The sequence below is a fragment of the Symphalangus syndactylus genome, chromosome 19 (assembly GCF_028878055.3).
Source record: "Symphalangus syndactylus isolate Jambi chromosome 19, NHGRI_mSymSyn1-v2.1_pri, whole genome shotgun sequence".
In the NCBI taxonomy this organism is placed as follows: domain Eukaryota; kingdom Metazoa; phylum Chordata; class Mammalia; order Primates; family Hylobatidae; genus Symphalangus; species Symphalangus syndactylus.
This window is the reverse complement of record NC_072434.2, coordinates 71,051,070-71,337,898: the sequence shown is the minus strand read 5'-3', so window position 1 is coordinate 71,337,898 and position 286,829 is coordinate 71,051,070. Positions and strand designations below refer to the sequence as shown.

Sequence of the window (286,829 nt, the reverse complement as noted above, 5' to 3'; positions counted from 1 at the left end):
ATTCAGTATTGACGAGCGGCAGAGCAGCCATCACATCACACTGTGCTCCGGTGTCTCCAACCCCGTCACACTCCTCTGCTTCCTGTTTCTGTTCACCCACGCAGGATGCCAAGGGAAGCGGGGCTTCTCCTGCCTCTACCTGCCTTCAGCCCCTGTTCTGATATGACCTGAGTGCCACCCATCAAAAGACCCGTCCACCCCAAAACATCCCCAACCCACATCCCACTGCTAGTCCCTGATGAATTAGACAGTGAGGGCCTTATCTCCCCGAGACCCCAGTGAGCCCACCATTGGCATGATGGTCAGATGAGTCCTGGGACAGTGGAAGGGCAGGGGCCAGGCTCAGGAAACGGAGGAGCAGCAGGAGAGGTGCTCCCATGTTGCACAGTTCAGAGCGGGGAGCCTGGGGTACCAGTGAGAAACAAGGCAAGGTCTCCACTTTAACCTCTCACCTAGGACTCCCAGTGTGCAGCTGATCAGGTTTTTGGGCTCTGAACTGGAACATACCATTTTTAGACAGTGAGATAAAGATTCAAAATCAGGACTGCCCTGGAAAATCCAAGACCTATTGTGGTGTTCAGGTTGGGTGTTGTGTGGTTGGGTCAAACTTCATTTGAGAGCTTCAGTCAACCACAGGTGGCTGGGGGCCCAGGAAGGAGGCAGCTCTTGCAAACAGATAAGGGCCACACTGGTGAGAGGCGCTCTCCCCAGAGCAGTAGGCCCCAACTGCTCTCAGTTCCTGTGGTAAACTCGGTTCACTTGTGAAGATCAGGAGAGACAGGACCCATTACCTCCTCCTTGTGAAGATCAGGAGAGACAAGACCCATTACCTCCTCCTTCTCTCCACCACGCGTCTTCCTCCTGTGTCCCCTCAGCCACTGAAGGTTTCAATGTGCCCTGATTTGTCCCCTCTTCCCAGCTCTCTGTATACAAAGTGCCCAGCTATTCCTCCCACTTTGCAGATGGAGAAATGGAGGCCTTAAGGCAGTGAGAAAGTTTTCCATGATGATGGTTAGACAGTGAGATTCCAAGATTCAAAATCAGGACTGCCCTGGAAACTCCAAGACCTCTTGTGGTATTCCGATTGGGTGAATACTTTCCAAGAGCACATGTGAAGGCTGAACAGGATTCCACTGAAGCTGCTGTCATTTAAGAATCAGTCAGCCTGGGAACAGTGGCTCATGCATGTAATCCCAGCACTTTGGGAAGGTGAGGCGCATGGATCACCTGACGTCAGGAGTTCAAGATCAGCCTGGCCAACATGGCGAAACCTTGTCTTTATTAAAAATACAAAAATTGGCTGGGCACGGTGGCTCACACCTGTAATCCCAGCACTTTGGGAGGCTGAGGTGGGTGGATCACAAGGTCAGGAGATCAAGACCATCCTGGCTAACACGGTGAAACCCCGTCTCTACTAAAAATACAAAAAATTAGCCCAGCCTGGTGGCGGGTGCCTGTAATCCCAGCTACCAGCAAGGCTGAAGCAGGAGAATTGCTTGGACACAGGGTACAGAGGTTGCAGTGAGCCGAGATCGCACCACTGTACTCTAGCCTGGGCGACAGAGTGAGACTCCATCTCAAAAAAAAAAAAAAAAAAAAGAATCAGTCAGTTGGTCATATCTATCCCCAAGAAGATACTGTGCCTTGTGTCCAGGGCTTAGTTGACAGCTGTGAGAATCAAAATACAAAAAAGATGAAAATTTCTGCTCAGGAGGGTTGTGGTCTACTTGCAGAGGTAAAACAGGAAAGCAGAGAATTAGAGACTGAAATTCAACCTAAGCTCGGGTCCCCAAGCTGTGTGCCCTGGTCAAAGGCTGGAAGAGCCACCTTTTTATTTATTTATTTATTTTTTTTTTGAGACAGTCTCCTTATGTTGCCAGGCTGGAGTGCAGTGGAGCTATCTTGGCTCACAGTAACCTCCACCTCCCGGGTTCAAGCAATTCTCCTGCCTCAGCCTCCTGAGTAGCTGGGATTATAGGCACCCGCCACCATGCCCAGACAATTTTTGTATTTTTAGTAGAGACGGGGTTTCACCGTGTTGGCCAGGATGGTCTTGATCTCCTGACCTTGTGATCCACCTGCTTCAGCCTCCCAAAGTGCTGGGATTACAGGTGTGAGCCACCACGCCCGGCAAGAGCCGCCTTTTAAAAATCTGCACCAAAGGTGCCATATGGGCTAGTGGAGACCCTGGGAGAGGTGAGATCCCCCAGGAGGGCCAAGCTAGACAGAGTTCTTTAACCTTAAGACAATCGGCAATAGGAGCTGGGCATGATGGCTCATGCCTATAATCCTAGCACTTTAGGAGGCTGAGGCAGGAGGACTGCTTGAGCCCAGGAGCTTGAGACCAGCCTGGGCAACATAGCAAGACCCTGTCTCTACAAAAATTAAAAACAAAAACCAAAACGCAACTGGTGGTGTATCTGTTGTCCTAGCTACTCAGGTGGCAGAGATGGGAGGATGTGGGCTTAAGCCCAAGAGTTCGAGGATGCAGTGTGCTATGATCTTGCCACTGCACTCCAGACTAGGTGACACAGCCAGACCCTATCTCAAAAAAAGAAAGAAGACCAGATGCGGTGGCTCACGCCTGTAATCCCAGCACTTTGGGAGGCCGAGGCGGGCGGATCATGAGGTTAGGAGATCGAGACCATCCTGGCTAACACGGTGAAACCTCGTCTCTGCTAAAAATACAAAAAATTAGCCGGGCCTGGGGGCGGACGCCCGTAGTCCCAGCTCCTTGGGAGTCTGAGGCAGGAGAATGGCGTGAACCTGGGAGGCGGAGCTTGCAGTGAACCGAGATCGCGCCACTGCACTCCAGCCTGGGCAACAGAGCGAGACTCCATCTCAAAAAAAAAAAAGAAAGAAAAAGACAATAGCCAATACTGAGCAATCGTGTGTTACGGAGCTACTGAGTACAGAAAGCAGGGCTGTGGGAAGGTGGGCAGTAAAAGGAGGTGCAAAATGGACTGGAGAGGGAGAGGCAGGAAGGAGGCCCTGCTACAGTCCGCAGCCAATGCAGTGATGGTGGAGACAGCACAGAGCTGGGAATGACGATGAGGTTACCTCTTCCCTCCAGCCCAGGCCATCACATACATTTATGGTACAATGCTTAGCCTGATTATAATTGAACATCCTTATGTGTGGTATCTGATAAATGCCTGTCCTCTGCTCATTCCACCCTCACCACCACCGCCCCGCCCCGCCCCCCGCCACCTGCAGACTGAATACTTCATGAGGGCAGGGGTTGTATCTAATTTGTTCTCTTGTATCCCCAGTGCATAGTAGCCTCTCTATAAATGATTATTAAGCAAATGACGGGAAGAAAGACAGAATGAATGCATGAGTGAATAAATGACCAGTCACCGTACAGAGTATTTTGATGAAGGGGTTTTATATTCCCTTCCAGTTTCCAGTTCCCACTTTCTTGCTGGCTGAAATGATACACTTTGCTTTTCTCTTTCTCTTGGATTTCAAAGGTAGAGTAATAGTAGATACCACTTTAGGAAAAAAGAGTGGTATTCCTCTGGGATATGTTTTCTTTTTTTCTTTCAGTTTCTGATCATGAGAATAAAACATGGTCATTATAGAAAATTTAAAATGTGGAAAAAAAAAACACAATGAAGCTGGAAAAAACCACGCAGGAAGAGGCTCCCCCGACCAGCTTGTTGGCATAGGACTCTCCAGGACTCTGACACACTCAGGGGTAAATAAGACTTCAAGGATGTCCATGTGAGGACTCCTCAGGCCTCTGTCCCAGCTGCCTTATTTCTCAAGGATATCAAGGAGCCAGTCCCGTACCCTTCTCCTCTTTCTCTGGCCTAGGGCTTTCCCAAGGCCTTGGAGAGCTTTGGAAAGGCTCATTCTTCCACTTCATAATGAAATGATGAAATGCCTTTGGACTTGAGTTTTTCACCTGTAGCTTGGCAGCCACGTTTTCCTACTAAATGGGTATCAGGTGCATGGGTGCTTGGGATTATATTAATCCCTTTTCCAACGTTTTGGAGTCCCCTGGTTTTCTCGAAACTTTCAAACAGTTGAATCAGCCATCAGCCCATCACTAAAATGAGCTATGAGGTTTCTTCAAAACCTAAGCTGTCATAGGTTTTTATAATTTTGGCATTTTCAGGATTATGTTAGTTCCTTCTGAGTCTCTCCTGGGAATAACAATGGTACTTTGGAAACTAGAGTTACAGGCAGGGATGGAAAGAGGTTTCATCTGCATGCCCAATCTGCAATTGGCAATATTACAGCAGCTCCAGGAGCTCTGTTAAGAAGGATTCTGAGACCATGTCCAAGCTCAGTGGGAAAAAGTGATGTGGTTGATTAGTGATGTCTGCTGTGGGAATAGCATGGGAATGGGGGAATGGAAGCTCTTATTGCCATCCCTGAATATAAGAAATCTAAGCCTTCAAGGAGCTTCGTGATTTCTATGGGAAAGACAAGTTAAATTCAAAGTCAAATGACATATGCTAAGTGGTACATGTGAGTGGTACTGTAAGAAATCAAAATGGGCTGGAAGATTTTCAGAAAAAAGGGATATGAGCTGGTCCTGAGTGGAATCTAGACAATGGCTGGGCAGGGAGGAAATGAGAGCACACTCCAGACTAAGGAAAGAATTTAAGGAAAGAACAATCATGTCATGTTTCAGGGCACTGGGAAGAGAGCAGCCTCTTTAAAGTAGACATGACACTTTAGAATATGTGTAGCTTGAATTTATTTGGTAAGTTAAATCATATCAAGAACAGAGTAAAAATTCATTTAAACTTTTAAAAGTGATGATGACCATTTTCAAACTGGTGAAATGTTTAAAGATAGGAAAAACACAAAGAATGACATAACAAACACCTATTCTTCACAGTTTACATTTTTTCATATTTGCCTCCGGCCTCTTTCTGTTTTTAAAGAAATAAAATATTACAGATAAAACTTCAGTCCTTTTAACCACTACCCGTTCATCTCCCCAGAAACACCCACTGCCAGAAATGTGAAGGTTTTCCTTCTATCTAATTTAATCCTGACCAACATGGTGAAATCCCGTCTCTACTAAAAATACAAAAATTGACTGGCATGGTGGCGCATGCCTGTAGTCCCAGCTACTCGGGAGGCTGAGGCAGGAGAATGGCGTGAACCCAGGAGGTGCAGCTTGCAGTGAGCCGAGATTGTGCCACTGCACTCCAGCCTGGGAGACAGAGTGAGACTCTATCTCAAGGAAAAAAAAAAAAAAAAGAAAAAAAGAAGAAGAAGAAGGGAGGAGTATATCCTTCTTTCTCTCTTCGTTCTCTCTGCCTTCTGGACTGCAGACATAATGGCTAGAGCTCCAGTAGCTATCTTGAGCCTTGGAAATGGAAGCCATAGAAAACAGTGCAACAGGATAGAAGACCTGGTTCCCTGACACCATGGAGGGCTGCACCAGCCCTGAGCTGGCTACCTCCAGATTTCTTAAATCTGAGAAGGAAATAAACTCCTATTTCACTTTAGCTACTGTTACTCTGGGCTTCATTGTTACTTACCATCAGCCTGAAAATCAAACGAATGCAACAAGCCTTTCTGAAGATACATTGAAAAGGGTCTTGTTTATCTAAAGAGTTTTCAGAAATCATCCCTCATTCTAGAGAAAGAATCATTTCCAACCTAGACGATGATTCTTTTCATGCCTTACCTTGTATTAAGCATTGAAACAAAACTGAATTGTGTGGGAACATATTTTATTCAAAGTTTCCATTTTTGATACAACTAATGAACTTAATAGCTTTATGAAACTCTCATTTTTTCAGCGACTTCTTCAGTCTACTTTCATCTCCCCTAAAGATAGAGAACGTTATGAGTAGCCTGGCTTTGTGCTCACCAGCTCTTAATTTATGACAGTGATTCTTTTAAAAATGCATCTTAAGAATTTTACAAACCAAATAGTAAAGATTATTCTGGCGTGCCCATTACATTATTATTATTGTTATTATTAATATTATTATTTTTATTATTATTTTCAGACACGGTCTTGCTCTGTCACCCGGGCTGGATTGCAGTGGCACAACCTCAGCTCACTGCAACCTCTGCCTCCTGGGCTCAAGCGATCCTCACACCTCAGCCTCCCTCCTCAGCCACCATGCCCAGCTAATTTTTTTTATTTTTTGTAGAGACGACGTCTTGCTAGGTTGTCCAGGCTGGTCTCGAACTCCTAGGCTCAAGTGATCCTCCAGCCTCAGCCTCCCAAAGTGCTGGGATGACAGGTGTGAGACACTGTGCCTAGTCCTATTATATTACCGATGGATTCAGAACATATGTATGATGTAATAACCATCAATTGTTAGGTAACGGGTACCTTAATGGCGCCGGTTCCGGGTTCTTCTCCCCTCCTTGACCGGGCACTGTCTGAACCTGCCAAAGGAGGGCCAAGCAGAAAGAAGCATCTCCCGCCTTCCCTTGGGCCCGCCCCACGTAGGCCCAAGGGATATAAAACCCAGCACAGCAGCAGCTCTCTCTCTTCTCCTCTCTTCTCTTCCTTCTCCTCTCCCTCTTCTCTTCCTTCTCCGCTCGATACCTCCAATAAAGATCTCTTGACCGCGACCGGTGTAGTCTGATCCTTGCCCGGCCTCTTTCATCAATAACGCACTTTTTTTAAAGGATGCTGTGGTTCCTGAAATGTATAAAATAGCAGCTTCTGTCCTAAAAAGTATTATTATTTGTTGGGGCAATATGTACATGAAAAGATAAGTAGCATACAACGTATTTATTAAGCATGATACAATCAGCAAGTGATAGGTAATTCAGAAGTGGAGGAAGGACAGGGTATGATAAAAGCAAAGGAGGAAAGAAAACCATGAAGACTGGAGAAATGAAGGGAATGGGTGGATCAGTTGGCTGAGACGGAAGTTTGTTAAATTCTTCCTGCCTTCTCTGGGTAGAATTACTGCATCTTCCCCACTGTGTTTCCACATTGCTTTCTGAATGCCTCTAATATCACACATAGTACAGGAGGGTGATGATACCATGAACTCTCTTATAGAGAGCCATTCTCATTTTTATAAGCCTCATACCTACCAGGGCTCCAGAAACATTTGTTACGTGGACTCCTAAAGGTCTAATGAGGCCAGGCGCAGTGGCTCACACCTGTAATCCCAGCACTTTGGGAGGCCAAGGTAGGTGGATCACTTGAGGTCAGGAGTTCAAGACCAGCCTGGCCATATGGTGAAACCCCATCTCTACTAAAATACAAGAATTAGCTGGGCATGGTGGTACTCAGGAGGCTGAGGCAGGAGAATCACTTGAACCTGGGAGGCGGAGATTGCAGTGAGCCAAGATCACGCCACTGCACTCCAGCCTGGGCGACAGAGCAAGACTTCCTCTCAAAAAATAAAAATAAATAAATAAATAAATAAATAAAAGTCTGATGAATGAATATCATTTCTGATGAGTGCGTATACTACATCTTTAAACAAATCATCCCCATCTATATTTTCCTTAAAATTCCATAAACAAATCCTGTTTATTGTAGAATGGTTCTAAAATACGTAGATAAACATAAAAACGGGAGTTAAAGCCCACATCTTAATATTTTCAGCATCCACAGATAAGACACAATCACCATAAACATTTTGCTGCATACCCTCCCCATCACACAGATAGTTTTCACTTTTTAAAGTCTGTCCTGGAAACCTGGATCTGCCTAATTTCTCTGAAATGGCTGTTCCAATATTTGTAGGATGTAGTGAATATATATATATAAATTTCAGAGTGTCCCGACTCAAGCTGGCCGAGCATGAACCCAGAAGCTAAGGCAGGCAGCCAGTTGGTGAAGTTAATCAAGTCCTGATTCAGCTCTTGTTGCATCAAAGACATGGTAACTCCAAGAGCAGTTAGTGCTTTACAGGTACGGTAAGTCCCCACTGAATGTCAGATGGGTTCTCAGAAACTACAACTTTCAGTGAAATGATGCATAATGAAAGCAATTTTGCCATAGGCTAATAAGAGTAAAGTTCCTCTGTTATATTTCTGGTCATAAAAACATCACCAAACTTGTAAATAGAGACCCAAAACACTTCTACTATTAACCACGTGAAATAAAAAGAGGTATATATGTGTGTATATATGAAAAATTAATCAAAACGAGTAAGATTTTTACCCAACTTTGGAAAATAAGTAATCAACGAATGACAGTGGTTGTGGTTGGTGGTGGGTTACACCAATGAATAAATGTTTGCAAAGGGAAAATTTTCGGGATCATCTCTGACCACCATGAAGTTCAAAAAAAAAACTAACCACTATGGTGGCTTGTTGAGCATTTTTATACTACGTTTTTTATTGTCTTGCATTTTTATGATTATTGTCTACTTTACAGATTTTTACTGGACAATAATTTGTATTCATTCATTCATTCATTTTCCAGCGTGCTTATTCCACTTCAAGGTCAGAGGGGACCAGAGTCCATCCCAGGAGCTCAGAGTACAAGGTAGGAATCAACCCTGGACAGGGCACCATTCCTGCACTGGCACAATCACACTCACACCCACACTCACACTGGGACCATGGAGACACAACAGTGAACCTCATGTGCACAGCTTTGGGATGTGCAAGGAATCCAGAGTGCCTGGAGAAAACCCACGCAGACATGGGGAGACAGTAAACTCACACAGATGGTTACCCCAGCTGGGAATCTATTTTTTCTCTTATCACTGTTGTAATGCAACAACATTGAATGAAACGAACATTATTTGAGGATCTGCCAGAAGGGTTCTGAGTGGAGAGAATGGAGGAGAATCTCTTCAGAGAGCTTAAAGAATAACTCATCACAGGGTTCACAGGCAACCACTCCTGAGGTTCCATTGTGAAACACTATCATTTCATTGGCTCCTTTTATTTAAAATAATTATTGAGGTCAAATTCAGATAACATAAAATTAAGCATTTTAAAGTGAACAATTCAGTAGCAGTTAGTAATTCGCAATGCTATGCCACCTCCTCCTCTATCTAGTTCCAAATAAAATTTGGAACTAGATAAATTAGTTCCTCCGAAATAAAATTCCATATCCATCAGCAGTTTCTCCTCATTTTCCCCTTTCCGCATCCTCTGGCAACCCCAACCTGTGTTCGGTCTCTATGGATTTAGCTATTCTAAATATTTCGGGTACATGGGACCAAACAATACGTGACCTTTTGTGTCTGGCTTCTTTCATGGAGCAGAATGCCTTCAAGGTTCACCCACATCATAGTGTGTGTTAGTACTTCCATTTTATGGCTGAAATATATTCCATCGTATGTTTATAACACAATTGGTTTATTCTTTCATCCATTGATGGACATCTGGACGATCCCTTTACTTTCACTAAGGCCTCTGTAAAAGGAAATATTTGCAGATCTGGAAATTTATAGACTGGGCCTCATAAATAGGGGGCAGTGGTTCATTTGGGGGTCACCATGTCAGATTGTATCATCCTCAATTTGGGGGCGTCTAGTGCACTTAAGTGCTCTTACGGCTACAAATGATGGGACTCAGAAAAACTCATAAACTCCATATTTGCATCTCAACTTTAAAACAACTATGTGAGACAATCAGGACAGAAGAAATTGTTCCATTTTATAGATGTGAAACCTGAATTCCAGAGACTAGAAGTTAAATACCCTGGCTGGGAAGTGTTAAGAGTCAGGGGACACCCCCAAGCCTTCTGACCAAACATAGCCCCTGCCTCCTTTAAACAGTTATTGACAATAACTGCATTGAAAGACACAGACTCGGGTAGGAGGGAGATTTGTGTGTCAGGAATAAATTTAGTGGTGAATAAATGGAAGTGAACAATTGCAAGTCTATGAGAGCAGGAATGAGACTGGTGCCCAAAGACAGAGAAGGCTTTTCTTGACCTAAACACTCCATCCTCATTGTCCTCCATCTACTGCCCACACAGCAAGGCATTTGACCAGCAATTCACACTTCATCTCTATGGATCCTGTTTCCTGAAAACCTGGGAAGGTGGCTTCCTTGGATATGGTGGGCATAGGGTGGGCAGAGAATGTTTGGTATGGGAGGCAGGCAACATACTGCCTCCCTACATGTAGAGGTACTTGGGCAACCCCTGTGGAATGAATGAATGAAGATGGTTCAAAGCACTTTTGAAACCTCTGCATTGAAAACAAAAGCAAAAATCTCTATCAAACAGTGGCCATCAATAGTTCAATGTCTGTGCCTTTCCCCCTCCTCCAGGGAGGAAGGGGAGCAGAACTTTCTTATGTAAACTAGTTGGGGTGAGGCTATCCTGCTGTACCAAAGAGGCCCCAACATGTCAGTGACTTAGAACAGACAGTTTCAATCTCTCTCATGTGTAGTTCCAGGTGAGCGTTCCATGCTGGTGTGAAGCTCTGCCCTGCCTGGTCATTCTGAGACCCCGCTTCTTTCCAAGTCACTGCTCTGTGACACCGTTGTCACTTGCATGTCAAAGCTTGGTTGCAGCCAGGCACGGTGGCTCATGCCTGTAATCCAAACACTTTGGGAGGCCGAGGCAGGTGGATCACCTGAGGTCAGGAGTTCGAGACCAGCCTGGCCAACATGGCGAAACCCCATCTCTACTAAAAATACAAAAATTCGCCAGGCGTGGTGGCATGTGCATGTAATCCCAGCTACTTGGGAGGCTGAGACAGGAGAATCGCGTGAACCCAGGAGGCAGAGGTTGCAGTGGGCTGAGATAGCACCACTGCACTCTAGCCTAGGCAACAGAGCAAGACTCCATCTCAAAAAAAAAAAAAAAAAAAAAAAAAAAGCTTGGTTGCTGCAGGTTCCAACTGTCCAGCTGGAGGAAAGAGAACAAAAGCATGAAGGAGGAAGGCTCATTCTTTTAATGCCTAGTAAGAGTTATGCATATAATTTCTGCTCATATTCTATTGGCAAGAACTTTGTCACATAACCATACTACTATACTGCAATGAAGGCAGGACAATGTAGTTTACCTGTGTGCCCTGGAAGAAAGGGAGAATTGCATTTCCCTCACCACCTGTATGCTTGCAGTTTATTTTTAGAAAGTAGCATAGAAGGCTCACGTCCATGCCCAGATAGACGGGACTCTATTTAGCTGGCATTTTTTTCCCTGGCCTGTCCACCCCCACATGGAAGGGAGTCAACTTTGAAGGGTAAAGATGAGCACAGACTTTTGCTTGGGAAGAAGGACCCCTCAGTCTGGAAAGGTGAAAGACAGAGGGAAAACCATTGAGACTGATGAAATCAAACACAGATGGCCTGTGTACAATGAATGCTCAATCCCTATAGGGTTGTCTCCTCTGACATTTGAAAAAAAAATGTATTAATAAATTTAAGACAAGATGCTCAGCTTCACATAGTGGGCAATAAATGTGTGGAGTTTTTAGAAAAGTTTCTAACAACACAGGGATTGACCTTTCAACTTGACTTCAGGGAGTATACCAGTAGCACCTAACACACACACACAGACAGAAACACACACAGACAGACACACACACACACACAGACACACAGACACAGACACACACAGACACAGACACACACACGCACAGACACACGCACAGACACACACACAGACACACACACACACACACAGACACATACCACCACCACTACGCATCCACTATATCCCTTTGCGGGGGGTCCCTAGTAACAAATGGGTTTGGGGAGGAGGCTGGCCCAACTTTTGCCTAGGTACCCATCAAGAACCTTGAACCAAGCCCAAGCCCTGACTGCACAGGAGCAAGCCGGCCTTAAATGGCATTCATCAATGTCACAGCCACTTGCAACAAGAGCTCTTTCCTGGTTACTTAAAATGACACCAGGAAGCTTTTCGGGAAGAAAAAACTGTCAAGTGGCAAATGAAACCTGTCGATGGCTATCTTCATAATTTGGAGCCTCTCAAAATGGAAAACCATTTTTTTTTTTTTTTTTTGAGACGGAGTCTCGCTCTGTCGCCCAGGCTGGAGTACAATGGCGCCATCTCGGCTCACTGCAAGCTCCGCCTCCTGGGTTCACACCATTCTCCTGCCTCAGCCTCCCAAGTAGCTGGGACTACAGGTGCCCGCCACCACGCCGGGCTAATTTTTGTATTTTTAGTAGAGACGGGGTTTCACCTTGTTAGCCAGGATGGTCTCCATCTCCTGACCTCGTGATCTGCCCACCTCGGCCTCCCAAAGTGCTGGGATTACAGGTGTGAGCCATCGCGCCCGGCGGAAAACCATTTTTTTAATCTCTCTCTCCCTGGCAGGGCCGTGGCTCACGGAGGCTTCCTTCCCCAAGGCCAGCAGCAAGACAGCTTCACCTCTCTATTGTGATTAGGGCTCCCGCGATGCTAAGGACTCGCCCCGGATATCAGAGCCCCTCTCAGACCTTGTGGGCCCGCAAGGCAAGGTCCAGATTACTTCCTTTGATTTTCCAGAAGCTTAGCTGCTGAGACACAGTGGAAATTTTGATTGCATTTTCCACACCTTCCGGTTCATCTCATCCCTAAGAAGGTGCTATGGATTATTTCAACAGTGTCAGATGGGAAATAAATTCTCATGCAAGCAAAAGGCCACAAACACCAGGGCTTGGGGGTGGGGTGGAGGGAAAGCAGAGGAGAGGGAGATGGGAAATTTGATGCTGACATATTGCAGGCTAAAGAAACATCTTTTGCTCTTTTCCTGCCCTAAGAATAAAAACTCCCTGATAGGGCTTCACTCCTCTTCCCTATTAAGGAGATGTGGTTTGGGCTAGAGGAACAACTGTTCCCAATAAACAGGTGGGCAGCCCGGCTTTCCCTTTCTTTTCCTTTGGAAGTCATATTTGCTCTTGTTTGTGGCCCTAGAAATCCTCCCTACCATGGATTACACTTTGTTTGAATTAATAAAGCCTTGTGGGGTTTATTGCTGTTTTTAGGGCCCAGCCCCTTATTTGGCTTTGGCAAAGGACACTTCCCTGCTGATTCATAGCGCTCCTATTGTACTGGGCACATGGAGGAGAGAAGGACATGAGGAGGCTGTGGACCAGGGGACAAAAGACTCAAACAATAACACAAAGGCATAGGATGAATATGTGTGTGATGATCTCTGTTCTTGTGTGATTAAGCACAGCTGCTTGTGTGAATATAGTTAGCTATTGTTTTGATGAGAAGGGGCTTTTGGAGCCTGTTTATCCCATTAGATGTCACTAATATAAAAAAAGACAGGGTGGTAATGATGGGAAAATTTGTGGTTAGATAAACTTGAGTTCAACTGTTGGTTCCCCCACCTATTGGCTGTGTGCCCCATCATTTAACCTCTTTGAACCTCAGTTTCTTCACTTGCAAAATCAGACTAAGAACATGATAGGAGACCGGACATGGTGGCTCACGCCTATAATCCCAGTGCTTTGGAAGGCCAAGTCAGGAGGATCACTTGAGGCCAGGAGTTTGAGACCAGCCTGAGCAACACAGAAAGACAAAAATAAAAATAAAAATAAATTAGCTGGGTGTGCTGGCACACACTTGTAGTCCTAGCTACTTGGGAGGTGGAGGTGGGAGGATTGCTTGAGCCTGGGAGTTTGAGGTTGCAGTGAGCTGTGATCACCCCACTGTTCTCCATCCTCAGTGGCAGAGCAAGATCCTGTCTCAAAAAGCGAGAACAACAACAAAAACCTCACTATGGGAGGTAGACGGCTAATGGAACATGGCAGTGTGGAGAGGGGTCACTAGGGAGAGGCTGGCTTGGTAGCCAGCAGGAAGCCTCTCAGGGCCACAGTTAACTTGGCAAATTGGTCACAGGTTGGGTTTAGTCATGCAGGCTCAGGAATCTGATGTCACACACCATGAGGGTGGCTATTTTTTTCAGGGTCCAATTAACATTAACCTGGCTTATAGAGACTGATGTACAAACCAAAGTGCCCAGTCACTGATTCAAAGCAAGAAACCAAGTCACTCAGAGGACCAGAGGCTCCCTTCCCCAGTCAGGGCATTCCAAGTCAATGGGTGAGTATATGGGAAGCTTGGCTAAGGAACAAGGGAAACTGATTAAATTGATTAAATAAATGGTCTATTATCTGCTTACTCCTTTAGCCCATCTCCCGGGATTCTCCTGTTCCTCACACCACAGTTGCACCAGAGAGCTTGCTTTTCTGAAAATGTGCCACATTCTCCATTATGCACGTTTGTTGGGTCCCCACCCAGCATTCTTTCCTCTCCTAACAAACAATGCTCAACTTTTTCTCCTGGCATCATACACACACACACACACACACACACACACACCATGAGCTTCAGGGACACTGATTTCACTCCCAGCTCCTGCTCCAAGGTGGCAAAAAAAAAAAAGAAAAGAAAGAGTCCATTACAAACTCCATGCATCAGGTAAACCACCAATCAGGGCAGATATGTGACTTCATTTGACACAGTCAGGGTGGCTCTCAGGGATCTTACTGGAACTATGGGGAGAGTGCTCTGTCTTCCTTTGACCTGTGCAGCATGTGGATTTTCTTCTGAAACAGCAGCAGCCGATTTGCCTCAGTGAGGAAAGCTGAGGATGACATTGACACACAGAGGAAGGCCAAGCCCAGAAAATCATAAAATAGGTCTGAAGTCCTGATCAAGCCATGCCTGAAGCCTGCCTGATTCTTCTGGAAACATGGTTCTCAATTTGGGAGTGGGGGTAGGTGGACAGTGCTGCCCCTTGGGGCATTTTGGAAATGTAAGGGGTTCTTTTGTTTGTCATGGTGACTGGGAATGTTACTGCCATTTAGTCTACAGTCAGGAATGTTAGACGTTCTACAATGTGTGGATTATACCCCATGGCAGAGAACTGTCCACAGTCCTGCCAGACTTGTGTATGTCTTACCCAACATCAATGTTGGTGTGCACACTGCAGCAGGAACTGGAATCAAAGTCTGGTGGGCAGAATCATGGCTCCCAGAGACATCCACGTTCTCACCCAGAATCTGTGAATGGTACCTTTCCATGGCAATGGGGACTTTGCACAGATGTGACTAAGGATCTTGAGATGCAGACATTGTCCTGGATTATCCACTTGGGCCTGATGTAATCACAGCACTCCTCAAAGAAGGGACACAGGAGAAGTCAGAGTCAGAGGAGAAAGTGATACGGTGACAGCAACAGAGATTAGAGTGATGTACTTTGAAGATGGAGGAAGGGGCCACAAGCCAAGAAACGCAGGCGGCCACTAGAAGTTGAATAAGGTAAGAAATGGGCCTCTCTCCTCAGAGCCTCTGTGAGGGACCAGCTGTGGCAACACCTTGACTTTAGCACAGAAACTGGATTTGGACTTCTGACCTCTAGAACTGTCTGGGAATAAATCTGTGTGGTTTTAAGCCACTAAACTTGTTGTAATTTGTTATAGCAACCACAGGAAACTAATGCAAAGTTATGCCTGAAGGACTCAAGGCAGCCGGTTTTGTTTTGTTTTAATGGGAGATGTGTTTATGGGGATGTTTTCCCACTCATCTTGAGGCAGAGTGCATCCAGTGCTGCTTCCTCCTGAAGGGTTGGGCTTCTGGAAGTCTTGCTTCTCCTCCTGTGGGCTGGCAGAGGACAGTGGAGAAGCCAACACACAAAACTACTGTTTGTGCATGGCTAACAAATGTGATTTTATAGCATTCTGGGCATTTCACATCATGAAGTGGGAACTGGGGCTCCGCACCAGGCACTTCTTCTGTTTCCTCTTCTCCTCTTCTGGAAAGGGATGCAGGAGATCTTTTGCAAGGGGCATGTTTTTGTGGGTGGGTCATCACCTCCAGAAAGGCAGCTGATCCATTTGATTGCTATAATTAACTGAGGCTAGCCCCTGGCTGTTTTACGTATACACCCAGAGTGCTTTTTTCACAAATATAGACAATGTTTTCCAGGGAAGATGGGCTTTACTTTATTCCAAACTTTACCAAGAGTCATTCCCATTCCATCAGAAAATCACACGAACTATGGCCAAGGCTACTTGGGATCCACCTGCCTATACTGGCCTGCACTTGTCACAGTCGTGCTTATGGGGATTCTGAGTATGGATGTGAATATCTCACCCCTTATGTTGTCTTCTGGAGTAGCTGTACCCAAACATTTACATATTAAAATGCACATCATTTTGTTACAAATATGTTCCTTTCCTTCTTCCTGTGACCTCTATGAGCTAGTTAGGCCCTCATAGTGCTTCTTTTTTCTTTTTCTTTGTGGAAAATACGGATGCATGTAGGTTATATTATGCACTAATTCCATTTCAGGAGATACAAACTATTTTTTAGAGAGAAGGGACTTTAGGTCAGATAGGACTGATAATTACAGCTCTCAGATGTGGTTGTTGCTATGAGCACCTGCTATCTGAGTAATTATGTCTCCTCTGGTGACCCTCCTTGCCTCTAGGGCTGGCATGATGAGCCCATGCAGTATGTCCTGCCAGTCCCCACTCCCTTGTCTATAACAGATGCCATTAGTTCAGTACAGCACCATTTTCCATTGCGATGGGATTTAGTCTAAAATTTCTTCTCATCAGAATGTTAGAAGCAGCTACCGCCCATAGACAGGAGTTAGTACAGGAGATCACTTCCCTGTGAATCCAGAACAGGCAGATCCTTTTGCCTCAACATCCTTCTCTCTTGCCCCAGGGCCATTGCAGGCTCGGCTTGGACCCCTGCTCCTCACCCCCATCCATGAGGCGGGTGACAGGAGCCCCTTCTCCCTGCGCTTGCCTCTGTCATTGCATGCATCTCACAGTTTGAAAAGTGGCTGTTTTAGTTTTTAGTTTTATTTCTTGGGACAGAGTCTTGCTCTGTCACCCAGGCTGGAGTGCAGTAGCATGATCATAGGTCACCGCAGCCTTGACCTCCTTGGTTCAAGTGATCCTCCCAACTCAGGCTCCTGAGTAACTGGGACTGTAAGTGTGCTACCACCACACCCAACTAATTTTTATTTTTATTTTTATTTTTGTAAAAATGGGCACTATGTTGGCTTGGCTGGTCTTGAATTCCTGGTCTCAAGTGGTTCTCCCACCTAGGCCTCCCAAAGTGCTGAGATTATAGGTGTGAGCCACTGTGCCTGGCCGAAAGTGAATGTTTATTTCTCTCCCCCTCCAAATGCAAGCTTTTTGAGTGCAGAAGCTGTGATACATTCCTTGAGATGAACTCAGCGCCTGGTAGGGAGTAGGAGCTCCGTAAATCTTTGATAAAATGGAGCAGGCAGATGGACTCAGCCAACATGTGCCATCCAGGTCTCTAGCCCCTGTCCCCTACCAAGATTTACTGATTCCCTTCGACCTTCTGACGGCGATTTTTCATTGAGCTGTGCTCATCTAATCGAGTAGGTCCATTTGAACTGCTCTTAAGGGCCTGAGAGTGAACACATGTCATTCTTGGTTACCCAGCTGCCAAGAACCCCTCCTAGACAGGACAGGTGGGAGGGAAGACACTCCTCCCCTTCTGCGGGTAGAGGAAGTGTGTCACTCAGGACTTCGAATCTGGAGGGAGGGACACTAGGACGCAGAGCCAGTTAGAGACAATTAGCAGCAGCTGCAGTGGGACCCGCAGTCTAGTGGTGCGGTGGATGTGTCCAGGGCCGCAGCATCCAGTAGGACAGAGGTGAGCACATCCAGGGACAGGGGAGCAGGAATGAATGTGCAGTTGTGATGATTGCAGCAGTGGCCCATGCAGGTGGCTTCTGAGAGGGGCTCTTGTCTAGCCCATGTCTAATTGGGATCTGTTGGAGCCTGGTTCCCCAGCTCCTTGTCAATTACATGAGTTCCCAAATACCTTTCCAATCAATCCCTGCCCTCACTCCTGTCCCCGATTCCTGCTCCTTTCCCTACAGCCCCCTTCATCCCGTTTCACCCACTAAATCTTCATCCTCACTGCCCCATCCCTGAATGGAATCTACCTGGCTCCCCACCCTGCCCCCAACACATATCAGATCAGTGCCCAGATCTGAGCAGTCACTGGGTCTCCAGTACCCCATCTTTGTAGCTGCACCATGAGGCTTCCCTCAGTTCCAGCAAGGGAGCAAGGGAAGCTGCCCAGCTTCGGGGAGAGCACCATTGGGATTTCCCTGTTGGTGTTCCCATCCATGAAATCTAGAGAAGCTTTGGGAGTAAGATGCATGTTCATTTTTTGTAGGTACATATGTTTCATTTTTATTGTCCGAAACCGTGTTTAAAGAGGAATTATTTTCCAAGTTTAAAAAGGAGCCCAATCAGCTCTCCTAGCCAGTGAGCCCACATGGCCGGTGAGAAGCAGCTTTGGTTTCTTCTTGCTCTGCCCAAGGGCCTATCTAGATCATAAAAGAGCAACATTAATCTTAAATGACTCCTTGCTTTGTTACCCTGGGAAGGGCTCCAAACTCAATGAAATCCTCCTGCCACAATAACAACAACAATGACCAGGAACGTGCAGTGAGCACTTGCCCAGCACTCAGCTCAGCCGCCCATACGTTGCAGAGATGATTTCATTTGCTATCACAACAATTCCATGTGCTCGGCGCAGTCATGCCCTGTCTGTCAACAGGGAAATGGAGGCACTGAGGGACTTTCCCAAGGTCACATAGCTGGCAATGGCAGTCTTGGACACTAACCCCTAAAGGAAGAAAAAAACAAGGGAAAAGAAGTTGGAAGAACAAGGGAAATGTTATAGACTGGCATAGTAACAACTCCTGGAAAAAAAATTTGGGATTGCCTAACAATCCTGATTTAAAATCTGGAGCAAAGAGGCCATGCAAAAGATTGCATGCCAAACAAAGTACATTTTATATAATAATTTTTGAAATACTGTGGGTTTTTTAATATAATGATTGGGTGAACAAATAGAACTATCTGTCGTCCTTCCTCCAAAACAATAAGCAAACTTTCTCTTATGAAAAGGGGACTGCAATAACTTTTTTTTTCTCCTTTTTGAGACAGGGTCTCACTCTGTCACCCAGGCTGAAGTGCAGTGGTGCAATCTCAGCTCACCGCAACCTCCGCCTCCTGGGTTCAAGTGATTCTCCTGCCTCAGCCTCCTGAGTAGGTGGGATTACAGGTATATGCCACCACGCCCGGCTAATTTTGTATTTTTAGTAGAGATGGGGTTTCTCCATGTTGGTCCGTGACCTCAGATGATTCGCCAGCCTCGGCCTCCCAAAGTGCTGGGATTAGAGTCATGAGCCACCACTCCCGGCTATATTTGCCTTTTTAAAAAATCTCTAATCTCATGACAGATTATGCTTTCATTATTTAATTGTTTATGTCATTGCTTTAAAGGAAAAGAAAATTAAGTGAATACTTTATTACAATAATATAATTAATAATGTTGCTAAAATCAAGGCAAGAAAATTAGTTTTATGGAACAAAGGCTGCGATAACATATGAATTATGTATGTCTTTATTTTGTTACTCAGCTAGATCTTGCCAGCCCATCAGCAGACCAGACATGTCCTATAATCATAAAATCGAAGCCGGGCATGAGGCTCACGCCTATAATCCCAGCACTTTGGGAGGCCAAGCTCAGTGGATTGCTTGAGCCCAGGGGTTCGAAACCAGCCTGGCCAACATAGTGAAACCCCTAAAAATACAAAAATTATCTGGGCATGGGAGACTGAGGGAGGAGATTCGCTTGAGCCTGGGAGGCGGAGGTTGCAGTGAGTTGAGATCATGCCATTGCACTCCAGCCTGGGTGACACAGCGAGACTCTGTCTCAAAAAAAAAATAATAAAAATAAATAAAATAATGAAATTCAGATGTCTTTAATAGTTTGTTGACATGCAGTCATATAAAAGTCAGAGCTTTATACATATTTAAAATTTTTGTTGTTACAAAGATAACTGTATCAAGGTAGAGGATAAAACATGTTTTATTTAACTTTTTGTTGTCATTGTTGTTGTTGTTTTAAGATGGAGTCTCGCGCTGTTGCCCAGGTTGGAGTGCAGTGGTGTGATCTCAGCTCATTGCAACCTTCTCCTCTTGAGTTCAAGTGATTCTCCAGCCTCAGCCTTCCAAGTAGCTGGGATTAAAGGCGCCTGCCACCACGCCCAGCTAATTTTTTGTATTTTTAGTAGAGATGGGGTTTCATCATGTTGGCCGGGCTGGTCTCGAACTCCTGACCTCAAGTCATCCTCCCGCCTTGGCCTCCTGAAGTGCTGGGATTATAGGTGTGAGCCACTGCACCTGGCTACTTAACAGTTCATTGGCTTGATGTATTACCTCTTCACATTTAGACACATGGTATGTGGAGTTCCATTCATGCCCTTGCACTGGGACCCATCCACATCTTGGTGGACCTGCCTCTGTGACCACATCTTGGTGGACCTGCCTCTGTGAAGGTTGAGGGTATAGGCAGTATTCTGGGGTCTATATCCCAGAAAATCAGCAGCCCAGCTTAGCAGATATTCTGATATTCTGATTAGGTCTAGCCCCAAATTGCAGAAAAACAGATGGCAACAGCATCAAATCAGTTAGAAATTCTCCAATAATAGTGCTAAACATTGTCATAGGGTTGGAAAAGGCCACCCTAGCAGACTGGTGGCTGGAAGTGGAGAGATTCAGAAAATGCACAGTGGCTGTGACAACCACTACAGGGAGAGAATCCTCGAGAAGCTGATGGGCTCAGAAGGCCACTTGTTCTGATGAACAGAACATGAAATCAACTCATTTTGCTGTCCTACTCTGGAGGAAATGCAGCAGACCTCTGCAATGGGTCTGCATCCAGGTCCCGGGCACCAGGGCCCATCCTGAGCATAGAGGGTTCCAGGCAACAGAAGCTGGGTCTGTCCTGAGGCTTCCACCTCTGATTACCCCCAAACCAAAGCTTCTCTAGAGCATATTTATAGGAAGCTAAAGATAAAACGTGGAGCCCACCTGCTCAGGTTAATGACATCACCTCTAAGTATTGAAGTTGGGTCCTTCAATCAGATTTAAGATTTATTTATGGCCAGGTGCAGTGGCTCGTGGCTGTAATCCCAGCACTGTGGGAGGCCGAAGCTGGCAGATCACTTGAGGCCAGGAGTTCGAGGGCAGCCTGGCCAACATGGTGAAACCCCATCTCTACTAAAAATACAAAAATTAGCTGGGCATGGTGGCACATGCCTGTAATCCCAGCTACTCGGGAAACTGAGGCAGGAGAATCGCTTGAGCCTGGGAGGTGGAGGTTGCAGTGAGCCAAGATAGGTTGCAGAGTGCCGCTGCAGGAGACTCCGTCTCAAAAAAACAAACAAACAAACAAAGACTTATTTATAATCATTTATAATCATTCAGCATATGCAAAGTCTCAGGGGACTCAGAAAGCGATCTGGGTTCTACTTCCAGTTTCTAGTTTCTGTACTAACCACGGGACCTTGGACAATTCCTTTCACCTTTACAGGCCTCTGTTTCCTCATCTTGAAAACAAAAGCACAGTCTTAGATCATTTGTAAGGTCCCTCTTGCTGTGCAACTCTACGGTTTATCTGCCAGAGGGATTCCTTCTGTGTGCCTTGGACTACGTCCAGTATCAGGATTACTCACTCCAAAAGGCAGTTGTTCCTTTGTTTGCTGGCCTCCGGGGAAACCCAGACATTTTATGATGTCCCTGCTATGGGGGTGGCAGGGAGTGCCTGGTGGCTGGTGCCCTCTGCCTCCGGCCTGTGTCATTAGCATTGGCCCAGCCTCTTTGGTGGAGGTCATCCCACCCTTGTTATGTGGTCAGACATGCACCTTCAGGGAAGTAGTCACAAGACAATAGTTCCCTTTGACAGAGAGAAGTCCTTTCAACTATGGTAGACAGCCCTTGAATTCTATCATGGGGTTCACTGGGTAGCTTCTTTAAATCATGGCTTACTTTCATTAACTTAGTCAATAAATACTTAATGAAGGACAATAATATCTACCTCATCGTATTACTGTGAAGAGTAGACTAGTTCATATACAACTTTGAATAGTGCCTGACACGTAATAAATCCCAATAAATATTCGCTATGGAGTACCTACTGCATGCCAGGCACATGCTAGGTGCTGGAGTGCCACAGGAGCAAGACCAGTTCCTGGAGGAACTCACAGAGGCGAGATGGATGTGCCTACAAGAGTGTGCTATGAGAAGAAATGCAACACAGGAAGAATCCAAAGCCACGGGCATGCAGGTGAGGGAGGTACTGATTCTTCGGGGAAGGAGAAAACAATGGAGGATGAGGAGGACATCTGTCACTTCCCAGTACCGGGCATCACAGCCCTGCCTTCTTCACATAGAATCCATCTTTCTTATGGGGGATCCATTCCATGGAGTCAGGTAGGACTGATCCCAGAGGAGGGCAGGTGGCCCAAGGTTGGCCATGAGGGTATTCTGTCTTCCTGCTGACAGTCACGGGCTCAGGGATGAGCATGGGGCACATGCTGGGGCAATCCGAAAGCTCCTGGGGACTTTCACCAAACCTATTAGAGAAGCGTTCACTCTCTCTTTGTCTGGGATCATGAGACTTGAGGAAAACACACATCTGGAGCTCCCAGTGTGACTAACTTTAACTTTAGGTGGAGGGAAACTAAATCTAAGTCAGAGGAGAAACTGGAGAGAGAGAGTGAGGCCATGACACTCTGAACTTCTGGGTCCTCTTGTGCCTGAAGCTACAACCACTCCCAGTTACATGAATCAATAAAGTACCCCTTTGCCCACTGTATTAGATTTTTGGCATTTGCAACCATCAGCCTTGGCTAATACAGAAAGTTTTTTAAAGAAGATAGGACATGTGAGCCACAGTTTGAAGAACATGCTCACCAGTCAAAAAAGTTCTATATTAATCTTTGGGATTCAGGAACCAATCATAATTCCCAGGATTTCTTGAGATGTCTCAAAACTTATAAATTGTTCTGTATTTTTATAATACTATTATGCTGGGTGCAGTGGCTCATGCCTGTAATCCCAGCACTTTGGGAGGCTGAGGTGAGGGGAGTTCAAGATCAGCCTGGGCAACATAGTGAGACCGTGTCTCCACTAAAAGTCAAAAAATTAGCCAAGCGTAGTGATGTGAACCTGTAGTCCCAGCTACTCAGGAGGCTGAGGTGGGAGGAGGATCACTTGAGCCCAGGAGATCCAGGCTGCAGTGAGTTGTGATTTCATCACTGTGATTTCTTCAGCCTGGGCGACAGTGCAAGATCCCGTCTCAAAACAAAACAAAACAAAACAAAAAACCCCCAATGATTTACATGTTTTTAAATGATAACAGAGTGACCATAATAAGAAATAATGAGGCTGGGCTTGGTGGCTCACACCTATAATCCTAGCACTTTGGGAGGCCAAGGCGGACACATCACCTGAGGTTAGGAATTTGAGACCAGCCTAGCCAACATGGTGAAACCCTGTCTCTTGTAAAAATACAAAAAAATTAGCTGGGTGTGGTGGCGCACATCTGTAATCCCAGCTACTTGGGAGACTGAGGCAGGAAGAATCACTTGAACCTGGGAGGTGGAGGCTGCAGTGAGCAGAGATCCCGCAACTGCACTCCAGCCTGGGCGATGAGAGTAAAACTCCATCTCAAAAAAAAAGAAACAATGAATCATGTTCCTGTGTCAGGGTTATCATAAATGTTTCAAAAGTTTTCTGTTTAAAAAAAGGTATAATAAATGTATAATTATTGTTACGAGAAAATGTATGGTACTTATAGATTATTTCAATAACATAAAAATAATCTCTGTGATAAAGACATTTGATAACAGAAAACTAAAAGAGAAGATTAACACCAAATAAACACCAAATAAAAGTCATCAAAAGTTGAAAGATACTTTCACAAATACTAAAACATTATTCTCAAAAGGAGATGTTTATACACAGCATTAATTGCCCTCCACGATAATCTTGATCTTTGTTTCATGAGGAATACTGTAGTGGGAGAAAAATGCCTTTCATTTTGTGTTGACACAGGTTGAATTAAGAGTGCACGTCTGAAAGCATCTTCCAGCTGGGCATTAGGATACAAGTTGCTTCCTCTAAGCTGGTTTTTTATTTAATGATGAAACTGTTGTCTCCTTGCCCTGATTTTGGTTTTGTCCTGGAATCGATATAGGTTTTGCTAGTTCCGACTTTAGACTGTTCCTGATTTCATGTCTGAGTGTCCCATGCCCACCTTATCTTCTCTTTAGGTTTCCTCCTTGCTGGGGTTTGAGCTGGACACCCCGGGGGTTCAGCAAGGCCCGTCCACTCCACCTCATGGTAAGGCCAGCATCTCTCAGCCCCACCAGGCTCCTGGGGTCTCCAGGCAGCTGTCAGCTGCACAGCGCTGCTCACTGCTGGGCCTTCTGAGTCTTGCCCTGTCCAGGCCTCCCCCAGAAGACACCCCCTACAGTCCTGGGCTCCTCTTCTGGGCAGCTTCTCCTCTCCAGTTCCCTGACCCCACAAATTCCAGTGACTTCAGCAACCTCCATCTTCTCTGAGCTCTTCCTTCTCAGCTCAGCGAGACCACATCTCTTCATCTCCTTACTGGGGTCCAGAGAGTGCCCCCAGGGGTGGTTGTGGGGTCACCTGTGGGTTTCCCAGCTCTCAAGGATCAGCCCTGTGTCCCTTGGGGTCTAATTCCTGGAAACAGTTGTCTTTTCTATTTTGCCCATTTTTACAGTTCTTTAAAGCAGGCGAGTACCCATTTAATATCAGTCGCAGCCACATGGCCAGATATGAAAACTCATCTCTTATTTTTCGTTAAACATATGTTGTGGGCCAGGTGCAGTGGCTCACGCCTGTAATCCCAGCACTTTGGGAGGCCAAGGTGGGTGGATCACCAGAGGTCAGGAGTTAGAGACCAGCCTGGCCAACATTGTGAAATCCAGTCTCTACTAAAAAAAATACAAAAATGAGCCGGGTGTGATGGCGGGCACCTGTAATCCCAGTTACTCGGGAGGCTAAGGCCAGAGAATCGCTTGAACCTGAGAGGGAAGGTTTGCAATGAGCTGAGATTGCGCCACTGAACTCCAGCCTGGGTGACAGAGGGAGACTCTGTCTCAAAAAAAAAGAAAGAAAGAAAATGTTGTGATGATGAGGATATTGTTCAAGTTTATAACATGTATATTTTATTTTGAAGTCACAATTCCACCGTTTTCTCTCTTTAATGCCATAATTCTACATTTAAATGGATTCAGTGTTCTAAGTCTTTCTACAGTGCTCTCTCCATTCTTGAGTTTTTCACGTGATTCATTTTCCTTACAGGTTAGATTTGAAAACAAGCAGGCTTTTTTCTCCCAAGAAGCACTCACGGGTGTTACATTCCTTGTCGTGTTTTCGTGTTTGGGATTGTGCCTTGGCCTTTATACTGAAATGGCATCTTGTCTAGGTCTCATTTTCTCAGTCACATTTTTTTTTTCATAGACAATGTGCTTTTGTCTTCCTTAATTATTCCCTAGTGATAAAAATATTTTTAAAAATGTTTAGGGTGAATGTGGTGGCTCATGCCTATAATCCGAGCTCTTTGGGAGGTTGAGATGAGAGGATCACTTGAGTCCAAGAGTTTGAGACCAGCCTAGGAAACGTGGTGGTGGGACCCCATCTCTATATTTAAAAAAAAAAAAAAAGCTGGGTGTGTTTGTGCACACCTCTGGTCCCAGCTACTCAGGAGGCTGAGGTAGGAGGATTCCTTGAGCCTGGGAGGTGGAGGCTGTAGTGAGCGATGATTGAGCCAGTGCACTCCAGCCTGGGCAACAGAGTGAGACTGTGTCTCAAAAAAAAAAAAAAAGTTTAGAATTTTGTTTCCTTTTTTCTTATGAAATACTGATACCTACAAAAAACATGTAGAACCGATATATTATAAATAATCAAAATAAAATAAACGCAAGTTCATTGCCCCCTTTAGAACTAGAACGTTGCCACTGCAGCTCCCTATGCTCCTGCCCAAGCCCTCTCCCACTCCAACCCTCAGAGAGAATCATTATCCCGGCTTCTTTGTAGAATTACCATTAATTTTTTCTTTTATCTTTTTTTCTTGAGACAGAGTCTCTCTCTGTCGCCCAGGCTGGAGTGCAGTGGCACAATCTCGGCTCACTGCAACCTCCACTTCCCAGGTTCAAGTGATTCTCCTGCCTCAGCCTCCAGAGTAGCTGGGATTCCAGGTGCCCGCCATCATGCCAGTCTACTTTTTTTGTATGTTTAGTACAGATGGGGTTTTGCTATGTTGGCCAGGCTGGTCTTGAACTCCTGACCTCAGGTGATCCACCTACCCTGGCTTCCCAGAGTGCTGGGATTACAGGTGTGAGTCACTGCGCCCAGCCAATTTTTTCGTAAATAATATATGATTTAATTGTTAAATGTTTAATTATTTTTTATTGTTTTTAAACATGATAAATGCAGTATGTTCCTAAGATTCAGTCACCTTGATGTATATAGCTGTAGTTCATTTATTTTCAGAGTAGTTGAGAATTTTAATTTTATGAATATACTACAATGCATTTATCCATTCTCCTGTCAATTACAGCTCTTTCCAGTTTTTTCCTATCATGAGCAATGCGTCGTCAACATACCTCTGCTTGTCTCCTAGTATATGCGGCAATAAGTTTTATATGATATATATACACAGGTTAAATTGCTGGAGCTGTAGGATATGTGCATGGTCAGCTTTACAAGCTAATGCCAAGTATTTTTCTAGAGTTGTTAAACAAATGTAACTCCCATCAGTGGGGCATGAGTTTACCTGGCTGCGCTTTGTCTTCACTGTATCCTGGTCTTGAATGTTGCTGTGAAGAAGGCTGAATCCTCCCTGGGTTTTGCACCCCTGGCAAGATTCGCTTTTTCTATTAAGATACTTGAAAAATTTTTTATCACCGAAGTTCACTAATTTAATTAAAGTACACTTTTTCTTGTTTTTTTTGTTTTGTTTTTTTTGTTTGAGACAGGGTCTCACTCTGTTGCCCAGGCTGGAGTGCAGTGGCATGATCACTGCTCACTTCAGCCTCAATTTTCTGGGCTCAAGCAATCCTCCCACATCAGCCTCTGGAATAGCTGGGTCCACAAGTTTGCACCACCATGCGTGGCTAGTTTTTGTATTTTTTGTAGAGATGGGATTTCACCATGTTGCCCAGGCTGGTCTCAAATTCCTGGGCTCAAGCGATCTGCCCACCTTGGCCTTCAAAAGCACCAGAATTACAGGCATGAGCCATCGTGCCCAGCCTAGAGTACACTTCAGTATTTAACATTCTGTATTAGATTTTTCTCAGAATACAGTCTATTCCATTTATTTGTATATTCAGTCCTTCATTTCATGGAAATTCACTTGATTATACATTTGAATACATCTTTTGTTCCATGTGTTGGATTCTCTACTTAAGGGACACCAATTATCCTTATATTCAGTCACATTTTCCTGTCTTTCATATCCATTTCTTTATCATTTATATTCACTGTGATTGTCTTAAGCCTTTCCTCTACATCATAATTCAATTTTCAACAGTATTTTGTTTCTTATTTCTAGTTTATATTTTAACTCTATAATAATTCTGCCCTCTATTTGTTTCCCTATATCTGAAATCTCTCTTTTAATCTCATTTCGATTTTACCATCTCTTCTTTGAGTTCCTGTTTCACCTAATTCACTTTCTAATTAAGCAGTAGAGCCTGCAGAATTGGGAGGAATTGCCTTCATTGCTTGAGTCAGGTTTCCTCTCATTTGGGTTTCTGGTCATTTTCTTCATCCGTTGCCTTTTCCACCCTGCAGGATGGTGTTACAGTTGCCATGCTTTTTCTTTTCATTTGCTCATGTTTGGGGAATTTCAGACATTCATTTTATTTGTTCTGATAGCGTGTGGGTGACTTCTTGACGCTCTTCCCCTTCTATTTGTTTTCTTCTCTCAATTTCACTGGGAGAGTTGAGGGCACCAGGTGGGGAGGGCAGCGAAGGCTTGGAGGGCAGAGTGTCAGGGGCTAGCATGTCTGGGCTCCGCTCTGCCCACTGGAAGATTTAGAAGCCGTATCGGGATCTACTTCTCCAGACCAGGCAGTACACACCAGTCTCATGGAGGGTAGAACCTTAGGCTTTGCATCAGTGCTGAAATTCAGTTTGTAGCCCTGGAGCCTTCACCATGGTCAGAATCAGCTCAGTTGTTCACTTCCTCCAGTTTACCTATTTCTCCCTAATAGGCATTTCTGCTGCTTTATTTACAGTCAGAGAAGGAAATGGATAAATAAACCTTTGTGCTTGGCTTCTCTCGGCTTTGTGCGTATTCGTGAGAATTGTCAGGACTTTGTTGGGTCTCCACTGCAGATTCGGGGGCGTGGGGAGCAGGTGAGGAGCCAAGTCCTGTCAGGCTTCTCCACTCTACTCCAGAATCTTGCTTATTTTCATGGTTAACAATTTTCAAAGTTCATTGCTTCTTTCCTTATTTGATTGCTGTTGGTGAATTTCTCTTGTTTTTACCTCTTTTTTTTTTTTTTTTTTTTTTTTTTTGTAGATGGAGTCTTGTTCTGTCGCCCACGCTGGAGTGCAGTGGTGCGATCTTGGCTCACTGCAACCTCTGTCTCCCAGGTTTAAGCAATTCTCTTGCCTCAGCCTCCTGGGTAGCTGGGATTACAGGCTCATGCCACCATGCCTAGCTAATTTTTGTATTTTCAATAGAGACAGGATTTCACCATGTTGGCCAGGCTGGTCACTAACTCCTGACCTCCAGTGATTCACCAGCCTCGGCCTCCCAAAGTGCTGGGATTACAGGCATGAGCCACTGCACCCGGCCTTGTTTATTTTTACTTCTTTGGGCTATTTTTGAGGTATCAGCAGACCAAAACTCTGTCTTGCTCCATTCTCACACTGCTATAAAGAACTACCTGAGACTGGGTAATTTATAAAGAAAAGAGGTTGAATTGACTCACAGTTCCACAGGCTGTACAGGACGGATGGTTGGGGAAGTTTCAGGAAACATATAATCACGGCAGAAGGTGAAGGAGAAGCAAGTATGTCTTCACATGGCTGCAGGAGAGAGAGGGAGAGCAAAGCGGGAGGTGCTACACACTTTCAAACAACCAGATTTCATGAGAACTGTATCACGGGACAGGACATGGGGGATGGTGCTAAACCATTAGAAACCACCCTCATGATCCAATCACCTCCACCACCAGGCCCCACCTCTGACATTGGAAATTATAATTTAACACGAGATCTGGGTGGGGACACAGCCAAACCATATCAAACTCTATGAGAAAATTTCAGACTGCCATCTTAGTCAGGAAGTTCTTTATTTATTGTATGTTATCTGGCTACCTCACTAGAATGTAAATTTCATGAGGGCAGGGGTCTTGTTGGTTTGTTTTATTCCTGTGTCTCTGGATGCTAAAACAGTACTTGGCATATTGCAGGTGCTCAATAAGTATGTGAAGGACAGATGAGTGGATGGATGAAGAAGCAAAGAAATTGATGAGGAGGCTTTCACCATAGTTCAAGCAGGGACAGTGTGGGCCTAAGCAGTGGGGCAGCAGTGGAGAGGAAGGGGTGGCTTCGAGGCACATTGGAAGTTGGAGTAGAATGGAGAGAGCTTCCTAACTCAGGTGGAGTGAGGAGCAGAGAGTAAGAAGGAAAGCAAGACTCTTAAGCTAAACTGAAGATTCTGGGGTTTGTAGCTTGATGAACAGGTGTTGTGGTTAGGTCCTTCACTGAGAATCGAAACACCAAAGGGGCCAATCATACTGGGTTTAATTTGGACTTGCTGGCTTTGGTAACATTGGGCTGTCTTAAACACAAGGCTGATGTTCAGGACAGAAGAGAGCTGGGCAGTTTGGGGAGGCATCAGCAAAGGCAGTGGTTGAAGCAGTGGAATTAGAAGAGTAGAGAAGACAAGAGAATGGGGCAGAGAAGTGAGGCACTGATCCAGATTTAAAGTAGAGGAGGGGTCACAGGCAAAGAAATCTGGTTCCATGAGGCTCCAGGTCCCAGAAAATGTTTTTAGAAATAAATCAAAAAAAGATATGCAGATGCATGTTGCATTTGTGCCCAATGTAACTTCTGTTTCACCTTCTTCCCCATCCTGCCCTTACCCTCATTACTCCCCCATCAAATGTTTCTTCGCAAAGTTGCAAAAATAAAATGCAGATTTATATAATCTCAGTAAGCATAAAGACAACTGCCTTTAGCAGCGGGAATGTTTTACTTTTCTTTGCAGTCATTGAAGTGCATGGGATGAGTCATGTGAAGTCCTGAAAATTCAGCAAAACCTACATAGGCATTTGAACAGCTCAACGAGTAGAGCCGAGGGGGATGGGGGTAGACAAGCACCAGCAGGAAATGCTGAGTGTCAGACAGTAGCCCGAAGGAAGAGCCTGGGAAGGTTACCCTCTGTGATGACGCAGGGTCTGGAAACAATGACATCAACATAAATCATGAGATTTGAGATTGTGTCTGCTTTCTTCTTGGTTAGGAGGGAAGATTGCAGGCTGGGGAAACATTCCATGATCTCCCTTGGTACCCCTGTTCCCCACCTGCACCCCCTCTATCCAACATCCTTGGACTTATTGGGGGCTGGGGTGATGATTTCATTCTAAATCTCCAAGTTCATTCTCTAAGGGCGCACTGACCACCACAATCCCTAGGCATTGTCACAGGAATTAATTAAGGGCTTGCTTCAGTGGGTCATGCCTGCAATTCAGTGCTGTGGGAGGCCAAGATGGGAGGATCGCTTGAGGCCAGGAGTTTGATTCTAGCCTGGGCAACAGAATGAGACCCTGTCTCTACAATTTATTTATTTATTTATTTTTGAGATGGAGTCTTGCTCTCTTGCCAGGCTGGAGGGCAGTAGAGGCTGAGGCAGGAGAATCACTCGAACCCAGGAGGCAGAGGTTGCAGTGAGCCGAGATCACGCCACTGCACTCCAGCCAGGTGACAGAGCGAGACTCCATCTCAAAAAAAAAAAAAAAAATTAGCTGGGTGTGGTGATACATGCCTATAGTCTGAGCCATTCAGGAGGCTGAGGCAGGAAGATCACTTGAGCCTAGGAGTTCAAGTTGCAGTGAGCCATGATTGCACCACTGTACTCCAGCCTACATGACAGAGTGAAATCCTGTCTCAAAAAAAGAAAAAAAGAAAGAACATTGGAGAATTTACGTTGAAGTGGAGTTGCCTTGGATTCCAAGGGGCTTTAGTGACTGAATTGCCGCATGCAGGTCTGAGCCAGAAAGGACTGCCCCTCTCAGGCAGACAGGAATTTGTGTTTTACAAATTTTCATCTTTCTCCAGTCAACTAGCTGAGACTTCAGAATAAGGTTTATTGCCAATTGTCACAAAAATAAAATTATAATGGCTAATAGCATGAATGGATAATTACTGCTAAATTCATACTAATTTTTACTGTAGCTGATAATAATTTTTTAATTATGTGCTTAGAATGTGCTGGGCACAAAAGTAAACAAGTTATACACATTATTTCATTTCCTGTTCATAATGATCCCCTGAAACACATATTACCACTTCTATTACTGAGTGAACATGTATCTTCATTGATTCATTCAGTCAGTGGCTGGGGATGCAATGTGAAAGCAATAGATTTTGTTGATGTCCCACCCATATCCCTTCCCACAGCGTGGACTCATCTCCAGTGGCCGTGACCATTGGCTGCTACTGTTCACAGCTGCCCCTCTTCTCCAGAGAATTGCCCTTGGCCAAATGGGAGCTGCTTCACGTGGGAGAGTACTCTTCCTGCCCCTCCTAGGGATATTCTGAAAAATAATGGAAAATGTCTGCAGCCCATAGCCAATGACTCACTGACACATAGAGGTACCGACTTGGCTCCCTTCTTGCCTCGAGGTGGGACAAACCCTGTGGTGTCATTCATGTTCTGGGACTCGACTGAAGGGACTCAGCCCCATGGGACTCGGCTGAAGAAACCAGTCTCCAGCTAAGATGACAGCCTTTCCCTCACATCCTTCCCTTGTCCTATCTTCCCTCCCACACCCCTTTCTCTCCAGCATGCCTTGTTCATAAATGACGTGCTGCAGACCCTGTCTTACGTTCTGTTTCTTGTGAACTCAACCTACCACATTGGAACGAGTATAGACTTTAGTTCCAGACAGACCTGAGTTCGAATATGTTTCTGTGGCTGTGTGATCTTGAGTAAGTCAATTAACCTCTCTGAATTCTATTGTTCAGATCAATTTCTAAAAATGAAAATAATATAACTGAGTTTCATTCATTCCTTCCTTCTTTCAATAAACTTTAACATTAGCCTCTGTGCTGAGGATATAGAGACAAAAAAGGTGCAGTTTCTGCCTCCAGAGGTACAAGATTTTCTAAAGATTGTAACTTCTTATTAGAGGGTGGTGAAAACAACTTTAGTGGATCTGACCAGCATTATGAAAAAAAAAATCTAAAGGAATGAAAAGAAAGTATCAGAGTGCCTCACACTTAATAAGAGTAAGTCCCATGAAGAATTGATTTGAATTTATGATCCTGTCTATGCATAGATGGAATCTATAGAGTATCTATGTCATCTCTATCACTATAGATACTTCATGGTAGACCTGAGGATATACTGAAAAATAATCTAAAATGGATCTCTTTCTGGCCATCAATTTAAAAAGGTTTGAAAGCTTCTTGTCTACAGAGTAAGAGCCAGTGAGAAAAGGGGAGATTTTATTCCAAAATTTGTTTTTAATAATGAGGAGCTTACACACATGCATTTTGTGTTTGTACACATCTAAGTAACCTCATAATAAAAAGTAATTTGTCAGTACTGGGAGGCACTTTCTCAAGAATACTTTTCCTTTAAAGGTGGAACAGTGAATTGCTTAACCTTGTGTTCTAGTTGTAAATCCACTCTCTTAATCATTTTTAAATGCTGTGGTATTCATTTCAGAATATTACTCAGCAAAATGAATCAGTGTAGAAGATGGTGTGTATAGTTCAATTTTTTGCTAAGTGTGTAGATTTATGCAGAGAAAAGAAGACTGGAAGTCTCTATGACAATATTAAGTGTTACCTCTGTGTAGCAGGATTATTGGTTTTCTTCTTGCCTTACTTTGTTTTTAAGCTTTAAGCAACATATTAAAGCTTTCTGCAACATATTAAAGCAGAATATATTAGATATATTCAAAGAGAATTAAAATGTAATGCGTGCTCTCTAGATGCTAAAGCTGTTACATATTACATCATTTAATCATCACAACAATCCTACCCCATAAGTACTACCATTCTCTCCATGTTTACAGATGAGGAACTGAGACTTTAAGAGATTAAGTATGCTGGGCACGGTGGCTCACGCCTGTAATTCCAGCACTTTGGGAGGCCGAGGCGGGTGGATCACCTGAAATTGGGAGTTCGAGGCCAGCCTGACCAACATGGAGAAACCCCATCTCTACTAAAAATACAAAATTAGCTAGCTGGGCATGGTGGCACATGCCTGTAATCCCAGCTACTCAGGAAGCTGAGGCAGGAGAATTGCTTGAACCCAGGAGGTGGAGGTTGCAGTGAGCCGAGATCACGCCATTGCACTCCGGCCTGAGCAACAAGAGTGAAACTCCATCTCAAAAAAAATAAATAAATAAATAAAAAAGATTGAGTACATTGCCCAATGTCATAGAGCTATGAAGTAGAACAACTATGAATCAAATGTTGTGGAGACTTGCACTGACCACACTATTACAAATTATAAACTTTTTCCTAACCTGCCGCTAATCTCCCTGTACGGAGAATTACCATTGCTTTTCTTTTTCTTCCCAACATCTCTTATCACTTTCTAACATAGTATATAATTTACTTATTTATTATACTTATTCTTTTCTTGTATCCCTGAAATCACTGAGTTTCAAATTATGTTTATTATTTACTGCACTCTTCCCCATCTAGAATGTAAACTTCAAGCGGACAGATTTTGAGCTGGGCACAGTGGTATACACCTATAATCTCAGCCACTCGAGAGGCTGATGGGTGAGGATCCCTTGAGCCCAGGTGTTTGAGACCAGCCTGGGCAATATAGTGTCTTTTTAAAAAAACACAGAATTTAAATCTATTTTGTTCATGGATATATTCCTAGATGCCGAGATACAGGCCTGGCACATGCCTGACATTCATTTAAATAAATATTTGTTGAATGAATGCTTGATACCAAAGTCAATGATCTGAACTACTACAATGACCTGCATCCTAGTATATAATAAATATGAACGTTTTTCAAAGGTGGCCCCAGGATAAATGAGCATGGATCAGGGCTGTGGTGACAGATGCCTGTGGGTCCATGAAGATGACGTGGGTTGTGAGAAAGAGCAGGTTCTGGACTCTTCCATCCCTTCCTCCAGCTCCCAGCCCACCCACCCTAGTTCTTCTACTTGGCCCCTTTTGCTGCAGGGAGCTGCCCAACGTGTCCCTGACTATACCCCTGATGATGATAGTGATGAGCAGATGGGGGCTGTGCGGGAGCGGTGCAGCCACAGCAGGATGCTGGGCGTTGGGGTTCAAAGAGTTCAAAGGAGTGAAGAGCTGTCCCAGAGAGGTGACCCTGAGAGACATCATTTATTGAGAGTTTACTCCAAGCCAAGCATAGGGCTACATGGGCTTCATATGTGTTGTTTCCAGTCCTTACAACAACACATAAAAGTGGGTATTATTGTCTCCACTGTGCAGATGAGCAATCTAAGGATCAGAGAAGTTAAGTGCTTTGCTCAAAGTTACACAGAAGCCAAAACTACAGCTGAGCCGGGATTTGAAACCAGGCATCCCTGACTTCAAAGTCCTTATGCTTTTATACCATCCAACATTGAGAATATTGCTGTCTTGTAACATCTTAACTTGCCACAATTTATCACATATTAGGAGCTCAATAAATATGTCTTTAAAGAATGAACAGATGGATGGATGGATGGGTGGGTAGATGAGTGGTTTATGTAGCTTTCCCTTGAACTATAGCACTCTTTGTTGACTTTTCATCTGTTTTGAGGAATATTTGGCTCTGTATATGTGAAAGAGTACAATTTTTCTTTTTCTTTCTTTTTTTTTTTTTTTTGAGACGGAGTTTCGCTCTTATCGCCCAGGCTGGAGTGCAATGGTGCGATCTCAGCTCACTGCAACCTCTGCCTCCTGGGTTCAAGTGATTCTCCTGCCTCAGCCTCCCAAGTAGCTGGGATTATAGGCGCCCACCACCACGCCCAGCTAATTTTTTGTATTTTTAGTAGAGACGGGGTTTCACTATGTTGGCCAGGTTGATCTCGAACTCCAGACCTCAGGTGATCCACCCTCCTCAGCCTCCCAAAGTGCTGGGATTACAGGCATGAGCCACCACGCCTGGCCAGAGTACAATTTTTCTAAACAAAGGAACACTTCATCAAACTAAATATTATCAATAACAATTATTTAAGCAACAACATAAGTACCTCATGAAATCAAGCTATTCTTTCAAGTAATCTTTAATTGCTCATTATAGGCATTTAGAAAACATGAATTGATTGTATTTATTGTTTATAATCAAAGGAGAAAAGGGGGACTATTGTCTCTGCTAGCAATGAAGGAGTCACAGATAGTCATGGCAAAAGGACTTTCATAATCACCTTTCTAATGCCCTCATTTTATAGGTGAGTCATTTGACCCCAGTGAGAAATGTATATGTTTAGGTGCTTGTTTAACAATTTTTTTTTTTTTTGAGCCGGAGTCTTGCTCTGTCGCCCAGGCTGGAGTGCAGTAGTGCAACCTCTGCTCACTGCAACCTCCGCCTCCCGGGTTCAAGCAATTCTCCTGCCTCAGCCTCTGGAGTAGCTGGGACTAACAGGCATGTGACACCACACCCAGCTAATTTTTGTATTTTTGGTAGAGACAAGGTTTCACCATGTTGGCCAGGTTGGTCTTGAGCTCCAGACCTCAAGTGATCTACCTGCCTTGGCCTCCCAAAGTGCTGATATTATAGGTGTGAGCCACCGCAACCCGGACTATTCCATTTTTTTTTTTTTGAGGCAGGGTTTTGCTGTGTTGGCTAGGCTGGTCTCAAACTTCTGAGCTCAAGCAATCCTCCTACCTCAGCCTCCTGAGTAGCTGAGACTACAGGTGCATGCCACCATGCCTGGCTTATTTCATCTTTTACTATAGGCAAAACTTTATTTCTCTATAAATGGTTCTTATTTAACTTACTTAAACTTTCCATACCTCAGTTTCATTGCATTTAACGTGAGAACAGTAATATTACCTACCTCATGGCTTAGCTATGATAATTAAATGATCAATACATGTAAATGACATTTGTAAAGTGTTTAGAACAGTACTCATAAGCACTTATCTATCATTATAATTACTATTACTTAATAGCAAGAAATTGGGGGATTGTGTAAATCAACTTACGGCTTAATAATGAAATTGATCTCACTCCTCTTTCTAATCTATGTTTATTTTACTATGTAATAATAACTTTGAAACAGCATTCTGGTTAGAATTACAGTTTTCTTGTTTTGCCTAAACACACACACGGTGTGTATGTACAGGCATATATCTTGGAGATATCATGGGTTTGTTTCCAGACCACTGCAATAAAATGAGTCACAGGAATATTTTGGCTTCCCAGTGCACGTAAAAGTTATGTTTACATGGCCGAGTGCAGTGGCTCATGCCTGTAATCCCAGCACTTTGGGAGGCCGAGGCAGGCAGATCACCTGGTCAGGAGTTAAAAACCAGCTTGGCCAACATAGTGAAACCCTGTCTATACTAAAAATACAAAAATTAGCCAGGCGTGGTGGTGCGCGCCTGTAATCCCAGCTACTCAGAAGGCTGAGACAGGAGAATCGCTTGAACCCAGGAGCCGGAGGTTGCAGTGAGCTGAGATTGTGCCACTGCACTCCAGCCTGGGTGACAATGAGACTCTATCTCCAAAAAGGAAAAAAAAAAAAAAAAAGTTACGTTTAACACTGTCCTGTAGTCTACAGTCTATTAAGTGTGAAATAGCATTATGTCTAAAACATGGACATACCTTAACTTAAAAACACTTTATTGCTAAAAAGCGCTAACAATCATCTGAGCCTTCAGCAAGTTATAATCTTTTAGCTGGTGGAGGGTTTGCTTCAATGTCGATAGCTGCTGACTGATCAGGATGATTGTTGCTGAAGGTTAGGGTGGCTGTGACAATTTCTCGAAATAAGACAATACTGAAGTTTGCTGCATTTATTGACTGTTCCTTTCACAAAAGCTATATCTACAGCATGCGATGCTGTTTGATAGCATTTTACCCACAGTACAAGTTTTTTTTCAAAAATCAAGTCAATCCTCTCAAACCCTGCTGCAGCTTTATCAACTAAGTTTAGGTAATATTCTAAAGCGTTTATTGTCATTTCAACAATGTTCACAGCATCTTCACCAGGAGTAGATTCCATCTCAAGAAACCACTTTCTTTGCTCATCCATAAGAAGCAACTCCTCATCCATTCAAGTTTTTTGATCTTGAGATGGCAGCAATCCAGGCCCATCTTCAGGCTCCATTTCTAACTGCACTTCTCTTGCTATTTCTACTACATCTTCAGGCACTTCCTCCATTGAAGTCTTGAACCCCTCAGTTATCCATGAGGGTTCGAATCAATTTCTTCCAAACTCCTCTTTACATTGACATTTTGACTCCTTCCATAAATCATGAATGTCCTTAATGACATTTAGAATAATGAATCCTTTCCAGAATATTTTCAATCTATTTTGCCAAGATCCATCAGAAAAATCACTACCCATGGCAGCTATTACCTTACAAAATGTATGTCTTAAATAATAAGACTTAGAAGTCAAAATTACTCCTTGGTCCACGGGCTGCAGAATGAATATTGTGTTAGCAGGCATGAAAACAATGTTAATCTCCTTGTTCATCTCCATTAGAGTTCTTGGGTGACCAGGTACCTTGTCAATTAGCAGTAATATTTTGAAAGGAATCTTTTTTCTGAGCAATAGGTCCCAACAGTGGACTTAAAATATTCAGTAAACTGGCTTGGCATGGTGGCTCACGCCTGTAATCCCAGCACTTTGGGAGGCCGAGGCAGGGGGATCACGAGGTCGGGAGATCGAGACCATCCTGGCTAACACGGTGAAACCCGGCCTCTACTAAAAATACAAAAACAAAATTAGCCAGGCGTGGTGGTGGGAGCTTGTAGTCCCTGCTACTCGGGAGGCTGAGGCGGAGAATGGCGTGAACCCGGGAAGAGGAGCTTGCAGTGAGCTGAGATCTCGCCACTGCACTCCAGCCTGGGCGACAGAGCGAGACTCTGTCTCAAAAAAAAAAAAAAAAAAATTCAGTAAACCATGTTGTAGACAAATGTGCTGACATCCAGACTTGGTTGTTTCATTTGCAGAGCACAGGCAGTAGATTTAGCATAGCTCTGAAGGGCCCTGGGACTTTTGGAATGGTAAATGAGCACTGGCTTCAACTTAAAGTCACCAGCTGCATTAGCTCCTGCCAAGAGAGTCAGCCTCTCCTTTGAAGCCTTGAAGCCAGGCATTGACTTCACACCTCTAGCTATGAAAGTCTAGTTATTAATTTCTTTCAACAGAGGCTGTTTCATCTACATTGAAAACCTGTTGTTTAGTGTATCCACCTTCATCACTTATCTCAGCTGGATCTTCTGGATAACTTGCTGCTGCTTTTTCATCAGCACTTGCTGCTTCTCATTGTACTTTTATGTTAGGAAGGTGGCTTCTTTCCTTAAACCTCATGAACCAACCTCTTTTAGTGTCTGACTTTTCTTCTGCAGCTTCCTCATCTCTCTCAGCGTTCACAGAATTAAAGAGAGTTAGGGCCTTGCCCTGGATTAGGCTTTGGCTTACAAGGATGTTGTGGCTGGTTTGATCTTCTATCCCAACCACTATACTTTTTCTGTGTCATCGGTAAGACTATTCTGCTTTCTTGTTATTTGTGTGTTCACTCAAGTAGCATTTTAAATTTCTATCAAGAACTTTTCCTGCATAATCACAATTTGGCTAACCGTTTGGCACAAAAGGCCTAGCTTTTGGCCCGTCTCATCTTTTTACCTGCCTTCCTCACTAAGCTTAATCATTTCTAGCTTTTGAGTTAAAGTGCGGGATGTGTGACTCTTCCTTTCACTTGAACACTTAGAGGCCATTGTAGGGTTGTTAATTGGCCTGATTTCAATATTGTTGTTTCTCAGGGACTAGAGAGGCCCAAGGAGAGGGAGAGAGATGGGGTATACTGGTTGGTGGAACAGTCAGGGCACACGGCACTTATGGATTAAATTTGCTGACTTATATGGGTGCCGTTCGTGGCACCCCCAAAACAATTACAATAGGAACATCCAAGATCGCTGATCACAGATCACCATCACAGATATAATATTAATGAAAAATTTGAAATATTGCAAGAATTATCAAAATGGGACACAGAGACACAAAGTGAGCACGTGCTGTTGGAAAAATTGCAAAGATAGACTTGCTCGGCTGGGCATAGTGGCTCCTGCCCTAACTCTTTTTAATTCTGTGAATGCTGAGAGAGATAAGGAAGCTGCAGAAGAAAAGTTAGACACTAAAAGAGGTTGGTTCATGAGGTTTAAGGAAAGAAGCCACCTTGCTAACATAAAAGTGCAAGGAGAAGCAGCAAGTGCTGATGAAAAAGCAGCAGGAAGTTATCCAGAAGATCCCGCTAAGATAAATGATGAAGGTGGATACGCTAAACAACAGGTAGCTCACACCTGTAATCCCAGCATTATGGGAGCCCGAGGTGGGCAGATCACCTGAGATTAGGAGTTCAAGACCAGCCTGGCTAACATGGTGAAACCCCATCTCTACTAAAAATACAAAAATAAGCTGGGCATGGTGGTATGTGCCTGTAATCCCACTTACTCAAGAGGCTGAGGCAGGAGAATCGCTTGAACCTGGGAGGCGGAGGTTGCAATGAGCCGAGATCACGCCATTGCACTCCAGCCTGGGCAACAGAGTGAGACTCCATCTCAAAAAAAAAAAAAAAAAGACTTGCTTGAAGCAGGGTTGTCACAAACCTTCAATTTGTCAAAACAATATCTGTGAAGTAGAATAAAAGTAGGTATTCCTGTATATGCATGCACGCATATGCATGTGTGTGGATGAGAGAGAGAGAGAACGAGACAGAGGGAGAGAGAGAGAGCGCAAGAGTATAAAACATCCGATGCATCAAACCTGGTGACTACCTTCAAATGCATCCAGAGCCTGCCTCCTTCTCAGCACCTCTGCTCTCCCGCCTGGCTTCACCCCTGCTCCTCCAGTCTGGCCTCCCACAGGAGCCCCCTGAATGCTCTTCCTGCCTGCTCTCTTGCCCCTCCACCCTCTGTTCTCCACCAGCAGTCAGAGGGCTCCTTCTAAAATGTGAGTTAAGTCATCTTACTTCCTTGTTCAAAACCTTCCAAAAGTGTCTCTTCTTGCCCTGGGAAAAGCCTTGACTATCTCCCTGACCTTATTCTCTCCAATGCTCCCTTCACTCACTCTGCCCCAGCCACAATGGCTGTTTGCTTCCTTGACCCCGCAGGTGTGCTCCTGCCTCAGGGCCTCTACTCTGGCTGTCCCCTCTGTGGGTAACACTCTTCCCTGGTGGCTGAATGACGTCCTCCCTCCTTACATCCTTCAGATCTCTGCTCAGACATCATCTTAGGCAGAAAGTCTCCCCTGACCCCCTCTACAAAGTAACTTAGCACTCCCAAGGCCCTCTTACCCCGCCTGTATTGTTCTCCATGTTCTCCATGGTTCTTATAAACATCACACACACCAGACACACACACACACACCAGACACACACACACACACCAGACACACACACACACACATACAGGCTTGTTACTCCCCATCTTCCATTACTGCGAAGCCTCTCTGAGGTCAGGACTTGTGTGTGACTGCCTGCTCTATCCTCACAGTCTAGAATACTGCCTGACATATAAGTGCTCAGTAACATTTTTTGAATGAATTTGTCTTCTTCTCTTTTTACCTTTAATCGCTATTTTTTTTTTTTTTTTTTTTTTTTTGAGACAGAGTCTCACTCTGTCGCCCTGGCTGGAGTGCACTGTCACAGTCTCAGCTCACTGCAACCTCCACCTCCTGGGTTCAAGTGATTCTCCTGCCTCAGCCTCCCAAGTAGCTGGGACTACAGGTGGCCGCCACCATGCCAGGCTAATTTTTGTATTTTTAGTAGAGACGGGGTTTCGCAATGTTGGCCAGGCTGCTCTCGAACTCCTGATCTCAGGTGATCTGCCCACCTCAGCTTCCCGAAGTGCATGAGCCACCATGTCCGGTTTTTAATCACTTTTTAATTATTTAAAGAAAAAGATGGCTGGGCACGGTGGCTAACACCTGTAATTCCAGCATTTTGGTAGGCTGAGGCGGACAAATCACTTGAGGTCAGGAGTTTGAGGCCAGCTCAGTCAACATGGCAAAACCCTGTCTCTACTAAAAATACAAAAATTAGCCAGGCATGGTGGCGCATACTTGTAATCCCAGCTACTCGGTAGGCTGACGTAGGAGAATCGCTTGAACCTGGGAGGCAGAGGTTGCAGTGAGCCAAGATCGTGACACTGTACTCCAGCCTGGGCAACAGAACGAGACTCCATCTCAAAAAAAAAAAAAAAAAAAAAAAAAAGAAAAAGATGCTGTGAGAACTCACTTGCTCACTTGCGTGGAAGTCAGCCCTGGGGCTCCAGTGGACCCTCTGGGCTCTTTAGCTGAGCAGCCTCCAAGCCTGAGATGCCCGCTTCCCCAGCCTCCGGGGTTGGGTATGGATACACACCTCAGTTCAGCCCATCGGACACACCCACTGGACATTGACACAGAGAAGCAGGGCCATGGAGAAGCCATCTTTGTGGTAATGGTGCCAGCAGCAAGGCCACGTCCAAGCTCCAGGAGTATCAGTGCTGCAGCAGGAGCTGTGTTGACAACACCTTATGTGGCACTGGACAAACTCTCAGGAGTGATTTGACCTGGGGAGCCTCCCCCATTCCTGCCCCATCTCCCAAGCTTGATTTTCTGGCATTCTTGATGATTTTATGAGCTCCTCATATCTTTATTATAACTTTATCTTGTGCTTATAGAAGCAATACACAGTTTCTGTTGCTTGCCATTGAGCACCCTGACCACTGTCGGGCCGTGCTCTGTGATGCTTTATGGCAATAAGCAGAGCAGAGTGGGGGCATGCAGGAACCACTGGAAAAGTGGTGGCCTCAGAGATGCCTTCCTAACCTCCTACAACCTATTATACCTTACCTTAATGTGAGGAAGTTGGCATTCTTTGCATCTCATAATTTGAAGTCATTCATCTTTGTGCTTTTCACCATGTCTGCTCTCTTTGGAGAAGATGTCTATTTTTGAAGCTGCTGGGCATTTGAGAATCCTGCAGACAATATGAGTTGGTTGGGTTGGTATTGTCACCAATGACGATGTGAGTTGGGTTGGCATTGTCAGCACTTGGAGACACAGTTTAGATGGGAAGCTTTCAACCTCAGCATTCATGCCTCAGGGTTCCTTTGGGAGCTACTCTTCTAGCTGCATTTCCAGGAATTTTAGTAGAAATTATGTAACAACAAGCATGGAGGCTGTACTCAGGAGACCAAATGAAGGAAGAGCATCCCAGCCTATTCCCAGCTTCTCAGCTCCGCCTTAGCAGGGAGCACATGGCCTCTAAGACAGAAAAACAAAGCCTCAGCCCAAGATGAGCTCCTCCCCTCACCCCTGCTTCTGTTTGCCCCAGCCTTCCATCCCAATCAGGTGTTTTAGTTTAGCACAGAGATGGGCACATAATAAATACCTTTAAAAGCAGTCTAGGCTGGGCACAGTGGCTCATGCTTGTGATACCAGCATTTTGGGAGGCTGAAGTGAGAGGATCACTTGAGTCCAGGAGTTTGAGACCAGCCTGGACAACATAGGGAGACCCCATCTCTACAAAAAAGTGAAAAAATTATCTGGACATGGTGGTGCGTGCCTATAGTCCCAGCTACTCAGGAGGCTGAGGTGGCAGAATCACTGGAGCCCGGGAGTTCAAGTCTATAGTGAGGCATGATCACACTACTGTATTCCAGACTAGGCCACAGAGCAAGATCCTTTTTTTTTTTTTTTTTAAAAGTAATCGAGTGCTAAACCATTGGATGGATGATGGGGGAGACCTCGGAAGGGGAGGAAACACTCCATTTCAGGGCCCTAGAGAGCTGCTAGAGATGGGTGATGTAGCCCTGGAGCCCCAGTCCTGGAGGGTCAGCAAGTGTTTATCAGGTGGTCACCAAATAAAAGGAGGGTCCACAACATGGAGATGCAAGGTCCTCTTGCTTTTACCATGGAGTGGGCCTTGATGTGGGGTGTGTCTGTGATAGTCTTGGCTGCCCTCTAAGGAGAAGCCTGAGGACCAGGCTCTTCCACGGCCGGTTTTGCCTGTAACTTTGATCCAGGCCTTAAGGCCCTTCTGTACTCGTGAGCCTTGCTTAGGATGTGGCCTAAGTTACTGGCTAAGTTCCAATGTGGCAGGGCCCATGCTAGGGTCTTTCATATACACCATGTCATTTAATCTTTCAAGATCCCTATAGAGTAAGCAGCAATATCCCCATCTTGTGGATTAGGAAATTGATGTGAAGAGGCTACCTAACTTCCAAGTTCACACAGCTCTAAGTGGCCGAACTGGGATTTAAACTCATGTCCAGGCCAGGTGCAGTGGCTCACACCTGTAATCCCAGCACTCTGCGAGACCGAGGCAGGTGGATCACCTGAGGTCAGGAGTTCAAGATCGGCCTGGCCAACATGGTGAAACCCCGTCTCTACTAAAAATACAAAAATTAGCCGGGCGTGGTGGTGGGTGCCTGTAGTCCCAGCTACTTGGGAGCCTGAGGCAGGAGAATCACTTGAACCCGGGAAGCGGAAGTTGCAGTGAGCTGAGATTGCGCCACTGCACTCCAGCCTGGGCATTGCAGCGAGACTCTGTCTCAAAAACAAAAACAAACAAAAGACTAAACAAATAAACCTTTGTCCATCATGGACTTTTTAACCAAAGGACCCAATGGATAATAAGAATTAACTGATGAGGCTGGGCGCGGTGGCTCACGCCTGTAATCCCAACACTTTGGGAGGCTGAGGAGGGCAGATGATGCGGTCAGGAGATTGAGACCATCCTGGCCAACAGGGTGAAACCCCATCTCTACTGAAAATACAAAGAATTAGCCACGTGTGGTGGCGCACACTTGTAGTCCTAGCTACAAGGGACCCTGAGGCAGGGGAATCGCTTGAACCCGGGAGGCGGAGGTTGCAGTGAGCCGATATCGCGCCATTGCACTTCAGCCTGGCGACAGAGTAAGACTCCATCTCAAAAAAAAAAAAAAAAAAAAAAAGAATTAACTGATGAACAGGGAAATTTCAGGTCTTCAACATCTTATTCCAGGACCACAGTAATGGCATTCTAATTGAGCCCCTTGAGGAAGTATTCCCTTAATCACCAGATCAGTCCAGGTAACCTCTCTTTGATTGTATAGCCCCTGGAGAATACAGCTACCTTATTTTTGCCTTATTATTCTGAGATAGTTCAAGATCAGTCTGTATCCTTAGAGACAGACTCTAAGATGGGTTGAAGTATTTCTGCCTGCAGGCGTTCACGGCGCTGTGTGTGAGTGGGCTCGGAGATTTGCTTCTAAGCAGTAGAGGTGATAGGATTATAATCTTCTAAGCAATGGAGGTGATTATGTTACATAAGATTGCAACTTCCGTCTTGTTAGCAGACACTCTTTGTTGCCTTCTAAGCTTTCGTGCTTTGATGAAGCAAGTAGCCATGTTGAGGAGGTTCACATGGCAAAGAAGTGAGAGAAGCTTCTGGCCAAAGCCAGCAAGTTGCTGAATCTCACCAACAACACTGTGAGCTTGGAAGCAGATTAGTCCTCAGTTGAGGATCAGACAAAGCCCAGTCCTAGCCAACACCTTAAGTGTAGTCTGAAGCTGTGGACTGAGCTAAACCACACTGCATATTACAGAAACTGTGAGATAATAAATACATGTTGTTTCAAGCTGCTAAGTTTCTGGTAATTTGGGATAGCAACAGGTAATTAATATGCTCCCTCATGCAGTTGCGAGCTCCTGAAAGGTAAGGTTGTGTTGCAGTGTTTTACTCATCTCTGAGGGCCTGGTGCCCTGGAGCTCTGTAACAGAGACCACTGAACCTGGTCTCTATTTCCCCTCCAATATATCCTCTGTATTGCCTCAGAGATATCTTTTTAAAATGCTAATTTAATTGTGTCACTCTCTGCCTAAAACTCCTCAGTGGCTGCCTATTATTTTTAATGAAAATCCAAGCTAATTAGCATAGTAATTAAGAAACTTCACCACATGTCCCCAAACTGTTATTCCAGGCTCTTCTTCCCCCTACCCCGATTGCCCCCCACCCACCACCACCATATTCTCTGGCCACATGGACTCAACACTCCTCAAACCTGCTCTTCCATGGGTCAAGGGACTTGTGATTGCTGTGCCTCTGCCTAGAACACTCTCTTCTTTTCCTGGTGAACTCCTACTCATCCTTTACAGTCCACCAAAAGATCACCCTTTCCTGAAGCCTTCCCATCTCCTCCCCTAGCCCAAGGTCACCCCTACCACTGTTCTCTCTTGGTAATTTGAGTGCTATTATACCATATGTCACATAAAAATAAAAATAATTATAACCATTTTAACACTTGGTTCCCCTTCTAGTCTGTGAGTACTTTAAAGATGAGTACAACTCCTCTTCATATCCTTCTCTTCCCTCTCGCCTTGCCTAGAAAACCCAGTCAGGCTGCGTTAGTGGGTACCAGCAGAAGCACTGTAGACACCTGAAGCATGGACCGAGTGTGGTTTGCAACCAGTATAGATATAATCTCTTGTTGCTGGTGCTGTCCCTTTGTTGTAAGGGAAAGAAGAAATGGGAGGCATGAGAAACTTCCCTTTTTTACCAAAGACAGCCGTCTATTTTGTGTTAGAACATTATATGGTGACCTTTTCTGAGACTCTGTTCTTACACACCAAGCATGTAAACTTAACACTTTCTTTTCATTCCTAAAATCTTAAATGATGGATCAAGGTTGACTCAAAGTCCTTCTCTGGCTCTCCTAAACTTCCTAATGGAGGCTATTCAAACACAAGGCCCGCTGTATCAAAACCTCAGAGAAAACATTTTGTGAATGTCCTGTAACTTGCGCGTTTCCAATACTCTTTCTTACCAATTATTTTTGTCCTAAGGGTTCACAGATGTCATACAAATCCAGTTATCCAGAGAAAGGTGCTAAGGCCGCTCCTCACCTTTCACTCTTTATTTTTATTTATTTATTTTTTTGAGAGAGTCTTGCTCTGTTGCCCAGGCTGGAGTGCAATGGCGTAATCTCAGCTCACTGCAACCTCCGCCTCCCAGGTTCAAGCGATTCTCCTGCCTCAGCCTCCCGAGTAGCTGGGATTACAGGCACCCACCACTACACCTGGCTAATTTTTGTAGTGTTAGTAGAGATGGGGTTTCACCATGTTAGTCAGGCTGGTCTCGAACTCCTGACCTCAGGTGATCCGCCCACCTCGGCCTCCCAAAGTGCTGAGATTACAGGTGCAAGCCACTGCGCCCGGCCCACCCTTCACTCTTTAGGATTTAAAGCAAAGGCAGCCTTTTCAGTGTGTAGGAGGGGATCCCTGGAGAAGAGGTTTAATGCAAAGCCATATAGAGTCAGCATCTTAAACTGACAGCAAATGACTTGGTTTCAATTAAAACAAAGTCTTGATACCACGTTCCTTTTCTTTTCTCTTTTCTTTTGTTTCTTTTCTTTTGAGATAGGGTCCCACTCTATCACTCAGGCTGGAGTGCAGTGGCGCAATCATGGCTCTTTGCAGCCTCAACTCCTGGGCTCGAGTGATCCTCCTGCCTCAGCCTCCCAAGTAGTTGAGACTACACGTGCACGCCATTATGCCTGGCTAATTTTTAAATTTTTGTAGAGACAGGGTCTCACTATGTTGCCTAGGCTGGTCTTGAACTCCTGGTCTCAAGCAAACCTCCTACTTTGGCCTCCCAAAGTGCTAATCCACTGCACCTGGGCTTGACACAACAGTTCAACATGAGTGTTTAAGTTAGCTAAGTCACATTTAGGTAGGAAAAGCAGGATCGCATTTTTTCAGTCCATCTCTTATCAGTTCATGGTTGTTTACAGACAATGAAAAAATGTATATATACATTTTTGATGCTGAGTGAATACATACATTTATACCACTGGCTCAGATCATGGCTATTCTATGGATTTTGAGTCTCTGTGCATAACTTCTTAATAGATTTGCAGCAGAGCCAACCCAATCTGTTGTTTAGATGGCTGGAAAAGTCAGTTTGAAACTAGATAATTGTTTCAGTGTCCACATGTAAATGGAATATACCTATAAGTATCTTTCACTTTGCTGCAGAAATCATCCTAATTAGCTTGGTATTCTCTTTCCAGCACCACCACAAAGCAGCCTCTGGATTTAGGAGAGGCAGAAAATGCTTCTGTTGCTCTTGCCTGACTGGGGACAATGACCATTCAATAAATATGATCAAATACCTTCCCTACACCAGACATAGCAGATGCAAATGGGACTAAGTCCTCAAAGAGGAGGAGACAAAAGGTAGCATATTATAACAGAGCGCGGAGTGAGGGAAGGGTTTAGTAAGCGTTTGATGAATGAATGAATACATGAAGAATAAGCTGTTATAATAGTGAAGTATACCCAGGAAGCCATGAAACTAGGGCTAAAGCTCAGGTGTCTAGGGAACGTAAAAATGGACTTTCTCTTTTCCATATCAGCCTAGAATCGTAACATTTGCTGTCTTCATTTTGCTCTTCCAGACCATGTGCCTCATGAGTAGTGGCAGAGGGCAGCAAGACTGTGTTTGTGTATGTATATGTTTACATAAATAGGCCTGTCTTTTAAAAAATAGTATTTTTAATGACTAAGGAATTAATCATGACTAAATATATGTAAGACAAGGTATTAATGGCTAGGGGAGGTGGGGGTTGTTCATAGAAAAGCCATAGCTGCTCTCTGCCTTCAAGGACCTTATGGGAGAGAGTGTGAAAAGCTTACTAACAGTGGGAGGCAGAAGGAGGGATGCTGAGTGAAGGGTGCTGATGCAGAGTCTCCATGTGTGAGGAGGAGGAGGTCATTGCGGGCTGGGCCATCAGAGGAGGATTCCTAAGAGGATGACATTGCAGGATAGATGGGACAGCTGGAACGGTTGTGATAATTTAACAAAGTTATATTTGAAAAAAGGGGACACAGAGTTATTCCATGAAACACGTGAATGAACAAATGAACAATTTACCCAGAACGTTTCACCCAGAAGACAGATTATATGTCAAGCACTGTGCTTGACACTAGGAATGGGGCCTCATCAAAGGCTATATCCATCCATAGCTATGTTTTTAAAAATATCTTTATTGGCTGAGCACAGTAGCTCATACCTGTAATCCCAGAACTTTGGGAGGCCGAGGCGGGCGGATCATCTGAGGTCAGGAGTTCAAGACCAGCCTGGCCAACATGGTGAAACCCCGTCTCTACTAAAAATACAAAAATTAGCTAGTCTTGATGGTGGTTGTCTGTAATCCCAGCTACTCGGGAGGCTGAGGCAGGAGAATCACCTGAACCCGGGAGGCAGAGGTGGCAGTGAGCTGAGATCGCACCATTGCACTCCAGCCTGGGCGACAAGAGCAAGACCCTGTCTCAAAAACAAAACAACAAAAAAAAAACTGGCCTGTAATCCCAGCACTTTGGGAGGCCGAGGTGGGCGGATCACGAGGTCAGAAAATCGAGACCATCCTGGCTAACACAGTGAAACCCCATCTCTACTAAAAATAGAAAAAATTAGCCGGGCATGGTGGCGGGCGCCTGTAATCCCAGCTACTCTGGAGGCTGAGGCAGGAGAATGGAGTGAACCCGGGAGGCGGAGCTTGCAGTGAGCTGAGATGGCGCCATTGTACTCCAGCCTGGGTGACAGAGCGAGACTCCGTCTCAAAAAAAAAAAAAAAAAAATTATTACGTTATAAGTGATATACAACAAACTGCACATATTTAATATTTTACAGTGTTATATGTTTTCACTTATGTATATACTCATAAAATCATCCTTGCAATTAAGACAGTGGACGTATCCATTACTTTCACAACGTCCCACATGTCCCTTCATCCTTCCTACTTCCTGCCCCTCTCCACAGCCTCCATGTTCAGGCAGCCACCCAGTCTGCTTTCTGTTACTATAGATGAGTTTGTGTTTTCTAGAATTTTCCACATTTGGAATCATACAGTAGATATTCTCTTTTGTTTGATTTTTCTCACGCAGCATAATTCTTTTGAGATTCATCCATGTTGTATGTACATCAATGTCCATTTCTTTTTTATTAATGAATAATATTCCATTGTACACCACAATTTGTTTATCCATTCACCTCTTGATGGACTTTTGAGTTGTTTCTAATTTTTGGCTAATTCTAATAAAGCTGCTATGAACAGTATGCTTTGCATATATTTTCTCCCAGTCTATGCATTGTCTTTTCATTCTTTTCAGTATCTTTTGAAGAGAAGTGGGGTGTTTTGTTTTGTTTTTGTTTTTTTTTTTTTGTGGACACAAGGTCTCACTCTGTCACCTAGGCTGGCGTGCAGTGGCATGATCATGGCTCACTGCAGCCTTGGCCTTCCAGGCTCAATTGATCCTCCCACCTCACCCTCCTGAGTAGCTGGGAATACAGGCACGTGCCACCATGCCCAGCTAATTTTTGTATTTTTTTTAAGACAGAGTCTTACTCTGTCACCCAGGCTGGAGTGCAGTGGTGCAATCTAGGCTCACAGCAACCTCTACCTCCCAGGTTCAAGTGATTCTCCTGCCTCAGCCTCCTGAGTAGCTGGGACTATAGGCGTTCACCACCACGCCCGGCTAGTTTTTGTATTTTTAGTAGAAATAGGGTTTCACCATGTTGGCCAGGCTAGTCTCAAACTCCTGACCTCCAGTGATCTGCCTGCCTTGGCCTTCCAAAGTGCTGGGATTACAGGCGTGAGCCACATTGCCTCCTAAAGTGCTGGGATTACTGGCATTAGCCACCACACCTGGCCTAATTTTTGTTTTTATTTTTTGTAGAGACGGGGTTTTGCCATGTTGCCTAAGCTGGTCTCAGACTCCTGAGCTCAAGTGATCTGCCCGCCTCAGCCTCCCCAAAATGCTGGGATTACAGGTGTGCACTACTGTGCCTGGCCTTGAAGAGAAGTTTTAAATTTTGATATAGTCCAAATAATTTTGGTATCATATCTAAGAAACAGGAACCCAAGTTCCCAGAAATTTTCTATTATGTTTCTTATAAAAGTTTCTTGGTCTTAGGCTTTACATTAGGATCTGTGAGCCATTTTGAGTAATTTTTGTACAATATTATATAAGATATTCATTGAATTTCCTCTTTTTAGATATGGATGTTGAATTGTTATGGCACTATTTGTTAAAAGACTTCTCCACTTTTTCTGCACTTGTGTCAAAAATCAATTGTCCATATACACGTGGGTCTATTTCTGGACTATTTTGCCCTATTGATCTATTTTTTGAACTTTATGCCAATGCCACACTATCTTCATTACTGTAGCTTTATAATAAGTCTTGACATGAGATAGTGTTAGTCCTCCCACTGCATTCTTTTTCAAAGTTGTTTTGGTCATTCTAGATCTTTTGCATTTCCCTATGAAGTTTAGAAAATAAAAACAAAATAAAATAAACAAAAACAAAAACCTGCTGAAATACTGACTGTGATTGCGTTGAATCTATAGATAAATTTGAGGAAGAATTAACATTGTAACAATATTGAGTCCTCCAATTCATGAACATGGTATATCTCTTCATTTACTTAGGTCTTTTTTTTTCCAGTAGTGATTTATAATTTTCTCGTTACGGATCTTCAAATGTTTTGTCATGTTTATGTCTAAACGTTTCATAGTTTTTGATGTTATTGTAAAGATATTATTATTTGATTTTTTTTTTTTTTTTGAGACGGAGTCTCGCTCTGTCGCTCAGGCTGGAGTGCAGTGGCGCAATCTCGCTCACTGCAAGCTCCACCTCCCGGGTTCACGCCATTCTCCTGCCTCAGCCTCTCCGAGTAGCTGGGACTACAGGCGCCCGCCACCACGCCCGGCTAATTTTTTTTTTTTTTTTGTATTTTTAGTAGAGACGGGGTTTCACCATGGTCTCGATCTCCTGACCTCGTGATCCGCCCACCTCGGCCTCCCAAAGTGCTGGGATTACAAGCGTGAGCCACCGCACCAGGCCTATTATTTGATTTTTAAAAATTTCTGATTATTTATTGGTAGTATGTAGAAATACAATTGATTTTGGTATATTAATCATGTATTCTGCAACCTTGCTATTATGGGCTGAATTGTGTTTCCCCCCATATTTATATGTTGAAGTCCTAACCCACGATGTCACAGAATATGACTATTTGGAGGTAGAGTCTTTAAAAAGGTAATGAAGGTTAAATGAGGTCATTAGGATGGGCCATAATCCGATATGACTGGTGTCCTTATAGGAAGAGGAAATCAGGACATAAACCTATATAGAGAGAAGACCATATAAAGATACATAGAGATTTATCGGCCGGACGTGGTGGCTCATGCCTGTAATCCCAGCACTTTGGGAGACCAAGGAAGGCAGATCACAAGGTCAGGAGTTTGAGACCAGCCTGGCCAATATGGTGAAACCCTGTCTCTACTAAAAATACAAAAATTAGCCAGGCGTGGTGGCAGGTGCCTGTAGTCCCAGCTACTTGGGAGGCTGAGGCAGGAGAATTGCTTGAACCTGGGAGGCAGAGGTTGCAGTGAGCTGATATCACACCACAGCACTCCAGCCTGGGTGACAGAATGAGACTCCGTCTCAAAAAAAAGACTCTGTCTCAAAAAAAAAAAAAAAAAGAGAGAGAGAAGATTTATCTACAAGCCAAGGAGAGAGGCCTCAGAAGAAACTGGCCCTGCAACAGCTTGATCTACAGACTACTACTATTCTTAGTCACCAGAATTGTGAGAAGATAAATTTCTGTTGTAAACAGAATTTCTGTTGTAAGCCAACCAGTGTGAGGTACTTTATTATGGCAGCCTGGCAAACTAATATATTTACTAAACTCACTTATTAGTTATAGCTCTTTCATAGACCCAGGATTTTCCACATAGACAATTACATAATCTAAATAAATAGTTTTACTTCTTCCTTTCCAATTTGATGCCTTTTTATTCCTTTTCCTTGTCTTATTGCACTGTCTAGGACTTCAAGTACAGTGTTAAATAAAAATAGTGAGAGCAGGCATGCTAACCTTATTCCTAATTTTGTTTCATTTTATTATTGTTTTTTGAGATGAAGTCTCACTCTGTTGCCCAGGCTGGAGTGCAGTGGTGCTATCTTGGCTCACTGCAACCTCCGCCTCCTGGGTTCAAGTGATTCTCCTGCCTCAGCCTCCTGAGTAGCTGGGACTACAGGTGCGTGCCACCATGGCTGGCTAATTGTTGTATTTTCAGTAGAGACAGGGTTTCACCATGTTGGCCAGACTGGTCCTGAACTCCTGACCTCAAGTGATCCACCCACCTCAGCCTCCCAAAGTGCTAGGATTACAAGCATAAGCCACCGCGCCTGGCCATTGTTCCTAATTTTAGTGGTAAGTGTTTAGTACTTCATCATTAAGTATGATATTAACTTTAGGTTTTTTGCAGATGCTGTTTATCAAGTTGAGGAAGTTTCCTTTTATTCTTAGTTTCATAGCTTTGATTTTTTAACTTCAATTTCAAAAGCGGGCAAATGGGTACTCTGAATAGTTAGGCAAAACTTCCCTACAGTTATAGAGAAAACTGAAAAGTTAGGCACATCTTCCCTATGGTTATAGATAATAACTATACAATATGGAGAAGTAGTGACAAGCATGGATTCTAGACCCAGATTACATAGTTTCAAATCCTGGTTTTGCCACTTACCAGCAATGGAATTTGGGGACAAACTACTCACTCATTTGCACTTTCATTTTTTCATCTGTAGAATAAGGATAATAATGATGCCTGCCTCATAGGGTTTTTAATGAGGATAAAAATGTATAAATATTTATAATGTGTCTAGAACAGTGTTTTGCAAATAAGTGCTATGTAAAATATTCTCATATTCATTTACAAACATGGAAGACAACTAGATTCTGTCTCAGGATGCAAGCCCACTATGCTAGCTTCCAGACATGGGTTTTATTCCATCTTTTCCCCAACCCCTGCTGCTCTTGGTGGCACAGTTAGAATTTTGGACTGGTAGAATCATCAGCTAGCCCCACCTCAAGCCCAAGGCAGAAACCCGTTCTGCATGTCACACCTGAGAGCTGCTGGCTGCCTTCTGACCAATAATTCTTCAGGTTGACTGCACATTCAAGAAGTCTAAGTTTCTCAGCTACGGAAGCCTGATGATGTCAGGCTGTGAGGTGACAGCAAGTTTTCCCAGGGATTGGGAAGCTAAGTGTCTGTGCTTAATGTATGCATTGCTAGGTCCTTCAGTTGCTTCCACCATGACACTTGACATAGGTATTGGCCTCTACTAGAACAAAGGCCCCTCAGACATAAACTCCAATGATTGGGTCTCCTGAAAACTGGCAACTCCTGCTTTTTGCCCCTAGGGAACCAAATTAGGGTCAAGGAGAGGGCTGGCTTCTCTTTCTTAGGAACTGCTCAGATCCTGAATAACTGCTCAGAGCCCTGAATAACTCTGGGCTCTTTTTTTTTTTTTTTTTTTTTTTTTTAGATGGAGTCTCACTCTGTCGCTCAGGCTGGAGTGCAGTGGTGCGATCTTGGCTCACTGCAACCTCCACCTCCTGGGTTCAAGCGATTCTCCTGCCTCAGCAGCCGCCCAAGTAGTTGGGATTGCAGGAGTGCACCACCACGACCGACTAATTTTTGTATTTTTAGTAAAGACGGGGTTTCACCATGTTGGTTAGGCTGGTCTCGAACTCCTGACCTTGTGATCCGCCTGCCTTGGCCTCCCAAAATTCTGGGATTGAGCTTTTTTTTTAAAAGCCCCATTGAGGGTAGGAGGGTAATTAGGTTCAATTCTTCCATTTATAATTTTTAAAAATTAGTTTTCAACAGTGTGTGATTCTCAGGAATTCTTGGCTAGAAGATCTCTTGATTTCAGATTTAGCATGAGCCTTTTCCTGATTGAGCAGCAGGTTGCTTTGCTCACTTAACAGTATTGTTACATAAACAAGCAAGAGATCTGTGTGCTACAAGCAAAGTCAAAATTTCCATCTGAATTTCGGCTAATCATGATATAAGGACCAATTCAGGCTTTGGATGTTTCAATCTCCTGAGCCATGCAGCTGTGTTTTCCCTCCTTCTCTAAATGCTGTAGTTTAAGATTTAGAGAATTATGTAAAACACACTGGCAGTGCCAGGGCTTAAAAGGGGTAGGATCCCCTGCCCAGTAATATTGGCTGATGTTCTTTCTCCCTTTTTTGCTGATAGCAGGGGAGAAAGCTTCTTGAAAATGATCCAGTCTACAGGAGACAGTCTACAAGGGTCTACAGGAGCAAGAGGGGTTTCAGACATTACCCAAGCCTTCTTAGTTCCAGGACTATGCTTTTTCTTAAAATAATTCTGAGAATTAAGTGCAAAAATATGCGAATGTCACATGTGCCGTATGCATTTATAAATAAATGTGACATGTAAAGGTGTATTTATATATCTACCAATTGCACTGCAAAACCATCCCCAGCTCATAGACCAACCAGTCTTCCAAAATACTACTGTGATGCACTTAAAATCTGCAACTCTGCAGGAAGGTGACCTCAATGTACCTTCTTTCAATTTGCAGAATTGTGTACAAGAACACAAACCGTTTATATAGGATTGTAGCCTTTTTTAAATGCTAAAAAGGTCCCCATGATTTGCTTTAAGACATACACTCAAAACTTTATTAAAAACATTTTTCAAAAATAGTTTCATAAAGCTAGACACATCAGCAAGCCTCGATTGAGGGGTGGAAAATGAATTGTATATCTTTAAACCGCAGAAGTTAAGCCTTTTTTTTGTTGTTAGCTAACAATGGAAACTTTTTTTTTAAGTGTTTCCCTCCCTCGTCTTGCCAAGCAATAGAAAAAAAAAAAAGAAGAAAAGAAAAACTTGTTCCGCTGAGTTCAACCCCAGACAGGCTCACAACTTCCTTCCTGCTTTCCTCCCCCAAGCCTCCGCCTTTCTCCCTCCTCCCTCCTCCACCCCCCCAACTTTTCTTTCTTTTTTTTTTTTAATCGTACACTGAACAAACACTGAAGTAGCCCGGAGCAGACACTGACAGGGGCAGTATCTCCACGGCCGAAAAGGGCGTGCAGGGCCGGCTTTGCGTCGCCACTGCCGGGAACGCCGGGCCCCTGAACCGAAGAGCTTTCCCTCTCTCTTTCGCACTCCTCTTTTTTGTCTTCCATAGCTTGTGAGAAAATAATTTCTGAGCATTTTTACCTTTAAAGCCATCTCGTCCCTACGAGGTCTGCGCCTCTGGGCACGTAGTCTACACAGGACCTGAGAATCTGATAACTGCAGGTAAGTTTGGCGGCCTTTTAATGGCTCTCGCCTCTGAACAACCCTCTTTTCCCTCACTTTCTGCTCTGGAGCGAATCTCGGCGTTCCTGGCTCCAAAACAGGGCAAAGGGGTGGGCTGGGGAGGGGGGAAGGGGGCTTGACTTTGGAGGGTGACGTGGAGTGGCGGTGGGGAGAAAATAGGGAGAGACGAGGTCCCCGAATTTCTCCTACCCGCCTTCCGGGCCGCTCACTCCGCGCCGCCTCCCCCAGCGCGCTCCAGGAGTCCCCAGGCTGGGGTCTCGGGGCGGCGCTGCTGGCGCCGGGCGAGGCTGCCCGGGATGCGGAGAAGCCCTGCGCTCCGCGGCGCTGCCCTGGGGTGTTAGAGCGCTGGCTCCAGGGAGGTTTGCAGAGCCAGAGGCTCTGTGCACCTAGGGCTGCTGCCCGGCTGCAGCCATGCACGCCCCAAGTTCCTCCGAGTGGGCGCGGGTCCGGGAGCCCGCAGGGGCAGCCGCGTCCTCGGCAACAGGGCGCTCCGAGAGCGGACTCGCTCCGCGCGCGTGCGCGCGTATACACACACGCGTGCACACACACACGCTCACAGACACCCCTCCATAGGGAACGACGGCAGGGGGGTAGCAAGTACTGGTTCCGGTAAAGAGAATGTGTAGAACCTCGGTGCGCCCACACTCACAAAACACTTGTCTAGGGATAGACGACAAGGCCAGCGCTGAAAAATGCTTCGGCTGCGGCCCCGCCGCCCGCCCAGGCCTTCGTAGGCCGAGAGACAGCCCCAAGGCTAGGGTCAGGAAGGTAAACGGCGGGCACGCGGGCGCCCTCCCAGATCCGGGCGCTGGCAACGGCTGGGGGAAGGCAGGTCCCGCTCAGGTTCCCTCCGAGCCGGTCGGTCTCTGATGCCCCGAGAGGGTGGAGCAGGGAGACCCTGAAGCCCAGGGCGAGGGCTGCCGGGTTTCCCTGGATAGCCAATGTTTGCTCAGGCTGGGGAGACCCGGAGACGGTGGCTGGGGTGTCAGCTCGGGAGAGCTGAGTCAGCCGCGCCCCGCACACAGCACTTAGGAGCCAAGGACTTGGACTTCGCTTCTCGCCAGTCCGCGAGACGAGTGTTAGGATTGGGATTTGAAGGGACCTCACAAAGCGCATCGCAGCCTGGGGCGGGGTGGGGGGCGGGGAAGCACACCCGTAACCGCGCTGGCGACCGAGGCAGCCGGGGCATGCCCTCGCCGAGCCTCGTCGTCCCCATAGGTGAGATGTCCGGTGGCGCTGGGTCCCGGATAGATTGTGTTCCCGGGGCTCCCTCTGGGTTTTGCAGGCGACCCCCAACCACCCCGCGCCCTCCAGGGTCCTGACTTTTCTCCTTGTATCTCCACAGCCGCACGGTTGTTTATGGAGCTTTGGGCGGGGGCTGAGCCCGCGGTCGTGCCCCCAGCCCGCCGCCCAGGCCATGCTGCCCCATCTGCGCGCGGACCCGCGGCTGCCGGGCCTCCGGGGCTGAGCCGGGAGCGCCGGGAGGAGGAGGCGCCGGCGGCAGAGCAGGAGCGGGAGCCGCGGCGGCGGGCAGCGCGGGACCCAGTACTATGGCTATGTACTGCTATGCGCTCAACAGCCTGGTGATCATGAATAGCGCCAACGAGATGAAGAGCGGCGGCGGCCCGGGGCCCAGTGGCAGCGAGACGCCCTCGCCCCCGGGGAGGGCCGTGCTGAGCCCCGGCAGCGTTTTCAGCCCCGGGAGAGGCGCCTCTTTCCTCTTCCCCCTAGCCGAGTCGCTGTCGCCCGAGGAGCCCCGGAGCCCCGGGGGCTGGCGGAGCGGCCGGCGCAGGCTGAATAGTAGCAGCGGCAGTGGCAGTGGCAGCGGCAGCAGCGGCAGCAGCGTGAGCAGCCCAAGTTGGGCTGGTCGCCTGCGAGGGGACGGGCAGCAGGTGGTGGCAGCCGGTACCCTCTCCCCGCCGGGGCCGGAGGAGGCCAAGAGGAAGCTGCGGATCCTGCAGCGCGAGTTGCAGAACGTGCAGGTGAACCAGAAAGTGGGCATGTTTGAGGCGCACATCCAGGCACAGAGCTCCGCCATTCAAGCGCCCCGCAGCCCGCGTTTGGGCAGGGCTCGCTCTCCCTCCCCGTGCCCCTTCCGCAGCAGCAGTCAGCCCCCTGGAAGGGTCCTGGTTCAGGGCGCCCGGAGCGAGGAACGGAGGACAAAGTCCTGGGGGGAGCAATGTCCAGAGACTTCAGGAACCGACTCCGGGAGGAAAGGAGGGTCCAGCCTATGCCCCTCGCAGGTGAAGGAAGGAATGCCACCTCTTCCCGGCCGGGCTGCCCCTACAGGCTCAGAGGCCCAGGGTCCATCCGCTTTTGTAAGGATGGAGAAGGGTATCCCTGCCAGTCCCCGCTGTGGCTCACCCACAGCTATGGAAATTGACAAAAGGGGCTTTCCTACCCCGGGAACTCGGAGCCGCCTAGCTCCCTCATCGGGGCTGGTCGGAGCTAACTTAACGATGGCCACAGAAGTGGCAGCGAGAGCTACATCCACTGGGCCACACCGTCCACAGGATCTTGCCCTCACTGAGCTGTCTGGGAGAGCCCGTGAGCTTGAGGACCCGCAGTCCCCAGAGGCCCTGGTGGAGAGGCAGGGGCAGTTTCTGGGCAGTGAGACAAGCCCAGCCCCAGAAAGGGGCGGCCCCCGCGATGGAGAACCCCCTGGGAAGATGGGGAAAGGAAATCTGCCCTGTGGCATGCCGGGCTCTGGGGCGCCTGAAGTGGGCAAAAGTCCAGAGGAGACGACTGTGAGCGTGCAAAGCGACGAGTCCTCTGATGCCCTGAGCTGGTCCAGGCTGCCCAGAGCCCTGGCCTCCGTAGGCCCTGAGGAGGCCCGAAGTGGGGCCCCCGTGGGCGGGGGGCTTTGGCAGCTCTCCGACAGACTGGAGGGAGGGTCCCCAACGCTGGGCTTGCTTGGGGGCAGCCCCTCAGCACAGCCGGGGACCGGGAATGTGGAGGCGGGAATTCCTTCTGGCAGAATGCTGGAGCCTTTGCCCTGTTGGGACGCTGCGAAAGATCTGAAAGAACCTCAGTGCCCTCCTGGGGACAGGGTGGGTGTGCAGCCTGGGAGCTCCAGGATTTGGCAGGGCACCATGGAGGAAGCCGGTTTGGCTTGGACGCGTGGCACAGGGGTGCAGTCAGAGGGGACTTGGGAAAGCCAGCGGCAGGACAGTGATGCCCACCCAAGTCCTGAGCTGCTACCCCAAGATCAGGACAAGCCTTTCCTGAGGGAGGTCTGCAGCCCCAGCAACATACCTGCCGTCATCATTACAGACATGGGCACCCAGGAGGATGGGGCCTTGGAGGAGACGCAGGGAAGCCCTCGGGGCAACCTGCCCCTGAGGAAACTGTCCTCTTCCTCGGCCTCCTCCACGGGCTTCTCCTCATCCTACGAAGACTCAGAGGAGGACATCTCCAGTGACCCTGAGCGCACCCTGGACCCCAACTCAGCCTTCCTGCATACCCTGGACCAGCAGAAACCTAGAGTGGTAAGTCTTGCTCTGAGATTTGCCCAGAACTCATGCTGATTTCAGCAGACTTTTGATGCCCTATGCATCCCTTTTTCTTACTTTCTAGAGTCATGAAAACTCAGACCAGGGCCCTGGGACAGTCACAGTGAATAATTCTGTCCAGGTGTGTTTGCTGATGTGGAAGCAGAGGCACTGACCATGCACTTTAGCTTGGACAGTGAATCTGAGTCTTTCTACTATTTCCATGCACATCTTAAAAAAGTTTTAAAAGTATTTCATGTAGGTCACCACGCTTCTTGGGAAAATAATATTCATAAACGTCACCAAAAACTTCTGGACTAATCCCCAAAGATAGTGAACTGAGCTGCTGAGTGTAGTTTTTGTCTGATCAGGTGAAACACTTAACTCTGTGTTTCATTCGAGCCAAAGAAAATTGACAAGGATATCATCAAATTAAGTTAGCCTCTACTAATAAGCCAGGAAAATGAGTGATGTGAGTCTATGACAGGACCCTGAAACCTGTAGATGTGGTTGTGGCCAGTCAACTGGGTGAGGAATCACTGAGCCTCAGTAAGTTAAGCCAGGCCATTGCAATGTTTGTGTGGTCAGTGTAACCAAGGTGCAGTTTGATGCATGAATTAAATGAAAACCATAGTTTGAGCTAAGCAGATGGTTTCTTCAGTATCATAGGCACCTGGGTGTTATCTCCGGAGTAGGTACCTCCTGATGGATGTACATGTCAGTTGGTACAGGTTGACATTTCAGGTATGTTTTCACATGCCTCTGGTTTGGGTCATCACACTGACATCTTGTTCTAGTTATGGCAGTAGACAGGAGTTTATTTCTATTACATGGTTAAGCGAACTTGTAGGCTGCTTTTACTCTTAGGAGGATCAGAGTATCTTACAGAAGACATAGGAGTTGAAGCTAGCACTTCTGAAAAGGTCTGGGCTTTCTCTTAGCTTTTCCAGAGAGCATGTGGAATTTCCTAGTTCAGCGTGCCAGGGGTGGTTATGCTATATTGGGGGAAAGTCTGCATTTTATTATAGTAGGTAGCCTTCTGATTTCATCTTGAATATCAAATACTCTTCACTGTACCTCAGTAACTTTCTCCACCACGACTGCAGCTTTATGTTTCTACTCTGCATTCCTCACTTAAGGTATTTTGGACCACAAAACATACTCCTCTCTCATTCCCTATTCACAAATCACAGTCTGGATTTTTGAAGACCAGGCATTCCTTTTCATGAAACTCTGCTTTTTTCTGATGATCTGGAGGCAAATGTATATGCAAAATCGCCCCAATCAGCCTGGCATTTTGTGGCTAGGACAGGGCCCCTGGGCATTATGCACCTGCTGTCAGGCATAGGCACACCACCTTTAGAGGGGGAAACGGTCCACCTGGAAGGGGATGGTGGTCAAGGGCAGGTGGGAAGTACTGCTTTCTGAAGGCATGGCCCAGATTTCTCTATCTTTCTGCCCAGCAGTTAGAGGCCTACTGAATAAGAGATGGTCCCCCGTCCCATCCCTCCCAGTTGCTTTTGAACTCCTGAAGCATAGCTGGAACAGCCAAAATCACTTTAACTTGTTCCCTGACTGTCCATTCACCCTTTCTAGTGGTAGATTAGCAACTTCTATTGGCTGGTTGTCAAAACAGTTTGTGTCCCGATGTTTGAAAAGGGCTCTTGTCTAGAAGAGAATTAATGGGGGGATCAATAACGACAGGTGACTTTTTTTTCATTTGCCAGAAGGATGCCATTTGAGAAACCAGAGGGTTAAGTGGTGTTTTTAAGTTAGTGGACATATCCAGAGGTAGAAATGAGGCCAGCCTGTTGTCCAGTCTACCTCCCACCTTTAAACAGGTTTTCAGACACCTGCAGAGCAGAGCCAGGGAAAAATCCCCTGCCGGCTTTGCTCTCTGAATCACATGAGACTGGTGGGAAGTGGGGTGTGTGTGTGTGTGTGTGTGTGTGTAGGGGGGTAAGGGTGGGTAACCCACTGGAAATTATGGGATCCTAGGGACTTTTGAGCTTTGGTTGAGTGCTTGCATGATAAGCAAAGTTTTCTTCTTGTACAGATTTTTACTCTGGAGCCTTATCTGTGACACCCAAACATCAGCTCATTGGGTCAAAAATCACTTGATTACCTGTGATAGATATTTTGTCTACAGAAGGCCAGACATCTTGATGGAGTGAGTCTTTTGGCTGGGCCTTTCTGTGTTTAATAGATAAAAGCCACACCAGTTCTGTCTGAGGTTCTACCAAACTGATGTAGCATTCTCTTTTCTGGACTTTGCTGTGTCTGTCCAGCTACTGCGCAACGCTATAGCTGCACACTCTCATGCTTGCTCACGCTTGCTTACACTCACCCTCACACATGCTCCACTCACCCTCCTATGCTCACACAGGTCTGAAATGGCATGTTCAGCGTTCCAGTCACATAACCAACCCCTGGCCCTCAGACCCACACTAGACACTGAGATTTTTTCTGTGCTGCCCTACCTTCCCACAGAGTTAAGCCTTTTGGGCCTCCTGTGTCACGTTCTTCATCCTTGCTGAGGAATGAGTGTGTATGATTTGGTGTGCAGGCAGGGGGTGACAGTATATCTGCTTAGTAGGGATCAGACACTTGAAATTTGCTCAGAAATAGTTGCATTACACACCCAGCGTGCAATGGCTGAAATTCAGGCACATTCATGCTTACTGTTCTCCGACATCTGAACAAAATCAAATTGCACTGAGCAAGGATGGTGCTCAATCTTTTGTTCTTTCTGACAACTAAAAATTAACCAGCGGTTGTTTACTTCCCTATATAATTCTGTTTAAGAGAATCTGGACCATTGAGACACCAGGCTTAAAATGTTGCATTAAGATATAAAAGTACCTTACTTTAAAAATAGATTTTTATTGATTTATTTTAAAATTGTTCTGTCAATTATATGTACAAACAAACAAACAAAAAAGAAGGCTGGGCACGGTGGCTCATGCCTGTAATCCCAGCACTTTGGGAGGCCAAAGTGGGTGGATCACTTGAGGTCAGGAGTTCGAGACCAGCCTGGCCAACATGGTGAAACCCTGTCTCTACTAAAAATACAAAAATTAGCTGGTGTGTGGCGTGGTCGTGGGCGCCTGTAATCCCAGCTACTTGGAAGGCTGAGGCAGGAGAATCGCTTGAACCCTGGAGGTAGAGGTTGCAATGAGGCGAGATTGTACCACTGCACTGCAGCCTGGGCGACAGAGTGAGACTCCGTTTCAAAAGAAAACAAAAAACAAAAATCAAAAACAAAAAACACTGGCCTAATTACCTGGGGAATGTATAAAGAAGTGTAATACAAAACCCTTGGCTTCATGGTGCTTACTGTTTTTTAAAGGCCATTGGAATTTTGTTTCCTTAGCCTTTTTTTTTTTGACGTTGACTAGTTTTTTTTTTTTTTTTTTTTTCTGAGTGAAAAACGAACTCATACACATAGTAAAAAGTCCAAACAGTTTAACATGGTTTTATGTGGTTTTGAAAAGTGTGTAAAAATTTTAGTTCGGGGTAAACCAAACTAAAATTTAAAAGCCTTGAGGGGCACTTTAAAAAATGCATCTGTTGGTGAATACTTTTTAAGTGGAAAATTCTTTTCTAGATGAGAATGTTGAAAGCTCAGATTTATGGGGTTATGAGCTCAGGTTGCATATGCTGTTTTCTGAAGATGGGGTACCCTTCTTCTCTCAGGTACATGGAGAGGATCTTTCTGGCAAGGGCTCAGCAGCTTTGAGATCTGGGAGGACCCCGAGTCATTTATGTTGGGTTCCGGGTATGACTCTGATCTGTTTGGGGATAAGGAAATAAACACTCAGAAAGTCAAAGGGAACCAAGGACACACTCATGGGCTCTGCTTCTCTAGCTTAGTTTTCTCCTCTGAAAATGTGGGTATTGTATGGGAATGATCTCATGGGGTCATCTAGCTCTGTCTGTGACTGTGTAATTGAAGACATCTGATTTAAAACCTAGTGTTTGTATTAGGGTATCAGAAAATGCGACAAGACTTCTTAGGTGTGGGTTTCTGGCACTGAGGCCAAAACTGGGCACTTTTACTTTTGTGATTTTGCTTGAGACCAATTGATTGATCTGCCTATCTTCTATCTCTTTGCCATAAGAAAGGCTGTTTGTAATTTCACACTGAAAAAGTATCATCAAAATAAATCATCAGTACAATACCTAAGATTACCATTAATAATTAGTCTGGTGGTAGAGACAGCTAGTAGGATGCCAGAACATTAACCTGAACAGTAAAAGATTCATTCTGTTTAAAAACAAAAAGCAGGGCATTGTCCCCCCTCAGATACTGAAGTCTAGAAACTGAGGCCTTGCCCACCCAGAGCCAAAACATCACTTCAAAGACCTTGTCTTATCAAAGATAAAAGTATTCAGCCAGCTTAAAACCTTTTCAAGTAAAGGTGAGGTATACAGACAAAGAGAGATTGATTCTAAGCATTGCTACTTATCATGCAAATGCTTAGACTTTGCAAAACATACAGCTCAAGACTTACCCGCCTTTAGGTACTACAAGAAAACATTAAACCAGTCAGTTGGTGTTTTTAGAGAAATATATTTCAGGTGTTACATAAGTCATTTTCAGAATTTTTGTTTTTAAGTGCTGAATTGCTACAGAGTCACTTTTCTGATTTTGTTGGCACATACCTATTAAATGCAGTTCCAGATTAGATTAGTACTGGCTAGTTTATATTCCTAGGAGTATTGATAACATTGTTTAGGCTTATTTTATTTTGTCAGGTTTCAGTTTAGTTATCTAAAGGTAGAATTTTAAGGTATTTAATGGAAAGAATTTTATATCTTGGTGGAAACTACAGACTTTGGATAATCAGGAGGTGATTCAGAATTAACTTGGGAACTCTTCTAAAGTGTGTTGTGATCGCAGCATCAGTGTAGAGGGTTCTGTGGATTTTGGTGGGAGAGGAGACCTTGGGATCATAGGTTTATGCACGTGGTACTCTCAACTCCATGACAAGAAGGCCTTGCCGTGATTTTTTTTTTCCTCACTGGCTAGAATTGGCATTGTGAAAGATGTATTTTTCAGCCCTCAGGAGAGCTCATTGTTAACAAAAGTCACACCAAACCCAACTATGAACTCTTTGGTAATTTGAAAAGTGGAGTGGCAGCTGCCTGCTTGGGATTTTGTATTACCAGTTCTAAGATGGTTGCCCTTCCTGTGTTAACTTACCAAACCAAGTGACGAATGTGCTACAGGCAGTCCCAAACAACATGGAGCAGAAACAATCAGCATCTCCTTCAGACCCATGGGTCCGGTCCGTCTGACTGTGGAGGGCTACCTTGGTGATCTGGAAGAATCTTCTGACCTGGTCCCTTGACCTTGTAGTCAAATTTGACTTGCTAAAATTCTGCCAGACAGCTCTTCATTTTCTCACTGGGCCCCCTTCATTCACCCCAACTTCCTGGTGAAGACAGCAGCCCTGATCCATTTTTCCAGGAGTAAACTATTATCTTAAATACAGTTCAAGTCTCCTTGTTTGAAAGACACCGTAAATATATATGATCTCATTAGGAAGTTAGGCCTCTGTGCTTGCTATTAAAAAATAACAAAAACTAGGCTGGGTGTGGTGTCTCACGCCTGTAATCCCAGCACTTTGGGAGGCTGAGGTGGATGGATCACCTGAGGTCAGGAGTTCAAAACCAGCCTAGCCAACATGGTGAAACCTCGTCTACTAAAAATACTAAATCTACTAAAAATACAAAAATTAGCCAGGCGTGGTGGCACGCACCTGTAATCCCAGCTACTCAGGAGGCTGAGACAGGAGAACCACTTGAACCCAAGAGTTAGAGGTTGCAGTGAGCTGAGATTGCGCCATTGCACCCCAGCCTGGGTGACAGAGCAAGACTCTGTCTCAAAAAAACAAAAACAAAAACAAAACAAAAACTTTTTGATAGCTTCCATAATTAACAGTATCGAAATCTGGGTCTGGGACAGGCTTTAGAGCTCATTTCCTTTTTTTTTTTTTGAGATCTAGTCTCGCTGTGTCGCCAGGCTGGAGTGCAGTGGCGTGATGTTGGCTCACTGCAACCTCTGCCTCCCGGATTCAAGCAATTCTCCTGCCTCAGCCTCCCAAGTAGCTGGGACTACAGGCGCATGCCACCATGCCCGGCTAATTTTTGTATTTTTAGTAGAACTGGGTTTTCACCATGTTGGCCAGGATGGTCTCGATCTCTTGACCTTGTGATACTCCCACCTCGGCCTCCCAAAGTCCTGGGATTACAGGTGTGAGCCACCGCGCCCGGCCTCATTTCCTTTAATATCCACATTTTACAGAGGAGGAAAGCAAGGGTGGAAAATAATCAATACCATTACAGGACCCATGGTTACACCCTTCTTTTCAACTAACAAACTTCCTCAGTGGATAAGCTCCTTACTCGCCTTTGCAGATCCACCTCAGCTTTGAACACAGTACATGCTTTTAAAGCATTTGTTAAAGGAATGGGTGAATGAATGAAGGAGAGAAAAAAAATCCCTGCTGCATTATCTACCCATAAAAGAAATATAGAACCATCTGGAGGGTGAAGAACAAAGAAAGGGAATCAAGCCCTGGGAATGCAAGTTTGTTGCTTATTCCTGTGACTGCTGCCACAGGGATAAGGGTGCTAGGCTTGGGTTTAGGAGACTTGGGTGAAATTCCAGTCTACACATGGTCAGCAAGCTCTCTGAAAAATGGGGAGAGTAAGTGTGACCTCATGGAGTGGTGAACGTTCAATTATGTCATGTTTATAAAAGTGCCTAGCACTGTACCTGGTACATAGTAGGGGTGTAGTAGTAGTGGTTTCCTTTTGTTCAGTTGCAGGGTTGGGGATTACTTTAAAGCATAGACTCAAAGCGATAGGAATGAATTGCTTGGTCAGCAGAAGTGCACACTGTACACTGGCCTCAAGGGACGAGGTCAACCACGACACATGTTTGCAAAGTGTTTGTGCAGGGAAGACCACTGTGATGTTTCTTACTTAAAGGCAGGGTCTTCCAGCTTTGTCTGATAAGGAATGACTTGTTACAATCATTTCACAGGCAAGCCAGCACTCAGGCTTTTGACTAACTTGTCTGGCGTGTTTCTCAACAATTCCATTAAGAATTCACTGTTAGAAATCTGATCTTTTCTCCTCTGTTGAGCTTTACTTGGGCATTTTATTGATTTGATATCACTTAATAGAAACCCATTCAACAAAAGGTATCTCTTCAGGCCACTAGTCCACTAGTCAATACAGCATTTTTTATTTCCTGAGATTTTTTTACTTCTATTTTGCCCCACATCAGCTGGTAAGTTTTATAAGTAAGCAAAAAGTAGGAGCTATAGACAATAAGGAAGCAGAATGAACCTCTGCAATTCATATTTATGTATGATTTCACTTGGAGTGGGAGGAGATGTTTTTTTTCCCCATCTTTGAATAAGTAGAAAAACATCTCACATAACCTGGAGTGATGGTGATGAATTTTCAGCTAAAGGGAATCCTTCCTCGTGAAGCTCACTGCTATCCTGTTAATCTAGCATTTTACTTTTGTGGTAAGATTCTGGGTGGAAAGGGAAAATGAAATGATACAGCATCTCAAACATAGGCATCAAGATTATTTCCGTTGACCTGGTGACCAAGATTAGGGTTTGCCTAACTCAGAGATGATAATATGTATTAATGATGCAGGGTAAGGACCGGCCCTTGGCCAAGGAGAACTCTTCTGAAGGGGTGGGCCATTTGCTCACATTTATAAAGTTGGTCTCAGGGCGTTGAGGGGTGGGGGTGCAAATGAGGTGCTTTTACCTCTGGCTTTTGGGGCAATGACAGCAGTTTTCTTTCTTGGCCCTTCTAAAGGGTTCTCTGCATTCTGTCCCCCTCCCTGCCCCCATCCCTTAAAGGAGAACGAATAAACTGATTTTACTGTTTTCCAAGAAGAAGCCATAACACATTTTATATTACCAGTGCTTAATATTTTCATGAACTACAGGGAGCGTTCAGCCTGCCGCGAGACGGATTTGGTTCCCTGGTGACTGGCCATCTACCCAGCTCAATCTGCAATCTCTCTTGGTATGCTGCCAAGTTGGTGGGACCTGGGCAATTACAAGGGAGGTCACTGCACCCCCAGGCAGTTCCCAGCAAGTGTTTTTTCCAATTTCACTGACATTCTTTCCGGGCTCAACTCAATTTGTTTTCATCTTCTCTATGGCAATTGATGACTGACTGTGTAATTCAGCAGGATCTCCTGTGAAGTGCTTCTTCCCCAGTTGAATAGGAGCTGGTGTTTGTCTAAGCCTCTGCTTATGCATGAGGTATAATGCTTTTTATATGTTATATAATGCTCTTACACGTTAGCTATCTGAATGATAGATTTAATAAAATACACCTCATAATCTTATGGGGAAAGGATGCCAGCTGGTATAGAGAGGAACTTGGGAATATCACTTCTGTAATCCTTATCTAACCTGAATCTGTTAGCAGGAAACTGAAAAGGCCTGTGTATGACAATGAGATAAACAATTTTAATCTCTTAACAATGTCAAGTGGAAAATCTAACTACCTGCCAGTAGCTTAAGAAATGGCTAAGAGATTTTGTTGGGCACAAATAATCCTGAGATCCAGATTGCTGAGCCAAGGGTAGTTGGTTGCTGTGTGTTACAATTGGGAAGTGAGAAGGTCACTGTTCGAGAAACTACTAAAAAAACCTTACAGATTAAACACTCTCCAGTGTAGGGGACATTTTGAATGTGTTATAATTGATATTTTAGTCTATATGCGGCTGCTGAACCCATTTTCTTTTACAAAAAAAAAAAAACTTTATTGAATTTGAGACAGAGTCTCACTCTGTCGCCCAGGCTGGAGTGCAGTTGTGTGATCACGGCTCACTGCAGCCTCGATCTCTCCAGCTCAAGAGATCCTCATACCTCAACCTCCCGAGTAGCTGGGACTACAGGCTCGTACCATCATGCCTGGCTGATTTTTTATTTTTTAGTAGAGACATCTCTTGCTATGTTGCCCAGGCTGGTCTCGAATTCCTGAGCTCAAGCGATCCTTCCACCTTGGCCTCCCAATCCGCCTTGGCCTCCCAAAGTGTTGGGATTACAGCTGGGAGCCACTGAGCCTGGCCTTCTCTTTTTCTTAACCTTTCTCCTTCATCATCATCATAGTCATCACAGCATTAAACACTCATTAATATTGACCATCTGGCTAATTGCAAGTAGTTGAGGAGACTCGAGGCCTCCTCTGAGAATGTTTTTTGTGCTTTACAAGTGAACGTGCTTGAAAGACTTGTGACTCTCAGATCCAGCACTTGACCTCATTGGGCCTCTTTGGACTTGGGTATCCTCAATCTGTAAAATGGGTATATTGATAGTCTTCCTACCTCATGCGGTCTTTGTGAGTCCAAATGAGACGTGTATACAGTCATTTGAGGAGAGTGGAGTATTTCCTGCCTAAATGAGTTTTTAATTATGAGTATGATGACTTTGCTTTTAAGTTTTTACAAAAAGAGGATGGACAAAGGCAAGCACTCACTCATGAAGAGTATTCTGACCTTGTTGCTTGAAGAGAAATTGCTAAGGACTATGTTAAAAACAATCTTTGCGTCCACAGCAGAGCCAGTTCTGAGGTGGACGGAGCAGTGAGGTCGGGTTGGGATGAGGAGACATTCTGGATAACGCCCCGGTTTCACTTCAGCCGCAGCATTGTCTCCTCTTGCCTGTGTGACCATCCTGGCCATTGTAGACTGTGGACGCAGCCTCCTCCGGCTGTGGTTTGCCCACTCGTCAGTGGGCATGCAGATGTAACAGACACCAGGAAAGGCTGCAGCGAGCAAGGAGGAGGCCCCAAAGCAGGGGTCTCCAAAGCAGGGGTCTCATGCTCCCTGAACAGGGCTGCCAGCTGCTGAATCATGACAGGGAGACTGCACTGCCTCTAGAGTTTGAGGTTACTTAATGGGTGCATGGACTTTTCCAGTACCATGTAGTGGTTTTCTCTTTTGTGTCATGGAAAGTGAAAGAGGGGAATTCAGCAAAGTCTTGAGCTTTTAATGCAGATATTACATTCAGCAGATATATACTGGGTGCCTCTTCTGTATGGCCAGGCCCTGGGCTAGGTCTGGCAACCACTGCCACCTTTCTCACGGAGCTGGATCTCCCTTCGGGTGGCTGCCCACTTTTAGAAGTGCACTTTGCACCCAGTGGCAGGCCAAATAGCAGGCATTTATTTAATACCTTTGTCTGCAGACAACTGTGCTGAAAAGAACGGCTTAACGGATGCTGCCCCTGTCCTTGGGGATCTGCCTTCTAAGACAAAGTTAATGCCAACAGACATATTGGAGATTTGTGAAACTGAAGAACAAGTTGTATGGCCATTGAGTAAGCATGTTCATTAAATATGAGTTAATAAATAATGGATTGGTACTGGCATGCACAGTGCAGAAAGCTTCAGTACATGTTGTGGAACAGGGAGTAAAGGAATTGGATTTGGGCAGCAGCCTTTAGGGAAGGAGTCTGGGGTAAAGGTCTTGAGGAGTTTGCTCCCTCTGTTAGAAGTGGTCGATCAAAGAGACTGTTCTGGATCCAGAGGCTCATGGAGGCTGGAATGAAAGAGGGCAACTCTGCCCCAGGACTTGATTCGGAGCGTTGGATTCTGCACAAGTTGATGCTTGGCAGATGCACGGTGCAGAGCCCAGTCAGCTGCACTGTTGCTGTGCTCTCGGGAGGACCCCGATTGACCAGAAGGACATGGTCAGGAGAGCTTGGCAGGGGTTTTTCTGCTTAGTACGCATTATGGAGCCTTAACTATGGAAGAGCCCCAGGGGGAGGGGAAGAACCCTGAGGTGGTAGTCCTGGGTTGAGTCTAAACTCTGTTACTTCCGATCTGCGTGACCCTACAGAAACCTTTCTGCCCCTCAGTTGCATCATCTGTGAAATGTGACTGATAATACCCACTTTAAGGCTGTGAGCCTTAAACAAGGTAATGTGGGAAATGCCTAGTACAGCGTCTGGACATACTAAATGCTCGATAGAATAGCATGGACCTCAGAGGCAGCTGTGGTGTCATTTGTTAGTATTTTATGCTGAACCTGCAACCTCCACCATTCTCTTTGATTGGGTGAGAGTGAATAAGGGTGTCTGAGGCAATATTGCCGACTTCTTCCCTTGGAAGAGGAGAAGTCATGGGGTCTGGGAGCTCTTTGACATTGAGGTTTGTAGGAAGTGTGTGCTGGAGGAGGCTTGCTCTGCTGAGCACAGAAGCAAGATGGTCTGCTGGGGAGTGTGGAGCCCGAGCCAGCCAGACCTGAACCCACACCCTCACTCAGTCCTAGACCTTGGTGTGGGCCGAACATCTCTGAGCCTCAGTTTCCTTATCTCTAACATGAGGATAATGAGCCTCTCTCAGGGGCTGCTGTGAAGATGAAAGGAGATAATGCGGCTCAAGTACCGGATGCAGAACAGGGGTGGAATAGAGGACACCCCTCCACCAGTTGTGAAGAGCGTTTTTAAGTGGATGCCCTAATCGCCTTCACCAATTGGCTCGAGTCACGTCGTCCCAAGTACAGCTAATTGTGAAAGATGACAAAACAGGCAGCAGGGTTTATTTTTCCAAGGAGGTTCTTCAGTTGCAGGAGAGGCCTCACTTTGTTACTAGGGGTTGGAACTTGAAGTTTAAAAAAACAATCCCCTGTATTCGGCTGCTGGCAAGAGGTGTCAGGTTACACACCCTGGGGACCAGCCTCTTTTTATTCTGTTTTGTAGGTGGAAACTGGCTGAGGTAATCCAGATACAAAACGCCCAGCATTTGGGGTGTGAAAGCCTCTGTCCCTTCCCTCCCTTCCCCTTGTTCCTCTGCTTTCTTGGTGCATCTTTTAGAGTCACTGTAGCTCATAAGAGAGCCAATGAAATACACACACACACACACACACGTGTGTGTATAACAACACTACTTTGTATCGCTGTGGCTTTTCTTACCAAGGAGGTCTCTGGACGTGTGTGATTTAATTAGTCTTCATCTCTTCTCTGTGCCGCATCTGATGCCAGTCCAGGCACGTGCTTATTAACACAGGCTCTTTCTGAGATTAAGGAGATATTTTATTTTACTGCACACCCAATGAGGCCTGTCACGCGTCCATTCACAGGGACTCAGGTCCAGGTGGCTCTGGGGTCTCTGAAGCACACTGTGCATGACCCTGGCCTCCTCTTGAAGTGAGCCACAGAGAACCTACCCAGCACTTCCCAAGTCACAAGGCCATACTGTGCCCTTGTCATCTGGGCTGGGATGGTGGAGTGGAAGGAAAAGCCAGTCAGGTGACTGGACACAGCTGATGAACCCCGAGCACACCAGCTCACTTCCAAGTCCCAGGAGGGCCTACTGGAACCCATGCAGGATCCGGGCTGGTTGGCAACAGGTTCCATCTGAGCAGCACGGACTGGTGTCACCACAGCCCTGGGCATCCCGCCTGCCAAACCCTGGTCTCTACTCTGCTACACACTGGATGTGTGAAATGGAACTCTCTCCTTCCTTTCAGCTGTAATGGGCTGGGGGCAAGGTGGGCACGCGGCCTGCAGGGTTGACCCATGGGGGTTTGCATCTTTTCTGTCCAGGGTGATCTATTCAAGCCTTTTCTAGCCCCAGGACCCATTAGGTACCTGTACAGAGCTTCCAGGCTCTGAATGTGCAGTTTTGAGACGGTGTCCCTTTCTAGACATATGTGTCTCAGGCTCAGCCTGCCCTAACACCTCCCCAAGCCCCAGTTTCTTTCTGCCCTTTGCAGGATGAAGGGACTGATGTCTGGGAGGATTGAAACCACGAAAGGAGCTTGTTAGCATGTGGCAGTGTTGACCTCAGAGGTGGTCTGATGGCGAATGTGCTGGACAGTAACTCCCTTATTGCCCCAACCTGGAAATATACACAGAATGGTAATTAGTTTCGATCTCAGGGTAAAGCCATATGGAGCAGCGTCTGGGATGCTGTTTACCTTGCGGTATTACACTGTACATTAAAAATCAGCTGCTCTCTCCTGACAGCCGAGCCGTCTCCCGCCTCTGCAGACTGCTGGTGAACCCCGAGAAGCTGAATGGAGCCGTGCAGGTCCTGGGTCCTTCCTGGCATCCTGTCTTTGGCATTTTGAACTGGCCTAGATTTTCTGGTCTGTCACTATTGGCCTCAAATACCACATTCCCAGGGGAAGGCAGGAGAGTCTCCTAGGAGTTGGAGTGGCAAGGAGCCCCAAGGATCCATGTTGTGCTTGAAGGGCGAGTGCCCTGAATGTACCAGGTGGCAGGTTGCTAGGGACTGTGAGCCTGGCCTCTGACTGTAGTTTGGGAACACTGACTTTGCAAAGAAGATTTGAGCAACTTCAGAAAATAGTTTATGGCTGGGTACGGTGGCTCATGACTATAATCCCACTTTTGAGAGGCTGAGGTGGGTGGATTACTTGAGGTCAGGAGTTCGATTCCAGCCTGGCCAACATGGTGAGATCCCATATCTACTAAAAATACAAAATCAGTTGGGTGTGGTGGTGGGCGCCTGTAATCCCAGCTAATCCTGAGGCTGAGGCAGGAGAATCACTTGAACCCGGGAGGTGGAAGTTGCAATGAGCCCAGATCGTGCCACTGCACTCCTGCCTGGGCCACAAGAACAAAACTCCATCTCAAAAAAAAAAAAAAAAAAGAAAAGAAAAGAAAAGAAAAAAAGGCCAGGTGCGGTGGCTCACGCCTGTAATCCCAGCACTTTGGGAGGCCGAGGCAGGTGGATCACCTGAGGTCAGGAGTTCCAGACCAGCCTGACCAACATGGTGAAACCCCGTCTCTACTAAATACAAATATTAGCCAGGCGTGGTGGCGTATGCTTTTAATCTCAGCTACTTGGGAGGCCGAGGCAGGAGAATTGCTTGAACCTGGGAGGCGGAGGTTGCAGTGAGCTGAGATTGCACCACTGCACTCCAGCCTGGGCAACAAGAGCTAAACTCCGTCTCAAAAAAAAAAAAAAGAAAAGAAAATAGTTCAGTATGACCCCATGACCAGATATCATAAAAGGCAACATAAGTTCCCCATAAAGGTATTTAAAAGTCAGCTGCCCAAAGGATAGGATGGAGGAGTCCTGGCTCATCAATATTTCTTTTTTTTTTTTTAATTTCTTTTTTTTTTTTTTTTGAGACGGAGTTTTGCTGTTGTTGCCCAGGCTGGAGTGCAATGGCGAGATCTTGACTCACTGCAACCTCCGCCTCCTGGGTTCAAGCGATTCTCCTGCCTCAGCCTCCCGAGTAGCTGGGATTACAGGCATGTGCCACCATGCCTGGCTAATATTGTATTTTTTTTTTTTTTTTTTTTAGTAGAGATGGGGTTTCTCCATGTTGGTCAGGTTGGGCTCGAACTCCCGACCTCAGGTGATCCACCCACCTCGGCCTCCCAAAGTGCTGGGATTATAGGCGTGAACCACTGCACCCGGCAAATATTTTATTTTATTTTTTGAGATGGAGTCTTGCTCTGTCGCCCAGGCTGGAGTGCAGTGGCATGATCTCAGCTCATTGCAACCTCTGCTGCCCGGGTTCAAGCGATTGTCCTGCCTCAGCCTCCTGAGTAGCTGGGATCACAGGCGTGTGCCACCACGCCTGGCTAATTTTTGTGTTTTTAGTAGAGATGGGGTTTCAGTATCTTGGCCAGGCTGATCTTGAACCACATGATCTGCCCGTCTCGGCCTCCCAAAGCGCTGGGATTATAGACATGAGCCACCACGCCCGGCCGCACCCGGCCAATATTTCTTTTGAAATTCACTGGGAGTTATAATTTTACTACCAGTTCAATATGAATTAACAGGTAGTGCGGCTGTAAAAAATACTAAACAGTTTTAGGATGCACAATAATAATAAAAATAATAGCAGCAATGATTTCAGAAGTGCCTATTATGTGCCAGGCATGTTCCATCAAATACTTTATGTAATTTTTGCAGGGCATTCATGATTTTCCTCCTTTTAGAGATGAGGATGAAACATATAAATTGTTAGTCCCAAGCCCACAGCTGATCAATGGCAGGACTGGGATTTTAACTCATCTGAATCTCCCAAGTTCCTACCCTGTCCTCTCTGCCACCCATCAGCTGTCGCCTGGAGAACAGAGGAAGGTGGCTTTGAATTTAGTTCTGGGCCTCGTGCTTTAGGGGGATTGGGGACTAACTGAACTGAATGCTGAGGCGGATGGGTGGAGTGATGGGGCCTCGGAACCACAGCCCTGGGAGATGGCTGAGGGAATTAGGATTGGTTGTTGCCGTGGAAATACTGGACCCAGGGGAAAGAGAGTGTGTTCACATAGGTCCCCTGGAGTACCGTTTTAGTCTGGTTAAAAATTTTCTACTTGAGGAGGTGGAACTAAGAGTGGATTCTTTTCCTTATAAATGAATGGGCCTTTGTTTAAAAAAGGGATGTAATAGACGCAACTGCAGCAAAAGTGAGCTCCTGGAGCTGCCTCCTTAGGCTGATGAACTGGAAGAGAACTCTTAACCTTAAAGGGCAGGAAAAGGTTAAAGCTCCTCATTGCTACAGACATAGCAGGGCAATAAGCCCCTGATAGCAGAAAAGGGGAGCACCCCAAGGCACTCACTCTGCAATCCGGGTCCCCAGGGACTCAGCCTGCCTCCCACAGGGAGAAGAAGGGCAGATCTGCCCACAGGACAGAGGGTTTCAGCAGATACAGAGCATGGATCTGCACGTATCCAGATGCCTCAGGCCACCCAGAGAGAGCATCGTGGGCCTCTTTGCTGCATGGGGCTTGCTAGGTACTGCTATACTGTGAAGCACCCAGGCAGTCTGGAGCTGCACGGCCTGCGCATGAGTCCAACAGGTACAAGCTGTTGTGGGCTTATAACGTCAGCACCTAAGTAGGAATTGAATGCAATCAAGTTGAGTTACCTGCCTGCAGGTAAATTAAATTAAATCCTCATTTAAATTAGGAGACATGGGTGAGGGCCTAAAGGGGCCAGGACACAGAATGCCCAGGCTTTCAATAGGTGATAGTCTCAATAGGTGATAGAGGTGGCACTGAAGGGTGTGGCACCTCCCTGGAAAGGAGCACAGCTGTGGTCACCAGGTGAGGCTGTGGCCTCCATCGTAAAGGCCATGTGGGGCGGCAAGTGACCTACCACAGGGCACAGTAAGTCAGCAGGGAGTGACCACCAGGATTCCTTACTGAAGTTGGATTCCTCAGCCTCTGCTATGCTATCCTCAGATTCAGATTCAACTTTTTGTTTTGTTTTGTCCCGCTCTGTTGCCCAGGCTGGAGGGCAGTGGCGTGATCTTGGCTCACTGCAACCTCTGCCTCCTGGGTTCAAGTGATTCTAGTGCCTCAGCCTCCCGAGTAGCTGGGATTACAGGCATACGCCACCACAACTGGCGACTTTTTTTGTGTTTTTTAGTAGAGATGGGGTTTCGCCATGTTGCCCAGGCTGATCTCAAACTCCTGGCCTCTAAGTGATCCACCTGCCTCGGCCTCCCAAAGTGCTGAGATTACAGGCACGAGTCATCGCGCCGGCCCCCGATTCACTTTTTAGGAGGGGACATCTGTGTCGTTTCCAGGTCTGGCTATTTTGAATAAAGCAGCTGTGAATATTCGTGTACACATTTTTGTGTGATGTAAGCTTTCATTTATTTGTGATAACTGCTCAGGAGTGCAGTTGCTGGGTCGTACAGTAGTTGCATATTTATTTCATTTTTTACGAAACTGCCACACTGCTCTCCAGAGTGGCTTCACCGTTTTACATCCCACAGCAGTGTATGAGTGCTGCAGCTTCTCCATATCCTTGCTAGCGTTTTATTTAGTAGCTAAGTAGCTACTTTTATTTTAGCCACTCTGGTAGGTATGCAGGTATACAAGGCCATCTCATCGTAGGTTTTTTTGTGTCTTTGTTTTGTTTTTTTTGAGACCGGGTCTTGTTCTGTAGCTTGCCCGGGTTGGGGTGCAGTGGGCAATCATAGCGCACTGCAGCCCTGACTTCCTAGGTTCAAGGGATCCTCCCGCCTTAGCTTCCCAAGTAGCGATTTATAGGACAACAGGTGTGCAGCACCATGCCCAGCTAATTTTTAAATTATTTTGTAGAAATGGGGTTTCACTATGTTGCCAAGGCTGGTCTCAAGTCTCCTGGCCTCCCAAAGTGCTGAGATTATGGGAGTGAGCCACGACGCCAGCCTTCATTGTAGTTTTAACTTGCTTTTCTCTTTTTTTTTTTTTTTTGAGAAGAAGTCTTGCTCTGTCGCTCAGGCTGGAGTGCAGTGGTGCGATCTCGGCTCACTGCAAGCTCCACCTCCTGGTTTCAAGTGATTCTGCTGCCTCAGCCTCCCGAGTAGCTGGGACTACAGGTGCCCGCCACCACGCCTGGCTAATTTTTGTATTTTTAGTAGAGACGAGGTTTCACTATGTTGGCCAGGCTGGTCTCGAATTTCTGACCTTGTGATCCGCCCGCCTCGGCCTCCCAAAGTGTTGGGGATTACAGGCATGAGCCACCGCGCCTGACCAACTTGCTTTTCTCTAATGGCTGGCGATGTTAATTTTTCATTGGCTTATTTACCGTCTCCTTCTGTGGAATGATCTGGCTTAGAAAAAGAAAAATTCCACAGAGGTGCTATAAAAACGGGCAGGGTGTCAAAAGCCTTGGCCTCCTGTTTGGGCTTTGCCTCTCAGGGCTTCAGGTGAAGGTGCTTGGTCATCTCTGAGGTCCCTTCCTGCTCCCAGTGTCCTCTGACTCCAAAATAGAGTCATGCCCCTTGGCGAGCAGCCCGGCGGGAGCTATGGTGCGTAGGAGGCCCGGACGGCGGCCCCTGCCCACATGCCATCACCTTCCAGCCCCGTCTCCACAGGAGCTTGCCCAGGCTGACTCACAGGTGCTGTATTATTTAAGGAAAGTTGTTTATTGATTGTTGGCCCTGGAAATAAAAAGAAAAACAAAGAAGCAGATGCAGAGTGTCTCCTTGCCACCTCCCTCTGGGCGCCTCTGAGATGGTGGCTGAGGACCAGGCCCCACTCTGGGCGAGGCTTCCTTTCTGCCACTGGTGCTTCCCTTTGTCTCTCTGCAGCCTGGGCCTGTGCTTTGGGTTTAGTTTTGCAACACAGTCATGCTGAAGGTCCCAGAGATGCTTCCCCTTTTTATTGTAATTAAACCAAAAAAGAAACATGGGGTATGTAATTTAGAACTACTCATAACTGCATCGATGGAAGGAATTTTCTCTTTAAAGCTAGCACTGGATTTCACCTTGCACCCTAGGCCACTTGCCCATGTCCTTGTCATCTTTTAACTCCTGTCTCAGGAGTGGGCAGCAGAAAGTGGTCTTGAGAGTTAATGGGATTGCTACTAGTTTGAGTACCTGCTGGAGGGTTTGGTCTCCATCGAGAAACAGGGGAAGATGTCATCTGCTTAAGAAGGTGTTTATGTTTGTTTTTCTGCCCAGTGACGTACATGAACCTGGTAGTGTGTGAAATAAAGCATCTTAGTCCTCATTTCAGTGAATCAGAAGAAACTAAAAGGCATGGTTGTTTCTCCCTTGGTATGATGAAGTCTATATAATATTTGCAAAATCTCCTTTGGTGAATTTGTATAAACAATCTATCACAAAGAAAGTATTGTTTTCTATATGGGCTTAAAGGATTTTTGGAAAATGGGCAGAGGATTTTCCCATGTATTCACTGAGCCTGGGGAATGGAAATCATCTCATGGAGACAGATGACCACAGGCTTTCCACCCAGTCCCCGTGGCCCACTAGAATTGTCCAGCATGTTTCAGTGGTTATTTGATTGGGCTCAAGACCAAAGTTGGAACTGAATCAAATGATGGTTTGGTTCAGAATATTTTTCCGTTTTGGTACATTTTGAAAACCTAGGTTTGATGCTGGTTGCAGTTGTTCAACAGATTTTTGAAAAAAAAACTTTTGGTACCACACACACTGAGGCCTTTTGGGGGTGGGGGTAGGGAAAGCATCAGGATAAATAGCTAATGCATGTGGGGCTTAATACCTAGGTGATGGGTTATAGGTGCAGCAAACCACCATGACACTTGTTTACCTATGTAACAAACCTGCACATCCTGCATATTTATCCTAGAACTTCAAATAAAATAAAAAAAGTTTAAAAAGAAAATAAAAGAGAAGATTTTTAGAAAAAAAAAAAAAAGAAAAGAAAAAGATTTTAGAGCCACCGAATCTCTTTTTAGAGTATAGGAAGAATAGAAATACATTGGGTAGAGCAGTTTTTGACAGACGATGATTTGGGTTTATATGAGATATACAAAACTATTCTTACGCATTTTTACTGCATGCGACAACTTGGGATTTCTTAGTATTTTCCACATCAACCACACTACTTTAAGTCATCTGATTAGAAGTGTATGAACATGTTATAAGCTCAGAAAATGGCATGTAAAAGCAATAGAGGGCCGGGTGCGGTGGCTCACGCCTGTAGTGCCAGCACTTTGGGAGGCCGAGGCGGGCAGATTGCCTGAGGTCAGGAGTTCAAGACCAGCCTGGCCAACTTGGCAAAACCTCATCTCTACTAAAAATACAAAAATTAGCCGGCCACTATGACGGGCACCTGCTGTAGTCCTAGCTACTTGGGAGGCTGAGGCAAGAGAATCACTTGAACCTGGGAGGCGGAGGTTTCGGTGAGCCGAGATCTTGCTACTGCACTCCAGCCTGGGCGACAGAGCAAGACTCCATCTCAAAAATAAATACATAAAAATAAAAGCAATAGAGTATTACAGTGTGAATCAGGAAATCTTGCACATTTTGAAGGTTTAAAATGACTTGGTTTAATAAAGAAAGAAAACTTCTAATACCTAGAAAATTGATGTTGAATGGGAAAAATAAAACAAAATATTGCTATACAAAAACCTCTTGTTACGTTCCTGAGTCAAAACCTGATATTTGTGTTTGGCTTGTTTGAATACATAAAATATATTATGGCCATTGGTGAGTAGTTAGTTCATGTTGATTCAAGTTACTTCTCCAGATAGCATCATTGTTATAAAATTTAATTTCCATGAACTTACCTTCTTCCAGGATGGTTGTGTGTGTTGATCTTCTGGTTTCTTAAATATTCTGGGTCAGAGTTACTATACTTGCATTTGTGCTTCGCAATGAACTAGAATAAATACTTTCTATTAAAACCAGCACAGGTTTTGCTAAAGAGAATGCACGCACAGGCCTTGTCTTTTTGCTGCAAGGTAGAGGGTTTTATCTACTACCTGTGACTAACTAGCTTTCAGGAAAGAGTGAACTAATGCTTTACTCATGGAGTTCACAAATGTTCATGGTGTACCGGCAGTAGGGATACATATATAAGCATAGCTTAGTTCCTACCTTCTAGGGATTCGAAGTTTACTAGAGGAGGCAGGTTGTAATCCCTAATACCTATTATGCCTTTATTATGTGGTAGGCATTGAAGGAGAAGTTAAGTGACATGTCTAAAATCACAGTAGTAGAAGAGTCAGGCTATGAACCAAGATATTCTTAAGAATTTCTCATCGTTGGCATTTAGGGACAGATAGTTTTTGGTTGTGTGGGGCTGCTCTGTGTACTGTAGGATGTTTAGCAGTATCTCTGGTCAGTAGCACCTCCCCCTATTTATGACAACCAGATGTCTCCAGACATTGCCAAATGTCCCCCATGGGGAGAATCGCCCCTGATTGAAAAGCACTGCTCTAGAGCCTGCTCTTGTGCCCACCACCCTCTACTGTCTTCCCAGATGAGTGAGTGCAATGGGAGAGAATAAGCAAGTGTGAAGTCCCAATTCCTGCTGGCAGCAGAGGACAGATGCCAACACTACCTAGGGTGGTGGAGAAGAGAAATATTCTCAGATATGGTGCCATTGGAGTTAAATTTTGAAGCGATTCACGTAGTCAGAGAAAAAGGAAGACTATCTGGAGTAAAGGGATGTGTGCGCACAAAAGCACGGCAGCAGGAGGAAGCAGGGCAACCTTGAGGATGACAGGTAGTTTTCTATAGACCCTTTTTGATTTCCTCTTCAGTGCTGTTCTCTTGTTTTCTCTGTTCAGTCAGCAAGCCAGGGTCACAGCAGCTCTACATGTCATTCTTACTTCAAATCAAAGGTGTTGTGTTAGTCAGGATGAGCTAGGTTATGTTGCAGTAACAAAGAGCCCCAGAATTGGCAGCAGAAAACAAGAAAAGTTTATTTCCTGCTCCTGCCGCATAGCTGATCTGGGTCAGCTGTGGTCTCATGGTGCTGGTTACTGTACAGAGGGAATGAGAACATGGCGAATTACATACTGACTTGTAAAGCTACATTCCAGACAAGGAACATTTATCACTTCTGCTCACATTTAATTGGCCAGGCAAGTCTGCTGTCCTCACCTAATTTTAAGGGGGCAAGGGAGTAGAGTCCTACCATGTGCCCAGGAGAACTAGAAATATTTGGGGACAGCACTCAGGTGTACCATAGATGTCAGAGGCTCATACCTGAAATGTTCAGGCACACACAACTCATCATCTGCTCTCTGACAGCCTCCTAACTTGGCTTTCAAGAAGGGCCCTTTGCCATAGACGGTCAAGATTTTAAAAAATATCAATTATCTGAGTAAGTCAAGGAAAGTCCTGTGGAACCAGGTCACAAGCCCTCAGTTTTTAGAGTCAGGATGTTGGGGTGGGAGTGATGATAGAACTGATTGAAGTCAATATAGCCTGGATGTGGTAGATTGTTTTACGAGGAGGGGTAGTTGTTCAGGACACTGATTGTTATCTCAACACCCAGGATGCTTTCTTTGGCTGTCACTGTAGTAAAAAGAACAGTTTTAAAGCCTGAGCCAAGTGTCAAGCAGCAGGAGGGTGTCCTTCGTGAACTCTGAATTTATGGGGCTGTGTCTGAGAGCGAAGAGATGCCAACAGTAGCGACTGAGAACATTCTGGATGATTTTAGTAAACCCCGAACAAATTCCTTATACACCAAGGAGCATTCTCCTTGTTAGAAATTCCTCTAGACCACGACTCTGGCCCTGGCCCTGGGGTGAGGAGATAGAGAGGGTGCCTGGCTGTAGTGGATCTAAAACGGGATGACACCGGAAACCTGTGGGGAGGACGCCGTCCTTGTCGCCCCTTGACAGAGGGGGCACAGAGGCCTTAGAGAAACAAAAATAAAAATAGCAATTGTTTGCCACTTCCCTCCCCAATACAGTGTTCTCTCCAAACCTGGTTTCCACTCTATTTCTGAACTGTTTCGCCCCATGGTGTGTAGGGAGCCAGGGTAAATGTGGGAGTGGGAGGAAGGGGACACAGGCAGCAACTCAAAGGAAGGCAGAATTAGTAGCCGTCTGGGAACCGGGGGCGGGGGCATTCTAGAAATGCGAAGAGGTCGAATAGCCAGCTGGGTCCAGAGTCTCCTCACCTCTGGTGTCTTAGCAGAGCATGAGTGTGTGTGTATGTGTGTTTATATGTGTGTATATGTATTTGCACATGTGCACGTGTGTATGTGTGTGTGCATGCATGTGTGTATATGGGTAAGTGTGCAGTGTATGTGTGTTTATGTGCATGCATGCATGTATGGGTGCAGATATGTGGGTGTGTAGATAAGTGTGGGTGTGCACATGCGTACACCCACGGGAGGGGTGCGATGGAAGTTGTGTGCAGCTGCGTGAGCGTTACTGACCATCCTGTGGTTTGCTGATAGCTGCTTAATCTGGGTTGTGTGTTTCCTCCCTCCCCCAGCAGACACTCAGGGCACTCCGTGATGCACGGGGACGCTAATATTTTCACACCTGCAATCTGTATTGTTCTTTTCTCCTTCGGAGGGCAATATTGCCCTTCTGGGTGCTTAAGCAGGAAACACAGGACCAGATAATTTAAGAGGAGCCTTAATGCTCAGGGCCAGAACAGACAGACTGGCCTGAACAAGGTCACAGGCCGTCCAGGGAGTGTAGGGCTAGGGCAATGCCAGCCCACTTCCTCCCAGGCAAGCGCTCCCTTCACGGTGGCCACCTTCCCTTCAACGCCTTTGTTTCCTGGCTGTAAAATGGGGATGTTGCATACAGCTGTGTAGGAAGTGTTTGCAAGTGCCCAGGCTCTGGGAATTTGAGTAAAGAAGGCCCTTTGTCAGTGGTGCACATAGCCTTGGCTTTCTTCACCTTATCAGTTGTCCATTCAGTTGGAGTAGCTATGAACACCCACTTACCCTTCACGTATCCTAGGATCAGGACTGTGCCTGCAGTGACCACGAAGCCTGGGGAGCCAGATGGCTATGGACCTCACAAGGGCCTGCCAGTTCCCAGGAAGGGGGTCTGGGCTGTCAGGACGGGGGGCAGCAGCAGGACTCAGAGAGAGGGGTTGCCTTGCAGTGAGCCCTGCCCATCTCTAGTGCGGTGGGAAGGTGGTTTAAACCCTGCCCTTACCCCATGCTCTGAGGTCTCCGGAAGACACAGGTGCTATATATAAAACTAAGACTATTATCTCACTCTTGCTAAGTTTCCACCCTCGCGGCTTACTGTACACCACCGGGGAGAACATTTCCTGAAGCCCTTCTCCCGGAGCTCTGGGGCCAGGGTGAGGGACGCCTTCTGAGAGAAAAACCTTCCCCACAGGGAGGCCTTTTGCAGAATGGGGAGGAGAATAAAAATGTCCAGGCAAATGCCCAGCCTCATCCTAGCGAGGTTCCCACTAGCTGAGGTGGGGACCAACATGGTACCAGCCTACAGGGAAGCCCCTCATCTTCCCCCTTTTGCCTTTTATTTATTTTTTTGAGACAGAGTCTCGCTCTGTCGCCCAGGCTGGAGTGCGGTGGCGCGATCTCGGCTCACTGCAAGCTCCGCCTCCCGGGTTCACGCCATTCTCCTGCCTCAGCCTCCGGAGTAGCTGGGACTACAGGCGCCCGCCAACGCGCCCGGCTAATTTTTTTTTTGTATTTGTAGTAGAGACGGGGTTTCACCGTGGTCTCGATCTCCTGACCTCGTGATCCACCCGCCTTGGCCTCCCAAAGTGCTGGGATTACAGGCGTGAGCCACCGCGCCTGGCCTTTGCCTTTTAACATGGAGTCTCTGGGTCAGGGATGGATGTGGTGGTGAGGGATGCTAAGTATGAGCAGACACCCTAGTGGGTTCAGCTCAAACTCCAGAGGGGATGGGGATGGGCAACACTCCTGAGGAACTTCTGTTCAGCACTCGTCATGGCCATGACAAATGATGGGAGGTCCAGGTTGGGAGGTTTCCATTTAAGCGTTGGTTCCTTGCGATTTCCCTGGGCAGTTTTTTCAAACAACCCATGATCGTCATTTTCAGTAGAACGATCCCCATTGTTTGGGACTGTCCGGCACACTGAAGGTCACTGAGCATCTGGGCATCTGGGCCCTGGAGCACTATTTGCCATCGTGCAACATACACAACACACACACACACTCTCTCTCTCTCTCTCTCTCTCTAAACACCCTCTAGGGCTGGAGGCAGGTACTGCATCTGGTTAGGAACCACTGTAAGGAATTATTTACCTTGGCAACATCTCAAGAGGATATCGAATTGGAGTCAAAGGATTTTGGGGAGGTGGAGTAGGAAGGAGGTAGAGGATGTTAGGCTGAGAAATGTCCTGTCAGCTTGGACAGGGTATTGGCCTAATTTTTTTAAGTGAAGAAGTTTCATTTTTTTTGTCCTATTTATGAGCACCCAATTGACTGAGCACTGTGAGTTAACTGGAGAATCTTGTGCATTTTGTTTGGTTTTGTCTTCATTCTTTCTTAATAAGAATGTTTTACTAAGATGTCTCTTAATAAGCACTATTACCTGTGGGGCCAGCTTCATGAATGCAGTTGCACAGGCCGCATGCTCAGAGGGTCCCCGCTTTTGGGGTTGAATGCCTGGCCGTTGCTGCCTTGAAATTCATAATAATTCTTTGAGTTGGTGTTTTGTAAGTGAAGTCCAGTGGGACAATGAAGCATGAATTCCCTGGGCTCCAGCCCCACCTGGCTTCCTTCTCTCCACCCCTGGCAACTACTGACTCTTCTGATCCCATCAGGGGCCTGGGTTAAGGTTCAGGGAGGGATAGGGTTGGCATCACTGGTGTCCCAAGGTAGGGTGTGGTGGCCATCCCCACCCCAGGCTGGCAGGGCCAAAAAGTGGGCAACTCCATGAGAATCCAGCTCACTCTGGATCCAAATACCAAGCGTGTCCCAGCACGAGTGTGCAATCGCTTTGGGTCTGCCCAGGCAGGTGTGTGGGAAGAGGAGACCCTCTCTGCTCCTGGCCCAGCACCCTGTAGAGGAAGGCAGTAGACACTTAAGAGTGGCCAGAGTCAAGGGGTGGGATCCCAGAGTCTTGTGAGACTCTGCACTCATTAAATAGCAAATAAGAAACACTGTATCAAGTTGAGAGAAACCCTGCAGAAGAAAGGAAGGAAACAGTTTATTTTAGTACCTTTTATGGCACTTTTTTCCTGCCTTTTGAAAAAGGGCGCTGCATTTTTACTTTGCACTGGGCCCTGAAACTTACGTAGCTGGCCCTACTTGCTTACTTCATTGCTATCTGCGGTTTCTGTTTATTTTCTGTCTCCTGTTTCTAAAAAGAAATAACTAGTTAAAAGGGCTCACCATGAACACAGGTGCTTCCATTTGTTTCCCCCTTTCTGTTCTTCTGAGGGACACGATCACCAGCCAGTCACCAGCTGCCCCACCCCAGACTTCTTTTCCAATGCTACTTATTAGCACCGCACTTTCTGAAGGAGGCCATGAGTCAGGGGAGAGGAGACGGGGGCAGGGAAGACAGATTTATCTGTCACTGGGATGTGGGTGAATTTTGTAGTGGGTGGGTTGTGAATCTTCCCATTGGGGAGTGATTTCTTCCCAGGTAGTTATGAGCTAGTGCTGGCCCCAGGCAGGATGCTGTCAGGATACTAGACAGGGAACCATAAAGCAAAGTTCCAAGAAATGAAGCTCTGCTCTCATCAGCAAGCTTTATTAAGGGACTCTTTTCAAGCGGAGAGATAGTGCTGCACCAAACAAGTTAAGCACTGTCCTTGGGCAGGAGTATCATGCCGTAAGACATGGCCCAAGGGAGAATGACAGTGAGGAAATGTAACTGCAGGTCAGGTGGGCCTGTAGACAGGGTCAGGTGAGGGCTAGGCCCTGCCCACTGCCGCTTCTCACCGTTGGGCCCTAGTCATGGAAGTTTCATGTTTAGACAAAGGAGGGTCAGGGAAATCTTCTGCTTTATCTAGGAAGTTCTTGTTGGGGGGAAGTTGGATGCCAGGAGCCACTGCACCTGCCTCTACCCTAGTCCCCTCCACAGCCTGCTGCATAGTTTCCAAGTGTCCCAGTACCACAGTGACACCCACCCCACCCATACATTTTAAGTGTTAGCCACTTCTTGTCTGTTACTATAAAATGCACATCAGACATTCCTAGACCCATTGGAGACCTGGAGAGGCCAGACACTGGACATCCTCCTACCACTGGGCCAGACACACCCATGGCAGCCCAGACAGGCAGCCCAGGGCAGGGGAGGCCATCGCTGTTTCTGGATGTTCCTAGCCTGGTGCCTCACCAGGGAGGGGGTGCAGCCAGAATAAAGGCATGGGACATACTCATGCTAAAAAGTCACTCACTGTTTATATAAAATCCAAACGTAACTGGGCATCCTGTACTTTTTCTGGCAGCTCTAACCCAGAAGGCAATATTGTCACAGCCTTTGTGAAATGGGTGAATCCAGAAAGGAGATAGCTGGTGGCCCAGAGGCCTCTGGAGGTCCCCTATTGAGGGGCCAGACGTCTGGGGCTCTGCTGCCCACTGCTGCCACCTGCTTGCTGTGCCATCTGGAGTTGTTCTGAGACCTGGTGTAGCTCGTGTTCACCAGTATCTTCTTCCATCTCTTAGGCTCTCCCCCAGAATGGAATACAGTGAGGGGCCTGGCAGAATCCTGGCCTAGGGCAGCATGGCCTGCCAGGCCTCCATCAGAAAGCTGCTCAGGTTCCCTGCCTCATGAGTTAAGATGCCGTCAGCTGCAAGTATCAGAAAACTGCAACCCAGTAGAGTTGAACAATAAAGAAAACACATTCTTTCACCTTAATCAGTAAGTCCCAGCACAGGCAGTTCTAGCACTGGCTAATTCATCAGCACAGCAGAGTTACTGAAAGACCTGTGTCCTCTGCATCTCTCTGCCCTGTCCCACAACGTGTTGACTCATCTTTCCTCGTGGTTGCCGGATGGGTGCTGCAGGGCCTCGTGTCCTGTGTGGACATGATAATATCCCTTGGAGGAAAAAGAGGGGATGGCTCTTCATGGTGTCTAAGGCCGAGACATCTTTTTCAGAAGGCTCCCAGCAGACATCCCCTGTGTCTCATTGACCAGAATGTCTCACCTACTTGTTTGTGCCTAAGTCAGCCTCTGGCATGGGAGTGGCTTATAACAATTAGTATTGACTCTGGGAGTAGCTCCAAGGAGCATACATTTGGGTGGGTCTCAATTAGGTCCCTTGAACTGTTCCCTACCTCATTCTACCAACGGTTTGAGGCAGGTTTGATTTATTTTTTCTTTGTTCTTTTTGGTTTTTAACAAAAACTTAAACATTACAGAGAAAGAAGCTAATGATAACCACGACTAAATAATGATAACCACGACTAAATAAATGATTTAACTCATTCTAGGTATTTACAATCCTTGTAAATCCAATTTGGTCTTTGACCAGTTGCCTAATTTTGTTTTACAACTGATTGTACTAGTTTTATCTTTTATTGTTTTAACGTCATTGCATATAGTAATGAACTGTGTGGTCTGATTCCTGAGTGTGAACTTTCAGCTACTACATCATTTATATCATCTTACTCCTACCTTTGGGTGGGTAGTTTCCATATTTTGTTGCAGTTATTGCCATATGCAGCCATGAGCATTTTTGTTAAAATGACCTCTTTTCTTCTCCCTTTAGTGACTTCCTTGGGAAGTGTTCCCCTCAGTGGTACTGCTGGGGCAACGTCCAATACCAAGAATGATGTATAGCATATTTCATCTTCCCACACTACTCTCTGGAAAGCCTGAGCCAATTACGGGGTCATCTGCAAAGTCTAAGTGCTGCAGTTTCCCTATGACCATTGGATTTTGTTTGTAATTTGATATTGTCTTACTGTCCCTTAAAGTTGTAATTTGTAATTATTTAGTTTTCAAGAGGGACTCTACATGTTTCCTTGTGATGATGACCTTTAGTTACTCATGTGTACACTACCTATTTATCCCCATTAAGCCACCATTGCCTGAACATGTTGATGGCATTTTTTATATAGTAAGCTGTCAGTTACTTAATGTACAAATATTTTTCCATTCTATGTTTTTCTCTTAAATTTTTACTTTATTGGCCAGGCGCAGTGGCTCACTTCTGTAATCCCAGCACTTTAGGAGGCCAAGGCGGGCAGATCACCTGAGGTCAAGAGATCGAGACCAGCCTGGCCAACACGGTGAAACCTGGTCTCTACTAAAAATACAAAAATTAGACAGGTGTGGTGGCGGGCACCTGTAATCCCAGCTATTTGGGAGGCTGAGGCAGGAGAATTGCTTGAACCCAAGAGGCGGAGGTTGTGGTGAGCCAAGATGGCACCACTGCACTCTAGCCTGGGCAAAAGAGCGAAACTCCATCTCAAAAAAAAAAAAAAAAAAATTGCACTTTATATGGCAATAATGTTTTTATTCTGAATTATTCTATTAAGTCCCTTTTTTCCCTTGTGAAATTGTTCTTAATTGCGCTGGCCTGGAAATAGAGCCCATATGGTACTGGAGGGTGATGATTTTTCATAATTTTTCTTGTGCAGTCCCTAGAGGATTGAACTATGCCTCATTCTGTGGACTGGACTTTTTGGAAACCCCTTTTTGAGCCCCCAGGAAGCAATCTGGCTGAGAGCTGATGCCTGGATGCTAGCCAGCTGGCTGCTGGCCATATCCAGCCACCCCAGTCCCCTGGCCATCTGTACACCTCAGCAACAGAGTGGCAACTGACACACCCAGGCCCAGAAAGCCAGACAGACTGGCGGCTGGAAACTTCATGGAATCCTTGTAATTAGAAATGGAAAAGACCTGTTAGCTCGAGTGGTATCCTCCTCCTCCTCCCACAGGCCCCAACCAGCTTTAGAAGGTGACATATAATTTGCCCTGTCACCTGGAGCACTCAATTGAGTTGTCTGGGCCTTATCTGTGAAATCCAAGAGCTGGACCAAATCAGTGGTTTTTAACCCCTTTTGGGTCTTATGCCATTTTGGAAAGTGGTAGAAAGCCACACACCCTCCTTCCAGAGAGAGGCACATTTCACAGGCCATTTTGCCCTTTCAGGACATTGATAACAAGAAGCCTGTCTAGATCCTAGCCCACAGTCTTCAGGTTTGGAACCCAAAGACTTGTTGATCTCTGAAGTCCCTCTCAGCTCAGAAAACCCACATTCTAGAAAGTTTTCTGTCAAGGACCCTAGGTACAGAAATGGGTAAAAGGGAGTCTCCTGTACTTAACTTGGACGAAACCATTGTCCAGCCCAATGGGTTTCACTATCAAGTATTTTTATTTATTGTTTTACCATTTATTATTTTCCAGGATTGAGTTCGACTTTGTGGTACCACGTTCTTTCCCATCATCTGAATCTTTCTAAATTTCGTACTGCCTTTGATTGAAACAATTGAACTCTTACAGGTTTGTGGAGTGGAAGTGGGATTTACGTGGTTTTGACCTTCACCTCACAGGAAGGGAGATCATCTTTCGGTAATTCCCAGCAGATATTAGCCTCTGCCTGCTGACCCTCAGCCTCCTCTTCCAGCCCTTTAGCAGCTTGGAATAAGAGGCAACAAACTGCATGGGTTGATGTTTATGTGAACATATGGGTGCTTGGGAGTTGGAAGATGTGGGGGGAATCCGTTCTGATGGCTCTACAAGTGCTTTCCCAGCACTCTGGGCTTGCGTGGTTCCCAGGGCCTTCAGAGTTTCTAATTCCTCAAATGACCTGCCTGACAGGGAGTCCTAAGAAATGATTCGGGCCTCAAAGATCTGTCCTCAGGGGTCAGGAGAAAATGTGCAGTATAAGTTGATATAGCTGGAGAGGGGATGCCTGCAACCTCCAGCTGTGGAGGCCAGCCTAGCCTCCTGGAATGGGGTGGAGGCAGTCACAGATACAAGTCTCCTTGGTGGGAAATTGAAGGTATTCAGGCCCGTATGTGCCCATAGGCACATCTGCATATTTGGATTTGACCCAGGAAGCTTGGGGAAGGAGGGAGAAAATCAGAAGCTTTGACATCTTTTTTTTTTTTTCTTTCTTTGAGACGGCATTTTGCTCTTGTTGCCCAGGCCGGAATGCAATGGCATGATCTCGGCTCACCGCAACCTCTGCCTCCCGGGTTCAAGTGATTCTCCTGCCTCAGCCTCCTGAGTAGCTGGGTTTACAGGCACACGCCACCACGCCTGGCTCATTTTGTATTTTTAGCAGAGATGAGGTTTCTCCATGTTGGTCAGGCTGGTCTCGAACTCCCGACCTCAGGTGACCTGCCCGCCTTGGCCTCCCAAAGTGCTGGGATTGCAGGTGTGAGCCACCGCGCCTGACTGACATCAGTGTTGTTTCTGGACTCTCCTCTCTTCCTCTGGCCATCAGAATGTTTATGGAAAAATGTGAGATGAGGGATAAAGGAATTAGCACCTAAATACTTTACATAATGTTAGGATGATTTTGCTGTGTGGGAGAGTGGCCTGAATGTGGGGAGCCTTTGAGTAACTGACCTATAACTTTTCTTAGGCCCTTCTGGTTTTATCCCAGTTACTGATGCTGTTCTTATCTCCTACCTATTCTGGAATTCATCTCTGAACATTTAATACATTTGGCCAAGCAAGAGCAATGCTGTTGATTTTTTTAAAAAGTACAAGCTTTTGCCAGTACTTCTTTCAAGTTCTAAATTTTATGAGGAGTTTGTTCCACTGTGCAAAGGAGCCTCTGACTTTAAGTCATTCCAGCTCAAGATTTCAAATGAAGTCGAGGCTGTGTGTAGTCACAGGTTTTCTCATGTCATCGGTAGAGATAAAAGCCTCTTAGTTTTAGACTGGGCACAGCATTGTTGAACGTCCATTACTTACTGTTTAAGTAGCCAATGATCTCTGAAAAAAGCTTGGCTGTAAAGTTGGCAAAATGATGCACTGCTTTGTTTCAAGCCACTGTAAACTGTCTTTCCCAGTGTCACTTTTATCTCCAGTGCTTTTGTCACATCTTTTTGCTCATTTCCCCAGAGGGGAAAAATACTGCATTCCCAGAATGACAATTTTCATTGCTGCCCGCTCAATTCAGTTTTTCATAAATGCCCAGAAAATAAACTAGCTGAGTTCTTCTCCATTCTCACACATCTTCATTAGCACACACGAGAAGCTTTTTTACAGGGAATTCTCACGTTGACCAGGTATGATAACCTGTTGCAATGTGGGTAGCCTTGGTTATATTAATGTTTTGAAAGATAAGTCGTGTTATTACTTTCTTGGTCATGTATAATTACATCGGAGATCTAATTATTGAGAGTTAACAACGCTTTGTAATTGGTATTTTATGGCATGCTAAACATTTTTCTGAAGTGCTTGTACTATTAATGTTTATACTCTTAGTTTCGCAGTCACCCTTTTTTCATACAGTAAAGGTAAATGGAATTCGGCTAAGATTGAATTATCAAAAATGTTCAGGGGTCTAAACAAATAGTATTTAGAGTCCGGCCCTCCCACTGTTTGAGATCCAGGAAAATAAAAGCCTTGGGCGGATAGGTTTCGGGCAGAACCGCTAGGCTCTGCAAGCTGACCGTGCAGTTGGGCAGTGTCATCCAAAGAAATGAAGATTTTTTTTTTTTAATTAGCTCTTGAACAAAATTAAAAGTTGTTACCCTTGGGGGTGAGGGGGACAAGGAAAGACAGGATTTGGGAGCCTGCTGACCTACAGTTCAACCCTACAAAAAGTAAACCCATTTTACAAATCAGGAAACCCAGACTGAAACACATCCTTCCTCCCAAGCCGGGAGCTGGCGGCCAGCAGCGCTGAGATTCTTCTCGTAAGCAGCAACAGCAGTCCCCTTGCCTTTCCCGCCTCGGGGGGCGCAAGCCAGGCGTGCAGCACAGCATTTCAAGCCCCGCTGCGGCCTCTGCTGCGGGCCCGCTGGCGCTGGCGAAGCCGCTAGCGAAGGCTACAGGGGCGGCCACCTCCCCGTCACGTGACCGGCACCGCAGCCGAGCATGCCGGGAGACGGCGCCCCCTCCCCGGCCGCGGGCTTCCGCGCGTGGGCGGCGGGCAGGGCGCGCGCTGGAGGAGAGAGGAGGTGGGGGCCGGGGAGCGACAGGGGAAGAAACCGCGGCGAGGAAAAGCCCCCTGTAGAGCAGGCCCTACTCCACGGCCCTGCCCGAAATCCCCGCGGGGCGTCCCCGCCTCGGCCAGCGAGCGTCGGGCGGTGGGAACCGGGCCTGAGCTGAGGGCGGAGGGACTCCGGCGCCGTCCGTTCATTGTAAACAAGTCGAGCGAGAAATGGAGCAGGCCTGGTTGCCCGGGTCCCTTGGTGCTGGCTTTCACACCCAGGGTGCTGGCACTTGGTCTTTCTCCTGCACAGGGGATAGGACTGTGTGTGCAATCAGGTTTTTTTAGTAATATCTTGCACTTTTTTTTCCTTCACCCACTCAGACATTCCTCATTTTTCCTTATAATCACTTTCTCTCGCTTCAGCATACACACTTAGCCCTTGGCAGGCAAAGTGGAATCTCGGGTTCTTGTCAGACCTCAGTGTTTAAGCTGCTGAAACACAGGGCATATTTGGTTTAGATATTTTACTGTTATGAAAATAAACCACCTCCTGCAGTTACACCAGCTCAGATTTTCCCTCGATAGGGTCAGTGTGGATTATCTACTGGAGGAAAAAATATTTAATTAGAAAGGAATGAAATTCTCTTAGTTCCTTGAGGTTGGAGGGAGCTTAGGCAAGGAACAGTTAAAGGTAAGCACAAAAAATGCCAGGGGACCAAGAAGCCACTATTGGAATGCAGTATCTGTTGGCTACTGGTTTAGCACACTGCCCCAGGCTTCCCGGTTGGGACTCCACTCAGGTCCTAGACTGACAGAATGGGAAGGCACCCTCCCAGTGGGTCTTCATTACCATCTGCCGAATAAAGAGAATACCAGTAGTTGTATTTCGTGCATTTCTTGGAGCCGAATGATTGGATTAAATCTAGTCCTTTACTGTGCGAGCGTAGTCAACTTTGGTCATCTCTCTCTAGGCCTAGTGCCAGTTGTTGCCTGCCTTTGTAACCAGATAGTCACAATGAGGTCATCAGAAGAGGACAGGCAGCCCTGCAGAAGGGAATCCTTTTTCTGTACCTCACCATGATGAAATAGGGATAGCCGTCAAGTTGAACTTTCCCTTTTTTTTTTTTCGAGAGGGAGTCTCACTGTGTCGCCCAGGCTGGAGTGTAGTGGCCTAATGTCGGCTCACTGCAACTTCCGCCTCCCGGGTTCAAGCAATTCTTCCTGCCTCAGTCTCCCGAGTAGCTGGGATTATAGGCGCCCACCACCACACCTGGCTAATTTTTGTATTTTTTAGTAGAGACGGGGTTTCGCCATGTTGGTCAGGCTGGTCTTGAACTCTAGACCTCAAGTGATCCACTCACCTGGGCCTCCCAAAGTGGTGGGATTACAGGCGTGAGCCACCGTGCCGGGCCAAGTTGAACTTTTCTCTTGGGGGAATCATTTCCCTGCTCAACATAGACCTGGTGGAATTTTCTTGTCTCTCTCTTCCCTGGCATTTTCTCTGGTCTTAGGCAAGCATTTCCTGCCTTTTCTGATTCCCTCTCTGTGTGTGCATGGGACTTACGGGAGGAAGGAGGAGGGAGTTTTCTGTTAAGGGAGCCGTGAGTGAGCAGGAAATGGCTATTTTGTACCAGTTATTCTGCAGAATTAAGGAGTGCTGATGCTGACAAGGAGTCAGAAGGATTCAGTCATCATGACATCTGCAGTCACAACTGGGTGGGTTAATGAGCGTCCCTGAAGTGTGTGTACTCATTTCAGGCGCAGTCAGTAGCAGAATTCAGGAAGACTGTCCCACCCCTCCTACTCCCTGTGTGCTGACAGTTTGCTATGTGCGTCTCCATGGCTCTGTGGAGCTTAAGAGATTAAGTCCTTGGAGAAAATGGGTAAAGAGAAGTTTTTTTGTTTTGTTTTGTTTTGAGACGGAGTCTCACTCTTTTCGCCCAGGCCGGACTGCAGTGGCGCCATCTCGGCTCACTGCAAGCTCCGCCTCCCAGGTTCACGCCATTCTCTTGCCTCAGCCTCCCGAGTAGCTGGGATTATAGGCGCCCACCACCACGCCCGGCTAATTTTTTGTATTTTTAGTAGAGACGGGGTTTCACCGTGTTAGCCAGGATGGTCTCGATCTCCTGACCTCGTGATCCACCCGCCTCGGCCTCCCAAAGTGCTGGGATTACAGGCATGAGCCACCGCGCCCGACCAAAGTGAAGTTATTAAGTAGGACTGTTGTTAGGAAGATGTTAGCACAGTTAGAATTTGTAGGAATTCTCCTGTTGGGGTGTCACTTTCTGTTCTGTTGAAATGATACTTCTTCCAAAAGCAGGAGTTCTGAGCTTATATAGCAGAGAGCCTTGCTGCAGCTCACACAGACCCTGCGTGGCTAGCTTCTGGTCAGAGTGCCAAAAGCATTTGAAGTTCCTGGAGGTGTGTTAGCATGAAGAATCAGTGTCCTTGGGTAGCTGGGACATTGTGAGAAGTCTTGTCCATGTCTGTAGAAACAGTTTCAGACTGACTGGTTGCTGGTTTCTCATTGAAGGCACCGTGTGCTCCATGTAGTGCTCTATGTAATCTAACATCCAGAGTCAAAGCAAAAGCTGCAAATGATGACAAACCCAGATCCAGAAAAAGACACAGGCCTTGACAAGGTGGTGAATTTCTTCTGAACTTCCCAGCATCTCTTTTTGTGTTCTCTTCCTCTCTTGCTTGAATTTTGTTTGGGCCCCCACTCCCTTCTCTTTCTGATAAGGGTAGAGGGGCTCAGAAGGTGGTGTTCTGCAGGCAGGCAGTGTAGCCTTTGGGAGGAAGAAGCAGGCTCTGGAGTCAGAGCCTGAGTTTCAATCCTAGCCTGGCCAATCACTAATATTATTCTAGGCAAGGTATTTTCTGTGAAAACACTTTTGGCATTGGGTTTATGTGGGAACTGAGCAATGTGCATAAAGCGCCTTGCATATATATTAAATCGTATTAATAGCTGTGATGATGGTTAATACTGAGTGTCAACTTGATTGGATTTAAGCTTGCAAAGTTCTGTGTTTTTTTTTTTTTTTTTTGACGGAGTCTCGCTCTGTTGCCAGGCTGGAGTGCCGTGGCGTGATCTGGGCTCACTGTAATCTCCGCCTCCCGGATTCAAGTGATTCCCCTGTTTCAGCCTCCTGAGTAGGTGGGACTACAGGTGTATCCCACCATGCCTGGCTAATTTTTTGTATTTTAGTAGAGATGGGGTTTCACCATGTTGGCCAGGATGGTCTCGATCTCCCGACCTCATGATCCGCCTGCCTTGGCCTCCCAAAGTGCTGGGATTACAGGCATAAGCCACCGCGTCCGGCCAGTTGCAAAGTATTGATGCTGGGTGTGTCTGTGAGGGTGTTACCAAAGGAGATTAACATTTGAGTCAGTGGACTGGGAAAGGCAGACCCACCCTTTAATCTGGGTGGGCACCATCTAATTAGCTGCCAGTGCAGATAGGAAATAAAGCAGGCAGAAAAACGTGAAAAGACTAGACTGGCCAAGTCTCCCGGCCTACATCTTTCTCCCGTGCTGGATCCTTCCTGCCCCTGAACATCAGACTCTAAAGTTCTTCAGTTTTGGGACTTGGACCAGTTCTCCTTGCACCTCAGCTTGCAGACAGCCTATTGTGGGACCTGATCATGTGAGTTAATACTTAATAAACTCCCCTTTATATATTTTCTATCCTATTAGTTCTGTCCTTCCAGAGAACCCTAATACAATAGCTTAGTGTTTGTTTTGCTTTCTTTCTTTCTTTTTTTAAATTAATGAAGCTCTGCTGTACTGGGTGCTATGAAGAATATCCCAGAAAGGACTATTCTCAAACAGCTGACAGTAAAGATGATACTGACTAACATTCATTGAATGCTTAATATGCTCCAGGCATTGTTCTAAGTGGTTTGAATATTTTGGCTTATTTAATCCTCCTACTGACCCTGTGAGGTAAGTGCTATTAATATATCTATTTTGCAGATGAGGAAACTGAGACCCCAGAGGTGTTAAATGACTTCTCAGTTGTCCGAGAAAATTCTAGTATGTGAACACAGTTCTTCAGAGCCCAGACCTGCCTGGCTGCACTGTCGGGCTCTTAACTGCTGTGGTCTACACTGCTGTAGTATAGGCTCACGCACTGGGGAATCTGACAGTGTTATCAGCAGCCCAGAGGGTGCTTGGCGGTGCAGAGATCCTCAGAGATCATCCTCCAGGTACGCAGCCAGAGCAGTCTGTGTCCTGCTCTCGCACCTTTCCTTTCTCTATAGCATTGCTGCTGTGACCAGGAGGCATTGCCTTCAGCCTTCCTACAGAACAGATAGCGCACTGAGTACTTTCCTTCTAGATGAGACTTTTCTCAGTTGGCCTGATAGGACCTTATTATCAGCATACTAGAAAGCCAGGGCTGCTTCCTTATGAGAGGTAGTGGGGGTTAGAGGAGGCCAGAGGGCCGTGGAGAGTTCAAGGAACCTGGGGAAAACTTAAGGCATTGTTCCTGCCTGCCAGCTCTTCCCTGTGTCCTTCCCAGCAGTTGGTAGAGTTTCCAGGTGAGTTCTTTCTTGCACTGCCCAGCTCAGCCCTCTTAATTTTAAGCAAATAGGTGCAACAGGTTGGAGAGGGTACCAGCGTGAGATATGACCAGGGTAGCAGAGCTAGTCCTGTCTGGAAACTATCAGCAGATCTGTGACTATGCAGTCAGCAGGACAGAATGAGAGGTCAGGTCCAGAGCTGAGCTCTAGCCCCGTGGCCTGGAGTAGGGAGGGCTGCCCCATCTGGGATGCTGCTTTCCATAACCTCCTGCAGATCATGCCTGTCCTCTTCCTAGTCTGACCTCTGCCAATAGTTACCTAACTTTGAGGTTGGCAACCTGGGGAAAAGAGTGTTCCATTTTTCTCCAGCCTCTGATGACTTAGTAACGCCTCATTCATATATAAATGAACAACACCTGTGACCTTGGTCTCTGTCTTTTCCAGAGATGGTTTAGTTGGTTTAGTCTGGGGAGAGGCAAAATGAAATGTGAAGGCACACACTTTCCAGTCTTACGATTCTGAAAGGTTGGTCCTCCGCTAATTGGCCCAGCACCTCCATACTCTGATTTAAGAGAGGTTTCTCATCCCCCTAGCAGTCAGCATCCCTAGCCCTGCCCTTCTGGCCTCTAAGGTCAGCTCTGCTGAGTCCAGAAATGAGCTGTCGTAGCTGCTTTAGGGATCTTAAGGAGTCTGTGACCTTTCTCATCTTTCACATGAACAGAAGTTTCCTGAATATCCACTCTATGCCAGGCAGTAGGCTAGGTGCTGTGGAAACAAAAGATAAATAAAACAGAGCTTCTGCCCTGAAGGTGCTGTCCAATTTGGGTGATTCCCCTTGGCCCCTTGACAGTTACACTGGTGACATTTAGGGGACAGAAAACAAGATTTGAACCGGTTGGGCAGACAAATTCAAAGCTGTCCTTCAGCCTACAGTGCTGTTCTGCCCCGGGGGGAGTGTCCTTCCATCTGTCTGGAGAGTGCAGTGCATAGGACCCTGCCTCTGAGTTGAGTGGCTCCCAGCCTGTGGGCAGCCAGTTGTGGCTGTGACCAGGGCTGCCCCCAGAGGTTTTGGCTCCTCTTGGAGACCTCTTATCACCCAGATGTGAGGGCACGTCTGCCAGGGCAGGCCACAGAACTGTGGTGTTCCTAGGGCAGCTCTTATGTGGAGAGTTCTGGGTTGGTGCAGAGGACCCTGGAGAATTTTCTATTTCACTAATGCCACCTGGGGCAGGTCCCCAGTGTCTTCACCACTAATCGCCTTCCTTCTCTAGCTCCCATAGTCATGGTGAGGAAAAGTGGCTTCAGTGCTCAGCAGAGTGCTTGGGACTGCATAAAGCCCAGTTCGCCTATCAGGTATGTTTGATTTCAGCTTATTCCTCAGAAGAAATGGCCAGCCATTGTTTGCAGAGTTGGAGAATCACGTACAAAGAGATTCCCTCACCTGACCTCTGGACACCCATCTCTCCAGGGATGATGAGAAGGGGAACTAGGGCCTTCCTTGCTGATGGCCGGGGCTGTGTCTGCATCACAGTGCTCTCTTGTCTAAAGGGGGAACTTCTGTTTCTCATTTTGCAGCACTGTGTATTCATGATCTTTTCAGATTTGTTTATTGGTGCAGAAAGGGGAAAGAGCCTAAAGTTTCTTGAATCTTTGCCAAACACTGTACTGTGCCTCTAAATGCATCATGCCTTAATCACGCCTCACAACGACTATTGCTACTTTCATCTTTCAGACAAGGAAACAGATTCAGAAAGGTTAACCAAGTTGTGACAGGCACCTAGCCTGAATCAGTGGATTTCTTCCTGGACCTACCAACATTTAGTTGATGCTTGCCCAGGTTTCTACTTTGGTGAACTATATTCTATTGCTCTCAGATAAGAACACCTCCAAATTAACATGAATCTGTTTGGTGGTTGTTGATATGATTTGTTCCCAAGAGGCCTGGATGAATGAACTTCGTGGTTGTGACCTCTTTTTAATTAGTGATGCTGTACCTATCCTTCCTGTAGGAAGCTGACATCATTGAGTGTGATCTGTGTGCTGGGTTTTTTCCTGGGAGTGGGGACAGGTTGTGCTAACCCCCCTGCCCCTAGTCAGGTGCTGCAGAGGACGCTCAGGCCTCGGGACGGCCTGGGTTACATCACCTCTGCAGTGTCTCAGCTCTGAGATTCTCAAGCCTCAGTAAGTGTTATGAGACACTTAGGAAATATCCAGAGCCCTAACCAGATGTAAAGACTGTGTGTATGTGTACGTGTGTGCGTGTGTATTTCCTCATTGCTAGTGCCAGCTGTGAGTTCTGTGGAGAAAGCCAGCCATCTTAGCGGTTGCTTGGTCTTCAAGGGGACCCTGAGAAATAGCAGCAGCTAGTAATGCTCCAAGCTAGTAATTAATACTCCAACTAGAAGTGATGTTCTCAGGAAACAGTAGAAAATACAGGGGCTGGGCATGTGCCATTTCATCTCTAAGTTTTGGCCTTGTCGGAAGTGGAAGCCGGTGTCCAAGATAGTAAAATAAGTCACTATCTACGTGCCAGGGATGTACATTATAACTAAAACTAGCTACCAGGGAGCACCTTTTATGGGCCAAGCATCTGTGTTGAGAGAGAGATACATACACACACACACACACACACACACACCCCTATATCTATGTATGTGTATATATGTGTGTGTATATATTTAAAATTAAGTCTCAATCCCATACCAAAACTGTGAGATAGATATTATTATCCCCATTTCACAGATGTGCAAACTAAGGCTTAGTGAGATTAATTGGTCTAAATTCACCCAGCTAGTGACTGGTAGAGCCAGGGTTTTAATCCAGCATAGTGAATTCCAGAGATTCCCAGGTAGGGGCATTAATGGGTGGGTAATGGGCCAAGCCAGGTGCCCCGGGCAAGCAGCAGGAAGGAACTGAATGGAAGAAGAAGAAGCATGTAAGTGAATATTGGAGGGCTGGGAGTAGTCAGTCTTTTCCCTCTGCTCTGCCTTTTGCTTATCTTCTTCCCTTTGCTGGCCTTGCATCCGTTTCCTCCCCCTCCTCCCCCCTTCCCTCTCTTTTCCCTCATCTCACTGTCTTGCCCCCTGGGTTTGGGGGGCTCACAGTGACATTGTGGGCCCTACCATAATTTCTCCACTTCCCTTCTTGTCTTCTCCCCCGTGTCCTCTCCCTCCTGTCCTTCCTCTCTTCCCTCTTGCCATCTGTCTTCCAATTCTGCTGCACACCGACTCTTGCTGCGGCTGCCAGAGGACAGAGTGAGGACGGGGCAAAGCCACGTTCTTTAGGGGAGGGGGAGGCCCCACAGGTAGTGTCAGGTCTGCTGCAGGTGTGAGAAGAGAGAGAGGATGGAGGGGTCAATGCTTGGGCAGCTGGCCTGGGTGGGAGTGTGAGAGATGCCTGGACTGCTTGACCTGTCAGTGCAGCCAAGATTATGTTGGCATCTGTGGAGTCATGCAGGACTGCCACTCTCTGGGCTGAAGGTTAACCGACCCCCTTCCCCAACCTTCCATACATTAACTGCCATAAAATGCCGTGAGTGCCAGTCTCACTTTGCACAATTGATTTATTTAAAACCAAAATGTGGACCTTCAGTCTTTTATTATTGGTTTTGGCCTAGAATGTCAATCAAGATAATTTTGACTCTTGATTTTTGTAGTTTATCCTGTTCACTATCCCTCCCAGCTTTTATTTATTTATTTATTTACTTACTTACTGAGACAGTCTCCCTCTGTCGCCCAGGCTGGAGTGCAGTGGCACAATCTCAGCTCACTACAACCTTCGCCTCCCGGGTTCAAGCAATTCTCCTGCCTCAGCCTCCCGAGTAGCTGAGACTACAGGCGTGCATCACCACACCTGGCTAATTTTTGTATTTTTGGTGGAGATGGGCTGGTCTCAAACTCCTGACCCCAGGTGATCCGCCCACCTTGGCTTCCCAGAGTGCTGGGATTACAGGCGTGAGCCACGGTTCCCAATACCGTCCAGCTTTTTGAAAGAGTTGGAAGAATGAGGAGACCTAAATTCAAATACTGCCCTGGTTAACTTTTTAACTGTGGACCTTGATCGAGCCAGATCAAAGTTTGATTTACCCAGTGGTTTTCAACCAGGAATGATTTTGGCCATTAGGGGATGTTTGGCAATGTCTGGAGACATTTTGGTTGTCACAGTTGTCAGGGTGGTGCTGCTCCTGGCACATAGTGGGTAGAGGCCAGGGATGCTGCCGACATCCTCCAGTGCACAGGACAGCAGAGAATTACCCAGTTCAAAATGTTCATATTGCTGAGGTTGAGAAACACTGATGGCTGAGCCTGAGTTTCTTTACTATAAAATGAATATAATACCACCTAGCTCCCTGACTTGGAGACTCAAATGAGATAAGATGTGTAAAAGTACCTAATAAAACTGCAAAGTGCTCTGTGGGTGCCCAGTTCATCAGTTGATCAGTTGTTATTGAGGACACGCCATACCAATTGGTAATGTTGCTATCACTAATTAAAGAAGTCATAGATAGTAAGGTTGACTAGGATCAGACTCAGAAAAGAACCTTCTAGGGTCCTAATAAAAGCAATTTCCAATGTTCTTAAGGGTCTGTTATCAGTAGCCTCTAGGGGTATAGTTGTTCTAACAGCTTCAAAACTGTTCAACCATACTTTGACACAAATTTTTCTTTTTCTACCTTTTCATGCACCTTGGTGAACTCTGAACACATTCTTTATGGCATTCTTCCTGATTTTGTATCCTGCATCAAAAGAAGAAATGAGATTGGTTTGTTGAGACTTTTTCTTAATGAACTCATGTATATTTTTAGTGATTTCTGTCTTTCCCTGTAAATGCTCACAAATCACTTGTTCGGTAATCCAGCCCTATGTTTGCCAGTCTGAAGCTTCCAGAATCCAATTTGGCAAAATGTTAGGCAAATAGTTACCCATCTTTAGTCCTCTGACACCTCTTAAAGGTTATTAGCAATGGTTCTGTGAACGCAGAGTTGAGTTCTTTCAGAGCTATCCTTGAAGATAAGGTGTGCTGTGAGAACCCATTGTGGGTGGGGCCGCATGGATCATTTGAATTCTCTTTTAAAAGCGTTGATGTGGAGCTTTTTGAGTAAGCTGGAGTTATCCAGGAAAGGGGAATAAGGTACAAATCACCTTCCCTCTGACCCATGGTGTCAGCACAGGCCTTTAATTCAAAAACGTGGGACTGGCTCCTATGACCACAGCAGTTTTAAAACTACAGATTGTGATCTTCAAATGGGGATCAATTTAGATGGTTACAACCAATAGATTTTAATAAAACAGAATATGATAGAGTAGAATATAAAATAGCAGCATTCATTGCACAAAGCAATGGTAAGTACTGTTGTGTGAAACTTTTGTTTTCAGTTGTATGTGTCTGGGTATATGAAGAATATACTGAGCACACCATAAATTAGATTGCTTACAATAAAACATGTCAGTAGGGGGACAGGCAGTGATCTCTACGGACCCAATAGGAAGTGGTCCTAAAGTCTAGAAATTAAATTCTAAAGCAGTGACTCTTAGGCAGGGGTTTTCCTAATATCTGTGTGCAAAGAGCTGCCCATCATCGCTCAACAGTAGTTTAGACCAGCTAGGGAAAGGAAGGGCATGGTGGAGGGTCTGACTGCTTCCAGAAGCCCGAAGAGATCTCATCTCAGTGTCTTGTGTGTTCTGCTTCTGAGCTTTTGGCTGTCAATATTCCCAACAGAAACTGGAGTCCTGCTCCTGAGAAAGCAGAGCTGGGTGCTGTCTGCTCACTGAAGTTGACCAGAAGTGGCTCTTGTAATGTGCTACCTTCAAGGGCTTCTGGACCACCCTGGAGGACAGCAGCACCCAAGCCACGGCCCACATGCCTGCCTTGCTCCCTGAGCAGCCGAACTTTATTACCATCACACTTGAAGGAGCTCATCAGGGATTTGTTTGAGGCAAGAGTTCCCAGGCCCAGGAAAAAGCTGAAAGCTGTGGACTTAGGAGCCAGATGTTGAGATTTTGTTGTCTGCTGATTGTTGGCTCTTGTCAGGAAAGGAGGAGAAGGAGAAATGAGAGTATATTCACAGTTGCATGGGGAGTTTTTTACCCTTTTCTTTTTTTAAAGAAGTTGGTATGTTCTTCAAACCTGAGTATTTATATTTTGAGCACTAACGATTCTACATTTGAAGAATAAATCCCCTGAGTGACATGCTACCTTCAGCTCTCATTCTTGGGACTAAACTGAGTGGTGATTTGGGGGTGGCTTTCCCTTATAGTGGCTGGCTCAGAAATAGCCAGCACACTTATTACACAGACTGCCAGGCTCTCTGGAGGAAGACAGAGGCTTTGGAGCCCAAGTTTAGTGTCAGCTGTTCTGTGGCAGTGTAGGGTGAGAATTGGACCTGGTGGTTTATGTTAAGAAGTCCAGGGCTGCAGAATGGGAATGCTTTCTTTAGAAGCTTACCCCCTTAAAAATAATTTCCACTTTCCTATCTATTTAAAGGGGCTTTTGAACTTGTGCTTATGAAATGTCATCTCGCCATTTCATGTGACTTGGGACATAGCAGCTGGGATGATGTTCCTTTTACCCAAATGGAAACTTGGGTTGGGCGAGGGCCTGTGGAAAAGCTGCAGAAGTTTAGAAGCCGGGCAAGCAGGATTATAAAAAACAAGAACCAGGAAAAAAAAAAACCTACATGATTTTGAGAGGCAGCCTAGTGTAATGGAAAGAGTGTAAGCTTTGGAGTCAGATGACTTAGAGTTGAATCCTAGCTCTGCTCCTTGGACATATTGCTGAATTTCTTCCATGTCCTCATGTATAAAACTTGAAAGTTACAGGGTTTCGAAGGCTCCAGGAAAAATAAATACATGGCACCTTGCATGTAGTAGGCCCTTGATAAATACTGACTCCCTCCCAGGCGTTTTATCTTTGTTTTTCTGGGGCTCTTAACTTTTCTTCACTGGACCTTTGTAGGCACCCATTTGGAGTTCAGCAGGTACCTGGGAGCCCAGAGGAAAGAGTGCTACAGACTCCAGGTGGGCCCTGGGTGACCACTGAATCCACCTTCATGATTAGGGCCCACGCAACACAGAGCTGCTTCCAGAGCTCTGGGGGATTTGCTGTTAGCTTGGGGTAGTTTAAAATTGAACCCATCACAATGACACGATGGGGAGACATAAACAGAACATTTGGGAGCAGAGCACAGCTGCTAAGGTGGCATGATAGACTGCTTGGCATTACAGCATTGTTATTTATTAGGGAAAGTTGAAATGGGTCAGAGAATGAAGTTTTCTTAAAGACCTCAGTCTTAGGACTAGCAGTCTATTTTCATTGTTCCTCCATAAAAATTTTTTGCTCTGCTCTATATTGGGCCAAATGCACTAGCCAAAATACTGTTTTGCAAATTTCAGGGGAGGGGATGCGGCTGCTCATTCTAGGCCCTCCCCTTCCTGCTGTTGACTCAGGCTGGTCTAAGGCGTTCTGTGCTGCATTCAGGGGATTTTCTGGGGCCGATTTTAGAATGCCTGCTTACTGTGCGTGCAGAGCCCCCCCAAGCCAGGCCCCACCCCAGCACGGCTCCTGCCTCTGTCATCCGAAGCCTCATGAGCTGAGGCTGGGAAGAGAATAGAAGACACTGGTCATATGCATGTGCCCAGAGTTTGTTTGAGGAAGAGATTATACATCCATATTTCCAAAGAGAAAAAAAACGAGGTTTTTTTTTTAAATGTGGCAAAGTGTACATAACATAAAATTCAGCATTTTAACCGTTTCAAGTGCACAGTTCAGTGGCATTACATCCATTCACTCTGTCACCAGCCATCACCATCATCCATCTCTAGAACTTTTTCATTTTCTCAAACTGAAACTCTACCCATTAAATAATCCCTCTCCCCTGTCTCCTAGGCCCCTACAACCATTAATCTACTTTTCTGTCTTTGTGAATTTGCCTATTTTCGGTACTTGGGATAAGTGGAGTCATACAACATTTGTCCTTTTGTGTCTGGCTTATTTCATGGAGCATAATGTGTTCATCATCCCTGTTGTAGCATGTGTCAGAATTTCCTTCCCTTTTAAGGCTGAATGATAATCCATTTTGTGTCTATATCACATTTTGTTTATCCAGTCATCTGCCGATGGCACTTGGCTTGCTTCCACCTTTTGGCTATTGCAGGAAACTAGTTTTGACGTGTTGAGATGCAGGCCTGATTTCCCTGCCTGCTTGTGAGGTAGGTGGACACATTGAATCGACGGTCCTCTGTGTGAGTGAAGTGTGTGCGACTGTGTCTGAGTGTCTGTCCTTCTTAGTTGACGTAAATACTAGGGTTATGAAAAGTCCTGTTTTATATCTGAAGAAACTCTCCCTGCCCACTGGCTTGTCAGAGCTTCTTGATGAAAGGGTAAACAGGAGGTGAGTGCTTGACGTAGGAGGAGTGAGTTATCCTGCCTCAGCCTCCTGCCCTGGAGAGTGTGTTTACTGCAGAGTGCTGTGGGGGTGAGAGGACCAGTTTGGGAGCCTGACAGCCCCAGATCAGGACCAGTCTCATAATTTCTTTGTTGTGTGACTTTGGCTAGGTCACTTTAACTTTTCTGAGCCTGGTTTAGTCTACATCTAAGAGGATTTTGGGGTCCATATTAAATGTAACGTCAAAAACTGTTGCCCGGTGCCTGGCTTATGGTATGTGTTCAAAACACCCTCTCTTCCTTAAAGAAACGTTTATACACTGTTGGTGGGAGTGCAAATTATTTCAACCACTGTGGAAGACTTTGGCGATTCCTCAAAGACCTAAAGACAGAAATACCATTCAATCCAGCAGTCTCACTACTGGGTATATACTCAAAAGAATATAAATCATTCTATTATGAAGACACATGCATATGTATGTTCATTGCAGCACTATTCCATAATGGCAAAGACATGGAATCAACCCAAATGCCCATCAGTGGTAGACTGGATAAAGAAAATGTGGTACATATACACCATTGAACACTACGCAGCCATAGAAAGGAATGAGATCATGTCCTTTGCAGGAACATGGTTGGAGCTGGAGGCCATTCTCCTCAGCAAACCAGCACAGGAACCGAAAACCAAATACTGCATGTTATTATAAGTGGGAGCTAAATAATGAGAACACATGGACACATAGAGGGGAACAACAGATACTGGGGCCTTTTGGAGGGTGGAGGGTAGGAGGAGAGAGGATCAGGAGAAATAACTAATGGGTACTAGGCTTAATACCTGGGTGATGAAATAATCTGTAAAACAAACCCTCACGACACAAGTTTACCTATGTGACCTGTACATGTACCTCTGAACTTTTTACACAAACACATATGCATGCACACACACACACACACACACACACAAATAAAACCTTCCAACAAAGGAAAAAAACCCACAAAAACCTTCTCCTCCTTTCTCCACCCAGATAGTGAGCATCTTGCTAGGGAGAGACCTTGTTGTATTTACCTATAGGATTCCCCTTCCCTGGGCCTACCACAGTACCTGGCCCGCAGTAGCGGCTGCTGGTTGGATGCTTATTAACTTTATCCTGGACACTCTCTGGGAAACAAAGGCTGTTCCACAACAGGACTTTCCAAAAATGTTCTGAGAAAACACAGCCCCAGTGGAATCAGCACGGAGCCTTCTAAGGGGGTAGCCTTTGAAGAGAGTATTATTTATTTGGATGGGTAAATTCTGGCTTGTTTGAAAAACAAAAACGTAATACTGGCCTCATTACTTTTTTTGTCATTGCCCCTTTGTCTGTGGGTAGAGTGCTTTTGAGAGATTATTGGTTGGAACTTTAAAAATAGGCCAGTTGTCAGATGTCTTGGCACGAAAACATATCCCAGTGGCTTTCTTTAGGAATTTTCATAAAGCTAAACGTCTCTCCTTGGAGAGGGCTGTGTTGATCACCATCTGCTGAATACCCTAAAGAGGTCGGAGGGCAAACTTGCTCCCAAGCTAGTGGAACTAGCCAGTGGAATCCAGATGTCAGTAAAGTGGGGAAGCACTTGTTTGTTGGGGGGGGGGAATGGAGTGGTTGGTAATGGGAGCAAAAAGAGTCGAAATCATTTTTTCTGGAGTCTTCTCCCAATTCCCATCCCTATCCCTACCCATCTGTCTTTGACTTTATCAATGAGAGTCCTACCAGTGTCCTTGGGTGGTTTTGTGGGTCAGGCAGAGAGAAGGGTACAAAGATTGTTGGTGGGATTCCAAATGCCAGGTGAAGGGGAAGGAGAAAGTTCTAGCACAAAAGCTCTGCCTGGGACCCATCAGGCTATTCTGGCACAGCTGACTGTGGCAGCAGCTCTGTGGTCTGGGCAGCCCCTGAGTAGCCTGCTAATTGTGACTGGCTTCATTAGCATTTTGGGCAGTGGCCCCGAGCAGCTGGGCTGCTGCTGTCAAGGGTTGCTTTGCAGATGGAGGACCTCCTTTTCTGTCCTCTCCTCTTGGCCCTCATTATTATCTAATGCCAAAGATACAGAGTGGGGGTGACTCTTGGCTTGGGTTCTGTGGGACCCTGAACACACGAGACAATCCTGATGGGGGGCAGTTAGGAGTCGGGGTGGTTACATTCTGAGTTTCCCGGAACAGCTCTGCAAAACAGCTCCCCGGGGGATGTTGTCTAATTCGTCTTTGAATTTCCAGGGCCAGCATGGTACCTGCCATATACAGGGGGCTGCAGTTTAAAAAGGCTATGCTCTTTTCTGGAACCCTCCAGGGCTGCAGGGATCTCTTGTATGATAATGTCACTATTTGCCATTTCATAGGGGCTTAATCATCGCTGAACCCTATCAGAAGTGTGAACCGTATCAGAAGGCCTAAGCCCATTTGTTTTTTCTTGCCAGAAGGCCTGAGACTTGGTATGGCTTCTACTTTGGGTGTATTTATCCTAAGGAAAACTTAGGGCAATTGGGAGCTTTTTCCTGTTTCTTTTTAAAAATAGTTGTTACAGAGACTCCCTTGGCTGGTCCTGGCAAAGACTCTTGAGGTTGTAGGAGCTGCTCTTTCCTTCTCCCCAGATGCCTGGGGGAGTTGGTGAGCTCCTTGAGGAAACTGGGAAGCAGTATCTTTTTAATCTTTTTACCTCCATCCCTGTGGTCTTGAGTAGAGAGCCACACACAAAAGGCCTCTTGACAATGAGGAGCAATGGCGATGCTGCCCAGCTAGAGATCCACAGCTGGTATCTGTGTGGCCCCCTCTGTGCCAAGCAAGGCCACAGGAGGGCAGGAGGGCACTGTGTCTCTAGGTAAGTGTTCCCTACAGTGCTGGAACTGCTGGGGCTGCAGTTTCATGGAACCCCTCAGTTTTGCCAGCCTCAAGTTGACAAGTGCAAAAGCAGATGTGGTTTCTGAGCTCATTCATGTTCCTTTACAGCGGGCAGCACCCTTGGTCTCAGTGGAAAAAGCTGTTCCAGGGACAGAGGGTAGAGGCTGTTCCTATGTTGGCCTCTGAGCTGGAGGCTGGAAACAAGGGATCAGGGTGTGATGTGGCAGGGCAGATGGCATAGAAGACTCCAAATCCTAGTGTTCCCCTTTGAGGCCCACTTTCGGTTGTTTCATTGTAGACAGTGGGTGAGATTTTTGTTTTCATCCGAGGATGGAAGGCATAGACTCATGACTTTGAAGAGCTCTCTTATGAATAATTTGCAGTTCTATATCTCATGGTGGAAATATTTGGCAGCATTCTGCACTATTTCTGCCTTCCCTTCTTGACCAGAGTTTATTTTGTTCCACTCTGATCTTATTTTGGCCCAAGTGTAAATGACGCTATAGAAAGATTCCTTTTTTAAATATTCCTTTTTGCTCACTGACTACAAATATACAGTACTAGAGACCCAAGGCAGCAAATGACTTGTGCCACATTAGAGGCAGGGCATTGGTCCCTGCCAGCACATGGTGATGTCACTCCCTGGAGGTTCCAGATTATAGCATCCCAGCCAGAGGCTTGAAGACCCAGGGGACTTCTGTTGTCACAGCGCAGTCAAATCCTCTTGGCAATAACTCACTCTCCTTGCATGTTTTTCTCTACCTCCAGTTCTGCTCTATCCCCTCCCATTGCCAGATAAGTCAGCCATATGTGGCCCCCAGGGCACGGTGGCACGTGCGCACTTGGCACCCCAGGACAAGCCTTAGGAAATTTGGACACACACCCGAACCCTTTGGGATGTCCTTCTTCGACATTGTGCACAGCTACACGTGATCTTTCACAAAAGAATCCTAGATGGGAGACGTGGCAGGAGATCTCCTTTTAGTGCCAGATAGGTACAGAGTCCTCTGGTCTTTAATGAGTTTTATGTTGTGTTATGTCTGTGCTGGGATGGAGGGCACGTTACACCGCAGGCTGACGCAGGTTCAGGGCCCCAGAGGACGCACAGAGGCAGTGCAGGAGCTTTGGGTTTTTCCCACTGAGCTAAAGGGAGTTTGGGGGGTTTGATCCTTTTGAATTTCCCCCATTTCCCCAAAGGCCAAACTCTGGACTTGGCACTTAACAAGAAATGCTCCTGGGGACCCCAATCTAATAATGGTATCTCAGTGAACCCCAGGAAATTTTTCCACTTCCTTTTGAAACTGACTATGGCTTCCCTTTCAATCTATACTAGACATGTCCAGGAATGAAATTAGGCCCACTGGGTGACTAGGGAGTTGGAGACATTTTTCAGCCAGCCAGAGCCTCACTGTTGATTCAAGAGCAGATGCTTCTGTGACTTGACCCCTGCCCACCCACCCCCGTGGCCTCATTAGATCAGACAGAACTGGTTTGGAAGCCTGCTGGCCCACATGACTTTCCCTTGGGTTCTGCTGAAGTGCCCTGGTAAGCCTTTTAGGGCAGGGGTCTTTATCTGCCATTCCCTTTCCTTTAGCAACTTGCCTTGTTAAACTGGGGTTGCTTTCTGCAATAATGTCTCAGGTTGGAATCTTCGTCATCCCCCTCCTCTTCTCCCTCACTCTTTCTCCTTTCCTCCCCCATCCTCAGTTCCTTGTCTTGCGTCACATTCATTGGCTCAGAACCTTCCTCGTCCTGCCCCACAGCTCGCCCCAGCACCCAGCAGCCAGCCGCTTCATTTCCCCAGCTCCAGAGCTTCATGGATGAGAAAGTGGAATTTTTTTTCCTTGTACAATGTTGTGGAGCTTTTAATTAGTTAACTCGTGTCCATTGTATAAACAATGAACTAAACACCTGTTACATGCTGAACATTCCAGCCCAGCAAGCCCTGGTGCCTGCCCTTGAGGACGTGGAGGTGTCACTGGTCACAGAGACATGCAGTCAGATCACAGAATCGTTGGGTAGAGGCTGCAGGGAGGCCTGTGAGGGCAGGGCCATGCCGTGTGGGTGCAGACAGGGAGGAACAGCTACTGCCCTGGGGCCTGCTGGGAGGCCCAGAGCTCATCTGTGGAGGCTCTGTGGGAGAGGGGACAGTCAATAACATCTTTACTGTTGAGTTGGACTTCAGTGGCTGGACAGGGAGGGAAAGATGATTCCAAGTTGAAGGTCCACGTGAGCAATGGCCAGAAAACCCGAGAGAATGTGGCGGGACTGGGAAATGGTGAGTGGGTCAATATCGCCAGGACTTAGGGGCAGGGGTGGGGCAGAGCGAGCATGTGCGGAGCCAGGGTGCTGAACACTGAGCTCAGCACGAGCTGAATTTTGAAGTGCCACATTCTAAGGAAATTAAAATATTCTGTGGATGGCAAGAGGACAGGTTGAGTTTTGAAAGGGGCGTCCGCAGATGGAGGTGTAGGGAGGTAGCTCTGAAGACAGGGACTCTTGGATGAATCTCTTACTGTGTTGTTCCCATTGAAGGGGTGTTTCCCTCTTGGGGCAGAGGCCACCTCCTTCATTCCCCACCTTGGCTTCAATGTCTACTCAGGCATTCAAAGGGAAAAGGAAAGCAATGGTTTTTCCTGACCCCATTCCACTCTCCCCGTGTAGGACCTGTGAGTCGGCTGATTGTGGGTTCAGCATCTGCCACCCTGGGAATGCTGACCTAGGGGTGTGAACGGTGGAGCGCTGGAGGCAGGCAGGGGCCCTCCATGATGGGCAGAGCAGCTCAGTGGCTTTGGCAATTCTGGACTCTGGTCCCACCTGTGTGCCTCTAGGCATGTCTTTGGGGCCCTCTGTACTTGGGTTTTGTTACGTGTAAGTTACATGTGAGTGACTGCTTACCTTCCGGAGTCTCCATGCAGAGCAAATGAAAGAACATATGAGGATATCATTTGAAAAGCACAAGGCCTGAGATCTTTGCACGCATTCATCTGCATTTCGGTAGCTGATCTTTCCCAGGGCTGGTTCACCAGCATTCTCTATTGTGGAAAGGACCCTGTGCCTGAGAAGAAGGGCTTTTAAGAGACCCCAGTTCTAGAACAAGTCTGATTTCAGGTTTGTATGTACTGCCTCTGTGGGTCCCCTTCCCTGGTTAAAGAAAAAAAAAGTGTTGCTCTGTCCTGCTCTGCTATGCTCATTGAAAGAATAGCTGCTCTGTGAATCCAAATGCAGGCCTTTCATGCAGGCTTTCGAAGGAGGATGGTGGGGTGCACAGGTTGACTGCTCTGCTCCCTGGCTGGTGCTGGTCTCCTTCTGGAATCATGCACTAGGCTGGCCAGCTGGAGAGTGAGCATCTGGTAACAGATGAGCAAGTGCTTCTCCTACTTTGAGTTTCTTGGGGGTGATTCTACACTTGCTTTCACATATCCTTCTGGTAGCACCTGGACTGGTGCCATTTCCTTCCCCTTCGTTTTGTTCCTAATGGCCCCAACATCAGTACTGCATGCGAAAGGTGAGAGAGAATTCTTGGTGGGTGAAAACTGGGTGCTGTGAAGAGGCTATTTTTCTACTTACGGAAGTTCATTTACTCTTTGGATTGGAAATTTCCCTGACACTCAGCCAGATGGTTTGTCAATATGGAGCATGCCTCAAGGAATTAGTAGGATATCCATGCCTTCTTTGACTGGAATTTAATATTTCCCACTTTGGCCCAGCAATTGAACAAAATCTCTTTGCAATGAAGGTAGCACCTTCATTTCTTTAAAGTGAAGTTTGGTAAGATGAAAGCTGTGTTCTGAGGCACAGATGTTGAAAGATGTTTGGTGGTTGATTTTGAGTCCTCCTCCAGCCACTCCTTGGGTTGCTGGCTTTGCCATTTTCTCAGATGAAGAAAGGAGAGAGGCATAGAAAAGAGGGAATGGTGTGTTGCTCAAACTCAGTTTTAGAGTGCAGCATCAAGTCGGGGGGACTCTGAGTTCAGCTAGAGCTTAGATTAGTTGCATGTCTACACTCCCCTTCCCCTGCCACCGTCTCCACTTCACAGATGGCTTATACTGCACAGCAAGCAGGAGGGCCTTTGACATGGGTAGGGGGTCATGGGGCATAGCATGGTGGAGAAGAATGGGTTCTTGGTACATATACATGGGTTCAAATCCTGTTTCTGATGAATCCTGTAACCGGGAGCAAGTCATGGCATCTGCCTGAGCCTTTGTTTTCTTGCTGGTGAATCCAGGTCGTCTTAGTCCCTGCAGTCAGCTGCCTCACAGGGCTGTTTTGAACATCATAAGAAATAATAGATGAGAAAGAGCTCCATCAACTCTACAGGTGTTAAGGGAGAAAGGAGAGAAAAGGAAAAGGAGAAAGAATCATGTAGGCAGTGGGTTCCTTTATGCTGGGCTGCTCAAAGCATGAAGGGGGAAGTGTTGCGGAGTTGGGATTCCCCAGCCCTCTCTGCCTTGGGACAGTTGTCACACATTCCCAGGGTCTGTGTCTTCCACCCAGGTTTATGCAAGCGTGGACAGCACAGGTGACAGGTTGCAGTGCTGGCTGCCCCTCTAGGGCCTGGCTTCCCTCACAGCATCATGGTGTAAAGTAGGAGGGAGAAGGCAGGTGTGAGTCTGTGGCCAGACAGACCTGTCTTGGGCAGAGCTGCTTGGGATGACACAATCCAGGGTGACACAATCCAGTCTGATTGCCACCCACTTTGGTAGGTAGAACATGGCCAAATACAGCTGGACTCTCCCTGTAAATATACACCTCCTCCTGAGGCTCAACTTGCAGAGAAAAAGGACTAGAGATGGAGAACAAAGGCTGGAGGTGCCCCAGATGCTGGAGTGGCTGCCCTGCCTGTCTCTTATACCACCTTCAGTTTCTTTTATCTTCCACAGCTCCTCCCCAAGGAAGTCTGAATCTTGTTCACTAAAGGGGTCCCCTCTGAAGGGTACTGTCAGCCCACAGCCTCTCTTCATACCAAACACCAGTCAATCCCAGGTGCAATTTGTTTATTGACAATCATAAGTGTCACTTATGGAAGACCTTGTATGTGCCAGGCAATGCCCTAGTGCAGCTAATTCCTAGCACAGCCCAGCAAGGGAAGCAGCCTCATTTTACAGGTGAGGAAACTAAGGCTCAGAATGAATGAGTGGCTTTACCCAGGTCACATGGTGGGCAAAATGCTGGAGCTAGGACTCAAATTTCTGCTTGCTTTGCTCCAAACCCTTTGCTCCCTCTTGCTACCTCGCCTTTCACTACCAGTACACAGAAGTCCCTTCGGTCATTCTCTGTTCTCAAGAACCCTGAATGGCCTGCTGAATGTTATTTATATTTTCCTAGCTCTTTTGGGCCACTTTGACCAAACACTAGTCCAGTGGTTCTTGCCAAGACTGCACTTTGGAAACATGTGGGGGCTTAACAAATAAATCGCTGTGTTAGACTACACTCCACACCAACTAAGCCAGAATCTCGGGATGGGGGGGACCCAGGCAACAATGGTTGTAAAACTCCCAGGTGATACTGATGTGCAGCCAAGGTCAAGGACCACTGCATTGCCCTCCCAGCCTTCAGCTAGTGGTGGTCCTTTGACTATTGGAGATGAGATGGTGGCAGCTGCCTGGGGATCCTTTAGGAGGCTGAGAAATTCTTCAGCCAGGCCCTTAGGTGGACTGCTGACATTGCTCCAACACTGCTTCCACATAGCTCTGAGCCTTTTTATGTAATGCCCTCATTCAGCCTATGAGCTTATAAGTAGCGTCTGAACTCGCAGCTTGGACTCCTGAGTGACAGATGCTGGAGTACAGGCATTTGTTTTGGAGGAGGTGGGGGTATCATCTGGAGAGTTGGAAATTTTGTTTTGCAGGGTTGCCAAAAACATGGCCAGCTAGTAGACCTGCATTTGCTCCCTTTTTTAGTGCCCAGGCTGAGGCATTTAAATGTTGTTGCAGGTGGGAGAGGATGAAGCACAGATCCATATCTGCAGAATGCAAAAATATGCAAATTGAGCTTTAAAAGAAAATGATTATATTTAATTTTTAAATCAAACCTTTTACCTCAATGTAGGTATTTTTCTGTATGCCCCAGGCAATTGCAGGAAAGCAGCCTGGCATAGGGAAGGCCTGGGTTGGATCTGGGCTCTAGATTTATCAAATTTTCTGCACTTAACAACTCTGTGCCCTTGCCAGGGTGGTTGTGAAGACCGACTTAGAGAATGGACACAAGCTCTCTTGCATAGTGGTAGGCTCAGAGAACACACTCAACACATATTAATTGCTTTCCCAGCCTTCTCTGCCCAATTTTACAGATGGTGGTGTCTGCAATGGTAAACTTTCTGGCTAAATCAAAGGGAAATGAAGTGTAACCCCTCAAGAGCAGAAGGGCTGGTTCTAGGTGGGAGTGTTATTCACAGGCTAGGAACAAAGGAATAATCTGGCCTCTGGGAACCAGCAACACTATCTGTGGACTGAGAAGCACCCCACGTTAGGTCTTCTCACCAGACCACTGGGGTTGACATGGTGAGAAGAGAGGCAGGTGGTTAATTTTCTGACCAAGGCGCTCAGCTGAAAGGCTATCAAGGATGGCATGAATAATTTTTGCCAGGTGAGGGGAGGGGAGTTTCAGAGAGCATGCATCTCAAAGTCTTGTCAGGGCAATGACTGGACCTCAGAGGCTGACCACTTCATAGCTGTGGACTTTTTCTTAGCAATGTGAAAGAACACATCCACTTAGGGTAGTCACAAGGTGTGTGTGTTGGGGGTGGCAGAGGTCTTCCATTAACCCAGGATGGGGCTGAACATTTTCCCGTTTGTCCCAGGGACAGGGTAGCTCTCCTGTGCCCTATGGGCTTCAAGGCAAAAGGGCTTCATGAATCCTGGTGAGAAAAAGCGTTTAAAATGTCTCTTGGCCAACAGTACCTTGGTTTAGTTCCCTCAATCTGACTTTCCTGAGTTGCATCCCAACTGGGCTGAGCCTGGTCTCTGAAAAGTCCCTATCATCAATATCTATCTCTTTCCAAACGCCCTTGCTGAAAAGCCTGGGGCCCCCTTTTCTTTCCTTCTTGTACTGTGGGATATTTGCTTTCCTTTTTCATAAGAATCGTGGATAACTTAATACAAGTAATCATATTAGAGCCGACTCTTCACATCGGTTCACCAGCTGGTCCCGGAAAAGGACCCTACCTAACACATTCAGCATTGACTCTTGGGGAAAGAGCTCACACATTTTTGTTCCTCCTGCTGGTTCTGGGATGCCCTCAGGCTTCCCTACCCTCCCCCTTCTCTGCCAAAAGGGACTTAGGATCTCTAAGCTGTCTTTCAAACCTCAAGGAATTTCAGGAACTCGCTTGCTCTTTTGGGGTCGCGCTGATTTGGGCAGCCGGGTGTGCCCCGCCCCCTCCCTGCCCTATCTCCGCCCCCTCCCCGCCCCAGCAGTCACGTCATGGAAAGGCTGGGGAGGTGGGTCCGTGCTCACGTGGTCACGGGCGCTGCGCTGCGCTGCCTGGAGGCTCAGTTCTGGGCTTTCAGGGTTGAAAACCCCGCCCCAAGCTTAGTTTGAGGCCATCTGAGGCCGCTTGAGAGTTGACTCTGCACTCACAGGTGATGTGTTAGGATCCAGGTGTAGTTGGTCTCCCTAAGCTGGTCGGAGGCGCAGACGCTGGGCCAAGGTGTCAGCAGCAGTAGGAAATCTACTGGGTATTGAGGCTTTTTGCAGTTCCCTTTTCTCCCCGCCCTCTCCCCCTGGCCTGCGCTTTAACTCTTCCCGGGTTTGCTGCAGGGTTGGGAGTGAGGGCAGTTTCACTGGTGAAAAGGACGCTTTCAGAAGCCAGACTCCTAACCTTCTCCCCAGCAAAATCAAATTTAGAGCAATAACCTTTAAGTTGAGTTTTAAACTGTGACATGTCCATTATAGATCATTGGGTAAATACAGAAAACTACAAAGAAACGAAAATCACCCGTAGTCACCCTTTTAGACTTTTTCCTAACATTAAAAATACTGCTTTTTATTTCTGCAAAATGTAATTTTAGGTATAGTCTTGAATGACTGATGAGGAAAACATTCTTTTGTCGTCTTTCTCCTTTAAACATCAGTTCAGAAGGGAGGTAGAATATCGACTTAGGTTAGTCCCCACAACTCAGCTTTTTTGAGACTATCCCAAGAACACAGAATTTCAGAGCCAGATAGTATTTTTGAGTTTATGTGGTTAATCTTTCCATTTTCTGGACTGAGACAGAAGTGACACAACTTTCTTGGGGTTTCCAAATTAGCTGCAGAGCTGGAACCAGAAGAACTCAGGAATTATGTTTCTGAAGTCGGGGTCCTCCCAAAACTCCAGGAGCATGGAGTATCAGAGTTCACTTTTAGGGCAGAGATTTTAAATAAGATCTGAAAGCAGAAGAGGGGAGACAGGGAGCCACATTTGAAAAGGGGCAATTTTCTTTGGAATTTTGATACATTTTAATTCCTTTTTACAAATGGAAACAAAGTGACATTTTTAAAAATTCTGAATTGAGGCTGTCAGCCATTGGAACAAAACACCTGCAGGAAGAGATATTGGGAGGCAGGGAGCTCTATCTTAGAGAGGCACCCAGTTATTTGGGATATGAGCGCCAATCTCTGCAGAAGTTGACCCCAGGACTCCCCTAGCCTGAGTGCTGGCGTCAGTGCTTCCCCGCAGGCCTGCCCTCTAAGCAACCATGTGGTCTTGTCCTCATCAGTAGCCCTCTGCAGAGGCGTGCTCCCTGAGATGCCCCTCTTTCTGACATCCACTCTGGGCCTGTGATTCTCTTGCTGGGAGTATTGATGCCTCTATTGTCACTTCCTGGGAGGCCTTCTCTTCACACAGGAAACCTTCTTGAGAGCAGAGAGCAGCCTAGAATAAACCTCTCATGAACACCGTTGTCAAGACCACGTAAAAAGCTCACCAAAGCCTTATTCCAGTCCTGGCTCCTTTTGGAATAGATAATTCTCCCTTTTTCTCTCTGGCCAGGACTGATAACGATAATAATAGTGAACACTTAGGTAGTGTTTAGTGCTAGTCACTTTACATTTTAATTCACACAGTGTCCCAAATTCATTTCACAGGTGAGGAAACCAATGGGCCACAGATAAGCTTGCCTGAAGTCACAGCTATGAAGTACAGAGCCAGAATTCACACTTAGCCTGGCTCCAGAGACCATGTTCCTAACCACTAGACTAGACTAATCAGCCTGCTCCAGGGGCTCGGCCTCTGCCCTCGGTGGCAGCACTCTATTTGAGGTCTGCAGCCATCTGCAGGGGATTTGATTTTCCTCCCCCTTTAGGGAAAGTGAGTCTGGGGTCACTGTGGCTCCTCTGCCCTCTCCTAAGTTTGCATGGCAGCCAGTTTTCATTTTGTGTCATTTTATTTTCCATAGGCCACATTTACCATATTTAATAACCAAATGTTATTTGGTTATTGGTTATTTTGTAAAATTCTTCGTATGAATAACATTAGAAAAATAGTCTTTGTTAGCATCCATGTCCTGGTTTGGTATTTGGACAAATTGTGGAGGTGTGGCCAGAGAGTATATTCTGGAGTTGGACAAATCTGTCCAAATCTAGACTCTGCTATTGGTTGGCAACATGTCTTTTTTTTTAATTCCTTCATTTTATGGTTTTCAATGTATTCAAATAATGTCTGTACAAGCTTGATATAGCACGTTAAATAATGCATGTGAAATACCTGTACAAGTGAAATAATACAAGATGCATGAAGGTGAAGCTACTCATCTCCTCCTTTAGTTCTGTCCCTCTCAATCAGCATTAGCCACTTCTTCTCCAGGGCAGCCTGCTGAGCCTCCACACGGTTGTTTTCCTGTCTATAACACGAGGCGAATGCCCTGTGATGTGTGTAATGGGTGCTCTTTCAGTGGTAGTCATTGTTATGAGGAGGGAACACGTGCATTAGGGCTGCAGTAAGTTGCATTTTTGCCATGGGAAGAGAGATTCTTCACCTTTCCCATCGGTTTCTCTATGCCTCTCCATCTTGCAGCCTCTGGCACAGCCCAGAGTCCAGTGGTATCCGGCAGAGGCAGTGCTGTGCAGCTCTGAGCTGGGCCCCTAAGGGGAAGGGGGAGCACCTCCAGCAATATTCAGGGTGGGTCTGGGTTCCAGGGCTTCTGATCCTGGGGCTGGGCTTGTCTGAGATTCACAGGAGGTTAGAGAACTAAGGAGGAAGGGGAGAAGGCTTTAACCCACCCCTCTGCTCGCTCTCTCTGGAGGAAACCTCAGGCAGCTCTGCGTACTTCCCCCTCTGCACACACACCTCTTCCTGCCTTCTCTACCCTGACACCAAGGTCTCTCCCCAGCCCTGGTGGCATTGTGCCTGGGTTGCTAATAATAGAGAAGGGTGAATCTGCCAGGCAGTGAATCAGCAGGCTGTCCCAGCTCTGTTCTTCTGCCCTGATCCTGGCAAATTCTTGCGGGGCTGATTTGGTAAATATCCTTGTGAGCAGAATAAGCCTTTGTGTGTTCTGGAAACTCCTGCTGTCCCGGGGGGTAACACCCTCTTGGAAGGATGATGGGGATGCCTTTGGCCTCAAGATCTTAGGACAGCGTTTCAAATCGCTCCAGGCTTCCAAGCTAGCCTGGGCTCTGGGAAGAGGGTTTGCAGGTTTGGAGAAGGAGCTGCTTCCCAGGTGCTCAGGGGATGGAAGTGAGAATAGGGAGGGTGTGGAGGGTGCAAAGAGACTGTTTAGTTCTTGTGTAAAAGACAACACAATATAGTCCTTCCATTTCTTTTCAGAGCTCAAAAGGTGAAATAAGAATAAAGAACAGTGATCTGCAGTTTTCCTATTATCCAAAAGCCTACCACCTAATTCAGTGGATTGTTTTGGCAACTTGCTGGGATAAACTTATTTAGAAATTATTTCAGAATTCCTCCAGGCAGTTACCCTACGTCCTTTTTAAGTCAAGGTGTGGTATAAGTCCATTAACGAATTAAAATACTTCCAGATTTCTGTGTTATTCTCAAGGCAATTTTGCTAGATAACAATACCTCACACTTGGACGGTGTTTTGTGGTTTGCAAAGCACTTTCACATCTGTTTTCTCACTTGGTTGCCATAATAACCCTGGGAGCTGGGAAGGACATGTCTTGTTATTATCCCTATTTTGCAGATGAGGAAGCCAAGGTTTTTAGAAGGTTGGGTGGCCTGGTCAAGGTCACACCGGTAGGGGGATTGGGGGGATGGAGGAAACTAGAGCTGTTTTTTTTTAACCATCTTGCCTCCCAGTGAGATGAAACAGCAGGATGGTTCCTGGGACCCAAGATCCCTTTGAACGCTTGGATTAAAATAATTTATGAGTTCTTTGTGAGTGTGTGTGGACCTGCTGGTAGTGGGTTTTCTTCGTTAGAATTTGCATGTAAGATTGAAACTAAGATGGCTGACTTTCACCATCCCAAACCAACCCTGTTTTTGCACCGTGCTGTAGTGGTATGAATTACCTTGCAGGTAATTGTGGCTTAGCTGATGGTACACAAAAGGCATCATGCAGCAGCCAGATGTTCATTTTACTAAATGGAAAATATGACTCAGAACACGGGCCAATCTGAGCCTCCAGGCAGGCAAATTAGCCATTGAGGATGAAGTCTTCACCTCTGGAGAGGAGAGAATGTGGGAGCACGGCGCCCAGAGTCAAGTGATTTGGTTGAGTTCTCCCCACTTCGGTTATTTAGACTTGCTTATACCCCTCTGACCAGACTATGGGATCTTTTACAGAAATTGTACAGAAGTGTGGGCAGAATTACAAGTAAGGTGGGTTGAGGAAGTGCACAGGTGGAAGTGTAGCCCAGAGGATGCATTTGAGGAGCAAGAGCTGGGACTCAAGAAAGCTTTATGCAGACTCGAATCTTACAGTGATAACAAGCATTTGCATAGCACATATGAGTTTCATCCTATGAAGGATTCCATAGGATTCTCACAGCAGCCCGAGAATGTGAGCAGAGCAGTAAACAAAATTGAGAAGCAGGAAGGTTGGGTAATTTGCCCAAAGTTCCACCACTAGTAAATCGCAGAACTGGGACTAAAGCCCAGGTCTTCTGACCCTCACTGGGCCCAGCGTTCTTTCCAATATGTCATCCTGCCTTTTCCCCCTTCCTTCCTCCTCCCCACAGCTCCTTGCAAGTTCAGCCTGCTGGAGGTAAGGGAAGTGATCATGAGAGTTTTTCCAGTGCTGAGACGTTCTGGAAAAAACATGGACGTGTATCTGTGTCCTGATCTGTGCTTCGTGATTGGACTGTCTTGACACTTGTCTCAGGGACTCTGGGGAGTGCTTGTGCAAGCGTTTCCCAGTGTGGCCGGCTTCTTGAACGCTGCTAATGGAAAGTTGTAAGAGTTCCATTTTCCTGTTTCAAGCGAGCGTTTCCCCCTTGGGGTTATAGCAACCACTTCCTCCTCAGCACCCGGTGGGTCGTGGTAAACACCAGTTACAGCAGAGTATCCCCTTCTGACAACCTCATTGGTTCCTTTTTTTTTTTTTTTTTGGCCTTTAAACACATGCACACAGAGTTCTGAAGGCTAGGTCTCCTTTCCCTCTGGTTTAGAGTTTTCAGAGTACCCTGCTGTGGCCTTGGAAACAGAAAACCCACACAGAGGTCAAATACAGTTCTCGTGGAGTCACCTTGTCATCCTGCTTTGTTTTGGAAGGAACTGGGTTGGAGGCGGCGCAGTAGGACTACAGCATCTTTAACCCTTGGTAGGATGGCTGCATCTGCTGAACGCTTGTGGGTAAACAGGAAGCTCACAGCCTCTGTGGATCATTAAGGGTGATACAGAATAGACACAAATCTTAAGTGGGATGGGAGCAGAGCAGGACTTGGTGGGTAGGTAGTGAGGAAAAGGAGGCAAATAGGGATGGTGAAGAAATCGAAAGGGAATGGGGGATACAAGGAAGGGGTCAGGAAAGGGTGAGTAAAAGGTTTAAAGAGAGGTGCTAATTTTAGATACTTAAAAATATATGAAAACTTGTGGCTGGGTGTGGTGGCTCACACCTTTAATCCCAGCACTTTGGGAGGCCAAGGCGGGCAGATCACCTGAGGTCAGGAGTTCGAGACCAGCCTGGCCAACATAGTGAAACCCCATCTCTAACTAAAAATACAAAAATTAGTCTGGGTGCAGTGGCTCACGCCTGTAATCCCAGCACTTTGGGAGGCTGAGGCGGGCAGATCACGAGGTCAGGAGTTCAAGACCAGCCTGGCCAAGATGGTGAAACCCCATCTCTACTAAAACTACAAAAATTAGCCAAGTGCAGTGGCAGGTGCCTGTAATCCCGGCTACTCAGAGGCTGAGGCAGGAGATTGGTTTGAACCCGGGAGTTGGAGGTTGCAGTGAGCCGAGATGGCGCCATTGCACTCCAGACTGGGCAACAGTGAGACTCTGTCTCAAAAAAAAAATTTTTATATATCTATAAATACTTTAAAAATATTTGTAATTGCTGGTTTGGGGTTACTAGAATCTCTTCTGAATCTGCCTCAGTTTCTTACAGCTTTTAAAATCCATGGAACTCTATCACCAGGAAATGATTGTGGTATGGAGCTAATCACCCCGGAGTTAGTGGGGTGGCAACTGAGATCAAGGGGGAAATGGAGCAGTTTGAGGATATATGGGCCGTGAAAACCTCCCAGCTTTGCCCCCAGCCATGCCATGAAAGTCATGGAGAAGAAAGGCCCCCATTTGTGTGTTTGTGTTATTAAATAGAACAGTAACAGAGCAGGTCTCTGAGCCTGTCTGGCAGAAATCTTTCCATAGCAAGAGTGTCCTGCAACTCTCTGGTGGATTTGCAAAACAGTACAGATAGAAAAACTTAAATGGGAAACAAACTTGTCTTGTGTCCTACTTTGTGGAGATAGACAATAAAGCCGAAAGGCCAAGAAATGTAAATATATAGCATATATCTAATGTATATGGTATATGTACATATCAATCTATAGCTATACAATATCTACACTATTTATCTATATCTATACGATGACTCTAGGCTTCAGAAGACCTGTCAAAGATTTTCATACATCCAGAGAATTTAGAAGGATCCCTTTATAGGTGAGAGTTGAGACTTTTTGGCTGCAGGTTGGGATTTGGTGGACTAGTTCCTGGTACCACCACCTAGTTGCCGTGATTATCTTTAGACTAACCAAGGCCCTTGTGTTAGCCTTTCTTAAATCATCCCCGCCCCTAAGCAAGACAGCACCTATACCTTCACAGTTTCTCCAGTTCATCCCTGTTTATTGTTTTTTGAGACAGGGTCATGCTGTCACCCAGGCTGGAGTGCAGTGGCACGAACATGGCAGCCTCTACCCCTGTGTTCAAGCAATCCTCCTGCCTCAGCCTCCCGAGTAGCTGGGACCACAGGTGCGTGCCACCACACCTGGCTAATTTTTGTGTTTTATATAGAGAACAGGGGTCTCACCATGTTGCCCAGGCTGGTCTTGAACTCCTGGCCTCAAGCAGTCCTCCTGCCTCAGCCTCCCAAAGTGTTGGGATTACAGGCATGAGCTACTGCATTGACCCATCCCTGTTTAAATGGGAATATCCAGAACATTGTCCTTGTCATACACTCGGTGCAGTTTAGAGTATCTTCACCACTTGTCAGAAACAGGATTCTGGTTGGGAAGGGCCATCATTCTGAGTGTGGCAGGTTTTTGCTTTGTTAATTACTGGAATTGGGGTACAGAAGCCAAATGCAGGCTCTCCACCTGGGACCTTCTTCCTGTTTGTCTGCCCAGTTCACACTTGTCTTAGCAGCTGCAGCCTGAAATAGTGAGATGGCTACACTGCCTGATCAAATCTGGGATTTATGTAGTGATAACACCTCCCAGGAGATAGATTTCTTCACCCTACACCAGTGCTTCCCACACATGCCCATGGACCAGCTCTTTATCTCTGGCATGAAGATTCCTCCCACTTCCCTGTTGCTGAGATCCTTAGGCCTTTAGAGGGCAATTCTTTCAGCAGGGATTGCAGCTCCAGGTTAGAGTGGGAGTGAGAATAAGCCATGTGCCTCACACCAAAAGACACCCATGGTCTTGTCGACCTAATATCTGAGCCAAGGTTGAGGACAGCTGCCCGAGACACACTTCCAAGTTGCCTTGGGGAGTGCTCTGTTTGGCCTTTGTTACAAGCAGGTTTTCAAAGGCAAAAGGAACAAGGAAGTGGGCTGATACAAAGTTGTTTGACAGGAATCCTCCCTGGTTTACAGAGATAACATTGGATGGTGATTGCTCTACCTTGTTGAACTGTGGAGTACGAGTGATGGTGTCCAGCATATGTCATTTTATGGCTACTTAGCATCAGTTAGTCTTGAGCCCACATAGCAAGTGGCTTCAAGAGGTGATCATTTAGCTGAGGCGGGGAGTGAGACGTGATCGCTGTCACACGCTGTCACATTTCGGTGCCTCTCTGGGTTTGATAATTAAAGGGGGCTTGGATTCTCAGATAAAAAATTTTCTTTCTCAGTCTAAAATGGAGAGTTTTTAAAAAATCCATCTTCCTCTTTCACTTGGACAATTACAGCAGCCTCAAAATGGATCTTTCTTGTTTTCACCCTTTCTCGCCTGCTTTCTGTTCCCCAGGTGTACACACACAAGCAGAGTGAGCCTTTTAGAACATAAGCCAGACTATGACACTCCTCACCCAAAACCCTCCAGCAGCTTCTTATCTCACTGACATAAAATCCAAAGTCCTAAGAACGGCCTAAAAAACTCTGCAAGAACTGACCTCATATGTGATATATTCTCCTCTTTGTTTACTCTGTTCCAGCCACTTTGCTGTTCCTGCTGGCCTTTGAAGCTGTCCACACACCTGTCTCAAAGCCTGTGCACTTGGCCACTCCCTCTGTCTGTAGTGCCCTACCCTCCGCCTGTGTATGGCTCAGCCCCTCACTTCCTGCAGAAAGGCCATGGCCAGCTAAGCCAGCACACCCCTCTCCCCACCTCCCTTTTCCCCTACCTGGCTTTATTTATCTTCAGGATGCTCATAGCTGCCTGATGCAATATGTCTTTATTTGTTTATCATCTGCCTGTCCCCACTTAGAATGTAAGCTGCTTTAAGGGTGGGGACTTCGTTGTGTTCACTGCTAAATCACCTGCGGCTAGAACAGTGGCACATCTGTAAATATTTGTCCAACAGTGAATGCATGTGTGCATGCATGCGTGAATCCATTAGCAACAGCATTTATTGGGTTCTTTTACTAGGCATCATGTTTGTAGCAAGGAGTACAAAGATGGATACCACGGTCCCTGCCCTCAGGGGCTCACTCCTTTGATCTGTTCTTTGTGGAAGGGTTTCCCACATCAGTCTCTTTTCTGATCCTCTTCTTACCCGTTTTTTGAATATTGGGAAGGCCCCTCCACCCTAGGAGTCTAGCTGCTGTCTGTCATCAGAATGGTCCTACACTAATGTTCCTGGGCTTCTAGAGTTCCTTGGGGTCTTCACGGAGCAGTCAGCCCATTCAGGGAACAGTTTTCTGTCCTGAGCTCACAGAACCTGCAGGAAGAAAGCCATATTTCTCTCTTAGCTGAAGGGACATTTTGGAGAGTGCTGTGTTCTCAGATCAAATACAGGAAGGAGCACTGAAGGTGTAAGATATGGCAGCAGTTTCTTTATGTTACTCGTTTATTTGGTGTTCTGTATATTTTTTTACGTTGTAAAAGCAAACTAACCAGGCTACAGAAATTTCAAAAATAAAGAAAAAGAATGGGTATCATCATAACCCTACCATCATAATAAAACAGCTTGATTCAATGAATTATTAATTAGTTGGTTAATTTATATTCTATCTTATTCAAAAGATTTGTGGATACTTACAAATATGCATGTAGTGCAATAGAATATAATAACCGAGAAATGAGAGCAAAGGGTTAAATTGTTTATCAAAGCCAGTATAAAGTTAATGTGCAGAAATGCGTATTAGTACAACTACTCTTTTATAAATTGGTATATTTCTTCTTAGCCTAAGTCTGTGTATTTTTCGTAGCTTATTCTGCTCCCCGCCCCTTAATCTTACAGCAAAATTTTCCACGTTTCTTTCTTAACCCTTATAGTTAAGGACTGAATGATCAATCCCAAGGATGTGCCCCTAATTTGTTTAATCATTCCTCTATTGTTGGAAGTTGGGCTATTTTCACGACTATTGTTATTAGAAACAATGGCATAATTAACATCTTTGTGCATGTAACTTTTTCCATATTTTGGAGTATTTCCTTAAGTAGATTTCCAGAGGTAAAATAACTAACTGAAAGGTTGAAACATTTTTGTGTCCCTTGCAGCATATTCCTGGGCTGCTTTCCCAAAAGGTCATGTGCCTTGGGGATGCGTCCCAGCAGTGGGTTGGCATGTGTCACACCTTACTCTCCTCACCAACACTAGGATTCACTATTTAAATTTTTTTTTTTTTTTGTGGCCGAGCTTGGTGGCTCACGCCTGTAATCCCAACATTTTGGGAGAGCGAAGCAGGCGGATCACTTGAGGTCGGGGGTTTGAGACCAGCTGAGGCAAATAATGAAACCCCATCTGTACTAAAAATACAAAAATTAGCCAGGCGTGGTGGCGTGCATCTTCTAGTCCCAGCTACTCAGGAGGTTGAGGCAGGAGAATTGCTTGACCTCTGGAGGCGGAGGTTGTAGTGAGCCGGGATCATGCCTCTGCACTCCAGCCTGGGTGACAGAGCAAGACAACGTCTCAAAAAAACAAAAACAAAAAAACACTTTTTTTTGTTGCTAATAGGCAAACATATATTGTTATTTCATTATATGTATGTTGAATTATATGTATGTTGCCAGGTTATCTACTGGCACCTGAGATTGTTTTACCCCATTTGTTTGAGTTCTTTGTATATAAAACTTAACCCTTCAATCATACTTTATTTTGTAAAATATTTTCCCCAGTTTATTTGACTTCTGCTTTGGTTTGCAGGTGTCTTTGCTTTTGATGCTTTGACTTTTCACGTTTTGGATAGTCAGTTCTTGGTAATTTTCTCTGTTATTTACCTAGAGACAGTAGTCCAAGTTCATTAGCCTGGCAGTTGAGGCCTATGGCGATGTTGGCTTTGTTATTCCAGAAGCCTCACCTTCTGTTCTCTTAGGACCTTCTTGTTGGGAAGCTGAATCAGTGGTGCATCTAGCATATTTTACACCAGGAGTACATTTTTTTTTTTTTTTTTGAGACAGAGTTTCACTCTTGTTGCCCAGGCTGGAGTTCAATGGCGCGATCTCCACTCACTGCAACCTCCGCCTCCTGGGTTCAAGCTATTCTTCAGCCTCAGCCCAGGTGCCCGCCACCACGCCCGGCTAATTTTTGTATTTTTAGTAGAGACGGGGTTTCACCATGTTGGCCAGGCTGGTCTCGAACTCCTGACCTCAGGTGATCCACCGCCTCGACCTCCCAAAGTGCTGGAATTACAGGCGTGAGCCACCATGCCCAGCTCAGGAGTAGATTTTTTAAAATACTCCCCTCTTCTATAGTAACAAAATTATTTCAATAATTAAGAAATAAATAATGATGATGATGATGATGAAAATAATTTCAGACAGTTAAAACATTTCTATTATTGAATTTTGTGTATATGATGCAAGCAATAAAAAAGGGGGGCGGGGAGTAATGCATTTAATGATGCTAATGCTTATTTTGAAAAAAGGGAAAGGTTACACTTTCATAGTGGTCTGCAGCAGTAATAAATAAAAACTCTACAGTTTCTGGTTCAGAGTCTTCTGTAAATTGATGAGACTTCGTAAATACTGATCTTTGCCTATTCATCATGATCAATAGACAAAGCCGCATTTGTTGGTCTATCTTCCCTCAAAGCTGGTTGCAGAGCACTTTTTATTCCTGTAAATTTTGAGAAGTTTCTTTTGGTTGAAACAGCAGATATACAAATAGGATAAATCTTAAACATAAAATCTGGCAGAAATTCACAACAATCCCATTTCACAGTAAATTCCAGACATTGCAACAAAGTCCTGTTCTTCAGTTCTTCAGGATTGATTAATATCTCATTGTTGAAAAGTTAGAAACATAAATAAAAACTCCCAAGTGGTCTGGTAGAATGAGAAGATGGAATAGCCCAGGTTCTATTTCTTTGTCTTTAGAATTACTGTGCTTCCAGCCTTTATTTTTGGTCTGGTCTTCAAGCTTAGGAACACATCGTACCACAGGACTTGGGGGACGAGCCACCCCAAAGTGAGTGCCAGTGAAACCGAATCCTGTGAACTTGCTCTTGAAACATGGGTAGCTGAGTCCACGGGTGTCAGGGGCTGGCTTTGCAACTATTAATGAGTTATTTGAATTAACTTCCATAGAGAATGTAATGTTTATTAAAAGGTAATTAGTCCGTGTGAATTTGAAGCTTACATATATTATTAAAAGTCAAGAATAATGCAGCAATTGTTTAGAATTAGACAAAAGGTTGTGGGGGGAGGGGTGTTGGATTATGTTTAAATCAGAATTGCCAGCTTATGCTCGTGATAAAAAGCCCATCAGTTTCAGTATTGTTTTAAATTCCCTACAGACAATTTTCCCTCTTTTTGCCTCCCTCTGGGGCAAACTGCTCTGTGCCAGGCCCTTGGTGCTGAGCTGAGCCGAGCTGAGCCAAGCTGTTGGCTGTGCTGTTGGTGCTTTTTTGCTTCTAGGCTTTTGCTTATGCTTTTCTCAATCCTGAAATACCAACCTCCACTTCACACACACACACACACACACACACACACACACACACACACACAATTTTCCTCATCTTTTAAGACTTAGCTTAAATGTCACCTTTTTCATGAAGCTTCCTTAATTTTTTCCCTTTTTCTCCCAAAGTAATAGCTTCCTCTTCTGAATTCCTGTAGCCCTATCCCAGATCTGCAGGAGAAAGCGCTCCCAGCTGTGTCCAGTGCATCCAGGGACAGCACTGATGTCAGAAAATGTGGGTGGCCTGATTGGATGAAGGAGCCCAGGAGCCAGCCCAGGTTACCTGCCTGGGTCCTGGTTCCGGAGCTCTTGTTTGCCTCTCTCCCTGATGGGCTGGCCCTGGTTGTGGGACTTCGTTGAGTCTAGAGGCTGCTGCCTCTGGTTCTTGGCCTCTGGGTGTGAGGCAACCCTTACTTAACTTACCTTTCTGCTTCAGAAACCCCACCCTTAAGCCAGACCTCACAGTAAGGGCTAGGCATTCTGAGCACTCTTCCGCTTTCTCAACCAGACTCTTGGGTCTTGGCGGGGTTCCCACATGTTTATGTTAGCCTGTATTTATCGATTCCCAACCCTGGGAAAGCAGTGTGCCAGGTAGGGCCTAGGGGTTCAGCAATGAACTGGCCATTTCCAGCCCTCAGGGAATGCCCACTCTAGTGGGGGTAACACTCATGTCATCACCAGATCTCGTGAATGTGCTCTCAGCAGAGAAGCAGATGCATGTGTGAGGTATAGGGGAGAAGTGATTAGCCTTTTTGAGTGCATTGGGCAAAAAGTGCAAAGAGGAGGTGATAATTGCGCATGGTAAAGAATGAAGAAGAGTTCCCTCGGTAGGTTAGGGGAAGGGTCTTCCAGCCAGAGGGGCCAGCACAAAAGGTTCAGCAGCATGAAGCAGTGTGGTGTGTGTTGGCAAACACAACCAGATCAGTTTTGCAACAGCCCAGGGAGTGAAGGGACGCATTGGTGGGGAGAGGCGAGAGCCCTTGAGAGTCCATGTGTAGTCTGTGGTCTTTGTCCTGCAGGCTTTAGGGAAGCCACGGAAGGTTTAAAGCAGGGGAGGGACATGATGGAATTGGCATGATCAGATTGATGTTTTAGAAAGGTCTGCAAGGCTGATGAGTGGAGAGTGGGTTGCAGGGAGGCACACCCAAGGCAGGACAGGCTGTTGTGATCCTGGAGAGATAGGAAGAGCAAGGAGTACTGGCCATAGGGAGAGTTGTCAGGGTGGTAAATTAGGAACTTTAATGATTGACTGGATGTTTTGGCAGCCCTGTTCCAGAATCTCCTTAGCTGTCCCTGAGGGTAGATCTTAGGGTTTCCTATGGAATTTGTGATCCTCATATGTTCAGCATGGTCCCATTAGATCTGCGGGGTCTGTGTGCCGGGGCATGACGCTGCACATGCTCTATCGTATGCTGCTTTGGTAAGGAGCTGGTAAGAAGCAAGATGACCTCTTGCTCCTGAGAGCAGCAAGCACTTACAGCTTCTCCCTTTGAGCGCCTCTGGCTTGATGGGAGCTGGCAGACCTTGCTGACTCATGCCCTGATTGGGTGGCCTGAGTCATTGCTGCCATGACAGGCACCAGATCCCACCGTGCCATGTGCTCCCTTCTGGTATCACAGCTGCTCACTCTCCACATGTGGCCTTAGGGAGGGCTTTGGGGCAGATATAGGACTGATGCCTTTATCATTTAAACCTCTCCTTATCTTCTGAGAAGCCCATTGGTAGCTAGCCCTCTGTCATTTCTTTCATTTTTAGGCAGGCTGGTGGGGAAGACCGCAGATGGCCAGGAGCTTTTGGGTCACCCTTCAAAATGCAGTTGGCCGCTACACTGTGAAATCCTCAGAGGCCACCATGCCCTGTGATTTGCTCCTAGCATTTTGAGTGTTGAGTTTCATTGCCAAGATGCTAGGCTTCCTCCTGGCCCCACCACAGATGCTTCCGTGAGAGTCTCCTCGCCTCACCTGGGCTGGGCCATGGCTGGAAGTCCCAAATGCCAGCCATCCCTGGTCCTAAATTGTGTTCTAACTAATTAGAGGCAGAGGTTGGTCAGAGTCAGGTACTGCTCAGCCACGACCACAGTGATGTTCCGCTTCTCCGGGTGGGGAGGTGGTACCGAAGGCGGGGCCGGGTTGGTGGGACTGGGTGGTTTAGAAATCCTGGCTTCCATCTCAGCCCCCGCCGGTGACCACCGAGGTAGCTTTTGTGTGTCCTGTCGTTTCCTCCGCTACTCATCTCATCAGAGAGGCCCATTTTGTCTTGGTGTTCTATTTCGTCTTTTAGACCCGAAGGGCCACATCTTTCTTGCATGGTGTGTGTTCAGGTTTTCAAGCATGTCCCTTGTTTTCCTACGTAGTCCTCCCTATCGTTTTGGGGATGAGGCCTTGCTGTGCATTTTCATTTCTGTTTGCAGAGGGAGAAACAGCAGCTCAGCAAAGTAGGTGACTTGCCCGCGTTGACATGGCCAGTGAGTAGACTACAGTTGAGGTTTTTGGCTTTCCTCAGCACTTACCCTATGTCTCTAAATCCAGCGGCTCAAACTCAAATGCCACCAGGGGCCAGGCAGGTGAGCTGTGTCAGCGGGACCCAGTGACGGGAAGAGAAGGCCCCATCTTAAGTGGCTGCTGCTCAGCCCCAGGCAGGGGCCACTGTCCGGGATTGCAGGCCCAGGATTTCAAAGAGAAGTTGGGAATTAGGATTTTTGTGTGGAATCTGATTTTTAAATGTTGGCAGCTAATTTAGAAAAAAAAAATGTAGCCAAACAAAGTGAGTCTGCTGACCTCTGCCCTACATCACCTGGCTGCTGGTCACTCACGCACGGCCTTTCCTCCTGACTCAGGTTTATGGGGAGGCTCTGCTGGCTGGCTTTCCTGTTAAGGGAAAGGGGGAAAGGAAAGGGAAGAGGAAACAGTTCTAGGAGCTTCTGGTCCATTTGCGTCGTGCTGGCCACACACTGTGTAAATAGCTCAGCTGCCCACATTCCCAAGGCAAATACTTTCCATGCGCCTCTTTGGCCACCTTGAATCCCGGGGCTCTTTGGCAGTTTATCCGCTCGCTTCCTTTTCCGAAGATTCAAATGACGACTGCCTGAAAATATTTTCTTCAGCTGGGTTTTTCCTTGGTGACTTCACTCCGAGACAGATGTGCCCTAATAATAGCATTGAAAGTTAAGGGGAATAAGTCAGCCAGCTGGTTCTGTTCCCTAGAAATGATGTTACAGTTCCTAAATGTGAGCACTCCCTGGAGACCTTGGAGGGGCTGAGCCTGCAAGAGGGCCGTGGTCATTGTGAGAGTCTGGAGTCCTTCTTCCTGGGACAGAGTCCCCAAGGCTCTTCCCTCATCCCACTAGGATACATGTACTGCCCGGCACACAGCAGATGGACATTGCAAAGGAGGTTTGCTCTCTTCGGAGATGGTCACGGGCTCTCGTTCAGCTCCTGCCTCCTGAGCCTGGAGGCCCCAAGCTTGGTGAGACCTAAATCCTGACTGCACAAAGCAGACCATTCCTCCAAGGGCCTCTCTCATGCCTGTGTTCAGGCTCACTGACTGGAAGGACTCCCAGAGGTCATTTAAGCCCGTTCTTCAGCCACTACCATTCCAGAATAAATTTTTCAGATAACCCGCTTGCATTCCCTCAATAATGTTTCATTTCCTCTAACTCGGTAGGAAGGAGATGAAACAAGTCTAAGAGAACCAGGAGCCTTCTGTAAGCTGTGCAGGCAAGAGAGTGACTTTCGTGGAGTCCAAGCTTTAAGATCGCTTAGATAGAAAACTGGACCAGCCTCTACGGATGTTGATGCTCTGTTTCTTGGTTTTGCTTCTCTGTAAATCAGAGGGAGTAGACAGGGAGGACCTGGGGTGCAGCTCTTCTTTGCCCCTGTCTCATAGGCGATCCTCACCTCACTTTTGTGAAAACCCATGCTGTCTGTAATGATCCCAAAAGCTGCTGCAAAAGACCTCAATATAAAAGAAATATTAACCTGGACGTGGTGGCTCACGCCTGTAATCCCAGCACTTTGAGAGGCCGAGGTGGGTGGATCACTTCTTTGGTCACCTTAAGTCCAGGACTTCAAGACCAGCCTGGGCAACATGGCAAAACCCCATCTCTACCAAAAAATACAAAAACTATCAGGCATGGTGGTATATGCGTATAGTCCCAGCTACTAGGGAGGCTGAGGCAGGAGGATTACCGGGTTGCTTGAGCCAGGAAGTTAAGGCCATAGTGAGCCGTGATTGTGCCACTGACTCCACTCCAGCCTGGGTGACAGAACAAGACCCTGTCTCATAAAAAAAAAAGAAAACAAAGAAATATTGAATCATTGTAGCCTAAAGCAAGAAGTGAAGGAAACAGTTTCAGGGTGTCCCTGCTCCCGGTGGGCGGGAGAACCTGGCTGCAGTAGGGCGTGCAGGCTTCCAGGGTAGGAGTTTGGGCAAGACCCCCAGGTCTGCCCCGATTGGGACACAAACCTAGGGGCACAGCTTTGCCCCCGTTTGCTACTCTGGGCATAGGAGGCGAGACTGGTGCCTGCCTTTCTGGGGCCCTGGGAGGCTCCTGTCACGTGGGGAAAGTGCTAAGTAAGCGCCCACTGCCACTAGCAGAGCCTGGTTGACAGAGATGCATGGGGAAGGGCGATGAGTCAATCTGTTTATGAAAATCACACATATCGTCACACATACCGTCAAGATGACCCAGGGGACAGACAGCTGAGCCCTGAGAGCTGATGAGTCTTGCTCATACTTGGGGGTTCTCTGGTGTCCCTTTTTGGCAACCCGTTTCCTGTGCTTCCAGAGGTCTGCACGTGAACAGATGCATGACTGCTGAACTGAGACACGGGGTCTCTACCCTGAACAGCTCTGGTCAGGAGAGGGAAGCTGGGTGACTCATAGCAGAATTCAGAGCTGCACATTGGCCACCGCTGGGGCATGGCTGCAGACGCTTCTTTGGAAAGCAGCTTGGGGTTTCTGGTTCTCTGCAAGTCTGCATTCTCACTCACTGAGTGCCATTTAGCCACAGGCAAATCAGCATTATCTGTCAGAAATGAATTGCACCAGTGTAGCTTGATAACTGCTTATAAGCCGTCATGTGGTATTCAAGTCCTTCCTCAAAAGTTTCCTTGTTGGAAATTCCTTAAGTGGGAGTTCCCAAAACTCTGGCTTTGGAGTTAGACCAGGATGACCCCCTTAACCAAATCTCTTACAAGGTCTTTTTTGCATTCCCAGAAACTACTTAAAATGCAGTATTTTTTCCATTAATGTTCTTGGCCCAGAGAGGTAAACTTTTTAGCAATTGGAGGTTGAGGAAATCTTGTCCCTTCTACTATATCCAGTAGTATCCTAAGGTTTTAAAATGTATAACCTGAAGTTTCTTCAATCTCAGGAATCTCTGAAAAAGTACCAGGGGTTAACAAAGAGCTGCTCACACAGTAAGTGTGTTTCCTTTAGCAGGGCTGTGCCTGGGAGAGCTTTGGGGAGAGAAGATGGCATTTTAGATTCTTGAACTTTCTGCAGAAAACTTCCTTTTAGATTCCTGGCTTTGTAAATGTCATCCTCCAGCATGGGATGAAGAAGTCTGTTTCCACTTGTGGCCACCTGGCAGAGCTGCCTGTGTCCCTGTTGCTCAGCTCAGTCGCCCAGGGAACAGGCAAAAGTTACTTATTTCAGATCCCAGGTCCCTGGGGGAGGTTTGGGTGGGGGGATTTTCAGGAAACACGAGAGCCTCTGGTGGCTCCCCTGCCAGGCTGCCTCATCATCCGTGCACTCCCTCTCACACCTGGCTAGAAAGTAGCTCCTGGGCATTTTGGAGTTCCAGAAAGACTCTGTTTCTGTCAAGGAATAGGACTTTTCACTGGGAATCCACTTCCTCCTAGCTATGGCCTTCACCTTCTGCCCTTTCCTTGTGGAAAGGTGGGATTCAAGGCTGGGATTAGGGATAGAAGAGGAGGTGGTCAGACCCTACTGCTAACATCTGCTGGGCTCATACACAGCTGTCTCCCATACAGTTCATCCGATCCATAGGCTCTTGACCTTGAGGGGGTCAGACCAGACAGTATACGGAAGAGGTATGCAATATGTATCTGCCTCGTTGAGTGCTCTTGTGTATGTACCAGGCACTGCACACAGAGAATTTAATTTAACCCTGAAAACAATACTTTAGGATACATGGTATTTCCATTTTATAGATGAGGAAACTGAAGCTCAGAGAGGTTTGGTAACTTGCCTAGTGCCACCAGCCAGGAGTGGCAGGATCTAAATCTGAGTTTATCTGGCTATAATGTTACCTGTTCCACATGACAGGGAATGAGGCAGCCCAGCAGAGTGATGAAGAGCTTGGATCTGCAGCCAGCCTGCCTGACTACACATGTACAGAACCTTGGGCAAGTTGTCTCATGACTCTGTGCCTCAGTGTTCCCATCTGTGAAGTGGGACAGTGACAGCACCTCTGTGATAGGTTGAGAGACTCTTATCACACACACATAGCAAATACTCAGCCCTGTGTCTGGCTCTGGTAAGCACAAGAGCTATTTCTTGAACTGGCACTAGAACAGCTCGCATGCTATGGGCTGCGCTCTTGCCCTGCCTTACCTCTCTGTGGGCTATAAAGGAAGGATTAAGCAACTCTAGCTCCCCAGACCAGGGAGCTGTTCCCAAGAAGGTGTGTTGGGGGTGGGGATGGGGCAGAGTCCCCTGGCTGGCGCCTCTGTGAGAGCGGCCCAAGATGGACTCTGCGGGTGCTCGGAGGTTCCAGAACTTCAGTGCCAATTGTCTGCCGATCAGTGAAGGCCTTCGGTAAATTTCCACCCTCTGTAACTTGGCCTTGTTGTTTTGCATTTACCAAAGTAAAAATAAAATCTCTGGGGAGGAGTGGATGAGCGCAGGGCGGGAGAGGGTCTGCTGCGTGTTTCAGGGGTGGCCGTTAACCAGCTGGGCAGAGCCCAGGCGCCCTTTCCCAGAGGAAAGGCTGAGTCCTGTCCTCTGAGCTTTATCCATTAGGAAGTCAGCCTCGAAAGGCTGCCCACCCGCCTCGTGCTCTTCCCCAGCCCCGTTGGCCACTCCCTGTTTCCTCCTATTGTTGGTCCCCTGCTAGCCTCCGGGCCCAGCAGCCTTTGAGGCCTGGAGAGGCCCCTGGTGTGAGCTCTGCGAGGCCCCTGGTGTGAGCTCTGCGAGGCCTCTGTTCAGCACAGCATTTCCTGTGCCTTCTTCCTCTCTCGCCTCTCTCCTCTAGCCCTTCATTATTTTTAGTTCTTAAGAGGACAGAATCCAGGAGAAAGGAGGAGGGAAGAGCCAAGTTAATGACCTTCTCACCAGAGATGGAGCATTTATTTGCTGGGCCCTGCCCAATAAGGAGGGTTAGGAACATTTCCATTTTGGGTGAAGGACACCTCGATTCTTGAGTAACCAAAAAAAGACTCTGGTTTAGCAAGATTGCAGGCCCCTTTGATGCCAGCTCCTATACAGTGTGGATGAGGGAAGGAGTGCGGACCTGAAAGAGTCGCTAAGGAAGAGCATTCTTTGCTGGTGTCTCCAGTGTCCCTGACTCCTGCAGGACACTGGGGATACCCACGAAGAGATGTCCCCTGCCTGCCAGCAAGGGCATCACAGATTGAGGCATGGGAGAGTGAGCAAACAGTGACTAACCTGAGTGAAAGGTTGCCCTCCAAACCCTTAAGTGAAAAAGACCCCTGGGTCCCAGGGCCAGCCAGGCTGCCAGCCGTGGGGTCCTGGAGAGAAACCCAGGCAGACCAAACAGGAAATTCTCACAAATATGCCCCCTCTTGCTACTTGGAGAAGTCTCTAGAAAAATCCAGGCGTGAGCAAGTGAACATAAAGCGGTGTGAGCCTTGGTGTAGGTGTGCTTTATCTTCCAGGCCTGGGCCCTTAGCATGTGCTGGGCCCGCAGGGTCCTCCTATCAGCCAGATGGCGGGAGTATTGGATTCCTGCCGGCTCTCCAGCCTGGGGGACATACAGAAGGTCAGGACAGATCCCCAGTTCCCCAGGAGCCTTCCTGCCACTGGGAGACATGGTATGGCACACAAGAATCACGAAGCACTCCAGCTTCCTTTCCGTTCCCTGCCCCACCTGCAGGTCTGCTGTGCAGGTGCCCTGCCGGGAAGCTCTCCCTCCTCCCTTCTGCGTATCCACATCCTGCAACTCCCTCCAGCTTCAGGGAGGATTCCAGGAGTGGCGTGGGGCTAGAGTGGCCTGACAGACTTCAGGGACAAGGCAGGGCCAGCTTGTAGATTCCAGGGGATCTGCTGGAAGGAGAGGTAGGTGTGGATACACAGAAGGATGGAGGGAGAGCTTTCTGGGCAGAGCACCTGCACAGCAGACCTGCAGGTGGGGCAGGTATGGGATAGCTTGCCCTGACGGATTGGAGTGGGCACGCCAGAGAGTGAGTGTAGGGCAGTATCTGGGGGTGGCTCTGTATCCCGCAGGGACCCTGCTCCCTCTTATGGGTGGTCAGGGAGCCTTGGTGAGGCCCTGGGCTGCTCCTGGAGCCCTGTCCTTGCCGGCTGGGCCTTGGGCAACCTCCTTTGGCAGGGTTTAGGGCTTATGGTGGAAGAGGAAGAGTGGCCATGATGGAGGCCCCGTGGGTGCCAGTCTGGGTGCCGCCCTTGGCCTAGAAACTAGGCCTCTAGTTGCAACAGGAAGAAGGCAGCTAATCAGGAGACAGCTGGGCAGTGACTCAGGGTTTTCCTGGCTTTGGCCAGAATGTGCTGCTAGGGGTCGATTGACCATGGTGGCGTCCCTCAAAAAGGGTCAACCAGGTGGGGAGCTCCAGCCTTCAGCCTGACCAGGTCTACGCACTGCAAACCAGGGGCCTGGCAGCCCTCGCAGCCTGATTGGGTGTGGAGGGGACAGAGCGCTCACCTGGAGCTAGTTTAGCTAGCTAGTTCACTGAGCTAGTTTGTGTAGCCCCTGCAGGGGGTCCTGGTCTGCAGGGGCTGGTAAGGACCCACCATCCTCGTTCTCCTGCCCTAGGCCCAGCAATTGCTGCTGAAGGAGGGACTTCACCAACCCGACAGCATTCAGTAATCCCTACACTACGCTCATGGGTTCCGTACAGGGCGGGGGAGAAGAACCTCGTGCCTGGTGAGCAGCGCTGTGGAGGATGTTCTGTGCCATCCAGCCTGCGGGAACATCACACAGGGGGTGGAGACGGGAGATGAAATAAAGCCTTACTCGGGTCTTTTCTGAAAGTGCTTTCGCATTTGGCATTTAGGGGGATTTTCTTGTTTGTTAAAGGGGGAAAGGCAGTTAGTCTTAAATCCAGACTTTTATTTTTAGCTGGAGCTACCTGTCCTGCCAAGTCCTTGGGCTTAATTTTTCCGATCCTTGGTGTCTTGGTTTTGAAAGCCCTTCCCCTCCTTCCCTCCCAGCTCCTTTTTGGCAGGGGCAGGTTTCGCTTTTGGCCCCAGCCAGGTTTCTAACCAGGGCTACAGGAGGGAGCTATTGAGCCAGGGGCCCCTACCTGCCTGGACTTGTACCCAGCTGCCTCCAACCCAGCTGGGCCCTGCCAGGGGGAATACAATGAACAAAGTTGGCTACCGCTTGCACTCTGCAGCCTAGGAGAAGCACCAGGCTTTTCCCCAGTGAAGGAAATAATGATCACTAGGGAAACACTAACTGCTTTTTTAGAAAGACCAAATGAAGAAGGAAGGAAAAAAGGATTTTTTCCAAACATGGAAAACTCAATGACTCTCACTCAGACTTTTGCAAGAGCAGAACAAAGGCTTTGACACAGAACAAATTCTCCCCTGGCAGGGGCGTTCTTCATCCACTTTCGACATTTTGTTAAATGTGCCTTCCCTGAGCGTGTGTCAGTAAGGACGTTCTGGGAACAGACTTGGAGGGAGGGGAGAGTAGGCCTTTGTTCAGGCCTCCCCCATCTGAAAGGTCACTCTTCTGACAAAGCCCTTGCTGTTTATGTGAGGCTATTTTATAGCTAGGGGAGAAGCAGAGAGCCCCAGGTCCGAGAGAGATGATGGGAGCCCAGTAAGCCTGTTGGCTGAAACAAAATCCTTGGAATTAAGTGGCACAAACCTGGAAGCTGTGTGACCTTTTGCAAGTTACTAAACCCCTCTCAACATGTTTCATCATTTGCAAAATGGAGACAACTATATCAGTGTTGTGAGAGTTACCTGAGCTATTAGCATAGTATCTAACACTGTGTTAGACATGTAACGTGATCTCTTTGCACACACACAGCAGAGTTAGGCTGGCAATACTGTTTTCGGAGTGTTAGAGGGTCCAGAGATCATTTCCTGTTTCTGATATTTTAGAGATGTCCCCTCATCTCTTTTACTCAACAACAACAACAACAACAAACGGAGACTCTTTCTTTATGATTATCTAAAGATAAAAGCCAAGTGATCAAACTATTTAAATAAAAAGAGAAGTGCTGGAGGAAAAAGTAGCAAATTGGGGGAACAAGTCAGGTGAGAGAGGCTAAGAAGAGAATGTAAACCCCCTTTAGAAAATGAAATTTGCCAAGCAATCTTATTATTCACCTTGAAAATATCTTCCTTTGGCAGTGCCTAGCAGAGTTCCACATGTGTGAAATAAGATGCTTTGGGAAATCATTCTTCTTTTTGCAACGTCAGTGACTTGAACCAGAAACTGATATTGACTCACCTGGACTCTGACTCTTTCCAAGTTACACATCTGGGGGCCTAAGGAACTGCCCCATGAGTTCCCGGAACTGCCGTGGGCATGGGACGGGAAGCTTTGTAAGCAATTAATCACACAGTTAGTTCATCTGATCGCCACTGGCCACGATCAGGCCCTCTGAAAGTGCCTAGTTGGATGCTTGCCAATCTGCTATGCCTTGGAGGAAAAAATCATTTCAATTTAAGAAAATAGACACAGAAGCAAAAAACCAAAGTGAGCCTGGAAGGTTTGCCTGTCCGTGACAGTCTACAGAGCAGCTGTTTGTGCCTGTCACCTGCTCAGGCTCTCACGGTGACTGCATGGGGAGGGCAGGGTATGTGCATTGATACCTGCCGTGCGCAGTGTACACCAAGGTTTGCCCATGCTGCAGCTGGAAGGCAGCAGAACAAAGGTTCGTTCCAATCTCTACACCTGAATTGCATTCTGCGTCATCATCCTGCCTTCTAGAACAACATCCAACTCCATGGGCTGCCTTTTAAGATCTTGATGGAGGGGGAGAGGAGTATGTATGTCGCTTCAGCCCTTAATTTGCAAGGTGGTGAAACCACTGTGGGCCTGGCAAAATCAGCAAGAAGGGGCTGGAGGAAGGGCAGCTGTCTTGGGGTACGCTGGGACTGGAAGGAGCTGCCTTCCTGAAGTCCTCTTTGCTTCTCTGAAGTTGTCCCAGCACAGCTGTGGCTTCCGGGAGAGGAATGTCAGGGCCCTGATAAGGAAATGGAGTGGAGCCCGCACCTGCCCAGAATGAAATTTCTTCAGCAGCCTCTGACCGGGCTCCCGATGGGCAAGTGCAGCCCCTCCTACACCTGCTGAGTTTGATCTCCCTCCTCCTGGATGCTGTGAGGCTTGGCACCTGCCCAGCCAGGCACTCAGGAAACCTGCTGGGTGTCTCTGAGGGCCCACCAGGGTAAACCAAGGTCCCTTTCTTGTGTTAAAGAGAAGAACTGGGATGGAGGCATGCCCAGGGCTCTTTGGAAGCACCCAGGAGGGGCAACGGGAAGGCTTCCTGGGAAGAGGGTATCTGGGTTGCATTTTAAAATCCACACAGGAATGAGCTAAGCCCTGAGCATCCCCAGTCATTCTTCTGCAAAGTCCCTAATAGCAGAAGCTGACACCCTTGCGGGCCTAAGGTGGTGTGGGGACAGGTGTGTGGAGCAAGAAGTTGCCTGCAGAACTCCACAGGCCTGAGAGAATATGAGCCCAGGTGCGCTGCAGATGGTGCCATGTGTGGATGGGGGTGGGGGTCACCAGGGCTGCCAGTGACCTGCAGTCCTCACGACATACAAGTGTCTGCCCCCAGCGTCACAACCCTTTCTTCTCCCACCCACCCCAAATTGCACTGAGAAATATAACATTGGTTTGGAGGGGCGGGAAGTGGCTGGAAAGAAGACAGGAAGCAGACCCCAGGGGGCATGTGGGCTGAGCTGAGGATCAGACAGTGCTGGCCCTGGGTGGCTTGGCCTCCTGTGGGGAAGGCTGGGCTGGGCAGGTGGCCGCTGACTGGCTCAGACAGCACTGCAGGGACAGGAAGCAAGGCCAGACTCTGAAGAACATGCAGAAGGCTGAGGTCTGGTTGCATCCTCACCTCTCCTGCCAGGCCTTTCCAGGGGCCTTCTCTGAGTCCCAAAAAGAGAGCCACGGGTGACTGCAGCCTTGAGCCCTCCCCTGCCCTAGGATTGAGGAGCCTCTGGTCATTGGCCTTGAGCAGGCCACAGAGGCTTGCAGGCCTGGGGTCACCTGCTGTCTCCTAATGGGGGCCATTTCCTCCCCAAGAGGCAGGGCCCATTTCCTGGCTGAGCAGTCACAGGGCCTGAGAAGGGCCCTGAGCTTGGTGAAGCTCTGCTTTCCCCATCATGACATTCTTACTGAATTTTGGACAAGGGGCCCCTCATTTTCATTTTGCACGTTATGTAGATGATCCTGATGATAGCTAAAGCATTTTGTAAGTAGGGTGGCCAGAGGCCCACACATCCCCACAGCCTAGAGTAGGGTAGACCTGGGTCCCTCCTTCCCCTCCTTCCTCCCTCTTCTTCCTCCTCTTCCTCCTCCCCTCTGCTTCCTCCCCTCCTCCTCCTCTTCTCTCCTTCTCCCCACCTCCTCCTCTTCCTCCCTCCTCTTCCTCCCTCCTCCTCTTTCTCCCTCTTCCTCCTCCCCTCTTCCTCCTCTTCCTATGCTCCTCCCCACCTCCTCTTCCTCCCTCCTCCTCCTCTTCCTCCCTCCTCCTCCCCTCCTCTTCCTCCTACCCTCCTCCCCACCTCCTCCTCTTCCTTCTCTCCTCTTCCCTCTCCTCTTCCTCCTCCTCTTTCCTCTTCCTACCCTCCTCCTGCTCTCCCTTCTCTCTCCTCTTCTTCCTCCCTCCTCCCTCCTCTTCCTCCTCCCCCTCTTCACTCTTCTTCTCTTCTTCGTCTTCCTCCTTCCTCCTCCTCCCCTGCACCCAGCAGTCCTTTTTTGCCTGTCTTACGAACGACAAAGGCTAGACCTGGAGGTTATGCCCGTTTGCCCTCTGATTTGTTGAAGGCAGTGTTTCCGTACAGCATGACTGAGGATGACTGATGGGAAGGACCCGGGGAGGATGGCGTTGCCCAGGAACTGTTAGCATCATGGGAGGGTTGGAACTTGATCCAGAAAAACACACAGAATCAGACCCTCCCCAGGCAGCCCCACTGGCTCGGAGCAGCTCCAAGCATGGGCTGGAGGTGGGGAGGAGGAACTGCTTGCCCAGGAAGGCTCCACATCCCCCTGCCACAGAACCCTGGGTCTGTTTTATGGCTCTGTGTGTTGAGCAGGAGGAGATCGTTCTGTGTAGGCCTTGGCCCCCAGGGAGTAGATTCCCATCTGCTCTTCAGACCAGGAACTTCTGGGAAAAGGGGAAAAGGGAGACAAAATGTGGCGTGCCCTGAGCTTCCCCAAGGCGAGGGCTTCCTACTCCCAGGTGACATGGGGAGCAGAATCAGGAGCTGGGGCAGGCTTCTCTCTGTTGCAGGGGAATGCGGCTGCTGTCTGCCGGCTCCTCAAGCTCCCTTTGCCTCTGACTTCCTGTCTCCTCCAGCACAAAGACGGTTGGGGTTTTGTTGTCAGATTTTTTCCCTCCCACTACAAATCTCTCTCCACATTCTCTGAATATTTTAGCTCCTTCAAGTCAGGTGCCAGGGGACAAAACCACACCAGAGGTCTCCAGGCCTCTCTGAGTTTTAAAGAATCACTCCCTTCACCACCACCCCTCCCTCACCCTGGTCTGGCTGTTTTCTGATCCTTTCTTTCCACATTTCTCTGAGTGAATTGAAGCTCCATCTTTCCCTGTGCTTCTGGAGTTCAGCACGAGACTCTTACAGAGCAGGGTCCAGGTTGCAACAGGCAGGGGTGACAAATGTTAGCAGCAGGCACTGCCCACCCTGCCTGCAGAGGAGCAGCTAAGCAAAGCTCAGACCAGTGCTCGTGTAACCAGGAGTGCAGCCACCTTGGGAGTTCCCCAGCTGGTTTGCATCCAAGCCTGTGAGGCCAGGGGTTATCTGAAAGACATCATGCCTGGTCTTCAGTTGGTTTAACCATCCCGCCCAGAATCAAAGTAAAAGCCGTGTGTCTCCAGCCCACTCCACTGCCCTTTACCTGCCCAGGGGCACCCCTGCGTCGTGGTGCTTTCCTTTCCACCAAAGTGTCCCCAAGAACATCACAAGTGCAGAACTCCATCCACAGAGTCTAGAAGTGTCTGGCTGCTCTGATCTGACACGTGGGAGAGCTTAAACCTTGTGTCATCTGACAGCTGCACCGGAAGTGGCACCTGAGCAGCCCCAGAGAGGGATGTATCTGGGGTTTCAGTGGCCAGCTTTAGGGGCACCAGAGGCCCTGGGCTCCTCTGCTAACGGAGCAGCCAGAAAACTTCCGTGGGCTGGCACCCTGGCTGTCCAGGGGAACCGCCCTGGAGGAATCTTGATCTTGTCCTTCCTGTTCAGTCTTCTGCCTCTTGTCCCCTCATCCTGCTGTCTCGAGACTGGAAGGGGCACTTGGAGGTGGGCCCTCACTCGTTGATGGGCATGGAAGTGGGTGAACTGGCTGGAGGCTCCCCATGTGCATGGTACCTACTGGCAGGGCATAGAATGGGATGACTTGGGGGAATTAACTTGCTAAGTCTCAGACTCTTTCAGCTGTAAAATGGAGAAAATACTCCTAACTAGAACATAGGAACAAGGCCATAATTGTCTAACCAGGGCCTGTCACATAGCGAGAGCCCCACAAATGGTAACAGATATGAGTGCGCACACCGTGCCATGGTACTGGTGCACGTCTGCAGAAATGGGCCCTCCTATCTCCCCGAGAGATAACAAAAGCAATGCTGGCCAGCAGCAAGTCCCCCTGCACAGTACTACTCAGCCGGCTTAGGAAGAAACACAGCACATCCACTGGCTGGGCCGGCCCCACATCTGCATGTGAGGAAGTAAGGGTCACAGCAGAGCTGGCCACAGTCAGCTGGCCACCTGCCCTGGGTCTGCCAAAGAGCGGCTCACAGCCCCAGGAGGCCAGCAGGGACCTGCCACACATAGGGAGCTTTGGGAGCACTGTGGGAGGGGTCCACAAGGGATGTCTCGATTCCCCTGATGACTGGGAGGTGATGCAGGAGCAGGTGGCCAGCTCTGCCCTGGGCAGGGGACCAGGTACCCTTTGCCACACCACGTTCAAGGCATCTGAAGACCACTTTTGTATTTCCTAGAGCTTGGCTTGAGAGGCTGGAGACCTGGGACTGGATCTGATTTCAGATAAGAGACAGAGGCTGCTGTGGAAAGCTCACTCTTGAATATCTCCCACAGGGGAGGGCCAGAGGGGCGCGGGATAAACCCCTCTGGGTGGGAGTCTTCTGGGTTGTCCTCCTTTCTTGCCTTGTTACCTGTCTTATCTGGGGGATGAGGCCTGGAGTCCATTTCTGAGGACTGGGGCTTCCTCCAGCCAGTGCTTGGAGGGAGGGCTGTTAGCCTGTCCGCTCCCGGAAAGTGGAGTGTGCCTGGAGTGGATTTGGTTCCTGAGGCGGATGCTGTGGTCTCCCTGACCATTACAAGGACGTTGATTCTCTGGAATCTCCTCCCATCCTTTGGTTTATCTCTGCTCCTAGGGGCTGGGCTGGGGTGGTTGGGGTCACCCTGCAGCCCTCCTTCCCCCAGCCTGGACCTGGAAATGGCTTTTTCTGTTTACTGCTTGGCAGTGACATTAGGCACTGCCTGGGTGCTGCTATTTAAAAACCATGGGGAAACCCTGTGTGCTGCTACTGGCAGAGAGAAAAGAGGTCTCCAGTGCAAGTGCATGGCATTCTCACAAGTGGAATATTCCACAGCCCTCATCCAGGCAGAGCAGTCTTGGGATCGGGGGACTCTCAGGGCCTTGGCCACATGGGACCTATTTTCATGGTGAAGAAATGGAGGAGGTGTGGGCAGAGGGGAGCCAAGCGGTAAAGGTGCCTGGTTTCGTCAGAGCTCAGCGATGTGAGAGGCTTGTGGATCCCTTGAACTGTCAGAAGACCCCCACCCTGGAGCACCTCCTCCTTTCTGGACCCCTGGTCTTTAGCCTCTGGGAGAGGTCCAAGAACAGGAAGTTTCTTAGCTTCAAATGGCCTTGCAGAGGCTAAGCCACACTGTCTCGCCCAGCATCTGTTCACCTTCCTGGGTCACAGGCCCCCTGCTCACTGTGTCTTGTGGGTCTCTGGAGAGCTGCACCCCAACAGGGTGGGCATGACCCTGCCCCAGGCTCCGAGGTCTTTATTGTTCAGAACCTAGGCCGGCAACTCCACCTAGCACAGGACTGACCATTCTTGAAGTAACTTCAGAGACACCTGGGTCTCCTCCTTGAACACAGAGGGCTAAAGACCCTCCCACAGACACCCCAGTACCCGCATCTCCTGACAGCTTTATCTCCTGGGAGAATGGGAATCTATGTGTCACTCTTTTTACAAACGAGGACTAAGAACTTGTTCAAGGTCAGTCATTGAGGAGGAAAAGGGGAGCCGGGACTCGGGCCCAGGTTGGCCTGCCTCAACGCCCCACGGTCTCCCGAGGCCTCGTCTGCTCACCTGTCTCCTTCTGCTTGCAGCCCCCATGCCCATAGCAGGTCTGGTTCCCAACCACTCCCAGTCCCAGTCCCCGGGCCTTTGTCTCCACACTCCTGCTGCCAGCTGTAGTCTCCTCTTTCTCTCCATTGAGTCTGGCCCCCAGCTGTCTCTGGTGCGTGCAGCCTCCGTAAGCTCCCTCCTTCTCCACAGTGAGCTGCCCTCTAGGGTCCTGGGACCCTTCCTCCAGGCGTGCTCATTTGTCTCCGCCTGTATACATAAAATATAAACTGGCACGCTGCAGCTGAGAGAGTAGCCCTCTCTAGTCTTCCTCGGAGGGGCCATTGCTGTTGGGATAAGGGAAGGTCACTTTCCAGGGCCCTAGAGTGTCCATCCATCCAAGGAGCCTGGTATGCCAGCTGTCTGTCCCTCACCGGACACAGGCAACTGAGGCCCCAAGAGGGACTGTGAAACAGTGCGATGTGGGTTCTCCCCTGATGGGGACATGGCATGGGTTAGGGCGAGCCCTGGATTGAGACCACTCTGGGCTCCCCCCCCCACACCACCCCCGAAGCCTGTCAGCCCCTGTCCTCTCTGAGCTCTGCTGTGGGGATGTGCCCACAGGTGGTGACCAGCTGTGCACTTTCCCCCTGGACCCACCGTAATGGCTTCCCCCTGAGCAGGGCCATCCCCACGAGCCACTGCTGGGCTCATCTTGTGTAATGAGGTTTTTCCATTGTTGCCCTCATGCATTGTGTGCCCTGATTGTTTATGCAGCCTTCTGTGTGCTTAGATAAGAAATGCCTCTGCTGGCTTTAGCCTTCTTTGGTGATCGCCATCAGAAGGATCTAGGAAAAACACCCTTGTCAGTAAAGCCTCGGCCCTTTTGTCACATGGCCTCATGGGGTGCTGCCCTCTCTTAAGAATAGAATTGGTCTTGGCGGTGGGGTGAGAGTTTCTGGGATGGGGATAAAAATTACCAGGTTTAGTAAGGAAGAATTCCTCTCCTTAAATAGATTTTAACTTGAAAACCTGATGACAGAAGCGGCTGAGTCTCAGCAAAGAGAAAAAACAAAGGAGGCTGATTTCACCTTGACTTCACCTTGGGGACCCAGCAGCCGCCACTGACCCCTGGGGGCTGCAGCTGGGCGCTTCGGGGCAAGGAGTGGGGACCACATCTTCAGCGTGTCCCCCTGTCAGGGGGGACCACCCTCATCTCCTCTGCAAGCCTCATGGCTTCTGCTCTCCTTGGTTTAGCTGGTTCGGGATCCACTTTCTCAGGAACTCACAATGCTTCTCATTCAGGTTCTCATCGCCCCGCTGAGGACGGGTGTATTTTGGGGACACTTGATCTTCGTCTCCGCAGCCTGTTCTTATTAAAGTTCACTTAAGGATATTTTTTCTAAAAATATGGGTTTTTTTTGTTTGTTTTTTTGTTTTTTGCTGGGGAAGAAAAGAATTTTATTTATTTTCAAGTAGTTGTATAGATGAATGTTTAAATCCCAGCTTCGTCATTTACCTCTCTGAGGCTCAGGCTCCACCAGATGGAAATAGAAAGAATTGACTTGCATGCTCATTAAGAAAATAAAATAAGAAGATGCTCAATATATCTTAGTTCTCCTTTCTGCCCAAAGGGCCTGCTCTCCCCAAACACACATGCACGCACACACACATGCACACTCCCAGCCCTGGCTGTTTTCACCAGAGAAACATCCTGAGAGGGCGGAGTGCGGTGCAGAGGAGAGAGCTGTGGGCTTGCTCCCTCCTGTGTGACCTGAAGCCATCGGTGCAGGTTCTGTTCTGAGGAATTCCTTTGAAGTCTCTCTTCAAACCACTTGCAGGCAAGAGGTGCCTCTGTTGCCTCCGCATCTACGAATTGAATATGAACTAACATGGTGCGGCTGGGTGGTCATGTCCTCTCCAGCCTTCCTTGGAGGGGTCGTTGTTCTTGGGACGAGGGGAGTTCCCCTGAGCATTTTGCTCAGGCTGTTTGTTCAATGGGGTAAAGCCACCTCCCACCATGTGCCGCATCGGTGATGGTGGTGGCAAGGTCCTCAGAGCCCGCCAAGGGCCCTTCCCATCTTGTGGCCACAGGCAATGAGGGCCTTTGCTTCGAATTTGTCCTAACCAGAAATTAGTGGTTGTCTTTCTAATGTAGAGCTTTTTGTTTGTTTGTTTCTAGAGCAAATCATGGAGGAAAATAAAAAACATGGTGCACTGGTCTCCCTTTGTCATGTCCTTCAAGAAGAAGTACCCCTGGATCCAGCTGGCGGGACATGCAGGTAGACACAGTTCTCCCGGACTTTCCCGGCACCTCTGGGGAGGTGCCCTGGACGCTGTATTCTGGGGATCAAAGCTCCAGAGCAAGTTCCCTCCAAGACTTTCCAGTCTGAAATCGCAGCCACACTTGCAGGCTGCGGCCTTACCAATGCCTTGTAAATGCCATAGACAACTGACCTCTCTGGAGTCTGTGTCACCCCCTTCCTCCAAAACACGCATCCTCCCCTCCCTCGGTCTCTGGCTCTTATCTCTGTGTCTTCCAGTCTCTTTCTTTCTGTCTCTCTTCCCATTGTATTCAATAAGACAGATGAAGCCATCAGTCTTTATAGCTTACCTGCCATTTGTCACCCTGGACAAAGAGGCAAAGCTAACCCCTTCATTGAGCACCTACCGTGTGCCCAAATTGCCATGGTCCTGGGGGTTGCGGCATTAATGGAGATGTAGTTTCTGCCCCGAGGGAGCCTGCAGCTGGTGGAAGATGCAGCCAAGCCACCCCATAACCGCAGGGCGGTGTGCAGTGTTGGGTGGAAGGTGGACAGGAGCTGAGTCCAGGCAGTGCTAGGGAGGAGGGACATCTGGAGCCAAGGCCCCAGAGTCATCTAGCCCACACATAAGACCCTCTGGAAGCACTGTCATCTGGAGACATGTCAGGGGCTGCCTGTGGACTTGGCCTTCATGACTTCACCAGCCTGTGGGTCCTTATCAGGCCAGCACAGGGTCCAGCATTTTGCTTACCTCCTAGGCCACACTGGCCCAACCCAAGGCACATGGATGGACAGCCTATGTGCATACTTACTGGGTCTGGCTCAGAAGAAGTGCCGCCCAGGTGGGCTGAGCCTTAGACCCCCCACTTCTCAGCCTGCTGTACCTCCCCACCTTGGCTCTGAATCCTGTCCAATCAGGGTTTCTCTGCTGAGGCCAGGAGACACCTTCGTTGCCGAGAAGCAGGGCTGATGATGGAGGTGAGGATGCAAATAGCAACACTAAGGAGTGACTGGGTCATGGCACCTCAGTCTCTCACCCAGCTCTGTACCCTTCCAGCAGGGAACACTGGTGAGGAGGAGTCTGGAGTCAAGAAAGCTGGGGAACCAGCCCAGGATTACAGTTAGTGAGTGGCGGACTGGGTCTTGAACCCACTGCCCTTAAGGTGCTCAGTCCACAGCAGGGAGATAGGCACACCTTCAGCCCCAGGCTTAGCCATCCCCAGGGAGGCCCAGGCCCTGTGGCGGGGATGGTGCCTCTGCCAACTACCTGCAGCCGGGGACCGAGAACCTTCTACACTTGCTCTGCAGGGAGTTTCAAGGCAGCTGCCAATGGCAGGATCCTGAAGAAGCACTGTGAGTCAGAGCAGCGCTGCCTGGACCGGCTGATGGTGGATGTGCTGAGGCCCTTCGTACCTGCCTACCACGGGGATGTGGTGAAGGACGGGGAGCGCTACAACCAGATGGACGACCTGCTGGCCGACTTCGACTCGCCCTGTGTGATGGACTGCAAGATGGGAATCAGGTGAGCCAGGCTTCTCGCAGCCCACATGCCTGCCTCAGTGCAAACCACATGGCAGGTGCACAGCGTGGCACTCAGGGCTTCCAGGAGGCCTCACAGGTGGAAGGGCAGGCTGAGGAGGCTGTTGGACCAATTAGAGCCTCCCCTTCCCCAGGCATCTCCCATTATGTGCAGAGGGTTCCAGGACCTGGGCTTTGCCCATGATGGCCCCTTTCCTTCTCCAGTGAGCAGAAGCCAGGGGCTGGCAGAACCAGAAAATGGGCAGTGGCTGGGTTCTGAGTCACCCTAGAGAGAAGGAAGAGAGAGCTGCCCTTGGTTCAGGTGGGATTGCTGGGGGTGCGGGGAACACCAGGTAGGGAGGTCGCAGGATGGTGACTTCCTGCTGTGTGAGCTGCAGGGGAGATGGGAATCTAGGTCTTTCCATTTCCCCAGCCCTGGTGAGTGGGAAGAGACAGTGGCTAGTAGAACATGCTGGTTTACCAAAAAAGACCTGTATCTGCCTAAGAGGAGGAGGAAGCCCCTGATGGAACTCAAGAAACCCACATGGCAGGGCACCGCAGGGCCCGAGGTGAGCCCGGAGCAGTCATTGGGCCTGTGTGCAGAACTGGCTCCCACCCCCAGGTTCCTGACAGGGGCTCAGGCTCACCCTGACACCTGCCCAGGGGATAAGCCTGGAGAGGACTCCAGGGAAGAGGAGAAAGGAAGAGGGGGCTTGAGGAGGCAGGGCAGAGAGCAGACAGGGATGCCTGAGGCCCGCTGCCGTGATCTTGGGGCTCAGTTTTAGGCAGCCGGGTTTTCTCACTACCTCTCAAACTGCGGCCCTTCCACCCTGAGACATCCATAGTACGGCTTCTTCTCCCCTGTGCAGGTTTGGTGAACCTCCCTAAGGCTGTCGGCCCCCATGGTGTCCAGCTTGCGGTGCTCATGCTGTGGGCCTGGCCCTGGCTGCAGCACCCGGGCTGGACGGCCAGATGCCAGGCCCCTCCATGCTGCCTTGCAGGGCTGTCTGGGAGGCCAGGCACAGAGACTCAGAGCTCAGAGCAGAAGGCTGTGTCCACTGTGACTGTTTTAACCGGATTATTTCTCATAAGAGCAGATTGAGAAAGGGGTATGTGTGTGAGAGAGAGAGAGAGAGACAGAGACACAGGCCAGGAGAGAAGTGGGCTAAGCCAGCCAGCGTTTCTCTCCTTCCTTCTCTCTCCTCCTGGGAGTTCTGTCCTAAAATCAGACCCTGCCACCGACTGTTGTGTTCTCTCGCCATCACTCACAGGGAAAGAATGGGGGATAGAGAAGCACAGGCCCCACTCTTTGCTCTTGTGCCATCCCTGGCCACCTCCCTTCCACCATCCAAGTTCCTTACTATCTTTAGCCCACAGGGATCTGGGATAGGGCAGGGAGGAGACAGAACATGCCCCCAGCCAGCCCGAGGCCATTGCTTTCCCAAGTCTGATTTCTGACCCCGGATGGCATCCCCTGGTGCACCAGAATGTGCCCTCTCAGGGGAGGCCCAGCCCTTCCTTCCAACCCAGACAGCAGCAGGACTTCGCAGAACCGCATGGAGGATAATCCAACTGGTGTCCACTCAGACCTGGCCAAAAAAGTATGGCCTGTGTGAAGAACACTGGCTGGGCATTTCTGGAAGTCGGCTGTCCCAAGGACACAGCCAGCCAAGCACAGAGTCAGGCTGCCCCAGAACCTGCCTGCTCCTGCTGGGGACAGGAGCCCCGCTTCCTGCCCCAGGGCTGCCCCCACCCAGCCGCTTGACTTCCGCAGCTTCTGATTGCACCCTAGCGTGCTCAGGAGAGATCTAGAGTGACCGTGGCTGGTACCCATGTAACCTATCTTGGCAGGCAGAGGGAACAGGATGAGAGAGGAGTATGTGTGGAGGGGAAGAGGAAGGTCTCCCCAGAAGCAGGGTGCACCCAGCCCGATCTTTCCTGCACACAAATCCTAAGGACCCTTCTTGTTCCAAGGGCTGCGCTAGATGCTTCCATTATTTATCCCATTGCGTTCTCACCGCCATTCTGGGAAATGGGTCATGTTCCAGTGTAAGCAGGAAGGTTCTGTCACCAGGAGGTTCAGTGACTCATTAGGCCACCCAGCCAGGCAGCAACTTGGTGCAGTTCTGCACCAGGCTTGCTTGACTGCAAATCAAGCCCCCACCTGCAGCCCAGCCCTTCCCAAGGGGGCTGTGTGGGACCCAGCTTCCATGGCATTTCCCTGGGATGCCGGACTAGTTCCATCTGGGCCGTGGACTGTGCCTTCCCCCAAATGCGTTCATCCAGAACCCTTGGCTGCAGAGCCTCTCCCAAGACTGGCTGCTCATGGTCACCTCTGGAATGTGGCCTTTCCATGACAGGGTGAGGAGGCTGGAGCCCAGGGTTACCTCACATGCTGAGTTCCAGGGCAAGAGGGTTTGAGACATGTCACAGAGAAAGGGAAGGGCTGGTCACCAAACAATGCTGGGCATGGTGGGGGCAGAGGGGTGGCACTAAGGAGAATGTGATGCAGTTGCTGGTGGTGTCTGCACCTCGGGGCTTCTTGGGACTCTGGCTCCCACCGACGTGCTCAGTGGCTCTGGGGCATGCTCTGAGGTTTGTGACTTGTCCTGGAGAGTCAACACTGTCTTCCTGACATCGGGACCAGCGGCCTGGGGAGTGCAGGTGAGAGCCCGTCCCTAGCACCTAGGAGCTCTAGGTGGCTTTTGTCTGCCACCTGTTGGCTCCCTGGGCTGGCCTGTCTCAAAGGAGCACTTCGTCCACCTGGTCTCGAGTCCCCTCCTCCCTCAGCGTCCCGTGAGTGGGCGAGCAGGTCTCTGCTTCCCGGCATGGCTTGGAGCTTCGACTTTGTCTCGGGCAGGCAGGGGAGTGTGGGGAGGGGGCTGAGTCTCACCTTCCTGTGGGTCTCCCGCCCCACCATCCAGCTGGCACCCCCTGTGGGCATCTCCCCCCAGCCCCTTTCCTCTCCTGGGCAGTGAGTGACTGCCTGCTTTGAGCTACGGGGGCCCTTTTTGGAGAAAGGCCATGTGAAAAGGGATTTCACATTGAGGTCTGCTTCCTGTTTAAGGAGGTGCTGAGAGCTCTTTGCAGAAGTGCAGCCACCCACCATGTGGGCCCCTACAGCACCCTCAGGAGTCGTCCTTCCCCCAGCCTGGCTGCCCCTTTTCTACACGGTACACACACAGATGCACAGGCAGCCCCTGCTTCAGCGCCCCCGTCACCACTGACCTGGCTCTGCATGTGAGGGGTATGCTCTGTGTGTGTCCTGCATGAGTGCACCTGTGTGTGTGCAGTGGTGCACAGGAGTCCACGTGTATGTGCATGTGTGTGCATGAGCACGTGTGTGTGTATGTGCGCACATGGGTGTGTGTGCATGCAAGGGCCCAACCCAAAGCTACTGATTTCCCCCTCCAGCCCTCATCACCTCCTGGAAGGTCCTAACCAGCCAGGCCTAAGTTCACATCCAAAGGATTTGTTTTTTTCTTCCCTTTTCTTTCCGTGCAAATTTCAATTAATACAGTGGTTTCTAAAGCCTGTCATTTTTAAGATGCTGTAGTTTTTGTTTAGTCTGTTCTGGGTCCCAAACCAGCAACTTGGAGAAGTTGGTGGGCAGCTTTGGAACAAGGCCTGGGAGACAGATGCGGGAAGAGTGGAGGGCCAGGTGGAGGGCAGGTGGGCGGGGCCTGTGTGGGCAGCTCCCACCCACATAGGGCAAAGGGGAGAAAACTTCCCCATCCTGCAACTGACACTGCTGATTTCTGCCTCCTCAAGGGCTGTGGGCAGCCTCTGAGCCTGTTGTGTAGGGAGACTGGGGCTCTAAAAGGAGAGCAGGGGAGCGGGGGTGGGATGACTCACCCAACCTCTGCTCTGGAGAAGGCAGAAGCGCAGAGGTGTGTGCTGAGGGAGGTGGTGTGTCCCGGCAGCTCAAGGCCAGCGATTCAGCCCCCGGCTGCTCAAGTGCTCTGCTGTCCCTGCCCCTGTTACCTTCCCCAGCGTCTAGGTGGTCCCCGCCAGTTCAGCTGGAGCTGCTCATGTGGAGGCCAGGGCCATGAGGCAGTTGAGTTGGAAGCATTTTCTCAGGCTTTTTGGGCTGGGGGCTCACCTATGAGGAGGCCTGGTGTCGATGGGGTGGGTGCGCCAGGCATGTCTCTGGGATGAGCAGAGGCTGAGGGAGTCCCCTGCCTTTCCCCCACAATACGGACTTCTCCATCCACACTGGGACCCCTTCCGAGGCCACCTTCTGACCTGAACTTGTGCTCCAGAAGATTTCCCCTCTTTGGAAAGAGCCAGAGACACTTATGGGCAGGCTCAGCCTTCAGGCTGCCTGAGAGCAGCAGAGATGGGACTTGAGGACAGACGACTTCTCCCACCAGGACAGGTTCTGGCTTTGGAAGCCCTCGCTTTATGGAAGGGCCGAGGCAGCCAAGGGGATACAGTGGGGCCCTGAGTAGACCCTGCCCCCAGTCCCCTCTCTCAGCTCCACCGTAGCAGCAGGATCAGGACAAGCCACCCCTGACCCCCGCTGCTGCTCTGCCTCCGTCTTCCTTCTTCTGCTGGTTCCTGTGGGGGTCTCCCGGAGGAGCTCCTTGGGCTTTGTGAGGCCAGCCGATGGGCTTGGAGTGAAAGTGAAGGCTGTCCGATTCAGTGAAGCTGCCGCTTTTCTCCTGGATCAAGAGCCAACCCCAGGCTGGGTGGTGGTGCACACCTGTAATCCCAGCACTTTGGGAGGCCAAGGTGGGAGGATCACTTGAGGCTAGAAGTTTGAGACCAGCCGGGGCAACATAGCGAGACTCCCTTATCTACCAAAAAAATTGTCTAAAAAAAAGAACAAAAAAAATTAGAGCCAGTCCCAGCTGGAACAGAGTCCGCTGCCCCCTCAGAAAGACGTGTCTTGACTCAGGGCGCTGAGCTGACTGCGGCTGTCAGGCAACACACGCCCCAAACCTTCATCCACCAGGCGGGAAAGGAGCTGCTGGTGAGCCCTGCCCCAGGCCACGGCCCTCATGTCGCCTTCCCTCCCACGTAGGACCTACCTGGAGGAGGAGCTCACGAAGGCCCGGAAGAAGCCCAGCCTGCGGAAGGACATGTACCAGAAGATGATCGAGGTGGACCCCGAGGCCCCCACCGAGGAGGAGAAAGCACAGCGGGCTGTGACCAAGCCGCGGTACATGCAGTGGCGGGAGACCATCAGCTCCACGGCCACCCTGGGGTTCAGGATCGAGGGAATCAAGGTGAGGGCAGCCTTGGGCCCCACCCGTGCCCACCTCGGGGGGCTTGGCTTCTCTTAGGGCCCTTTGGAAGCTGTAAGCTTCTCCAGGCACAGGCTCAGAGTGTGGGTGGCCCACCCCAAGGCCAGACATTTGGAGACATCAGCATATTCCTCAGGCGGGATGGCTGTGTAGGGGCTCAGGCCTCAGAGCAGAGTGGCTTCTAGCCCTGCCCAGCTGTCAGCCCTCTGCCGAGGACTCTCCATTTAGTCCAGACGGTGCCTGGCACCGAGAACCAGGCGAGAGCCGCCTGCGGGATGCCTGTGGGGGAGCTGGTTCATTCTGCCGTGGCCTCAAACCGGGACTGGCACACAATTCGGGGAAGGGAGGAGCATGCTGACCGCCTTTGATGTTGGAGCCAGGGTCCCTCAGAAACTGCATTCTCTCCTCTTTGCTCTTCGATCTTCTTCTTTTTTTTTTTTTTTGAAATTTCAAAATATTTATTGGAACAGAAATAGAAACATAAGCCCCCAAGAAACAACATGACAAACTTTATAAGTGAATGTAATTTTCCCCTAATTAATATATTTACTTTGTGTTTGTGGTTACAAAATGATGGCTCTTTCCCTTCTATCCCTTTGCACCTATGTGCATCTGGCAGAAAAGTTCTTAGCTCTGGCTATGGGCACACAGAAGCTTCCTATACATGATTATGTTCAAATGTTGATTTACTGTCCCCAGAATAAATTGGGGAACTGGCACTGTCTGGATTGATGACTGTCTGGATTGATCACTGGCGCTGTCTGGATTGATCTCCCTGTCCCTGGGCCCCTGTGTCCACCCTTGCTGTTAAATTCGCAAGAGCCAGGCTTTGGGGTGCCAGCCCCTCAGGGTCCCAGAAGCTGTCCCTCTCGAGCAGATGGCGGTCTCTGTGGGGTTGTCGGGGCTCCCATTCTCTGACCAGTCATGGTCTGCATCATCTCCAGTGTCCAGCCTGGAGTCCGGGTTGGGCAGCCGATCGTCCTGCTGGGAGGTTCCCCTCAGCCTCCTTTCAGATGGTATTTAGACGTAGCTTCCGCAGCTGTCAGTGGCTCGCTGCCCACGGTGGCATGTGGGGGAAGTTTTTACCTTCCCTTGGGACAGCTGCTTTGCGAGCTCTGGGCTGAGAAAGGCATTTGCCCCCTTCTTTGTCTTTTGAAACCAGCCCTTCCCTCTTTTTTGCAACCAGCTCTGAGACTGGATGCAAATTCTGTACCCCTCCACCTTCTCCTTAACACTCACTTTCCTTTCTTTATTTGTTCGAAACAATCCACTTTCCCCTCACGTCTCCCTCTCAAGCAGGATGTGCTCCTGGTCTGTCTATTGTCCAGCCGTCAGAACAGCCGACAGCCTGTCTTCCCACTCAGAGAGAAGCCAGCTGTCTTCACCATCACCTGCCTGCCCCGCCCTTAGCCAAGAGGCTCTGCCTGGGGTGCGCTGCCCACTGCCCCCGGCTTTCGGCCCCTCTTGCACCCAGGGCTGCTCCCTCGGCCCCAGGTCCTGCCAGTCCTGTCAAAGGCAGCCACAGTGAGGACACAGCTGAAGTAATCTCCAGCCTGAGGGCAGACACAGCCCACTGTTGGGACTCCTGGCGGAGCATTCCCTTTGATTTAGAGGAAATCTAAAGAACAGATTTCCTCATAGGTCAGCAAAGCCCCACATGAGGGCCCAGGACAGCCTGAACAGAGATAGTGCTGGGGCCAAGAAGATGCGAGTGGGGTGGGCGAGGGAGCAGCGATGGGCAGGGCTGTATTGGATCCTGGCTTTCAGAAAACCTGAAAGAAGAAATGGTAGATTATAAAGGAAGTCAAGCTGAGCTCAGGGTGGGAGAAAGTCTCTCCTGCCTGTGCTGAGGGGAGGTGCCTCTGGCGGGCAGGAAACCTCTGGGCACCGGGCCCAGGCCCCTGAGTGGGAAGTCGAGGCCGACCCTCTCTCTTGGCCCTGCTGTTGCACCCAGGACGGGCCAGCCCCGGGCCATGCTCCTCTATCCTCGGCCCAGATGCCCTTCACACCTCCAGGCCTTTCCTACCACTGTTCACTCGTCTGGGGATGTCAGCGCCACCCTCTGCATTCTCCTGTGTCTGGGCGCTTGTCTCCCCTCTGCTGTGCACACCACCTCCATGCGCCATACGTGGACACCTGGGTGCCTCCACTGGCCCTGCCCCAGGTCCAGATGGGGCTCACCTGCTCTGTAGTGTTGGGTGGGTGAGAACAGTCTCTGCCCGAGGGTCCCTGCTGACCCCCTCCTGGGTGGGGTGTTCTCTTTCTCAGAAAGAAGACGGCACCGTGAACCGGGACTTCAAGAAGACCAAAACGAGGGAGCAGGTCACTGAGGCCTTCAGAGAGTTCACTAAAGGAAACCGTAACATCCTGGTGAGTCTGGCACCTCCAGAGAGGGTCTCTCCAGCCAGCCAGGAAGGGACAACTGTGTCTACTCTGGAGGTGCCTATGGGGAGGACAAGGCATTCCCAGGGACAGCACACCCCACCCCGAGTTTGTAGGGCTCTGTAGAGAGGCCACTGGCAGAGACTTTTGTGGCTCTCTCACTCTGCCCTTTCAAAAGTCAAAGGCACGCCGGGCACAGTGGCTCACGCCTGTAATCCCAGTACTTTGGGAGGCCAGGGCAGGCAGATCACCTGAGGTCAGAAGTTCGAGACCAGCCTGGCCAACATGGTGAAACTCCGTCTATACTAAAAACACAAAAATTAGCCGGACATGGTGGCGCATGCCTGTAATTCCAGCTACTTGGGATGCTGAGGCAGGAGAATCGCTTGAACCCGGGAGGCAGAGGTTGCAGTGAGCTGAGATTTTGCCATTGCACTTCAGCCTGGGCAACAAGAGTGAAACTCTGTGGCAAAAAAAAAAAAAAAAAAAAAGTCAAGGGCACTGAAGTTAGTACCCAGGAAGGTTTGGATCCATCCTGGCCCCAGGCTTCTGCTTGGAAAGTGAAGAGGAAGGTGATGTGCTTGTCTCTGGCATGCGGCAGGTAGGCGGGGAAGCTTGGCTTACACTCACTGACTCTCCCTTAGCCATTGGCCCCATAGCTCCGGAGAGCATTTCCCATGCCCTGAGAGAGAGAGAACAGTGCCCACCGCCTGCCAGGTGTCATGCCAAGCGTGCAGCAAATCTTCACAGCAGACCTGCTGTGGGTAGACCTGCTTGTCCCCATCTTGTGTGCCCGAGGTCACACTGCCCCCTGCCAGCAAGAGCTGGTGAGCTGTCTCCGAGTCCGGGAGCGTGGGTTGTACAAGTTCATGACAAAGTTCTGTCTTATGTGTTGCTGCTGCAGCGGCTCCGCAGACTGGATAGATGCTCTGCCCACTGGGACCAGAGCACTGACCCTTCCAACTGAGTCAGGGAATAATTGTGCCACTGTGCTCCAAGTGCACGGCTCCCTGGGACAGTCAGAGATCCAGGCACATCTGGGACACAGGCCCTGGAGCCCCTGTGAATGGCACCTTCTGAACAGTCCACAGCAGCTGCAGAGCAAGTAGGGGCGGACCAGGCAGCCCTTTCTCCAAGGAGACTCAGTACCAGCTGGAACTGGGAAATCTTCCTTTTCCAGCTGGGGAGGCTTCCCTTGGCTCCCGGCAAGCTCTGAGGCTGCAGGCAGGGGGAATGCGCCTGACTGTTTCGTAGCCCAAGTCCTCCAATTCCTGAGTCCCCTGCAGGGGAGGATCTCAGCCCCTAAGCAGTGGCCACCATGGAACATGCCTCCTATGCCTGGGGTTTGTTCCTGGTGCTGAACACTCCAGGGGGCTGCTTGGCTGGCCCTGCCAGCTGTCACTGCTTTCTAGCAGGCATTGAGGAACTCTGTGTACCTGTGTATGACGGGCTTCCCAAGGCAGCCTGGGGGTGAGACCAACAGAACTGGCTTCTGGGGAAGATGGGGCACCCCCAAGGCCAGCAAAGCTTGACACGAGTTTATAGGGCTCCATGGAGAGGGCACTGGGAGAGTTATTTGTGGTTCTCTCTCTTACCCTGTGCTTTCAAAAGTCAAAGGTCCTGACATTTATGCTGAGAAAGACGCCATAGCAGCCCTGCTCGCAGGAAGCTGCCTCTAGATGTCCGGCATTCAGGGTGTAAAGCACACTCACGGGAGGAACCACTAGAGGCCGCATGGGTGTTCTGATACTGCCCTTCCTGGCACCGCCTGCTCCTGGAGAAAGGGTGGTGGGAGAAAGGGCGGGAGCGGAGCCCAGCTGCAACCCCTCCTCTAGGCTGCAGTTTCTTCATTTGTAGATAAGGAGATTGGAATAAGTGATCAGGGTGTAAGGTCACTGCCATTTCTACAGTCTGTGACTCTAATGAGCTAAATGGGCTAAAATCCACCCCTTCCCCATGCAGTGTTTAAAAATCTGGTCCTCTTTCTATTCCCAGATCGCCTATCGGGACCGGCTGAAGGCCATTCGAACCACTCTAGAAGTTTCTCCCTTCTTCAAGTGCCACGAGGTAGATACTGGGCTTTTGCCCTCTTGAGCAGAATGCTGTGCGTGCCGACAGGCCTTCTCCTTCTCCTTCCAGAAGCCTGGGGCATCGGGCATTTTCAGGGTGGTGCAGCCAGAGGCAGGCCATCAGGGACCAGCCCCTCGCTGCACAGGGGAGCTGCGTCTTAATGCTCCCTGGGGGTGACCACACGGGCTGTCCTGCCTGAGACCTCTGGCTATTGCCCCCGTTCTCCTCCCTTGTCCTTCCAGCTCCAGAGTCTTGTCCATTCTGGGCAGCGGTGGCAGGACTTCTATCCCACACACCCCGTGGTCTCAGGGCAGAAGCTCTCTGAGCTGCTAGAGTAGCCGGGCACCCCCCGACCACCACCTACATCTTCAGATGAGACCCTGAGGAGGGCAGGCAGGTCTTCAGTTGCCACTCTCGGGCAGGGCTGGAACCTCCCAACTTTGCATACATTGGTTGGCAGGGGCAGCAGGCAGCAGGTGGGGAACTGAGACACCTGAGAGAGGCTCTGGGAGGTGTTGGCAGGTTCCCTGGAGGGGTATGAAGCCCTGACATGGGGAGTCCAGGTCCCCAGCCACATGACACATTCACACACACATTCACACATCCCACACTCATCAATCCTATACCACACACATTCACAGATCACACTTGTAAACCCTACATGCACACACATTCACAGATCACACTCAAATCCTACATGCACACACATTCACAAATCATACATTCACACACATGCAAATCACGATCACATGCATGCACACACATTCATACAACACATTAACACAAGTCATACATATACAAACATACACATGTATTCATATATCCACACACATTTTTGTGTGCACACCCACTCATACACAACATGCATGCCTTTACCAGTCACACACACACACACACACACACAGCTGCAGTCCTGGGGCTGGCTAATCCCATGGGTGGGTGGGTGTGAAGTGGGATCCTGTGGCTCTCTGCAGCTGCGTAGATGGTTCAGGAAAGCAGCCCCTCTCGTAGGGACTCTCTTGTGGAGGCCCTCTTGTGTGGGGTCTTATATGGAGGTGGCCTCAGCCTCAGCCTATGCCCACGGAGAAGGCTGCGGAGCCAGCAGGAGAAACTCATAGGGTCAACCCTGGGGCACCAGCAGGGCGGTGCATCTTTCTGCAAACTACACCACCAGGCCTCCTCAGGCAGATGGTCTACCTTGCTCCTGGATGTCATTCCCTGCGAGGCACCTGGAGAGGATGGCTGTGAGGAGGGGGTGGCACACCCAGAGAGGAGACTCAGGCTTTGCTGTGCCCCTAGCAGGGAGTTCGGTCCTTCTCAGAATGTTCTTTGCTCTCCTCATCCCCCAGACCCTCAGCTCCCCCTGTGGCCTCTCCTTTCCACTTGATGAAGCATCCTCGTGCCACCTGCCAGAGCCCCCTTTGCCCCAGCTGCGTCTCTGGAGGATGGGGGTGCTGCCTGGCTGCCTGACCCCAGGGGCCGAGCCTGGGAGGACTTCAGGCCACAGAGCTCTGTCTCAAAGTCGTTCCCACCCCTCTTCAACACTTCTGCTTTTGTTGCTTGGAAAAGCATTTTGTTCTACATTTTTTGGAGTCTCGCTTAAGGTCTAGAAAGAGGCCAAATCAGCTCGGGTCTGTTGTTTTCCACCTGGGAAGAGGAAGCCCCTTTTTTGGGCTCAGCCTCGCCAGGGGCCCCACCTGCCCTGCACTGCTGGAAGCTGGAATGTCACCTCAGCCCTTTCTGTGCCCCCGGCCTTCCTCTGGCCCCACTGAGGTGATGCAGGGGTATGTGTGGCCATATTTGGGAAAGCACCTCGCTCCCATGCAGAGGCTCTGAGCTCACCTGGGGCGGGGGCAGGCTCTTTGGTGCCCACTGTCCCTGGGCCAGGCTGGGAAGGCCCTATAGGGTCTGTCCACCCTGAATCTGCAGGGGATTGTGCTGCTGGGGTGGGGGTGCTGTGTGCATTTGAAATGGGTTCTTTTCCACCCCTGCCCTGGGAGAGTTTGGACTCTCCTGGGCACCTTCCCTTTCACTCCGATTCCCTCCAGAGTGTTCGGGAGGAGTCAGGTTCTAGGAGGCGGAAGGGCGAGGCCCCAGGTTTGGCTGTGGTCTAGAAAGAGTGGAAAGTTTGCCCAGGTGCAGTGATTCATGCCTGTAATCTCAGCACTTTCCAAGGCTGAGGCAGGAGAATGGCTTGAGCTTAGGAGTTTGGGACCAGCCTGGGTAACATAGTGAAACCCTGTCTCTACAAAAATAAAAAAACAAAAAGTTAGCCGGGCATGGTGGTGCATGCCTGTAGTCCCAACTACTCGGGAGGCTGTGGTGGGAGGATCGCTCGAGCCCAGGAGATCAAGGCTACAGTAAGCTGAGGTTGCACCACTGCACCCCAGCTGGGGGGACAGAGTAAGACCCTGTCAGGAAGGAAGGAAGGGAGGGAGGGAGGGAGGGAGGGAGGGGGGAAGGGCAGGAAGGAAGGAAGGAAGGAAGGAAAAGAAGGAAGGCAGGAAGGAAGGAAGGAAAGAAAGGGAGGGAAGGAGTGGAAAGTGTGCAGGGGGTGAAGGGGTGCCTGCTGCTGCCCACACAGAAGGGTGGTCGTGACCCTGGAACCCAATGCTCTCTACCCAGGCATGGCCATTCTTGGCCGGCTCTGCTGCCTGGCTGAAAATGGGGATTGGAATTGCAGGTGCCGGACTGCCCGGCTTGAGCGAGCCTCCCCGCCCGGTCACCCAGGCCCCAGTCCGCAGTGGGGAGGGCGAGGCCGGGGCTTCAGCTCACCCCTCACCCCCCTGTTCCCCTCAGGTCATTGGCAGCTCCCTCCTCTTCATCCACGACAAGAAGGAACAGGCCAAAGTGTGGATGATCGACTTTGGGAAAACCACACCCCTGCCTGAGGGCCAGACCCTGCAGCATGACGTCCCCTGGCAGGAGGGGAACCGGGAGGATGGCTACCTCTCGGGGCTAAATAACCTCATCGACATCCTGACTGAAATGTCCCAGGACGCCCCACTCGCCTGAGCTGCCCACGCCCTCCCTGGCCCCTGCCTGGGCCTCCTTTCCTCCTCCTGTGCTTCCTTTCTCGTTCCTAACTTTTCCTTCACTTACACCTGACTGACCCTCCCGAACTGCACTACAAGACACTTTGTAGAAGAGGAGATGAGAGTTTCTAGTCATTTTCCTAACTTCAGGGCTTGGAGGTGGTGTTGCACTGCTCTTTGTAGAGAGGGTCACCTACTAGAAGAGAAATGCCCAGTCCGAGAGGTGGGTCAGGTGTAGAGCTGGAGGGGGTCCCTGGCTGCTGAGGGGACCCTACCAGATGAGCCCTGCCTCTGGGAGCCCCCTAGGAAGCGCCAGCCTGGACCGACCACCTGCGGAGGCCTGCTGCCCCCTGGCGGCCAGTGCTGTTAGAGTGCTGCCAAGCACAGCCTTGTTACTGCCAGGGCCTCCTCACCGGAGAGCCCAGGGGGCCGGCCGGGTTCCTAGTGCCTGGCTAGGAGCAGGGCTTTCTGGTAGTTGGGGCACAAAACCATCGGGGAACCACATGTTGACTGTGAGCAAAGTGTCTTCCGATTAGCAGCCTCAGGGATGCCCTGGTGGCCTCTCCAGGGCTGCTCAGGCAAGGCCCCCCACCCATCTGGTATGGAAACCTGCTGGCTCCAGGCCAGACCCAGGAGCCAGGAGAAGGCCGAAGCCAGCTTGGCTGTGTTCTCTGATCTAGGCCTTCCCAGAAGAAGCGAGCAGAAGCTGTGCCATTTGGAATTGCAACCCATGAGTTCAGAAGGCACACTCTGCCATGCTGTGCTCCAAGGGTGCTACCAGGGGAAGATGGGACCTATAGAGGCTCTGGGCCCTGGCCCCAGGGAGGAACACGTTTTTCTTGACCCTCACCTACCTGGTGCTAGTTGGTCAACCCTGCCTGCATACATGGGCTCCTGCCATGGGGCCCAGAGTCCCTTGCAGGTATAGAAATAGGGGAGGAGCTCAGGTCTGCGCCAGGCAGAAAGAAGGCAGGCTTCTGGCTTCCAGAGAGCAGTGGTGGCCTCCTGGCCTCATTTGTTATTGCCTCTGAAATAAGCCTTACTGCCTGGAGGGCTTAGATTCCTGCTTCTCCAGTGTAGTGTGGGTATCTTGCAGGGTATGTGGTGGATGCCAGGCCATGCTCCAGGCACCTCTTCCTGAAGTCTCTGCGTTTGAAGATTCGTGGAGAACCTATTTAAGCCCAATTTTAACTGAAAGCCAGTGAGTCTGTTACGGAAGGGAATGTAAAATTTGCGTGACTTCTTAAGAACAAAACCCCCAGCTCTGTGCCCCAGGCTCCTTGGGGCTTGCCACCCACTCCTTTGCCATTAGAGGTAGAGGAGCTGGGAGAGTCCAGGAGCTAGGGACACAGAGGGAGACTGTGGACCAAGGCGTGTGTGCCTGGAGGAACCACTGCCCACCCCACCACCCCAGGGTCTCTGGGGAACTGTCAATCTGCCCACGGGACATGTACATTTCCCCTTTTGTGCTGGAAGTGTGACAGACACTTGCTGGGGGTGGAGGGTGGGACACATGAGGATGTATAAGTACAGATTTTAAAAAAGGAAATCACTTAAACTTCCTGGCTCCTGTTTAAAACAGTGGTGGGCTCCTGTGTGGGCCGACTTGCTAAAGGTCACACATGCGCCCGGTGGAGCACGAGAGACCTCGTGGCAGCATGTGATCTGGAAGGCAGGCAGGACGGGGGCGTTGGGAGGCAAAGTCAACTCTGGGCCTCTGGAGCTACAGTGACTTTTGGGCTAGAAGGGACCCTGGTCTGTGCTTCAGCCGTTTGCAGGGCAGGGGGCATCATTAATTCAGACTTAAAGATTCTATGACTGGACTGGCCAAAAATTATCCTCATTCCATCTGTGAAAGAAGTTTGCTAAAGCAAATCATGATATGAACGAAAATTACAGGGGACCTGTTTAAGAGAACAAAATGTTCCAAGCACTTTAGGCAGACACCAGCTGTTTGCAAACAATGTGCTAATATGCAAATAATGTGCTTATTAAAGGAGGCCCATGGGGCTTCTTATTGGCAATACTTGGCTGTGGGTTACATTAAATATGTGAAAGTAGTATGAAATAGCATCATTTTAGGGTTATTCTGTTACTTAGGGTTTTTGTTTTCTGTTTTGTTTTTCTTTTTTTGTATTTACCATGCTAGTTCTCTTCCACACCTACTCTGTCTCTCAAGCCATTCTGCCGCCCACTTCCCTGCCATCTGGCCCTTCCCTTTGTCTCAGTGGGATAGATGGATTCTGAAATGGAATCTCCCAGAACCCGTGCCCTGGCAGCCTGGAAGACCGTGCCTGCCCAGCCCTCATTGCCACAGGGACTCCTTGGGTCCTGGCAATGCAGGTGCCAGCAGGCAGGACAAACTCTGTGTACCTGTGCCCAGGTGAACGGGTGCTGGGTCCTCTTGCCCTGTCCTCCGGGGGGCGCCCGGGAGTTCTTGGCATTCAGCACTGCTTAGCATTCTCGGAAGGTTTCCTCAACTGCTTGCTTTTCCCAGGCTTGCCTTTAGTGTCATGTAAGACATTTTTAAGTTATATTTATTTTGTTGGGTTTTAAAATTGCACAGAACACTAAGACCGAAAGGCTGGACTCTTGTTTCTCCTTGAAAACTTTGTCTTTGTTTTGAACTTCCTTTCCCACTTGGTAGAAAGAGCCCAGAAGCAGCCCTGGCCCCATAAGATGGACTCTTTCATCCTTCAGTTGTATTTAGCTTTGAGTTTCTCTGCACCCGTCCAACCCATGTGTATATAACCCAGCCTCTGGCTCTGGGGTGTTCACCTCGTCAGTGCCTTTTGTTCTGGAAGAGAGGACCCCCGCCCCTGCAGAGAGGCTCTCTTCCTGTTCTGCACCCCTCTCCCCATGGGACCTTGGAGAAAACTGAACTGTTACAAACCCCCTGCACAGTGCCTGTCAAACAGATGCAAACCTTCCTGAATAAAGCCTTGGAGACCAGCGCTGTCTGTGATGTGATCCTTCTGGCCCCCAGCCCTGAGACCTGGCTGAGGGGCAGGCTGGGGAGTCAGGAAGCTAGAGGGCCCACATGGGGACTGTTAGGGGAGTGGGTGTCAGATTGGGTAACATTTTAATTTGTAAAGAATATAAACCACTCTCCAAAACGAGTCTTTTCAACCCTCATGAAACTTTGAAATAGTAGCTCAGAGACTAGAACATCAACCAAGAAGCACTGTCCCCAAGTAGCGGGGGTCTCCAGTGCAGCGATCGCTTCTGGGGCCTTACTCTAAGCTAGACTGGGGCTGAACGCGCCCATCGGAGTTCTCGTTTTACCCAGATCAATTCCCTGAACAAAGATTTATAGTCTCTGTTTTACAGATGAGGAAACTGAGGTTTAGATGAAGCAACTTGACCTAAGTGGGGAGCAAGGATTTGAATCTAGAATGTGCCTTGATTGAAAACCAATTTTGTCATCCTCCTAACTGGCGGGGCGGGGGGTGTGGGGAGCCGTGTCTGGAGGGCAGAGAGCTTGTCTTATCTTTGTCCCGGATCCCAGGCTCTAAGCCCCTGACTTGGCACGCGGTAGCAGCCCAGGGAGGGTCTGGAGAACTAGTTCATGGCTGCTTGGCTGGGGCGTCCAGAAAAGACCTTTGGGGGCGAAGCCCCTGCCACACATCTTGATGGTTTCACCATCTGCTACCATGCACTTTCCTTTAGGCCTCTCGCTAGCTCTGGATTGCTGGGGGCTTCATTTGCAGAACTCAGAATTCTTTATTTGGAGGTGGAGGTCCTTCCTTTTTCTCCTTTCTCCTTTCTTGTTTCCTTTCCTCCCTTCCTCCCTCCCTCCCTCCCTTCTTTCTTTTCTTTCTTTTCTTTTTTTCTTTTCTTTCCTTTTCTTTCTCCCTCTGTCTCCCTCCCTCTCTTCCTTTCTTCTTTTTCTCTCCTCCTCCTCTTCCTCCTCCTCCTCCTTCTTCTCTCTCTCTCTTTCTTTCTTTCTTTCTTTTAGCAGTCTTCCTCTGTTTCCCAGGCTGGAGTGCAGTGGCACGATCACGGCTCACTACAGCCTCCAGCCTCCACCTCCTGGGCCCATGTGATCCTCTCATCTCAGCCTCCTCAGTAGCTGGGACCACAGGCATGCACCACCATGCCCAGCTAAATTTTTTGCATTTTTTGTAGAGATGGGGTTTCACCATGTTGCCTAGGCTGGTCTTAAACTCCTGGCCTCAAGCAGTGCTCCTACCTCAGCCTCCCAAAGTGCTGGGATTACAGGTATGAGCCACCCCGCCCAGCTGCATCCTTTCTTTATCATCACTCTGAGAAGTGATAGGCTGTGAGTACAGATGAGGAAAGCCACAGGGCCTTTGCACCTGTTCTCCATAGGCTGGCATGTGGTAACTGCTTCCTTCAGATTTTTGTGCCTTCACTTACATGGTATTGTTGGTGATGCCACAGCAACCAGCTCTGCAGGTGCCAAGCAATGTCCAGCAATGGAGCCCTTTATTGCCTTCAGACGGGTGGGCCATCCAACTGCAGAATTCCGCCCTGCGGTCTATTTTGTAAGGAGACCAGCTGTCCCATATGTGACCTTGCATACCTGGATGGTCAGTCACCAGTTCCTTTCCAGGACCACTGCTGGCACCAATTGCCTTAGCCTGGGCCCCCTAGAAACAGGTCACTGTAGCCACTGCTTGGCAGCAAGTGTGACTGACTCCTTAGTCTCATAGGATGTCTTCAGAGACACTGCATGAACTGCCGTGTCTGGGGACAGTCCTCCTAGGGGAGGCAAGGATAGAAATATCTGTGGCAGCTCCCGCTGGCTCTGTCTCCCAGTGGTCAGTCTTCCCAGAGGGTGTGATTTCTGGGGTGGCACCGTCAGCCTCTCCAGTAACCACGGGGCCCCTGAACCTGTGCACAGATGCCACATCCCCATAGAGTGTCCCTGCGGTGGTGGCAGCATTGGTGATGTGGCTCCAAGACCACAGGCACCATACCGGCCATGGCTGGGTGGCTGCAGTCTGGCACGTTGTGTAAACTAAGTTTGGATGGGACCTTTTCCAGCAAACACCAGCAGGGTAGCATCCATCCAGTCCCCAGCCCCTGCCGGTCCTCTCTGCCCCTTGTATGTCCTCGACTGAGGGCTTCACCCTTTTACTCGATTGGGCAGGAGGCTGGGGTCACATGGGACGACCCCCCAGTCCTATGGGGAGGGGAGAGAAGATGAGAATAAAGGAGCTCCGCGGGGTGCCATGGTAGGTTGACTGGGGAGTGCTCAGTGGTGTTGGTGAGGGTAGGCCGTCTCCATACCAGGGCACACCAAAACAGCACTCCTCGAACCAGTCTGAGAATTGATGATGAGGGGAAGACCCTGGGAGAGGCACTGGGAGATGCCTGCTTCTAAGCAGCTGTGGGCCAGGTCAGGCCTGTGACCTTTCCTCCCCACATCTGCTAGGGCACCACAATCTCTGGGAGGTCTTCACTGACGTCCAGATGGTTGCTTGTGTTAACATGGTAGTTCTTCACCTTTTGGGTCACATATACCTTAGATAATTTAGAGGAAGCTGTAAATCTCTCCAGAACAACTCATATGCATGTACACAAATGATTCTATGCACACAAATGATTCAAATGTAAATTTAGGGACCCACGGACACCCCCCAGCCTCCAAAGTCCATTGGTAAATGCCCAGATGGTGTATGGGCCCTGGTTTGTAATAACCCTGCCCAGTAAGACATCATGGACGAGTGGCCCCTTCGCCTGCTCCCTCTAGTGTGTGACATCTCTGTGCATCAGAGACCTGCCTGGCCCCTGGCCCCCTCTTTTCCACTCCCTTAACCGCCCAGCTTCTGAACAGGTGTCACCTTAGAAATATGGCCCACCTGATTTCCTAAATAGTCTATTGGAAACAGCCATGCCATTAATTTATGTTTGGTCTGTAACTGCTTTAGTACTATAATAGCAGAGTTGAATTGTGTAGTTGTCATGGAGACCGCGCGGCTGCAAAGCCTAAAATATTTACCGTCTGGCCCTATACAGAGAAAGTTTGCCAACTCCTGCCTGAGAATAATGGCAACCAGTAGCAATTAAGGATTGCTTTGTGCCAGGCACCATACCAGGTGATTAAAGCTAAGTAGTTTAATCTTTATAAAAAACTCTATGATCAGCTTCGTCGACCCCATTTTGTAGGTAAGAAAGTAGAGGCACAGAGAGGGTGAGTAACTCATCTAAGATCACACAGCTGGTAGGCAACAGATGCAGGCTTTGAAACAGGGTTCAAAACCTTTCCATGACTCTGCACCGTATTCCTGAGCAGTCCAGGAGGTCTCCACAGCAGCAGGGTTTGCCCCGGCACCAGCACTATTCTGGGATTACTGAGACAGCTGTTGTCAAGCTAAGTCCTGGTTTGGGGACCTGGCCAGGCCCTGTGGAGTATGGACAGCTGAGTTGCAGCAACCCTTGGCTCTAGCCCCCAAGATCAACTGTCAGGACTTGCTCTCCAGCAGGACTGGGGGAGTTGGGGTGGGGTGGGGATAGGGTTTGACTCTGTGTCCCCCCGCCCCCTGTCAAATCTCTAATTGTAATCACTAGATGTCGAGGGAGGGACCTGGTGGGAGGTGATTGGATCATAGGGGTGGTTTCCCCCATGTTGTTCTCATGATAATAAGTGAGTTCCCACAAGACCTGATGTTTTAAAAGTGTTTGGCAGTTCCCCGCCTCACTCTCTCTCTCCTGCCACCATGTAAGACGTGCCTTGCTTCCTCTTTGCCTTCTGCCATGATTGTAAGTTTCCTGAGGCCTCCCCAACCATGCAGAACTGTGAGTCAATGAAACCTTTTTTTCTTCATAAATTACCCAGTCTTAGGTAGTTCTTTATAGCAGTGTGAAAATGTACTAATGCAGGTGGGGACCCTGGGTCTCTCTAAGGAGACACTGTTTGTTCTGGGCTCCCTGTAACCCTTCAGGGGAGCACAACCTAGGTACCCCTCACACCCCAGTCCTCTCTCCTCACAGCAGACTGACTGTGCAGAACCAAGTTTACTCTTTAGCTCACAGGCTGGCTCCCATGCCCTCCCACAGAAACACAGAATATTATCCTAGTTCCCACAAACACCTTGAAACAGTGGACAAGTCATTTTTCTTGCTGTTTTACTGCAGCAGCTGTGGCCTGCTCCTGGCATTTCAAGTGCCATGCATGGGCCTGAGATGACAAATTCAACAAGCAAGTGAGAAAGGGAATGGCAAACCAGGAGTGAGAAGATGGATTTCATGCTTTAGCAAGATGTGAGGGCTTGCAGGGTTTTTTTGAAACAAGAAAATAACGAGTTGATGTAATAATGACAACAATAATACAAGAGAGGGCCAAAGTGCTATCAGACACCTGTCTCAGTCTGTTTGGACTGCCATAAAAACACAGCTTAACTGAAATGTATTTTCTCATAGGTCTGGAGGGTGGGAAGTCCAAGATCAAGGCCAGGCTAGTTCAGTTTCTAAGGAGGGCTCTCTTCCTGGCTTGCAGACATCCACCTTCTCACTACGTCCTCACACTGCAGAGAGCACACTCCCCTGCTTATAAGGCAACTAGCCCTATTGGGTTAGGGCCTCACCTTTATGACCCATTCAACCCTTACCACCTCCTCACAGGCCCTATCTCCAAATACACGAGGGGTTAGGGCTTCAACATTTGAATTTGGGGTAGGGGCGAGCACAAACATTCAGTCGATAACTGCATCTGTTGCTAACTAGCATCCTGGACGGTTTCTAACTTCCAACCTTTACCTTTTCAAACTTGTGAATGAGTAAAGCAGTTTTGGGGGGAAAAAGTGCGATGCTAATTTCTGTGGCTTTCAATGTGGCAACACGTGTTTGGGTTATTTTAAAAATAGCTTCTGCAAATTATGGACAAACAGTATCTTACAGAGCCAGCTTGCTGTCGACAGCAGCCCTGTTTTTATTTCAATGGAAAAAAAAAAGCCCAATTTTAGTCATGCTTTCTGAGAACACGTGCTGGAGTGAGATCAAGACGGCCGCCTACAGAGGCGTCTGAAATAGCCTGGCGCCGCCTGCAGAGGCTGCCCCCTTCTGGACGGTCAGGTGCATTACAAAGTGCCCGGAGAAAAGAAAGACGGGTCAGGAGCTCAGCGACGTCCAATCCTGTATCTCCAGGAACGCCCTGGAGAAGAGAAAGCTCCCTTACTTTCATGGCTTCTCCCAGCCTGGCTACATCTTTGCCCTGGCAGAAAGGCAGTGACCATGGCAATGATGAAGAAATCACCAAAACCAAAGGTTAGGGAGGGCTTCCTGTGTGCTGGGCAGGGTGGTGCCCACTGTACACAGGTTACTTTATTTCATCTGTACAACAGCCAGTTGAGGGGGGTGCTATTAGTGTTATCATAAATACGTGTATAAATTAGGAAACATGCTCAGAGAGTTTGAATAATTTGACCAAGGTTGCACAGCTAGTGAATGTCAGAGCCAGGATTAGAACCCAGATATAGGGCATGGCGTGGCAGTGGTCAGGTTCGCAGGCACATGGCATGCAGTGTGAAGAAGGCCGTGGTGGGGCAAACATGGGGCTCCACGGAGTACAGAGGAGACCTGACCCAGGAGAGGGACAAGAAGGTCATTCAAGGGAGGCTTTGCAGAGGACGTGGCACCAGGAGGTTGGAGGATGGAGCAGAACATGAAAGTCACAGAGACACCTCCAGAGCGTGCTTCATCTGGAGTCACTCCAGGCAGTGGGAGCAGAGGACGCTTGTGGATCTGGGGAAGGGGTCGGGGCTGGATCACGGCCTGGGGAGCCAGGGTGAGGTGCGTGGACTTTCCTGCAGTGACAAGCAGGTGTCCTTGGAGGCTGTCAAGATGGGGCATGATGAGATCACATTTGCATGTGATGGGGTCACTCTGGCTGCCTGTGGCTTAGAAGAAAGGAAGACAATGCGAGGAGAGTCATTAGGAGGAGTTCAGGTGAAGCAGAGGAGAGATGATGGGGTCCTGAAGTGAGGTCAAGGCCATGAGCAGGAGAGATGCCAATGAGGTTGCACAGATGCCGTTCCACTGTGACTGTAACAGGGTGGGCCTGGATGCCCCGAGAATGACTGGTTGGTAGGCCAGAAGCATGGGGATGGCCCTCCCTGAGCTGGGAGCATGGGAGGAGAGGCAGGACTGGAGGGCAGGGGAGCACGGAATGAGTTTAGTTGAGCCACATCTAGTTACAGGTGGCTGTGGGACATCCACATCTGAGGCCAGCTGGACATGTGGGCGTGGAGTTCAGGAGCCAGACCTGGGCAGGAGTCATGGGGATAGCATCAGAGGATTGCTGGGGTGCAGCAGGCAGGCAGACACACACTGCCGCACTCAGTGAGAAATGCAGAATTTAGAAGTGGATGTGCCAGTGAGTCCTGAAGTTTTAGAATTAAAAGAAAAACAGATTATTAACAGAGATTGGTTTGAGTGATGGGATAATGAGTGGTTTTTCTTTTCTTTTCTTTTCTTTTTTTTTGAGACGGAGTTTTGCTCTTGTTGCCCAGGCTGGAGTACAGTGGCACGATCTTGGCTAACTGCAACCTCCGCCTCCCAGGTCCAAGGGATTCTCCTGCCTCAGCCTCCCAAGTAGCTAGGATTACAGGCACCCACCACCACATCTGGCTAATTTTTTGTATTTTTATTAGAGATGGGGTTTCATCATGTTAGTCAGGCTGGTCTTGAACTCCTGACCTCCTGTGGTCCACCCGTCTTGGCCTCCCAAAGGTTTTTCTTTTCTACCTTACAGTTTTTTGCTTACTGAAAAATTTCCCAACAAACGTAATTGGCTTTCATAATCAGAAGTATGTACATGCATAAGGATTTTGTTCTAGTCACTGCTTTGTGACTCAATCATCTGGAATCCTCCTGACAGACATGGGCTCCCCTTCCGTGTCCCCGAGCCCTTCTCTTTTGGCACTTATTCCACACTGTGAGTTGTCATCATCCTGGCATCCCCAGCTGCAGCCTGGGGCCTGGTACATAGTGGCAACTTGGAAAATGTTAGTTGAATGAGGAAAAATAGAACTTAGAGGGCCTACCACAGCCCATGTACTCCAGTGAGCAGGTGAGACCTTGGGACCAACCCCATCCCCCACCACCCAGGATCCATGACAGTGCCCTTGTCAGGATTAGAACAGCACCTGGGCTCGGGCAGGGGCAGTAACTTGCTGTTTATGGAGCTCACAAATTCTTAGTAAAATCTGTTTATAAAAAAACAAATCTAACTATTTGTAAATGCTAAAACTCATGAAATAAGGAGCGATAACGAACAATATATCAACACATACATCAATGAGCTTGTTAAAAAAGCTATGCTACTTTTGTAAGGGACAATTTGGCAATAAGTATTCCATTTTTGTTGTTGTTGCTGTTGTTTTGAGACAGAGTTTCGCTCGTGTTGCCCAGGCTGGAGTGCAGTGGCGCATTCTCGGCTCACTGCAACCTCTGCCTCTCAGGTTCAAGCGATTCTCCTTCCTCAGCCTCCTGAGTAGCTGGGACTACAGGCGCCTGCCACCATGTCCGGCTAATTTTTTTGTATTTTTAGTAGAGACGTGTTTCACCATGTTGGCCAGGCTAGTCTTAAACTCCTGACCTCAGGTGATCCGCCCACCTTGGCCTCCCAAAGTGCCAGGATTATAGGTGTGAGCCACGGCACCCGGCCAGCATTCCGGACTTTTTTGAGCACGTACTCACGGGCCCAGCAAAACATTCCAGGTTTTTATTTGCAGATACCATGGCCCACATGTCAAATGACATTGGTACAAGAATGCTCCTTTCTGGGACAGTAAAAGATTGAAGACAACCTCTGTGTCATTGTGGGGACTGGTTAAATACATACCTCCACCTTGTGCAGCTCTTAAATGAATCACGCAGCTATCGGCACTGAGAAGGGGCACACCCCAGGTTGTATTGTTAACTGGAAAAAGCTAGGTTGGTAACAGTTTGTGATGGCAAGGAATTCTCTAGTAAGGACCCTTGTTTCTGGAAAGGAGACCCATCGGTGGATTGGGGAGGAAGGAGGTGGAATTCCTCCCACCAAACTGGGTCTTTCTGTTACTTTTAGTTTGGTACCAAACCTCTAGGTAATGCCATTATGAAAAAATTAATAGAGTAAGATAAATAGTAGTGAGACAAAATTTATCACAGGCTATAGCCAAAGATGTATAGTAAACCACTGTATATCAGTGGTATGTTTTCCTCTTTCAAACAAAGTTCTGCTCAGAAGGAGTAACCTTTGGGAGGCCAAAGCAGGCCGAAGTGGGAGGATAATTTGAAGCCAGGAGCTCAAGACCAGCCTGGACAAATAGTGAGAGCTCCATCTCTAAAAAAGTTAAAAATATCTGAGCTTAGTGGTGAGCCTGTAGTCCTAGCTACTTGGGAGGCTGAGGTGAGGGGATTGCTTGAGCCTGGGAGGTCGAGGCTGCAGTGAGCCATGATTGTGCCACTGCACCCCAGACTGGGCAACAAAGTGAGACTGTCTCAAAAAAAAAGGAGTAACCTCTCTCATTCTCTAGCAGCAGCACAACTGTTTGTTGTATGTATCTTTTTTTTCTGTCCAGGCTGGAGTGTAGTGGTGCAATCATGGCTCACTGCAGCCTCAACCTCCCAGGCTCAGGCTGTTCTCCAGCCTCAGCCTCACAATAGCTGGTAATACAGGTGCGAGCCACCACGCCCGGCTATTTTTTAAAAATTATTTTATGTTGAGATGGGGGGTGTCACTATGTTACCCAGGCTGGTGTCGAAGTCCTGGCTTCAAGTGATCCTTTCCTCTTAGCCTCTCAAAATGTTGGGATTACAGGTGTCAGCCACCGTGCCCAGCCTGTTTGTTGTATCTTAACTGATTCTCTTGAAAGTTAAGATGGGCTGGGCATGGTGGCTCACGCCTATAATCCCAGCACTTTGGGAGGCCAAGGCAGGTGGATCAGTTGGGCTGTTGCCAACTGGAGTGCGGGTTACCAACTGGAGTGGGGGTTATCAGCCCCACTGATGTCCTCTGTGTGGCTGGGATAGAGCAATAGAGCAGGCAGAGTGGTGCTCGGGTCCACTTGGGGGCTGAGGAGTCTCCAGCCCTGCTCAGGTCTATGAGAAACTCCAGAAGGAAAGAACAGGAGCAAAGATGAGAGTGAGCCAAGTGTCCTGTGGTCTGGATGAGGGGTCACTCTGCGGAGGGTACTGGGTGGACCCTCTGACTTGGATAGATCAGTATGGGCCCAAGGACAGCAGAGACCAGTTCTTTCTTGCAGGAGGCAAGCATTTCCTCCTTTCGTATTTGTAGGAAGAATTTGTGATAAAATGGGGTTAATTATTCTTTAAATGAAGCTGTTAGTTAGAACTAAATATAACAAAAGAACTGCAAAACTTACTTTTGAAAACTACACAACATTATTGAAAGAAAGTAAAGAAGACCTAAATAATGAAAAGATATCCCATGCTCATGGATTGGAAGACATAATATTGTTAGAAAACGGCAATATATGTCAAATTGACTTACAAGTCTGATCTATTTTCTATCAGAATCCCAGATGGCTTCACTGCAGAAATTGACAAACTGTTTTTAAAATTCACATGGAAACAAAAAGACCCAGAATGGCCAAGACAATCTCGAAAAGAGAAGAAAGTTGGAGGACTTACATTTCCTGGTTCAAAACTTACTACAAAGCTACAATAATCAAGTGGTACTGGCATAAGGATATACATATATACCAATGTATATCCTTATGGGATAGAATTGAGGATCCAAAAATAATTCCTCACATTTATGTTCAATTGATTTTTGACAAGGGTGCCAAGACAGTTCAATGTGTTGGCCAGGATGTGGAGAACTTGCAAATTTATACACTGCTGGTGGGACTATAAAATGGTGCAATCACTTTGGAAAACAGTCTTGCAGTTCCTGAATAGGTTAAACACAGAATTACCATATGATCTTGCAATTCTACTATTAGATATATACCCAAGAGAAATGAAAATAGATGTTCAGACAAAAACTTGTATACAAATGTTCCTAGCAGCATTATTCATAATAGCCAAAAAGTGAAAACAACCCAAATATCTAATAATTAATGAATGGATAGATAAAACTGGTATATGCATACAATTGAATATTATCTGGGAATTATAAGAAATGAAATGTTGATACATCCTACAATATTGATGAACTTAGAACTCATTTTGCTAGTGAAAGAAGCCAGACACAACAGACCATATGTTGTATGATTCCATTTGTATTAAATGTCCAGAATAAGCAAATCCATAGAGGCAGAAAGCAGATTAGTGGTTGCCTAGGCCTGAGGGGTTGTGAGGAAATGAGGAGTAACTGCTAATTGTTATGGGGTTTCTTTTTAGGGTGGTGAAATATTCTAAAATGGATTATGGTGACTATCAATAAGAATAACAGTGCAACCCTAAAAAGAATGATAAAGATATATTAGTCACAACTTTATGCTCACAAATTTAACAATTCAGATAAAATGGACACAGACACAAACTACCAAAACTCACTCAAGAAGAAATCCATGAATTGAATAGTTCTGTATTTATTAAAGAAAGTGAACTTATGTCAAAAATCTTTCCACAGAAAAAACACCAGGGCCAGATGACTTCACTGATAAATTCTACTAATCATTGAAGGAAAAAAATAATATAATTCTCTATATAATTCTATACCAATTTTTCCAGAAAGTAGAAGGCAGGAAACACTTTCCAATCCATTTTATGAGGTCAGCACTATCCTAATACCAAAACCAGACAAACACATTATAAGAAAATGACAGACCAGTATCTTTCATGAACATAGAAATAAAAAATTTTAACAAAATATTAGCAAATCACATCCAGCAACATGTAATAAGGATAATAACTTATGACCACATGGAGTTTATCCTAGGAATATAAAACTGGTTCCAGATTTGAAAATTAATCAATGTAATTCATCATATCAACAGTTTAAAAAATACATATGATATTAATAAATGCAGAAAATGTGTTTTAAAAAATGCGGCCGGGCGCAGTGGCTCATGCCTGTAATCTCAGCACTTTGGGAGGCTGAGGTGGGCGGATCATGAGGTCAGGAGATCGAGACCTTCCTGGCTAAAGCGGTGAAACCCCGTCTCTACTAAAAATACAAAAAAAAATTCGCCAGGCGTGGTGGCGTGCATCTGTAGTCCCAGCTACTCCAGAGGCTGAGACAGGAGAATGGCGTGAACCTGGGAGGTGGAGCTTGCAGTGAGCCAACATCACGCCACTGCTCTCCAGCCTGGGCAATAGAGCAAGACTCCAGACTCCGTCTCGAAAAATAAAAATAAAAAAAATGCAACATTCATGGTAATAATGCCAATAAACTAGGGATAGAAGGACATTCTTTAATGTGCTAAGAGTTTCTACAAAAAACAAAAGCAAGAACACTTGCATTGCCATTATACTTAATGGTGAAAGATTAACTCTTTTCCTCCTAATCTGTACAAGGAAAACATATTTCCACTCACCACTCCTATTCTACATTGTAATGGAGGTTCTATCCACTGAAATAAGAAAAAAAAAAGAACTTTTTATGAAAAATGCATATTGCAAAGGAAAAAGTAAAATTTTCTCTATTTTTAGATGGCATAATTGTCGACTTAGAAAGTCCAAAAGAACTGTACAAAAAAAAAAGCAACTAAAACAAGCGAGCTTTGCAAGGTTGCAGGATACAAGGTAAACACACAAAAATCAATCATATTCCTATATACCAGCAATGAGCAAATGGATATTGATATTTTCAAGACAATATTATGTATAATAAATAGCACCCCAAGCCATAAAATACTTAGGTATACGTCTAACAAAATAATGTGTAGAATCTGTATGCTGAAAACTATAATATGTTTATGAAAGAAATCAAAGGGGGGCTAAATATATGGGGCGATAAATTATGGTCATGAATGAGGAGACTCAATCTTCTTCAGATGTCAGTTTTCAAAACTGTGGAGGGAGGAGCAGGTAGCTCATGCAATTAAACTCTGGGTGGAACAGGGCTAGCACTGGCCTTGGGGATGACATCATGAGACATTGTCCCTCCATCTCTCATTTCTGCTCTCCTCTGCATGCTGGCCTCTTGCTGTGTGAGTTGGGAACCTTGGTTATGGGTAGGTTCAGGAGGAAAAATCGTTTTCCCATAATACCAGTTAAAAAGATCTCATTGAAGACCCCGATCATTCCATATTAGCTCACCAAGAAGGACATGCTATTGGCCTGGCTGGGGCCACAGGCCCACATTTGCTGAGGGAGGGGTGGGCTCTGGGACCTGCAGCCTCCCCAAGAACCCCATGGGGCTCATGATGGAGGAACTGGCTCTTGGATTACGGGGTGGAGGGCAGAGACCAGCCTTGTCTCACGCCGGTGAACATGGTTCTCGGGCTGGACCTGGAAGCCAGGCAAGGTTTAGGTGGGAAAGTGCGAAGGGCTGTATCCCACTCAGGGGACATCAGGTGCAGACTGTGGGGACACCGTCATGCTGGAGGACCAGGTGCTCAAAGCAACAACACGGATTTCTTTGTAATAAATTCCATACATCGCCACCTCGGCTTTCTCAAAGGATTCTGGATGGGTTTCGAGTTTTCCCAGAGGCCAACAGCAGAGGTGGATCCTCTGTCCCCTGACTTCCGGGGCTCCCCTCCTGGTTTGGAACCTCAGAAGATGCGGTAGCTTCTGGGAATTTGAAAGTGCTTATTTCCTCTATTAATGGCATTCTTAGTTTGGAAATTTCTTTGCTTTCTAGAGTTTTTTGTTTTTTGTTTTTAGCATAGCTATTTTTGATGAAAATATAAATATCCACCCCTCTGACTGCGAGACAGCTGTAGGCTCCTGCTCTGAGCGCAGATAGGCCTCCTCCTCCTCCTCCTCCTCTGAGAACTCTTCCAGACTGAGTCCCTTTTGGGGGCCCTGAACTCCAGGTCCAGCAGGCACAGGAGGCACCCGCCCAAGGGGCTATTCACAGGCCAGTTACGTCCCAGTGAAGACAATGCCTCCCCTGGCCACTCAGGTCTGGTTATCCCAAGGATACTGGCGGGGGTGAGGGTCCCAGGAGCAGCTGCACAGCCATGCCTCCCAACAACCAGGAAGCAAGTGGGCCCTAGAAGTATCCGAGGCAACCCAGGGCACAGGAGATGCTGTTGCCCTGAGCCATGAAAGCGCCACCACATTCAGGTGACTTGCTATGCTGTGTCTTATCTTGCTTTGGGGATCCCCCTCTCCTCCTGCTGCCTGCCAAGTGAACATCTCAGCAATCCCTGCGTCACATCATTGTGTTAGTTAGCTAGGGCTGCCACAACACAGAATCACAGGCTGGGTGGCTTAAACAATAGAAGTTTATTTTGTCACAGCTCTGGAGGCCAAAAGTCCAAGATTAAGTTGTAGGCAAAGTCGGTTCCTTCTGAAGCCTCTCTCCTTGGCTTGTAGATGGCTGTTTTCTCTCTATGTCTCCACATGGTTTTTGTTTGTTTGTTTGTTTGTTTGTTTTTGTTTGTTTTTTGTTTTTTTTGACAGAGTCTTTGTCTGTCACCCAGGCTGGAGTGCAGTGGTGTGATCATGGCTTACTGCAGCCTCAAACTCCTGGGCTCAAGAGATCCACCCACCTCAGCCTCCTAAGTAGTTGAGAACTTACAGGTGTATGCCATCATGCCTGCATAATTAAAATATATATATATTTTAGAGATGGGGTCTTGCTGTGCTGCCCAGGCTGGTCTCAAACTCCTGGCCTCAAGTGATCATCCTGCCTCAGCCTCCCAAAGTGCTAGAATTATAGGCATGAGCCACTGCACCTGGCCTGGTATTTTATCTATGCGCTGTGTATGTCTGTGCCCTAATCTCTTCTCTTTCTTTTTTTTCAGAGACAGGGTCTTGCTATGTTGCCCAGGCAGGACTCAAACTCCTGGACTCAAGTGATCCTCCCACCTCAGCCTCCCAAGTATCATCTCTTCCTATATGGATGAGTCATGCTGGATTAGGGCCATCCTAATGACCTTATTTTAACTTAATTATCTCTTTAGAGAGCCTGTCTCTAAATGCAGCCACATTTGTTGAAGTCCTGAGAATTAGGACCTCAACAATTAGGAGGGGGCACAATTCAGCCCCTAGCAGCCACTATGTGAGAAGGTCTGCATGATCCAGCTGACAGCCACCCTCCACTGGGCAGTTTTTCATCCCAGCACCTCAGGGGTTGCCTGCTTACTGCGGGCGGGGGCTAGGGCCTGGGGAGGGGAGCCCATGCAGGGAACACGCCTACCCTGCTCAAGGAGCAGTCCAGCCTGCTGCTTCCTGGGCAAAGGCTCACCATTGCTTTGGTTGAGTGACATTGCGGTGGCTGAACTGACACTTTCAGCTCTGTGTTTCTCTAGCAGGCAGTGAGGAAACATGAGGGCAGGGCCTGGGGATGGCACTTCTGTCCTAGCTCCCCAGCTATGCGTACGTGGAGAGAGTCTAGCTCCTCTTGTCCCTCCTTCTGGTTCTTGATTGTGGGCATGAAGGAATATCCAGGCCCCATGGCTCAGTGAATGTGCATGGTTTCCACTGTTGCTGTCGCCCTATTACCTCAAGCAGGTCCATCCACATGCCCAGAGCAGGTACTTATGGCAGCAGGTGATGCTCCAGGTGAAAGAGCCACCTAATCCTCTCCTCAAAGGGGGCCAAGAAACCTCTACTACCATTTCTGGAAGCATCTTTGGTCAGGGATTCAAGAAGGTGTCTTTCAAGAAGGGAGAGGAGGAAGAGTCCCTGACCGAGAAGCCCCATGGGACATAAGAGACTGGATGCCAAGAGGCAGGAGTGGGTTTGGAGTCATGGCTCCACCACTACCCAGCTGTGAGTCTTTGGACAAGTTGCTTAACTTCTCTTAGCCTGTGTCTTCAAATATTAATGAGACAATAGTCTCAACCATCTTATCTATTTGGGAAGATAAAATAGCACAGATGAACATTCCTGGCATGTGGTAGACACTCAATAAATGCAGGTTCAGTTGCAATCTCTTCTTGATGGAGGAAAGTGCTTTGTAAACATATGTCATGACACAAATGGCAATGGTTATTATTATTATTGAGACGGCCAGATGGGAGGGGGTTCCTGCAGAAACTCCAACCAGCCTGCCCACTGAAGTGGGGCCTCGGGCAGTTCAGGATGTTTGCAGCAGAGGAGCCTGGCCCCACTTCTTCCTGGGTGGAACCTGAGATTCAAGCTGCGACGGAAGCGCTCTAGCAGGGATTTGGCGTAACGCGATTCCCTGTTTCCCCCTTTTCTTCCTTTTCACCCAATAAAACCCTGTCTCACTCACCATTCAAATTGTCTGTGAGCCTGAATTTTCCTGGCCATGGGACAAAGAACCCCATCTTTAACTGAACTAAGGAAAAGTCCTGCAAAAGTTTTGGCACCCCATTTGGGGGCTGGAGAAGTGGTGAGTGAAATGGGGACTCAAAACCTCTCACTGTTGCTCCTAAGCATTTTAATCCTCGAACTTCTGAAGGTGGGCAAAACATGCCCCCAAATCCGGGGGCTCCGGAGATCAGAAGAAAGGTCCTTTCCTTTCTTTTGGGGGAAGGATAGGCCAGCGGGGGCTCCTTGCTCCCTCTCCCCTCTGTGCAGAAGCTGGGATGCATGGCCCAAGGGTCGTACACAGTTGACTGGCTTGTTCCAAGCCACGCACCACCACAGCAGCCGTCCCCTTCCCCAGCCAAGGGGTTCAGCTTCATTGGGCAGTAAACTTTTCTCCCTGATGGAGGAACCACTTGTATAAGAATAAGAGGTTCTTCCCCAGGGATTTTTAAACCTTTTTCCTTTCCTCTTACCCGCCCTGTCAGCAGTTAAGTTTAAGCAGGTTTTTTTTTTTTCTTTCTTTCTAGAAGACATTTTGCTAGGCTAGGAATGATAAAAATCCCTGTTTATATTCTCTGTAAAGCTTTAATTGTGAAAAAGGATTTGTGGGGCTAGTGTTGGGCTGTGGCCAATCTGGTGTGCTTTGCAGGTCTATATGGTTTGTGCTGCAAGCCTCCATCTTGTTTTACATCCTGGGGCATGGCCAGTAACCACTTGGCAAGGCTTTGTTTAACAATCCTGCCTTAGGGGATGACCATCTCTGGTTGGATATCTTCATGTTTCCTAGTCCTGTCCCTTAAAGGGCCCCACCCAGCAACTGGGTTTTCTTGTGCCTATCTGTGTATGTACTGTGTGTGATGTCTGCAAAAAGAGCTCTAATTAATTTTGCCTAAAGAAAAGCGCTCAGGCCGGGCGCGGTGGTTCACGCCTGTAATTCCAGCACTTTGGGAGGCCGAGGCGGGCGGATCACGAGGTCATGAGCTCAAGACCATCCTGGCCAACGCGGTGAAACCCCGTCTCTACTAAAAATACAAAAATTAGCTGGGCATGGTGGCGTGTGCCTGTAGTCCCAGCTATTCGGGAGGCTGAGGCAGGAGAATCGCTTGAACCTGGGAGGCAGAGGTTGCAGTGAGCCAAGATTGCGCCACTGCACTCCAGCCTGGGCGACAGAGCGAGACTCCGTCTCAAAAAAAAAAAAAAAGAAAAAAAGAAAAGCGCTCGGATCAAAAAAATTTTTTTTTTTTGAGATGGAGTTTTGCTCTCATTGCCCAGGCTGGAGTGCAGTGGCACGATCTCGGCTCACCACAACCTCCGCCTCCCGGGTTCAAGCGATTCTCCTGCGTCAGCCTCCTGAGTAGCTGGGACCACAGGCACACGCCACCACGCCTGGCTCATTTTTTTGTATTTTTAGTAGAGATGGGGTTTTACCATGTTGGCCAGGCTGGTCTCGAACTCCTGACCTCAGGTGATCTGCCCACCTCAGCCTCCCAAAGTGCTGGGATTACAGGCGTGAGCCACCGTGCCCAGCCTGGATCAAATATTTTTTAAAGGCAATATAAAATCCGTGCTACCTTTTAGTTCATGTGACTTTAATCTTTGAGAAATAAAAACAGCCGTGAAGATTATTAATGCAGGTCAGATGCAAAGTTTGCTAAGTGTTTTCAGGTTACAAACTGCTTTTTGGGTTTTGAGAACTATTTGACTTGCCGGCTTCATAACTGGTAAGGCTTGGGGACATGTGGAACTAACTAGGCCCTTAAGTAAGAAGGCAAACATTGGCTGCAGTTAGCGCACAATTCAACTTACCAAGTTTTACCTTAAAGTTAAAAATTGCTAGGAGTTACAATTATGACATGTAATTGAAACTACCGAAAATAGATTTACATGCAAGGGGTGTAACAAGAGTAAAATGTGATTTTTATGTAAAAGGTTATAAGAAGGCATGGAAATATAAACTTTTGCCTAGGGTTAAAGGATTATTTTGAGTTAGATAGGGAAAGCTGAAGGTTCAAACAAGTGGTGGAAAAGCTGTGGAAATTAATCTTGCAGAAGAGGTTCTCTGTGTGAACATATTAACTAAATGCAAAAGGGTTATCAAAAGCTTTTGCTTCTTTAAAATTTCTGAGTCATGATTTTGAGAAAATAAATAGTTTGTGGTAATCTGGAGCTCTATTTCATAGTATCAGGTGCTTTAAACGTATTTAAAAGGCTTCTCGAAATCAAACTTAAGTTTCAAAATTGTCTTTTCTGGTACCTGGCTTTTCAGATGTTTCAGAGGACCCCTGAAACATCCCGAAAAAAGAGGCAAACAGGATTATTTGGCGTGTTTAGGTACATGGGATTGCAAAATGATCTTCAGTCTTCTTTAGGCTATACTTTTGTGAATACTAATATATGTTCCAAAATTGTATGGGAGTTCTAAGATTCTAATGTCTGAGTATATGCTATCAATCATAATTACGGTTGGTATGTTAAGTGATTGTAAACTATGAAGATAACAAAACTTCATCAATTGTGTTTCTAACTGTAACTACACTGGACATTTTGCTATTCACAGACAACTGTTGTCTCATTTTGATTCTTTTCAAAAGATAGTTTATAATAAGCTATAGAACTTTAACAGGCGCTCTCATATACAGGCTTCTGATAACTTTGGAGATTGTAACATTAGAATAAAGGAAAATGTACAGGACTCATGAAGAGCTGAAATGTTCACAAATATTAGACAAAAGAAGAGTTAACTAAATGAACTGAACTCAGAAAGCTGAAGCAACCTTTTTGACTTTTGATTGGAATATTGCTGATTCTTGTTTTGTTTTTCATAGTTAAGGAAACTTACTTGGAACTATTTACAGCCTTTAATAATTGAGTAAGGTTTACTCCTATGAACAAAAATTTGGAGCATGTTTGTTTCTCTCTGCCTGGTTCCTCTAGAATTTGGAAACTATCTGTGAGTATTCTTACAGTAATATGGCTGTTTACATCAGTGCAATAAGAATCCATTTTTCTTTTGCAACGGAACACAATTGGAGAAAGTGGTTATTTTACCAAGGCTTTGACTAGAAGGGTATGCTTCCCTTTAAGGAGTCAATCTTGACTTGCAGAGCTGATAAAAGCCCTGTGGAAGAAACTGGCCTCAAACCCTTGCCTACGCAGTCCCTGTACAGGATTCTTTCTCCTCTACAGGTAAAGAATGTCACTTTCTAACAGGTCCGGGAGCTCCAAGTTTATCTTGGGACCTTAAGGTAAACTTACAGTTGTTTGAGGATACAAACCCATGGTTGGGCTCAGCATTAAACGGTCTTATCTGAGATTCCTTGTGGAACAAACTTGCATCAAAGCCAATCCAAAAGGTCTATGTAGAAATAATTATTCTTGCTGCACTTTATGCAATTAATCAGGCCAAGTATAAGACTAAAGTCTATTTTGCAAACCATTCAGTCCTATGATGATTTTTTAACAAAAATGAGGACTGGAGAGAGAGAAATCATGTTTCAAAACTTATTATACATTTGTCATTAAATTCTAAACTCATTGGTTGTTTTTAAGTTTCACCTAATTTTAGACTAACCCTACTTGCTCTTGTGAACCAACCAGCAATCTCCAGCTGCAGCTCAGAAAGAACAAAAGGGATGGGTAATGTAGAAATCTGGATCAATATTCTAGCTCTGGGCAATTATCCTGCAAGTCCTGCTGGGTGATTGGAATAAATAGGATGCCCATCACTTGGAGGTTTCCTTTTTGGGGAAGTAAGACCAAGAAAACTAATCAAAGCCAAGGACCATGCACCCAAACCCTCTCAAGCATAACTATAGCCACCAGTTATCCGGTTGTGTCACAAGACATCTTTTTCTCTCCCTTGTTGGAGGAGGACTCAATTCCACAGTTTCACCTTAGCATTTGGCTTATGATAAGGAGTCCATGCACCCCCCCAAGACACATTTTTGTCCCAAACTCAATTCCAAGCTTTGGGTCAAAGTCCTAGGAAGGAAAACTGGATCTGAGGGATCCAGAGACAAATGACAACAGAGGTTAAAAGGCACGGTGCAGGTGAGCGTAGCTCATTCCTGCCAATTAAGCCAACCCCAAGCTTCTTGTTTCATGGATAAACCCATGGCACAAATATCCATGGCATAAATGAGATCTAGGGAACTCCAAGGCTACTGACAGTAGGAGACAGAGGCATAAGTGAGAGTGGATAATTCCTATTCTCTAGGCCCTCCCTGCTTCATGGGTGCAAGCCACTTTGGCACTCATGGCGGCACCTGCCAAGGTCACCGGGACGCAAGGATGGAAGAGGGAAAGAGGACGCTCTTTTCTCTCTCTCTCTCATGTACCCTGGGTATCTGCTAGGAAGAGAAGGGAACCAGGGACACCTGCTCCCCTCTTTCCAGATGGGTAGCAATTCATCTGCAGTCTGTACCCCTTTCAAATGCACCCTGAATCCCTGGGACTCCTTCAGAAGGTGTCTTCTTTTTTCCTTTCTTCTCCTCTGTCCTCTCTTCACTGATAGGTCATTGTGTCTCTGTACTATGGGACAATTCCCTCAGACGCATCCTCCAAACTGGAAACAGTTAATTTCCCAAACCTTAAACTGGTTGGCTTAGGATTGGGCTCAGGGGACGGGAACTCAGAAGCCCGACATGCCAGCAAAAGGGTCCAGTTTTTGCCAGTTGGGCTTTTGGCCTCCCTCTCCCTGTACAAACTGGTAAAAGGCCTCAACATTTTTGAGCTGTCCTTACCCCTCCGCTTGTCTCCCCTTGTTTCCTTTTGGGTTTTTGTTTTTGTTTTTTTTTGTTGTTGTTGTTTTGTGTTGTTTTGTTTCGAGACAGAGTTTCGCTTTTGTTGCCCAGGCTGGAGTGCAGTGGCCTGGTCTCGGCTCACTGCAACCTCTGCCTCCCTCCCGGGTTCAAGCGATTCTTCTGCCTCAGCCTCCCTAGTAGCTGGGATTACAGGTGTGCACCACCATGCCCGGCTAATTTTTGCATTTTTAGTAGAGATGGGGTTTCGCCATGTTGGTCAGGCTGGTCTCAAACTCCCGACCTCAGGTGATCCATCCGCCTCGGCCTCCCAAAGTGCTGGATTACAGGCGTGAGCCACTGTGCCCGGCCTGTTTTGTTTTGCTACATGTTTTCTAATGACCCTGTTTGTCTGTTCTTGCCTTCAGGCCATCAAACTCTGAACAGTCGTGCAACCGGAGCCTCTGATGATGGCCTCTTCTGCTGGGAACCCTTAGACAGGCATCTGAGGGAGCTCTGACTGCCGTTTCCCAAAAACAGTGCCCCCTGTCATCAGGAAGCAGTTAAGATCGGTCTTCATCCTTATCCTTAACCTAAGGGCAGTTAGATGGACTTCTTTAGAGGGGGGAATGAGACAGCCAGGTGGGAGGGGGTCCCTGCAGAAACTGCAACCGGCCTGCACAGTGAGATGGAGCTTCGGGAAGTTCATGACGTTTGCAGCAAGGAGGAGCCTCGCCCTCCCTTTCCTGTGTGGAACCTGGGACTCAAGCTGTGGGCAGGAAGCGCTCTAGCAAGGACTCTGGCCTAGCGCGACTCCGTTTCCCCCTTTTCTTCCTTTCACCCAATAAAACCCTGTCTCATTCTCCATTCAAATTGTCCTTGAGCCTGAGTTTTCATGGCTGAACTAAGGAAAAGTCCTGCAACTTTATCACCCCAAGTTGTTCCTGACGTGTTTTATATACACTGAATCTTGGGTCCCATGACCTTTCCCTAAGGCTTTACTCAGAAGCTGACTTGGTATTAGGAGCCCAGAAATGTCCGTCTTGGTCTTCTTGGGAATGAAGACCCATCCTCTGGGTTCAGTGGCCCAACATGCAGCCTGCACTGATGTGCCTCCCAGGGTCCCCCACCCGGGACTCTCACTGCACCAGGTTTGGGCTGTACTCCTGCTCTGAGGAATGCATCGGCAACCCCGTCCGCAAACCCAAGCACTGCCTTCCCACCTCCTCGAGCCCCCCGTCCCCTGCACATCCTCATGTGTCCCTTCCTGTGACTGGCCACTGGCAAGCACGAGCCTCTCCCAGGGCCTAGGGTCTGGGGTGTAGGGAGTTGTGGGGAGCAGATTTCTTCATGTTTGTCACAGCCCTTTCCTTCTGGGTTTGAGGAGAACTCTGTCAAAGTTCTGTCACCCCCAGCAGAGAGGCAGTGGCTGGCTCAACGCACGTCACCCTTCCTGAGATTAAGAGGCTTGGTGCTGGGAGAAGAGAGGGAATGTTAGTACATTCAAATGGTGTCTTCCCTTCTATTGGCAGTGCTGGAAGGGGAGCTAACTTTATCTCCCATTGTGCCTTCTGATGAGCCCCTCTGAAACTGAGTGACTGCAGAAGAATCCTCCAGCCGGGAGCATTCCAGTTTAATCTGAGCACATCGAGTATTTGGACAATGCAAATGATCACAAAATGCTCCCTAGAGTGTCTGGGGGACTCTGAGAGTGCCTTGGTCATTGTACTGCCTTGAGCTTTAGGTCCTGGTCTTAGCAGCAACTGAAGTCAACCTGAGGCACAGATGCCATTTCTGGGGCCTTGGAGGGGCCATTGCAGTAGAGCTTCAAGTCTCACCAGAGGTTGTGCTTTGAAGATGATTCACTCTTTTGGACAAAAGCAGCATCGAGGCCATTGAGACTGCAGCCTCTCTCCGGGTAAGTGGACCCTAAGGGTGCTGGGCTGGCCTGAGGAAATGGCAGGAGGCGGGGCCCTTCCCCTGGGTGTGAGTGACAGAAATGACACCTGGACACTCACTGTCAGAGCACTTGCCCCTCCACGGCACCCAGTACTGAATGCAACGCTGCAGATGCGGTTTCATTCCGGACCCCAGCCTGCAGCTCCTCGTGCATCTGAAACCAGGTGGCCTGTGTAGTCAGCCCCAGCATGCCGTGATGAACACTGAGCTGCCTGTTGGGTAACTCCCCAGGGATGAAGGAAAGCACGGAGCTTTCTTCATGTCAAGCGCAACTCTTTCATTGAACGCTATTAGATTTCATCGCGTTAGATTGCCTCTGCCTGTTGGGATATTTTGGGATTCTGATTTGTTCATCTAATATACTTATTTCTCCTTATCCACAAATTTAGTAAGTTCTGTAGGTCTTCATCCCATTATGAGCGAAGGCATTGGCTGGGTTGTGGATGCAATTCTCTCCCAGGTGCAACCTGTCCTTCATTGTAACTGAACAGGTAGTTATACATTCTCCTAACCAATCTTACCCAGACTCTCATTTATTCAGAAGTCTTTGTCAAATATGTATGTTGCCCACATTTCCCTCATCAACCAGTCTAACAATTAAGAGCAGGAAATGAGCTGCATCTGTACACTTATTCTTGGTGAACTCAATCTGGGGCCTGATGCTTGATTTAGCATGCAAATTCCTGGTTGCAAAGGGATCAGATTATCAAAGATGAGGCTGTTTGAAGAGTCACTTGCACAAGCCTTTCGGAAGAAAGGGAATTCGGGAAAAAGGTCTGAAAGAACGCAAGACCTGCCTTGGGGAAGGACAGCCCTCATAACGGAAAGCAAACCAATGGCAAAGGCTGCAGAGGTGGGGAGGAAGGCGTGTTGTCCCAGTCAGAGATCTGTTCGATTAGGAACACGGGAGGACACAGGGATTTGAGAAACTACCGGAAAGGTCACATGAATGTTTATTACAACATAGAAAAGAGGGAAAGGAAGAAAAAGGTTTCCAAAGCCATATTTCCAAGGATTTAAAAAAACACAAACTTGGAATGCCAAAGAGATGTCATGCTTTATATATTTATAATAGGAAGGTGTGTGTATGTATAAATATGTACATGGAGATATGTACACAGGTTTTGACTGTCATATATAGTATTTTTCATTGCATGTACAGTAATGCTGCTTGAGTGAAGGGTTTTAAAGCCGGCAGAAGGCTGGAGAATCTGGAACCCTGCTTGGCCCCTAGAGGGCGCTGTGGAGACCCCTGAGCAGCTCCCAGGGAAGGTCTGCTGGGGCTGGGTCCTGAGGGTGTTGGGGAAAGCTGAGCTGCAGGCGGGCTTGGGCCCCAGGCTGCAGGGTTCTGGCCAGGGCAAGTCTGGAAGTGTCCCTAGGTCCCCGACATTAGACGTTTTCTTCCAAGAAGTGTTCCAGTCATTGGAATAGGCTGGAAATACCCTCATGGCTGGACTGGGGTGGGGTGGGCTCCCAGCGGGTCAGGGTAGAAGTGAGACAAGAAAACCCCAGGAGCTCAGAGTCTTCTCTAAGAACAGTGAAAACGCACAGCAGTTAATTTCAGAGAAAGAAGAGAGACCCAAACAAAGCCAATCACGGTGTCAAAACACTGCAAATCACAACACAACACTCATTCGTATGTAAATTAGGTTGATACACACAGAACCAGTTGTTTTGTTTTTATATATGTTGGCTTTTTTAAAAAAAATGGCACCACGCACAACAGCAGGGAACTTAGCCGATGAAAAGGGCTGGCCACAGGTTCTCATGGGTGCCCAGGCCTTCTGGGGTGACGGTGCCCATGAGGAGCCTGTTACAGCCACCATCACTTTGTCCCTTGCTTGAAACATCCAATGAAGCGCTAACCCAGAAAACGGTGAATGGAACCTCCCTCTCCTTTCTTTCCTCCCTGGTTCCTGTGCTGGAGCAGGTGGGTGGGAACGCTGCCCCTCCCCTCTGGGCAGGTCCGCCTTCCCCTTCCCACAGGAGGCCAAGCTGGGGTTGTGGGGAATGGGCACAGCCAGGTTTGGTGCTGAGCCCACTCACCCTAGGAGTGCATGGGAGCAAGAGATCCACAGGCTAGGGCCCTGGAGACAGGAAGCAGCATGTGCATGTGGGCTGGGCAGGGGTGGGGGATGTGATGAGGGAAAAAAGTGCTGCCAGCCAGCGCCCATCCCGGAAGAGGGGGTGTGGGCTCCTTTGGAGATAAGTCCCAATCCTGAGGCTCCAGGCAGACCCTGGCCTGCTTCCCCCAGCAGTCAAAGGTGCTGGGAATGTGTGTGAGTGTGTGCCTCTGTCCATGTGCAGGTGAAATGCAATGGGGATGGACTGTGGCATCCACACCTGCCTGGATGGTTGGCATTTTAGCACATTCAGGCAGAGAGGGAGAGGGTTTGAGGGCCGAGGTTCCCTAGCTAAATGCAAATCCAGATGACTTGCACTGGAAACTCAGGACACACACACAGTGGACGCTACAGGGCACCTTTCTGCCCTCTGCGGTAGCATCAGGAGGGGAGAGTAGAATTGGGGGCCAGTGTTTCTGTTCTGCTAGAAAGAATCTTGCCAGCTGCAGCAAGGAGGTGAGGCCTGGGCAGGAGAGGACAGCCCTTGCCTGGATGGGGCTGGCCCTCCAAGCCCTTGGCTCTGACGGAAATGGGGAAACAATGGCTGCCTCAGCCCTTCTTTGTTCCTAACCTGTAGATGGTTAAACTGAGGTGAGAGGCAGTCGGAGAGACGCCGGCAGTCATAACAGCACTCAGGCCGGAACTCACTCTTGGGCCACAAGGGAACGTTTGGGGTCACTCTGGTTGGGATTCTTCCTATCTCTGCAGGGCGTGGGATTTAGGGCAGTGCATGACTGTCTGAGCGTGACCACCTCCGTGCCCCTATGATCCCGTGAACATCCAGCTCTAAGAATCTTGCAGGAAGAAAACTGATGAAAACACAGGCCCCTGAGCCTTGCACCCCCCTGCTCGGGCTGAACTTTTTTGTGATTGTTTTCAAGATCCAAGCCGGTCAGAAGGACCACAATCACCTCCCCCGACCAGGCTGGCACCTCATCCCCAAACCCAGCGCACAGAGCTCTTTGGAGGGAGAAGGGGCAGTGCTGTCCTTGAAGAGTGTGTCCCCACTCCTGCCTCTGCTCACCTTGCAGCTTCACCTGCGGAGGCTGGGACGGCAGGAGTGTGGGGGTGAAGGCAGGAGTGTGGGGGTGAAGGCAGGAGTGTGGGGGTGAAGGCAGGAGTGTGGGGGTGAAGGCAGGAGTGTGGGGGTGAAGGCATCATTTCCAAGCACAGGACCGCTGGGCCCACGTTAGCTCTCACTGAGCTTGCTGATGAGTTAATGCAAAGCAGGGAGGTGTCCCCCTGGTGAGGACTGCCTGAGGCCACTACCTGGAGAGGAAACCCTGTCTTTCCTCAACCTGAGGCCCGGCTTCTTTCCTGGGTGGGTTGGCAGCAAAGGCTTCACGCTGCTCCCTAAGCCTGAGGCCTCCAGCCACATACAAGGTCATGGTCTCTGGGAAGCTTAGGTGCAGCTCCGGTGCAGGGGGTGGGGTGCACTTTAAAAGTGCTCTCCCACCTCCAATCCCTCTAATAAAAGCCCTCCAACAAAGCCAGCAAGAGGGAGGAATAACAGTAAACTCTGCCTTCAGCCACTATTGGAGAACTTCCATTTAAATGACACGCCCCCAAGCATTTATGCAATGCTCTGGGCTTTCTTTGCAAAATTCACTAACACCATAAGAAACAGCCAGTGCAATTAAAGCCTAAGGTGGGCCTGGGAGCCTAGAAGGGACCCTGAGGAGGCCCGGCTCTCCACCCTCAGGCCCAAGGGATGGATCCCGGCAAAACTGAAGTGAATTCTCAGAATTGCAGGCATCTGGGCAGGGAAGGGGTTAGCTAAAGAACATGTTTCAGGGTTTTTGGCTTCGTGGGTGTTTTGTAGTTTAAAGAGCCACGCTGGTGCAGAAGGACCAGGGCCCTATCAGCTTCCCCTCCTCCTCGAGAACCTCGGGCCTTCGGAGGGCCTTTGACCCGGTCCTGGGGTTTCAGCCCCACTTTGCGCTGCCTTACACTTGGTGTTGGGATCTGTGCCTGGCTTTTCTTTTTGAGAGCCGGACCCCTTTGCCCTCCAGGGGAAAAGTTAACCATGTGGCTTTTTTTCTTTCTGCATTTCCTTTCTGTAGCATCCTCCTTACTGCTCCCTAACCCTGGGCATCCTGCATGAGGCTGAGTTCATCTCACACCTCTGAGATGCCTGTGCCAGCATGGCTGGAGCCCCTGGCTGCGAGAGCGGGAGACTTGGTCCTGCATATTAGGATGGGGAAGCTCCTAATACCAGCTGTCTCTCTGCTGCCATCCCCCGACACCCTCAGGAAGAGGCGCCCTTCTGGGCCTGCCTAAAGGAGGGAGCATGGGTGTGAGGGCTGCCCAGGCAGGTGGGAGTACGGAGCCTTGTGGGGCAGGGTGGAGGCGTCCAGGACCTTCCTAGGAGGTTTTGCCCAACTCCCCCTAAGTGATGACAGGTCTCAGGAGGGGGCCGCCCCCACATATGGGAGGGAGCTTATTTTCCCAGCTTGGGGTGGGGGCGGCTGCTGAGGGGATGGAGAAGAGATGGTAATTTATGTTGCATGTTTAGTGACACAATCCAGACGCAGGTGGAATTGTGTCACTAAACATGTGACATAATCACCCTATCACTCCTGAGGGGCGAGGACCCCTCCACAGGACCTGCTCTGGGCTGCCTGTGATTCTGCTCCTTCTTCTGGGAGTGCTGTAGTTAGTGTGTGGACGGCACAGGCTGTGGGGGTGGCCCAACCTGGCCACTTGCCTGTCCTGCCACTTAGGAGCCGAGTGTTTGGGGGCATACGCCTTCCTCTCTCTTGGAGCTTCTGCTCTGACATCTGAAACTCACAAAAGCATCTCCTCTCCCAGGAGCTAAAATGCCCTGCACCGTGCCTGGGTGAGGCTGTTCTTGGGGCTGGATGCGTGGGTCTGGGGCAGCTGAGGGTGGGAACCATGCTGCCTGCCCCTTCCTTACCATGGCAAGGCCAGTGGCGTGGCAGGCTGGGGTGGGCCCCAGCAGCAGAGCTCCCGCCCTGCAGCCCCAGTGCTAGGCAGTCGGGCTGGGGGCTGGTACCGCAGCCAGGAGCCATCAGACTCCTGCCGCTCCCATGGGGACCTGGCCTTCTCAGCCTGAGATCCTTGGTTCTAAAACTGACTCAGAGCCCAACATCCAAATCAACAGTCTCCACCGTCTGCAGGACACACCCAGGCTACCCACAGCTCACTCTGGCTCTAGTGTCCCACTCTGACCCTAGATCAGGGAATGGCCACCCTGATCCCAGTGGCACAGTTGGGTACTGGGAGCATCTCATTGCCTCTGACTTTCTCTGCAAGCCTGTGATTCCTGCACTGAACACCCACAGCCAGGGAGCGTCCTATTGAATTCCGACTGACAAAAGGCCCCAACCTGGAATGTGCCCTGCAGCCTCTGAACCAACAGCCTTGTCTGCACTATCCAGGCAAAGCCCAGCTTTGTCACCAAAGGGCTGTGTGTCAACCAAGCACTTGCCAGCATGAGAACCCTAATTTTCAGCTGGCTGGTGTTTGAGAAGTTAACTCTGGCCCTGGTCTGAGTGGCCAGCTGGAACTACTTGGAGTAAATCAGCCACTGTCCCTTATCTACTGAAGATGATCATGATGAGACCACGGTCTAATTTAGAGGGGCGGGGGTGCTATTTTGAACCGGTCCCGCCCACGTGGCAACCCTCACAGCCTCATTCAGGAGACAGGCAGGGGCCTCTTGGCTTCTCCCACACATCAGTTACCCGGAAAGGGGCCTCCTTCTGAGGCTGATGTGTTCCCAGGTTTAGAGACGCAGCCATCGGGGGAGAGGAGGATCTGGGGGCGCAATGGCCCTCCACACACACAAACACACAAACCCCTGTATTAAGCCGTCCCACACAGGACCCAGGGTGACACCTGCCACTCAAGAAAGTCCCACCTGCCTCTGGATTGTGTCACTAAACATGCGACACAAATTGCTATCTCTTCTTCACCCCCTCAGCAGCCGCCCCCAGCCCAAGCGGGGAAAATAAGATTCTCCCTCCCATGTGTGGGGGCGGCCCCCTCCTGAGACCTGTCATCACTCAGGGGGTGTCGGGCAAACTCTGGGGGCTGTGTGGGGTGAAGGGCTGTGGGCTGGTGGGCATGGGAGGGGGCGGCTTCCTGCAGCTGAAGCTATTTTATCTGAGTGGAGGGGCGGCTCCACTCTGACGCAGCTTCCTCGAGAGCAGCAAGCACCAGCCTGGAGGATGCCCGCTGCACACAGCAGAAGGTTCTAGCTTTTTAGAGAAAACCAAATCTGTTCCCACACCTTGAAGATACAGAGGCTTCCAAACAGGAGAGAAGAAGGCAAAGGCCTGGGTCGGGGTCTGTAAGAAGAGAGGACAGGATGCGACAAAGACACTGCCAGGTGTTCAAAAATGGCAGCCCAGCCCCAGGCGGCAATGGAAGATGGACAGTAGCTGAGGGATCCATGCTAAGAGGTGGGCGGCAGGGCCGGCTTCTCAGGCAGGACTGTGATTAGAAAGCCCAGTGGATGGGGTAGGTGGACTGAAACCTCCAGAATGGTGGCCACTGCTTCCCAAGCACTTTCATCCTGCAAAATCCCTTCTCCTGCCCTCATGGAGTTCTGACGGTCTCTGATAGACAAACAAGCCCTTCGAAGAGGGACATGCCCAATGGCACTGTGTCAAGTGGAGTCAGAAGCTTGACTTTGGGCCAGCCCCACCTGTTAGCATTTCCTATGTTAGAATGAAAATGAAAGGAAAGGAAACAGACATGTAAATGTCCATCCTCTTACTATAATTTCTCTTAATTTCAGATTGATACTTGATCCACAGTATCCCGGACAACTTCTGCTAGATTCTCCCCACCCCTAGCCCTCATTAGGGATCTAGCCCTGTCCCAATCACTTACAGAGGGGCTCCTTAAAGAGGCCCGTGGTCCTTTGGCAACTGAAGGAGTCCCCGTGTAATGCTGACAATTTCACCCACTAATGCATCTGTTTGTAAGTAGGATATTCAGATCCATGTCCACAACCCCATACAATTGTTCTTGCAATTCTGAAACCCTAAAAGCTCTCAAATGGTAAGTTTTTCCCTAAGTTACTTAGTGGCAAAATTAGACTGAACTGAGGTGAGGCTATTTACAGTTTGTATAGCTCCCAATTAATGGGACTAGTCACATGTTTCTCTGCAGAAATATTCACGTGCCTGATGATAGGCGAGATGTTCCACACTCTGCCGGGAAGTTAGAAAGTGTACGATAAATGGATCGCATTGTCTTTCTCAAATCTAAAACTTCTCAATTCGGAGACACATCTGGCCCCAATGACTTCAGAAAAAGGAATGTGGGCCAGAAATGCTGTTAAGTATTGGGTGAAAGGCTGCTAGTCTGCCCACTCTTGCTTCGGTTTAGTAACTTTGTGTATAAACATCTGGCAGTTCTGGCAGTTTCACCCCAGGGAAGGAGCCACTCCTCTCCTTCCCAGGAAAACACAGGTCACGACACACCCAGCCCTTAGATTTCAGCTGTGAGGAGGCGGGGGGTGCGGTCAGGGAGGCAGGCCCAGGAGACACCTGTGGGACTGGTCTTCTCCCCGAGGCCTCAGGCCGGCTGTGGGCACAGTGGGCCTTTCCACGCTAGGTTGGAGCCTGGCCATCCTCACCCCCACCCTGGTGTTGCCCCCAGGAGACCACACAGTAAACACTTGGGGCACCAGATTTTGAGGCAGGTGGGGTCCCAGAGGATGGGTCTACCACAGTCCTGTCCCCTTGGTGAGCCCCTGCTCACCCAGACAGGGCCCTGTGTGGCCCGGCCCAGCAGCTGTGGCGTGCCCTTGCAGTGGGCAGTGGGTACAGCAAGGCCGGTTGGAGCCTGCCGGAGCATCCCAGCCTCTCTGTGGGCGTTCTCATCTCCACCCCACTCTCTGATGCTCTGGTGCCTGCGCCCACAGTGCTTTCCGGAGCAGGAGGGGCTGGCAGCCCTCACAACCTGCTGAGAAAAGCAGATGCGTTTTCAAAATAAATAATATTTTTAAAAATACCCCCTTTCCACCCCCAGTCCAGAAAATGGCAGAAGAGAACATGTAAAGGTCCTTGTGCCCAAAGCTGCCTGGTGCAGCCCTCACAGGGCCCCCCTGGATCTCCCCAGTGGCTCCCGTGGGCTCACAGCTGCTGTGGGATGCCCTGCTCCTTGTAGCCTGTGAGGAAAAAGCAAAGGAGAGATGGTTAGACACCTGCTTCCTTCAGGATTTCTCCAGGAGGTGCTCCTAGCCCAGAATGCACACAGGAGGCATTGTTTATAGTAAGGTGCAAATAACTGCTACCATCAGAACACGACTTTTCCCAAGGGCTTTGACTTTCTAATGGGAAACAAAAGAATGAATCGGGAAATGTGGAGTACTGGGTCTACTGGAAATGTATGACGGGCAGGCATTTGGGGTGGGAGCTAAAAGGCTATCGACGTGCTCCTGAACCCACATCTGGAAGCTGCTCACAGACTGGTCTGGTGTGATTTCCCAATGCAGAGCCTTGGGAGCAGGTGCCTGGCAGGCTTCCCTAAGGGTTGGGCATCTGGTATAGGTGGATGGAAGGAGGAAGGAAGGAGGAAGAAAGGAGGAAGATGGCATACAGAGGGGAGCAGCCATCCCTGTGTGCGTCCAACCTGCTGGACGGTTATGGCGGGAAAGGGCGCCTGAAGGCTAAACCTTTAAAACATTGTTGATCTGAGTCCTTTGGGAAAAAGTGAGCTCTGTGGATAGTAAGGAATTGTTACTGTTTTATTTAGGTGTGAAAGGGTATTGTGCTTGTTTTCTTAAGAAGATACCCTTTGGGAGGCCGAGGCGGGCAGATCACTATGTCAGGAGATTGAGACCATCCTGGCTAACATGGTGAAATCCCGTCTTACTAAAAATACAAAAAATTAACTGGGTGTGGTGGCACGCACCTGTAGTCCCAGCTACTCGGGAGCTGAGGCAGGAGAATCGCTTGAACCCAGGAGGTGGAGGCTGCAGTGAGCTGAGATTGCGCCACTGCACTCCAGCCTGGGAGGCACAGCAAGACTCTGTCTCAAAAGAAGAAAAAAAATACCTACTGAAATATTCCCAGCTGCTATTACATGAGCAGAATTTGCTGAGTGGTTATTCCTATTAGCCAGTGAACTTAGTCTGAAGAGGAGCTTTGGTGTATTGAGCTGCTTTTTTCTCTTCATTTAGCAGAGTATTTCTCAATTTTGGGTGCCAATAAACCCATGCTGGGGTAGGGAAGATGTAGCGAATGACAGAGGAAAGGAGGCTGGCCATGAATTGATAGCGGCTGAGGCTGGTGTGGGCATTAGGGCCTCATTTTACTAGGGGCTCTACTTTTGTCTGTGTTTAAGCATTTTCCAAACCAAAAGTTAAAGCTAAACGTAAAAGCCCATTGACCCACTGGGAGAGTGGGTGGGGTGTTTGTGTGCAAGAGTGGGGGTCTCGGGGGAGGGGAGGGCCCCAAGCAGCAGCACGAGGCCCACACGTCCATCCGCAGACTCACCTTGGGAAACTGCAGCAGCACAGAGTGGGAGGCAGCAGGAGGAAGAGGAGAGAGAGAAGAAGAGAAAACATAGCCTGAAAACAGAGCCACAGGGAACGCTTGGCACAGGAAACAAAGCAGATCCATAGTGAGGCCTGGGAGATGGGACAGGGGCCATGCCAGTGGCTTCTCGGACGCCATCCCCAGGCAGGGAGTGCTCAATACTCATGGTGACAGCCACAGTGGCCAGCGGTCTGCCCACCAGGTGTGTGGGTGTGGCTAGGGGCACAGCGAGGGGCTCTCACACTGCCAGGGAGCTCGGTCCACTGCCTCCCCAGCCCTCCATATCCTGGCCATGCCCACACTGCTGCCTTCATTCTTTATTCTTGTCTTCTTTTGAGACAGAATCTCACTCTGTTGCCCAGCTAGAGTATAGTGGTGTGATCACGTCTCACTGCAGCCTCAAACTCCTGGCCTCAAGTGATCCTCCTGCCTCAGTCTTCTAACATGCTGAGATACGGGCATGAGCCACAGCACCCAGCCTTTTTTTTTTTTTCATCCTCAGCTCATGCCTTTCTCCAGATAAATTCCAGATGGACACGAGGAGTGGCAGCTCCTGGACAGCTAGAGCTTTGACTACAGCAATCTAAAGATGCCAATGTGCCCCATCCTGGCCCCACACTGGCTCTGTCTGAGCTACATGCTTAGCCGTTTCTATGGAGAGGAGCCACATATATAAAAACACTTTGGGGAAGACCCAGGCCAGAGGGTGGCAAACAGGTTTTATCTTGCAGACCTCTTGGATCAATTAGTAGTGACTGCCTGAAGCCCTGTGCTGAGAACATGTGAGACTGGTCAGCAGAAAGTGTCTTGATTGATTAGCAATATCTGCCATGGGCATGGCAGTAGAAAGAGCCCACCATAGAGCTACCAAGTATTTACTGACCCATGACCAAGACAGGGTGTTGTTGATTGTTATTTGTTGTTATTCATATAAATCAAGCAACATGCTTGCAACTTCCTGATGTTAACTCCCACTGTCATCTAGATTTCTCTGACTCCCCTCTTAGGAGTTTTTCATGATGGTGTGTTTGCTGATGACACCCCAGACAATGCCATGCGAAAAGCCAAGGTGTATTGTTACAACTGAAAAGTTTCCTCTGTTTTTATAGCAAGGGGCTGGAGTGACACCAGAAAGAAGAGTCCCCTATCCAACTGTCTTCTAGGATAGAAAAGTCCATTGTGATTATTCCCTTCAAAGGAGTCACTCTCAGACACACAAGTTCCATGGTTGCTGGGAGTGATCCCACCTATAGCACCATCTCATGAGTGGCAACTATTCACCCTTTGGGAGTGGGATTAGTTGTGGGGAAAAAATGCAAAGGCTTCCCTTGCTGAGATGGGCGAATGAGTCTGGCAGTCAGGCAGTGGGCAAGAATGAGGTGTGACTGGTTTTTGTATGCAGCCCTCAAGTCTATCCCCCGATATGGTTTGGCTGTGTCCCCACCCAAATCTCATCTTGAATTGTAACTCCCACAATTCCTATGTGTTGTGGGAGGAACCTGGTGGGAGATGATTGTATTATGGGGATGGGTGTTTCCTGCAGTGTTCTTGTGATAGTGAATGAGTCTCACGAGATCTGATGGTTTTAAAAATGGGAGTTTCCTGGCACAAACTCTCTTTGCCTGCTGCCATCCACATAAGAAGTGACTTGTTCCTCCTTGCCTTCCGCCGTGATTGTGAGGCATCCCCAGCCATGTAGAACTGTAAGTGCATTAAGCCTCTTTTTCTTCCCAGTCTTGGGTATGTCTTTATCAGCAGTGTGAAAATGAACTAATACACCCTCCAAAAGCATTCTCAAAAGTCTGATGCAAAGACAGCATCCCTGGAAACAGTGTGCAGACAATCAAAGGGTTGACACTGACCCCCAGTGAAGGCTGCGTGGCAAAGGTGGGGGCTGCGGCTTCTTGCACTTGCTTATCCTGCCAACCAGTTAGCGCCCCACACCAGCCACAGCAGAGGAGATTCTGGCCAAGTCAACAGCCTGGGGCAATGAAAAGTGAGGAAGTGACTGGATCCCCATCTGCACTTCTGGGGCCTCAATGCCTCATCTAGGCATGATGAAGGGAGCTCTTTATCTCTAAGGTTCCAACCTCTTCATTCCTGGGTATTAAGGAGATCAAAGACAAGTGTACCAGAAAGCTCTAGAGATCACATGAGGCATCAACATACATTATTGAGACCTACCCTGTGCCACAGTTATGTTGCCGCTTTAATGCAGAGGTTCCTTACTCAGGTCCCCAGTGCCTGGCCAGATGCTCAGTTTGAGAGAAAATGAGCCAGTAAGAGGGGCTCATCTTGCACAAATTGGGCAGCCTTCAACCTTCCAAGGGCAGAAGCACCTCCCAGCTTCCAGCTGGGAATGGAGTCAGGAGCCTGCAGACCACAGGCTCCTGGGGAAGCAGCAAATTTCCTCTGTGGAATTGGGACCAACTTTTAGGAGTCACCCGAGGGCTGGCAGCACTTCCTTCCTATCGGTCATGCTCTTCACCTCTCCAGTCAAATGAAAGTGGCCCCTGGACATGCCCAGAGGATGAGATTCCATGAAGGAGATGCAAGGGCCTGCCTGCTGGGCTTACCTCACAATATTCCTCTGACAGGGCAGCCCCTGCCCTGAGCACACCCCTCCCAGGGGGAAGGAGCAGCTTCCCTGCCGCTTCCCAGCTCATCCCTCCCTGGGGCAGCTCGCTGCTCAGCCTCTGGTCCAGCCTGGGGTTCCCCTGCTCTGGCTGCCCCTGGTTGCCAGCATCTGCCTGGTTTGCTCTGATTCTGGGAGACCCTGGCAGTGCAGCTGACCCGCTTCCTCCCCTGATCTCTGCTGCTGGAGGAGCCACTTCCGGGCAGCCCATCTGACCACACTCCACTGCATCTCCCTCAGGCTCTGCATCTACCTGCATCTTCTCTGGCCCGGTGGCCTAACTGGTCACTGACCCTGGTCCTGCCATTTGTGTGTGCCCTGGGTTGGATATTCACAGGATCCTGAACTCAGGCTGAGTTGACTATAGATCATTCTACATAATTCTAGGGCCCCTGAACCCTGAGTTTCCCCTTCTGCCTCTGCCACTCTTACCTGGCTCAGCTTACCTCTGACACTGACGATCCCAGCTATGAATGGTTCTGGGGGGTATAGGACACAATGAGGGGCATGGGGTATGGAGTGAAGGCAAAGTGCCTGAGAGGTGAGGTCAATTATTGAGGAACTGTGGCCTCACATGTAGATGGGCGTGGGAAAATACAGGGAACGTGGATGGTGGTATGGGAGACATGCACAGCTGCTTAAAATGGGTGGTGTCTGTTTTAAGATTTTGCTAGGTTATTTTAGAAAGGGTAACCGAGTTGTCTTTGGTAAACTTGATTTTGTAACTTTAAACCCTTTCACAAAACCATTCTGTGTCTGAATCAAGTTTGTATTAAATGATGGAACTCTCCTGCCATCCACTCATAATTCCCTGCAGGTGTTGGGCCAGGCCTGGTGGGGAGGGTCCCCAGTGCCAAGCAGCCCAGGGAGTTGTGAAGAGGGCATGGGCAAGCCCTATCCAGAGCCCGTGCTTAGCAGGCGAGCAGGACCTCGGCCAGACATGAAGGTCTCCCAAGTCCTTCCTGTCCCTGGCCACTCCCCCACCCCCAGGAGGCACAGCACCGACAGCTACTCACTGGCAAGGATGACCATGTCCATGCCCCAGAAGATGCTCATGATCCAGCCCACCATGACGATGGCAGTGAGGATTTGGATGAGGGCTGCTGCAATGTTCAGCCAGAAGACGCAGCACACATGCCTGTCCGGGAGGTCGGTGCGGGCCCCGCACAGCACAGTGAAGGCCGAGACGAATGTCCCTGTGAGAGGCCAGAGGGGACAGCCTTCTGAGGGTGCTGGGAGACAAAGGGGTCTGTGTGCTCATTGCCGGCCTGGGGCCCAACTGTCCACCCTCCAAGAACTCAGGGAAGAACCACCGATGTCTGGCACCCTGTCCTCTGAGTGGCACCCCTGCCCAGACCCTGGCCCACCTCTCATCTCCATACTGGAGAGGTCAGTGGGCCACCTGGAGGAGGTATTGCACGGGGCTGCCAGGGGCCCCATACAGTTTTGGAACCTTTGGGGGAGACAAGGAAGTCACAGGACAAGCAGTCCCTTCTGGGAAGGAGCAATGGGGAAGCCACTTGCAAGGGCAACAGGCAGTTGGAAAAGGCAACTTTATGTGGCAAAGATTCCAAGAGCCAAAGAGTTCTGAGGTGGAAGCTGGTGTGCCTGAGTTAACACAGAAGCAACCTCAGAGGTAAATTCAGGAGAGGGGAAGGGCCAGGAAATGACCACCCGGCACACATGCTGATCGCTAAGGGACAGGGAGCCAAGAGCCTACAGTGTAGTAGTAGTACACTGTGCAGTGTAGAGGGCGCAGACTAGGACGGGTGTCCCAGAGCCCCTCCCTGATGGGGTTCCCCTAGACACCCTGACCTGTAAGGGGAGGGACAGGGAGCCTAAGCTCTATTGAGCATCCACAAAGTGCCAAGCAACGTGGGGGGTGCGGTCACATTCTTCACCTTGTCTAAGACTCAGCCCCTGTGGGGTAACATCACTACCTTTATCGGGTTAGGCCCCTTTCCCACATGGGCTCTGAGCCCCCCTGACAACAACCGTGCAGAGAATTAGCATTCTGTATATCTGTCATAGTTCCCTACAGTGTCGGTAACAAGTTACCCAAACCTCATGGTTAAAAGCCACACAAATTTATTCTTTTATGGTTCTGAAGGTTAGAAAAGTCTGCAATGGGTCCTCAGGGATGAGTCCTTCTGCACGCTCCAGGGGAAAATCCACTTCCTTGTCTTTTCCAGCTTCTAGAGGCCACCTACATTCCTTGGCTTGTGGCCTCTTCCCCCATCATCACCGCCAGCAGCGTAGCACCTTCTCCCTGACCTCTGCTTCTGTCTTTATGTCTTCTCGCTGCCTCCCTGTGGTAAGGACCCTTGTGATAGCATTCAGGACCCACTTGGGTAATCCAGGATGCTCTCCCCATCCATTTAATTTAATCACATCTGCAAAGTGCATTTTACTACATCAAGTAGCATATTCACAGGTTTGGGGATATGGATGTGGACATCTTCAAGGGCCACTGTTTGGCTTACTACACTCTTACACACAGAGAGAGAGATTCAGTGTGATGGTTAATTTTAGGTGTCAACTTGATGGTGCTCCCTAGACGGCTGGTGGAGCACTGTTTCTGAGTGTGTCTGTGAGACTGTGTCCAGAGGGGGCTGACATGTGAGCCAGTGGACCGAGAGAGGAAGACTCGCTCTCAGTGTAGGTGGGCACCATCCAATGGGTCGGGGGCCTAGCAGGAACAAACAGGCAGAGGAAGGGGATTGTCCTCTCTGCTTCCTTTCCTCCTTCCAGAGTGAGACACTTTTTCTTATTCTGCCTTTAGACATCACACTGCAGGTTCTTCAGCTTTTGAACTTTGGAACTTACACCAGCGGCCCCCTGGGGGCCTCTCAGGACTAACTGGGGGCTGCACTGTCAGCTTCCCTTGTTCTGTGGTTTCAGACTTGGACTGTGCCACGCTGCCTGCTTGAGCCAGCTACTAGCTTCTCCAGCTCTGCAGCTCGCAGTCAACCTATCGTGGGACTTCTCCACCTCTGTGATCATGTCAGCCAACTTCCCCTCACAAATCCCCTTCCAGGGCTGGGTGCAGTGGCTCATGCCTATAATCCCAGCACTTTGGGAGGCTGAGGTGGGCGGATCACCTGAGGTTAGGAATTTGAGACCAGTCTGGCCAACATGGTGAAATCCTGTCTCTACTAAAAAATACAAAAATTAGCAGTATGTGGTAGCGGGCACCTGTAATCCCAGCTTCTCAGGAGGCTGAGGCAGGAAAATCGCTTGAACCCAGGAGGCAGAGGTTGCAGCGAGCCAAGATCGTGCCATTGCACTCCAGCCTGGGCAACAAGAGTGAAACTCCGCCTCAAAAGAAAAAAAAAAATCTCCTTCCATATATCCTACTTGTTCTGTCTCTCTGGAGAACCCTGACTAATAACTCTCAGGAACTAAGCATCTTGTCCAAAGTCACAATGACAGGTGGGCATTGAACCCACCAGAGTCACATGCCAACACCACGCCCCTCTGCACTGCCTCTCAGGTGTAGATGGCCTGTTAAAAGCGGGCCCAGACCAGAAAGCAGGGCATTTGGGAAATTGACCAAAAGACTGGTGACCATTGTCACATTCCTCGTTTGATTCTCTCAGTTCCTGCTCTTTGAGGCTGCCTTGTTTTTTATTTTGCCTCCCACTCTGAACTGAGTCCACGTGCTGATTTCTGAAACTGACCGTGCCTTATTTTCCTCCTCCTCATCTTAACCACTGCCACCAACGTGAGGTCCCAGGCTGCATCTCATTGGTTTCTGGCCCTTCCCTGCACAACTCGCTGGCTCCTACAGTTTCCAGGTGTGGCCTTTGCTCTCACCCACACCTTTGTGCTTCAGATCCAAGGCTGAAGCCTGAGTCCACATGCTGATTTCTGAAACTGACCCTGCCTCATTCTCCTCCTCCTCATCGTAACCACTGCCACCGATGTGAGGTCTCAGGCGGCATCTCATTCACCTTCATCCCTCCAGCCCCTTGCACAGTGCCTTGTACAGAGTAGGTGGCCTGTGGGCATTCAAAGAAGTACACCCAACATCAAGTGTCTCCTCCGACCACCTGCCTCATCGCCTGTGGCATTTGTTAAAAATGCGGGGTCTCACCTGAGATCTACGGAATTTCTAAAGGGTGACCCGGCATCTGCATTTCTCAACAAGCTTCCCCCCTGCTCTCCAAGGAATAGGAATGATAAGGCTCACCAAAGTGTGAAAACCACGGATTCAAGATCAGGCAACTCGCTAACTACCCCCACTGTGTTCGTGGCACAGAGCTCCAGAGGCCCTGGGGGAGATCCAGAGAGGCAAAGCTGTTCTACTCTCACCGGATGGACAGCCAGCTAGGGGCACAGAGGGTTGGCTGGAGCCTCCTTTCTGGGGGATGAGGTTGGGGTGCAACTCTCGAGTCTCTGTAGAGACTCATTCAGGAACCTAACTGGACCCCTGCCCTCAAGAACTCACAGTGTACTGGGCAAACTCATCACCCCACCTGACAGAGGAGAAGGAGGCTGAGGGCTCCTGTAAGGGTAAAAGTGATGGAGCTGGGACTTCAGCTCTAGCCTCTTCCTGCTGGGAGGAGAAGGGTGAGGATGGTGCAGAGGGCAGGGTGGTGACAAGGGGAAGGTGATGGGGGTGAAGAGGGAGGACTGACTCCGGCCATTTTTGGAAGGCTTTGAAAGCATGGGTAAGAGTTTGCCCCCAACCTGCAGGAAACGGAGCTCTCGCAGAGAGTTTTGAGTAGGAGAGCAATGCAATGGAAGCAGGGATTTAAGAAAATTAATTTGGGCCGGGCGCGGTGGCTCACGCCTGTAATCCCAGCATTTTGGGAGGCCGAGGCGGGCGGATCAAGAAGTCAGGAGATCGAGACCATCCTGGCTAACACGGTGAAACCCCGTCTCTACTAAAAATATAAAAAATTAGCCGGGCAAGGTGGCGGGCGCCTGTAGTCCCAGCTACGTGGGAGGCTGAGGCAGGAGAATGGCGTGAACCCCGGGGGGCGGAGCCTGCAGTGAGCCGAGATTGCGCCACTGCACTCCAGCCTGGGTGAAAGAGGGAGACTCCGTCTCAAAAAAAAAAAAAAGAAAAGAAAATTAATTTGTCGGCAGGGTGGATTTTTTTTTTTGTTTTTTGAGACGGAGTCTCACTCTGTCCACCAGGCTGGGGTGCAGTGGCGCGATCTCAGCTCACCGCAACCTCCACCTCCCAGGTTCAAGTGATTCTCCTGCTTCAGCCTTCCAAGTAGCTGGGATTACAGGCATGCACCACCATGCCCGGCTAATTTTTGTATTTTTAGTCGAGACGGGGTTTCACCATGTTGGCCAGGCTGGTCTTAAACTTCTAACCTCAAGTGATCCGCTCATCTTGGCCTCCCAAAGTGCTGGGATTACAGGCGCGAGCCACCGCACGCAGGTGGCACGGTGGATTTAAAGTGTCTGAGATGGGAAAGATGAACTGGGATGAGAAGGCTACAGCTGAGGAATGGAGGAGATGTGGGCTCAGGGCTTGGTGGTGGACATAGGAAGATGCAGGGGACTTAGGGACTATTAGGAAGTGTGTGCCACCATCCTTTGCTTCTGCCAGTACATCATGCGTGGGAGACAGAAGATGCACACAAGTGGACACTATTACAAAAGAGAACGCTGCAGAAGTGGAAAGATGGTTGAAGATGAATAAGAATATGTGTGGAAAATGTGAAGTGAAAATAACATAGGTGCCATTTACTGCAAACCTATAGCATGCTAAGCACTGTGCAACCCTCTCTCTACCTACATTACCTCTTATTCTTAAAACCACTGGAGGTAGTTATTATTATCCCCATTTTACAGATACAGAAACTGAGGCTCAGATAGGCTAAACAACCTGCCCTCACAGCAGAACCCAGACTTAAAGTCAGTCTGTCTAGTTTAGAAGGCTGAGTTCTTTTCAGTCTAGGGTGTGGCATCCTTACATTAAAAAATAAGGAAAAAGGCCGGGCGTGGTGGCTTAAGCCTGTAATTCCAGCACCCTTGGGAGGCCAAGGCAGGCAGATCACCTGAGGTCAGGAGTTCAAGACCAGCCTGGCCAGCATGATGAAACCCTGTCTCTACCAAAAATACAAAAATTAGCTGGGTGTGGTGGTGCACGCCTGTAGTCCCAGCTACTCAGGAGGCTGAGGCAGAAGAATCGCTTGAAGCCGGGAGGCGGAGGTTGCAGTAAGCCAAGAATGCTCCACTACACTCCAGCCTGGGTGACAGAGTGACACTCCATCTCAAAACAAACAAAAAATTAATAATAATAAGGAAAGAACCTTCACGCTTAATGGTTTTCAAATATCCTTGAACCCACTCCTTCCCGTCCCTGTGTCCTTTATGGAAGGCCTGAATTGGATGGTGTTGTGATCTCTGGGCTGCAGTGTCCTGACTTGGTGGGAGCTGAGACCCAGTGACCCTCTTTGTGGCTGTGGCCTAACCTCACTCTTTCAGCCTAGGAAATGGGAACAGCGCTCCGTGTTCTTTCATGTTTTTATTAGGCTGAACCATATGAAATTGGCACTTCTGCAGGTCAAGAACAGCTGAATAATAAAAGCCTAATGTGTATATGAAAGTTTTGAGCATAAGGAAATTTTGTCCTTGAACTCAGAGATTCTTAGAGTCAGAAGGTCGTCAAGCCCATCTCTTGCCAAAAGATGAAATCTCAGTGGAATTGCCAAAGTGATTAGAGGCCAGTGGGCTGAGTACCTGCCTGTTCTCAGTGGAGCGGGGAAAGCCTGGTGAGCCCAGTGCTCTGCAGATGAGCAGGGCTGTGCGCACTGAATGATCCATAGCAAAGGCTTTGGCTTATATGTTAGGAAAAGCTGGGCTGGCCCACACTTTATTTAAAGGAGGAGACAACCTTAGCATGTGTGTGGTGTCGGAGGGATTTTTGGTCTCTGCTCCTTCTTTTACTCATGTTGACACACTCATGATAACTCTAAGTCATGTAAAACTATAACCTTATACACATACTGACTTCTACCGTGTGCACGCATATTGTCCAGTTGTGTGAACTCAGATATCACTAATAAGGAAACTGTGACAACAGGTCCCTTTTGCTGTATAAGGTACCACACGCCATAAAAGGTGGCAATTAAGTGAATGGATTTATAATATAAAAACTGTTTTAATCTCTTCAGCAGTAAATTTAAAAAATGGTTTTAGCACATTTTCCTATGAAGGGGTGTTAATTGTTTTAAATGAGTCTTACCAGTTAAATAAAACGCTCTACCCAACAGCAATGTGTTGCTTCTAATTTATTCCATTGAGCGCCAGCCATATGCCAATGCTGAGTCCTGGGAATGGGAGCCCAGACAGGTGATGGGAACTTGCCACCCCCACCCGGGAGCTCCCACTCTGGCAAGGACACTGGGTCACACCAGGAACAGTGACAAATTCTGTTTGGCCATAGCAGGAAAGACTTCACAGGAGAGCAGGCGATGGAGCAGGGAGCTGGGAAGCTGATGGGGACTCATGGAGGGAAGGAGGAGGGGAAGAGCATCTGCAGACAGGCCGTCCTGGCCATCCAGAGCTAAGCGATGCACAGTCCGGAGCTCAGTGGTACATAGACTGGACTCAGAGGAGGGAAGAGCATCTGGAGACAGGCTGGCCTGGCCGTTCACACGGAGATTAAAATGCCCACCGATTGAAGAGAGCTGAGTCAGAGACAAGGACTCTAGAGGTGTCAATTTCAAGTAGTGGTTGGAAGTGAATGAGGTCACCCCAGGAGGGCATGGAATTCAAGGAAAGACCCTGGGGGACACCAAGATTTTAGTGGTGAGCAAAAAGGGAAAAGAAGACCACAAAGGGGACAGGGGAGGTCCAATCAGAGTGGCTAAGAGAGGGCATCCCAGAAACGGGAGAACTGTCTGGAGGAAGAGGTGCTGGGGCAGGTCACTTGCTTCAGCAAGGTTCAGTGAGAGGGGCCACGTGCAATCACAGACTCGCTTAGGCCAAGAGTGGCTCCACAGGGAGTCGGGAGAATGGCAGGGCTCAGAGCAGGAGGTCAGGGGGCCTGGAGAGAACGGAGGTGTGGATTACAGGGCGTGGGTGAGGACCACTTTTCCTTAAGTGGGAGAAATTTAAGCTCGTTTATCTGCTGAGGAGAAGCTGCCGGGAGGGGGCAGGGGACAGTGTGAAGACATAACCAGGTAGGGGATAAGTGGACATCAAGGTTCTCCGTAAAATGAGAAGGGGATGATCGGGGGAGGGGATCCAAAGCAAAGTTTTCCGAAGCAGTGTGTGCATCAAACGTCTCAAACAGAGGTTCATATGCAGATTCTAAGGCCCCACCTCTAGACTGCCACAGGCACAGGGATGGATCTAGGAACTGCTTGTTTAAGAAAAAAATATACATTCCTCCAGCTGATACCAGTCCTCGCTTGGATGGGTGGAGGAATTAGCCTGGCAGATACAGAACGAGAAAATCACACAACCTCATCAGAAATGAGTCCACGATTCTGGCCTTTCACTCTGTCCAGCAGCTTCCCCCACATGACTCAGGGCTGGAGCGGGGAGACAGTCCTCTGCAGCGGGGACAGGGAGGCTGAGGCTGGCCCTGGGCATGCTGTTCCTGGAGGTCCCAGCTAACACTAACTGGCACCAGGGAAAATGATGGTAATGGACTGTATTGTCAACCACCAAAATCAATGTGTTGTAAGATACCTGGGACTTAGGCACAGACATGTGATTTGCACGTCCTACCATGATCCCGGGAAGAAAGGCAGGCAGTAGAGGCCTGGGGAAGTCCTCCCACGGAGAGTTGCAGCAAAAACACAAGCAGAGCCGAGCTTTGCAAGCACAGCCCCCCTGGCTGCCATCACTGTGGTCTCTGTACTTGCTGCTTCCCCAGGGAGCTCCAGGCTCAGGCTCCGAGACAAGGCAGTGGGGAGGGAAAAGGGCCCCTCCACTTCTGTCCTGGAAGCCCCAAAGAGATTCTCTGGGCTTGTCCTCAGGGGAGAGTTCCTGGAGCTTGATTGTCAGGAGAAGCAGCCAGGAGTGGGCTGGTACAGCCTCCCATCAGGAGGGGGGTGGTTCTGCTCCCACGAGATAGAGCCTGGGAGCTGGAAGTGTCCTTTGAGTTCTCACCCGGTTCAGCTTTTCGCATGACTCACGTGGGAGCTTTGGGAGGTGCTGGGTTTGGAGAGGGGATCTTAAAGCCTCTGGGAACTCAGTGGGAGAAGGGCAGAGCTGTCTTCCGAAGCAGCTTCTGCAGAGTAAAAACTGCCCCCAGGACCTAGGCCAGCAAGTTGTTTGATCCCAGATGTCACCTCCGGCTGGCTCTGCAGTCATTATGATGTGCTGCTCCTCAGTGGCTGTGATTTACACCCGGACACTCTCCCTCACTCCTCTGGAGGAGTTGGTTGAGCAAGGCCTTTTTTCAAGGCCTTACCCTGAATGTGAGCTTTGGGGGTCAGGAAGGAAATGTACAGCTGATTTTGAAAGCCACAGACACAGGTTCTTCACACCCTAAGAAACAGGACCCATTGCCAAAGGCTGCCTAGTTCAAGGCCAGAATAAGCTAAATGGGAGATTATGTTCAGGGTCAAAATCAGAGATTGCTAAAAATACACCTTCCTGTGCCCCACCACCCTAAGATTCTGATTCAGGAGGTCTAGTCATCATCTTTGCCTCGTTGTGCAATTATTTCAACCAGAAAGAAAAGGAAAGGAAAGAGAACTGACTACAAGTTCACAAATACTTCTGGACAAGTCCCAGGGACACAGAATCAGTGTAGCCTTGAATGTGAACGGGGCCTATATGGCTGTGGCCTGAGTAAACCAGAGGAGGCTGCAGAAAGCAAGGCCGGGGTCCTGGGCCACTCAGATGCTCTTCATGGCAACTCTTTTGGGTTCTGTTTTCTCAAGAAATGGAGCAGAAGATTTGGGATATCATGTGCTCATATGTGCTGAGGGAAGGCAGTGGCATCCTTTCAGCTCGGCCACTCCAGAACAGAGCACAAGAAGGCCACACTAGGTGGAAGAGGAAGGTGTCAACCAAAGGGCATATTAGCGCAGGGCTTGAGGCTGAGCAGGTCTGCGGAGCGGCTGTGTCTTCCCCTGGAACTGCACTGAGTCATTCCCCCAGAAAGTGTTTTATAGACCCAGCACTGTGTGCAGCCTCATGTCCTGGCCAGCAAGGAATTTGCAAGGAGGACTCAGAACATAAAACCGATCTACAATAGTGCAGAGTAAAACATGAATAGTTCTAGCATCCTCATCATCCTGAACATCCACACACTTTTGCAGAATGAATCTGCCAGTGCCCTTGATGCCTCTATCCTGGAGCAGCAAAGGGTCTGTGAGTGGCTTTCAACATTAGAGAAAGCACAGATACCCTAGTGAGGTCACACTGCCCATTGGAAAGCTGAACTTGCCAGCGTTTCACTGTGATCCCATCATTTCGGTGCAGTAACTACAGGGTCTTTCCTGCTATCGGCAGTTCCCAGTGGCCAATAACCCACCTTTGATCAACTAGAGATGGGAGAGTTAATTTATTATGGCTTAAATCTTTCCATGCATGGGGTTTCATGGAAGAGAATGAGGAAGAGTGGACAGGTGGCCTTCTGTCTCCCAGCAGATAGAAGGTGTATGGCATCTTGAACCATTTCCCCCTTAGCCTCAGCTGCTCCCCCACATCCAGAGGCCCTCTGTTCTCTCCCCAGTCAGAAAGTGCCAGCTTGGGACAAACCCTCTTCATTCCTCCCAGGGTCTCGGGTAAATGCTCAGGGCTCTTGGGCAAATGTGTTGGGATTGTGAGGATTGAGGGGGTCAGGGGAACACAGTGGGGTGCGAGTCTTCAGGCAGACAAGGGGTGTGCAGGTGAGACCCTGGTAAGTCACAGTCTTCAGGTGTATTGCAGCATCAGGTGGGCTGCAGCTGTTAGTGTGTGCCTTTGATTTTCCAACTGGCATAAAGGAAAGAAGACAGGAGCCTTCTTGGATGCCACACATCCATCTGGTGTCCCTCCTTCCGAGGACAGAAGGAAAATGAGACCAGCTCCCTCCTCCATCCCCCTCAGTCTCCTGACCATGACATGAGTTTTCATCCTGCTGGGGGTGAGGGCGACTGGAGCTAATAATTAATTTTAGTGGCGCCGGGCGTGCATCAGCTTCCCTGTGCTTATTAGCAAACCTCCTCTGCCCTCTGCCTGCCCCCTCCTAGACCTCTGATGTGCTCCCAGCCTGGGCACTCTGTGGCAGGGCTGGGGAACTGTGCTACAGAACTGGACACCATAGGTCTCTTCAGGGGTCTTCCCAGGATGTTAAGCTGGAGCAGAAGTTTAACCACATGGAATTTCTCAGTTCCCTAACTGCAAGCCTGCCATGACAGAGTCTAGGCTTCAGTGCTAGAGGGTGAACTGAGGAGACGGGGATGGGACGGGGAAGGGTGGTTGTGTAATGGCCAGGGCAGGGGAGCCCAGGACAATGCAGTGGCCCTTGAGGGCTTAGCCTCGCCCTTCCTACCTTCCAGCAGGTCGGTGTTAAGGGTGGCCAGTCTGGTGGAAAGATGGGTGAGGGCAGCGGTGGCGACATTTGTTATAGGAGACAACACGGCTACCATCTCCTTGGAATTTGCAACAAGATGACATTTCCATGGATGGGTAGACACGGAGATTAAAAACAGAGAGGGGTTCTGCCCAAGGCTGCAGCAGCCGCCAGAGAGCCTGTCTGAGATCAAAGGCGGTGAGAGCCTACAACAGGATGAGACCCAAAAGGAGCTCTTGTGGGGATGCTGCAGCAACTGAGAACAGGAATCCCTGAGCTGACCCTTTGCCATAACGGTCACTAATCCACAGGCCCTAGGCTAAGACATGAGACATGCAGGCTAACGCCCGGACCTCATCTGATTGCCCAAATAACAAATAACATGGATGTTGTGCCCACCATGTGCTCAGCATGGAGCTTGTTAAAGCTGAGGCACTCTCTCCTTACCAAACGCAAGCCTGGGAACAAGACTGCCCCGGGCGTTCGGCAGCCCAGCGTGCATGAGCTCACGTGTGCCAGGCACCAGTGGGAGCTCATAGCCAGGCGTGGGTGACCCCTGGGAGTGCTGGGAAGAGCTGTCCCCAGGTCCCCTGAACTGTGGCTACACACACTGGGCATATGGGAGAACAGTGCACTCTGAACCCTTAAGTCCTTGAGCTCTCAGAAGCAAAAGCCTCAGTGGGCCTCTGACATAGCGGGTAATAGCAGAACATCTCCAGTCACTAGGCCTGAAGACTGCATTCCATTGAGCAAAGGTTTGATGAGGTCATGGAGTTGGAGTCTCCATGATGGAATTGATGCCCTTATGGAGGGATAAAGAAATCCAAGCTCTTTCTCTCTCTCCCTCCCCACCATGTGAGAAAATCAGGAAGAGGTCCCTTCCCAGAACCCAACCACACTGGTGTACTGGTCCCAGATTTCCCAGCTTCCAAAACTGTAAGAAATAAATGTCTGGTATTTAAGCTACCCTGTCTATGGTATTCTTGTTATAGCAGCCTGAACTAAGTCATGTCCCCTCCTTAAAATCATACCCAATTCATTTCATTCATTCATTTTTCCATGTATTCAGCTGGCACTTATGAAGTACCTGCTGAGTGCTTCAGTGTCCTGGACCTCAAGAATCCTACGGGGCAGTGAGAGAGGCAAATAACCCACAGAATGCAATGCTGTGTGGTCAGTCCTCTGAATGGGGACTGAGGCGGGGCAGGCAGGATAACACTGTGAATACAAAGGTGGGCTCTGGCGCCAGAATGCCAGGGTCCGAATCCCAACTGCAACACAGATAAGCTGTGCAACCTTGACAAATGACGGCACTTCTCTAGACCTCATCCCCAGATAACAGCACTTCTCGTTTCCCCATCTATGAAACGCACAATGATAGTAGACAAGGGTAAACGTGAGGATTAAATTAATGCATGTAAAGTACTTAGAACACAGCACAAAACCAATAAGGCCTAGCTGGGGCATGAGGAGGGCCCCACATCGAGTAGGAAGGAGGATGACGGGGACTGTCCTCTGAGGAGGCAGTGCTGGAGCAGAATCTTGGCAGATAGGAATTATTAATTATGACTAGGAAAACAAAATTGAAGATCTCAGTGAATCCTGCTCTCGCATTGACTTGTGGCCAATGGCACTATTCTTCACTCCACCTTTTAAAAAAATTATTATCATTGTTAAGTTCACCATGTCAGCCTCATGAAGCCTGAGGCTAGGCACTCATCCCTATGCTGCAGTGTGATGCAGCCGGTGAAAATTATAATTGCGATGACTACACAGCAAGATGGGCAAGTGCTTCGAGTGAGGTTACACAAATAGAAAGTATATTGTGTGGGGGACTATTTTAAAATATTTATTTATGTGGACAAAGACTGGAGTGTATTAAGCAAAATATTGTAAAAATGGTTTTGCCATGGCTTTTCTCTTTTTTCAAAAACAAATTCTCATTTTGGTTAAAACAAAGTTTTAGGCAACTTGTTGAGATCTAACTCTTCAAGGATGACTATCAGTTAGCTCCTCGCTAGCTGCAGAGAAGGCAATGGAGTGGTTGAGTAAACTAGGGGACAGATGCACACAGACATCTAACACAAAAAATTAAATGATGCCATGGGACTCTGCAAGGCTGTGACAGAAGCCCCTGAATTTCCAGGAACACCCCTGGAATGCAGCTCCCAATCCTATGTTGTTGTTCCCAGTTAACCAGGCAGAGTGGGGCTCTCAGCCAGATGGCAGGCTTGGGCTCACCTGCTGGAGATGAGATGAGAGGCCAGACTCTGAGGCTTATGGGTTGGAAGCCAGGAAAGGACTCCAGTCCCAAGAGACCTTCAGGAGCCACTGTAGACTCAGGCGGTCACAACACAACAACAGTGGAAAAGGAGGTGGTTTGACTGAGCTGGCACCCAGCCTCTCGGAGGACCAGGAAAGGAGGAGAGGAGGTTGAAGGAGCCCTGTGTGGGGCTTGTGCTCAGGTGCACCCTGTCAGCTGGTGATTCCCCACAGGCCTGGCAGACACACTTGCTCCTTCCTGGAACTGTGCCCTGCTGGGTGGCCCATGTATGTGCCCTAGTGCTAGGGACAACTTCCTACCTGGGGCACATGGAATCAGTTCAAGATGGCTTTCTCCATGGGGAGGTGATGTTGCTGCTCATGCCATGGGGACGTACCACACTTGCAGGAAGGAGTTATCCCTTGTGGTCTTTAATTTGGAAGTAACCAACTCAAACGGGCTTAAATCACAAAGGGATCTATTGACACCTATAATCACAGCACTTTGGGAGGCTGAGGCAGGCGGATCATCTTAAGTCAGGAGTTCAAGACCAGCCTGGCCAACATGGTAAAACCCCATCTCTACTAAAAATACAAAAATTAGCCAGGCATGGAGGTGCATGACTGTAATCCCAGCTACTTGGGAGGCTGAGGCAGGAGAATTGCTTGAACATGGGAGGTGGAGGTTGCAGTGAGCTGAGATCGTGCCACTGCACACAGGGCTAGATGACAGCAAGACTCTGTCTCAAAAAAACAAAAACAAAGGGAAATTGGTTCACAAACTGGAAAACAAAACAAAACTAGAAGGGCACTGTGGGGTCATGTTAGGAAGATGGGATCTAGGGCCAGACTGCTGAGTGTTATTCATGACTTTACCATTTACTGGTTGAGTGAAATTGGGCAAGTTATTCTACCTCTGGAGGTCTATCTCCTCATCAAACCTTTTCAGCCCAATTTCCTCATCTGTAAGTTGTGGGTTATACTAGTATCCATATCCAGGGTTTCGTATGAGGCTTCATAGAGATTATGCATTTAAAATGCCTAGAACATATTAAGTGCCTAATATCTGTTTGCTATTTTTATTGTTAACAGGAATTCAGGGTTGGTTTGATTCCTTGGCTCAATGATTCATCAGGAACCCAATGTCTTCCATCTCTCTGCTCTGTCTTCCATGGTGTGAGTTTCATCACAAGGCCAACTTCTCTCATGGTGACAAAATTATTGTAGCAGTTCCAGGTTCACATCCATATACCACATCTCCAGAGGAGACAGAACATTTCTGTCTCAGCATTCCAAGTAGGAGTCCTGAGATTTACTGAGATAAGACTGGTTAGTTCACTTGTCCACTCTTGAATCAATGATTTGGCAGGCGAAATACAGTCAGCTTCCCCTACAAAGCCCAGGTAGCATAAAGGAGACATGAACACCTGAGTGAAAATCTGGATTTTTATTGGGAAGTAGGAAGAGGGTAAAATGATGCTGGGTAAGTGATCAGTAATATTCACTAATGGGATAACTGCATTATTAAATCAAGCATAGAAATGATCAATTGAACCATCTTTTTCCAAATGGGGGTGTGGTGGCTTTAAAACAAGTCACCCAGGCTGGGCGTGGTGGCTCACGCCTGTAATCTCAGCACTTTGGGAGGCTGAGGTGGGTGGATCATGAGGTCAGGAGTTCCAGACCAGCCTGGCCAAATGGTGAAACCCTGTCTCTACTAAAAATATAAAAATTAGCCTGGTATAATGGCAGGTGCCTGTAATTCCAGCTACTTGGGAGGCTGAGGCAGCAGAATTGCTTGAACCTGGGAGGCAGAGGTTGCAGTGAGCTGAGACTGCACCATTGCACTCCAGCCTGGGTGACAGAGCAAGACTACGTCTCAAAAAACAAAAACAAAAACAAAAAAACATGGCACCCAATTCTTTGACACTCTTTCATCAAGAGATGGGCTCATATACTTTTCTCTTAAAACTGAACTCTCTAAGAACCAGCTGCATATAACAGAAGTGGCACTGTGCCAGTTTCCTGGCTCAAGCCTTAACAAACTGCTGGATTTCACTTCCTGCATCTTCAGCTGCATACTCTTGAACCTAGCCACCATGCTGTAAAAAAGTCCACGCTATTTCATGTGAGAAACTCCAGGGAGAAACCTCGTGTAGATGGTCCATGCAACAGCTCAGGTGAGGTTCCAGCTGATGGCCAGTTTCAGCTACCAGACATGTGAGTAAAGATGCCTCCAGATTATTCCAGTCCCCAACCATCGAGTCACCCTGGTTTTGAGTCTTGCTAGCTAAGGCCCCACACAACATGGAGCACAGACAAGATATCCCAAATGTGTCCTGTCTAAATTCCTACCCACAGAAGTGATGAGCATAATACTATGGTTTTTTTTTTTCACACCATTAAATTTTGAGACTGTTTTCTATACAACAATAGATAGTTAGAACAAGAGTGTCACTGGGCAACATGTCAATGGAGGGGGAAGAAGAGTAGAAGGAGTGGGCGAGGATGTTTGGTTTTTACAGCAATCATTTAGCATCTAGAATCCTAAAGGCATGTACTGTTTGGCTCTTGGGCAGAGGGGCAATTACTCCCATCCCCCCTCCCAGAGCCCTGCCCCACCAAGCCAGGACAACTGACAAGAGTCAGAGAGTCTGTTAGGATAACACTGCACTGCAGCCTTGCTATAGGAAGTATGTAAGATTATCAAAAGATAGCCAGTGACAGAGAGGAGGACTCTAGTGGACACAGAGCTGTGAGGAAAGAGAAAAAGGAAGAGGCCAGTGAGGAGGAGCTCCCTGAGGACCTTTCTAGGTGGACAGGAATGGACTAATAAGGCACTGAGGAGGAAAAACAGAATTGCTTTATGCTGTCCTGTAGGATAGACATGTGTGCTTGCTTGTCTAGCAAAAAGTACCTTCCCAGCCTTCCAACTGGCAAAGGTAAAACCATTATCATTATAATCAATCTGTAATGCACTGAGCACTCATTAGAAGCTAGAATTTTACCATATTTCCTCACTTGATTTCTACAACAATCCCAAGTCTTTATTCTCTTTTAACAGACAAGAACAGGCCTAGAATGAATGGTACATTAACCAACAGCAGCAGATTTCAGAAATGGCCCCAGTTCTCCACTTCCTGTATCCATAGCCTTTGCAATGTGACTTTGCTGCTCCTCCCATTAAGAAGCAGAATCTGTTTCCCCATCCTTTGAATCCAGGCTGGCCCTGGGACTTTCCTTGGCCAATATAATGCAGGGGAAGTGGCACTGTGCCACTCCTGAGCTGAGGCCACACTCATAGAGCTCTGCACTGTCACCACATGGACAAGCCCTGGCTAGCCTGTCGGAGGATGAGACACCACATGCAGATGGCCGCAGCCATCTAGCCATCCCAGCTAAGAATAACCAAGCCCAGCTTGACCAAAGAAATGCCCTCCTGAACCCAGCCCACAGAATTGTGAACTCCATAAGCACTATTGTTTTAAGCCACTAAGTTTTAGGGAGGTTTGTCATGCAGCAAAAGCTAACTGAGACAGCCAGTGCCTGTTTTCACAAACTTGTTGGTTACCAGGAAAGGAGAGGGAGAGGCCTGAGGTCTGTGGCCCCTCAGCTCCATCAGAGAACAAGAGGGAAAGTGGGTACTGGGGCTTCAGGAGACAGCCTACCCTGAGACTGTGGAAAACCTTTTCAGGACTTTGAGAGCCAAACAAAAGTGGCCTGGCTTCCTGTGCACTGGCTTTCAGATGAGATTGACTTTAGGGTGACCCTTCAGGATCCACATACTGATGTCTTTTTTTTCTTTTTTTTTTTTTTTTTTTGAGATGGCATGTTGCTCTTGTTGCTCAGGCTGGAGTGCAATGGTGTGACCTCGGCTCACTGCAACCTCCACCTCCCAGGTTCAAGTGATTCTCCTGCTTCAGCCTCCCCAGTAGCTGGGATTACAGGCACCTGCCACCACGCCCAGCTAATTTTTTGTACTTTTTAGTAGAGATGGGGTCTTACCATGTTGGCCAGGCTGGTCTTGAACTCCTGACCTCAGGTGATCCACCTGCCTCAGCCTCCCAAAGTGCTGGGAATACAGGCATGAGCCACTGCGCCCAGCCCATACTAGTGTCTTAAAAGAGCAAAGAGCCAAATGGATTTGAGAAACCTACTTTTTAAAAGAAAACTGATTTCAGGAAAGAATCAAGGATTAAAACCAGTCATCCCAATGGTGAAGGATGGCACTGACCTTTCCCGGGGCAGGGACTGGCACAGCAGCAGCAGCGTCTGCCTCCGTATCAGTGGAGCTGTGGTCAGGATCCCTGGGACCAGGGCTTCCAGGAGGAGGCTGGGGACAGCTCTGGTAGCAGCATGGCTGCAGGGTGACTAAGTGAGGGAGAGCTGGAAGGGGAGGGCCAGATGTGTGAATGAGGGGCAGGGCAGAAGGCTGCAGTTAGAAATGGAAGAAAGGAAGATTTTAGTCAAATCTCAGATAAACTGCAGCAGCTGCAGAGAGGACTTATCTTATAACACTCCACAGTGGATGGGTGCAGGAAGTCCCTGAAATGGGTCCCCCTGAAGGATGAGAGCATCTCAGTGACACAAGCCGGCTAGGCCAGGCCTGGCTCAGGATGAAATCCACTAAGAGGATGGCAGTCCTTCACCACTGGCTCCTCCCTGACGTGCCCATCTTCCCATCCACTGACTCTTCTCAGCTCATTTTGCTGGTTTCCAGTTCTTCTCCCCACCCACTACCTGGCTGTCCATCCTCCCCTACCATCATCTCTGTGTGTACTCCTGCCCACTGCACTGCAGCCTGGGCAACAGAGTGAGACTCCCTCTCAAAAAAAATTAATAAATAAGAGGAAGAGAGAGCTAAGCTCATACACTCTTGCCCTCTCACCATGTGATGCTCTCTGCCATGTAATGATGCAGCAAGAAGGCCCTCGCCAGATGCTGGCACTATACTCTTGGACTTTTCAGCCTCCAGAACTGTGAGCTAAATAAACTTAGTTCTGTTATAAATTACCGAGTCTGTGGTATTCTGTTATAGCAACAGAAAATGGACTAAGACACCAACAAACCAACTGTCTGTGCATCCATTCAATATTCATTGCCCAGTGAGTAGGAAGACTGCTAGCTGTCCCCCAAATCCCTTCCCTTTGACTCCTGGGCATTTAGCCACTCATCTAGAGTCTACATGTCCCAGCCTCCTCTGCAACCAAGAGAGGCCATGAGACTAAGTTTGGGACAATGAGCTATGAGCAAAAGTGATACATGTGTGAAACTTCTGGGTCATCTCCAAACTAAATCCAGCTGCTTTCCCCAGACTTTGCTCTTTTCCTTTCCTATGGGCTGGAAAGAAGACATGGCGGTAACCCAACTTCAACCATGGGAACGAGGGCCACACCTGGACCTTGGCAGAAGACTATTCACTAAGATGATTCCAATGAATGGCCTCATAGAAGAGAGCTGCCCTGCCAGCCTCGCACAGCCTGATAGCTTGACGTGAGAGAAAGGGCTTCTAATGCATTTAAGCCACTGTGTTTCTGGTCTCTTTGTTATAGCAGCTGAGCCTCTACTCTAACTACAGATCCACCAGACACTGTCCTTGGTGCTGGGGGTACAATGGTGACCCAGACATAGAACCCTTCGATTAGTGGTGGATCCAGACACACAGCTGGGTATTTGCTGGTCAATGTGATAAAGGCTGTGAGGGGGCAGCATGGGGAGCAGTGGGGCAAGAGCAGCACTTGACCCAGGCATAAGAGCACAGGAGGGCTTCTGAGAGGAAGGAGAGACCTCAGGGTGAGTGGGGAGTCTAGGAAGGGGGAAGAATGTTCCAAGTAGAAAAGATGGGATATATGCCAGGGAGAGTGGGGCACACTTAAGGTATGACTTGTCCCCCTCTGCCCTCCCCCTCGTCAACCATGAAATGTTGAAGCCCTCAGGCTCAGCCCTAGACTTCCCCTCTCCCCAGCACACAGCCTCTCCTGAGATCCTCTCCCCTCCACCCAGGGCACCTGATTGAAGACTTCATTCTCCAGCACAGACCTCGCCTCCGAGCTCCAGACCACTGACAATGGCTTACTTGACACCTCTTCTGCGATATTTCAAAACCCTCTCGAAAACAAGTACAAGAACAAATTCCTGACCTGTCCCCGCACTAAGCCTGGCTCTTTCTCATCTCAGAGATCCACACCCACTCCCATCATCTGCACCAGCCAGAACCCAGGATTCCCCATGGCTCCTCCTCCCCCACAGCCCATCTGAGACCAAATCTGCCATTTTTTTACTTCTAAATGTCTCTTACCTCCACCCACTTTGTCTCTGCTAACGCCGCCTCCTAGTTCAAGTTCCCATCAACTCTTGCCTGGACTGCCGCCTCCTAACAGGTCTCCCACAGCTGTGCTGCCTACAACAGCTACAGGGATGTTTTCAAGATGCAGATACGATTATCCTTCGGCTGCTCCCATTGCTCATAGAATAAAAACAAAGGGGCAGGGCAAGGTGGCTCATGCCTGTAATCCCAAATCCCAACACGTTGGGAGGCCGAGGCTGGAGGCTTGCTTGAGGCACAAGCAACACAGGGAGGCTCCATCACTACAAAAAAAAAAATTTTTTTTTAATTAGCTGGGGGCAGTGGCATGTGCCTGTAGTTCCAGTTACTAGAGAGGATGGGTGGGAGGATGGCTTGAACCCAGGAGTTCAAGGCTGCAGTGAACTATGATTGCACCACTGCACACCAGCCTGGGCGAAAAAGGCCCTGTCTCAAAAAAAAAAAAAAAAAAAAAAGATATAAGCCCTTCCTAAGTTGGTCTCCCTGATCTGTCCCACCCCAGCCTTGCCTTTCACTGCACTCTTTCTTGGCCAGTGAGTCTTCCTTGGGAGGCCCCCATGGCCCCTCACTCTCCTAGCTCTGAATGCCTCTCCTTCACAGACCTCCTCATCTCACACTTGTGGGTGGGATTATCTGATGTAATGTCTATCTCCTCTAAGAGACAGGAAGCACCACATGGAGAGGGACCAAGTAAATTTTGCTGATACCACTGTATTCCCAGCATGCAGCCCAGCACCTGGCACAGAACTGAATGAAGGCTGCACTCATGTGTTGGGAGTTGGTATCCCTTATCGTGATGGCCTGGCATCCCCATACCCCATCCTTCCCCCATCACTCAGCTAATGCCTCACAGTGGATTCTCTCCACCATGCTGCCAAGATAAGATAGTTTCCTTCTATCATTTGCCAAAGGGACAGTGTGAGATTAGGACACCACGCTTCTCTCAAAGAATTAGTGCACATAGCTGGCTTCACAGCTGCAGACCCTAAGAAATTGCATTGGGATGGGCCAGGCGAGAACCCACCATCCATACAGGTCAAGTGCATCATGAACCTGATCAAATTTAGGGATGCATAAAAGATTCCTCATGCGGAGGTATGGGCCCCACTGGAATAGGAAATTCCAGCCGCAGCACTCACGTCTTGCCATTAAGAAATTTTAGCTCCCCAAGATTCTCCTTCAAAATGCAAATTTATCTTCAATTAAATCCCTAATACTTCAGTGTGACTTTTTTTTATTTCATTGCTTGAGAGAGAAATCAGCAAGAGAAAACCCTGGGGTATGAGGGGCAGCTGATCAAGACTCAGGGATGGGAGGGGAGAGGCCTTCCAAGGCCCAGCTGCACTCATTGTCTCTGCCCAGGGAAGCAGCCGCTGCAGGGGTGGCTGTGGGCTTTAAACTTGGCCTTCACCGAGTCAGACTCAGCCCAGTTATGGCTGCCTTTTTAAAAAGGGATTGGGGCTGGGTGCAGTGGCTCATGCCTGTAATCCCAGCAATTTGGGAGGCCAAGGTGGGAGGAGTGCTTGAGCCCAGGAGTTCAGGACCAGCCTGGGCAACATGAGACCTTGTCTCTACAAGTAATTTAAAAATTAGCCAGGCATGGTGGTGCATGCCTGTGGTCCCAGTTACTCTGGGGGCTGAGGTGGGAGGATCACTTGAGCCCAGACAGTCGAGGCTGCAAGTGACCTGTGATTGCGTCACTGCACTCCAGCCTGTGTGACAAAGCGAGACATTTTCTCAAAAAAAAGCTGGGGGTCGGGGGCGTGGTGTGGGGGACTAAATGCAGGATGATCACTTGAGGGCCAGAGTTTGAGACCATCCTGGGCAACATAGTGAGACCTTTTCACAGTTTTTAAAAAACATTTTTAAAATTAAAAATAAAGAAAAAATTGAAAAGAGACTACATGACCATGATGATGCGCAAAGACATTTTGAGAAAGCACATAGAAGCAAGATGGTGAGATGTTGAGAAGGTGGCAAACAGCAATGTCTTTTTGACGGCATCATCCTCCCTCAAGGTCCAACAAGGTCCAGCGTCCTGGGCCCACGGGGAGGGCAGTCGGGGGCCGCCTCTCATGATACTATCTCATTACAATGAAAAACTAAGGCTGCGTGTCAGGGAAGAGGCTGAGGGGGCAGACCTCCCCCAAAGAAAAGGGTAGGCCAGGCTCTCCCACCTGCCTGGGCTAGTGGTGGAAGCAAGGCAGTGACTTTGGGTTTTTGCACTCACTCTCCCCCGCCCTACTGTCTCCTCTGTGCAGCCTCTGTCTCCTTCACCCCACAGAACAACCCATCTCTCTGGGGATAAGACTGCAGGGCGGCCCCTGAATTGGAATCTGACTAAAGCCTCCAAAAGCAGTGCATGCTGTCACAGTAAGAGCGGCTGCTGCCGGCCCCCACTCCCTTTCAGTTGCCCTTACTCCCATGAAGACGATGGCCCTGGGGCCCGAGGGGCTGTCAGCTTTCCCTCTGGCAGCGAAGTGCACCATGGATAAAGGACTTTCAACCATCATCATCAGTCCCCGGCGTGTGTGCGTGCATGAGTCTGTGTGTGCCTGAGTGTGTGTGTGTGAGAGATACTGTTTCGTGTGAAGAGCTGGCAGGGTGAGTGAGACAGCAGATAGCCTCCCACAGCCCTGGAGACTTCCTGAGGCTTCATTCCTGGTCTTCTCCATGGTCTCGAGCTGTACTAGATTTCTGGGTACAACTTCACTTTTTTTTTAACCGGGTTTGCTTTGCTTTTTGCTTTCCTATTTACTAGAATCACGTCACCCAGACACAATGAGGACAATTCCTGAAGGGAGAGCAGTCCCAAGAAGGGACACTCTCTCCCTTGCACTGGCTGTGAGCCCTTCAAGGCAGCACTACCAAGAGGCCAAGAAGACCAACACCAATGCTGAAGCCAGCCTGCTTGGGTTTGAGCCTCAGCTCTGCCACTTCCTACCTGTGTGACGTTGGACAAGTCGCCTAACCTTTCTGTGCCTTGGTTTCCTCATCTGAAAATGAGAGCAGTAATGCCTATCTCTGTGTGTGGCTGTGAGCAGTAGAGGGGGTAACAGGTGCTTAGAACAGGAGGGAGCAGCGGTGGTCACTAAGAAAGTGTGTGTAGCTATTTTTGCTGTAGAAAGTAGGGTTGCATTTACTCCCCTTTATATTCTAGGCGCCAGTGCAATGCCTGGCACATGGCAAGCCTTTCATAAGGGTTTATTAAACGAATAGATCTCCAGAGAGGCATCAGCCAAGGCCCAAAGAGCTGTGTGTCCACAGAACTAGACAAGCTGTGTTTGTGGGTTTCTGCTGCCCTGTACTCTGGTGGTTGCCAGGGCCTGGGAGGGGGGAGTGGGCAGCTCATGTTAATGGGCACAGAGTTTCCGTTTGGGAAGATGAAAATGTCCTGCAGATGGATGGTGGTGATGGTTGCAAAACATTGTGAATGTACTTACTGCCACAGGACTCTACACTTAAAAATGGCTGAAATGGTAAATATTACGTTATGCACATTTTACCACAATAAAAAAAAATGCCTTTTGGATGTCCACTAACTCACTAGTCATTGGCAACCTTGGCAAGAGGTGGGTCTTTACCTGGGACACATACACTCCACACAGCAGCCACTTGGGAGCCTCGATCATGTAATCTCTCCACGAATGAATTTCATTTCATCATGGCTTTTGGAGAATAGGGAGAATTTCTTTTTCTTTTCTGCTGTGAATCAGGGCTACTGGCTTTGCCGGAGACTTTTGGCTGGGAACCCCAGAATACCTGGCCATCCCAGGCCCATAATACCAGCTCTGTCCCCCTAGCCCCTTGCCCAGCAGCAGCCCCAGCCAGCAGCTCCGGGAGACTGTGTGTCACTCCCTCTAATGAGCCACTCCTGCAACCTGGAGTAAGGACAGACCATCACTCCACCTGCCAGGGAGCGGCCGGAAGAGGAGTCGTGCTCCATTCTGGTGGTCCCCGCCTGATTACTGAGCCAAGGAAAGAATCACAGGGTCAGACAGAGCCGCGTCTGAGGCTGATGGATTTTCAAAGCAGAACTCATTAGGTGCAGGGAGACTTAACTGAGGCTTTGCAACCTAGGGCAGTACGTCTCTTTCTAGCAGTCTAAACAAACAGGAAAATGACAAGGGTGGCAGCCCCTGAGATGGGGAGGGCAGGACTCAGCGCTTGGCCTGATGCCAACGCAGTCTCTGGGGAGAAAGTCGCCAGCAGACATTTCCTATTAGGGAAAGAAGGCTCTGCGGATGTGAAAGCCTGAATATCTATTGGAGTGCAGTTGCCTTTGATATTTTGGTGGTTCAGACTATCCACTGCAGGCTTTCACATGCCTAAAAGGAGGTGAAAAATGGGTGACCAGATATGACATGGTGTTGGTTATTTTTGTCCTCCCAGAAACAGCACTTTAGGAAATCTTGTCCTGTTCAACACCAAGAAACACCCTCATGTTTGCCCTGGCCTGGGCCTTTGCCCTGTCTTCTCCCCAACCCTGTTCAGAAAGTCCCTGTTGCCACTTAGCCACCCCCTACTCTGTTCCCCACAACCCAGAGCCCAGACAGGCCTTGCGGCCCAGTCCATGGACCTGGCCAGCCACCATCGCCGGCCTCCTGCCTCACTCACCCTGGTTGCCTGCTGGCAGGGATTGGAGGGCAGCCTGCTGGTCAGACCAGGCCAATCTGCCTTTCTGGGAACCTTCAGCCTCCAGCTGGAGCTGATTGTCAACTTTTGGTTGCGAAGTCACTTCTCTGCATTCCCACCACACTATCTATCTGTGCAATAGGGCAGCGTGACAGCATTCACCTTATTGAGGGCTTCTGCTGTCCTGGCCCATTCTGTATAGGCCTGATCTAGTCCTCACAAATCCCTGAGGTGCAGGGCAGTGGTCAGGCAATGGCTCCTGGTGCCCGACTACCTGAGCCCACCAGCTCTGCCCCTTCCTAACTTGGGCAGGTCCATCAGGCTCTCTGTGCCCAAGGCTCTCCTCCCGCTAGCACCTACTTCACAGGCCTGCTGTGAGCAGCCAGTGAGTCCACATATGTAGAGTTCTGGGATGGAGCCAGCAGCCTGGACAGCAGGGAGCCCAGGCATGTGACCCTGGCCCTGCTCGGAACTGACCGCGGTCCACACCTGTGGTTTGCTTGTTCCCCATGAGTTGGGGTGGGCCTTTCCCTGAGGGGTTGTGAGACCCAAAGCCCTGGGGCCCTGCTGACCTCGAGACACGCCCTCTGGGCTTCAGGAGTCCTGTCACTTCTCTTGCAAAGCTGACTCCACTCTGAGAGTTGGCAACGGTAACGTCCCCACCTCGGGCTCCCTGAAGTGCACTTTTTTATGTGAGGTCACCACATCTCTCACAGGCCCGCTCACCCGTCACTTTGGCCTATATCACATCAGTTCTTCTTCTGGAAACAGTGCGCATAGCTTCCTTTGGGGTCCTCCTCTCCCCCATGCTCAGGCCATGAAGTTTGGGTGGGACTGACCTTGGCCCCCAATTCCCAAGGTGGGCACATGATACAGGTCTGGTCGATCCAAGCATCTCATTGCCCTGTCACAGTGATTACACAGGGAAGGGCACATAACTCAAGCCGGGCCAACGACATTCAACTCCAGGACTTTTACAGGACAGTTAGGGAAACCAGCCCTCTTTTTGAAGGAAATGCTATCATTTGCAACAGCGTGGGTGAACCTGGAAAACATTATGCTAAGAGAAATAAGCCAGATACAGAATAAAAACTGCACTTTCCCTGGGGCAGAGCAGCCAGAGTACCTGAGTCCCAGGAATGCTGCCCAAAGGCCGACTCAGGGACTTGGGGAACTCAGGAGGCTTACCTGGCCTGCTTAATCCAACGGGAGGCCCTGCCCTCTGGGAGTTCTTAGACAAAGCGTGCTCCCCTCTGCTCCGTCTGCTCATCGTAAAACTGTGACCAGCTCCACTTTCCCCTTTCTATCTCCCCGAGGCATCTAGCCGCACAGGACTCTAACCTCCCCCACCTTGGGTTTCCTGGTTTCCACTGAAGCCCAGCTTCATGACAGTATCACTGTAGACCCAGGATTTGGCCAAGTGCCTACTTTCAACAACGCATACTTGTTGAAAGTTGTTAAATGAACACAGTAGGTATTAGAAAAACAGACTGAAGAAAGCCCTGAGAATCTCAGAGTCAATAGCTCTCAATTTCCAAGGTCAAATTACATTCCAATGACCTTGACCCAGAACACCTGTGCTGTGAATGCCCCTCTGTGGAGGAAGGTGATGGTGCCCGTTTCTTTGACGTCAAGGGTGACAGGTTCTCACAGCAGCCTATATCATTGTCATGCCCTTTAATTCTTATTTATTGACTGTGCTTGTTCAACAGTGTCTTCCTGCCTCTCTGCTCTGACCACCTGTCCTTGCCAGTGTAGCAGCTCTGACAACACAGGTTTTTAAGCAACTTTGCTCAAGAGGCCTCCAGGCACTCAGAAGTGCAAAGCAGGAGAATAAAGAGGGGAGAAGGGGCCAGGTGTGGTGGCTCATGCCTGTAATCCAAGCACTTTTGGGAGGCCGAGGTGGGTGGATCACCTGAGGTCAGGACTTCAAGACCAGACTAACCAACATGGAAAAACCCCATCTCTACTAAAAATACAAAAATTAGCTGAGGGTGGTGGTGCATGCCTGGAATCCCAGCTACTCAGGAGGCTGAGGCAGGAGAATCGCTTGAACCCTGGAGGCAGATGTTGCGGTGAGCCAAGATCATGCCACTGCACTCCACCCTGGGCAACAAGAGTGAAACTCCGTCTCAAAAAAAAAGAAGAAGAAGGGAGAAGGTTCCAAGGGGTAACCCTGGGGTCCACAAACCCCCTGGGGCATCCATGAACTATAACTGAAAAATTTGCATCTTAATTTTCACTAACCTTGAACTCAATTTTAGCATTCCCTGTTATTATGAATGCAGGCAATAACCACAGTAATATTAACACAATCTGGTCTTCATCACCAAATGGAAACCATAGATATTCCTGCTACGGTCAAGAAGTCAATTTCTCAAAATATCATTGGCACTTATCACTATTTCGAAGTTATGGTACTTCTTAGATCCTCCACTGGATCTTCTTATTTAATACACCAATACAGAAGCACAGTGTTTCTACATGCAAATTTTTTTCTATAGTTTTTGTTTTGTTTTGTTTTGTTTTGTTTTTGAGGCAGTCTCATTCACTCTGTTTCCCAGGCTGGAGTGCGGTGATGTGATCTTAGCTCACTGCAACCTCCACCTCCCGGGTTCAAGCAATTCTCCTGCCTCAGCCTCCCAAATAGATGGGATTACAGGTGCCCACCACCATGCCTGGCTAATCTTTGTATTTTTAGTAGAGACAGGGTTTCATCATTTTGACTCAAACTCCTGTCCTCAAGTGATCCTCCCGCCTCGGCCTCCAAAAGTGCTGGGATTACAGGTGTGAGTCACAGCGCCTGGCCTACCAATTTGCTTTTAAAAATATTTTAATAAGTATTTTTCAATATCATTGGGGCTTTTAAAGTCTATGTATTAAATGCATTAAAAATGCATTTTTAAAAAAACCATTATTCTGAGAAGGGGTCCAAGGCTTCATCAGACTGCTAAAGGGTCCAATGGCACAAAAACAAGGTTAAGAACCTCTGGAGTTAGGTCTCTAATATCTTCTCCCAGGTTCGGCCCTTACCCCTTCACATATGAAGGATAAATGATCATTTGTTTGGATGCTGTGGCTCCAGGTGCCAGGGAAGCGGGGAGCCCAAAGAGGGAAGAGCTCTCTGCGTGATGCTGCTTGAAGAAAAGGCTGCTCTGGCCAGAAGGAAGCCAGGTGGAGGGAGGTGGCTTGGCCCCTGTGGGGTAGAAACTTCTCTCACCCTGGTGCTGTCTAGTCTAAAACAATGGCGACTGCATCTGTTCAGCCTTCTGAGTTTCTCCACCTGTTGGAGGAACTGTGCTTAGCTTCTTCCCTCCTACTCTGTAGATTTCTATTGTATTTTACAGGGTGGTTTCGGGCATCACTGGTTGCTCTGACACTGCCAATGTGCTTTGGATGATCCCTGTTGCTAAGAAACAAACCTCGGATGTATCTTTAAACACACAGCTCCATAAAAGCACACGCCTCCTGACTCAACTCCATTATGTCTTTTCTTGGGCTGCTGGGTTACACTAACAGCTGTTTTCCAAAGGCCACGTTTTGAACCTCAAGGAAATCTCACTGACTGTTCTGCTTACCCAGAGGAGGCACCAGAGCTCCGGGTGACAGCCCTGAGCAGAAATGAGGGCATCACTCCAGCCAGGCGCCCTGCAAACATCCAGCACGGGGCTCGTGAAGGAGGGCCTCCAAGGAGGGGCGGGGCTCAGGTTGGGGACAGAGCTGAGGACAGGAGGAGCCCTAATGTGTGGCAGTCACCCCGAGGGACCAGTGAGCTGTGGGCCCGTCTTGGGGGCTCGTTTTTAGTATTTCTAAGAACCACTGACCTCACCTTACTGCAGAGCAGCTCCAGATTAAAAATGCTTCAAACCAAATCTAACCCAACTTCTCTCTCTGCAAGGCTCTAACCCTCTTCAGTATTTCTACCAGACAGTGCAGATCCCACCATCCCCTCCCAGTCCTGAAGGCAGAAGAGGGTCACACAGGCAGGCCACGGCTGGGAGTAGCCACTCCGGACTTTCCCTCTTGTCCCTCAATCCCAGGCTTTGGGGGTATGTTACATTGAGCTTCCCCAGGAGTTTCTCAAATGCGGTGCTTTTCAAACAATGCAAGTTATCTGCCCCCACCCCATTTCTGCTAATATTGAGTCAGAATCTCTCTGAGGGTAGAAGCTGGGGTTTTACATTTTTACCAATCTTCCCAGGGGATTCTGAGGTCTGAGAACTGCAGTGTGGGACCGCACATCAGCCATGTCGCTGATGAGCTATTTCGCCCCAAAATTACTGAGCACCTGCTATGAGCCAGGTATTGTACCAACCATGGAGGTGCAGAGCTGAGTGAAGACTCATCCTGTGCTCAACAGGCCCACAGCCTAGTGGCCCTGCTGGGTCACAGAGCACTGGGCCTCTCACAGCTGGAATGGGAGGGCTGGCTTCACCCCAGGACAAATTCTAAGGATAATAATAAGGACAACATGTAAGCCTCACTATATATATGTGCAAAGTGCTATTCTAAGACTTTGTATGTAATAACATTTAATCTTCAAGAGAGCCCTATGAGATGGGTATGATTATTATCCCATTTTACAGATGAAGAAACTGAGGCACAGAGAGGTTAAGTCACCTGCCTAAGGTCATACAGCCATCATGTGATAGTGTGGGATCCAGGAGGTATTCCTTCAGAAAAAAAAAAGTTATCCCCAGAAAAGAGACACCAAAACTTGGGGAAGCATGCATGTGTGGGCACACATACAGCACACCAGCATTCTGGGACCTGACTGCCCACCCTCAAATGCCCTTTTGCTGGGGACCCTACAAGGACCTCTGTCTCCCACCCCACCTCCTCTTAACAGTGTGGTCGGCGGTTCTGCTTCTGTTTATCCTTGCTTCTAGAGAATGAGAGAGGCCACCCTCATTCCTGGCACCAGGAGCAAGGTCTGTCCCTGGAGCAATGAGGTGTCCTCCAGAGAGCAACGTCGCAGGGGCGAAGCTCCTCACTACATTTCATGCCTTGGGCCTCCTTTCAAAGCCAAAGTCAAGGGACAAGGGACATGCCCACTCCTCCCCACAGCTGGGACAGTGGCCACCAGAGAGGGCAGCAGGCAGCCAGGCACCAGACCTGGCCGTTCTTTGCTCAGCAGGCTCCTTCCCTCTCCTCCTGGCCGCCCACCAGCCTCAGTCAAGCTGCCTGCTACTGATGCTTTAAAATTTTTTTAAAAATCAAATGTGTGTTGAAGGAAGAGGCTGGAGCTGTGCTGCAGGCAGCGTTCTGGTTCCAATTCCCACTCTGGATGGGGCGATGAACCACATTCCTGAAGCTGTCCCTGCCAAATTCCTCTGGGCTATTTCAGGGCAAAGAAAAAATGCCTGGGAAGCCCTTGGATCCACGCTGATAGGCCCTGAACAACCCACCCCGCCTAGGGTTGACGGCAGCCCCGAACCCGCAGTGGGACTCACAGCCCTCAGCACCCTCGGAATGAGGCCCACCGAAACCTCACTACTCTAGAAGCACAAACTCTTTCTTTTTCAATAAACACACTTGACAAATCACAAATCAGTAGCAGCTGCCGGCCATTGCCAGAGCCTGCAGAATGGACAGTCTCCTGACCTTTCCCACTGGTGTGAAGTGTGAGACTGTGCATAGTGGAGCTGGTGCTCTGAGTTTTTCTGATTTGTGCAAACTTCTGGACGTGCACTTGTCTTAGGCACATGTGGGATGCTGGTATGCAGACTCCCGGGCACGCACATGACCTCTCCCGGGCGTCTCAGGTTTGGCTTCTAAGGAATGGAGATCAGTGCTCAGCCAGACAAGTAGTCTGGTACCTCCTCCTCGGGGTGCCCTGTTCGCATTTCTGACAATACATAAATAATAATGTCAATCCAATAGCTTTCCTAGTAATTCATAATTCTTTATGATTCATAATTCTACATGATTCAAGCCCCTCAGCTGTGTTCAGGTGTTCAATTAGGCAGCGCCTGGTGCCAAATGCGTCACCTGCTCACTAGAGACCCCTCGGCAGAATCATCTCATGCTGGTACGCTTCCACTTTTAACTGCTTTTATTTGTCATTTATTCTGCAACGTGTGTTTGGCTATTAGAAAATTCTCTGTCCTACTTGTTCATCTCCTCCCTTGATGTATATAGCTCATTCTCTGGGAAATAAAATTTACTGGCAAGCCCCTGTTTGTGAGCCATAACAAATGTCTGGCATCACTGATAAAAATGATGCTGTTTAGGGCCATCGGGACCATCTACCTCTTCTCATTAAATCTGCTTTCCCTCAACCACTGGCATTCAGGATGAATATATTTCTTATTCAATGTTTCCTTACTTTGTTTAATGGCTAATATTGTTGTGTTTCTATTTTCTGTTATTTTCCACTGCAAATGTTCAGCATTTTAGCAGTGTAGTGTGGTAAATGGGATTTTTGAACCAATCCGGTTTGAGAAAAGAGCCCTCGGGGCCCTCACCACCCGTTGGATAGCTCCAGGACGGACAGTCTTCAAAGGCTTTTTGAAAGCAAGACTTGGGAAGAGATTTCAGGTCAGTCTGGCCTGGAGAGGACTGTTGATTAGCAGAGCAGGTGCCCTGGCCTCACCACCCCACTGGCTTCATCATAGGAACAGGCTGGTCTTCTTCTCTCCTAACCAGATCTACTTCCAAGAAGCCCCTTGTGTCAAGTGTGTTGTTGAGAAATCCAGGTCTCTGTCCTAACATGGATCCTTGGAATCTTATTTGCAGCATTTGCAGGAAGCAGCAGTGGGGTTGCTGCCAAATTCACCACCTACCTTCCCCCCAACACTGCATATCAACCTCAGCCTTCAATGTGCAAAAATCCCCACAAAAATCATGTTTATGGAAATTATATTGCCATGGCAACTGTAAAGGTCTCACAAGTATTTTTAAAATAGCAAATTAACAAAACCCACTTATAAAAATCTAAAATCTGTTCCTTCATAGGAATTACTGATCATACAAAGTCCAGCAAATATAAAGATGTGTTTTGTGACATGGTGGCAAAAAGTCAGTTAAAAGGGCTCTTGATCCTGGATTAATTGGGACAGAGGGTTGAATTAGTGAAAGCAAAGTTTGATTTTTTTCTATTAAGAGGTTGCACTTTGAACTTATTCTGGAAAAATGGCACCAAGACCTTCTGGTACAAAAAAAAAAATGTGGGTAAGAGACCTGAATTGCTGAAATACTAACTTATTACTTTCTATTTTCTCATCACTGATATTATTACCTTCCCCACTCTGCAAGACTATTCCATTTTTAACTCATAGGTTTTTAGCAGTTGCATAAGCTTCTGCCGCTGTGATTTAGCCTGGCTGAATCTCTATTATAAAACCTCCTTCTCAGAAGTCTGCACACAAATCACACAAGAGGGGGAAAAAAATCAGAAGAACCCTACTAGAACCTTTATGCCTTTTAAAAATGTAATTGGCATGGCTATCAAAAGGGATTCTTTCAAGTAGATGATGCACTAATTTTTGGTGTCTTTTGTAAAGACTTAAAACATAATAGGCATATTTTGATGACTTCTCATAACAAGAAATCATTGGGGGCTTTGACATTTCAAACAGTGGAGGTTCTTTCTGTGAATGGAGGAAGAGAAATCAAACCACGCAACTGAGGATTCCATTCCTAAGCAAGTGTCATTCCCCAAGGGAAGAGGAACAGAAGAATGGGTGATGGGGGACAAAAATGCAAAACAACGGGTCCTAGGGAGAGGGGAGTACACTGGACTGAGTAGTGACTTGCTTTCAATATCTTCTGTTTATCACAGAAAGAGTAAGGAGGAATCGCTGGTAAGCCCAGGCACAAGCAATGGGCTGGGCAGCTGTAGCACCTTCCAAAATGAAGGCTCCAGGTGAAAGAGGGAAATGACATTCGGGGAAGGCGGCGATGCTTCCAGCCATCTGGGTTTGTTGGGAGGAGAGCAGGCAGAACCAGGATTCTGCTGCTGGGGAATCCTCTGGGCAGGAGGTGCAGCCCAGAGATCTCTGAGCCAAGCGTGGGCGGGAGACGGGAGGATGGGGGGGTATGCAGAACTACCCAGGCAGGAGCCGGGCAGGGAGTCACGCCTAGCACCTTCTCAAGTCTCCACCCCTCCCCCAACTGAGGCATCTCCTGAGCACTAGAGCCATTTGCAAGCTGGACACCCACACTTTTCAGATGGCAGGAAGCTCTGGCTCCATGTACTGGCTGTTCCAGAGCTTCTAGGAGGAAGACTGTGTTAGAAACCAACATCTTTAGGAAAACCAGGTGGAGGTGGGTGGGGATGAGAAGGGAGGGTGGGGGAGCAGTAGTAGTGCCAAGGCTGGTGGTTCAGGACCCCACAGTCTAGTCAGGGGTGCTAAAAACAAACATCTCTGTGTGACCAGGGGGTCCCAGCAGGAAGCAAAGGCTCTCACCGCCAGGGTCTTCATGAAGGAACTATACACAGAGGTCTGGGCAGGATGGGAGGCTGAAATGCTGGTGCCCAGCAACAGTAGGAGGCCATTCTCACCCTTGGGCCTGAGGGGCAGGGAGAGGGAAGGCTGTTGTTGGGTGGAGAGGGCTGGGGTAGTGGAAGGGGGCTGTAGAATGGAATTCGTGGTCACAGACAGGAAGTTGGAAGGAATGGGAAACCAATACCCCAAATTCTCCTTCCTTTCCTCCATCCCTACCAGTGCCTCCCATTGGCTAAGACACCCAGAAGCCAGAGGGCAAGGGGGCTGGTGATGCAGGCCATAGAGGTCGGCCTCCTCGGGTCCAGAGCAGGATAGGGAAGAGCAGAAAATGCATGGGGGAGGGCAGGGGAGTGGGAGCCACTGGCCTACCTGTCAAGCCTCCTCCCCTGCCCACCTCTGCTAGGGCAAGGCTTCTTAGTCATTCAGAACCGGAATGCATGAGATGCATCAGGCTAAGTGCTGAGGCTCCCATCAACAGGATGAGCTGGAATGAGAAGCCGGGATTCCAGATCTCAGCCAGCAGAAGCCACACTCTCCTTGAGAAAGGGGCACATTTCCCAGCTCATTATCACTCAGCAAGTAGGGCTGGGATTCTACTGGGTGCCCTGCAGTGGGCCCTCCACTAGAGGAAGTCACACAAAAAAGGTATAATCAAAGAGATAAGACTAACCCACATGCTAAGTTAGAAAACTCAAAATTAGAGTGGCAGGTAGACCAGATAATCCAAGAGTAGATGCCTGGTTCTAATGCACGTTCTACCCATCACCCAACCACCAACCCCAGCCATTGCTGACTGTCTTCAGACGCATGTTAAGAATCACACTCTTTTCTCCCCATGATTGGTGGCAGTGCCACCCCCATGATGCTGGGCAGGGAACCCCATGAATAATAAAAAACAATGAGATGGAAATAGGCCTGGGAGACAAAGACACTCACCCACTCCCTTCCCTGAGTCCTCCTTCAAGAAGTGCTTTGCTTGACCTCCAAGCATTTCCTGAGGACCTACATCTTGAAACAGGGTAACCTAGCTCCTAAGTCCTCAGGGAAACTGACACAGAGAGATCTAGAACATCCTGGGGCAAGAGTTGTATTGGGCTCAGAAGGGAAACTAGAAGGAAAAATAAACCACACCGTGGGCCCACCCAAGAGTGGGCCCACCCAAGAGTGGGCCCAAGTAATTGGGTATCTCGCCAGACTCAAGACTTTCCTGAGTTTTCTTTCCCTTTAGCCCAAATCAATTCCCAAGCACTGAGGCCCTTGTTCTCAGGATGTATCAGCCTCAGAGTTCAGCCATGGGCAGTCGGACCCAAGATCACCTGAGCCTTTTGGCCAAGCCTGACCTGTGAGTGAGGGTGCATCAGAGCTCGCCACCCTTTCTGCCTTGAGCCTCAGAACCCCAGCGATCTGGGCCTAAGATGGTAATGTTTACTTTTTTCCCTTCTGAGTCAGGCCACAGGGCAATTCCTGGAAGGATTCCACTTGCACGTTCAACCCACATGACCTCTCAGAGCAGCCAAGGCAAAGGGGCAGTTCTCCCATGCCCTCTCGGCATGGCAAAGTCACTGGTTGTTGATTTGAGGTGGTTTCTTTGAGGTCCATGGACAACTTCTGGACTCCACACTAAGTCAAAAAGAGGAATAACAAAGAAAATGAAGACTTCTCCAAAATAGCTCTGCAGCATTGGGATCTGCTCTTGCTCTGGCTGAAGCATTCAGATTCCTGATCAGCCCCAAAGGAAGCCTGCAAAGGCAGCCTGTCAGATCCATGGGCCACTGAAGAGAATCGGGTGTGCACAACGACCCCTGCCTCCTGGAAAACTCACTTTAACTGAGTTAGTTCATCAAGCCTATGCTGATGGAGCAGAAAAACACCTCATACTCCCAAATAGCTGCAATAAACTTTTGTGTGCCCTTAGGGTTTTAATAGTAAGGATCTCTGGAAAAATCTCCTTTGGGGGCCTGGGCCTTGCAAATCAATGCAACCTTGTGCCCTGACTTTTTTCCTGTGGTCCCCAGTTAGCCCCTGACTTACTTATGGCTGGTAGACCTTATGGAAGTGATAAGAGAGAGGATGTGACTGGCTTAGAGTAGAGTAGTTTGGATTTAGGTGCAATCACTATATCTGAACTGTATGAGTGTGTTTGGCTTTTTGCCAAATATTTTAACTTTTTATTTTAAAATAGTTTCAAGCTGGCAGAAAAGTTGCAAAAATAATGCAAAGAACTCTGGTCTACGCTTTACCCAGATTCCCAACTTTTAACATTTCACTCCATTTGTCTTGCCATTCTCTCTCTCCACATTCTTTTTGTTTCTTTCTGAACAATTTGTGAATAAGCTGCTGACATCACGGCTCTTTATTTCTTTATATTTCAATGTGTTTCCAAAGAACAAAGATATTCTCTTATATATTCATAGCACAGTTAAACTTAGGAAGCTAAATATTGATACAATATTTCATCTAATCTGCAATCTGTATTCTAATTTTTGTCAATTGTCTCAATAATGTCCTATTGTGATTCTCTTTTCTTCCAGTACAGGATGTAATCCAAGATTATGTTTTATATATAGCTGTCATGTGTTTTAGACTCCCTTAATATTTTATGACAATGATGCTTTTGAAGAATACAGGCCAGGTACCTTGTAGAACACCCCTCAATTTGGGTTTGTCTGATGTTTCCCCATGAGCAGATCCAGTTTATGAACCCCTGGCTAGAAGACAACAAAAGTGATATTGTGTTCCTCTCAGGATATCACATCAGTAGGTACATGATGTCTGTTCCTTGTTGATGATGTTAATTTTTAACAGCTTTATTGAGATACACTTTTTTTTTTTCAGACAGAGTCTTGCTCTGTCGCCTAGGCTCGAGAGGGTGTGCAGTGGCGCAATCTTGGCTCACTGCAACCTACGCCTCCTGGGTTCAAGTGATTCTCCTGCGTCAGCCTCCCGAGTAACTGAGACTACAGGTATGCACCACCACACCTGGCTAATTTTTGTATTTTTAGTAGAGACGGGGTTTCATCACATTGGCCAGGCCAGTCTCAAACTCCTGACCTCAGGTGATCCACCCGCCTCGGCCTCCCAGTGTGCTAGGATTACAGGAGTGAGCCACCACACCAGGCCAGAGATGCAATGTTCATATCATAAAATTCACCCACTGAATAATTCAGTGGCTTTTAGTATATTCACAGCTTTGTGGAACCATCACCACAATCAATTTTAGAACATTTAGAACATTTTCATCACCCCCAAAAGAAAGCTCATACCCATTCATGGTCACTCCCCACTTCCCCCCAACCTCACCCCCCACCCCACATACTGTCTATCTCTATGGATTTGCCCACTGTGGAAATTTCCTATCAGTGGAATTACACAATGCGTGGCCTTTTGTGACTGAGTTCTTTCACCTAGCACACTTTTTCAGGGTTCAGATGATGTTAATTGTGTTCACTCAGTCAAGATGCTATCTGGTTCCTGCACTCTGTCATGTTCCCCGTGTAAGTTAGAAGCATTCCAAGGGTAGACACTTCACAATCATGCAAATAAATATCCTGCTCCTCATCCAACTTCCCCCTAGACTTAGATTTGATGGTTATTGACCAAACCAATCTTTATTAACAAGGTTTACTAAGATCGATCCCTTCCACCACTCCTCTGACACTCATCAGTGGTTAGCTACATAACTGGAAAGTTCACAAGGTAATTAGAGATGGTGGCCCCGCTCTTCTCAGTTACATCATAACTGCTTCAACAAGTCCCCCACAGACCAGGCCATCTGTCCCAGCAACATCTCTCCTCTGCTCCAGTTCCTCCCTGAGTGGTCGGGGACCAAGGACTCCTCAGAGACACACATGCTTCAGGACAACGCGTCTGCCCTAATTCTGCATGCAGCCCTGAGAACTCTGAGCTAGGAAGGCCAAGAAGTGACAGGAAAGCCTGTGTCTCCTGGGGAAGGGTCCACTAGGTTAAAAGAACAAGGACCTGATCTTGATTCCACATTTCCTACCAGTAGTTAATATGCAAACGTACCTTCACTTCAGCAAACACCTACTACAAAGGTGCTAGTTGCGATTGGAAATAGAAGATAAGTAAAGCACAGCCCCTACCCTCAAGGAGACGATTTCCCATAAAAGGATTAAGACAACCAAAGAACCAGAATCTCAAGGAGAGCAAGAGGAACGTCCTAAGTGACCTGACTATTCTGAGGAAGGAAGAGCCCACCTCACTGGCATGGTCAGGAAAGGCTTTCGGAAGAGGGCATTTGAGATGGGTCTTGAAGGCTGGGTAGGAGTTAGACAGCGATGATGGAGGAAGGTGTACCAGGCAGAGGGTATAGCAGGAGCAATGATGCTCCCAAATAAAGGCCTACATAAAGCGAGGGAAAGAATGGGTGAAGCTCACTAGACCCTCGTGGGTCCAATGTGGAATGTGAACTTGGTTCAGTGGACAATGGGGAGCTCCTGAAGAATTTCAAGGAAGGAGAATCTAATGATCAGAGCTGAGACATGAATAGAAATGTGCTTAATCTGCTAACAGAGAAAATCAAAATGGGAGCATTATACCACAGCCATTCTGAGATGTGACCCAGGGGACCCACTTCCATTTGATCTGCCGTCGGTGCTCCCTTCTGCAGCTTGGCCTAAGAGTGACACTTCTGAAACCAATGCAACATCCCCAGCCAGGGCCAGAACTTATCCATCCCAGAGAGAGTGACTCACTCCATCACAAACATGCCCCACATTTCAACTTGTGCCACTGGCTCTGTGCTATTCCATTTTCATTGAGAATGTTTTCTGCTTGGTGACATGCTTCTTTTTCAAACGAAACAGAAAATAGAAGATGACAATCACCGAAACAATGTTCCATAGCCTGGAGGCTGCTTGCATCTTGCCAACCAGCAACACTAATGTGAGCTTTGTCTTCTGAGACGTGGATTCCTGCGCTGGCAGAACTTGGAGACAGCAACAGCAAAAAGCTTCCCAAACGATCACCCTTCCCCAAGAGCACCTGGATTAAGGTGTTCCTGTCGCATCAAACTTCCAAGGTTCTGGAAGAAAAGTGGTCAAGTAGTGAGGTTGGAAGCCAGGGCTGAGGAAGGAGCAAAAGGCTATAGATTTCCTAAAAGCCATTGAATCACATACTTTGTGTGTTTTTTTGTTTTGTTTGTTTATTTTGAGACAGAGTCTCACTCTGTCACCCAGGCTGGAGTGCGGTAGCGTGATCTCAGCTCACTGCAACCTCCACCTCCCAGGTTCAAGCAATTCTCCTGCCTCAGCCTCCCAAGTAGCTGGGATTACACGTGCCTGCCATCACGCCTGGCTAATTTCTTTTTTTTTTTTTTTTGAGACGGAGTCTTGCTCTGTTGCCCAGGCTGGAGTGCAGTGGCGCAATCTCGGCTCACTGCAAGCTCCACCTCCCGGGTTCATGCCATTCTCCTGCCTCAGCCTCCCAAGTAGCTGGGACTACAGGCGCCCGCCACCGTGCCTGGCTAATTTTTTGTATTTTTAGTAGAGACGGGGTTTCACTATGTTAGCCAGGATGGTCTCGATCTCCTGACCTCGTGATCCGCCCACCTCGGCCTCCCAAAGTGCTGGAATTACAGGCGTGAGCCACTGCGCCCCGCCAATTTTTTTTAGTACAGACGGGGTTTCATCATGTTGGCCAGGCTGGTTTTGAACTCCTGACCTCAAGTGATCTACCCGCCTTGGCCTCCCAAAGTGCTAGGATTACAGGTGTGAGCCATCACGTCCGGGCTGAATCATACACTTTGAAAGAGTGACTTGTGTAGTATGTAAATATATCTCAATAACGTTGTTCTGGAGGGGCAAGGGTGGAGCAGTGAGGAGAAGGGTCCTGGTGGCAGGCATTGATGTGGTCACTGACAGGTCATGTGGCTGTGCAGTTGTCCTCCACAGTCCTCACCAGGTCTTCATTAACAGCGGTGTGTTCAGTTAACTGGACAAATATGAATTAACCCTCCAGGACAAGCCAGGCACTGTGACAGGCAGGGAGGCCCCGAAGCCAGGGTAACTGATGGTGAGATTGTGGGTCAGAGCCTCCACGTGGTAGGCTCACCCTTTCTTCTCTTGTCTGTAAATTGAAAGTATTGCAGCCGCCCTAAAGTTCTTTGGGCCTTGGAAAGTTGAACCATTTTCATTGTTGAGGTTTCAGGACAGGCTCTTCTCCACAAACAGCAAATTGCTCTTGGCCTCAGGGTCAAACTTCTCACACAACAGAGACCAGAGCTGGACTGAGTGCTCTGCTCAACAGGGGGCTCTGGCCATGGCCCCTACAAATTCCAGGTTCAAGGGCAGTCCTGGCCTTATCTCATTTTATTCTTTTCAAGAAAAGTTACTTCATCAATGTAATTTATGGTCTGTCATAAAATAAATGCGTGGTGAATCCCCATGTCCTACCTTTTGATTAGGAAAATATGGTCTCCTTCCCATTGCCTCCGCTTTCCCCTAGGAATGTCATTTCTAGTATGTGCTCAGCCTGGGCCAATGAGACCCAGCACCCAGTTCTCACTAGGAAGTTCCCATGCCGAAGACACACCTGCTACCCTACCCTGCCCCAGATTGTGGGGCTTCAAGTGTGCTATAAACCACCACCAAGTGTGTGCCTCAAAGGTATATGGACACAGAGATTTTCAAACCCAGACCTAGAAACTAAACTATGCTCTAATTTTTATTGTAAAATAACTATAGGTAAAGTCTATGGAACATTTGTGCACACAAACACACAGGTGCACATCCGCCCACCCACCCACCCACACACACACACACACATACACACACACATTCAGTCACCACTTTGATGTTCCCCACAGCCTTTTACCAAACTGTAAAGTTAGCCTCAGAGACACATCCCTCGCACAGGCCCAGGGTTTGGGGAGTACAGTGGAGAAAGCTTCCAGCTGGTGTGTTGAACTGAGCCCTGGAGAATGTGTGCCCTTCCCCTTCAAGCCAGCACGTCACGTGTGGGAGGTCTGGTTGGGTGCCCAGTGGGAATTCCTAGGTGTCAGCTCCATGTGCTGCATGGAACTGAGCTGCTGAAAAAAGGTGGAAGTGCTTGTTAGTCACCCTGTCCACCCCCAGTTGCCACTCAGAAATACCCCAGGAATGATCCTGGGAACAAAGGGGATTTTGCTAATGATTTTTGTGTGTTGATTTTGTATCGCACAACTTAATTGTATTATATTCTAACATATTCTAACAGTTTTTTGGTGGAGTCTGTAAGGTTTTCTATATATAGGATTATGTCATCAGAAGTGACAGTTTCACTTCTTCCTTTCCTATTTGGATGCCTTTTCTTTCCTTCTCTTGCCCAATTGCTCTGGCAAGGACTTCCATTATGTTGAATAGAAGTGGCAAAAGTGGGCATCCTTGTCCTGTTCCAGATCTTAGAGCAAAGGCTTTCAACTTTTCACGTTGAGTATAACGTTAGCTGTGGGCTTCTCATATATGGCCTTTATTGTGGTGAGGTATAACCTTTCTATACCTAATTTGGTGAGATTTTTTATCATAAAAGGATGTTGAATTTTGTCAAATGCTTTTGCTGAATCTAATGAGATGATCATATGGTTTTTGTCCTTTGATCTGTTAATGTGATGTATCACATTTATTGATTTGCATATGTTGAACCATTCTGGCATCCTAGGGATAAATCTTAATCATGGTGGATGATCCTTTTAACGCATTGTGGAATTTGATTCACCAGTATTTTGTTGAGGATTTTTGCATCTATGTTCATTAGGGATATGGGCCTATAATTTTCTCTTCTTGGACATGTCAGAATGGCTTTTATTAAAAAGATGAAAGATAACAAGTGCTGGTGAGGACGTGGAGAAAAGGGGAACCCTTGCACATTGTTGGTGAGAATGCAAATTATAGGACCATTATGGAAAATAGTATGGAGATGCCTCAAAAAGCTAAAAATAGAATGACCATATGACCCACAATCCTACTTCTGGATATTTACCCAAAAAATTTGAAATGTGTTTATCCAAGAAATGTCTGCACCCCATGTCTACTATAGCACTGTTCACAATAGTTAAGTTATGGAATCAACCTAAGTGTCCATCAGCAGATGAATGGATAAAGAAAAGGGGGTATATACGCACAATAGAGTATATTCAGCCTTAAAAAAGGAAAGTCTATCATTTGCAACAACATGAATGGAACTGAAAAACATTATGCTAAGTGAAATAAGCCAGGCACAGAAAGACAAATACTGCATGCTCTCACTCATACGTAGAATCTAAAAGAATCAAAGTCATAGAAGAAGAGAGTCGAATGGTAGTTGCCAGGCACTGAGGTGGGTGAAGGAAATGGAGAGATGGTGGTCAAAAGGTATAAAATCATGAGAGAAGTATGATTTTTTCCCCTTTTTTGAGTTCGATTGCACAGTGTGGTAAACATAGTTAATAATAGAGTATCGTACATTTCAAAGTTGCCAAGGGAGTAAACTTCCAATGTTCTCACCACAAGAAGTGTTCAGTATTTGAGATGATGGATACATTAACTAGCTTGATGTAATTATTCCACGTTGTATTCATAAACTATACCCCACAAATTTATATAATTAGAAATTGTCAATTTACAATTTAAAAGTGCAAGGGGGATTTTGCTAATATTAATTGGTAACAATAACCTTTTCTGACCGTGGAGTGCTTTACAGTTAACGGTGCATCATGACTTTGTCAGATGCCCAAGCAGAGATTATTATTTTCATTTTACAAGTGAGAAAACTGAGGCTCAGAGAGGCTAAGTGACCTGCTCAAGGTTCCATGCTACTGAGGAGTTAGAATTAGGTCTGAAGCCTCCTGGCTTCTAGTTTATCTCCCTTTTCATGATGCTTTGTGGCATCATGAACCTAATGTTGAACTCGAAATGGCACTTAATTTAGACCATCCAGGTCATTCTGTTTAGCCTGTTGCTCATCTCCCAGATGGCCAAGTTTACCAGGAAAGCATTGCCTAACCACTGCAGACTGGATGAAATGGGCCCCAGTGGCCCATCCTTTCCTCCATTAAAGCACACACTACTGTCTGTATTCATTAGCGTCTGCCTTCCCATTAGATTGTCAGCTCCTTGAGGGCAGGGACCACATCTTCTTTGACTTTCTGCCTCAGCTCTGAGCATAGACCTGGCACACAGTAGGAGCATGTTAAGAGTGAAATGCTGCTGAAGGCACTCAGAAGCCAGCCCTCCTCTGCTTAGCAAGCTATCTACACTTTATTGAGACACAAACTTCCCCTGTATCATCTGTTAACTGACCACTCCCGTGGCAGTTGGGTCCCTTGCCATTTCTCAGAAGGAATTCTGATGCTGTTAACACATCTATTTGAAATTACCCTTGAAATGGGACAGGTCCAAACTGAGATGTGCTATAAGTGTAAAATATACACCGGATTTGAAAAACTTAGTATGCAAAAAAGAAAATACATCTTATGAATAATGTTTATATTGATTATATGTTGATAATATTTTGAATATATTGGGTTAAATGAAATATATTATTAAGGTTAACTTCATCTATTCCTTTTTACTTTTTGTGATATAGGTATGTACTAGAAAAATTTTAAATTCCCTATATGACTCATATTATATTTCAGTTGGAAAGTTCTGGCTTAGGTCCTTACAGGTCATAATAAGGACTCGAGCTTTTACTCTGAGTGACATGGGAGCCATTAGAAAGTTTTGAGCTCAAAAGTGACACAATCTGACTCACTCGTGTTTACAAAGTAGCACTCTGGTTGCCATGTTGCGGACAGACTGTAAGGGACATGAGTACAGACAAGCAGACCACGTAGGAAGCTACTGCAGTAATACAGGGGAATGTGGAAGCTTGAACCAGAGAGTGGTAAGAAGTGGTCAGATACTGATCAGGCTTGGAAAGCAGACCAAGAGGACTTCCTAACAGATTGGGCATGGGGTTAAAATAAAAAAGAGTCAAGGTTGACTCTCAGTTTTTGGCCTGAGCCACTGGGAGGCCGCCATTTGCTGGGATGGGGAAAGAGGAGGGAGAACCAGGTCTGGGGAAGAAGACCAGGAGTTTGGTTTTGGATGCGTTATGTCTAGGATGCCTTTTGGTTTCCAAGTGGAGACACTGAGAAGCCAGTTGGATATATGACTCAGGAGTTCAGGGAAGAGGCCTGAGCTGGGGATCTAAACTGGGGAGTCATCATCATAAAAATGCAATTGAAAGCCCAGAGGCTGGGCAAGATCACTGCAGGAGTGAATACAGGCAGAAAAGAGAAGACCAGGGTCAAGAAGACCAAGCGCCCTGGGGAGCTCTAAAGTTTAGAAGTTGTGAAGAGAGGCAAAGGAAGCAGAGAAAGAGCCTTGAGGTAAAAAGAAAACTAGGAGGGAGTGGTGCTGTAGAAGCCAAGGAAAGAAAGCATTTCAGGAGGAGGGAGTGAGCCCCTATGGCCGGCGCTGCTGATAGGTCCAGAAGAGGAAGACAGAGAACCAGCCACTGGATTTAGCAACCTGGAGGAGGCTGGCGACCCTGACAAGTGCAGCGTAAGCGAGTGATGGAGGCAAAAACATGATTAAAGTGAGTTCACAAGAAAATGAGAGAGGAGGGATTGGAGACAACAAATACAGACAGCTCTTTCAGGGCATTTTGCTGTGAAAGGGAGCAAAGAAATGGGCACAGGTCAGAGGGGATATTCCATCAGGAGAGGCTATTTTTAGAAGATAGACAATTTCAGCATGGATGTATGCTGCTGGGAATGAGCCAGTAGACATGAAAACTGATGATGCCAGAAAGACTGGGAATTCTGATGCTTCCCCAGTCTCCAAAGAGTACGCTTATATTGTTTTTTCATGTTTTATCAAATTTAGACATCACCTATCCACTTTCTGCTGTAATACACACAAGCCAGCTTGCTTATATCACCCCTCATTGCACTTTTACTCTTGTTCCCACGTGATTCCAGCAGATCACTATCATCTCACTGTCCCAACACATCAACTATTTCAGTCCATCTGTTGGTCACCTTGGTGCCTTTTATTTCTTGGTCTATTAACTACAGACAGCATCTCTTGACTCCCGTTTTATATGATTGGGGTATTGATGTCTCTACCCTACCATCTGCTGTTAATCCACTTTGCATATGTCATGCTGGGACAATAACAAGACCAACAACCACAAAATCTCAGCAACTCAGGCTTATTTCTGATTCACATGCCATGCCATGGCCTGCTTCTGATGTGCTGTTTATTCTGGGAACTAGTTGAAGGGCATCCCCCATCTGAGACCTGCTATTTTCATGAGAGAGGGAAAAGAACAATGCCAGAACTTCACACCGCCTCTTAACATGTCTGTTCGGCATGGAATATGTCATTTCCACTCACATTCAATTGGCCAAAGCGAGTCACGTGGCCAAACCGGATATCAGTGGACAGGGGAGGAAGTATTCTCCTACAAGGACAGGCAAGCCATATGGCATCAGGTGGGGGTGTGAAATCCTCTTTCAGGGAGAACAGTGAATAATTGGGAACAATAATTTAATCTATCACAATTCCTCTTCTCTCTCCTTCTACTTTCCAACTTCTTTTATGTTGTCAAGCCAGAAACTCTTTACATACTCCTTTATAGCTATTCTTAAGTAGCCTTCAGTGCTTTGTTGTTGATTTTAGAAGTTGAAAGCCACTAAGCAGCATTTACATTATTATGACTAAGCAAATATTCTTTACTGCAGAGCCAAACAGTCCATATCATGCACCACTGTTCCAATGACAGACCCTATGCACTTAGAGCCTTTCTTACATTCTACCACATGCTCACATGTGGACCTTTTGGACTTCTTCATATTTAGGCTATCTCTTTCATAAGAAATTTTTTGTTTTTCCAGAAGTTTCTGAATATGTTTCTTTTTTCTTGTTGATAGAAGAAATATTTGTCTTCTACATCATATCCCTAATAACCTCTAAATTTCTTCCCACTCCATTTATTGTTTGAACTCTTTTTTTCTTTTTGAAGCCGCTGACCTTCTGACCTGATTGGGCAAGCTGCTTCATTTTTGGATCTTAATGCTTTTGCATGGCTCTTTGTCTTTACTGCAATTACTAATTGCCTTCTGTTTTGTTTGGGTGGTTTTTTTGGCTTGCTTTCTGCTTTTCATTACAATCTTAATTTTTTGCAGTGTCCTAATAATACTCTCTACTCTCTGAAATGTCCTTCTCTCATGTCACCTTCAGAGACCTCTTTCCTTCCACTCTAATGAAAAGTAACTACTCGCTTGTTCTGCTGAACAATTTCATCCTGGGGTTGCTTTTCATGGCTACTCTGTATAGGATTCACTGTTTCCTGAATCTTCATATCTCCTTTCTTGGTTTACTCCCTTACTTTGTTGAAAAACATCTTCAGGAACTTCCTTCAAAAGGTTTAGTAGGCTGTAAACTTCCTTGGTCCTTGCATCCTCAGGCCTACTTCACTTTTATATTGAATAAAGGCTTTGGACCAGATGATCCCTAATACCTATTCCAGGAGTATAATTCTAGTCTATATGTTATTTGTGGATAACATACTCTTTCAAGAAGACATTTAAAATAGTTGCTGCTCCCCAGGAATTTAAGATCTACTTAGATAGACAAAGAATAAAGTCTCAAAACAGCAACAAAAAATCTATGATACCAAAGATGCCAGGAGGTAGGACATGATTAATCATCAGTTTGAGCCTTGGGTCTAGAGGAAAGAGAGAGAGAAGAAGCAGAGCCGGCCTGTGGTGCTCTTATTGAGCAAGCAAGACTTTAGCAGCATCAAAGAGTAGGCAGTGTGTTGGGGATAGATTGTCCCTATCTGATGTCCTGAGTCCAGTGGAGTGGTTAAAGGTCAATGGAGGTCCTCCTCCCTTCGACTTTCCCTGTCACTGAGATATCAACATTTTCATTTCACCAAATCAAGATAGATATAATTTTTAAATATAAAAGTATAATGATACCCCTGACCACTAGACGAACTCTCTGGCCATGTCGGGGCATAACAATGAACTTTCATTACAGGTATGAATAATCGTGTATATACTTATTTTTTTTATTTTTATTTTTTTTGAGACGGAGTCTCGCTCTGTCGCCCAGGCTGGAGTGCAGTGGCGCAATCTCGGCTCACTGCAAGCTCCGCCTCCCGGGTTCACGCCATTCTCCTGCCTCAGCCTCTCCGAGTAGCTGAGACTACAGGCGCCTGCCACATGTAGCCTGGCTAATTTTTTGTATTTTTAGTAGAGACGGGGTTTCACCATGGTCTCGATCTCCTGACCTCGTGATCCGCTCGCCTCGGCCTCCCAAAGTGCTGGGATTACAAGCGTGAGCTACCGTGCCCGGCGAATATACTTATAAACATCCTAATTGTTGGAACATGAAGGTACCAATGGTGGTCTTTATTAGTAGAGTTTCACTGAATAGGACTAGAGGTGACTCTCTTTACTAATGTCCATTTGTAAAAATTGTTTTTCATTGTTTCAGTGAGGAGTTGGAGTGATCATAAATCACTTCTCCTTTCCAGCCACTCCCTAGGAGAGAGCACATCCCACTCATGATATGAGTGTTATCCCGAGAGCACTGTTGCTTGGGTGGAGAAGGCACTGGGGAATTTTAAGGATGGGGCTTCTCCACAGCTGGTCCTGCAGACTGGATGGACCTGAGACACCTACATCAGAGGGAAAAAATAAAAATAAAAAACGAGCCTTCATTCAGCAAAGACTGCCCTCTCATCCAATCTAAAATCCAGGAGAGGACTTGCAGGGAAGGAAGTTTCCAGAAAAAAAGAAGAGATCTTTGGGCCAGTGGTCTGAGCAATTTCCAGAATGGGAGTTTAGTGAGGATGGCAAGTGCTTAGGACACGTGATAGATTTTCTCAGCAAGTTCTAACCTAACACTACTCCCTCAGGGAGGCTTTCTCTGAGCCCCCTTCCTTCGCCCCCAGGAAGAATTAATTTCTGCTACAACACTCTGTTCCTGCTGCCATCCTAGCACTTATCAAATTCAGACAAAGTTGGCCTCAATTTTCCTCAACAGTCTATGACATCCTGACTGATTTATTCATCATCACAACCCCAGTCAATGCCTGGCATGTAGTAGGTGCCTGTGTTGGTCAAATGAATGAGTGAATTGAAAGAAGCTGCATTTCATCAAAGAGCAGAATCAGCCATGAATATTCAATTGTCCCAGGAGTTTCAGATAAGCCAGGAGGCCTTGGAGAAGTGGATCTGGGCCAAGTGGTGGATTTCCAAGAGCTGGGGCCATTTAAAACACTCCTGGGGAAGGGGGGCAATAAAACCACCTGCAAGATTGGTCTGAGCTGCTTTGTTGCCTGGGACTCCACTGCAGGTGGAGAGGGGAGCAGAGGGATCAAAAGCACTCAAGGAGGCTTTGCTTCTGAGTGGTCCAGAGGGCAGTTCTGCCCTGGCTGCAGCGACCCCCACCCAGAGATGGGACCAGTGCTCAGCTCTGCAGAAGAGCAAGATGGACCCACCATCCCCAGAGAGTTTCCTATGCACCAGACACTGGGATTTACGTAATCATGTTTCATCCTCTCAGCAACGCCAAGAGACAGGTGTGCCTGACTTACAGATGAGAACCACCACCAAGGATCAGGAATCCCTCATTCTGTGTGGAGAGGAGCAGGAGCCTGTGCACTCAGTAAACTGTACAATAGCAACCAAAGCAAAATTAAAAAAAAAAAAAGCCAGGATTTTGTCACTGAAAATTGAGAAATCTGTGCACCTACACCTCACCTGTTTTATTACTTTTGTGGTTTGCATATCTTCCCTTTATTTTCTCCTGGTTTCTTATAATGGTTTGTTTTGTTTGTTTGTTTATTTGTTTCACAAAAATCCCATAGGATTCTGATCTCACAAAGGGAAAAGCTGGATCCCCAGGGCAAAGAGCCAGGGGTCAGCGGAATGGACGATGCCCTGCAGCCGACGCTGTCAATGCAGCAGGGCTAAGGCTGGGAAAGGCACCTAGTGAGGGGAGACCAGGGAGGGTACACACAGGTGCATGGGTGGGCAGCTGCTGTCTCCTGGGGCTGGTCTCCCACCAGGTGGTTTCCTCGTGCAGCAGTGACTTGGTGCAGCCCCTCTCACCTGGCACCAATGCATTTGTTTCCTCAAAAGACCATAGGGTGGCGTTTACATCACCACTTTAAAAAAAAAAAAAAAAAGGTGAATCAAGATGCATGCTGGCTCAGGAGGATCTTCATATCCACCAGAGGGAGGGCTAGGCAGTCTCTTTTTACTCCAGCAGGTGAGAATTTCTGATAAAACTAGATTAACATCAGCTTGCCTCCTTGCAGTGTCTAAATGTGCAAAGAGAGCTGATCTGATGACACCAGCCAGGAGGACAGGCTGCTGGAGGCATCCCAGAAGAGAGAAGCCCAACTAAAGACCACCTAACTTACTGCTCAGATAGGCTGCTCTGGCTGCAGCAGCCCCTTAGGGTAGAAAGACAAGTAAGCTCGGAGGGGAAAGTGAACGGGTCCTGCGTGGGTGGCTGTGGCCTTGGCTATCACGCAGCAGAGGCCCCTCCTAAGCAGGCGAAGAGCGAGGAGACCGTGAGAAAGGCCAAAGTCAAACTGAAAACCCCTTCCAGCTGGCCTCTGCTCTTGGGAACTTGGAGCCATACGTTGGCAACAGGCTCGCCGACAGGGGCACGCTTTCTCCCGGAGAGGGCACTGGGGCGCCTGCCTCTTCGCGCGGGCACGGGAGAGGAGGGCACCTCCCAGCACGCAGGAGCAGCCAGTGCCAAGCTGGAGGAGGGGAGGAGCGTGCAGGCAGAGACCTGGGGGTGGAGTCAAGGGAGGGAGAGTCAGGAAAACTTCTCATTCCCTGCCTCCCTTCACCCTCCCGCACCATCTCTGTAAGGGGCCTCTGCTTTAAAACGTGGGACATAGATGCCACCAGAACCCCTGCCGGCTGCCAGAGTCCTGCACAGAATTACATCGGCGCACTCTCTACTTCTCAGGAACAGAAGGGATCCGAGGGAGCTATGGGTTCATCTCTGGCCACATGCATCCAAACTAATAAAATCATCCCCCATCCCCCTGGCGCCCTGCGGGGTGCTGGCGGAAGTGCAGACACCCCAGAATGAGGCGGAGGAGACTCTGGCTAGAGTTCTCGTTCCCACGCGGTCCGCACTCCGCGAACCAAAGGGGGCTGCAGGTATATCTAGCCCGGCTTGTCCCCTTTCCCCGGCTCAGCTGACTTCGACGCCCAGGAGTTTGATCCTCGCCGCCGAGGCCCTAGCGCTCCTTCTGACCCGACCCCATTCCTCTCGGAGAAATGGGCTCGCGGACGGATGCACACGACGGAGAGGAGCAGAAATCGGCGCGCCGGGAAGGGAGCCCTACTCCGAAGCCGGCAGAGCCATTCCGGCCGCCGCTTCGGGCTCCAACATTGGCCGCAAAGTTTCCGGCTCTTTGGGCCCCCACCTGCGGGTCGGAGACCCCAGCGCAGGCTCTCCCCTCTGGGGTGCCCACTCCACGCGCTTCTGCCACCTGCCAGGGGACGCCAGGAGCGGGCGGTCGCGCGTGGTCGCAGCACTTGGAGCGCGCGGCCCCGCCAGGAGGTCTCCGGCCGCGCCCTTTTCTCCCCCCACGCCCTCCCGCGGCGGGGTCCGGGTCGCAAGGGTCGAGGCAGCCGTGTCTTACCCAGTCCCGGCACGAAAGTGTTGAGGAAGAGGCAGATGACGGCCACGGGGAAGGGCATGTAGGGGATGGCGGCGCGCAGGGGGCCCTTCTTCTCGCGGACCTGCACCACCACCCCGCTGGACGAGGACGCCCCCCGGGGGTCCGCCGCCGCCACCGCTGCCGCCGCCGCCGCCGTCTCGGCGTCTTTGAGCGAGGGCTCCATGGCCGGGCGAGCTCTCAGGCAGCCGGGCAGCACAGCCGGAGCTGGCGCCCAGCGTACGGGAGCAGGAGACTGCCGGCTGCGGGCTCCGGGCTCCGCGCCGAGCTCAGGCGGCCGCCGTGCTCCGTGCGCCGCGCGGCTCGCGGAGACTCCCGCCCTCCGGCGTCCCCACACGCCCGGCGGAGGGGCGGAGAGGGCGGCGCGACACCCGGTGACAGTGCTCTGACGCCCCTCCTCGCCAGGCCCCTTCCCCGCCCCCTCCCTCCAACCAAAACCACCACTCACAAGGAATGGAAAATCAGGGCGAAGGGAAGGCAGTGGAAGAGGATCGCAAAGGGAGCTGGTTGCCCAGGTGCTGGAAGGGGTGGACACACCTCGCCCTCCCAGACAGGTGAACTAGGAACCTTGACCACGAAGTCCCGCGAACTGGGAGTGTGTGCTTGGCTGACACCGTTGGGAAAGCCTCGAGGCTGAGTCCCCTGATCTAGAGTCAGCCTTTGGCCAGGGACATGGAGACAAGGGACCGCGCGGCGCCTGACACGTAGTCGGCCTTCAGTGCATTGAGATTTAAATGATTTTGTTTGGGGCGAGCGCAGTGGCTCCCGCCTGTATTCCCAGCACTTTGGGAGGCCAAGGTGGGAGAATTGCTTGTGCCCAGGAGTTCGAAACCAGCCTGGGCAACTTAGCCAGACCCCTCCAGGTCTATTTTGTTAAAAAAAAAAAAAAATCACTAAAAAAAAAAAAAAAAAAGAGTGAATTTGTTTCAAGTGTCAGAGAAAAAGCAATCCTGGGATCGGATCGATAACAGAGGAAACAGATTTTCAAACACCAGGCCAGGTCTCCGCAAGACTAGTTAAAAGATGGGACACTTCCCTACACACACGCACCAAAAGCAGAAAGAAATGCGCCTGTTGCAGGCACGTTGGGAAGCGTTCACCATCCCCTGAACTATGCTGGAGGAAACCTGAGCCTTTTGAGCCCGACGTGGTGGTTAAAGAGCCAGTGAGGACACAGCGCCGTCTGGCGTTAATAATGGGGCAGTTGGTAGAAGCAATAGCCAGCAGCTTGAGGTCCTGTTTTGAATTCGATTTTCTGAATAAGGCTGCCTTAGCCTCCGCACCTGGAAAAAGTAAACGGATGAAAGTTACCTCCTCTAACGTTAGGGAGGGGTTCAAGTCTTCGGAATTAGACAGTCAGCAAATCGTCTGAATAATTGGAAGGGTGCAATAGCCTCCCTTCAGGAATAATAGTAATTAATATTATAAACAACCCAGGGTCTCAGAAGAGGCTAAAAGAACATGGGTTATTGTATAAGTCTCTGAATAAAATAATTTTAAAAGCAAATGGCCAGGGGTTAGTGATGATACTGGTGGACACACACATGCATGTGTACACATACACACACACACACACACACACACGAGTCATTAGCTTAGGTTTGGCAGTCAGAAGAACAGGGTTAAAATTTTTAGTCTTTGTTCAGCCACTAATTACCTGTATGGCTTAGAAGAACTCGCTTAGCCTTTTCTGGCCTGGAGTTACTGTGTTTGTTAAAATCATAGCAAGATTCCATTTAATACACACTTATTGAAGGCCTACTAAGACTTAGATTCCAGGGAGAGAGAAATGAGTAAAATCCAGCCTCTGCCTCCAAGAATCTAAGAAATGAGCTGAGAGATACTGACAACTACAAAGATAGACTTACAGAAACAGTGAGGAATGTTGCAGCTGTGATGTGCCGGAGGTGCTGCGACAACATGGACCTATCTGTGAAGCCAGCTAGCGTGGGGGAGGCCCCGGGGAGGTGTCCCAAAGAAGGCGATACTCAAAGGGACTTGAGCAATGACTACAGTTAACTATTTGCAGATTTGTTTTATTTTCAACAAACATTTATTTATCCAAGCACTCTCTGCCAGGCATCATTCTAAACCCTTTACACATTTTAACTCTTTTAATCCTTACCATAACTCTACAAACTAAGGATTATTTATTTCCCCCTTCTACAGATGGGGAAATTGAAGCACAGAGAAGTTAAACAGGCTGCACAAAGTCCCCCACTAATCAGTGGTAGAGCTGGCAGCTGAATGCAGGCAATCTGGCTCCAGAATCAATTCTATATAACCATTATTTTATTCAGAGACCTAGAAAATAACCCACATTCTGTGAATATTCTTTTGCAGAGCACTTGAACTGTCTTAGGGCCGGTCAATCATTCCTCCTGGAGAAAAAGAATTTCAGGGAAGTCAGTGGATTTGCATCCCCCAGTTTTCCAGATGATTTGCTGAATATCTTGGATGTCAGAAAGACATCCAGGCAGCACAACAAAATATACAAAGGCATGGGAGCCCAGGGGAGTAGGGATGATTCCAGGAATTGCAGTGTGGCTGGCACTAGGGCTTGTGTAGGCAGAGACAGGAGATGGATCTGGTGGGGTGGACAGGCATCTAGTACTGAATGGCAAAGGAATTTGGACTTCATCTCGGTGGTGGCGACGCAGAATCACTGGAACATTTTAAGCAGGAGTGTGGCATAAGTGTTCCAGTTACTATCACTATGTCACAAATTACCCCCAAATTTAGCAGCTTAACACAACCATTTTTTTCTGATCACAAATTCTGTGGTTAGGAGCTTGGACAGAGCACATCAAGATAAGTCTTCTTTGCTCCTTGTATCTGGAGCCTCAGCTCAGGAGACTGAAATGGCTGACAGCTGGAACAGCCGGGGCTAGAGGATCCACTTCTGAGAAGATTCTTAGGAATCTGGACTGGGGTAACTTGAAAGCTGGGTCAACTAGGATGGGTCAGCAAAGCGCCTACACATGGTCTCCCCACGTGACTTGGACTTTTCACAATATGACAGCTGGCTTCTGAGAGGGAATTTCCTGAGAGGAGGCCCCCAGAGAATGAACATTGCAGGACTGGTGGAAGCTGTGTGGACTTTTCTGCCCTAACTTTGGAAGTCACACAGTGCCACTTCTGCAGGGCTTTACTGGTCGATGCAGTCACAAGCCTGCCCAGATTTCATGGGGGACACCCCGCCTCTCTATGGAGGGGTGTCAAAGACCTGGGCCTAGGCTTTAAAACCACCACCATTAATGAGATGTATTTGTTCACAGTGTGGAAGATGGGCTGGAGGATAAAATCAGGTCACATGCTTATGTAGAGGCTGAGGGGGAGGAGGACTCTTCCTGACTGAAAAGGACTGAGAATGGGGGAGGGACAGTTCCCAAATGAAAACTAGATATTAGTAGCAGACAAGGAGGAAATGAGTTTGAAGGGTCTGAACACATCCGAGAGGTAGCGGGGACTTATTGATTAAATGGCCAGCATAGACAATTGTCTTGATAAAAGTTGGATATTGAGTCAAACTGAGAATCAAGAAAGCAATTGGGGCTGCAGATTTGGGAGCCATCAGCATACAAATGGTAGTTAGAGCGCTGTATGCAGATATGGAATTTAAAAAGTCATAGAGGCTGGGTGCAGTGGCTCATGCCTGTAATCCCAACACTGGGAGGCTGAGGCAAGAGGATCGCTTGAGCCCAGGAGTTCAAGACCAGCCTGGGCAACATGGCAAAACTCCATCTGTACGAAAAATACAAAAATTAGCTGGGTGTGGTGGTGCACACTTCTAGTCCCAGCTACTCGGGAGGCTGAGGTTGGAGGATCTCCTGAGCCTGGGGAGGTCGAGGCTGCAGTGAGCCATGTCGCACCACTGCATTTCAGCCTAGGCAACAGAGTGAGACTCTGTCTCAAAAAAAAAAGTTACAGAATTTCTGTAATTAAGCAGAAAGAAAAAAGGAGAGAAACGAGGTTTACATGGAGAAACACTAACAGTGTTTCATGGAAGCCAAAATAGGAAGATTTTAAGGAGGATGCAGTCAGCAGTGTCAAATTCACTGAAGGGTAAGGTAAACCCCAAAGTGCCCTTAGATTTGGCAGTTGGGAGATTTAACTCTCTGGGATCCTAGCTAAAATGTCTCACGTGCTATGTATCCCTTTTCTAGGAACGTGTCCATTTCGTGGAAGTTATGGAATTTGTTGGCATAAAACTTTTTCTACTTTCCTCTTATCTTTTTAATGTCTGTCAAAGCTGTAATGATGTCTCCTCTTTCATTTCTAATATTGTTCATCTGTACATTCCTTTTTTCCTTACCACTCTTGCAAGAGGTTTATACAGCATCTACTTGACATTGTGATTGCAGCTGATGTTTGTAGGAGAATTTAAGATCTAAGGTATTTCAGGGAGGAAGAGGCTTCCGAATAAAGGTTAAAATCTTAAATGATCATCTCAAAAAATCAGACACAAACGCAACAGGGGAAACAGACCAAACAGTTCATTACATCAGCCAAATAATACATCTGGGCCAAGCATTGGGTCATGAAGATAAAAATATATTTCTTGGCCTTGTTCTGTCATCAGATGAATAAAGTACATCAAGTTTTGGACATTTTTTAGCTAAAATAAAAATTTGCTGAAGTCAGCTTCCAAACTGCATGAGGAATTCATATTCCAACCAGGTGGCTCCTTTTTGGCAAAGATTGGTATCATAGCATCAGCAGTGGAAAGACAAACTTTGTTTGAAGCTCTGAGCCTTTGAAAAAGTTTTTTAACCTCTCTGAGCTTCAGTCTTCAAAACTGTAAATAATACCTAGCTCATTTGTGTATAAGAGGATTAAGTGAGATAATACGTATAAGGCACTCAATAAGTAAATGGCAACTGAATCAGAGGCTTTTTCATGCCAAGTGATGGAACACAACTCAGATTTAGTTTATGGGGAAAAAAGTATGGATGTAATGGCTTTTTGATGTATCAACTTGGCTAGGCTCAACTCTAGCCCACAGAATTCCCTTTCTAGTTAGTTTCCATTTATGTTGGGCCAATGGGAATATTCTTGCTCAAGAGTTGGAAGACAGAAGGGAGGCAGCAGCCATTTTGTAGTATTCACACACCTTCCCTGAGGTATCTAATCAAATACAAATCTGGGTGTTTCAGTGAAGGAATTCTGCAGATGTGATTTAAAGTTCCCAATCAGGGTGGGCGTGGTGGCTCACACCTGTAATCCTAGCACTTTGGGAGGCTGAGGCGGGTGGATTGCTTGAGCTCATAAGTTCAAGACCAGCCTGGGCAACATGGCAAAATCCTGTCTCTTCAAAAAATACAAAAAATTAGCTGGATGTGGTGACACGTGCCTGTAGTCCCAGCTACTTGGGAGGTTGAGGTGAGAGGGTGGTTTGAGCCCAGGAGGCAGAGGTTGCAGTGAGCTGAGATCACTGCACTCCAGCCTGGGTGATAGAGACAGACCTTGTCTCAAAAAAATGAATAAATAAAACAAAGTTCCCAATCAGTTGACTTTAAGTTTATCAGTGGAACCTGGGCAACGTGGTGAGACCTCATCTCTACCAAAAAAAAAAAAAAAAATTTTTTTTAATTAGCTGGGTGTGGTAGCACATGCCTGAAGTCTCAGCTACTCAGGAGGCTGAGGCAAGAGGATCACTTGAGTTCAGGAATGGAAGCTGCATTGAGCCATGATTGTGGCTCTGCACTCCAGCCTGGGAACAGAGCATGACCGTGTCTCAAATAGAAAAAAAATAAAAAAGTTAATTAATGGGAGATTATCATGCGTGGGCCTGACTTAAGCTCCTTAAAAATGGGCCTTCTCTGAGGGAGATCCTCCAAGTAGCTGCTGGGTCAACAATTGCTCTCCTTTCCCCTTAGAACTTTCTTCCTGACTGAAGCTGAAGGACATCATCAAGCTTCAGCTCTTGCCATGGGTTTCCAGCCTACTTGTGACCTTCCCTTGTGGCTGCATTCTGTAGAGGAAAAGTTAAATATTAAATTTGAACTCAACTGAACATAGACACAAACAATGGTCACCAAGTTCCGGAACAGATTGCATGAGCCCCTTGAGGCATTCACCCAGCAGTGTTTCGGAGAAATCTGCTCCTGTACGTTAGTTATTGAAAAACAACGGACAGCTGCAAAAACAAGTTGAGCTTTTTGTGTTCCTTGAGCCCAGTCACGATGGGCCCTCATGACTGGGCCTCATGCCAAACAACTCGTTACAAAAGAGCTAGGGTCCCAGACCGTGCTGAAGCTCCATGAGACCTCTCCTCGTCTATGCACAGACTGGCGGCTGACTCTGGAGCCCAGACTGTTGCTTCCTGGTCTAGTGATCCTTCCTCCATAGTCTGGTGAGTGTAAATATACATATACATATCTTTTCCCTTCTCCCCTTTCCGCTGCAATTTGCATTTTATATCATTTGCTTGTTATATCTGTATTGCTATATACGTGGGATAAAGGTTGCTTACTCTTAAAAGGTATTGTATGTCTTTTCTTTTCCCCTCGTGCGTTTCCTGCACAAAACATTTTTTGGCATCACGAACAGGATTCGAAAACAAAAGTATGCTGCTTTTCGGCTGCAAGGACAGGAATGGAAGCTCAGGGACTTCCCATATCCCAGGATGGGAACTCCCCCAGTTTTCCCTTTTGGCAATTAAATGGTCCAGGGGAACTGGCCTTGTGAGAACTGGGAATCTAAATCAGTGCAATTTGAACCTTTGGCTGTGTGTGAAGTGCTGCAGGGGATTCCAGTCGGCAAAGGAGATGCCAAGGAGATCTGGCGTGGATGGTGCTTGTTTACTGCTTATAAGTTAATGTGTCAAGATAGGGATTGGTTGCTATAAGAAAAAAGTAAGCTGGAAAAGGAAAATGCTGACTTAACTTCTAGGCTGGCTTTGGCCCAATGCCAGGCCTATGTCCTGACTGATCAAGCCCAAAGCTACCAGGCTATTGCTGACAAAACAGCTGTCTGGGTGACCTGGTACAAGTATAAGAACAGGCAAGGCAAGGTGGATAGGCAGAAGGTACAGGTAGCTCTTGCTCGAGCAGGCCCTGAGTGGGACCCAGACACATGGGATGGAGATATATGGGATGATGATGAAGAAGGGACCACTTACTCCTCTGATAAATAAAGGGAACCTGCTGAGGCCAGACCCTGGAGGTGGCCACGGGCCGTAGAGCGGGGGCGGGACGGACAGATGGTCTGGAGAGGCACTGTAGAAGACTTTACCCAGCAGGAAATAGCAGACATTTTACAAACCTTTGGACAAAAGGGAGGGGAAAGTGTAATTACTTGGTTGGTTCGAATTAATGAACAGGGTGCCAATGGCATTAGAGTGGACTCAGGGAATGTTCTAAAGTTTGTTACCCTCTCGTGGGTACCCAAAATTCAGCTGGCTCTTTGAAACTGGGCCACTGGACCCCACCCTACTAATGATGAGGGAAATGTTTTAGATGAAATATCTTTGTGGCAATTGGCCTTCAATGTGGCCGGACAGAAATATTCCACAAAGGGTGCACGGCCAGATGAGGGAAAGCCCTGGCATACACTTAAGGAGTATGCTATGCGGTTAAAGGAGGAGGCCATGAAAACAGCTGTGGTACTGGGAATGGCTGATAACATAGAGTCAACACCCTTAAGTCCTACAATCTGCAATAAGATTTTAAAGATTGTTCCACCTGCTTATAGAATGGTGTTAACATCTTTATTATTTTCCCGTACCGATACTCCCACACGGGAGGTACTGGAACAACTAGGTCAGCTATAGGACTTGGGGGATCAGATGCCCTGTGGGGAGGAGAGGATTAAGGAGCGGGGCAGACAAATCCAGGACCAATCTCGGGTTAGTCGGAAGGATATGTTTGCAGATTTATTAAAGGCAGGGGTTCCCAGAGAACAAATTGATGGCAAGGAAGCTAAAGAGTTGTGGAAACTGGACCAACAAAAAGTGAGGAATGTGTGCCAAATAACAACAGGTGGGCCCTCTAGTTTTGGGCCGGGAGTCATCCCCAGCGTGCCTCCATTGAGTACCCCTATAACCCAGCCATTGGGAGGCTCTTACCAAGAATTATTGGATTCTTTAGCTAGACTATGACGGGAAGGCCAGGCCTCTTTGCAAATATAGTGCATAGATATGCAACCATATGTGAAGCTTAACATCTACTGGAAAAACAATACTATTACTACTCTAAAGCCCTAATTGATACAGGGGCTGACGCCACTCTAATGTATGGAAACCCTAGTACATTTCATGCACCTAAAGTGGTCATTTCTGGTCTCACAGGAAAAGAGATTCCTGCCTACTATTCTGCTATACAAATGAAAATAGGAAATAGGCATGGAAAAGAACATAAAGTTATGATTGTACCCATCCCCAAATATATTACTGGCATTGACATCCTAAAAGGGAGCACTCTCTACTTGCCAGATGACCGACACTCCTTCGAAGTAAGGTCCTTAAAGTTAGTCTGCCCAGTTACCATAGGCAATTTGCATTACGAGGTAGATATTCCTGCTGCCACTCAAATAATAAATTTGAAGCAATATTGTATTCTGGGAGGACACAAGTAAATTACTGAAACCATTCAGAATTATGTAGCGGTGGGTGTCTTAGTGCCAACTACCACTCAATAGAATAATCCTATTTGGCCCGTTAGGAAATCTGATGGGAGTTGGCATATGACCATGGATTATCAGGCCTTAAATAAAGTCACTCTGCCTCTAACTGCTGCTGTCCCAATGTAATAACCATTGTTGAACTGGTCCAACAGCATCCTGGAACATGGTATGCTGTAATTGATCTAGCCAATGCCTTCTTTGCCATCCCTTTAAAGCCTCAGATATGGGACCAATTTGCTTTCACATGGGACAGGAGACAATATACTTTACTTGCTTGCCTCAAGGGTACAAACATAGCCCCACCATTTGCCATCGGCAAGTTGCTGAGCATTTAGATGCTACAAGGCCAGACCTAAATTATTTGGGACTTCAAATCAGTCATTATATTGATGATATTTTAATTCAGGGGGAAACTGAAGAACTAGTTAGCCGGGGTTTGGAGCAGGTAAAAACCCAGCTCCTATCTCAAGGATGGGAAATTAACTCTAGTAAGATTCAAGGACCTGCACAAACTGTAAAGTTCTTTGGTGTCCTATGGAATGCAGAGAAATAGTCCATTTTACCAAAGGTTAAGGCTAAAATACTAGAATTTGCAACCCCTACCACTAAAAAAGAGGCCCAGAAATCTATTGGCTTGTTTGGATTCTGGAGACATCATATTCCCCACTTGGGTAACATTTTACAACCTTTGCATGCAGTCACTAGAAAACGCTATGACTTTTACATGCTAAACAAGCAGTGCAACTGGCCCTGGATCTATCTTCTGGCCCATACGGGATGGGCCAGAAGAACTGCAAGTAACTGTCCTAGATCAACATGCTAATTGAAGTCTTTGGCAGAAACAAGATGGGAAGAGGGTACCTTCGGGGTTTTGGACCAGGAAACTGCCAGAGGCTGGGAAAACTTATACCCCTTTCAAGAAGCAATTGTTAGCTTGTTGCTGGGCTTTGCCAGAAACAGAGTGCCCCTGCTACAACCATGATGTCATTATGAGGCACAAAATTCCTATTATGACTTGGGTCATGAGCTCCCCAGAAATCACCGAATAGGGCACACCCAAAAAAGTTGCATCATCAAATGGAAATGGTACATACGAGGTGGGGCTAAGCCGGGGCCAAAGGGGCTATCGTTTTTACATGAGGATGTACAAAATTTGCCAACCCAGGACACCACCCCGCAAGTCCTGCAGATAGGGAAAGAGCACCCCCCCAGCCCCCGCCACCTACAACGGGGCAAATCCTTTAAAGAGCTAAACCCAGAGAATCAGAAACACATTTGGTTTACTGAAGGATCCACCAAATACATTGGTGGGACCCAATGCTGGAAGGCTGTGGCTCATAATCCTGTTAAAAACATAAGCATTTCTGTTGAAGGAAGGGGTGGGAACAGCCAGCTGGCTGAACTGGTGGCTGTCCTCCGAGCTATTCAGGAGGAGGCTGGAGCTATTCAGGATTTGTCACTTGTATACTGACTCTTGGTCAGTAGAAAATGGTCTCACTACTTGGATGCCCCAGTGGCAACAAAACAAATGGTTAATTGGGAATAAAGAGGTTTGGGGAAAACAATACTGGGAAGATATCTGGATCCTGGCACACACCACCATTATCACCATTTTCCATGTTGATGCTCATGCGTCTCTGCTTTCTCTTGACAGACTAATCAGCAGGCAGAATAACAAGCTAAAATTTTCACTATTACTGCAGACTCAGGCCCGGAAGAACCGGATTTGGCTGCGCTCACGCAATGGGTGCATTTCCAGTGAGGACATCTAGGCATCCAGGGAACCGTGGCTTGGGGAGAGCAAAGAGGGATATCATTACCACAGGATGTGGTTCACACAACTTTGAACTCTCTTCAAACCCTCTTTGAACCCTCTGAAGCCAGTTCCTCAGAGGGTTTTGGGGCACATTCATAGGGGGAAAATGCCAGGATGAATTTGGCAAATGGACTATGCTTGTCCTTTGCCACTTCTAAAGGGTGCCAATATATATGTACTTCTGTAGACACCTACTCAGGGTTCCTAGTAGCCTGCGCTTATGCTAATGCTAACCAAACTAACACTATTAAAACCTTAAACATCCTAATTCTATATTATGGTGTGCCCATACAAATTCAAATGGACAGTGGCTCCCATTTCAAAGGTAAGGCTGTACAAACCTTTGCAGCCCAACATGGCATAGAATGGATTTTCCACATCCCGTGCCACCCACAGGCAGCTGGCCTAATCAAAAGAATGAATGGGTTATTGCAAAAACAGCTAAAGGTGTTAGGGCAAGGTAAGTTAGAAAAATGGCAGGATCACCTGTTTGAGATACTACAAATTTTAAATAATCAGCCATTAACAACATCTGAAACCCCACTGAGCCGAATGCTTACCCTACACTTACAAATTGCTAAGTGTGTGGGTGTAGTCCAACCGCTCTTGCTAAAATGCTGGAAAATCCACCCACTCCCATGGAGGAGTACGAGAGGAGCCGCCAGTTTGGAATTATATAGTTTAAAGCCTGGGATAATTCCCGCCCAAAGTATATACACGGTAGCCACTGGCTTAGGAGTTATTATAGGTATTATGCCTTGCAAGCATTATGGGTGGATTACATTCCAATCAGGTCTTGCAATGCGGGGTATTACAGTACACAGGGGTATAACTGACAGTGATTACCGGGGAGAGTTAAAGGTCATTTTATACAATACCACTCCAGATTCTTTTGCTATAAAACTGCAGATACCAGTTGCTCAATTGTTAGTGGTACCTTGTCAGCAATTAACCCTGTAGGAAATCTCTGCCCCAACAGAGGCTACATACAGAACCAGGTTATTCAGATCCACTGGTACTAGTGGCTTAAATCCTGGAGCCAAAATATGGGTACAGCGTCCATCAGATCCCACCCCTAAGGCTGGTGACCTTGTAGCCATGGGAGCAGAAAATGAAGGCATAGTACAACTTCCTAAATATGAAAAAACAATATCATGTTCCCCTCCACTTTTGTTATTACAGGGAATGACCTATCTACTGATGTTCACCACTTGTGTCTTTGTGTCTGAGGCCTAGAATGAATTTATTAACTGGGTAGCCACTGCTGCAAAAGAGGTCAACTGCAGTCAGTGCTGGGTATGTGTCGAGTTGCCAGAGGCTGCAGGGAATAGATTACCTTAGAATATTATCTCTGCTAATATTTCCAAGTGGCTCTGTTGCTACCAATGGGGTTGGGAGAATAGCACCTGTAGTACAACCTGAACTTCTTTTAACCAAACCAAACAGTCTATTCTTGCCCAAGTTCAACAAAAGGCAAAATCCGCCCTTGCAATGAGTCAAAAGCTTTTGTATCCTGCCTGATATGCCTGGAACGGCATATACTGGGAAACTGTCATACTGGTAGCTGGACTCCTTATGCTCCCCCCTTTGGGAGCCTTAAATGGCTTCCCCAATGACACTCTGGGGTTTCTCCCACCAGACAGTTGTCAGCACATACTCCAAATCAATAACAGTGCTCCCAAGGCAACACAGCACCTTCGTTATTTAAATTACACATTACAGCAATATGATTATAGTAGAACACTTCCCCTTCCCTGGGGGGCCCTCTGGGTATGCGGATCCTATGGGTGGTGATACCTGCCGCCGAACTGAACGGGGAGATGCACTTGGGGGTGGCCATTAATTCCATTCACTATCTGGGATAATATTCCCCTCCCCAGTAATCTAGTTACTTACAAATATTGCTGGTTACAAATGCGCCAGACTCCCTAGTGGTGGTACCATACCACTGCTGGTACAATCCCGCTTCAACAACAAATTAAAATATTAAGCTTGCACGTAGAAAAAGCTCTTAATGACAGTAGCACTGGACTTATATTGTTAGCAGATGAATTTGCTCAGGTGTGTACTGTTGTGTTGCAAAATCAAATGGCATTAGACATGCTTTCAGCAGCCCAAGGAAGGGTTTGCGCCTTACTGCGTGCTGAATCTTGTGTGTATATCCCTGACAATTCTCACAATATTACTCTCCTTGCCCAAGACATGCAAAAACAAAGCAGTTAGAATCTAACCACAGGCACCCCATCGTGAATTGGCTGTCCAACTGGCATTGGCATTGGCCGTGGTGGGTGTGGTTTTTATTAATTGTGCTTTTAATTCTCCTGTGTTTACCCTGTATCAGTAATCTATATCAGCTATGCCTTCCCCATGTATCTTTACACATTTTATCTTACAACTGAGTATCAAATTGAGGCTGAATGTGGAGGAAAAGTTAAATATTAAATTTGAACTCAACTGAACATGGACATAAACAATGGTCACCAAGTTCCGGAACAGGTTGCATGAGCCCCCTGAGGCATTCATCCAGCAATGTTTCGGAGAAATCTGCTCCTGTACGTTAGTTAGTGAGAAACAACAGACAATCACAAAAACAAGTAGACCTTTTTGTGTTCCTTGAGCCCAGTCGTGAAGGGCCCTCATGACTGGGCCTCATGCCAAACAACTCGTTACAAAAGAGCTAGGGTCCCAGATCGCGCTGAAGCTCCATGAGACCTCTCCTCATCTGTGCACGGACCGGCGGCCCACTCTGGAGCCCAGGCTGTTGCTTCCCAGTCTGGTGATGCTTCCTCCATAATCTGGTGGTGTAAATATATATGTACATATCTTTTCCCTTCACTCCTTTCCACTGCAATTTGCATTTTATATCATTTGCTTATTATATCTATATTGCCATACACGTGGGATAAAGGTTGTTTACCCTTAAAAGGTCTTGTGTGTGGGCTGGGCACGGTGGCTCACGCCTGTAATTCCAGCACTTTGGGAGGTCGAGGAGGGTGGATCACCCGAGGTCGAGAGTTCGAGACCAACCTGACCAACATGGTGAAACCCAGTCTCTACTAAAATACAAAAAATTAGCTGGACGTGGTGGCATGTACCTGTAGTCCCAGCTACTTGGAAGGCTGAGGCAGGAGAATCACTTGAACCCGGGAGGCGGAGGTTGCAGTGAGCTGACATCGTTATCACTGAGCTCCAGCCTGGTGACAGAGTAAGACTCCGTCTAAAAAATAAAAATAAAAATAAAAAAGTCTTGTGTGCGTCTTTTCTTTTCCCCTCGTGTATTTCCAGCACAGAACACCTGCCCTACAGACTTCAGACTTGTTTAGCCACAATTGTGCCAGCCAATTCCTTATAAGTCCATCTCTCTCTCTCTCCTTCTCTCCTTCTCTCTCTCTCTCTCTCTCTCCCTCTCCTATCTATATTATTCTACTGGTTCTGCTTCTCTGGTTGAACCCTAGCTGATACAATGGGCTTACATGGCTGGGAAGTCCATAGAAGGGCTCAAATTATGTCTATAAATATTCTAATCTCTATATGTATATCTCCATCTCCACCCTTCGCCGCTTCCCCGCTCCCATCTCTCAGCTCTCGGCTCTGCTCCCCTCTGTGTGTGGCTTCAGTCTGCAGAGACTGGGTCACTCCTTGTGGTGAGGAAGATGGCCTCTGAAAACCCCAAAATCACACCCTTCCAAACAAGGCCAGGAGAAAGAGACTTCTTTCTCACAGGGAAGTGGTTCTCGTCGTTCCATCTTTGGTAATGGGCCCAGCTCTTGGATCAGTCACTGTTGCCAGGGTACCATGATTGAGTACTGAGTTTGACATGGCCTGTAATGGGTGGCATTCTGTGATTCACACCCCACATCACACCTAAAGGAGTGGATAGAAGTACTCCCAAAGAAATAGGTGGTACTGCAACCAGAAAAGGGGTGTAGGGATGCGTGCTAGACAGACATAACTGTAATGACCAAGGTCTGCTAGAAGAAGCTAGTGAACCTCTTAGCAATGAATCTTCTAAGTCACTGGTCTTGAACTTCATGAGCCTTGTGTTTGGGCTTCCCTCTACATGCTGACTTCCAGAGCCAATCTTCTGGTTGCCTTTTCTGGATGCAACGTACTTGTGCAAAATGTGATCTTAAAGACAGAGCCTCAGCTTGGTGTCTACTCACACCTCCACTTCCACCCAGCTACATGACTGTGGACAGAGCAAGTCATTTCTCTGTGCCTCTATTCTCCATTTGTTTAATACGAATTTCCACACTCACCCTTCCCACTCCAAAGGACCAGGAGTGTGGAATTAGATCATAAATTAGAATAGTACTTTTATTTCAGCTCTTTGGATCAGGTGGTTTATTTCCTGCTTCTTCTGTGGATAGAGCTTCCCCTCCTCCTTCCTTTAGTAACATTTGTCCTCCCCATTGGTCCCCTGAAGCCATAATGGTATCATGTTTGCAGAAGAACATGATGAGGGAGAAGAATGCTTCTAAAGCCAAGATTGATAAGAGAAGTGAAGGCATGAGTACCGCCTCCTCCCATCTTCCCACTGAGAGGCCTGCTGGAGCCAGGATGCCCTACTGGACTTAGGGTGGGTCTCTGTTCTAATGGAAGGGACCTCTCCTCTGTAAGTCTTCTTTAAAAAAAAAAAAAAAAAAGGGAAAGCAACCTCGTCAGTAGAGGAATACTCAGGTCAGGCAGTCTAGATTTAGATGCCAGCTGTTTACAGAAGTATTTGGAAACCTTAGTGCTTCCAGGAAGTCAGAAGGGAGGGATGAAGGGTAGCAGGAACTATCCAACTTGTGGGAAGGTGAGCTTGGGCACAGCACTCCGAGTGGGAGAAGATGGGGCCTAGGACCCAGAGTAAGAACAAGGGTCACTATTAGACAACCTTATACAGCCTTTAAGGACCCAAGGAAGAATCTTTCTCGCACTGAATTTAAAGTGTTGATGATCTGAGAAAAACAGGCTGAGAGGAGCTCTAGCAAGGCTGAGGAGGAGATAACTGTCTAGGATCTAAGGATTCCCACAGTAGACACTCAGAGCTAGCACTTCACCTTGGCAACTCACATTTCTTATGCCAACAGTTTTATTTACATTTTTCCAAAGTGGATAAGGCTGGGGCTGATGACCAGGTTATCGAGAAGAATGTGGAAGCTGTTAAGACAGAGAACACGAGAGCCAGCAGGGGCCTCTCTGGTCTAAAAGCAGCTGAACTTGGACAGACTTTCATTCTCTTAAGAACCAAGGACTCCTAGACCGTGCACTGCTGAAACATGGGCAGAATTCTGAACCACACCTGGAAGCTGAGGGGACACGCCCCCAGAGGCCTCTTCCCTTCATGGAGAAGCCGCTTGAAGGGCAAGAGGGTTGTCTCCAGAGAAGAACAAGTAGCCTCTCAGTTAGTAGTTATTAACATGTGGCTACTTAAATTTAAAGTTAAATTAATCAACATTGATTAAAACTTAAAATTCATTTCCTCAGTCACACTGGTCATATTGCAGACGTTCAACGTCCACATGTAGAGGCTGGTGGCTGCCATACTGGACACTGGACAATGTAAACAGAGAATATTTTCATCATCTCAGTAAGTCTGATTGGACAGCTCTGAGTTAGAATCAAGGTGGGGATGCATATTAAAAAGATGCAACATCAAAGTGGCTTAAACAAGATAATGGTTTTTTGTTTTGTTTTGTTTTGTTTTTCCTAAAATTTTAGGGCAGTAAAGTAGCTTAATTCCCCAGAGTCACTAGGACTGCCTATGCTCCTGTGGTGGCTACAGAGTCACAGACCCAGGAACCTTTTATCACGACACTCTGACATTCCTATGATGCGGGGAAGCGTTGTCTGCATGGCTCAAGATGGTGCACCAGCCACTGGGAAGAGGGAAGGAGAGAGTGCATCTTTTCCTTTCAAAGGCATCCCCTAGACCTGCATAGATCTCTTCCACTTATATCCACTGGCCTCATCTAACTACAAAAGAGCCTAGGAAACTTTATTCTAAATTAAAAGTTAAATAAACAATCTAAATCACACTTTGGGAGCCTGAGGCAGGAGGACTGCTTGAGCCCAGGAATTCTAGACCTGCCTGAGCAACATAATGAGATCCTGTTTCTACAAAAAAAAAAAATTAAAAAAAATTAAAACATTAGCCAGGCGTGGTGGCACATAGCTGTAGTCTCAGCTACTCAGGAGGCTGAGGCAGGAGGATCACTTGAGCCCAGGAGGTTAAGGCTGCAGTGAGCCGAGACTGCACAACTACACTCCAGCCTGGGTGACAGAGCGAGACTCTGTCTCAAAGAAAAAAAATCTAAATCAAATATTTAAAGCTCATTACTATGGAGGAAGGGGGGAATGGATGGGGAGGGCGTGTAGCAGTTTCTTCCATGGCAGTTATATATAGTATGTGAATCCGTTGCTGCCAATATTCTCTTTTTTGTCATCTTTCTCTTTGCTGTCTCTCCTATTTCCTCCCTCTTCCTTTTATTCCACTGACCCCTGCACACACCCCCCAACCCCAGGTATCAGGAACCATACCTAGTTCTTTTGCATGCACAATCCCATTTTACATCACAAGCACCCTATGAGGTAGGTATTAATTTTTTTTACCTGTTTTACAGATTTTACAGATAAAGACACTGAGGCTCAGAAAAGTTAAACAATGAGCCCTGCCTAGTTCCTGAGAATTGCTGGAAAGATTGGTCCCAAAGGCTTTCTTCCCACATTCACTCAGTTCCCCTTGCTTCTTCCCCTCCGCTTGTCTGAAGCCCATCTCTTCTCTTTGGATTCTCTCCCCCACCTCTCCCTCTGCTTACCTCCTAACTCCCTTCCCTTTCTCCCTGGCTTTTGGCTTTCATTCTTTTTTTCTGTCTCCCAGTGCAACAGGCCAGCCTCACTCAGCCCATTACATGCTGGCCCCACTCAGCTCCTAATAAATCTATTAAGTTGTAATCAATCTGTAAATCAGCTCTCCTGATTAAACCTGGTGAGGATTAGGTTTGGGTTTCCCTGTAATTACAGCTGAAGATCTGAACAATAAACCAAATTGACTAGCAGAAAAAACATGAGGTTACCTCAAAACATCCTATCTGTTCTCTCCCGTGGTTCATGTGGCCAGGCCCTGACCACAGATGTCTGGCTCCCTGCAGTCCCCTCCCCAGCCCCAAGACAGAGTGTGTGAGGACCAGAACAGACCTCTAATCTTGGGCTAGAGAACGGGGTCTGTAAGTGGGCAAGGAACTTCCAGAGCTCTAATCGTCCCACTCATGAAAACCCCGTCTCCTTTGGGTCCTGGGTAATGAGATTCCCTCCTTCAGCTTCATGAGGTTTCTCTTCTTCCACTTGGGTACAGAAGTGGGTGAGGACAGGACTTTCTGAGAGGTGTCAGTCCCCTCACTTGTCTGGAGACTGCCTTTGATTCGGGTTATTTCTGACAGAAACAGAAGGGGACCTCAGGCAGCAGTGAACATGACAGAGGGGACTAAAGATGGTGGGGGAGGCATTTGCTAAGAAGGACAGAGGATGACAGTGCCCTGGAAACTGAAAATCAATCTCCTCTGCTTCCCCCTCTCCAGAGACTACGGTGGAATTGGGACAAGCACCCCTGGTTGAGGCAGGGAGGCTGACTCTCCCCCCCGCCCTCCTAAGAATCCTTACGGCCAGGGTTAGGCTTCTGTAGCTTCCTCCCCCAGCCCCCATCTCCACTTCCCTGCAACACACGCCCACACCCAGGGCTGAGCACAGAGGCTGGCACATCCCGGGAGTTCGATCAATGTGAATCAAATTAGCCCACTCATTCAGGCACCAATCAATCCCTGTCTCTCCACGTGCAATTTTTATTATTCAGCTGTCCCAGACATCCCCCAATTCACTGATGTCTTTTCAGAAGCAGTGGGAGTCCCAGAACTGATGACTCTCTAGAAGATGGAGAAGCCAGGAGGAATTCAGAGAGAAACAGGAAGGGGAGAGAAAAAAGGAGAGAAGTGGACTTGGCGAGAGAAGGAGACAGAGAGCGAGACAGAGAGGCAGAGACATCATGCCTTTTTCCTTGAAGGTCATCTTTACTAGGCCTCCGAGGTGAGTCATGTGCCATTATACTCCCTACTCTGCAGTTTAACTAAACAAGTCATGAACTAAAAAAACAAAACAATAGCAAAAACAAAGCCAATCAAGAAAGCAGGTGCTTTCAGTCCTGGACATCCTCAAATCAGCAAAGATGGGTCCAAAGCAAAGACCCAGTGTCTTCTTAGTGTTCTGTTTCCAAGTCCTTCAGTGATACTTCCTCTGGCTCTAAAAGCGGGAGGCCCAGCCCTGGGACTCCTGACCCAGCTAGCCTGGCTCCAGCTCCCCAGCCCCTCTGTCCCCACTTCACGAGGCAGCATGCTGGGCCCAGGCTGCTTTGGCACCCATTAGTTGCGTGGTCTCATGTTTCCTGTGATGACACATGGGGACATGAAGCTCTGTTATTCTGGCAGGCACCACAGACTGGTCTCTGTTGGCATTTGGTTCCTGGGTGTAGGTTGGTTTCTCACTTATGGCAGTACCTCTGAGGCTTCAGGGGAGGCTCTGGGCTGCCATGTGGCAAAGGGCTCCCTGCAGGCCCTCAGCCTGTATCCAGGGCAATTCTTTTCTCTCCATGCTCAGCCCCTCCCTGTATACTCTCCCAGGCCAGTCAGGGGCTGACTCAGAGAGCCCCAGCCATGGTTGTGCCCAGGGAGGTGTGCAGGGCATGGAAACCGAACGACTGAGGACAGGAGGTGTTCGGATCAGGAGCGGCAGTATCACACGGGCTTGGACTCTGACATTCCAGGGAGGGGACCATCCTACTTCTGCCACTCATCAACTTTGTGACCTTGGGCAAGAGGCTTAGACTCTCAGAGACTCAGCTTCCACATTTCTAAAATAGGACCTTCTTCATCAAGTTGATATGAGGACTACATAGAGTGCTTAACACGATGCCCAACACGTGGTTAAGTGCTCGATAAATGGGACTATTACCATGATCATTATTATTAACACTTTATAGAGGAGGCTGGGACAATTCCTTTGGTACTGAGCCCCTGCAAAATGCAAACACACAAAGTGTAGGTGGTTTATCAGATCAGTCATCTTCTGGGGTGGTGGGAAGAGCAGACATAACCCCCAAATCCTACTAAAGATGGGCCTATTGGGTGGCAAATAAGTGGTGATCTAAGCAGAGTGATTAAGAGCCACCTTCCCAGCATCCAAATAGTGAGGACTCACAGCATAATGGCGTTTCAGTCAACAACACACCACACAGAGTAGTACACTGGTCCCTTAAGATTACAACACCATATTTTTACTGTACCTTTTCTATGTTTAGGTATGTTTAAGTACAAAAATACTTGCCATCATGTTACAATTACCTTCAGTATTCAGTACAGTAACATGCTGTACAGGTTAGTAGCCTAGGAGCAATAGGCTGTATGCTGTATAGCCTAGGTGTATAGCAGGCAAACTCAATGATGTTTGCACAAGGACAAAATCACCTAATGGCACATCTCTCAGAACATAATCCCTGTCATTAAGCAACACTTAACTGTAAACCATTTTTATGATTCACTAGTCATGGACCCCTAACGTGTCTCCCCCGGTCACTTCTTTGGAATAAGGCAGAAGCCCCAAAGACCATGCAGAGTCCCCTTTGGGGACTTCTTTGATCCAATTATTTCTATCTTGTCTGACAGCTGGGAGAAAATTTGTGTTAGGATAAGACAGAAAATTGAGCTGGTACGAGCAGGTCTGGACTGGAAGAGTTGTGCACGGTGGGGGCAGGCGGCAGGGGGGCACAGGGTGTGGGTCCTCACAAGTGAGGGAAGGGATTAGGGTACTGGATCCTGAGGTCTCCAAAAGCGGAGCGTGGGAGACACCCCCCAGGATTCCCGTCCTCTGGCCGTTCACAACCTGTATATCCCCCTCCCCCTGAGCTTGGGTGGGACCTGAGACTTGCTTCTAGCCAGTGGACTATGGGAAAAATGAAGGGACTTTCAGAGGTAATTGAGGTCCCAAATTGGTTGATTTTTGAGTTCATCTAAAGGGAGATTGTCCTGGGTGGGCCTGACTTAATCAGGCAGGCGGCCCTTAAAGAGAAGGGCTGGGCTGGGTCCCTCCTGAGGGCAGAGACTGTCAGTGGTATTATAATACCATATTTTTACTGTACCTTTTCTATGTTTAAGGACAAAAATACCATACTGCCTCATCTGAGGGCAGATGAAGTCAGTGGCCAGGCCTTTGTGGCACGAAGCTGGCAGTCTAGGACCTGAGGGCAAGCCTCCAGTCAAAGCCAGCAAACAGGGGGACCCTCCCCAACCCCACCCTTGGTACAGTTGCAAGGAAGTGAATGCTGCCAACAGCCTGAGTGAATCTGGGAGTGGATTCTTCCCCAGGTGAGCCTCCAGAGGGGAATACAGCCCAGGGGACTCTGAGCAAGGGATGCAGTGAAGCCGTACACAGACTCTTGACCCACCAACTGCCACAGAATAACGGGTGTCTTTTCAAGTTGCTAAACTTGTGACAATCTGTTACAAAGCAATAGAAGACTAATATACGGGTTGAGGGGAGGGTGTCCTGGAACAGGAGGTGGGAGGTGCCAAAGACAGGCTCCAGCTATGGTACACTGGTCTGCTTCTCACTCCAGGGGGCACTGGTTTTGTCCAAAAGATTCCATTCTGACCACCTTGCTGGCCCCACTCTGTTTTTGTTTGGAGGTGGAAAGGGGTCGTGTTTTAGACCTGAAGCCCTAAGAACGCTTGCCTGAAGCTGAGATGGGAGGGTATCCTCCTTCAGCACGCCACCAGGATGCCTCACCCTGAGGACGTGCCAGGCGCTCTGGAGCAAAAGGATCCGGGCTCCCAGGCTTGTCCAGAGAGGGTGCTGCCAGGAGTGTAGGGCGGGCTCCAAATCTAGGGGAACTCTAGATCTTCCAGTCAGACCTGGAGCTGGACTGGAGCCCTCACATTCCCGCAGTGCCCCCAGGAGGGGTCGTCCCAGCATCCCTGGCTCTGGCTCTGTCATCTGTGGGCATCTTAGCGCCTTTAGATAGACCTGGGGCCACCCCCAGGTAAGAAGGGCCAAGCCCCCTGAAACTGTACCCTGAGACCTCACCTCGGTGCAGGAGCTGACTCTGGCCCCGGCCCCAGCCCTGCCCCAACCTGAGCACCTCCACTGCCCTCCCTCAATACCAGAGGCCTGGAGGGCTGCCTCCCTACTCCCGTCCTCCACCGCTATGCAGGGTCCCCACCTGCAGCAGGGCACTTCGGCTGACTTAATGTCTCTCATGGATAAAATTGCTCTGAGTAGTTTTAAACTTTTAATTTTAGCCCTGGAACCTTTTCCTTAAACAAAAATCTCACAAGAAAACTCAGTCTGCAAGAACAAAAGTGGAGCTGCTCTGAAGGAGTGCAAGGAGGTCAGTGGCTTCTCCCCAGACAGCCTCCCTTACCCTCCCCCGCCCCTGCCTCCTCGTTCCCTGGCAGCCCCTGAAGGGCTGTGTGGAGCGGAAGTACTTCTGGAAAGCTTGTTTGGACGCTGCTGAACAGGACCCTGTCACGTTTTCCTGTTTGTTTCCCTCAGGGCTGGTTGGGACAGGAAGTCCCGCCCTCTCAACCCCAGTGCAGCTCTCAATCAATGAGAGCACGAAGAATGTTCCCAATCCACAGGCAGAGACCCTTCCACAGCTGGGATCTTCTCCACCTGGAGGACTACGTTCCCCACCCCACCTTGCAAGTGGCTTGACATGAATTTGTTATCTGTGAGACAAATGTTCTTGGCCTGCCAAGGAGAGCTTTAAATAGACTCTGAGTTAAAAGGAAGCTTATCCATTATTTAGTCCAGCTCTTAGCTCGGGCAAGAATTCCTTACACATCCCCACCAAGAGGCAATCTAGATTCTCTCTGAATACTCCCCACAATGGGTGGCTCACTATCTCACAAAGCAGGTGTCTCACTGTTAGGCAGCTCCTATTAAAACACAAACCTGCCACCTTATAGCCCTCATCCACTGGCTCTGCCTCTGGAGCTCAAAGAATAAGTCATGAAGTCGTGGAACTTATACTAAAAGGAATGCAGCTCACCCCAGGCTAGTCTTCTCCCCTCCTGTTCCATTCTCCTTAGAGGGCACTTGTGTAGATTATTATATTGGTGGTCAAGGAAACATGTCACTTAGTATTTGTGGACTGTGTATTCCCCTTTCTCATTGACTCTTGGATTATCCTCATGACTTGCTTTGGCCAATGGGATATTAGCAGGCATAAAGCCTTGGAAGCACTTGCAAATTTGGGCTTGCCCCCTTAGAAAGTTCCTCCTTGGAAGCCAGCTGCCATGCTGAAGGAAGCTCAAGTTTGGCTACTGAATGGTGCAAGGCCATGTGGAGAGAGGCCCTGGAGAAGGGTAGTCCATTTTTTTCCTTTTTTTTTTATGCTTAATGTTTGTGGGTACATAGTAGGTGTGTATATCTATGGGGTACAGGAGATGTTTTGATACAGGCATGCAATGTGGAATAATCACATCATGGAAAATGGGGTATGAGGAGAGGCCATTTTGGATGTTCCAATCACAAGCAAGCTCCCAGCTGAAGGCAACCACAGGAGTGACCTAAGCAATACACAAGGAACAGAAGAGCTGCCCTGCTAAGCTCAGCCAAACCACAGGATCTTGTGAAATAATAAATTGTTGTTTTAAGCAACTAAATTTTGGAATGGGTTGGTAAACAGTGATAGAGAATTGAAAACTACTGACAGAGTTCTTCTAGGAGCACATTTCTAGGATAATATGGCCAAAATTTTTCATCTCAGATCAGCCATTTACAAAGAGTATAGACAACCTGCCTAAGCCAAGAGATAGCAAACATCTTTACTGGAGATACTGGGAGCTCGGCCACTTAGAATTAAATCAGAAGGAGTCAGTCAGAGATGGGAAGGAGTTAGGAGCCTTTGGCTTGAGCAAGTCAGAGAGCCCTGTCTGAATGACAAATTATATGGAACAGCTTGGCTTTCCTCACAAAATAAAATTATTGCTTCAGTTCAAATTCCTTGCCACTTATAAATTACTTTTAATTTTATTGCCCTACAGACCATGTCCAGATAGGTTTGGATGCTATGCTGTTTTTTATATGCCATTCTCCAAAGCGGTGAAGGTACAAATCATGGGCCATCCCAAGTGGTTTGGGGAAGAGATGTTTTTTCTTTCAAAAACAAGGTTTAGGTGCATATTTGTGGTAATGACATAGAAATGAAAACACAGCAAGATCAATTGGAGTTTATAATAGCATTCTGAACAGGGAGAAATAGGGTGAAATGCTCCTGGATGAGGCTGTCCCAGCCTTCTCCCAGCATTCACTCCATAAGCCTTTATTGAGCACCTACAGTCCCTGCCTTCCAGGCACTCATGTTCAAGGGAGGAGACTGACAGGTGGAGCAGCAGGTGCAATACAGTGTGATAACGAGGAAGTCTGGGACAACGGAAGTACCTACAAGAGGCCTGTCTCCTAAAAGAAGCTCTATCTAGGCTGAGAGCAAAAGGGTCAATGGAGCAAGTTGAACAAAGAGAAGGGACATTCATTGATTGCAGAGATTACTAGCTCCTACCCAATATCTATCTATCTCTTTTTCCTGATGATTAGAACATCATTTTATCCTGCTAGGCAATATTTCTAGCTAAAGGACTACATTTCCCAGACTTCCTTGTAGCTAGCAATGAATAATGGGATAAAAATACAAGTTTATAGGGTTTCTTGGAAGGAGTTCTGACTCAACTAGGAGATACAACCAAGTTCCTCCATCTTTCTGCCTGGAATGTGGACTTGATGGCTGGAGTGCCAGCAGCTATTTTGTGTCATAAAGCAAACTTGAGATGGAAACCAACTACTAAGTATGGTAGAGCAGAAAGTTAAGAAGAGCTTGCGTCCTGACAACTGTGAAGCTGCTATATCAGCCCTGGAGAGCCACCCTTCTGGCTTCTTTCACATGCCAAATAAATAAATGTCAGATTTAAACTACTTATTTGTTTTGTCGTTGTTGTAATATACAGCTGAACCTAATCCTAACTGATATGCCTACATGTGCCCAGCCCCAGAGGTAAGAGAGCACATGACATATTCCTCAATCTGCAAATGGTTCCGAGTGGATGGAGCTCAATAAAGTGTGTGACAGAGGAGGAGGTGGTGAGTGGGGCAAGCAAGGGAAGCAGAGGTGAGCCTGGAGTTCTTGGGCAATGGGGCACAGAGGGAAATCATAATTGCTAGCATTTATGAAGGGCTTTAAACAACAGATTCTTCTCTCCCTATCCTCCACATCTGGAGAAAGGACAGCCTCCTGTTCCCCAGAGACTTAGGACTAGGGAACAAAATGTCCTTAGTTAAAGGGTGTGTCTCAGAATTGGGAACATGGCCACAGACAACTGTCCTTGGATATGAGAACTGCCTCATGACTTCGCTTAAACTAAATTAAACTTTCTCTGGGTCCCATTTTCCAGCGTGGTATCAAAGTCAGCTTGCCTCTCCCAAGGGCTGTGCAAGATTAGAGAGCCGAACTTGTAGAAAACCAGCAAAGGCCTCCAGCCTTCTATCATGGAATTGTTTCTAAGTTGCCTGTTGCCAAGGCTGGGATGGTCCACGGGCAGCTTTGTTGCTGCCCAGATAACCTTGAGAATAGGGATCCCCTTGAGGAGCCCAGGTCCACAGCTCGCTGAGAGTAGCCTCCTCCTGCATCCGCAGGCCACCCCAGCAGAGGTCTGGCAGCTCCCAGATTCCACAAGGAAACATGGCTTGTTCTCTGCCACCCTTGGAAACCCCCAAACCTAACCCTTCACCTTTGTTAGGGAAACCCCTCTTTGCCCCCTTTTGGGTGGGAGCCTTGTCATTTTCCCCAGTCGAAAGGAATCCAGCTCAATCCTCCTGGGTAAGCCTGAAACACAGAAGAGATTTGCCTCCCACCTTTCCACACTTTCTCCCTGCCCTGGGGAAAGGGATAATGTAAGGAACTTTAAAAAATACTCGTCATCCAACCATCCAACCATCACCGGCAGCAAAGCCCCTGAAAATCAGATAGCCTGGAGCAGCTTGTCACAGAAGATAGTGAGGAAACAGTCAAAGACAAATTTGATTTGATAGAGTCGTAAAATGGTCTCAGGAGCCAGGGTGAAGAGGCTCCCGCTGGCCAGAGATGTGAAAATGTGAGTGCCAATAAGGACAGTAACAGCAGTGGATTGAAACAGGTCAAATATATATAAATCCATGAGTCTATAATGATACTTTTTTTAAAAGAACCTAACTGGCTATCAATTGAGGCTATCAATTCATACTAATGAATTAATTCATTATTTTGATAACTAACATATATAGAAGTAAAAGATCAAGCAAGAGATAAAGACAAAAAGAAACTACTATGGCCCATGTAAATATATCCCAAGATGTTAAAAAAAAATTAGAAGAGTTTAGCCTGTAATGACTGTAGCAGGAACAGCAGTGCACTTTAACGATGCACAGGGGAATGAGAAGTCCTTGCTCTGAGCCTTGGTGGTCCATGGGAGGGTCTACGTGGGCTTGAGCCAGCAGGGTTTCCTAGGACATGGTTCTCCAGAGAAAATGCCCTGGTGAAAACCACAGGCAGAAAAGAATGGGATGAGCCTGGGATGGAATAGCAACAAGAATATCCCAGAAATCATTTTTTTTTTTTTTTTAGACAGTCTAGCTCTGTCACCCAGGCTGGAGTGCAGTTGCATGTTCTCAGCTCACTGCAACCTCCGCCACCCAGGTCCAAGCAATTCTCCTGCCTCAGCCTCCCGAGTAGCTGGGATTATAGACATGAACCACCAGGCCCAGCTGATTTTTGTATTTTTAGTAGAAATAGGGTTTCACCATGTTGGCCAGGCTGGTCTCAAACCCCTGACCTCAGGTGATCTACCTGCCTCGGCCTCCCAAACTGCTGAGATTACAGATGTGAGCCACGGTGCCCGGCCCCAGAAAGCACTTGGGCACTTTCCCAGCATTCAGTGAACTATGTGATACAATGTTCCGTGATGAAAACAAGATGCCACCCGCATGGGAAGGATGAGAACTGAGTCAAGCGATTGAGTTTGGCAGTTTGTAGACTTCAAATCTCCTTCAAAGGAGTCAGTTCGGGGCAGTTGTGGGTTGTCCACCAAATTGCAGAGTCTTAAGGAGTGAAAGGTGGAGCCAGACTGCTGGGAGGGAGAGCCAGGGCAGAAAGGTGGGAGAGGGAAAGTTAGCTTGAGGAGGAGGCAGAGGCAAAGAGCTTGTTATGGAAATGAAAGGGAAAAGGCCTAGTAGATGAGTCCCAGAAGGCAAGAGAAGGAGGCATGTCTGAGCTGGGCTGGGTGCGGGGGGCACCTGGAGAATAGACCCAGAGATCTCTGCATCATAATGTGGGGGCAAGCACGCCACATAGCAGCCTGGTCTGACGCTTTCTCTCCCTACTCCCATCTCTATTCAAGGATGGACTAGGGCAGGGTTCAAAGGCCCAGGGCAAAGTCAAGGAGGCTCCCAGGACCTTGCTCCAGAGAAACCCAGAGGCCATCAGGCAGAGCCAGGGGGTCTGGGCCACCAGGAACCAGGTGAAGACAGGCAAGGAGGCTGGGTAGGAGACATGAAGGAGGATGAGGAGGGAGATGAGGAGGAAGGGCATGGAGAGAGGGAGGAGGAGACAGGAGGGAAGTGGAGAGGGGGTATGAAGAGAAGGTGGTAGGAGCTGGCAGACACAGAAACGCAGTGTATTTAGGACCTGCTATTTTTTTTTCCTTTTTTCTTTCTCTTTCTTTTTTTTTTTTTTTTTTTGAGACAGGGTCTCGCTCTGTTGCCCAGGCTGCAGTGTGGTGGCATGAGCTCGGCTCACTGCAACCTCCTCCTCCCGGGTTCAAGCGATTCTCCTGCCTCGACCTCCCAAGTACCTAGGACTACAGGTGCATGCCACCACACCCAGCTAATTTTTGTATTTTTAGTATAGACAGGGTTTCACCATGTTGTCCAGGCTGCTCTCGAACTCCTGACTTTAGGTGATCCGCCCCCATCAGCCTCCCAAAGTGCTAGGATTACAGGCATGACCCAGCACGCCTGGCCAGGACCTGCTAACATTGAGTGTGGCCCTTTCATTGTGCAGATGAGGAAACTGAGACCCAGAAGAGCAAGTTCTTGGTCATAAAGCCCAGTGATATCGCAGAGGGGCAGGATAGTGGTGAGAAACACACAAAAATTGTCTTCACACAACTCCCTCAAACCCCCACTCCCAGAAGAAAGAGGCAGAATGATTCCCGGTCCACCCAGGTCAAGTGACTTTGGATGGTGGCACCTGTGGGTGGGCTGAGGAGTCCAGGGTGTATGGGTGCAGCTCAGTCCTTCAGGGTTAGTCTGTCCTGCCCCGCTTTCCCAAGCTCTCAACTCTGCAGGAAGTTCATGGCTCCACTGCTGCTCGGGGTGTGTGAAGCGGGAGAGAAAAGACTTGGAAACCCATGTATATCTGCCCGATGCAGAAAGGATGAGGGTGCCCTTCTTCTACACACGGGTGGGACTTGGGCCTGGCCTCAGGAGGCACAGCTGCCCCTACTCAGGCCTTGGCCACAGTCGCCATGGAAACCACACTGTAAAGGACTGAATGACCTCAGATTTTGTGTTTCATCTCCCAGCATAGGATTTTAGAATGCAGAGAGCAGTTACTGGTCTTCTCTTATTTCAATGCCAGCTGAGCAGCATAGAGGTCCCTGGAGGCCCTTTGAGCTCCTCCTAGCTCACAGGAACAAGTGTGTGGGTCATCTCCCTGAGCCAGCCTCTGCTGCGAGACTTTGCCTTGACCCCCCTTGATCTATTCTTATTCACTTGGCAACAGTGATTAAGCCACAGGAGGTTCCAGGTGCTGGGTCAGGCAACAGGGACAGGAAGATGAGTAGGAGACAGATCCTGACCCAAAGAAGGATGCAGTCGAGTTGGGGAAACAAATACATAAATAAATCATTATAAACCCACGTGGCAAGTGCATGGGGCACCCAATGCACAGCAATTTGCTCACTAAAGTAGGTGACAGAGGGGGCAACATTGGGGCGAAGAGCTTGAAGAAAGTGGTGAAGGTGTGGACGGTTATTAAGGGGAATCATTCAGAGGACCAAGTCAAGTGGCTGCTGGGTGACACCAAATGCCCCGCTGAGGCTGGGCCCCAGGCCAATCTACAGGCCACGTGATTTTTCTCCAGCAGGGCTCAGCTATGAAGGCATATTGTGGGACCGTGGTCTGAAGGGGAAGCATTGGAAGTGAAGATTTCAGAAGAGGAGCTCCTCTGGGAATAAACGCAGGGTCCAGCATGTGCCCCGGGAATGGGCAGCAGACCAGGAGCCAAGGCAAGAGTCACAGGAATTACAGAGGCACAGGGACTCCCCCTGTGGTAGGACAGGTGGTTCCCGCGGACACTGCTGTCCCGGGACTGAAGTGGTTACGGCAGGAGTGGAAAGGAGAAGGTAAGCCACATTCCAGCCTCTGAGGAATGGATTCCCTTCTCTCGGTCCAGGTCTCCTCATAATGCAGCAGAGATGATAATACCCAGGACACACTGTGTCCCCTTCCTTCCTCCCACACTGTCCCTGGCTTACCTCTCAAGATCACTCCACAGAGAGTCAAGCATTGCATGGAATGCACGTACACCTGGCTCGGGAGTCTCGCCAGCTCAGGGATAAATTTGGACATTGAGCCGTGATTGAATGCTGGTTCTAGGAAGAATTCAGTGTGTGTTATTGCATTAAATAAAATAATGAGAGCTCTTAAAGCAAATCGTAAGGCAGAAAGGCACACTGCAAAGGGATTGAAAGACTTTGCCCTTCCCTTCTCCTTGGGTGAACATGGCAAAGTGCTCTCTCCTTGTGCACAGCTGTCAGCCTTTTCAGATGCTGAGCAGGTGTCTAGTCAAGCCATTTCCTGCCAGGACAAATGAAAAGCACCCCAAAAGGAGAACTTAGGGGAGCTCCAAGGCTCCTCTTTATAGAGAGCCATGTTGAGTCCTTCTCAATATGGCTTTCCCCAACCACGTGACTGCAGCTGAAAGAATAGCTTCAACCCAGACCTCCCTCTATACCTCGGCCCCTCCCCAGGCAGGCAGAGTCCCAGGAGGATGAAAGCAGGACTAGCTGTGTCCTTGTGTCCTCCGTAGCAGTGGAGAAGCAAGACTGGTTGGATCTGCTTCAGCTTTGGCACCAGGAGACCTGAATTTAAATCTCAGCCCTACTACTTCCTGCTGTGTGACCTTGGGCAGCTCACTCAGCCCCTCTGAGCCTCAGTTTCCTTTTCAGTAAGGCAGGCAATGTGGCATTGTGATTGAGGGCCAATGTGGCTTTGTGGTTGAGGGCCAAGCACCAGAGTTATGCTTCTGGAGCCCAAATTCTGGTTTTGCCACTTCCTAGCTGATAGCCATGTCCTCCCCTGTTCCAAAGCCCAGCCTTGCAGGCAGACACCACAACCACATGGCTGAATGACTGTGGTTGCCAGCAGCCTCCTCTCTCCACAGCCACTCTGGGCCCATCCTGGACCAACTGGTCACTAGGTGCCTGGGTGCAGTATCTGGTCCCCACACCCAACCCCACCGCCCTTTTCCAATGTTCAGTGGAACTGTGCATGGGCTACACAGCCTTCCTTTTTCTGTCTTTAGCCACTCAGATTCTGCCTCGATTTTCATCTTCGTTTGGATCTCATCAAGCTCTCCTAAATTCCTCCTCCTGATTCTGATTTTTCTTTCTTTGGTACCATTTAACCACATGCTTTCATGCAATAGAGCAATTTGTATTCACGCCCCTCTCCTCACTGGGCTAATTTAACAGCTCTGTAGAAACACAGGAGTGTAGTTTGCTCATCATCGCCTCCTCCAGAATGCCTTCCACAAAGTGAGGTATCTGTAAGGCAACCACCATGATATGGGATCTTTTTCTCCAGCATTTATAATCATCTTAACTGCTTTATTGAGATATAATTTACATAGCAACCGATGGTTTTTAATAAATTTACAGAGTTGTGCAATCATCACCACAATCCAGTTTTAGAACATTTCCATCACCCCAAAAAGATCCCTTGTGCCCATTTGCAGTCGCTCCCCATTCCAAGTCCCAGCCACAGGCAATTTTTAATCATTTTTACTAAAAAAACCACATAAGCCCTTATTTCCCCCCAAATGTTTTGCTCTTAGAAGTAAAGCTACACACGAACATTCATGTAGGGAAACTGTAACACGTATCTATGCTCATTTCTCCCAAACTCACTAAAGATGCAGGGAAGGACCGAGTATCTGACCTGAGCCCCACATTCCACAGGTGACAAGTGCATAGATGAGTGCCACCCCTAAGACCACATAGCCCATAGCAGGGCTGGGACTGGAACCCACCGGCTTCCACTCCCAGCAATGGTCATTTGTCACTCTGTCCCTCTACTCAGAGATAAATTCATTAACTGACCTTAATTAATTTAATTTGTTTTTTCTAGCCACTGCTTCTCCCTTCTCATACCCCTTCCTCAGTGGAAGTGCTAACTGGAACTGAGTGGCTCAGAAACAAATGGCAAAGAAGGAGGTGGAAAAGAAAGAGTTATGAAACTGTACGTCAGGCTCGGAATGGTGGCTTATGCCTGGAATCCCAGCATTGTGGGAGGCTGTATTTTTAGTAGAGATGGCGTTTCCCCATGTTGGCTAGGCTGGTCTCATGCCTGTAATCCCAGCATTTTGGGAGACCAAGGCAGGCAGACCACTTGAGGTCAGGAGTTCGAGACCAGCCTGGCCAACATGGCAAAACCCGCCTCTACTAATACTACAAAAATGAGCCCAGCATGGTGGTGTGCGCCTATAGTCCCAGCTACTCAGGAGGCTGAGGCAGGAGAATTGCTTGAACCCAGGAGCTGGAGGTTGCAGTGAGCCTAGGTTGCAGTGAGCCTAGATCATGCCGCTGCATTCCAGCCTTGGTGACAGAACAAGATTCCAAAAAAAAAAGATAGTGTATTATATTTAATGCCATGTTGGTATTTTAATTGCTAATATTTTATTTAGTGTTTTTGCATCAATATTTATGAGTAAAATAGGCCTAAAATTTTTTTCTCATAAATCCTTTGTCTGGTTATGGTATCGATTTTGGGAACAGAAGATGCTGTAATTCAGTTTTAATATGTTATCTTTGCAGAGAAATCCCTGGGAGCTAATTTTTAAAAAACAATCAATGACACCTAGTAAAGACTGCTTTTTACCTCGATATTTTAAAATTAATAATTTTTGTAGCATTTCTTATAGGTTGACATATTCACCAGAAGGTAGATGTTAAAATCTGTCTTGTTCACTTTATAAAGATCTGAGTAAGTTTGCCCAGCTCCAATCCTTCAGCACCTTTCCTGTTCACCATAATTCCTCAGAGTTGACCAACAATGGTGCTTCTAACACATCTGCACATCTCTGACAACACCTGATAACCCGGGAAGTGGCTCCTCAGAAACCCAAGAGCTGGCTGGTGTCTGATGCATGGATTTGTGCACAGCAAGTGGGGCCCTGAGCTTCTCAGAAGAAAATAATTGTACATCAAAGGCATCACTAGTTATGAGCTCCTGGGTGAAGAAGCTATTGTTATCATTTAAACAGAACTTTCTAGCTTTGCTTCTGGGCAGGCGACCTAATGTGAGAGCATTTGGAGGCCAGGAAGCACCAGTTAGGAACCAGGCATCATTGTCATTTTCTGCAGGAGTGCCTTGTGGCTAGCTTTCCCACTGCAGCAGAGCCTTACCTCCATCAATGTGCTCTGCTCATGCCCCCAGCCCAGCTCTCTCCTGGTGAGTAGTGAGCTCCAGAACACTTCAGGGCAGAGAGAAGTCCAGCTGTGGAGTTCAGAAGCTGAAAAACACCTCTGCCCAGTGCCCTCCCAGCATAGCATCCTGGCTGCACAGGCCTGAGCCAGACAGGCTGCCTAATCACCAGATAGGGACCCTCCTGGCTCCATCACAGAAAGACAATTAGGTCCCTTTTGCTGGCAAAGCCAAACCAGGCAATCCTTTGAATTAAACACAGTGACTCTCTACAAGACCCAAGGAATTTCTGAGGCCTGAGTCAGAGGGATCATAAGATAAGGTGGTTACCTAAAGAGAAAGCGTTAGTGCTTTTTTCTCCTGCCTTTTTCTCCTGCCTTGTCCTACCGGTGATGATTAATTTTATGTGTCAACTTGACTGGGCCACAGGGTGCCCAGATATTTTGTTAAACATTATTCTGAATGTGTCTGTGAGGATGTTTCTGATTATCATTTGAATTGGTGGACTGAGTAACACAGATGCCCTCCCAACGTGGATGGGCTTGATCCAGTCCAACTAAGGCCTGAATAGAACCAAAAAGGTGAGTAAGGGAGAGTTTGCTCTCTGTCTATCTTCAAGCTGGGACATCAATCTTTTCTGCCTTTGGACTTGGACTCAGACTCAGACTGGAACTATTCCACCATCTCTCCTTGGTCACCAGCTTGCCACCTGCAGATCTTGGAGCTTCTCAGCTTCTATAATCATATAGGCCAGTTTCTTAATACACACACACACACACACACATTCTATTGGTTCTCTTTCTCATGAGAACCCTAATACATCCCCTTACCCTCCTTCCCTACTAGAAGGAAAGAATAAAGAAAGGAAAGACAGACGGGAGGGAAGAAGAAAGGCAAGGAGAGAGAGGAGAGAGAGGGAGTGGGAGGGAGCCACACATCTTTCAATTTCCTTGAAAATAGGAAATGGATTCAGTAATTGACCAGGTTAACATGAGGAAACGGGGACAGCCCTGAGAGCCAGGCAAACTGAGCATGTGGGTTAAAGCCAGTAACAGTCAGCAGCTAACTTGGAACACTCCACCCCTGAGACGGGAGCTGCACCAAGCTGCTGCCAAGCCATGGGCCCCATACACACATCCCAGGGATGGCTGAATGCACAGTCCCCATGGCTATTTCGTGTTTGATGAGCTGGATGAGTTTTTTCTATGGAAGATTTTTTTTTTTTTTTTTTAGACGGAGTTTTGCTCTTGTTGCCTAGGCTGGAGTGCAATGGCACAATCTTCGCTCATGGCAACCTCCACCTCCCGGGTTCAAGCAATTCTCCTGCCTCAGCCTCCTGAGCAGCTGGGACTACAGGCATGCGCCACCATGCCCGGCTAATTTTTTTGTATTTTTAGTAGAGATGGAGTTTCTCCATGTTGGTCAGGCTGATCTCGAACTCCTGACCTCAGGTTATCCGCCCACCTCAGCCTCCCAAAGTGCTGGGATGGAAGATTTTTTTATGGGCCCTGGTTTCCTGGATAGACCCTGACTGATGCTCTGTCCTGTTACCCCAACCACCCTACACCCTTGGATTTTATTTTGCCCCTGAGGATCTCTCTTTCCTTTCTGGGTGCTATTTTGTGTTCTCTTTGACCTGACTTCATCAGAACAAAAACAAAGGGTGGGGAAGAGAATGACCCAGTATATCCCTAAACATTTCTGTAATGTTTCTCTTTTCCATGATAAAAGTAATAAATACTTAGAGAAAGCATAGAAAAGTATAAAAGTTTTTAAAAGAGAGAAATTACCCATAGTTTCACTACTCAGCGACAACTGATGTTAATATTTTGGCAAACACCTATGCCCTCACTTAACATATTTTAATTTTTCCCAATTTAGGAAGATACGGTAAAGAGCTGTTAAACAAAGCATTCTTGGTAAAACAACTGTCCTTCTGATCCTCCAGCAAAGTCTCCTCTAAAAATTATTCTCCTGAACTATTGTAATGTTGGGGAGTCAGTTCTCACTCTCTCTTCCTATGCTTTTAAAATCAGTTCTTAATTTGTTGTTTGAATTCTTATCCATCACATAACATGCTGCCACAGTCAAATGGTGGCTGGTCTGAACCATCCAAGATGACTCACTTGTATGTCTAGTGCCTTCGCAGGCATAGCTGAGAGGCTAGGACCGCTCTGTCTCCACATGGCTTGGGCTTTATTTTTTGGCAAATGAACCCTGAATCTCAAGGGTGAGCATAACAAGGAGGAAACAAAAGCTGCCAGTCCTGTTAGGCCTAGAACTGGCAGAGCACTGTTTCTGTTGCATTCTAGTGGTTAAAACAGTTGGGACCCACCCAGTTTAAGGGGAGGAGAAAGAAACTTCATCTCTAGCTCAGTGGCTCACGCCTATAATCCCAGCACTTTGGGAGGCTGAGGCGGGAGTATGGCTTGGGGCCAGGAGTTTGAGACCTGGGCAACATAGTGAGACCCCATCTATACAAATTTTTTTTTTATTAGCTGGGCATGGTGCCAGGCATCTGTAGTTCCAGCTACTCTGGAGGCTGAGGTGGGAAGATCACTTGAGGCCAGGAGGTTGAGACTGCAGTGAGCTGTCATTGTGCCACTGCACTCCAAACTAGGTGACAGATGGAGAGTCTGTCAAAAGAAAAGAAAAAAAGAAAAGAAGAGGGGAGGGGAGAGGAGGAGAGGAGAGGAGAGGGGAGGGGAGGGGAGGGCAGGGAAGGGAAAAAGGAAAAGAAAAGAAGAAAGAAATTGCATCTCTAACTGAAAAGAATGACAAAAAAATTGTTACCATCATTAACTACAAAATGGGAGGAAAGAATGGGAATATATACAAATTTGCTTACATTTTTAAAAATTGCCGAATGAATAAGCCAAAAACTCATAAAAACGACCAACAATTAAGAGAGAGAGAGAACAGGATGGAGAAGATATGAATAGAAGCTAGACTTCTCTGAATATATCTTGTTAGATAGTTTTGACTTTGAATACAAATTTTTTAAAAATCAAAAAGGCAGAAAAGCAAGTCTTAAAAATTGAAAGTAGGAGGAAAGAAATGTACCTAACTGCATATGAAGTCAATGGCAGAACAACATGAAGAAAATAATCACTTCACATGACTTTAAAATTAAAAATTTCTATTACACAGTCCTAGCAGGATATGTTCTATGGACAAAATGAGCCACAAAGAAATCTTACACTGTATTCGGTAATCTTACTGTTAGCAGCAATATTCACTTAGCTATTTTGAAACTATTATAGTTATATTATAGAATAAGGTAAATAAGTAATTATGTCAAAATTGTTAAAAACCAGGCATTTCAGCAAAGAAAAAAAATGAAAATGGAAACCCAACCAAGTTGAGTAAAAACCCTGTAATCTTAAATTTGAATTGGAAGCATTGGTATGAACCCATAATTTTTTTCACTTTAAAAAATGTGAGAGTACATATAGCATAATCAAACATAAAAATCTGTGTGCCCAATGATATTAAAAGCAATACAATGCATTGGTCAATATTTTAGGCTGCTATGGTACCAACTCCTTCTCTGAAAGCTATTGTCTGGTGGCTCACGCCTGTAATCCCAGCATTTTGGGAGGCCAGGGTGAGAGGATTGCTTAAGACCAGGAGTTCAAGACAAACCTGGTCAACATAGTGAGACCCCATCTCAAAAGAAAGCAAGAGGAGAGGAGAGGAGGAGAGGAGAGGAGAGGAGGGAAGGAAGGAAGAGAGAGAGAGAGAGAGAGAGAGAGAGAAAGAAAGAAAGAAAGAAAGAAAGAAAGAAAGAAAGAAAGAAAGAAAGAGAAAAGAAAGAAAGAAAGGAGAGAGAAAGAAAGAAAGCTAATGCCTGCAAGGAGAGAAAATTATTCTTTTTTTTTTTTTTTTTTTTTGAGACAGAGTCTTGCTCTGTCCCCCAGGCTGGAGTGCAGTGGCACGATCTCAGCTCACTGCAACCTCCGCCTCCTGGGTTCACACCATTCTCCTGCCTCAGCCTCCTGAGTAGCTGGGACTACAGGCGCCCACCACCATGCCCAGCTAATTTTTTGTATTTTTAGTAGAGACGGGGTTTCACCATGTTAGCCAGGATGGTCTCGATCCCCTGACCTCATGATCTGCCCACCTCAGCCTCCCAAAGTGCTGGGATTACAGGCATGAGCCACCACACCCAGCAGAGAAACTTATTCTTTATAGAAAATAATGGTCAGGTAAAAAGTCGAAAGTATGATGGCTCATGCATGTAATCCTAGCATTTTGGGAGGCTGAGGCAGGAGGATTGCTTGAGGCCAGGAATTTGAAACCAGCCTGGACAACACAGCAAGACACCATCTCTACAAAACATCAAACAATTAGCCAGGTGTAGTGGCATGCACCTGTGGTCCTAGCTACCTGAGAGGCTGAGGCAAGAGGATCTCTTGAGCCCAGGAGTTTGAGGCTGCAGTGAGCCGTGTTTGCACCATTGCACACCAGCCTGCGCAACAGAGTAAAACCTTGTCTTAAAAGAAAAAAAATTTTAAAGAACTGAAATATCACTACCTTGCAACCACTGAGAAAATAATGAACCAGAGCAGCTAAAACCATCAGGTTGGCAGGACCTGAACCTACCTGATCACAAAAAGAGAGACAAAGCAGACATCCTGTGCCTCATGCAGTAATGCAGTAAGAGGTACACAGCACCCCCTATACAGGATTCTTGCCTAAAAATGGAGGCTGAATCCAACGGCCTACCAAGGAGGGTTTGTGGGAGATACTGATCCGCTTGTGTATAGGCAATAGCAGGGTATTTTGTAGAGAATTATATAGAAATAATAAAACCAATTCAATGTCAGTCTGCTTTCTATCATTGCCATGCACCAGCCGTTCTAGACAATGTCAGTGATAAAATACCCCTTCCCTCCAGGATGTCAGTTTCCAGTGCCTCTCCATCCTTGATACGACTGCCTGGATCTGATCAAGTTTCTTGGCCTAAATAACAGCTAAAAAGAAAATACAGAATATGGAAGAACAAGTTAAATGACATCACAAGAAAGCATTTATCCCAATCCAGAATGTGGAGCATTCTATTGGACAAATCACTCAGGTTCTCTAACAAAGTATAGGCATGAAAAAGAAGAAAGCAGGCTGCTACAGACTCAAAGAATGGAGGAGTCTTAAGAGACTTAATTAAATGGACCTATAGGCTTTGACACCTGATTTGGACAAACTGACTGATAAAAGATAATTCCATAAAGACAATTGAATTAGTTTATGCTAGGTGTGATCATGGCTTGGTGGTTTATATATGTGTGTGTTTATTATCAATTCAAAATGGCCTGAAGATATTTGTGCATTTATAACTGAAATGTGAGATATCTCGAATTTGCTTTAAAATGCTCCAGTAAACAAATGAATGAGCAACAAAAATGGGTAGAATAGAGAAAACAAGATGGGCTAAAAGTTGATAATTGTTGAAGTTGGGTGATGGATAGATACATGAGGGTTCCTTACTATTCTCTCTCTTTTTTTTTTTTTTTGTATATGTTTGATATTTTTTCATCACAAAAAGTTAAAAAAGAAAAGTGAATAAAGGTAATGTGTGTCAAGTGGTAGCTATCATTGTCATCATTATCATCATCATCATGATCAGACCCTGGTTGAGGGCTCAGGAGTGAGGCAGGTGGCATCCTATTCTCCAAAAGCCAGGTCAGGTGCCGGCCAAGAGGGCCAGGCTCTAGGCCCAGTGGCTGGACACAGACGGAGAAAGGAGGACCAGCTCAGCGGCCAGCCACAGATAGAAGCCCAGCCTAGCAGGTGGATCCAAAGAAGCTGAAGGCAATGTCACTGCAAACAGGTGGTGGGTAATCCAGTCACAGGATTGGCATCAGGAGGTAAGGGGGGTTCTGGCAAGAGACAGAGCCTAATGCCAAGCAACACTTGGACATCCTTGGGAAAGAGAATCTGTCCTCCACTGGCCAAGGATCTCAGCTCTGAGGGGAGAGGGGAGGGTGTGATGGTTAATATTGAGTGTCAACTTGACTGGATTGAAGGATGCAAAGTATTGATCCTGGGTGTGTCTGTGAGGGTGCTTCCAAAGGAGATTAACATTTGAGTCAATGGGCTGGGAAAGGCAGATCCACCCTTAATCTGGGTGGGAACCATCTATTCAGCTGCCAGCGTGGCCAGAATATAAAGCAGGCAGAAAAATGTGAAAAGGCTAGACTGGCTTAGCCTCCAAGCCTACATCTTTCTCTCATGTGGATGCTTCCTGCCTTCAAATATTGGACTCCAAGTTCTTCAGCTTTGGGACTTGGACTGGCTTCCTTGCTCCTCAGATTGCAGATGGCCTATTGTGGGACCTTGTGATCATGTGAGTTAATACTACTTAATAAACTTCCATATATATATATATATATATATATATCACACATAGATATGTGTATGTTTGTATATATATATGTACACACACACACACACACTATTAGTTCTGTCCCTCTAGAGAACCCTAATATAGAGGGGAAGGGGGGTTCAAGACAAAACAGGAAGCTAGCAATAGTGAGGAAAGTCCTCTTCCCTAGAATGACTGATATTCAACAGGTCATAAAGATTTCATCACTAAATCAGGTTGCAAGAGGAGCCCTGGGCTCAGGAACAACAGCAGGAGCAGGCTCCAGACTCTAGATTCAGGTTGGAGGGGCCCCTACTGCACTGGCACCCCAAAGGCTGGGCTATGCTCTGGACATCCTTGAACCCAGGACAGGACCAACTAATTCCAGAGGGCAGGGCATGGCAGGAGCCTATGACGGAGACAGAGCAATGTGCAGGGTAAGGGTTAAAGCACTGAAGACTAGCCACTTGCGTGAACTTTCTTATTCACAATATTTTACACGATGTTTTAAATGACTTCCTATGTCATTGAATATGTATTTGAATAAATTTGTTATATATGAGTCTTATAGTTCCATTAGTAATCTGTGTTCCCTTAACAATCTGTTTGCATAGCTTCTTGCAACATGATATGCTCCCAGCTTTTTAAAAGTAGAAATGCCTCCAGCCAGGAAAAGAGGCACATGGCTCAGCACCCTACATCTTCTGAGCAGCAAGGCTGGTGGTCTAAGTGTTGGGGACCAGAATGTGTTGCATAAGAAGCTGGTTTGGACGTGCCTCACATGCTGACAATATTGTAAGAGATGAAATAATGTGGGGACTTAATTGCCCAGCTGCAAGATGAGACAGCCTAGGTCACTCTAAATGAAGTGGTTCCCTTTGCCTGTTCAAACTTTGGGGCTACTATGAACCCTAAAGGTGGTGACAGGGAATGCTCACACCAGCCCTCTCCAGTTCTTGGCTTGGGGCAGCTGCCATGTCATGATGGATGGGGAAATGACCCTGTTCCTTCCAGCCCAAAGAAACTTAACTAAACCTAAACCTTTTTTCAGACTTCAATTGGAAAATAGAGCTCTATTTTTTTAAAATGCCAAAATATTGTAATACAGACAAGTCATTTATCATCATGAAAGTCATGTTCTTGGCTGGCTAATTCGTCCCTTGTGGGGCTCTCACCATGGATGTGGACTGACTTGAACACAGTTCTCTCCCAAAGAGATGGCCAATGTGCCCAAGGCAGCTTTTGCTTCTGCAGCATTTAGCAGAACAGCCAGCAGAGAGGACTCTCAATGTTTGCTGATGATCATGGTATTTCAAAAACGGTGATAAGGGGCCACAATTTGCTTTGTGGTTCAAGCTTGTGTGATTATTAAGGAATGAGTGTTTATCCCAATATGCATCCTTCCGTCCTCCTC

At 48.0% G+C, this 286,829-nt stretch overlaps 2 protein-coding genes, 1 long non-coding RNA gene and 1 pseudogene across 8 annotated transcripts; 2 read left to right on the top strand and 2 right to left on the bottom strand.

The window, feature by feature from the left end:
• Positions 1–15,402: 15,402 nt before the first annotated feature.
• Positions 15,403–15,677, bottom strand: LOC129458282 (small ribosomal subunit protein eS27-like; annotated as a pseudogene).
• A 39,256-nt stretch (positions 15,678–54,933) lies between these two features.
• Positions 54,934–183,638, top strand: ITPKB (inositol-trisphosphate 3-kinase B). 3 transcript variants are annotated; one of them, XM_063613360.1, is made up of 8 exons: positions 54,946–55,318; positions 56,685–58,827; positions 145,379–145,478; positions 146,769–146,982; positions 152,005–152,209; positions 154,496–154,597; positions 156,605–156,676; positions 183,194–183,638. In XM_063613360.1, the coding sequence occupies exons 2-8, from the start codon at positions 56,890–56,892 to the stop codon at positions 183,206–183,208; spliced, it is 2,646 nt and encodes an 881-aa protein (XP_063469430.1). In that variant the 5' UTR covers positions 54,946–55,318; positions 56,685–56,889; the 3' UTR covers positions 183,209–183,638. The 3 variants fall into 3 exon arrangements, with proteins under 3 accessions (XP_063469431.1, XP_063469430.1, XP_055089530.1); XM_055233555.2 differs by lacking the exon at positions 183,194–183,638 and adding an exon at positions 159,479–162,666 and having other exon boundaries at positions 54,949–55,318; XM_063613361.1 differs by lacking the exons at positions 145,379–145,478; positions 146,769–146,982; positions 152,005–152,209; ... (1 more) ...; positions 156,605–156,676; positions 183,194–183,638 and adding an exon at positions 74,444–90,329 and having other exon boundaries at positions 54,934–55,318.
• A 2,021-nt stretch (positions 183,639–185,659) lies between these two features.
• STUM (stum, mechanosensory transduction mediator homolog) lies at positions 185,660–247,232 on the bottom strand. 3 transcript variants are annotated; one of them, XM_055234341.2, is made up of 4 exons: positions 246,810–247,195; positions 198,016–198,195; positions 194,323–194,331; positions 185,660–192,992 (listed from the first exon to the last, which is right to left on the bottom strand). In XM_055234341.2, exons 1-4 carry the CDS (start codon positions 247,009–247,011, stop codon positions 192,958–192,960), a joined length of 426 nt encoding a protein of 141 aa, XP_055090316.1. In that variant the 5' UTR covers positions 247,012–247,195; the 3' UTR covers positions 185,660–192,957. The 3 variants fall into 3 exon arrangements, with proteins under 3 accessions (XP_055090316.1, XP_055090315.1, XP_063470043.1); XM_055234340.2 differs by lacking the exon at positions 194,323–194,331; XM_063613973.1 differs by lacking the exon at positions 185,660–192,992 and having other exon boundaries at positions 194,079–194,331; positions 246,810–247,232.
• A 5,866-nt stretch (positions 247,233–253,098) lies between these two features.
• On the top strand, positions 253,099–271,287 carry LOC129458321 (uncharacterized). Of its 2 annotated transcripts, none has more exons than XR_010114802.1 (5): positions 253,099–253,200; positions 265,163–265,350; positions 267,471–267,680; positions 268,614–268,702; positions 268,867–271,287. It is a non-coding gene; the product is annotated as an uncharacterized lncRNA (long non-coding RNA). The 2 variants fall into 2 exon arrangements; XR_010114801.1 differs by having other exon boundaries at positions 265,160–265,350.
• Positions 271,288–286,829: the final 15,542 nt, after the last annotated feature.

Excerpts from the sequence above, each read along its gene's own strand:
- STUM (XM_063613973.1), bottom strand. The coding sequence starts at position 247,011 with ATGGAGCCCTCGCTCAAAGACGCCGAGACGGCGGCGGCGGCGGCAGCG. Across the intron at positions 198,196-246,809 it reads CACTTTCGTGCCGGGACTGG|GGACATTCGTCTCGGCCTTC; the intron begins GTAAGACACGGC and ends GGCCTCTCACAG. Across the intron at positions 194,332-198,015 it reads GGACATGGTCATCCTTGCCA|TTTCCCAAGGTGAGTCTGCG; the intron begins GTGAGTAGCTGT and ends GTGCTGCTGCAG.
- ITPKB (XM_055233555.2), top strand. The coding sequence starts at position 56,890 with ATGGCTATGTACTGCTATGCGCTCAACAGCCTGGTGATCATGAATAGC. Across the intron at positions 145,479-146,768 it reads CCAGCTGGCGGGACATGCAG|GGAGTTTCAAGGCAGCTGCC; the intron begins GTAGACACAGTT and ends CTTGCTCTGCAG. Across the intron at positions 154,598-156,604 it reads AAGGAAACCGTAACATCCTG|ATCGCCTATCGGGACCGGCT; the intron begins GTGAGTCTGGCA and ends TTCTATTCCCAG.